Source organism: Moschus berezovskii, chromosome 14 (assembly GCF_049115385.1).
Source record: "Moschus berezovskii isolate FMDL1 chromosome 14, NW_MosBer_1.0, whole genome shotgun sequence".
Classification (NCBI taxonomy): domain Eukaryota; kingdom Metazoa; phylum Chordata; class Mammalia; order Artiodactyla; family Moschidae; genus Moschus; species Moschus berezovskii.
Window position 1 is genome coordinate 19,359,434 of NC_142473.1, and position 288,358 is coordinate 19,647,791.

Here is a 288,358-nt window from a genome sequence, read left to right on the forward strand (position 1 = left end):
TTGCTGCAGGGTCACGCTCATCTCAGCCCTGCTGTAAGGTCAGGTTTTGAGGCTGTCGAGGGAAGAGTCCTCAACCATTGTCTGCTGTGTTCCCATGATCCTGGACCCCAGTCTCCTGGATCTGACACTGGGAGAAATCCCAACCTCCGAGTCTGGAAGGATGTCTCTGTGAACTTTCTTGGCTCTTTAGACACATGAGCTAGATGTGAAGCTCTTCTTGGGTGATGCCCTGATCGATCTACTCCACACCCATCACTTCTCCATTCACTGCTCCCCAGGCAGGAAAGGGTGCACAGCTCTGAAAAGACCCGATGATGCCCACACAGCATCAGCACAGATGGCTCCATCTGCTCCAAAAAGCACTAAAAGGGTTGCGGGAGGGCCCAGTTCTAATCTGGCTCAGCTGGCACTTCACCATGGCCTTGGGAAGGTGCCCCAGTTCTGTTCTCGTTCTCCCAGCAGTGTAACAAGGAATCACATAGCCGTCCCTAGGCAGCTTTAATAGCATATAACCAAATAGCAATAGGGGTTCCCAGGTGGTTTAGTTGGTAAAGAACCCGCCTGCCAGTGTGGGAGATACAAATGATGCAGGCTCAATCCCTGGGTCGGGAAGGTCCACTGGAGACATGCCACCCTGCACAAGGTATTCTTGCCTGGGAAATTCCATGGACAGAGAAGTCTGGCGGGCTACAGTCCTTGGTCACAAAGAGTTGGATATGACTGAGTGTGCATGCACTCCACGCCAAATGGCAATAAAAGACATACTTAGGTTCATTTGCACAGAGTGGGAATGTTACTAAGTAGAGATTTCACATTTATCAGCCACTCATTGCTACTGCTGCTGCGTCGCTTCAGTCATGTCTGACTCATAGCGACCCCATGGACTGCAGCCTACCAGGCTCCTCCGTCCATGGGATTTTCCAGGCAAGAGTACTGGAGTGGGGTGCCATTGCCTTCTCCGCACTGGCTGTCTGGTATTACTCTACAGAAAGCAGAGGTGGATGGTGTTTGTTACCAGAAGCTCTAATGCAAAGGGCCCCCCTCCAGCTCACTGTGATGGCCTTGACTGAGAGGCACAGAGGACTGAGCAGTCAGTGCCCTTTTCGCTGTGTTTATTACTGAGGAATGACGTCAGTTGCACTGCCGGGACAGGCTGAGTTCATGAATCCAGTGGGAAAGGGGAACAGTGTTCAGACAGCAGGAAGAAATGGGAAAGGGGATTTTGTATTTTTTTAAGCTATAAATTATTGACTTATAATTTAAAAATTATTATTATTTGGCAGCAGTGCATGGCTAAATGTGGGATTTTAGTTTCCCAACTGGGATTGAACTCAGATCCCTGGCAATGAAAGCATGGAATTCCAACCACTGAACTGCCAGGGAATTTCCAAACTTTTTTTTTTTTTTTTAATTTTAAATAAAGACACTGCTTATGGCTATTGGCTCCAGCTACCTCCCTTTCAGGTGAAATGAAATTGAGAAAGTTAGTGAGAGGGGAGGGCAGGGAGCACACCTGGCTCCTGCCCCTGGGGGGCTCTCCTGGTCCCTCCCCCTCCGTGGCTGTCCCGGCTCCGCCCCCTCCGTGGCTATCCTGGCTCCTACCCCCTTGGTGGTTGTGCTGGCGAGGCTGGCACAGGACAACTGATGGTCCCTGCTGGTGGCCGTGTAGCTTGCAGACACAGCAGAAGAGGGAAGAGAAAGAGAATCTGAACAATGGGGATATGAATATGTATAACTGAATTACTTAGCTCTACACCTGAAACTAACATCACAACTATATGTAAATCAACTATATCCAACATAAAATTAAAAAATTTACCCCCAACCCCCCAAAAAATAGAAGAGGAAAAAGATGCAGCCCCGGCTAGGAATGGCAGTAGATGGCTGGAAAATCAGCCAAATCCTTGCCTCCCAATTGCCAAGGGTGATGGGGTCTTAACAGTTCTGTCCAGGAAAGCTGGTTTACACACCCCAACAAGGACGAGCAGGGAGCAATGTATTTCTTGTACCCGCGACCTCAATTAGACTTAAAGGCAGAGGCTACCTGATGTAACGGGAAGATCTTGACTCGTAGGCACTCAAGCCTAGAGGCTCAAATGCCACCCTGACACTTACCCGGGTAAGTGTGGACCCTGGTTACTTGTAGAAACTCTGAATCTCCCCGCATTTGCTATTCTGAGGCCCCAGTGAAGTGACTGATATAAAATCCTCGCCCAGAGAAGGTGGTCAGTTCACCTGTCCCTCTCCTCTTCCTTCAGGAGAGGAATCACTAGAGCAATCTCTACCCCCGGCTTCCCCTCAGGATCTGAGATGTGTTAGGTGCATAATTAATTTTCAGGGGTAGCATGATTAAGTGAGGGGTTCCCTGGTGGTGCTACGGTAAACAATCCACCTGCCAGTGCAAGGAGACAAAGAAGACATGGGTTCAGTCCTTGGTTGGGAAGATCGTCTGGAGGAGGAAATGACAACCTATTCCAATATTCTTGCCTGGGAAATTCCATGCACAAGAGGAGGCTGGCGGGCTATAGTCTGTGGGGTTGCAGTCAGACATGATTGAGCGACAGAGCACGCACACACATGCATGCATAACATGGTAAGTGAATCATGAATTGGGCTTCTGTTTACAGGCTACTCCTAAAGCTAAATATTTGAAAAAAATCTGATAGACACTTTACAAAATGAAAGCGCCAGGGACCAACGTCATCAACATCACTGGACAAAGTCAGACTGAGCTTTACGCCAAGAAAATGTTTCTCTCGGGGCCAAAGGCTAGGACACTGGATGGAAAATGAGCCTGTCAGAGCTGGCAGGTTTTCTGGATAGACACAGAGCAGGCCAGGCCGGGCCAGGCCTGAGCCATCAGCTGGGGCCATGGCACTGTCAAGTACTTGGGATCCCAATGTCACCATGACAAGAATCACCAATTGGGGCTTGGACAGGCACATGGAAATGTTACGAGGCCTTGGAGGAACTCGGGGGCAGCGTTTAGTCAAGCCTGACTCATACTGCAAGTTTGGGCCTGTTTCTTAGCTCTTAGCTGTCCGTCAACGGCTGGAAAATGCTATGGGGTAGCTGGCGGAGGGGCAACAACAGAACATAGACGTCAGTCATCTCCCCTCTTCCAAACAAAACACTACGCAGCCACCAAAGATAAGAAGACAGGCACACATATACTGGTAGAGAAATCTGCCTGTGATCTATTACTGAGTGAACAAGACACATTATGCGAACTAGCATGATTGTAATTTTAAAATTAATACTTATTCACATGTATCTGTACACCTATCTATTTGGCTGAACACAACTGTTCACAGTGGTGACTTATAGGCATTTAGAGGGGGAGGTAGCTTCTATTTTGTGCACTTCCTTATGGGATTGTTATTGTTAACTAATGTGCATTTTTTTCAGCACGCTTTTACTCTAGCTTCCCTCTTCTGGTTTCCCTGAAAACTATCCCTGAAGACATGAAAACAGCAGCTTGGGAGAATTCATATGTGGTTGAAAATTTAATTAGCATCTACTAGAGGAACCAGAGATCAAATTGCCAACATCCGCTGGATCATGGAGAAAGCAAGAGAGTTCCAGAAAAACATCTATTTCTGCTTCATTGACTAGGCCAAATCTTTTGACTGTGTGGATCACAATAAACTGTGGAAAATTCTGAAAGGGATGGGAATACCAGACCACCTGACCTGCCTCTTTAGAAACCTGTAGGCAGGTCAGGAAGCAACAGTTAGAAATGGTCATGGAACAACAGACTGGTTCCAAATAGGAAAAGGAGTACGTCAAGGTTGTATATTGTCACCCTGCTTATTTAACTTATATGCAGAGTACATCATGAGGAATGCTGGGCTGGAAGAAGCACAAGCTGGAATCAAGACTGCAGGAGAAATATCAATAACCTCAGATATGAAGATGAGAACACCTTATGGTAGAAAGTGAAGAGGAACTCAATAGCCTCTTGATGAAAGTGAAAGAGGAGAGTGAAAAAGTTGGCTTAGAGTTCAACATTGAGAAAACTAAGATCATGGCATCTGGTCCCATCACTTCATGGCAAATAGATGGGGAAACAGTGGAAGCAGTGTCAGACTTTATTTTTTTGGGCTCCAAAATCACTGCAGATGCTGATTGCAGCCATGAAATTAAAAGACGCTTACTCCTTGGAAGGAAAGTCATGACCAACCTAGATAGCATATTCAAAAGCAGAGACATTACTTTGCCAACAAAGGTCCGTCTAGTCAAGGCTATGGTTTTTCCCGTGTTCATGTATGGATGTGAGAGTTGGACTATGAAGAAATCTGATCACCTAAGAATTGATGCTTTTGAACTGTGGTGCTGGAGAAGACTCTTGAGAGTCCCTTGGACTGCAAGGATATCCAACCAGTCCATTCTAGAGGAGATCAATCCTGGGTGTTCATTGGAAGGACTGATGCTAAAATTGAAACTGCAATACTTTGGCCACCTCGTGGGATGAGTTGACTCACTGGAAAAAACTCTGATGCTGGGAGGGATTAGGGGCGGGAGGAGAAGGGGACGACAGAGAATGAGATGTCTGGATGGCATCACCAGCTCGATGGCCGTGAGTTTGAGTGAACTCCGGGAGTTGGTGATGGACAGAGAGGCCTGGCGTGCTGTGATTCATGGGGTCGCAGAGTCGGACACGACTGAGTGACTGAACTGAACTGAACTGGATACAGGGTGGCATACCAGGCATCTCAGAGGTAAAGAAAATACCTGCCAGTGCTAGAGACGCAGGAGACGAGGGTTCGATCCCAGTCCGGTATTCTTGTCTGGAGAATCCCATGGCCAGAGGAGAATGGCAAGCTGTACAGTCCACGGGGTCGAAAAAGAATCAGACATGGCTTAGCGACTAAACAACAACAATGTGCCACTCACAAACTCTAGAATTTTGGGCAAGAGATTAGTTCTCTGCCTCTTAGTTTTACCTCCAATAAAATGAGGATCTAGTAACAGTGCCGGCCTCAGAGTGACCATGAGAATTCAACGTCCTAAGGCAGGAGTCGGAGAAGTCATTGGCACCCCACTCCAGTATTCTTGCCTGGAAAATCCCATGGACGGAGGAGCCTGGTGGGTTATAGTCCATGGGGTTGCTAAGAGTCGGACACGACTGAGCGACTTCACTTTCCCTTTTCACTTTCATTCATTGGAGAAGGAAATGGCAACCCACTCCAGTGTTCTTGCCTGGAGAATCCCTGGGACGGGGGGAGCCTGGTGGGCTGCCATCTATGGGGTCGCCCAGAGTCGGACACGACTGAAGCAACTTAGCAGCAGCAGCAGTAGCAAGGTAGGAGTGGTTCTCAGGAGCATGTGTGCTCAGTCGCTTCAGTTGTGTCTGATTCTTTGCGACCCTGTGGACTGTAGCCCGCCAGGCTCCTCTGTCCATGGGATTCTCCAGGCAAGAATGCTGGAGTGGGTTGCCATGCCCTCCTCCAGGTCACAGGAGCATGGGGTGCAGAAAAACAATAAGTGTCGGCTATTCTCAAGGATGGAGTGGGATGAGATGTGAGGCAGAGGCTCTTGCAATCGCCCAAGTGAGAGATGAGGTCTTGAGCTAAGGCTGTGAGGATGGAGAGAGTGAAGCAGGGAGGTAACCTGGGAAGGTGGAGTGAGTAGCCAGGAACAGGGGGAGGGAGGGGCCCGGGTGACTTGGGTTCCCAGCAGAGGTGACGGAGAGGATGCGACAGCCAGCAGAGCAGAGGAGGGGGAAGGGAAGCCGCCAGCTCTGGGGAACCCACACAGAGGTGTCCAGCAGGAACAGCTCATGAGTTCATTTGGCCAGAACACAAACGTACTTCAGTTTTATGTCAGCATCTCTGGACCCCGAGTTCTGGGGGCTAAGGACCTGTCTGACAAAGAGTGAGATCCTAGCCTGAGAGTGGTCCCTGTGACCGCGTCAGAAAGTGAAAGTGCTGCATCGCTCAGTCACATCCAACTCTGCGACCGCGTGGACTGTAGCCCACCAGGCTCCTCTGTCCATGGGATTCTTCAGGTAAGAATACTGGAGTGTGTTGCCATTTCCTTCTCCAGGGGATCTTCCCGACCTGGGGATCGAGCCCTGGTCTCCTGCACTGCAGGCAGATCTGAGCCACGGGGTCCTTTCTCCCTGGTGCTTCCCCCTAGGTGTACCTGCATCAAAACACAGTCAAGCTGCTCTGCATTAAGTCCTTATCCTACAAAGAGACAACAGGCTTGAATTCAGTCTGTTCATCCACACAGGCCTCCCCCTGGAAATACATTTCCAAAAGAGCCTCAAAAATGCTTCCCCACCTCTCCAACTAGCCATTTGCCTACCAATTCTCTCTAGAACTCTTAAAAACAAAATCCAGAAAACAAACCACCAAATATAAGACCAGTTAAAGTAAAAAACCATGATGTAGTACAGCGGAGAAGGACGAGGACTTAGAGGAGAAGTCTGCACGGTGGGACTTGCAGCCGGGCACGCACCATGCTTCTCATAAGCGTTTCCTCATCAGAAACTCTGGGGTGACGATGCATACACCTCCCTCGGAGGTTGCAAAGGAGAAACAATATCCCAAAGCCAACTCAAGTGTTAGGACCTCCCTCCCTCAATCAGAGGGCTGAAGCCAATCAGGATTTAAGCTCTGCAGTTTGTTTCCAACACAAGGGCCAAGATTCACATTGTGTGTGCTCCGTCGTGTCCGACTCTTTTGCACCTTCATGGACTGCAGCCTGCCAGGCTCCTCTGTCCATGGGATTCTCCAGGCCAGAATACTGGAGTGGGTTGCCATTTCCTTCTTCAGGGGATTGTCCCGATCCAGGGATTGAACCCATGTCTCCCGCACTGGTGGGTGGATTCTTTCCCACTGAGCCACCTAGGAAGCCCCAGGATTTGGTGTGCTGCTGATACTCTGGACCCAACTACATAGTTTGTGAGCCCTATACTCTGTTTTTACATGAACTTGGGAAGAGTCACTGTTTGACAGAAAGCCACATCAGATGGGAAGGGTCTCCTTCTGGGGCTCCATAAGGGGAGAGTTTGGAGGGAGACAGACTGGCCAAGAGAGGATGTCTGCCTGCCAGGAACGCGGCGGCTAAAGGGAGCATGTGGGAGACAGGGCGGTGCCTGATAAAAGCACAGCACAAACAGGGAAACGGCAAAAGCTCCTATTTCATCATCACTGAACTCTGTATATTTTAAGAAAGGCATTTCAGAGCTCCTGATCTATTTCTCATTTGGGACCTGCCTCCTGACTACGATGAGCCCAGGCAATCTAAAAGGCCTCACTACTATTCCCTGCGGTGCAGAGGCCCTGGCCCAGGATTCAGGACAGGGGCCAGAGCTTGCGGGCGACTCTCTCCAGCAGCAGGCACGGGATTAGGGCAGGGAGATGGCAGAGGGGGGCGCCCAGCTCGGGGGCGCCCCTCTCCTCCTCTGAGCCCCAAGGCATGCGGGTCCTCCAGCTGTCTTCCCTAAGTCACGCCAGGAGGTGGAGGCTGGGGACTGCCCCGTTTGCCCTTTATTCTCCCGCGTCACATCTGAATGCATGCAGGGGTCCGGGGTTCCCGCAGAGAAGAGTTCCTTTGGGTAGAAGTCAGGACAGGTAAGAACCCAAGCTCTCAGCCCCTACCCACGTTTTATTGCAAGTGCATGGGCTCCTGGTCAGATAGACCTGGGTTCCAATCCTGCCATCTTTCACAAATGACTTGCCTGAGGTTTTTGAGCCTGTTTCCTTGTCTTTAAAATGGGGCCGACCAGGTTGCTGTGAAGACTGAAGGCAGGAACGCGTGCAGGCCACAACAGCCATCACTGTGGATTAGAGGTGGGCCCCTCGCTCTCCCCGCGCTCACGTTGAGGAAGCTCTTGCCAAGCCTGGGTTAGAGGGGTGGTGGGCTGGGCAGGCAAGAGAGACTTCTGCTAAAAGACACAGGACTAGAGAACAAAGGGCACCCCGTCCTCCCTGACAGTGCTCCCAGGCCACTGTCACCTCGGGACGGCACTGCACCTGGGGACTCTCCCGGCATTTATTCTGAGGCCCCCACCATTTCCACGTGAAAGCTTTCTACTGAAGCACCCCACACGTGCCATGACCCTAAGAAACTAACAAGGCAGCAACATCCGCCACATCCCTCATGGGGTGCGGAGACACATCTGACCCCAGCCCAGACTCAGGGCCCAGGCTGCTCAGGTTAATTCCTGCGTGATGCTGGTCGCTGGCAGGCCCTGAGCCCAGGGACGTCCAAAGGGGACGCTCAAATGCCATCAAAGTGGCCACTATCTCCTGGGCCCACATCCCTGTGTTTCCTCTTTCCGTCCTGTCTGGAGGGGCGGGTGGGGGTGGACGGCAAGCTCCAGTGGCCTGGATGACTCACTTCCTCTTTGGGATCAAGGGCAGGAGTTCCACAAGGAGGGGGTGGTGGTGGAGGGGGTGCAGTGGGGGACCAGAGGCCTCTGGAAGCAAAACAGCAAGTGAGGCCGCCTCCGGGAGTAAAACGAGATGAAATTCAACCCACAATGACTGAGCACCGGGTACATAAGTTCCCAGGGAAAGAAAAGAGCAAATGAGAGGGAAAGAACTGCTTTTTATTTTATTTTTAACACATTTATTATATACAATATTAAGGCACACATTTAAGCAGCAAAGGATAGGAAAATCTTTGGCTGACCAACAGGATCAATATTTGCTGTGGGGCACACACTGTCTTCCTGAATTTCCCTGCTCTGTACACAGACCCATCCAGCCGTTGCAGCTCTGGGCTCCCCGCCCCCCCGGGACAGACCAGCCATACGAAGATGCCAGAATGTTACAACAGAGTCTGCTGGAGAGAACACGGCACACGCCACCAGGCATGGTGAGGGCACACGCACCAGGCAGGAAGCGGGGTGGCACCCAGGCCAGCGGAGTTCTGGCCGAGGTGGGTGTCCCACCCACCCTGCCTCACACAGTGTCCCAGATTCCACTCTGCAAAAGGGGGAAAACGCCTTAAGCCAAAGAAAACCACTATGGGTCAGTCTGTTTATATCCTGGTTTGTAATAAATACTTACAGGTGTCTCTGTGTGAACAGAATTCTAGGTAAACCACAAGGAAACACACCACTGGGCACCAGAACTCCAGGAGCTGATACGAGAGAATGCTGTATATGGACTCCACTATACTGAAAACAATAATTGTGTGAAGAAGCAAAGTTTCACGACAAAGAAACACCCCGGTTTCAGCCTAATATGACAATAACATGCACTTAAGTCTAACACGGTTTTACGGAATTCTGACTGGAGGCAGATAGATGCTCATGAATGTGTGCTTACATCCGTGTGTACGCAGAGATGTGAACACGTACAAGGCGTGACAAGAGAGCAGCTTTTTTTAAAAAAATCCATTGGAAGTTACATGTCCTTCCTTTGAAGTGGTCACTCAGAAAGGAGTCCAAAGATGCAGCATCCCCAGGAACATTTTAGGGACTTTTTTTTAGAGAAAGAGCTAAAAGGATATGACTTACCTTCATCACCCATCTTTACTATCCAACTGAGTCAATGACTTGGGTTTATTTCCAAACTTAGACCCATCCTCAAAGGATGATGATCCCTCATCTCTAAGGATAACCAGAGGAACATGCCAGGCCCCCAAATCCATCCTAACAGAGGTGTTTACAGAATGTTTCTACTTGGATAGCATCGCAGTCATCAGCAAGAGTCTCACAAAGTAGGGTGAGATGAAACACTTGGATCTTCTGGATATTAACAAAAGAAACTCGACATACAATCTTAGAGCCACATCTCATATGTATGCACTGACAATATATACAGGTCTTTTTTTTTTAATGCATGTCTTTAGATGCCTTTAAATTACCAAACAAGAAAAGGGGGTACTGCTTAAAAGCGAGAGGAAAAAACAACTGCATATTAGGTCCACAAGAAATCCATTGACTGAAGTGCTAACCGTTGCATGCTCCCAGCTGATCAGCTTCTGGTAACTTCATAATGACTCTGCCCATCTTCCATGGAGCCACACACAAGGGGCACCCACTGAACAACCCTAGTGTTGAATGAAGAGATTCTAAACACACTGACTAATTAGCAAAAAAAAACAAAAAACCAAAACAGAAGAAGAGAAAAACCAACATTTGTAAAGCATACACTGCAGCTGGTCAGGCTTGGGGATAAGCGGGCAGTTGTGGGCAGGACATTCTGTGTTAACGGACACTCTGTGTTAAAGGCCACGGTCCTCCCTGGCTCAGGAAGCCTGTAAGATCACGGGGAGCACACAGAAGCATGCCCACTGGCGCCAGGGCACACACGCTGGCTGCAGGACTTTGTTTTGGAGCACACACCTCTCTGTGCACGTGAGCTCTCTGCCTCCAAACCTTGCAACCTGCCACCTAACTCTCGGAACCCTGCCTCTTCTGACGTCTGTGTTTACACCAGGTCTGGGACTCAGGATGCAGTGGGAGGAGTTTCTATTGCCATCAGCCACCGAGGAGGAATGGAGAAGGAAATGGCCACCCCCTCCAGTGTTCTTGCCTGGAGAATCCCATGGACAGAGGAGCCTGGTGGGCTAACAGTCCATGGGGTCGCAAGAGGCAGACATGATTTAGAGACTAAATCAGCAGCACTGCAGAGGACGAAGCAGGAGACATCTCTGTCAGCACTCAGCATCACAAGGTTAAGGCCACGAGACAACAAACAGCAGGGATGGCTGAGTATTCTGCAGGGGGCATTCCAGCATGCCTGGATACCCAACCCAAGTCCTGTGTAGTCAGACGCACACGTGAGTCCCCAAGAGCAAGCTCTGCAAACCTAAAGAGGGAAAGAAGAGCCCCCACTCTCTGCCTCCTGGGAGGGACATGGCAGCCCTGTCCCGCGTGTCCGCTCTGAGCAGGTGCAGCATGACGCTGTGGCTGGCCTCCAGCCCGTGGGAAGCCGAAGACAAGCTGAGAAGAAAACCTCAAGGAAAGGCTCTGCACACACTCGGAAGTCAGTGCAGAAATCAGCGACATCGCCTGCTCCACACAGTCCCGGGCGGCACGTGGAAACTGCCAGCGACACACTCCAGGAGGAGGCAGGGTGACTCCGGCATGTCATCATAACCTAGGACAAGGCCTTGACCCTTCACCCTGAGACAGGGCCCAGGAGCTCACGATCAGACACCACACTGGGATGTTCTGGAGGAGGCCCGGCCTCTGAATTACATGCAAGTAAGAGCTTTATTGGAAGGACTGATGCTAAAGCTGAAACTGCAATACTTTGGCCACCTCATGCGACGAGTTGACTCACTGGAAAAGACTCTGATGCTGGGAAAGGTTGGGGGCAGGAGGAGAAGGGGATGACAGAGAATGAGATGGCTGGATGGCATCACCGACTCTGTGAACATGAGTTTGAGTGAACTCCGGGAGTTGGTGATGGACAGGGAGGCCTGGAGTGCTGTGATTCATGGGGTCGCGGAGAGTCGGACACGAATGAGCGACTGAACTGAACTGACTGAAGAGCTTTATAAAACAGACTTTGTGGCCTAGTGTAACAGTACACAGACTCCCACCTATGGCTGTTTACGGGCAGTGCTTGCAGTTTGGAGGGCCGGGGGGATGAAAAAGGGAGCTGCGTGTGTGTCCGCACGTGCACAGATGCATACAGGGCACGGAGCAGGTCAAGGTGTGACCCCGAAAGACGCTCATCACCCCCAAGTCAGAGGCAGTCCGGCCGGCGTCAAGGCTGTTCTCCCAAACCCTCGGTCCAGAAGCCGGTCTCTCCTGCAGAAAGGACGTGACCTCCCTGAGCCCCTGTTTCCTCCTCTGTGAAATAAGGATATAAACCCGCCCCTGCTCCCGTGTGGTCTGAGGATGCACTGACAGGCAGCCGGTGCTTGCACACAGGTGGCACTAGAAAATGCGGCAAGGATTCTTTTCTGAAAATCCAGTGAGAACACGTGTCATCAACAGCGAGAGCGCACAGTGGGAGTTCAGTATCTGCTTTCTCCTAAAGGCAAGCAAGGCCCTCAGAAATCTACAGAGATGAACAGCAGTGAGGCCCTCGCTGGCCGGAAATCTGCCATAAAAGAAGAGGTTTCAAAGCTGTAAGTCCCTTTTGCTGCAGAGGAGGCAGGTCAGAAGCAAAAAAGGTGGACGGACACTACAGCACAGCAGACGAACGGCGGCGTCTGTGCATTGAGAGTTACCAAGCCTGGCAACTCGGGGGACCACGGAAAGCCAGCGAGCCTCCTGCCTGCGCTGCCAACGAGATGCGCTGGGGCCTAAAGGCAAGGCTCTGGCTTGCACCCATTTCTAGGGGACACAGCTCACATTTGGGGTGGCCCAGGCATGAACAGCAGTGAGGAAAGGACCTCCTATTTCTAGATACTAATTTTTTCCATTCTCAACATTAATCAGGGGTCCAAGAGTCGGCTGCCATCAACTGAGCCTCATCCCTTGTCGAAAATGAAAGAGAAGAGAGATGGGACGGGGAGCCCTTGGCCCCCACCACCCCCACGTGTCCACACTCGCTCCGCCCCTGCACCACCCATGAGGTTTGCTGCACTGGTGGAACCCAGGGCTGCTCGGCCCCCAAAGCTGCTCTGGTTCCTCAAGCTGCACAACCCTCAGTGATGCTTAAAGTGGGGCCACAGAAGGCAACACGCATGACACACAGAGTCCCCCACAGAGCCAGGCTTGAGGTGCATCCCTTCTGCCCACTCTGACCACCAGGCAGCTCTGAGAAGCTCCTGGGCAAAGCCAGAGGTTTCCTTCCCTCCACCCACACTCATCACCCTCTTCTACCCCGTGGATCTGGGGAGGCTTCACCCAGGTTACAGGGCTCCCCACAGGTGGCCCTCGTGGTAAAGAACCCACCTGCCAAGGCAGGAGACATAAGAGACATGGGTTCGATCCCTGGGTGGGGAAGATCCCTGGGAGGAAGGCATGGCAACCCACTCCAGGATTCTTGCCTGAAGAATCCCATGGACAGAGGAGCCTAGTGGGCTACGGTCCACAGGGCTGAAGCGACTTAGCAGGCAGGAAGGCACCCAGGTTACACTCCAAAGACCAACCCTACAAGGAGCTACCCCAGCCAACTTTCTGAAGTGACGTGGTCTTCAGGGCCTCACTTGTGTGGGATGTGAGAAAGTCTCAGATCGTGGGCATGAGGACGCGGGGTGACAGAGATGCCGCTGGCCTGGAGCGAGCAAATTCATCAGGACCCCACAAGGGCATCCGATGGCCTGACTAGCCTCTCTCTGCTGATCCAGCACCTTCCAGGTTTATAAAGAAAACCGACATCTGAGAAGTCAGACGGGAAACCGTACAGCACAGGGAGGAGAGGGCTGCAACCTCACTCATTCCTGGCTCTGTGATCTGGAGGTTCTGTCTTACTTTGGACCTGTTGCTTCAAACTAAACCCTTGAACAACCCAACCACACTGTATCGATACTGGCCTATTAGGTTACGAAGCAAGTCCCCAGCAGGGCAGACCCGACCTGCTGACAGCCACACAATCTGTGTGCTCACCAACTACATCCAGAAGGATTCAAGGGGCTGGCAAAGCAGGGGCCACAAACAGCAGCGAGCAGGACAAGCTGCCAGGGGAGATTCTATATGCCAACAAGTCAAGTGTCCCTCGTTTCCTGGAGTGAAATCCTGAAAGTCCAACCTCAACGGAGCAATGAGGTGGAGATACTGAACTCCACGCAAGAGCCGATGTGAGGGGAGAAAGTTGTGCTGGCAGGAGCTTAATGCAGGAGGTCACAGTGGCCGTGAATCCTCTGTGTCATCGGAGCTGACCAAGTTCACCGTCAGAAAGTCAACTGCTGCAGCCCAACTCCTCCAAGGCGGAGGAAGCTGCCAGGAAGCCACCAAAAGGTTTTGGCCCACTAGCCACTGTGCGTGATGACCGATCAGATGCTTCTCTGGCAAATCCCAGACCGAAGGAACTCTGCCAAGGCTTATTACAAGACGGAAAAAATGAAGGAAAACAGGGTAAAATGAAAGAGAATGCAGTAGAGACAGAGAAGAACTCAGAGAAGTGAGGGGGGATGAACCCCAAGACCAGAAATCTCCCACCCTGCTTAGAATACACTGCTCAGTGCAGAAAAGCCAAGAAGGCCTGAAACCTCCTGAAAATCCAAGCCAAGCAGGCACAGAGGTGGAGATGGCCTTTTAAACCCTCCATCACCCCGGACAGTACTCGTCCCTGCCACACCCACACGCTTCACAGGACACATCATGGAGGGCACAGGTGATATGACATTACGCCAAGGCAGACTGTGAGATTTCTAGGAGGCTCTTCTCAAAAGAAGCTAAGAGGCAAGGAGAATGGGCATATTCCAAGGAAGACCCATGCTCAGGTTTATCTGTTTATAACCAGACCATGGGTGTACACAGACCCTCCCCAAGAGGTACATTTTTCTGTACAATGAAAAAATTTCATTTCCTAGATCTTCTTTGTTTCCAAACCTACATGCATCTTCTCTCTTTCACCATAAGCAGTAAAAATCCACGGCATCCTCTTCATCTTTAGTCATGTAGGTCTCCTGTTTTTGTTTTAACATTTATAAAAAGTATTCTCACTAATCTGAAATCCTTATCTGCTCAAACCGTCCCTGATTTCCCATTTACAACCTTCGGGATCTTTCTTTTTCTTTGCCACATTTCTCGCGCCTCGGTGTCCCGCTGTTAAATTCAACAGGGAGCCCAGGGTTAGATGAGAACTTCCATCATCTCCCCGTCAGGGAACTCAGGCTTGTGGAGTAAGTTGCTGACGCGGCCTTTGTGGTCAGGCGACTTTCCGTGGCCGGGAGAGTTCTCTGCCAAACAGAAGGGACATATCAGCAGCCCGTTCCCCATGAGGACCACAGGCCTTCCCAGCTCTCTCTAAAATGGAACCGCTTCATGTACCACCTGTCACCACTGGAGCACGCAGGTTAAGGCCACAGAGCCCAGCTTTGGCAGACCAAACGTAAATGCCTGGGCCTGGGATTCAGACACAAAGAACACAACCAGGACATGACGGGAGAGGTCCGAGTGGGTGAAGGGGGCATTAGAACTTTGTAGGGGACCTTACCCACCCCGCTGCCCTCCTCTCCTCTAAATTATCAAGTGCCTACAATGAGGCAGGTCTCTCCCCGGTTCCCTGCCTTCTTGGCAAAAGGGCGTCCCAAGAATTACATCTCCCAAAATTGACAACATTATGTGTACTCGTTTATTTTGGAGGATGAATACAGGGAACCCCATTGGAAGAAACAACTCATTTATGCCCAGGAGCCCCCACCTCCTCCAAACGATTCCTGAGCAGAGGTATCCTCACCCCACGACTAGGAACAGTCCAAAGTCAAGTCAGTACTCTTTCCAAGGATATTCCTGGACTCATCGCAAAACTGCTCCGAACCTGTCTTCTCTTAAATGTTTGAAAGCAACTCCTCAGAACTGGCCTGAGTGCTGGGCCAGTTCACCTACCTTAAATCTACCTTCTGCTTCAATCGGGACTGAATCAGTGTCTCCTTCAATCGACACTGAATCCTTGATGAGTAAAAACCCTGAAAGCAACATTTCTGTACCTGATGCTCTTGATGGACCTGGTACCAGCTCTCAAACATACTGGGAGGGGCGGGGGGTGGGGCTAATTCCTTAACATCCCTTGGAGGGTCTGCTTGCACACCTTCTGGGGAAGGGCTAGCTATTAAACATACGCTAAAAGGACAAATGCAATTTCTGTGCTCTTTTAAATGGTAATAAGTTAAGAGTCTCTACACATATTTCAGGGGTTCCCAGGTGGCGCTAGTGGTAAAGAACCTGCACCTGCCAATGCAGGAGACACGAGACTGGGTCAGGAAGATCCCCTGGAGAAGGAAATGCAACCCACTCCTGTATTCTTGCCTGGGGGGAGCCTGGAGGGCTACAGTCCATGGAGTCACAAACAGTCAGACATGACAGAAGCGACTGAGCACGCAAACACACACATTTCAATTCCAGAATAATAAACAGCCTGCAGAGTCTAGGGCATCCCTGGTGGCTCCGATGGTAAAGAATCTGCCTGCACTGCAGAAGACCCAGGTGTGATCCGCGGGTTGGGAAGCTCCCCTGGAGAAGAGAATAGCAACCCACTCCAGGATTCTTGCTTGGAGAATTCCATGGACAGAGGAGCCTGGTGGGCTACAGTGCATGGAATTGCAAAGAGTCAGACACAACTGAGCGACTAACACTTTGCAGAGCCTAAATGCATTAGAGTAACCATACCATAGAAAGTAAAATCACTCAGTCATGTCCAACTCTTTGCGACCCTGTGGACTGTAGCATACCAGGCTCCTCCGTCCATGGGATTATACAATACTGGAGTGGGTTGCCATTTCCTTCTCCAGCCATACCATAAGATAACCCGTAAGTGAGAGTAGGCTGGTAGCCCGGCTCCCTCCCCAGCTCAATAGAATCACCTTGCCCCCACACCCCCACCCCCGACAGGACAGGGAGCTCTATGGGGCGTGAGAGAAGGTGGAGACCTCGTACCCAGTTTCTCTGCTGTGCTCTTGGCCGCTGGGTGCTTCAGCACGGGGCTGTTGGAAGGGGTCCCGCTGAGCCTGCTGCGCGTAGGCAGGGAGGCCACGCCGGGCCAGAAGAGCTCGGCGCTCTTGTCGGTCTGCGTGCTGCTGTCCTTGCTGCCCGTCTTGGCGTGGGCGCTGCCAGCTGGCGGTGCTGGGGGCGGCAGCGTGGCGGCGGAGGGGGCGGGCGCCGGGTCGTGGTGCTGCTTCCCCAGCAGCAGCCCTGCGGGTGGAAGGACAGCTTCTTCAGTGCCGCCCCTCAAGAAGCAAGGCCCGTCGGCTGGGCAGGCGTACAGACACCAGCCAAGAGAACGGGCGTTTGTACGAGGCTGGGGAGCGGTGAACTGGGAGATCAGGACTGACGCACACACACCACCTCGGTGGCACGAGTGGTCAAGAATCCACCTGCCAGTGCAGGCGATGCAGGAGACTTGGGTTCGATCCCTGGGTCGGGAAGACCCCCTGGAGGAGGGCATGGCTACCCACTCCAGTATTCTTGCCTGGAGAATCTCATGGACAGAGGAGCCTAGCGGTCTACAAAGAATCAGACACGACTGAGCTTACACACGTGTGTAAAAGAGGCGGCTAGTGGAAACCTGCTGTTTAGCACAGGGAGCCCAGCTCCACGCTCTGTGGATGGGACGGGGGTCACAGTAGGAGGGGGGGGGTCCAAGGTGGAGGGACTACATGTGTATGGATGGCTGATTCACTGTCCTATAGAGCAGAAACTAACACAACATTATAACGCAATTATGTTGCCAACAAAGGTCCAAGTCAAGGCTATGGTTTTTCCCGTGGTCATGTATGGATATGAGAGTTGGACTGTGAAGAAAGCTGATCGCAGAAGAATTGATGCTTTTGAACTGTGGTGCTGGACAAGACTCCTGAGCACCCTTTGAACTGCAAGGAGATCCAACCAGTCAATCCTAAGGGAGATCAGTCCTGGGTGTTCATTGGAAGGACTGATGTTGAAGCTGAAACTCCAATACTTTGGCCACCTGATGCAAAGAGTTGACTCACTGGAAAAGACCCTGATGCTGGGAAAGATTGAAGGTGGAAGGAGAAGGGGACGACAGAGGATGAGACGGTTGGATGGCATCACCGAATCGATGGACATGAGTTTGAGTAAACTCTGGGAACTGGTGATGGACAGGGAGACCTGGCGTGCTGCAGTCCATGGGGTTGCAAACAGTCAGACATGACTGAGTGACCGACCTGAATTGAATACCCCAGTTAAAAACCAAAAACAAAAAACCTAGCGTGGGGCAGGGGAGGAGCTGTCACATAAACCGGTTATAATATAACACGACAAATGATAGGATACTACTACTCTCAGGATGCTATGGAAAGTAGGGAGAAGAGATGCCTTATAGGCAGAGTGTCGAGGGTTGGGGGCAGTGCTGCAAGGCTTTCTGGAGACAATGCTTTCTTTCCGTATGCAGCCCAGGAGGGCTAGTCCTGAGCAGTGGCGGCGTGTCTAAGAAAACCTAAAGGCTTCTCTGCTCCTAGACACAGCCCTGTTGGCCTGCTGCTCTGCTTAACAGGCCCCAACTCCACTCCTCTCTGGGTAATGAATTGTCTCCCCAGGCCCTGGGTCGAAACAAACATGCCTCCTGGTCATGGCAACAGAGTTGTGTACAATATTCCCCAGAGAGCTTCTTGTGATGAAGAGCCATGTCCTCCAAGAGGCAGGAAGGCAGCTGGGTTCCTGGGGAGGGCAGCTTAGCCCTCTCCTCCCCACCGGTCCCAAGACCAAAGCGTCCGGGGTGGGAAGAGGGCAGCAGGCTGGGCAAAAGGGAGGCGTGATGTGCCCTGTTTCCTCAGTCTTTCTGCAAGCTGGACAGCACGGCAACTGTTCTTATAGTGAAATACGGCCCTCGTTCAGAAAACTGCCAGCACTCCACACCAGCCTACAGAAAGTGCAGCAAGCACAGTTGAGTGTCTGTTCATTTAACGAGGCTCACACAGTCTCCTTGCTGGGCTATTTCAGGGTGCCCATTCAAAACGCAACACAGCTCAACCCAGTCTGCCTACAGCGATGCTTCTCAACATGTTCACACACACATCAAATACCTGGATATAGTCATGGTGAAGATTCAAGTCAGCGGGGGACCTTGAGCTTCTGTTTCTCTAATAAGCTCCCAGGCGATGCTGGTGGTGCTGGCCCACAGACCACACCTTGAGGAGCAAGAAGCCTTGACCAGGTGCTTCCAAGACATCATCACACTTCATATGGAGGTAGGTACTGTTGCTATCCTTTGTTTCATAGAAAAGGAAATGGCCGCCTAGAGAAATTAGAGTCTCACAGCTAAGAAGTAGCAGAAATGGCGTTTGAAGCCAGAGGTGCCTGCCGTGAAGTTCACCTTGTGTCCTTTTCTGCCTCATCACCCTACCCCTGCATGGAGAGCCAAAGTCTGGCAAGGATATTCCTGTGCAACTAAGTCACTGGCCAGTCATCTCACCTGGGAGCCCCTGAGACATCAGACAGGAATCCGCCTCCTTCCAGAGCCCCTCAGACAAGAGACAGTGGAAACGCTGTGGGGCCTGTGCAGGAGGTCTGTGGGAATTGAACGTGTGCCTCCGTCTGCAGTGGGCGGGCTCCACTCTGTCTTGTGACACATGGACACTGATCACAGTAACGAGGGGGAATGCGAGTGTGGAGGACACAGGAGCTCTTGCTGCAGCCAGGTCCTCCGCTCCCAGGCCTGGCTGACACATCAAATGCTAGCAGTACGGGCACAGCCCCCAGGAAAATGCCTGCCTGGCTGGATGTCACAGACGGGCCTCTGCCAGAGAGGTTCCTATGGGAGCGGAGCACATGCCGAGTCCCCTACCAAGTCCACCTGGGCACCACTGCTGAGGCTCTCTAAATGGGGAGGGGAGCTAAGAGTCCCTGCGAGGGTCTTTGAAGATCCCAGCTGCTGTGCACATGCCTCCTCTTTGAAGTGCATTTTCTTGGAGGGCAGGGGCTACAGAAGTAACCCATGGGGGGACTTCAAACGGAGACAGTGGGTGGGTGCCTTTGATTCCCCCCAAGTCTGTCAGCTTCCTCCTAGAAGCTCTTATCCCCTTTGACACAAAGCAGCCAGGCTCCTCCACTGTCCTGGGCTGACAAAAACAGGCTCTCGGCTCCACAGATAAACAAAACACACTCTGACCCAGGGAAATGCATCAAAGAAGGGCCAGGCCCCTGGGGCTGCAGACTGCCAGGGACAAGAGCGGAGGACGTGTGACCGGGAGTGCTGCCTATCTCATCCTCTCTGACTCAGCAAGCTGGGCCACTGGTCCCCATCACCCCAGGAAACCAGTCCATGGCTAAGACTGCATTTGCAGAATGCTCTTCCAAACTCTGCCTGTGCAACAACAACCCAACGAAAGAGCACCAGCAGCCCCTTATACGAGAGCACTGCTTGCAAAACGCTTTCTCTCCATTATCTTATTTTGTCCTTGCAATGACCCCATGGGGTACAGCAGGGAAGACACCCCCAGACACCACCCAGCTTTTCTAGACACAGAAGCAGAGGTGGAGCAGTCCTACCACTGGTCTGGGGCAGAACCAAGTTCAGAGGCCTGAAGTCTCTAAGTTTTGTTCCTACTAAAAATTTTTATACTGTGAGACACCTTAACTTTCAATACTAATGATTATGATGTGAGTCAACTCATGGCTAACAGTGACTCCGGTGGGGTGGCCTTTGCTTCCACCACCAAAGTATGATGCACTATCCTTCCCACGCCTCCACTGGAGACTCCTGGACACTCACAGGCAGGTCTGGCTCAGTCTCTTGTGGGGTCACTGCTCCTTTCTCCTGGCTCCTGGTGCACAAAAGGTTCTGATGGTGCCCTCCAAGAGTCTGTTCCCCCATTCCTGTGGAAGTTCTGTAATCAAATCCCACTGGCCTTCAAAGTCAAATTCCCTGGGGGTTCTCAGTCCCTTTGCCAGATCCCAGGTTGAGAAATATGGTGTGGGTCCCAGAACTTTCCCAGCAGTGCGAGAACTTCTTTGGTATAACTGTTCTCCAGTTTGTGGGTTGTCTGCTCAGTGGATCTACGGTGGGGCTCACACCCCACAGCTCCCAGATCTGCTGCAGCTAGAGCCCCTGTCCCTGTGACAGGCAACCGGTGACCCATGCCCCACCCATTACAGCAAGACTCAGATTCCCCCACAGCCAGTCCCTCCCATCAGGAAGCTTCCACAAGGATAAGAGAAGCTTCTTATCCTTATCCATTAGAGGGCAGACAGAATGGAAACCACAGTCACAGAAAACTAATCAAACTGATCACGTGGATCACAGCCTTCTTTTAACTCAATGAAACTATGAGCCATGCTGTGTAGGGTCAGCCAAGACCGACAGGTCATGGTGGAGAGTTCTGACAAAACATGGTCCACTTGAGAGTGAATGGCAAACCACTTCAGTATTCTTCAGAATAATACTGAGAAGAACCATATGAACAGGATGACAGGGCAAAAAGATATGACACTGAAAGATAAACTCCCCAGGTCAGTAGGTGCCCAGTGTGCTACTGGAGAAGACTGGAGAAATAGCTCCAGAAAGAATGAAGAGGCTGAGCCAAAGCGGAAACAATATCCAGTTGTGGATGTGACTGGTGGTGGAAGCAAAGTCCTATGCTGTAAAGAGCAATATTGCATAGAAACCTGGAATGTTAAGTCCATGAATCAAGGTAAACTGGAAGTGGTAAAACAGGAGATGGCAACAGTGAATATCGACATTTTAGGAATCAGTAAACTTTGAGTGAACTCCGGGAGCTGGTGATGGATAGGGAGGCCTGGCGTGCTGTGATTCATGGGGTCGCAAAGAGTCGGACACGACTGAGCGACTGAACTGAACTGAAACTAAAAAGGACCGGAATGGGTGAATTTAATTCAGATTACCATTACATCTGCTCTGTGGCAAGAATCCCTTAGTAGAGATGGAATAGCCCTCAACAAGAGTCCGAAAGGCAGTACTTGGGTGCAATCTCAAAAATGAGATTTTTTTAATTCATTTCCAAGGCAAGCCACTCAATATCACAGTAATCCAAGTCTATGTCCCAACCACAAATGCCAAAGAAGCTGAAGTTGAACAGTTCTATAAGGACCTACAAGAACTTCTAGAACTAACACCAAAAAAGATGTCCTTTTCATCACAGGGGACTGGAATGCAAAAGTAGGAAGTCAAGAGACACCTAGAGTAACAGGCAACTTTGGCCTTGGAGTACAAAATGAACCAGGGCAAAGGCTAACAGAGTTTTGTCAAGACAATGCACTGCTCATAGCAAACACCCTCTTCCAACAACACAAGAGGTGACTCTACACATGGCCATTATCAGATGGTCAATAACAAAATGAGATTGATTATATTCTTTGCAGACAAAGATGGAGAAGCTCTATACAGTCAGCAAAAACAAGACTGGGAGCTGACTCTGGCTCAGATCATGAACTCCCTGTTGTCAAATCAGACTTAAATTGAAAAAAGAAGGGAACACCACTAAACCATTCAGGTATGACCTAAATCAAATCCTTTACAGTTATACAGTGGAAGTGACAAATAGATTCAAGGGATATGATCTGATAGATAAGAGTGCCTTAAGAACTATTGACAGGGGTTTGTAACACCGTACAGGAGAAGGTGATCAAAACCAAGTCCAAGAAGGAGAAAGGCAAAATGGTTGTCTGAGGAGGCCTTACCAATAGCTGAGAATAGAAGAGAAGCTAAAGGCAATGGAGAAAAGGAAAGATATACCCATTTGAATGCAGAGGTCCAAAGACTAGCAAGGAGAGATAAGAAAGTCTTTTTCAGTGATCAATGCAAAGAAATAGAGGAAAACAATAGAATGGGAAAGACCAGAGATCTCCCCAAGAAAATTAGAGATGGCAAGGGAACATTTCATGCAAAGATGGGCACAATAAATGATAGAAACAGTATGGACTTAACAGAAGCAGAAGATATTAAGAAGAGGTAGCAAGAATACACAGAAGAACTATACAAAAAAGATCTTCATGACCCAAATAACCACAATGGTGTGACCACTCACCTAGAGCCAGACATCTTAGAGTGCCAAGTCAAGTGGGCCTCAGGAAGAATCAAGATGAATAAAGCTGGTGGAGGTGATGGAATTCCAGGTGAGCTACTTCAAATCCTAAAAGATGATGCTGTGGAAGTGCTACACTCAATATGCCAGCAAATATGGAAAACTCAGCAGTGGCTACAGGACTGGTAAAAGTCAGTTTTCATTCCAATCCCAAAGAAAGGCAAGAATGTTCAAACTACCGCACAATTGCACTCATCTCACACACTAGCAAAGCAACACTCAAAATCCTCAAAGCTAGGTTTTAATAGTACACAAACGAAGAACTTCCAGATGTTCAAGTTGGATTTAGAAAAGGCAGAGGAACCAGAGATCAAATTGCCAACATCCGTTGGATCATTGAAAAAGCAAGAGAATTCCAGAAAAACATCTACTTATGCTTCATTGACTACTTTAGTCAAAGACTACAGCCTTTGACTGTGTGGATTACAGCAAACTGTGGAAAATTCTTCAAGAGATGGGAATACCAGACCACCTGACCTGCCTCCTGAGAAATCTGTATGCAGTTCAAGAAGCAAGTTAGAACCTACCACGGAACAACAGACTGGTTCCAAATTGGGAAAGGAGTATCTCAAGGCTGTATATTGTCACCCTGGTTATTTAACTTACATGCAGAGTACATCATGAGAAATGCCGGGCTGGATAAAGCACAAGCTGGAACCAAGACTGCCGGGAGAAATATCAATAACCTCAGATATGCAGATGACACCACTCTTATGGCAGAAAGCGAAGAGGAACTGAAGAGCCTCTTGATGAAAGTGAAAGAGGAGAGTGAAAAAGTTGGCTTAGAGCTCAACATTCAGAAAACTAAGATCTTGGCATCCAATCCCATCACTTCATGGCAAATAGATGGGGAAACAAAGGAAATAGTGACAGACTTTATTTTTTGGGGCTCCAAAATCACTGCAGATGGTGACTGCAGCCATGAAATTAAAAGAAGCTTGCTCCTTGGAAGAAAAGCTATGACCAACCTCAGTTCAGTTCAGTCACTCAGTCGTGTCCGACTCTTTGCGACCCCATGAATCACAGCACGCCAGGCCTCCCTGTCCATCACCAACTCCCAGAGTTCACTCAAACTCATGTCCATCGAGTCGGTGATGCCATCCAGCCATCTCATTCTCTGTCGTCCCCTTCTCCTCCTGCCCCCAATCCTTCCCAGCATCAGAATCTTTTCCAGTGAGTCAACTCGTCGCATGAGGTGGCTAGACTGAATATTAAAAAGCAAAGACACTGCTGTGCCAACAAAATTCCATGTAGTCAAAGATCTGGTTTTCCAGTAGTCATGTATGGATGTCAGAGTTGGACTATAAAGAAAGCTGAGTGCTGAAGGATTGATGCTTTTGAACTGTGGTGTCGGAGAAGACTCCTGAGAGTCCCTTGGACTACAAGGAGATCAAACCAGTCTATCCTAAAGGAAAGCATCTTGAATACTCATTGGAAGGACTGATGCTGAAGCTGAAGCCCCAATACTTTAGCCACCTGATGGGAAAGTCTTTTCATTAGAAAAGACTCTGATGCTGGGAAAGACTGATGGCAAGAGGAGAAGGGGAGGACAGAAAATGAGATGGTTGGATGGTATCACCGAGTTGATGGACATGAGTTTGAGCCAAGTTCTGGGAGATGGTGAAGGACTGGGAAACCTGGTGTGCTACAGTCCATGGGGGTCACAAAGAGTCGCACACAACTGAGCGACGGAACCGAACTTTACATGTGAGTAAACTGAGACTTGGAGATACTCAAAATTCCTACTTTCACAAGGGGGTTTGAACTCCATCGGCCAGCTGAGGTGCCTCAGTGTTTGTGTGACTCCTGCTCTTCAGACTCTCACATGAGTTGAGGGGCTCACCTGTGAGGGGATGGGGCTTGCCTGGGGGAGAGTGGGGCTCACTTATGGAGCGAGGGCCTTGCCTGAGGGGGTGGGGCTCTCTGCAGAGGGGCAAGGCTTGCTTGTGGGAGAGGCGGGGCTTGCTGAGGTGGTGGGGCTCTCTGCAGAGGGGAAGGGCTTACTTGGGGAGGGGCGGGGCTTGTTGAGAGCGTGGGTCTCACCTATGCTCCCCTTCCAGGTCTTCTCCTCCTTTCTCTCCTCAGCCAACTGGCTGCTGGTGAGCGAGGTCTGGCGGGAGTGAGTTCCGGTGGCTGCTGCAATGGATGGCACAGAGCGGGCGGGTCTCAGGCTGGAGGAGTCTGTCTTCCCGGCATCTTTACGGGATCGCTGCTGGAGGACCTTAATCATGGCGTCCTTTTCTATGATTTTAGCATGGAGATTTTTAATACTGTGTAAGAAAACAAAACAGTCATGATCAAAATCCATGGAATGACAGGGATATTTATATTTCTCTCAGGACCCCACAGATTTTAACTATAATTCCAAGGACAGAGTTAACTGCAGCCTAAGTCTTCAGTTATAATCTCTAATTGTAGAAGACTGATCTTTTGTAGTACCTGAAAAGGGGGCACCTTCTCTGGCCCCTCAGGAGGCTCTGGGACCCAGAGGACACACAGTTTGAGTGCGTGTGGCCACCTGGCAGGACCTCCTGGACTGAAGTGTGTCTAGGAGCCTGGCAGTGGGAACTATGGGGAAACACACACAAACTCAAGCCTCACAAAGGGTGGGCTGCTCAAGAGAGTCAATTTGCCTATTTTCTGAGGGGGGGATGGACAAGTTTTCTGTGAGATGATGATGTTTTCCTCCCTGAAGGTCAAAGATGAGAATCAGGAGACATGTGAGTTCTTTTTCACAACCTAAGTAGTGACTTGCTGAGCTTATCAACGACTCAGCCACACAGTCCTATTTTCACATCTGCAGAATGAGAAGCTCATCTTCCCAGGGCTCGATGGGGAGGGCTAGGGGTGGGTGGCAGGCTAGCTCTGCAATGTCACAAAGCCTGCTGGAGGAATTTATGTCTACTTCCGGAGAAAAACACATTAGCTACATATGTTCTTTATTACTGGCTGGAATATATAAATATTGGCTCAAAAATGCTGAGACTCTGGCATATGATGTTTCCCTCTGTCCAGGTGATAATGTCAAGCAGGCTGTAGAGACAGACACCCAGAAAACACATGGGCTTCTAAATTCTTGTTATTAGCCTCCACCTAAATATCTGCATCTGACATGAAATTAGCTCCCAGAGACCTCGGGCTCCAGGCCCCTTGTTAATAGGACTCTTTCCTGGGAATGCGGACTTGGAGGGCTCAAGCTTAATGCTGTCTAGAACGGGAAAGGTCTGGAGACGAGTGCACACAGTGGGCTGGTGGCCCCACCAGGCTCGTGAGGTGGGTGGCAGGCATGGGGCCTGGGGGCTGGGCACAGCTGTCCCTTACGTGTACTCCATGTCCTGACACCGCCTGGTGGCCTGCACCACCTCCTCCTCCTCCTGCCAGATGTGGGCCTCCAGTGAGCTCTCGCCGTAACTGCCATTCCTCGAGTGGTTGACGATCGTAGTGTCCCTGGCAACACAGGACACACACACAGATTGATGTCAGTCAGTTCTCTCCCTGAATCGCTAGAACGAAGCTAGTATCTGAGGAAAATAAAATTCAAAGTTCCAAATTCCCTGCCCCTTCTACCAACGATCCTGAATCATAAGTGACGTGTTGCGCGCTGAATACGGACACTGTACACTTACGGGTTTAAGGGCCAGTGTCTCCTAACACTGGACACTGGATAGTATCAGGCCAGTTAGTGTGTTCATGCTGTGCTCTTTCACACTTCTCCTTTCTTACTGTCTCAATCAGCGTTCAGGTATTATTCTGTTTCTCCCCCATTTAGGAGCCATCTCAGTGTTTTACAGTACATGGGGACTCAGCAAGGCCCCGGCTGGATTCCCCTCCACGCTTGCATTCGGCGCACTTCTCCCGTGAGCCCCTGCCTATAATTCAGGTCTGTTCAGTGCGACAACTGTGCTGGGCAGCAGGACACAAAAATGAAGAAGACACACCCCGTGTCCTGGGAAAAGTCCAGTCGAGGGGGTGGAGTGAGAGGAGAGACAGAGGGAGAGCGCAAAGCAGTGCAGCTGGCAGCAGATGCCTGGCTGAAAACAACCGGTCAAAGGGGCTGCTCCCCTGTCACTGGTTCTGTCAATATAATTACTCCTAATAGGGCTTCCCCAGTGCCTCAGACGGTAAAGAATCTGCCTGCAATGCATGAGACCTGGGTTCGATCCCTGGGTCAGGAAGATCCCCTGGAGGAGGGCATGGCAACCCACTCCAGTATTCTCGCCTGGAGAATTCCACGCACAGAGGAACCTGGCAGGCGCGGTCCATGGGGTCACAAAGAGTCGGACACAACCAACACTTTCTCTTTCAATGATGAAATGTGAAGACAAGATAACTGTGTCACCTAAGTCAGTGGTACTTAACCTTTCTGGCACTAGGGACGGGTTTTGTGGAAGACGATTTGTCCACAGGGGTGGGGTGGGGTGGGAGAGGGTGGATGATTCAGGCGATGATGCAAGCGATGGGGAGTGACAGACAGATGAAGGAGCTTCAGTCGCTTGGTCGCTCCTAACAGGCCATGGTACTGGTTCTAGGCCTGGGGGTTGGGGACCCCTGAATTCTAAGAGATCTAAGCATGTCTGAGGCCAAAAGGCACAATCTTAAACTAGGAAGTGAATCTTTAGTAAGAAGTGATCCAGCTTCACATTCCTTTAACTGCACATTACAGTGTTAAAATCTTAAAGCTCTTTTCTAGAACACCTAAAAGTAGCGAAAAGAGGGGCCTTCTTGCATGTGTCCATGAGGGAGTGTTTCATCATGCCCGGACCTGGGTGAAGCATATTACCCGCGGTATCTCATGTAGCTCTCTCAGGAACTTGGGCAGTAAGCATTATTATCCTCATTTTACAGATGAACAAATGAGTGCGTTTGTAAGAGCACCCAGTTAGTGAAGGCAGATGGATTCAAATCCAGATATCTCTTACTCCAAAGTCCATGCTCTTAACCATCACTTCACACTCCTGAGTGTCCCGTGTCTTTATGAACAAGGCCTCAGCAAAGGCTCACGAATGATAAGATAAACCAACGAAGAGGGCACACGTGAGAATGCAGCCAAGTGCACACTGACTAAAACAAATCAGAACGCCTAACAACACAGGGAGCCAGCAGAGAGCTTTAAACATGCTGACACAACTATAAACTCACTCCATGGTGCTCAGAACTCATCAATACAGGGAACTAGAGCCAGAAACATTTTCAACTGATTTATGTTTAGAGAATTTACTGGAGACAGATTTAAAAATTCATATTTATATTATCAAGGACAGCAGGTACAACTAGATGAAAACAACTTAGAAGGTATACACACACAACTCTCAACAAAATATTACATTGCTTTGAAATATTTAGAAAGTTTCAAAACTTCCCCACCCACACAAAACAGCCTAGCCTCTCAAACTTCTGACTATTGGTGCCAAAAATGCATCAAGATGGCAAACTCAGTTGGTACACAAACATCACACTGCCTATAAACATGAAGTATGCAGCAGTGGCTGCAAACTCACTAAGCTAATGGCTGGGAATAGCCATTTTTTGCCAGTTCTTACATAGCCATTTAGCATCTCAGCAATAAGAGCTGAGAATTTTGACCTTTCTCAAAAATTCTTCATTTTCCCTTTCTCCCTTTTTGTTAACAGCAAAGTCATGCTAAACTACAGAGGTTTTCTTTGAAAAGAACAGTAAGATAGGAGCTACAAATATGACCTCCTCTAAACTGACTCTTCCCAAGACTGGGGGAAGCAGTGGTCAGTAGAAGGGAGGGAAGTTTCCCACGGAATTGTTAGATGCTCAGTAATGACATGTGGAAGCAAAAAAAGGGGAAGGGAGGGACAGTGGAAAGCGTCCCCATCCACCTACGAATCCATCCATCCATCCATCCACCTACGAATCCACCCACCCATCCATCCATCCACCTACGAATCCACCCACCCATCCATCCATCCACCCACCTACGAGTCCATCCATCCACCCACCTACGAGTCCATCCATCCATCCGCCTACGAGTCTATCCATCCATCCATCCACCTACGAGTCCATCCACCCACCCATCCATCCATCCACCTATGAATCCATCCATTCATCCATCCATCCCAGACTTTAAACAGAGCTAAGGAGGAGACAACAAGGCTGGTTGTCTGAGAGCAAGAAGCCTTTCCCCTGCTCGAAGGACGACAGATGGCCAAGGCTGGGCCTAACAGAGTGGGATGGGCTGACTGCGGGCTCTGGCTGGTTCGACTCACAACACTCCTCCACCCCCGTCCTGTGCCCACTGAGCAGTCTCATGCCTCAGACCTGTTCCATCCCCTACTGACTTTACATTCCAGTCCCATTTGTCTCCAGAACCCCTCTTTTTTTTTTTTTTGGATTGCTGTTTAGTTGCTAAGTCCCGTCCAACTCTTTCACGACATCATGGACTATAGCCCACCAGGCTCCTCTACCCATGAGATTTCCCAGGCAGGGATACTGGAGTGGGTTGCCATTTCTTTCTCCAGGGGATCTTCCTGACCCAGGGATCAAACCTGAGTTTCCTGCATTGACAGGTGGATTCTGAGCTATCAGGGAAACCCTCCTGGGGATCCCAAGCGTGCATCTAATCTGATAAATCAGGAGTTGAGACAACAGTGACCCATAACAGCCTCGGGTCATGCTTCCAAGGTAGCACTCTTGGGGTTTTGGTGTCCTCAGCCAGGGGAATACAGTCTGCTTCCTTGCACAGCACCAGTCAAGAATTATAATTTCCATTTCAGAAATTAGGTAATTTCTGAGTAACGTAAGTGACACTCAGAAAGGCCTTGTGCAGTCACACACCTACAGTGGGCAAAAAGCAGACAGTGAGAGCCCTGACTGGCAGAACGCACAGCCTTGCAGGTCAGTGCAGCGAAAGTGCATGCCAGCGAGACAGAAGGACTGAAAGTGGACGTCCTCCCTTCCCACTCGGTATTCTTTCCATCAAGAGTCATGCAGAGAGACAACTTCCAGGGCAACCACTGACAGGCAGGTGTTAGACTAAGCTGGCAAACAAGGCCACATCCCTCCACGCAACTTTATGATGGGATGTTCTCTGCCTCAGGATCCAGAGATGATTTAGTTATTAGCTCAGAAAAAAAAGAGCTGAAGATAAAAACATTTCAGTTATGTAAAAAATCAAGAAGTGTTTCCAAGGGTTTCACCAATGTCACCCACACATTTCAAGGGCTGGCCTGAGGCTGCAACTTCCTCCACTGCTGGAGCTGCAACTCACCAAGAGATTGATATGCATCCTGAATGCCTATTTCCACTCCCAAAGACACAGTAAGATGGGACACTGTGGTCTGTTTTCCCCTCACAGCACAGACATACAGAATCAACACTTGAGCACTAATAAAGGATCCCCAAATAGTCATTTTCCACTTGGGTCTGCAGGTGCATGTGTGCTGAGTGCCCAGAGGAGGCATCTGTGCCCACGTGGGTAGCACTGGTCTCTCTCTGAGTTCTTGGAGGTGCCATCTGGGCATTCAGCTAGCAATTCTCTACCTGGGTAATGAACCTGGCAGCCCACACTCAGCTCATAAAGTAACTCCCCGGAAACACAAGGGACCTTCTCTACCTCATTCAAGAAGAAATCACGCAGCCCAAGAAGTAGAGGGCTAACTAAACAGCAGCATTCTCTTCTCCTGCCTGGTTCATACCCTACCATCCCCAATGGTACAACAACAACCCTTATTTAGTCCAGTTTTATTGATGCTCCTTTAAAATCTGAGGCTCTCTGCCAAATATGCTGACTCAAAATTCTGGTAAATTCCAAACAACTCTGAATTCAATGCCCAATACAATTTATGGCAAAAAGGAGGGTGGTGAGAATCTGGACTAGCAGAACACACCGTCTTGCAGGTCAGTGCTGCAGAAGTGAATGCAGGCTAGGTCCAGCAGTCGAGGGAAACGACCTGCTCATTCAGACAAGGGTAGAACCTAACAGAATTAGCGTGTGAATTATTGAGCATTTTGAGCTAATTTTTAAAGAAAGAGTAAGGCTGGGCACCCACAACACAGGAAATAAAGCAGGAGAGGTAGTAACTAATAGCCGCGGAAAACCATTTCAAACGAAGTGAAACCAGGCTTTAAGCCGGACAAATTTCAATCTGACGGGCGGTACCACCACTCACTACCACTGTGTCTCTCTAAACTCCAATTCTTCACCTGCAAAGTGAGGATAATAACAGTTCTCACTCAGGGCTGTTATGAGGATTGCGTGCTCTTGTCTGGCCTATGAAATATACCCACTGTTAAAAAGAGCATAAAGTATACTTTTCCAGCATCTTTCTTAAAGACCATGTAGTACTCTGCTGAATGGATGGACTTTAAAGTATTGACTGACTCCCACTTGTTGGGCTCTACTCTGTTTTAAATGTATTGATGTTTTCAACCACACTGAGATGAACGTCCTTGGACATAAGTCTTCAGGCACTTATATAATGATTTCCTTAAGAGAAATGTTGAGAACCAGAACTGTGGAACCAAAGCAGAGGTAGTGTTGCTCAGTCGCTAAGTCCTATCCAACTCTCTGTGACCCCATTTGTCTGCAGCAAGCAGGCCTCCCTGTCCATCACCAACTCCTGGAGTTCACTCAAACTCATGTCCATCGAGTCTGTGATGCCATCCAACCATCTCATTCTCTGTCGCCCCCTCCTCCTCCTGCCCTCAGTCTTTCCCAGCATCAGGGTCTTCTCCAGTGAGTCTTCCAAGAAGAGGGATAGATTACCGAAACCATTCTCCAGAAATCTTACACCACACCTTGCTCTCCAACTAGCACTACAGCCACTCCGAAATTATCTTTAACCGCTCTCAGTCCCTGGGATGCACCCGTTAACCCCTCTGGACACCCCGCGCTTCTTTCCGCTGCGTTTTCCGAGCCGCGCGGTGCCCAGGCCTCACCTTTCGGCAGCGGCGGTGGCCGCGGCGCTCATGGCGAAGTGGCGGATGGCGCTCTCCTCCACGTACTTCTGCTCCCACTTGGTCATGTCGGCCTCCAGCGCCAGGATGCGCTCCTCCTTCTCCCTCACGAGTTCCATGAGCGCCGGGGCATTGTACTCCGGCAGGCTGGCTGGCTGGCCGTTGCCGTGTTTCTGGAGAAGTGGAAGAAATAACACCTCAATGCTGAACCGGGCTGCAAAGGAGACCGCGCGTGGGCAGAGCTCCCCCGGGGAGCGCGCGCAGTTCACGCAGCTCCTGCAGCACGCCTTTGCCTCCTCTCCAGCACAGGTGACCCTAACGGGTGGATATCCACACCAGTCACCCCTATGTCCGGTTCCTCTAGCTCATTTAATTCTCCTGGGACTCTACCAAACGCACAATGTGATCCCAGTTTTGCAGACGGGAAAACTAAGCTGATGAGGGAGCTTGAACGCACTGTTCTATGGCTCTAAGGCCATTCTTAAGCAGGTTCAGGATTTAAACCAGAAGTCTGTCTGGCTACATCCAGCTTCACCTGTCAGGAAGTGCCTTTGTCCAAGGTCTCCCAGTTGACTTATCCCAAGAATAAGAACAAGGAAGAAGACTGGGCCTCTGGGTCTAGGGCATTTTCTCCAGAGTTCAAGGAAGTGATTCAGCTGTTTGCTTCCCCTGAGGCTGGGAGTCAGACCCCTAAGGCAGCGGTTCTAAACCTTTTGGCCTGGGGACTGGTTTCCTGGAAGACATCCACAGGCTGGGGGCGGGGCAGGGGGAAGATGATTTTGGGATGATTCAAGCACATTACATTTATTTATTGTGCACTTTATTTCTATTATTATTACATCAGTTCCACCTCAGATTATCAGGCATTAGATCCCAGTGGCTGGGGACCCCTGTCTTGAGGTCATGCTTGCCCAGCCTCACCACTGTCATCTGGGAAACAGAAATTAACACCTACCCCACGTGGAAGCCGGGTAATCAAATAGGACAACTATGAAAGCACTTAATAAACTTTAAAGGGCTAAACAAAGTGCTACCAGAAAACCTCTGATGCAAGTCAAGCTCATTTCCCAGACCCTTCTCTCCATCTGGGTCCATAAGACAGCTGCCTCTCAGTTTCTGTCCAAATCCCTTGTATTGCATCTCAGGTTGGTGACCTGCTTGGGTTAAGAGCTATTTAAGCAAATACATGTATTTCAACACTCAAGTGTTCAGAGATAGCACAACCTAATGGGTAAGTATGTTGGCCAGAAAAACATACACAGAGTCAGGCAGGCCAGCTTCTGCTGCCTGTTCAGCTAGTCACCAAATATTTACTAAGCATGCAGTCTGTACAGGGGGTACCACAAGGAACAGTGCAGAGAAAATCTTTGCCCTCAACATGTTCACCCGGTAGAAATGCCCTAATTAGCTCCTTGACCTTGAAATGGTCTCTCAGCTGCCCTGGACCTCATTTTGCTCTTCATGGATATTTCCCCTAGACTTCCCTGGTGGCACAGTGGATAGGAATCTGCCTGCCAATGCAGGGGACACGGGTTCAATCCCTGGTCCTGGGAGATTCCACATGGTGCGGAGCAACTAAGTCAGTGCACCACAATGATTGAGTGTGCTCTAGAGCCTGAGGGCCACAGCTACTGACCCCACGTGCTGCAGCTACTGAAGACCACGCGCCTAGAGCCTGTGCTCCGCAACAAGTGAAACAATCCCAATGAGAAGCCCATGCACCGCAACGAAGATTAGCACTCACTCATTGCAACTAGAGAAAGTCTGTGCACTGCAATGAAGATCCAGTGCAACCAAAGCAAAAATAAGTCAGTACATTTTTTAAAAAAGAATATTTCCCCTTCTCTCTTCTACCTCCTAAGACCACTTGAGCTCTGTTCAAGAAAGAGAAGATTGTGAATTCTAAAAATGTTAATTTCCCTTCCCTTTTTACCGTTAATCTATTTCACTTTCTCCCAACTTCTAATGATGCTTGAGTACTACACTTAGCCTCCCAAAGTAGAGGGAGATGACTTCTAAAACAAGAATCTGTTCGTGGAGAGCTGCTATTTCCTGCTGGTCCTAGCATCTTGACCTGTCTTCCTCTTCTTCCCTCTTCTCAGCCCAGCCACATTTGCCACTTTTTATTTCAGTGGCATTGGAAAAGTTGGAGTAATCTGGGCACCAAAGATGCGTGCCCTAGGCGATCAAACAACTCTGAAGGTAACAATGAGAAAAAACAGCAATGGCAGTTATCCTTCCTTCATCAGTTGCTAAGTGTCAATCACTGTAAGGATTTTGTGCAGATTCTCTTATTTGTAATTACAAGTATATGGTAAGGATAATTTATGTGCCCCATTTTAGAGACAAAGAAGTGAAGGCTGAGACAGATTACTTTTTCAATAGGAGAAGGCAGGAGTCAACACTGGTCAGCCTAACCTCAGAGTCCATGTTCTGAACTGATTTACGAGTCCATGCCACTCTGCTCACCTCCAGTCTAACCATCCTTCTGGAAGGTTCCAGGGCACCTTGCAGGGATAATGGAGCTCATCTGGGGCTCGGTGTTGTTAAAGGGCTGGGTGGAGAGGGTCAGCAGTGTCCTGGCGTGTGTCTAAAGTCAGAGCTCTTCTATGGGGTAGTTGATTCAAAAGTGCTGAGTTGTTCTCTCAGTGGTCCTTTCAGAATGACTCTCTATGGGGAAGGTGGGCAGTGTGACCTTACTGCTTTGTTAAAGAGAGAGATGACCGGGAGCTTTATTTCTTTTGTGTCACCTCAGCATGCCTTCTGACAGGGTCAGATAAATACTTGCGTGGCACTAGGGTGAAGGAGCAGGATGCAGCGTGGGCTGCGCACATCCCGGGCGGGCAGATGCGTGAGCGCCTCACAGTGAATGAGAAGGAAGCAGATCAGAATATGAGTTCCTTGGGTGACCCCGCACTCCAGAGTGGATGTGGTCATCCCTGCTGGGGGTCAACAGAACTGTGATGGCCACACTTATTCGCAGACTCCAGGCAGGAATCGGACCAGTCTATATAGTATCTGCCACATGGAACTATTAAAACCCCAAGGTGTTCTGGTGGATTTCTTTCTGACAACATTTTTGCCTTTTCTGGTTATAGAATAACGTATGTGAAGTGTTAGTTGGTAAGTCGTGTCCGACTCTTTGCGACCCCATGGACTGTAGCCTGCCAGGCTTCTCTGTCCATGGGATTCTCCAGGCAAGAATAGTAGAGTGGGTTGCCATTCCCTTCTCCAGGGGATCTTCCTGACCCAGGGATTGAACCTGGGCCTCCTGCACTGCAGGCAGATTCTTTACTGTCTGAGCCACTAGGGAGTATTCTCACTGGTAAAATGAGAAAACGACGCATTAAAGGAAAAAATTTTTAAAAATTTATCTTTTTAATGAGTAGGGAAAAGTAGGGACACCCTCAAGTGCCTTTCGTAACAGAGGAGAGAGATTAACACTCTCATTAAAAAACAACCAAAAAACCCTGTAATATTAATGTAAAGAAATGCTGGGCAGTTCTGTTTAAAGATTGTTTCCCCTTTCTCTGGTCTCGTGTCAGCCACACACAGCTGGGGTCTGCTATCCCCTCCAAAGACAAGTCCAAACTATAAGCCACATAATACTCGAAAAGTCCCAATTCTGAAACTTCCGTCCTCCCAGTGCATGCACGCAAAACTAAGTCGTTTCAGTTGTGTCCGACTCTTTGCAATCCACTGGACCCACCAGGCTCCTCTGTCCCTGGGATTCTCCAGGCAAGAATACTGGAGTGGTTTGCCATGCCCTCCTCCAAGGGATATTCCCAACCCAGGACGGAACCTGAGTCTCTAACATCTCCTGCATTGGCAGGTGGGTTCTTTACCACTAGCACCACCCGGGAAGCCCTCTGTCTTCCCCAGGTAGCCTAAATCTGGCAGCTGACTTTATGTGCAGCAGGAACATTGTGTTTGCTGGTCTAAGGAAAAAATTGATGTGAGCGTGCAAGGGTCTAAGTGTGCATATGGGAACGGGCCTCTGTGGCAATAGAGATATTTTCCAAATAATGCTAACTTCACATTTCTTCTGGATATATAACAAGGATAATGGAGTTGAGTCTGGTTTCTTTCTTTCCTCTTTCTTTTTTTTAAGAAAAAGACATCATGCAAAACTAAATGTTGTTGATAATGTACAGGAAGATATTCTTATACATTTCAGATAAGAAATTGATATATTTACTTTGTAGAGTGATTTGGCAATATCTAGTGATGTGTAGCATATGCATTCACTATCTAGAAATTCCATTTTTAGGTATATCCTCTTGGGAAACTCTCACATTCTTTAGCAAGGAGACATGTAAAAAGGCAGCTCATTAGAGTAGTCTATAACAGCAATACCACTGACAAAAATCCCGAGAGTAATCAGTGGGGGAGAGATGGTTGAGAATACATAGAGGAGCTGAAATGAAGAGTATAGTTTCACGGCACTCAAAATAGAAGATCCAGGGATAAGTAATTTAACTGTAGGGTGTGGGTGGCACATTAACTGGAAAGGAACATTCTTTTTTGCTCTAAGTACTGAGATGTGCCTATTCTGTCAGCCAGAAACTCGTAAATACTCACCAAGTGCCAGCACAGTACCAGAGAGCCTGGCACCAGAAAGCCTACCCTTCAGTTGGGAAGCTTAAGATCTCAATAACCGAGCAACAGAGGACAGCCAAAGGGTGGCCCTGAAATGCTGGGGAATGTGGCACAGGTTAGATAGATCGGAGACAGACTCACTTCTTCCTAAGAAGCCAAGTTGGTGGGGGCCTGGGTGGGCTCCTGAATTTTCCGGGCAATCTCGCCAACACCTCCATCTCCAGCCAAGTACACATGCGCAGAGGGTGCTGTGAGCGCTGCCACGAGAAAGGGCTGAACTGGCCTGAGCATATGCTTTCAAGCGTTTTCAAGTATTTCAACCATAACCACTATGCGCTGTCCGCTAGGTAATTCCATGGAGCCTTGTCTCGTGTTTCCCTGGTTCCAAACTTACAGCACACCCTTCACCAGCTGCACAGAGGACTTGCCCACAGTGCTGGCCGACGACATGCCAGGAGCATGCCCTGAGCAGCCTGCAAAGGAGTCTGGCCCAGCTGGCGGATGTCTCCCCTTGTCGAGGCCCACATGGACCCTGGGCTGGGTTGTTTTCATCTGAGTTTCATCATAGCTGCATTACAGGAACAGCTATTTCCAGGCGAAACAGGCAGCGGCAGAAGGACTGAGCACCTGTGGCCAGTACTAGCTTTTCAGGATAGTCCTGACTCCTTTCGTCCCTTACCTCTGAAAACTCACTGATGGTCATGTCCTCCTATTTCACCCCCATTCCAGGTCCCCCCCACCCCGACTCCCACCACATCTACCCACTTGAAGGCACTAAGAGCCATACAGGCTGGCCTTCCTGACTTTGACACCTGTCCCTCCAGCCCCTCCTCTGACACCACTGGAGGGCCCCTCCCTTGATCCTGCGGGGGCGAGGGTGCGGGGGCGGGGGCGACTTTCCCAACCTGAGCAAACACCCTCCACAAGCTGGCAGTTGCCTCCTGACCAGCCGGCTCCTTAGGCACGCTCCCCGGCTGTCCTGGACTCACCGCGTGTCTCACACCTCTCTCCTCTATGCACTGAACTCTATCTCTGATGCTTCCCGCAGAATGGCCAACAAGCTCATCCCTCCGAGTCCTACTCAAAGTCATCTTCTGTGAAGTCGTCTATACTTGCATTCCCCCATGCCCAGACCCCAGGGGTCACCGCTTTCTTTCTGTAAGGACCTCTGTCCCTCCAAGGGAGTGGACTGATTGCTCCAGTGGCTGGACCACCGAGCACGGACGCTCTCACTAGCCCTGAGCTCCCAGCACAGGGAGCAGCCCACCGGCAGCAGGCGCCCCGCTTCACGCATGCGCAGCGCCCCTCACCTGCTGGGTCCTCAGGGCGTCCAGCTCTCTCTCCAGCCAGGTGCGCAGCCTCCGCTCCATCTGCTCGCGCTTCTCACACGCCGACTGCAGCTGGGTCAGGGCCTGCTGCAGCTTCTCGACTTTCTCCACATATGCCTGCTTCTCTCGGAGCTGAGCAGAGTAAAAAGAAGCACGGAATTTAGTGATTCTCGAAGCTGGGGTGGAGGTGAGGGCGAGGGGATGAGAGAAGGTCAAAGTACCTGGAGATGCTGTCCTTTCCCCACCTAAGCCGTGCTGAAACAGAAAAGATTTAGGCCAAGGCCAGCAGTTACACCTAAAACGGCTGGGATGCTCTGAACTGAAGACCCTAAGAGGGCACCTGCTTTCTGTCATTTACACAGCTCTGGGCTCAACCCTTGGTTATTGCTTAGTAATTACAGCATGTACGAGCATTGGAAATGAGGTTAATAAAGAATTTTTAAGTGTCATGAGGAAATAATTATAATGTTAACTGAAAAATCTAGAATCAAAAGTTATATACAACATCATCACAACCAAGTCTATCATCAATGTATGAAAAAAGACTGAAAGGAAATGAAAGCATTGTGTTTACCTGTATAGCAGAATAATAATTTCTTGTCTCCTTTACTCTTTTCTGTATTTTTCAAATTTTCTATAAGTATCAATTACTATTGTAACAGAGCAATTGTGTCTGTATGTATATATGCATGTGTATCCATCTGTGTATGTGTGAATAAGTATAAACATTTCTTATTACAGATATTTGGAAGTAACTTTCTCCTAAAGATTTCAGAGCCCTTTACGGATGAATAGATGACAGCCCTGGAGAGAAGGAAGGGCCTAATGAACATGCAAACCACACAATAACTGAGGAGAGGCAGATTAAGGTAAAAATGATTTATGTAAATGTCATGTCAGGTATGGATTTAGAACCATCAATCAACAGCTTCCAATTCTTACCCTCAGAGTTTGTTTTCTCCCAATTAGGTGTCTGGTCCCTGTTCATAAATTCCAGGCACATTTCTAACTTGCTGGGGATTGGCTGGGGCCAAAAATCAGACTGAGGCATTTATCTGATCTGGTCCTGGGTGAGAAGACACCAGATGCTATTTCCTGTCACTCTGCACCTCAGTGTACAGACGCTTGGCAGGTGGTTCAGCTGCTGAGTTCAACCCGACTGCACTGGCAGGCTGGAACATGCGAGTGATTAAAGTACTTGCTCACTGCGAAGGTCGGTGTCTGACTTCAGCAGGCAGTCCTGCCGTGGCCCATGCCTGTGTCCTAGCCAAAGCCACTGCGATCAAGAAAGGAGAGGCTTCTGACCTTTTGCAGGGAGTGCAGACAGCAACAGCCTTTCCCACACCTGCTTTTGGGCTTAATTTTCCTCTGGTTTTTCCTTCACTGTGACTTTGGTTGCTTGAGGACCTACTGACTGCAGGTTCCTGTGCTAGAACAGCCTCATCTGATAGAATGTTTTGTGAGTACTGTTCATATACCACTTACCACGTCCTGGATTGTATACTGTTCTGACTGTGCAGCCCCTAAAATACTAATATAAGTGCCACAAGATCTGTCTCCCTGAGCAGAGTGCGCAGTATGTCCCCGAGGCTTGGGACAGTACCTGCCATTCGGTTCAGTAAATATTTGTTAAATGAATGAATTAATATTAACTCTCACTGCAGGATTCCTAAAGACATGGTTCTCTCTCATTCACCCTTGTAATAGCCCTAAGCCCAGCAAGGAGTATGTAATGATGAGGGTGATTAGTCATAACAGTAATTAATCACCCAACATTTTGCAAGCACAGCATGCCAAGCCTTGTGCTTATATGCAGTATCTCGTTTAATCTGCACAATGACAGTAAAGAAGGTAAACTCTTACTATCTCGATTTAACAGATGAGAAAACTGAAGGCTGAATAGGTTAGTGATTCACTCAAGGTTACGCAGCTGATTTACCCGTCCTGGGGTCAGGATTCTAACTCACGTGGTCTGCCTTTAGAATCCAAGCACTTAAGCATTGTGGAAAATTATGGTAAGCCCTCAGTGTGAGCCATCTGAACTGAGTTAACACCCTTCTTTAATAAGAACAAGGAGGGATACTGGAAGCTAGACACATGAGACATTTTGGAGAAGTTATGTACAATCAGTCAAGCAAAGATCTTATATAAATATAATGACAAGGGAAGATCCATAGTGGATTATAAAGAACCCACCTTCAAGGAGTTCACAAGTTTGGCTTTAGCAGAAATATTAAATAAAAAGGTTTAAAAATAATCATTTTTCCTCACTCCACACATGGAGATGGGCCCTTGAGAAATGATCTTAGTTATACTGATAATGAGTCCCAGCCTCCATTGCTCAAAGCGGACCTGTCCTTCAGGGGTTAAGCACTTTCTGTAGCAAATGTTTTCCTATTTAATGAGCTGCATGGTGGTGAAAGGGAATACTGTGGGGCTGTTGCCTGAGATACTCATGCTAGCATTAAAACTGTACGTGGGGACATCCCTGGTAGTCCAGTGGTTAAGATGCCACACTTCCACTGCAGGGGGTTGGGGAACTAAGATCCCACATGCCACATGGTGTGGCCAAAAAATAGGGGGAGAAAAAGAAAATTAAGTATAAGTTGCTAGAAAAAAATTGTACATAATACTTGTGGGGTTTAACGGACAGGTCTAATGGACGAAACCCTACTGACTTACATAGAATGGGAAAAAGTGGAAGCACTGACAGATATTATTTTCTTGGGCTCCAAAATCACTGCTGACTGCAGCCATGAAATGAAAAGATGCTTGCTTCTTGCAAGGAAAACTATGACAAACCTAGACAGTGTATTAAAAAAGCAGAGACATCACTTTGCCGACAAAGGTCCACATAGTCAAAGCTATGGTTTTTCCAGCAGTTATGTACAGATGTGAGAGTTGGATCATAAAGAAGGCCAAAGAAGTGATGCTTTCAAATTGTGATGCTGCAGAAGACTCTTGAGAGTCTCCTGGACTACAAGGAGATCAAACCAGTCAATCCTAAAGGAGAACAACGCTGACTGTTCACTGGAAGGACTGATGCTGAAGCTCCGGTATTTTGGCCACCTAATGGGAAAGAGCCGACTGCTAGGAAAGATTAAGGGCAGGAGGAGAAGGGGGCGGCAGAGGATGAGATGGTTAGATAGCGTCACCAACTCAGTGGACAGGAGTTTGAGCAAACTTCAGGAGATGGTGCGGAGAAGGCAATGGCAAGCCACTCCAGTACTCTTGCCCAGAAAATCCCATGGATGGAGGAGCCTGGTGGGCTGCAGTCCATGGGGTTGCAAAGAGTCGGACATGACTGAGCAACTGAAAAATAGCAACTCCTACTGACTTAACAATCTTTGCCTTTAACTGCTTCAGGCTTGAAGTTGGCTGAGACACTCGAGTCACTTGGCACCAGGAGATGTTTTTGGAAGGAAGAGTTCTTCATTTTCAACAAGAATAAAAGCACTTAGATTAATAACAATACTGCATCCTGTGTGTCAAGCACCGACTGGATTCTGGTGGAACGTATTTCAGTCATGTGTCTCTCTGACTTCCAGTTCCTGCTCTCCACAGCAGGTCTGTTCAACTCAGCCCCACCACACAGGGGCTTGTGCAGCCGGCTTCTCTATGCTGCGGTATCTACAACCTGGATCCTGGAACTGGGGCCTCAGGAGTGGTCGTTCTCCTTCCCTGGTCAGGCTTAAAGGAAAAGTGCTTCCCTGGTGGCTCAGATGGTAAAGAATCTGCCTGCAAAGCGAGAGGCCTGGGTTCGATCCCTGGATCGGGAAGATCCCCCTGGAGGAGGGTATGGCACTCCAGTATCCTTGCTTAGAGAATTTCATGGACAGAGGAGCCTGGTGGGCTACAGTCCTTGGTGTCGCAAAGAGTCAGTCACAACTAAGAGATGAATGCTTTTACTTTTTACTTGTCAAAACTTCACCTAAAGTCTTGATTTCATCAAAAAAGCACTAAACCCATAATGCTTGAGCAGCATCAATATTTCCTGGACTGGGGCGGGGGAGCAAGGATGTGGGCGGTGGTCATTGCTAACTGAGCCAACTTCTAAAAACTGGAGACAGGTTTGCTGAACACCACTCCTACCCCACCCAGTCAAAAGACTGGGCCTTTTTTATGCATGGGAGAACCCAAAGACACAACACTTGATCTGTTTTCTTAACTGAGTCTCTTTTCTACACAGGCACCAGTGGTTCCCAGTCCTTCCATTTATTTCCAGCCCCTGGACACCTGCCAGGCGGTGGGCGGCAGCCTGGGTTTATCGCTGAGACTGAGCTCTTTGCTGACGGTATTCACCACTGCCTCTCATCCTTTGCCTGACTCTGTGGTGGATAAGCTCTGTTTTTACTCATTTTTATTTGAGAGGTCGCCTGCATTGCTCCCCTGGAGTTTGCTCTGGTTAAAGTTGCTGGGTTAGGAAATGGACATGGAGGCCCTTGGGGCTCTGGGCTACCCCCTTGTGCCCCCCAATTCCCCCGAGGGCTCACCTCCTCTTCCAGCTTGATGACCCTGGCCTGGGCGTTGCTCAGAGCCTGGTCGAGGATCTCGATGTGTCTCCGGTGGTCCTCACTCGCGGTCCGCACTGCCGCCAACTCCATCTCTAACTTCTCCTTTTCCTTCAGGAATTCCTTGTCTAGAAGGGAGACAGGAACAAAACGAGCTCTATCAGAAAGCACTCCCCGTCTGGGCTCCCCGCCAGTCTACATCTGGCAAGGATTAGGAGTTGAAAAACATGCACAAAGTGGAGGGTGGAACTGCTGCTTCTGCTTCTTGTTCACAGGGGTGATGTGTAAGACAAAGATTTTCTTAAAAACCACTGTTAACTCTAGATACATTCCAGGTCACAGCTCCAGAGATGCACGGCACACACAGATCTAGTGAGCCCATATTCTCAGGGGTTCATTTCTACACAACATTTGCTTGAAGACTTCGAATTAACCTTGGGCCTACGATTTCCTTTTCGGCTCACAAGCTTTCCCACTTCTAATTTCCAAACCAGTGATGGAAAGGCAGGCGATACTAATGATACCACTAACACTCCCCATTCAATGAAAAATAAACCCTGGGCCAGGAGGTTCAGCTTTCGCTCTGAGGCCAGGCAGCAGAGGGGAGCTTCAAGCCAGGCCTCCAGTCTCTGGCTGGGTCCTCTTCCATGGAACCCAGCTTCACCTTTTCTCTTGGTTCTGTTCACGAGAGGAAAGATGGAGTGCTCTGGATGTGTGCAAACTGCCTTCCTCTCCTCCGCTGACACTGTAACTGAGGGTGATGACATCTCCCCGCACGTGGCACGCAATGGGCACCTCCCCCTTGCTGCTCCCACCTGGCCCTCCCGTAGCCTCGCCCAGCATTTGACAAGCAGGCAGGGCCCATGGCATCATGCGATCAGGATTTTTTAAGGAAAATATTGTCTCCTGTTACAAAGCAGTGCAGGCATACCTCAGAGATACTGTGGGTTCTACTCCAGACCACCATAATAAATTTTTTTTGGTTTCCCAGTGCATATAAAAGTTATGGGCTCCCCAGGTTGGTAAGGAACCTGCCTGACAATGAAGGAGACGTAAGAGACGCAGATTCGATCCCTGGGTCTGGTAGATCTTAGATTATATTGTAGTCTACTAAGCGTGAAATGGGCTTCCCAGTGGATAAAGAATCTGCCTGCAATGCAAGAGACACAGGTGACGCAGGTTCAATACCTGGATTGGGAAGATTCACCTAGAGATGGGCAGGGCAACACACTCCAGTATTCTTGCCTGGAGAATCCCATGGACAGAAGAGTCTGTTGGGCTAAAGTCCACAGGATCCCAAAGAGTGGGACACAACCGAAGCAACTGAGCACAGCACAAGCGTGCAGTAATAGCACTACGACTAAAAGACAATCTTCATACTTTAATTAGAATATACTTTATTGCTGAAAAAGGCCAAAACAAAATAGTACTGTCAAAGATCATTGGTCACATCACCATGACAAGTATGATGATAATGAAAAAGTCTGAGATACTGTGAGATTTACCAAAACATAACACAGGCACTGGAGTAGATACTTTTGGAAAAATGGCACCAAGAGACTTACTCAAAGGTTTGTAACTACAAACCTTTAATTTTGGGGTGGGGGGGACAACAAAACAAAGTGCAATAAAAATGAGACTTGCCTGAATATTTTATTTTTAAAGTAACCTAGAATATTTAGATATGTTGATTATAATACGGAGAAACTTGAATGGACTTCATGTGTAAAATTAAGGGACTGATTATATAAAGTATAGTAAACCCTACAATAGAATAAGATGCTGCCATTAAAACTAAATAAGAGAATATTAGTGATGAGGAAAAAAAATCTTCATTGTTGAAAAAAGGTGGTTACAAAACTCTGTGCATATACTCTTCCATATTTGTAGAAAACAGGGCACTGAACAGCAACAACAATAGTTAAAGTTGACTTCTCCATACATGGGATTTTTAAAAGTATCTTTGATATCAATTTCTCATTTAAATAAGATTCTTCTCTTTTAAGAAAAAAAAATGGTTTCTTCTCTGTAATCACCCTCCGTGTTTTTTCAGTCTTAACTTTACTGAGGCTTTCAATGGCTAAGTCAAAGATCTCTCTTGGTAAGTGTCACAAAGAACCTGAAAATATGTTGGTCATTTTCAAATATCTTTTGATATTGATTTCTAACATAATTCCACAGGGTTAAGAGAACAGACTCTGTATGATTTCAATATCTTTAGATCATCAAATTTCTGCACCTTGTTTTATGCCCCTGGATATGTTCCAATGTCTCCTGGTTTAGAGTCTATGGGAACTTGAATAGAATTTGTATCCTACTGCTGTGTGAAAAATATATAAATCTTAATTATGTTGAATTGTTTCATGGTGCTTTTCAGGTCCACTAATCCTACCTCTATATTTCATTCTATTACTTTTTGAGAGTTTGATACTGAAACTCCAACTAAAAATCTTAATTTATCTACTTAAAAAATAACTGTAACATGCAGTGGACCTATATGTAACCTTGTTCTGTATTTTTCAAGTCTCCTGTAAATGTGTTATCATACTTTTATAATTTAAAAAATAAAAAAGAGAGGGAAAAAAAAGAAACTGATTTCTCTGTGCCCACACCACTCAAGTGCCTCGTACTGGTTATCTAGTCCTCCTAGCAAACCAAACTGAAACAGTCAGAACCAAAGTCTGGAAGCTGTACAAGCTTGTGATAGTGGTTTCATTCATTCATGATTTCCTTGGATAGCCACTCATTCATTTAGCAGAGCTATCAAACATCAAGGACTGGTCTTACAGGCACTGAAGCAGTAGAAGGAATGCCGCTCATAAGGAGAAGGGAAAATGTGGTTCTGAATATAGGGCGAAGACATTTTAGGGCTGCTTATTGTTGTTCATCTGCTCTGTCATGTCCAACTCTTTGAGACCCCATGGACTACAACAGGTCAGGCCTCCGTGCCCATCACCAACTCCTGGAGCCTACTCAAACTCATGTCCATTGAGTCGGTGATGCCATCCAACCATCTCATCCTCTGCTGTCCCCTTCTCTTCCTGCCATCAATCTTTTCCAGCATCAGGGTCTTTTCCAATGAGTCAGTTCGTCGAATCAGGTGGCCAAAGTATTGGAGCTTCAACCTCAGCATCAGTCCTTCCAATGAACATTCAGGACTGATTTCCTTTAGGATTAACTGGTTTGATCTCCTTGTAAAGGGTCTCTCAAAAGTCTTCCCCAACACCACAGTTCAAAAGCATCAATCCTTCAGCTAATACTCAGTAAACAACTCACAATTTCAAAGCCAGGAGAAACCATAGGAAATATCACCATCCAGTTCTGCCCCCTTTGCTTAACACATGAGGAAAGGGAAGCCCGGGAGCGAAGGCACTTGCCCAGTGTGCCCGCCAGCTGGGGCAGAGCCAGGGACAAAGGCCGGTCTCCTGATGGCTGCCGTGATGTCCTTCCTGCCTGACTGCACTGCCCTTGCCCTGTGAGCTTATGTCAAGGGAATCAGCATGCAATGGAACAGCTTCGGACGGACAGAATGAACGAGCAGACTTGGAAAGAAAGTGCTGGCTGTGATGGCGAAAAATAATGGCAACTCTCAAAAGCAAAGTGAGGCCACCAATATCCTGACCCAGAAGAGAGCATTACTTTTGGGCTCTCATATCCCACTGCAACGACCAACTGCCTTCTCCCTTCTCCCTTTCGGTGGCATGAGATGCTACTTCTGAAACTTCCTTCCCAGTGCATGCAAGAGGCCTAAACAAATGGGCCATTCCATCCACAGCCCTGGGCAGACCAGAGCATTTCACGCCTTCTGTGCAAAATTACTGACATTTGAGCACTAGTTCTCTGGGTTTAGAGAGCATCTGAACAGGCATGGTGCCCACTGGCCTTGTCCAGGCTCTGGAGGGCACCCAGGGGTTAGTTTCTTGGCAGGCAGACCTGGAGATGAACCACTGGATTTCAGAGTTTCTGCTTGGTTATCAACCTAAGCTTAACAGTTTCTGTCTTTGTTGAGGGCAAAGACACCTCAGGTTTGACCAAAGGCAAAGTCTAGAAGCCACAACTAGAGTGTCTTGCAGTCTGCAAGTTGATCACAAACGTTGCCTTGTCACCATGACAACTATGACAACTCCTTGGATTTCTGGATTAATGAATATCCCTCCTGTCCCTCGACACAGCTTATACAATTATACACAGCAATACAATTCCAGCTTTTGCTGTTCCCTTGATTGGCAGGATCAAGCTGTGGATAGAGAATGGACTTCGGCATCTGAAAGAACTGGGTGCAAATCCCAGGTTCACCACTTTCCAGCTCTGAGGCCTTGGGCAAGGAATAACCTCTTTGAGTCTCAGCGCCTTCATCTATCAAATGGGAAAGATAAAAGCTACATCACAGAATTGTTGTGATGAGTCTGTTGACAAAGATGATGCAGATAAAGACTAAAAGGACCAAAACAGATAGATCTTTCTCTCTTTAGGTCATTATTGACTCCGTGAGCTAGACCATTGCCTGGCTCAGTAAGTGTTATTGAAAAAAAATGAATGAACGAATCTCTACTGGGTGCCAAGTTCATTGCCAACAGTACAAGAAATGGCAGCTCTCGTTAGCAGTCAGCATGTGGCCTCCTTGGGGGTCTCCTGACAGCCTTTGCTATGCAGCGGTCCAGTTCACCTCTGAAGCCACCACTCATCAGATGTCTGGTACTGACCTCGAAGGTCTCTGGCTCCCTTGTCTGCCCAGGCTCCCTGAATCTCACAGTTGGCGCATCAGGACAAAGATGTGGGTAACTGGGCGGAGACTGCATTAGCTCTGGAATTCCCGGGTTCAGACTCTCTGCCCTGAGTTTGATGACCTTAAACTTCAGGCTGAAGCAATGTTAGTGTCATTCACACTGGCTCAGAACTCCTTGTCCACTGACAGGAAGTAGTGCTCCCATTTTAAAAACAGTGTTCATGACAACTCGTGTTTGTGAATGGCTACTGTGTCCCAGGAATGGTGGCTTCCATTATTCCCTTTCGTTATGCCATTTATGATCTCTCCTTTCAACTTACTCTACGAGGGAGGCACTGTTATGATTCCCTTTTCCGGTGGGGGATAAGGAACGTGCCCACAGAGGTGATGCTCGTCAGTGGGAGAGCGAGAACCCTCACCACACCTCTGTAAAGCATGTTCACAGGCAAAGCGCCACATGCCTCCGCTGTACAAGCATGAGGGGTGAAGACCCCCAGAATGACAGCACGGGAGGTACGGGAGAGCACCATTGCTACTCAGCTCATCACGGCACAGGTTTAAGTATGTCATGGGTCATATCACCATCTCAATACACAGCGATTGACACTACACATGTATCTGTTTGCAAATGTTAATTATCTGCTATGTGGAGGATTCGGAGTACTGGACAAAAGCATGACCTTTTATTTTTAAAATTAACTTTAAATGGAGCATAGTTGTCTTACAGTTGTTTTTTTTTTTTTTAAACACTTTAAACTTTTTATGTTGTATTGGGGTATAGCCGATCGGCAATGTTGTAGTTTCAGACGAAGAGTGAAGGGACTCAGCATACATATACATGTATCCATTCTCCCCCAAATCCCACTCCCATCCAGGCTGCCGCATAACACTGAACAGAGTTCCATGTGCTATACAATAGGATTTTGCTGGTTATCCATTTTACATGTAGCAGTGTATACATGACCTTCCCAAAGTCTCTAACTATACCTTCCCCTCTGGCAAGCATAAGTTCGTTTTCTAAGTCTGTGAGTCTTTCTGTTTTGTAAATAAGCTTATTTGTATCATTTCTTTTTACATTCCACATATAAGAGATACCATATGATGTTTCTTTTTCTCTGATTTGCTTCACTCAGTATGACACTCTCTAGGTCCATCCCTGTTGCTGCAAGTGGCATTATTTCATTCCTTTCAATGGCTGAGTGATATTCCATTGTAAACAGGTACCATATCTTCTTTATCCAGTCCCCTGTCGATGGACATTTAGGTAAACAGTAAACAGTATGTTTACTGGTAAACAGTGCTGCAATGAACGCTGAGGTGCACATATCCTTTCGGATCATGTTTTTCTCCAGGTATAAAAGCATGACTCTAGTATCAAGTTTCCTGTACAGTTTTGTGACTCACAGTAAATGAACATCGTTGTGCCTCAGTTTCCTTGTCTTTAAGGTAAGGATCCTACTCACCTACTCACCAACAGTACCTATTTCAAAATGCACATATGCATATAGCAAATGTCAACTATGATATGCTATGGCTATTCTTCTTGTCCAAAAAGTGTGATAAACTCTCGGGCTACAAGGTGAGTAGGCCTGAGCACCCTGCTCTTAGTCAGGTGGGGAGAGAGGCAGGAACACAGGCAAAGGCCCTGGGACCAGCTGCTCTAAGAGATGCTGGCGCAGTTTCTATGATAACATAGGGAGGACCCCTGCCGCAGGCCCAGGGTAGGAGGAAGAGGAGGTGTCAAAGCAGTGAGCCTACATGGTGGGGTCACTGTGCCCCTTAATCCCCTGGAGACACAGGGACTAGGTATGTCAGGGCCATCTGAAAAAGTCATCTCTTGGGAGATGCCAAGGGTGAGTCCTGTAAGTGAAACCATCTCATAGGAAGGTCCCTCCAGTTTATTAGTGAAGCCCCTTGGAATGGATCTCAAGAAAGACCAGCCTCACACTAAACTTCTGGTCGAGCTCCAAGGTATATACTGAGAATTCTTAGAACAGGCAAGTTGACACAAGGGAACTCATGCCCAGAATGGTCTGTTTACTCAGTGGATGTGAATTACCCTCGACTGTGTGGAGTGGGCGTTTAGCCTGATGGCTCCAGCCCCGTTTACACAGAGGATGTCTGCTCGCACACTGTTGACTCTGGAAACCACAGCAATGGCATGGGCTTTGTAGCTCGCCGACCTGGTATGATTCTGGCACCTTCACAGGCTGGCTCACTTTGAACATGTGACTTCCCCTGTGCAGACTCCATCTCCTCCAATGCAACTAAGAAGACCGATTTTGCAGGAATGTTGTGAGGATTAAAATGATGACCTAGGTGGCACTAGTGGTAAAGAACCCACCTGACCATGCAGGAGATATAAGAGCCATGGGTTCGCTCCCTGGGTTGGGAAGATCCCTGGAGAAGGGCATGGCAATCCACTCCACTATTCTTACCTGGAGAATTCCATGGACAGAGGAGCCTGGCAGGCTACAGTCCATAGGGTCGCACAGAGTCGGCCATGACTAAAGCGACTTAGCACATAAAATACCTACCGTGGGGTGTGGCACTTAACAGACACTTAATAAACAACAAGAGCTGAGACGCACGACACTGGTGCTTCTCCTGCCCTAGAAACTGTCCCTTCAGCTTTAAAGCACAACCTCATTTCATGAATCCTCGCATCAACTCCATTTGCCAACTGGAAAATCTGAAGCAACATGAGCTATGATACTTGCGACAGGTCTAATGGTCGTTTCTTTTGTGCCTCTACCCATAGGTTCATCTCTTGGCTTGAAAAGAGCAGAAGTGCATGGAAATGAGAACTGGGTCCAGAATTCAAAGAAGCTCCCCTTCCGTCTTACCCTTCACCTCTGCCAGTTCTTGGCAAAGCCTGCAGTGGACTGTCTGTTGCAAGTGTTCCTGCAATTACTATTTGAGCACCAAGCTTAACTGCTGGCTGAACCACACAGTGATGAATCCTAGTAGCCTCTGTGGAGAAACACTGAGGGTGGAGCCTGGGCTGTGAGGTCTGGCAGTGGGGGTGTCAGGGCACCGTGCACTGCTGGGTTTTTGTTGTTATTTTTAATTGGAGGATAATTGCTTTGCAATGTTGTGCTGGTTTCTGCCATACTATGATGTGAATCAGTCATATATATATGTATGTGTCCCCTCCCTCTTAAACCTCCCTGTCACCTCACCCACCCCTCCAGGTTGTCACAGAACACAAAGCTGGGCATCCTGTTCATACAGCAGCTTCTCACTAGCTATCTATTTGACACATGGACAGTCAGTTTAGTCGCTCAGTCGTGTCCAACTCTTTGCGACCCCATGGACTGCAACACGCCAGACCTCCCTGTCCATCACCAACTCCCGGAGTTCACTCAAACTCATGTCCATTGAGTCGGTGATGCCATCCAACCATCTCATCCTCTGTCGTCCCCTTCTCTTCTTGCCTTCAATCTTTCCCAGACTCAGGGTCTTTTCAAATGAGTCAGTTCTTTGCATCAGGTGGCCAAAGTCCTGGAGTTTCAGCTTCAGCATCAGTCCTTCCAGTGAATATTCAGGACTGATTTCCTTTAGGATTGACTGGTTGGATCACCTTGCAGTCCAAGGGACTCTCAAGAGTCTTTTCCAACACCACAATTCAAAAGCATCAATTCTTCGGTGCTCAGCTTTCTTTATAGTCCAACTCTGACATCCATACATGACCACTGGAAAAACCAAAGCTTTGACTAGACAGATCTTTGTTGGTAAAGTAATGTCTCTAATTTTTAATATGCTGTCTAGGTTTGTCATTGCTTTTCTTCCAAGGAGCAAGTGTCTTTTAATTTCATGACTGCAGTCACCATCTGCAGTGATTTTGGAGCCCCCCAAAAATAAAGTCTGTCACTGTTTCCATTGTTTCCCCATCTATTTGCCATTAAGTGATGGGACCGGATGCCATGATCTTAGTTTTCTGAATGCTGAGTTTTAAGCCAACTTTTCACTCTTCTCTTTTCACTTTCATAAAATTTAACATATGGTAGTGTATATTATATGTTTCAATGCTACTCTCTCAATTTGTCCCACCCTCTCCTTCCCCTGCTGGATCCATCAGTCTATTCTCTATGTCTGTGTTTCTATTACTGCTTTGTAAATAGTTTCATCAATACCATTTTTCTAGATTCCTTATATATGCATTAATATATGATATTTGTTTTTCTCTTTCTGACTTACTTCACTTTGTACAACAGGCTTTCCTCTTAAAGGCTGAGTAATATTCCATTGTATATATGTACCCCAACTTTTTTATCCATTCATCCATTGATGGACATGTAGGTTGCTTCCATGTCCTAGCTATTGTAAACGGTGCTGCAGTGAACACTGGGGTACCTGTGTCTTTTTCAGTTATGTTTTTCTCAGGGTATATGCTCAGTAGTGGGATTGCTGGGTCATATGGTAGTTTTTTTCCCTAATTTTTTAAGGAATCTCCATACTGTTCTCCATAGTGACTGCATCAATTTACATTCCCTCAGCTGTGCAAGAGGGTTCCCTTTTCTCCACAGCCTCTCCAGCATTTATTGCTCATAGATTTTTTGGATGGTGGCCATTCTGATCAGTGTGAGCCAATACCTCATTGTAGTTTTGATTTGCATTTCTCTAATAAATGTGCTGCTGGTTTTTAACGCAGAGCTCCAACTTACGACTGGAGCTGATGAGGGGAGCAAAGCTACAAACTGGCCCTTCTCAAGCAGGAATTAATTTTCTAGGCCTTTCTTTTTTAAAACTTATTTAGTTTTAATTGAATGATAATTGCTTTACAATATTGTGTTGGTTTCTGCATAACATGAAATCAGCCATAGGTACACATATATTCCCTTGCTTTTAAACCTCCCTCCCATCTCCCACCCCTTCCCACCTCTCTAGGTTGTTATAGGCCTTTCTGTATAAATGTTTTTTGATAAGTTTTCCCCTAAGCCCCAATATAGCTGGAGGGACAGAGGAGTCTGGCTACCACCAGGCTGACTAAGAGGTGACTAATTCACTAGAATGCTTGGAAGGCAAAAGAGAGGTCCCTTTCCAAATATCACATGATATAATTTATATGTGGAATCTAAAAAAAAAAAAAGATACAAAAGAACTTATTTATGAAACAGAAATAGAATCACAGACATAGAAAACAAACTTATGGTTACCAAAGGGGATGGTGCTTGTGTGTGGGGGGGAGATACTAATTAGGAGCTTGTGATTAACACATACACACTGTTGTATATAAAATAGATAATCCACAAGGATGGACTGTATTGCACAGGAAATATACTCAATATCTTACAATAACCTATAATGAAAAAGAATCTGAAAAGGATGATGACATATATATATCATATATGTACATATATACACACATATATATTTATATACATATATACATAAAGTTGAATCACTTTGCTGTACACTGAAACTGATACAAAGTTGTAAATTAACCCTATGCTGCTGCTGCTGCTAAGTCACTTCAGTCGTGTCCAACTCTGTGTGACCCCATAGATGGCAGCCCACCAGGCTCCCCCGTCCCTGGGATTCTCCAGGCAAGAACACTGGAATGGGTTGCCATTTCCTTCTCCAATGTGTGAAAGTGAAAACTGAAAGTGAAGTCGCTCAGTCATGTCAGACTCATAGTGACCCCATGGACTGCAGCCCACCAGGCTCCTCCGTCCATGGGATTTTGTAGGCAAGAGTACTGGAGTGGCTTGCCATTGCCTTCTCTGAATTAACCCTCTACCTATCTATTTAAAGAGGCAAGTACATCTTTACCTGGAGTAGACAGCTGTCGCAGTGGCTGCTCAGACAACTCTCCACTTGGAAAAATGCCTACTATGGTCCCTGTTTCGCAGGGCTAAATTCCAAGCAGCCGCATCTGCATTACAAAGCCATTCTCATCCCCCACCTCCCTCTCCATGTAACAGAAGCAAACCTGAAGGGCCCTGTGACCCGAGCCAGGCCAGCGAAACGTCTTGTCTGGAACTGCATGAGGGGGCGCCTGGGCGAGGGGGTTGCTGACACAGACCAGCAGCCCAGCTCTGAGGCCAGGGACCACATCCCACATGTGCGCCGGACAAACAGAGCGCGCATAGGCAGAGGGCGAAGAATCAAGCAGATGGACATGGAGAGGCCACGGTGAGAAGGGGAGAGGGAACGGGAAGTCCCCCCAAACCATCTGCCCTTGGATTCTCACAGACAGGCCAGCCTGGGCCCCTGGCCCCTGCGGAGCGTGTCTACACATCTTGCCTAGGGCCTCCTTCACATACAAAGATACTAAAAAAACAAAGAAACCCAACAATAATAGTTCTCTTATCCAGGGCTAAGCTAGCCCAATCAAATTTTTCTTTTTGTAACCAAAAGGTCACTAACACACTCGCTGTTCTTTCTTTATACCTCTCTTCCCTCCTCCACCAAGAAAGGACTTGGACTGCAAGGAGAGCCAACCAGTCCATCCTAATGGAAATCAGTCCTGAATATTCATTGGAAAAACTGATGCTGAAGATGAAACTCCAATACCTTGGCCACTTGATGCAAAGAACTGACTCACTGGAAAAGACCCTGATGCTGGGAAAGATTGAGGGCAGGAGGAGAAGGGGACAACAGAGGATGAGATAGTTTGATGGCATCACTGACCTAATGGACATGAATTTGAGTAAACTCCTGGAGTTGGTGATGGACAGGGAGGCCTGGAGTGCTGCAGTCCATGGGGTCACAAAGATCGGACTCGACTGGGCAACTGAAGTGAACTGATTCCCTCCTCCACAAGAAATGACCTGGTAGTAATGCCTCAGGACCGGCTGCCCAGGACTCATGGCACCAATTCTGGTAACTGGACACTGCTCCACCATGCTGATAGAATGGACTCATTCTGGAAAGACATCTGAATAATTATTTGCCTTATTATCCTTTCCTAAAACGTCCCCTCCTGTTTCTTCTTCCTCAGGATTCTTTGGCCATATCCTGGTACCATATCTTGTAATTCTGAGCAGACATGGCACAGGAGCCTATTCCAAGGGTCGGCTACGATTCACGGAATAACTGGAGAGTCAGATCCACTTGCAAGTCCTCTCTACTGGGGTTATGAGAGTGGAAAGACAAGAGGAAGGTACTCCAAGTACTTCACTATAAGCCAAGCTATTTAGGTTCATTCTGCCTCAAAGATATTCTCTTAATGCCCTCGGAAGCTCCTTCTTCCATCTGCCCTCACTCCAGTTTGAAAGCCACACTGACACATCCAGAAAATATAATCCAAACAGAGCACTGTTTACAGCCCGTAAGAGCGATCTGTTCACATGAGGTTTATCGGATGCAAAGCAACCTGAGAGATGATCTACCTTTAAAAGCCACACTCATTCATTCAGAAATGCAAAAGTGACAGAATACAAAGCTGACCCCATATCCTCCTGGTGTGGCTTTTTGCTGTCTTTGTAAAATGGGCAGATAAAAGTTTCTCAGGTAAGGAAGATCATTATTTCAGACCAGGCTGTTGGGCTCCCTGCCATCCTCGTATGTGCGTGCGTGCTGCCATGGTTCCGGGAAACAGGGAGACCCAGGTTGTGAGTGGGCGGCTGAATAGGTCTGTGAACAAACACAGAACACTCTAGCCAGGGTCTGCTTTAAACGGCTGAGAGCAAACTGTTTGAAAATGAATTCTGAAATAAGATTAAGGACCAAAGTCTGTTCTGCAGAGTCCTGGGAGGAGGGGGAGGGGAGAAAAGGAATGCTGGGCCAGGCAGGAAGGAAGGGGCTTCTGACAAATGCACCCCTGTCCTAACCAGAAGCCTGTTCCAGCTTCGTGCATTTTATCTGGGCTTCCAGATAAGCGTTCTTTTCTTCTTTATTTTGGCCACACCACTCAGCATGGGGGATTTTAGATCCTCGACCAGGGATCAGACTTGTACCCCTCTGCATTGGGAGCATGGAGTCTTAACCACTGGACCACCAGAGAAGTCCCAGGATAAACTCTCTTTAAATAAGACCTCTGAGGTTGAAAGCCAATAGTTCAGACATTACAAGGGGACACAGATTTGTGGACATGCCTGCTGTTAAAATGTAGGGAGGACACTTGGAGAAATGAATCAATCAATATGGGAGGCAAAGCCTTAAGCGTGAAGGGTTCATTCAGTCTTCATTGCCCAAAGTTAGAAAGAAAATAGAAATTTTCCCTTTTGCAAATGGAGAAGGAAAGGGCAACCCACTCCAGTATTCTTGCCTGGGAAATCCCATGGACAGAGGCGCCTGCTGGGCTACAGCCCATGGGGTCACAAAGAGGTGGACGCAACTTAGCGACTAAACAGCAGCAGCACAGCAGCAAAGTTACTCTGAGATACAAATCAGCTTCCCAGGCCCACACTGAAGGCTACAGATTCTTGCAATAAAGGAGACCTCTCCCGCACAGGAAAGCCTGCACACACACACTCTGAGGGGGAAAGCAGTTCTTTCACGAGTCTTGACAGTTTTCTACTTGTACTCCAGGGACAGTGGCCAACGTCTGAGTCAATCCTTCCACCTCCTGGACTTACTTTATACTGTGTCTAAATCCTTCTATCTTTGTAGGATTTTAGGGATCTAGGATAGTAGAAATGTTTCCTATGGGAAGAAATATAAAAAGTTTACGCAACAACTCACCGAATGAATATTCTATTAATACACGATCAAATTCTAACTCAGTCTTTAAAATCAATAATCCTTTTCAGATGCTTTTCCCTGGAAAGTAACAAACTCAAACCACAAAATCTATTGATCTAATTGAGGAAAACAACACATTTTGGTCTTATCATACTCTATTTATCTGGTGCTCTTTAGTATCCAGAAAGTGAGTTTAATACCCCAAAGTGCTTTTTGTAGCATCCAATGTAAAATATCTCAGGCATGGGTTTGGCAAAATATCTGAATAGCAGTAAAAGCTCTGTCAATATAACTTTTTTTAATCTAATAATTTTTAATATTGCATTTTTATTTTAGAAACCATACTTGTACTTTCAAGTATAATTCATAGATATTTTTTAACCTGCCTAAATACATACCCAACCTGCAAACTTACTCAGCGAAACCTTCTATATTCATACATCCATTCACCCGGCTCAGCCTCCTCATGTGCTGTTTGACCTTCCACTTTGTATTTTTAACATGAAGTAAAAATGTACTGCTACTTCTGTGCCACTGCAGACAGCATAATAAATAATGCAGTGCATTAAAAATGCCAGGACACATAGGGCATTTGATTTTGACTATGTATCTATGCATGAATTGATTGTCAACGAAACCTGATGGCTTATGCTTTCTATAATCTCCACAGAAGTCCTTTTTGCCTTCTCTCTTGTTCATACAAAAAGATAAAGAATAGACACGTCTGTTTCCAAGTATGACAAAGTCAGAACCTACCAGACAATTTTGCTGCCCCTGCAGAAAACAACCACAGAGCCTGGTCATAATGCAGAGACCAACGACCTGCAGGGAGCAGAACGTGAGGCAGGCGGACCGATGGTGTGGGGAGGCCTTTCCTTGCGGAGGTCAGAGCTGCACACGCTCGACCTGCACTGGGGCTGGATTGTGACAGCTGTCACGGCTCATCGCACTGTACACTTAAAATGTGTAAACTTTATGATAATATAGGTATATGTTAGAAACCTATATTTTGTTTAATTAAGGGCCTCCTTGGTGACTCAAATGGTAAAGAACCTGCCTGCAATGTTGGAGACCTGGGTTTGATCTCTGGGTGGGGAAGATCCCCTGGAGGAGGGCATGGCAACCCACTCTAGTATTCATTCCTGGAGAATCCCCATGGACAGAGGAGCCTGGCAGGTGACAGTCCACGGGGCTGCAAAGAGTTGGACACAACCGAGAGACTAACACTTCACTTTCACTTCAAGGCATTATTATAGTACGTATAATAAAACTATGCTTTCTAAACGGGACCTCTGAATGGCAGATACGGCTTAACACCAAAACCTGGGTGAAAGAAGCAGATGCTGGGGAAACTGTTATATGTGGGAACAGAAGTGGTTTAATCTCCTGATCAGGGAGAAAGAAATGAGTCACCTGCAATTACAGATTCTCCCTTCCTTTAACTTCTGTGAGCTCTTCCATTGTCAATTTTGTAACTTGCTTTGAGCAGATCCTTTTCTTCTTCTTTCTACCAAACCACAGTCTTTGTCGGCAAGAAGCAAATTAGAAGCAGATGCAAGCTTATTTTTAATGGTCCAAGACCAAATTTTCTGGACTTAAAAGAAACACTTTGTCCCCTCAAAGTTCTTGGATTCCATTAAGATACACCCGTATATTCTCTTTCCAATTCATGAACCAAAAATAATTTCAAAAACTAATTGTAAGAAACCACACCCCAGGGTTACTTATTGTAATTTGTTTATTTTTTATTCTTATCATCCAGAGAACAAAGAGTTTAATTTCATAGACGTTTTGAGAAAACTTTTAAGATTCTAGGCTGGTCTCAACAATTTTCTTGTTTTAGTATCTGAGGAGATACTGAATTATCCAGCAAGGCTTTTTATTATAATTGGCTCAGGTTCAAAGACAGAGGTAAAAGGTTAAGAAACATAAAATGTTCATTCCAGTAGCTAGAACTCATTTGAGATGACTTGAATACACTATCACTAAGTCACAGTACTGGGCTAAATAATTTGCAGTAAAAATTCTAGTATGAGAATTATTTATGTTTGCTTACTAAGCTGGATTCTTCTCTGGGTAAAAAATGTGAAATCTCTCATTACTCCCAAAGCCAACAGAGATGACCCTTGGAGGCTGGAAAGGGAAAAAAAAAAAAAAAGAAAAAGGAGGTCCCTATTCTTATCATGGTCTTGCATTAAGTACTGAGGCCTTGGACAAATCGTTTAATCATCTTTGGTCACAGTTTCTTCTTTAATGAAGCATGGAGGCCACGCTAAGTGAGCTCTAAAATCATTGGGAATCCAACCCTGCTCCCTGTCTCCAATGCCTGGTACACAGGGAGCGGCTCTCGAGAATCAGGATGCCCTGGATTCAAAGCCTGTCTGCTCCGCTTACCTGCCTGTATGACCACGGACAGGTTCCTTAACCTTCCTGTGCCCTAGTTCCCTCATTCGTTAAAGACCTGTAATACCCACCTCACAGGGCGGCTTGCAGGACGAACCGGGACCGAGCACCGACAGAGGTCAGCACGGCGCTTGGTGGACAGGGAGTGCTCAATCCGTGGTGGCCACCTCACCGTTTTTGCATGATCTGAACCAGGACCTGAAGGCTAGATTACGAGGGAGCACACTTGCAACTCCACCTAACGGTAAACTTTGAAACCATCAGATCAACAGCCTCTGAAATCACCGTCACTCATAATGGCCATCAGATGGCTTTTAACGAGCTCCAGTTCAGAGGATACACGCACTGCTGGTAACCAGACTTATGGCCATTCAGATACTCCTCAACCCAAGAACTGTAGACCTCACCTCACAGCAGGATGCTTATGGGAAGATTAATGGCTCTGCTGGGAGAGGGACCCCTAAAGACCTCAGCACCCAGGAGGCTACCACTGGTGGCTAATCACAGGGCTATCCTGCCCAGCCCTGTTTCCACCATTAGCTAATTACGGATTCCCACTGGGCTAACAAAGGCTTGCACCTGCATTCATATGTATCTCAGTTTATCTCATGTGAAATAATGATGCTCACCTAATTAGGAATGAAGTAAAAGATGACTAAAACCCTACCAGGAAAAGAAAATAACAATTAAATCCTGATTTATAAATTCAGACAATTAACAAAATATGATCTAATAAATATTTCTGAAGTCCTTTATTTTCCATCCTCCTTTTTTGTTGGGGCTTCTTCCTTCCCTTCCTCCTCCATATGCATGCATGCTAAGTTGCTTCTGCATAACCAGTGCCTGAAACAGAAGTCCACACACTATGGCCTGCAGGCCGAATCCAGCCCACAGCCACACCATCTGTTCATGGCTCACCTATGGTGACTTTCAGAACATAGGGACGGAGTTGAGTAGCTGTGGCCCCCAAGCCTAGACTTATTTACATTCTGTTCCTTTATGGAAAGACTTTCTTGATCCATGGTCTGGAACACAGCTCATTCATAGTAGGTAGCTAAAAAACTGTTTCGGACAAAATTACAATGGTCATCATTTCATTTAACATCCAATAAGTGCTTATTAAATGCTTCCAAGCACCAGGCACTGTGCCAGCTTCTGGAAACATAGTAACCTGGGACAACAATGTTGAGAATGACAGGGTCCATGCCCTCATGGTGTGCACAGTCTAGAAAGGGAAGGGAGAAAAGGGTCATCCAAATGGTTCCTTATTTACAGTATGATGAGCGTTGACTAAGGGAACAGGGAACAGGAATATATAAAAGGAAGACTGGATCTTATCTCAGGCAGCCTTCTCTGAGTAACTGCCATTTAATTTGAGCTGAGACCTGAACGCGGATTTCCTGGCTCTGAACTGTCAGTGAAAGTGAAGGGTTCCTGATGCCACATGAAATGCAAATGAGTTTCAGTCTGTGCTTTTTCCATCCATCCATCTAGCTATGAGTGCAAGGAACACAGATCATAATGAAGTTTAAGACACTTGATTTTTCAACCCTCAAACAGGAATAGTAAGCAAATAATTTAAAAACCAACGACGTGAAAATCATAAGCCACGTTCGCTTGTTAGAGACTGGACATCAACACGTGACCGAGAGACAGTTCTGCCATCAGCTCTGGTTCTTCAAGTACAAAAACTCAGCCTAAATTGAATAACATTAGTTTTCACACTTGGGGAGAAGATTTGATGGAATGTAAACAGACACCCTGCAGGCTGGATGCACTGCTGGTTGTCACGAAGGTTTGAAGTTTCTCAGTGCTGCCTGTCAAGGTTGATCAAGTGGTTTAAGCAGTCACACACTCTGCTTTCAAAACCTAGAAAGGCTCGGCAGGCCACACAGGCATTCCTTGGGAATATGGCCCATTTATCCACCCTGAAAACTGGCAGGTTCTTCCAGAGAAGGTGGAGGAAGGATGCAAAGGAACAGGAAGAAGCGTTGCAGAATAAATGTGTGGTCTTATAAATCCATAAATGCAAGTGTTGCAGAATAAATGCATAAAGTCTTCTGTGCATTTCCTATCACTGATGGGCTCTGCTGGCTGAATTGGGAGATTATGTTCTCCATTTCTTTAGATGAAATGTAGGTACAGGGAGATTAAGCATCTAACTTCAGGTCACTGAGCATGTTAGTGAGAACCCAAGAACTGGAAGATGTGATAACTGATCCAAGATGAGGTTGCTTGAGCTCGTGCCTATAAAACCTATGTTTTTTAGAACTGAATTTTTAGTCATGAAAAAGCAAGGAGATCAAGCCAGTCAATCCTAAAGGAAATCAACCCTGAATATTCATTGGAAGGACTGATGCTGAAGCTCCAATACTTTGGCCACCTGATGCGAAGAGCTGATTAACTGGAAAAGACACTGATGCTGGGAAAGAGTGAAGGCAGAAGCAGAAGGGGACGACAGAGGATAAGATGGTTAGATAGCATCGCTGACACAAGGGACATGAATCTGAGCAAACTCTGGGAGACAGTGAAGGACAGGGAAGCCTGGTGTGCTACAGTCCATGGGGTCACAAAGAGTAGGACATGACTGAGCAACTGAACAATAACAACTAAATGCAGAGGCCATCTAAAGGTCATCTCCCTAAAAGGAATATCAGTTAATTTAGGGCAAGGAAATTTTTTCAGTTTAAGAAATGTACCTTAGCAGGCTAAGGTACATTAGCCTGCTAATGTGGACATTTCCTTCCTCTTTGCCCAGGAGCTGATCTGTGGTATCTGGCATGATCTATGGATTGGCCAGTGCAAGAATATGGCCGGCTGTCCCCAAAACTTTTATATACCACAGTCAGCTCTCAATTTCAACACGACCACAGCAGAGTAAAAGAGGAGTCAGGGAACCAACTACATTTCAGTACATAGCAGTCATTTTCATGAAAAATACTACTGTTCCTGAGAGTAGAAGGAAGATTCCCTTTACCTGGATATCTTCCTCCTTGAAAAAGCAAGAAAGGAGGGAAAGGGGGAAGGTGAAAGGCAAAAAAAAAAAAAAAAAAACAAGCATTTTAAAGTTGCTTCTATTCTATTCTCATTAATAATTTGACCTAATATCTTGAAATAACTGAGCAGAACCAGAGGTAGCTCCTAATATGGGTGGGAGATACCGAGATAAAAAGAACATTTTGATACTGATGTGCCGTGATGAAAATTTCAAGTCTGTTCTTACAAGGATTTCTCACTTTTATTCATTCCCACAATAAGCATTTATTGAGCGCCAGGTACATGAAGATCCAAAGGGTTTTAATGAAGGTTGGGGCTGGGTATTGACAAAGAATGCCTGAAATTCTCCCATCTAGTGGAGGAGATTCACACTAAGAAACGGTGCCCACAGAGAACGTAGGCAAAATAAGTGCTGCAGTATGGGCTTCGTGCCCAGGTGGCAGCTGCAAGTATCATCGGGCCCACAGAGGAGGAGCATCCTCCTTGCATCCCCAGCATCCATGTGTGACAACATCTAGCCTCTCCCTCCTAATGAAGCCTGATGGAAACCCACAACATGATGTAATGAAACACAATGAGGATTCAGAATAAGCTCCTTACACTCTATGTGGGTCAACAGAATTAATATTTATTTATGTCACTGTAATTTCTGCTTTGTGTTTCACATAAGCCTTTAGAGGAATTAAAAAAACTAGAAGGATTTTCTTTTAGGAAATTATTTTTGTCTCTTTTATGTTCTAAAAGAGACAGAAAATCAAAGTATCTAAAGTAAGACTTAAAGATGACAATTGTAAGATAAATTGAAAGTGGCAAATTATTGTTATTTTTAAAACAGTGGTCCCATTTTTTTTTTTTTTGGTTCATTTTTAAACCCATGGGGATTACAAAGGAAATCAAATCCTATGAATTACTCTTAACTTATTTATACCCATAACTTATTAATTTAAACATAAAAATGAATGTTCAAAAAATATTTTTTTTTCTTAGGGACATTTAACAGCCAGAATTTAACTTACATAGACTTCAGTTTAACCAAATATGCTGAACCCATGAGGCCTAAAGAATCCCAAGGAGCGGATGGGGAGAGAAGTCTCTGGCCATCCTGTAACACACATGGGTTTTATCCTGGAATAATACAAGCTGCCACAGCTCATCAGCTCCCCCTCCACTCATGAATATAATAAGATCATTTCTCCCAGTCTAGTTTCCCCACATCTAATATTTTATTTTTGGCTTTCTGACCTACTAGTGTGGGCTTCCCTGATGGCTCAAGCAGTAAAGAATCCGCCTGCAATGTAAGAGACACAGGAAATGGCAACCCACTCCAAACACACTAGTGATATACTAGAAATTCTGCAGAGTTACTAATTTTCAGAAAGAAACAAAGCATTTCACTTATTGACAAGACAGAGCTAAGAATGATGACAGACATTCCTAGGGAACTTCATTTGGTGGACAGTGGTCTATGTTTGCTCCGGGGGTGTGTGTGTGTGTGTGTGTGTGTGAGAGAGAGACAGATGAGTACATGGGGAAACCAGGAATCTCAGTAAGTTAAAAAAACTAAAGTACCCAGTTTCACTCAGCCAGATCAAAAAAGAAATTGACTAGATACCCTGTTTTTAACGAGTAATTTGGCTGCAAACATATTTGGAAAAACAAGTGAGTAAAACCAGAAAAGGCTTCCCAGGTGGCTCCGTTGTAAAGAATCTGCCTGCCAATGGAGGAGACTCAGGTTCGATCCCTGAGTCGGGAGGATCCCCTGAAGAAGGAAATGACCAACCACTCTAGGATTCTTGCCTGGGAAATCGCTACATACCATGGGCTCGCAAAGAGTTGGACACGACTGAGCGACTGAGCACACACACAAAATCAGAAAACACACACACAAATTTGTGAATTCCTCCAAAGAGAACAGTGCAACATCATGAGGTGATAGAGAAAAACACTCCCCAGAGTCTTAAAACTCCTAAGCACTTCATTCAGAGAGATGTTTAATTCAGATAATCTCATGTCCGAGAGGAGCACAATTATCACTCTGTTGAATGCCTATTTCAACTTGCAGATCTATGTGTAACAAACCAGGCAGACCACCCAGGCCTTTATCAGGCTCCAACGAAGAGCAGAGGTCTGTCTTTAAAGGAAAACTACTCTGGGCAGCAGGGAAACTTAGAAATCAGGAAGGACATCCCCTTCCACTGGTTGAGACTTTACAGAAGTTCTCCCCACCATTCATATTTTAAGAATGCCTTGGGTGTTTTGGGACCTGGACTCTGAGCTTCAACTAGAACATGGAGCAAAAACATCAAACATATCATTCTCTATTTTCCCGTTTCCCTCTAACTTTTCCATTGGCTAAGGTGATTGTCAGGGCCTTCCCAACTGAGCCTGAGCTCCTGGTGGGCAGGATCCAGAGACATCACTACTATCTGCTGTGCAGTCACTCTTACCTTTCTCTTAGCTAAGCATCAGAATCTCAAAAGGCTCATCTGAAAAACATGACTCCTTGAGTGTACACTCAGTGTTTATAATTATGATTCTTAGGCACTGAAAAGTATTCTTATAGTAGGCTTTCTAAAAGACTATACAGATAGTGGGACACACTAATAACTGTCAAGAGACAGTGGTTTGTGCCTGCTATTCGGTGCCCCCGTGCTAAAAGCAAAGCCTGACAGACAGCACCGCCCATCACCAGCCTCTAGGGCACGTCTGCACCTCTGTCATTACAGCTGCCCACTTAGCTATGGGCCGCAGTAGGAGATGACAACACGCTCAGACCTTCACTTGTTACCAAATCCCTACATCTCCTCCTCCTCCTGCTTCTTATTGTTAAAGGATGACCACACATCCAGTGTTACACACTCACTTCACTCTCTGTCATTATTCAAGTGGTCACCAAGTCCTCCAATTTGTCAACTGCTGATCTGTCGCCTACCCTCCACTAGTACTTCTTAGTTCATGACCTCTACCTCTCCTGCCCAGATACTGAATTATCTGTTAACCAGTCTCTTTGCCTCCATATTAGTTCTTCATGAATTTCCCTTCTTTTGTGTCTCCTTAACTAGCTTCTAAAATATAAGCCTTACAAACAATGAAATCATAAACATACGTGAAGAAAACACAGGTGAATATGTTTATAATTTTGGAGTGGAAAAAGCATTTCTAAGCATGACCTAAAACAACTGGGGAAAAAATATCTGCACTATATATGGCAGGAAACATGCTGCTAATTTTCTTCATACAAAGAGTTCTTCCAACTCACTAAGAAAAAAAACTGTTTGTAAATTTGAAATAACATCTCGAGTCCATCTCTTGGCCACTCCAGGAGAGGAAAAGCTAATGCAAATAATTATAAAGCTGGGAGGAAGGCACAAAGTGTCCTGCAAAGACTAGGTAATGAAAAATTGGTTAGCTATCAGTGTTAGCAACCCTGCTTCAAAGTCCCTGCCGAGATGCAATTACATCACATGTCAACACTGAGGCACCTTTCAGCAGTTGAAAAATGCCCCTGGACTCTCTTGTTTATACCTCTGGAACGGCAGAACATATTTGCACGGAACAAATCATTCCTTGTAAAGCTGGAAGGGCCTCTTTGCCTGCATTATTGATGCTTTAGCTTTGAGCCAGAAGGTTAAAGTTGTCGGGAACATTTCTGAACTCACACAACACCAAAATCTATGAGTCCATCAGCACAGCCTGAGCTGGGAGGCTACAGAAAATGCTCATCTGATGAAACTCATTGACTTTTCCATTTTGACTACGTGATAAAATAATATCTCCTGAGAAGGCAGGGTCTCAGCAGAGTGACATTGCTGACATAACGGCCACAAGGATACTTATTCTACCTAGTAATATGATCATCCAAAATTAAGGTGTCAAACCCAGAGGAATAGGGTGAGGAAGTAGGTGGGAGGTTCAGGATGGGGAGGACACATGTATACCTGAGCCGATTTATGCTGATGTATGGCAAAACCCATCACAGTACTGTAAAGAAATTATCCTCCAATTAAAATATAAATTAATTTTTAAAAATTAAGGTGTCAAAATCTGAAGTGCTAATAGTACAGATGACTCATTTGTCAAACGAATGTTCAGATGAAATGGTAAATCCACTGCATCTATGAGTAGAAATAACTTGTTAGGAAAGTGAATAACTCAAGATGCTTATATATATATAGCTTTATATACAAGTCTGCAGCACAGGCCAATTCACCTAATGCAAAGGAATCCAATGCAAAAGCTCAAGACTCTATGAGTGTCTATTTGTCAAACAGAGTTTTAAAAATGAAGCTGAGACTCATGCTAGAGTCTGATCATGAGAAAATCTGGGAAAAACTGGAGTGCAATCGTAAGTAAATTTGGGAAAAACAAAGAAACATTAATCCCAATGGACAGTGTTGGAAATTAGAAAATGTAACCAAGTATTTCTCAGCTTTGACAATGTAGACCTGTACTGAGGGATCCAAGCACCAGAATATACTATCACTATACAGTGGATGGCCAGTGTTTGAACAAGACTTTTTGCTGTTAGAACTGTCTTTAGCTGTGAGCACTTAACTCACAATGCTGCTGAGAATTATGACAGAGAAATGAATTCAATTTTCTATACAATTTCCCAAAAAAGACAGCTGGATTTTTTATGTTCCTGATTTAGACAATGAATTTGCAAAAATTCAAACCTTAATTGATGGCTTTTCAAAACCCATTTGATTCTATTATTTGCCTCTGGTGAAATTAATAAGAGTATTTCCCAATAAATCTAGAGACAGAGGAAGCCATTATTTCCGGCTGAAATGGCCTCACTGGCTTCACCATCGAGCATCACCAATGAAGACCCATGCTGGGAACATTTATATTGCTTCATGCTGCCAGGGGCGTCCAGTTCAGAAATGCTCAACCTACATGCACACAAAAATGACAAAAGAGCTAATCCCACCAGAGACCTCCTTCCTTTTCCATGGAGATAAAGAACTATGCCTTACTTCAGGTGGTGAGTGCCAGGGAATACCGCAAGAGTGCTATTCCTCAGAGGGTATTGTAGAGAAACAGAAACTGAAGGTCAGGAGGTCAGAGTAAACACTACTGAAATATTATAACCTCGGCTTTGTCTTGTTCAATACAGACCCAAGAGGGCCTCATTTTTGGCCCAACAGCTTATATGCCGAGTTAACAAACAAAAAGCAAGCAGCACAAATCTTACTTAAAATGAACAGGCTTCTCTCCTTAGGCCCTGAGCTTATAAAACCACATGGTTGGGAAAGATAAGCAAGGAGACTCACTCTGGGACGCGTAAAGCCCCTCGGCCGCCCTGTCTTCGTGTCCGTCATACTCCCTGCTGGACAGCTGTCTGTTGGCTGTCTCCAGTCGATCTGGACATAGAGAGGAGATGGTTACAAAGACACGCATGTGGATCTAAGTCATCCTGCAACTGACAGATGACCTGGGTGCTGAGAGCAGGTAGGGAGAGCTGCCCGGGCAGAAGCCCCAAACTGAACAACCCCTGGGGAGAACAAGATGTTCCAAAACATCTAAAGGAAAGTCTTCGGTGGCCACGCTGTGCCTTTATGCTCTCTGCTGTCAAGCGGCACACCAGCAGCAGGCAGTGGACAGCAGGTGCCTGCAAGCCCAGCAAAGTCCTCGCAAAGGGCTTGAGTGCCCCTGGCCTCAAACCCAGCCCTCATCTAAACTTAACCATCAGTTCTCTGTAGCTTTGGGAAAAAAAAATTAAAAATAACAAATAAATACCAGGAAATAAGTCAAGGTGACCTAATGGATGAAGACTCTACTCGATGAGTTCTAGGTTTGCTCATGCCATTTCATCAGTCTTCATTTATTCAATTAAATAATTCAACCTAACAAGGTTTTATTGAGCATACAGCATACCCAAAACTGAAGGGTTTACAATAATAAAAAAAAAAAATGTAGGTTCCAGCTACAGACTCCAAGTACACTGAATCTTTTGACATGACAGAAATGAAAAAAGTGGCTTGGCTGACTGAAAGTGAAGTACAAGTTCATGGGTCAAATCAATCTGCACATGGGAGGTTGTTAAGATCCTGCAACATGGGACCCCAGCTTTCAGGAAATTGATATATGTTTACTCTTCTCATAACCATGGGTTTGTTTTTTCTCCAAGAGGGACATGTGTCTTCTACACTATATACTGAGCAAGTGTTAAGTGTTGGCTTTCAAAGAATGCAATCAAATGCTTCAGCTTGATATAGTAAGCGTTGTGCATGCAATACTGGTCTTTTCAGACATTCCCATTCACAACATGAATCAAGCTAAGTACTTTTAAAGCAAGAAGGAGTTGCACACATACTCCCTCCCTTTCAAGGACTCATGCATAGAGGCTGTCACTTCTCAGGCTCAGCGCTGCACTGGACAACCTATAAAGTGAAAAGAACACGTCTGCTCTTTGGTGCCCCTTCCCCAGGAGGGTGGGATTTACAAGGTTATCTAACACAACCTGGACCTGAAGTTAGACTGTCAGCTGCATGGGTGTTTAGGGCAGGGAAAACGTGAGTGATGTACCTCGGAGGTCTCTATTGAAGTCATGGAGCCTTCGAATCTCGCCTTCGAGTTTGTTCCTCATTGCTTTGTCCAGCGACTCTCGCTTGGTGGTAGACTTGACCAGGCTCTCGTAGGCTTCTGAGATTCTCTGAAGTTCTTTCTCAAACTGAAAGAAAGAAACAGCATGGAAGTGGAACCTCTGACATTCTCACCCATGACTTATACTGATTCTTGGACGTTCCCAGTGTGAAGGCTGTATCTTCAATGCAGCCTTTCTGCACCTCAAGTTTGGCTAGCAAATCCTGTAGTCGACTTCACTCCCCCTGTCTCCCAGGGCCACGTTAGGATCCTGTGAACAACAGACTCGCAAGTCTGGTGGGACCATCTGATGTCACCTGGTACATTAGATGTCTCCCAGTACAATGTCCATCAGATGTCTATCAGGAAGGGGTGAATTTAAACATAACTCATACTCTTATATTTTGTATGATAATTTATAATTATTACTTTTCCTAGTTAACTTAAGGAAAATATTAAAGTAGAAGAAAGCAAAAAGATCACAATTAAAACCCAAACTGCCTGCCTCCAAGTACAGTGCTCTTCCTGAGACCCTCATCCCCAAAGGAATAAAACCACATGAAGAAAGGTTTCATTGCTTAGCTTTGCTACCCCTTTGTCTATGAAATTATTTATATAAAGGACTAATGGATTTGTATCTAAGTGTAAACCAATCTGCCGGACTGTTTCTCTTTATGTGAAAAACAGAGGTTTCTCTTTATGTGAGGGAACTGAAAAGACATGAATCAAAGCCACCTTTTCTCTTTTGTATTTCACTAAATCTAGAGCTGTCACTGGTAACGTCTTTAATCTATAGCATATATAAATCTATAACAAGTAGCTGAAACTGCTGTAACAGGAGTCTAACACAATAGCATGTTTTAAAGTAGATATTAATAAATCCCATTTTATTGTTGTGGGATACATGAGAAAAAGTAAAGTAAAAGTTGCTCAGTCGTGTCTGACTCTGTGGACACTCTACAGTTCACGGAATTCTCCAGGCCAGAATACTGGAGTGGGTAGCCTTTCCCTTCTCCAGAGGATCTTCCCAACCCAGGGATCGAACCCAGGTCTCCCACATTGCAGGCGGATTCTTAACCAGCTGAGCCACAAGGGAAGCCCAGAGAAAGTAAAGAGTGCCCACAAACTTGGCTACTCAAAGCTGGAATCAGAGGCAAAGTGGCGGGGTTAAGAACACCAGCACCCCTCCCTGGGCACACAGAGACCTGCACGCATTTTGGTCTCTTACAAGAGTGCTGTGTCACCATAAGCCAGGTACCCTGATTGCCTGAACTCCAACTGCCCAGATCAGAAAGTCCCTGCTTAGATTCCTGTAACTATTGCTAAACCAATACTATCCTAACAGACACCTATCACACACTCACTGCATGTCTGGGTGCCAGGGCAACAGAAATAAGACAGTGTCTGCTCTTGCGGGCCTTGCAGCCTCGCTGGCCTGTGTGCAGGCACACACGCCTCTCCAGTGCAGTCTGACAAAAGGTGTGGTATTAATGCTATGGTAGCCTACAAAGTCCTTAATTTAGCAGAGGTAAGAAGGGGTTTCTTTAAAACAAGATCTCAGAGAAAACGCCATTTAAAATGAGTCCTAGGGATGAACAGGAACTTGCCAAGCAGAAAAGAAAAGGCTAAAGGACTTTGGCATCCAAGGCAGAAGACAGGGAGGGCGTGAGCCAAGACAGAGCCATGAAAGCGTGTGCGTGTCTGACAGGGCAGGTCATCTGGGGATGGCAGCAAGGGGCGAGAGGCAGGAGCAAGGCAGCCCAAAGTCAGGGCTTTGAAGAGAATGATGGGGTGGAAGACCTCGGTGAGGGCAGGGCAGCATAAATCTCACCTGAGGCTTCACAGAGTTCAGACTGAAGGATCGGGCTGCCGAGACAGGAGGCAGGAGAAAGGAGTCCAGGTAAAGCTACTGTAAACAGTTCAGTGACACGTGATGAAGAAAAGACAACTAAAAAGACTGATCCCAAAGACACTGAAGAGCAGACTCAGTAAGCCTCTGTGACGGGTTTGGACGGGCAAGGGAGAAAGAAACCAAACACAGTCACAGCTTAGAAGATGAGAGTAACAAGAGTCAGCCAAGATAAATGATGATAAGGCAAACACGTTTACCAAAGAAAGAAAACCAGTCTGGGTTTGGAGATACCACGCCTGAAGTGCCTGCAGAACAACAGGGCAAAGGTTTCCAGCTAGCCGGGGAGAGACAGGTCTGAAAGTCGGGAGGGCAAAGTTGTGCCACTATGTGCAGAGGACAGATGAGGCCATGAAGTGGAGACCGCTTAGGGAGGTCACCAGACGCTCCCAGGGGTGAGGATGGAGCCCTGACACCGCAGGAGAAGGTGGGACAGGACGATCCGGGAGAGAGCCCGACACAGGGACGCCTCAGCAGCCAGGAAGACAGAAACTAAAGCAGACAGAGCCTGGTCACTGCCCCAGAGGTTGCAACGGAGCCAAGACACATCAGAGAAGAGGTGGGTGAAGAGGCTGCAGCGCGTCGGGCCTCCTGCTTGGTGGCCTCCAACCCAGGCGGGGCCAAATACCAAGGTTCCCTTCGGCATGGATGATCCCAAAGGCCTCCTAATACCAGAGTGGATTCCTCCACAGTCCCCTTATTTCAACAAGCCTTTCTATCTCTTCCAAAGATATCATGAATTATTGGTCATGTGGCAGCAGAAAGAACAGCCTGTCCTGAATCCTGCTCATAGTCCTACCGCAAAATTATGTTCCTTCCTTTTAATTTTGTTTTCAAAAGAAATGGTTCCAAAACATACCACCGTTTCTATGCTAATTTCATCTGTAAAAGGTGGCCTTTGCTTTCAGACAGATGAGCAATGCTGCAGGGACAATCCCCAGTAAGACGAGGCACCGGTGAAGCCTTCTTCAACTAGGCCACCCATAGGAATTTCCCTCCACCTGATTTCATATACTTTCCTCTGTTATATTCAGCTGACTAGAATTCTGATGCATTCTGTGTCTCTGATTTGACTGTCAACTCCTTGAGAGCAGAAATAGTCCCACAGCCACAGACTCGTGCCCTGCCTCATGACAAAAGTACCGACTGCATAATTAACCTTTAAGTCTCTTACAGAACTACAACTGTATGTAGGAAGTTAGCAAGATGAGATTGTGATTCAACATCAGGGAGAATTTCTTAACAATCTCTTCCAGAAGTCTACCCAGTAGTGAGTGTCTCTGCTCTGGAAGCAGTCAAGTAAAAAAATGAATGACCTCCTTTCAGAGACATGAGATATCTAAGGAGCGGGAAATTGGACTACAATCACGTTAAGAATTTTAATTCTAAAGCTCTGTGGTTTCTGACTGCACACTCCTTCAGAAACACGACCACACCCTCTTCTTCAGAGCCTTGGGTCCGAATATCTTAAGGCCCTCTTAAAGGTCCGTCTAGTCAAGGCTATGGTTTTTCCAGTGGTCATGTATGGATGTGAGAGTTGGACTGTGAAGAAAGCTGAGCGCCAAAGAATTGATGCTTTTGAACTGTGGTGCTAGAGAAGACTCTTGAGAGTCCCTTGGACTTCAAGGAGAGCCAACCAGTCCATTCTAAAGGAGATCAGTCCTGGGTGTTCATTGGAAGGACTGATGCTAAAGCTGAAACTCCAGTACTTTGGCCACCTCATGTGAAGAGTTGACTCCCTGGAAAAGACTCTGATGCTGGGAGAGATTGGGGGCAGGAGGAGAATGGGACGACAGAGAATGAGATGGCTGGATGGCATCACCGACTCTATGGACATGAGTTTGAGTGAACTCCGGGAGTTGGTGATGGACAGGGAGGCCTGGCGTGCTGCGATTCATGGGGTCACAAAGAGTCGGACATGACTGAGCGACTGAACTGAACTGAATTGAATGTCACTTCCTAGGTGGTGCTAGTGATAAAGAATCTGCCTGCCAATACAGGAGACATAAAAGACATGGGTTCAATCCCGAGGTTGGAAAGATCCCCTGGAGAAGGGCATGGTAAGCCACTCCAGTATCCTTGCTTAGAGAATCTGATGGACAGAGGAGCCTTGGAGGCTACAGTCCAGAGGGTTGCACAGAGTTGGACACGACAGAAATGACCTAGCACACACGTGATGTGTGTCAGAGGTGAAAGGAGCTGGATAGGTTGGTCTTGATATACAGACCATCTGGGCCAGTCCCAAGTCTGAGCAGGAACAGATGAAGAGAGTTTGCCTCCACAGCTCCCAGCCTCCCTTCCAGCAAAGACGTCAGGAAGCTCTTAGGGCAGGCTGCAGGAGGCCCGGGAATCTCCGAGAAGCAGTCTCTGGCCCAGAAACGGAACTCCAAGCAGAGTGGAAAGCTTACAGTTTCAGCAGGGGCTGCCACCATGAAGCAAAGGGGCTGAGAGGGGCTGTGAGAAAGTCTCAGCACTTCCCAGTTTAGAGACTGGCTTGTTTCCAGACACCTTCACATGCACAACTCAGGGACCTATAGGGTTGAAGACAGGCCTGCCATCCATGCCTCAGACTGCCCAGCCACAGCCACTGCTGCTTCACTGAGAAAAGAAGAAGGTCTTTACTAAAGTAAGCCCAGAGGAACCACGCAGACATGCGTGGCTCTTCAAACACCCACCGACACCCTGCTGGCTTCTGAGGCCAACCTGCTCAGCAGCCCACACCCTGGTCCTGCTGGAAATTCCGTGCATGAATTATGCTTCAGGGAAACTGGGAGGAAAAAGCAGCAAAATGAATGGCCGAAAGGAAGTGATGAAAAACCGCCACTCTCTCTGGGGGTCCGCGGTCCTCATTCCAACACTAACAGGGATAATTACCACCCCGCCTCTCTCTGGAAACAGGGTCTTCAATTCCAGGTGGTTCTTTGGCAGCCTCTGAGCTCAGTCATTGTTTCCTGCTGTGTTCCTGGCATGCTACACACAGGCTAAAGCCCTGCAATTAAAAATTTATCTATTTTTGGTTCTGCCCTGGAGATGAATCTCTGCGAGTGCGCCCAAGGCTGTGAAGAAGGATTCCAAAATGGACGTTCCTGCCAACACAGGGCGGCCACATCCTACGACGTGGCACCACCCAAAGTGGGGGTCTTCATCCCTGAGGAGTACAGTCACCTCGCTAGACAAGCCTCTCCCCAGACCTAGGGTTCAAATAAGAGACACAGCTACAGAGACACACGGAGCAGTGGGGCCTGGACTAGGGCGACCTGGGGAACACAGGCCTTGAACCACCCAGTCACGATTTCAGGCCGCTCTTGTGGTTCAGTGGCCGAGGAGAGCTACAGAACTAGTGCTGAACATGGCTCGTATCCATCAAAATCTGAGTTTTCAAACCGACAATTTCAATGAGATACGTGAAAATTAGTGATTAATGAAATGTAATATTTACAGAACCATTCACAACATTCAAGGGACTGAAGGAGTTTGGGATTTCAAAAGGAGTACAGCCTTCGATTTTTCCCCTTTTCCAGAAGTTACCAAAATGCTTTTGGCCGCGAAACTTAAGGATCATACCCGTGCAGGGAAACTGAGTCCCAGGAAGGTTGATTTTGGTTTTCAAAAACAGAAATGGCCATCAACATCAAGAAAGAGATGTGTGTGACAGGCCAATAAAGACACGTCTTAATCAGAAAAAAGTCAGTGAAGAATAACAAGAACTCCCGGTTTCTGCATCTTCCCTGTAACTGTTCAGAAATATTCATGCAAAAGCGGGAGAACGACACTTGGCCCTCAGGAGAGTCTGCATGGCTCCTGGAAACATCTGCCACTGGGCTCCCTCAGAGAGAGGAAAAAAAACGACTGACTTCCCAGTAAGTGCTGAGGTGGCCTGTCCCAGTTTTCAGCCTGGACCAGGAAAGAAGCGGCCCCGGGAGGCGTGATAGGCAAGCCCAGGCCTGCGCGAGACATCCAGGCACGGCCCGCGCATGCGCTACGGCGCGACTGGCCCGGGGCGGGGCAGCCCACCAGTCCCCGCCCCTCGTCCGACGGCTCCAGGAAAGGTGCTCAGGCCTCTCCGAGCCAAGCCTGGTCTTAGGGAGCTCCCGACCCTCGCCGCAGAAGCTCCATGCAAACGTGCTGGGACAGGTCCCGTCTGTGAACGGTTGCATCATTCCACCCACAGCACCCAGCCGACGGCTGCCAGCCCTCGGGGGAATCAGAGGGGCTGACGGCTCTGACACCCGGACCAGCAGAAAGGCCAGGCTTTATGGAGAGGTCAGCACTGAGCAGTGACCACCGTGGGCCAGCCAGGAGCCAGCCCTGTCATACGGAACCAAAGGGCAAGGCTGCTGTGCTTAGCGGGCTTTACATTCCCACCTTTTCTCTTTACAAAAGACCCCACCTGCCCAGGACAGAGCAGGCCCCAAGACTCTTAGGAGATGGCCCCAACCACACATGCCACTTTGTCCCCAGAAAGAAAACTCTGGTGCCCTGTGGCTCTGCTGCCTGAAACCATCCTATGACTTTTGTCCCTCACCTGCAGGGCCTTTCTACCTGCAGCTTTTCAGGTGCTGGCGTGTGGGTCATGGTGAAATCACTGCCTGTAACAGTTCACTCCTGCTAGATGTCTCCCTGTTGACCTTGGCTCTCAGCATAAAGCCCTGAGGATGAAGGCTGCCGTGAGTCCTAATGTTGCCATGACAAAGACACGGGCTGGAATTCTGCAGCATCTGCCCCCCTGCTGAGGCACAGGCAGGAGAGCATGCTGGAACTTGCACTCTGCCCTCGGTGCTGAGGCATCACTGTTTTTTTTGCAGAGACTGGCTAATGAAACCAGCATGGCAGTCACCAGGTTTCTGCGTGAAATCCCAGAGGTAAAGGAAGAACCTGCCTCTCTCAGCTTGCTGCTCTGTATCCCTCTCAGTGTCCCCTCTCCCACACTGTCCGTTTGGGGAGATGCTGCTTAGCCGCTGAGTCCCTGTCCAGGGGCATCTCTCCTGTCTCTCCTGTAGCCCCTTGACATTCTACTGCAGGTTTAGCTTGGGTGACTCCCCCCCACCCCTGCTTTTTTTACATAATCACAATTGTAAAAGATGTTTATCAGTTTTCACAATCAATGCTGCTACTGCTAAGTCACTTCAGTCATGTCCGACTCTGTGTGACCCCATAGACGGAAACCCACCAGGCTCCCCCATCCCTGGGATTCTCCAGGCAAGAACACTGGAGTGGGTTGCCATTTCCTTCTCCAATGTGTGAAAGTGAAAGTGAAGCCGCTCAATCGTGTCCGACCCTTAGCAACCCCATGGACTGCAGCCCACCAGGCTCCTCCATCCATGGGATTCTCCAGGCAAGAGTACTGGAGTGGCTTGCCATTGCCTTCTCACAATCAATAGCCAGACAAAAAATACAAGATAATTACAACTGCAAGCCATAATGGGAACATGATTAACCTAACAATATAAAATAATTACCATTTGGCAGGGGGGCCTGAGGCAGAGTGATAACGTAAGTGGACGTACATATATGCCCAGGTTTTCATCTGCTCAGTCAGCTTGTATCTTTTGGTTGGTGCATTTAATCCATTTACGTTTAAGGTAATTATTGATATGTATTATCCTATTACCGTTTTCTTAATTGTTTGGGGTTTATTTTCAGTAGTTAGGTCTTTTTCTTCTCTTGTTTCCTGCTTAGAGAAATTCCTTTAGCATTGGCTATAAAGCTGGTTTGGGGGTGCTGAATTCTCTTAACTTTTGCTTGTCGGGAAAGCTTTTGATTTCTCCATCAAACCTGAAGGAGCGACTCTCCCTCTTTTGGACTATAAGCTCCTCCAAGGGAGGCACCCTGGCATACTTATTTTTGTCTTCCTAAAGCCTTACATGGTGTCTGGCATAAAAAGGTGTCAAATTAAACGCTGGGCAGTGAGTCTGTGAATCAACCCCCTTGAAACGTAAGGAACTATGTCCCTTTCAGAGAGCCTTCCCTCTGGCCTCATCTCGTGCTGTTCCTGCCATCTAGGCTCTGTGTCCACTTGCCTTCTTCCACTTGATCTGCTCCTTTCACTCCTGCCTTAGGTCCCGCTCGCCCCAGATTCATCTACCTGGAATACCGAGAACCTTCCCTGGCCCCGGCCCCGGGGAAGCCCCCTACCTTGTGGAGCTTGTCGGCGTTGTCATAGTAACCCTGAAGCTCCTGGTGCAGCACGCGGTTCTCCTCCGTGAGGATCTCCACCATCTGCTGGGCTCGCTCCACGATCGCGAACGCATCCGGGCCAAGCTGCTGGCTGGGCGAGGCGGCGGGCGGGGGCGGCGCGGCCCCCAGGGCCATGGGAGGAGCGAGCGGCAGGGGAACGGAGTGCAGCGGCCCGCTGACCGAGGAGTTCTGCGAGGACACTGGGCTGTGCTGCTGCGCCGTGGACGGGAAAGGAAGCTGGCATGGGCGGCTGCAAGGGAACAGACCAGGAGTCAGAGCCCAGGGCCACAGGCTGGGGGTGGGGGCGTACGGAGGTAAGAAAACCCCACCCACAGTGATGCCGGGGGTCAGCATCAACGCAGGGTCCAGCCTGGGCTGAGAGATGCAGCTTCAACTCTCCATCTCACAGATGTTCAGCGCTCTCCCTCTGAATCTGCACTGCTCTGGTCATCGGGGAAACGGCGGACCAGACAGACAAGGTCCTTCCCTGCTCTCATGACGTTCATGTTTTTGGAGAGAGAGATGGGCACACCACCAAATGATGAACACGCAAAGCTGGGTACTGAAAAGCAACGACACCTCTCCAAGAACCAACCCGAGGGACAGGGAATCACTGAGTGGCCAGTTCACACAGAGGGGTCAGGGAAATGGTCTCTGAGAAGCGGATGCCTGAGCTGAAGGCTGTTGACAGACGTGGAGTAAAGAGTGGCTGCGGGCAGGGGGTGGAGAAGTGGGGGAAGTTTTCCAGGTAGACAGATCAGGGCGAGCGGGACCGAGAGGAGCAGATCAAGTGGAAGAAAGCAAGTGGACACAGAGCCCAGACGGCAGGAACAGTATGAGATGAGGCCAGAGGGATGGGCGTGGGCCTCTGGGAGCCAAAGCCAGAACTTCCCTTGGAGTGTGAAGAGGGCAGGGGAGGAGCTGTCTTCATGCCTGTGGGTGGGATGTATGTTGGCAAGGATGGACCAAAGGTGCCCAGTGAGGAAACCTGGGAAAGACTGAAGGCAAAAGGAGAAGGGGGTGACAGAAGATGAGATGGTCAGATAGCATCACCGACTCCATGGACGTAAATTAGAGCAAACTCCAGGAGACAGTGCAGGACACAAGAGCGTGCTGCCATCACGGGGTCACAGACAGATACGACCTAGTGACTGAACAACAGCAACAACAGCCAGGTTAAGAAAAACACAGGTGTCCCTTGATGGTTCGAATTCTGGTACTAACTTCTTTATCTGTACCCATGAATTTTCACCTCCAATCTCCCCTTCTGAAGGATCCCCACCTCCTGATTCTGTTAATCGGTTTCATAAGAATCACTGTATTTTCTTCCAGCCTACGCCAAGAGCTCCTAACAACAACTCTATAGTATAAACAGCAAAGATAGTCTTGGCATCTAGTTCTCCAACCATGGCTATCTCTCTTCTGCAGACTTGGGGAAACTGGTGTTCTTGTTTACCCCTTCAACCTTTAGGTCTCAGTCTGGGAACTGGGGTGCTAAGAATTATCAGCAACCCCCAAATCACTGACTTCTTTATATCAAAGGGTTGAGCTCCTTCTAGTCCGTAACAGTTTGACGTGTTACCTCCGTTCCTTTTGATCCTCCGGGGCCAAATCTCTCAGAACTACCTCCTTTTATCCTCAGAGGTCATCTGATCTTATATTTCCTTTGAGTATATTTGCTGCAGTGTTTTTGGACCATGTCAGCCTCCATATCTCTCATTGTGCAAGTATATCTTAGAGCATTAAGCATCCTCTGAATGCTGACTTCTGCAGCTAAACATCAAACTCTAGAAGGTTGTCACCTTAGCCCTCCCTACATGGAGATGCAAACACCCCTAAAGATGACCTCAGAAGAAACCCAGGGATCCCACCAGAGTGACTAACCACTGGCTCTGTTCTGGTAACCAACATCAGAGTGCTCCACCAGGCTCCCAAGCTAGTTTCCAACTAGATCTCCTCACGGTTTTGATCTAGGAGCCCATCCATTTCATGTTAAAATAGCTAGGATCTAAGTTCCTCGAGTCAAAGAGGGAACCATGGAGCTTAAGGTGGTTCTTTACTCCTTAAGGGCCACAAATTTCAGAAAAGAGTGCTCGGGATGGGGCGGTGTAAACCCTCCCCCTTCTCTCCCTTTCCACACCTACGATTCCTATCTGAACTTCTCATTAGAAACAAAGCTTTTCTGAAGTTTGATGAATTTGTGCCCCTTCTACACTGAAGTATATGTGAATGTGTTGTCCCGTGTGCATAAGGATGTCTCTGTGTACGAGGTCCAACTCCATAGTGAGAGTGAAATGCCCTTGGCTGCCTTTCGCCCACCTTTCACCCCCATCACAGGGATTCCTATCAGTTGTGGACCCAAAACACCACAGGTCCTTTGTGAGTAAGTGCATTCCTGCAACCTGACTAAATTCTACAGTGTATTTTTCATGCAAAGAGGTTACCTTGACCAGAGACAAAATATCACAAATTACACTGCCTCGATCCAAAGGCAGATACCCATTCCCATCTCCAAGTTCTCCCTTCCCACTTCATCCAACGCAAACAATAAGCATGGCATGTCTCCTTGGAGCTGGGGTGGGCAGAGATGAAGCATCAGGGCCCCAACAGGACTTGCCCTCTGACCCTTCAGGCAGGGGCTTCAGGGTGGGGCTTCTACCTTTTGACATTTACTGGGCTCTGGCATTTAAAACTCACAGGCAAGGATGGGCCTATGTTCTCGGTCATCTTCCCTTATATAACAAAAGGGAAGTTTTCATAATGCCAGCCTAAGTCATCCATGATGGTGACTAGCCACCTGAGTGGCAATGCAGGAAAAAGGTTCTTGCCAAGTTCAGGGACAGAAAGAATGGGTTTTTCAAAATAGGAAGTCTTTTATGATAAATAGAGAACACTGGCTTCAAAAAATAACCTGATTACACATTCAAGAAGCATGGTATTACAATGGACGATGTATAGCCAGGAGAGCAAACTACTGTTCCTTGGCTCTGCTCCTCAGTCACTGGGGCGGGTGGCCTCAAAGGTCCATACAAGGTAGATCTGGATGAGAGTAAATGAAGCGGAAAGAACGGTGGTGGGCGGGGAGGGGGACACAGGAAAATGTCACACACCATCAGACCAGTGCTATGAATCAAGATATCCTCCGCTTCCAAAGATAATCCTCCTGATCGGCCACCATTAGGGTAAAGACTTCTTCGCAATGGGGACACAGAGAAAGAAGAAAAAGAGGAGATGGAAACCAATATTTACTGAGAAACTACCTTGTATAGAATTCTGTGCTGTGCTGTGCTTAGTCGCTCAGTGGTGTCCGACTCTTTGCAACCCAATGGACTCAGCCCGCCAGATTCCTCTGTCCATGGGAATTCTTCAGGCAAGAATACTGGAGTGGGTTGCCACGCCCTACTCCAGAGGATCTTCCTGACCCAGGAACTGAACCGGAGTCTTATGCATTGCATGCAGACTTTACCAGCTGAGCTTGTAAACGCAAGCCCAGAATTCTATGCCACAACTGTCTATTTGACTATAGCTTACTTCCTCTGTTGGGGCTTCTTGGTGCCTCAGATGGTAAAGAATCTCCCTGCAATGTGGGAGACCTGGGTTCAATCCTTGGGTCGGGAAGATCCCCTGGAGAAGGGAATGGCTTTCCACTCCAGTATTCTTGCCTGGAGAATTCCCATGGACAGAGGAGCCTGGTGGGCTACAGTCCATACGGTCACAACTGAGTGACTAACACTTTCACTTACTTCCTCTGTTAGAATGTGAAGGCAGAGAGCTGTTACTTGACATCATTTGTCTCGGTATCCTGGGACCATACCATCACTTGGCTTAAGTTAAAGGACTTAAGGAGTTAATATGTATAAAGCTGGGCACAAATTAAGCACTGGACAAATGTTAGCTATTACCACTATAATTATAATTAGTATCATCTGTATCCCATACAAGGCTGAGCACTGAAGAATTGATACATTTGAACTGTGGTGCTGCTGAAGATGGAGAAGGCAATGGCAAACCACTCCAGTACCCCTGCCTAGAAAATTCCATGGATGGAGGAGCCTGGTAGGCTGCAGTCCGTGGGGTCGCTAAGAGTCGGATACGACTGAGCAACTTCACTTTCACTTTTCACTTTCACACATTGGAGAAGGAAATGGCAACCCACTCCAGTGTTCTTGCCTGGAGAATCCCAGGGACGAGGGAGCCTGGTGGGCTGCCGTCTGTGGGGTCACACAGAGTTGGACACGACTGAAGTGACTTAGCAGCAGCAGCAGCTGCTGAAGACTCTTGAGAGTCCCTTGGACTACAAGGAGATCAAACCAGTCAATCCTAAAGGAAATCAACCTTGAATATTCACTGGAAGGACTGATGCTGAAGCTGAAGCTCCAATACTTTGGCCACCTGATGCGAAGAGCTGACTCACTGGAAAAGACCCTGGTGCTGGGACAGATTGAGGGCAAGAGGAGAAGCGGGCGACAGAGGATGGGATGGTTGGATGGCATCACCGACTCAATGGATGTGAATTTGAGCAAAGTCCAGGAGACAGTGGAGGACACGGGAGTCTGACATGCTGCAGTAAAGAGTCGGACATGACTCAGTGACTGAACGACAACAACCCAGAACCGAGCGCTGAGAGTGGCTTTCGTGAGAAGTCCAATAATCTTCTGTTAGGCTAACACTTACTGGGCACTTCTGACTCCAGCCCCTGCAGTATGCACTGCTACACACATCATATCACCTTGACCTTCGTAACTGCCTTATAAAACAGGCATCACTATCGCGTCTCTGTATTCAGATGAGAAAACAAGGCACAAGACGACGGTCTGTGCTAAGTCGCTTCGGTCGTGTCCAGCCCTTTGCAACCCCATGGCCTGGAGCCCTCCAAGCTCCTCTGTCCATGGAATTCTCCAAGCAAGAATACTGGAGTGGGTTGCTTTTTCCTTCTCCAAAACAAAATAGAACAGAGATAACAGAAACATAAAGAAGATCCAAGCACAGGCTTTGGAATTCCAGCGCCTGCAGCTCACTCGTTCCCTGAACAGTGTGGGGGAACACAGGGAGGACAGGCAGGCGCCCCGTGACCTCTGCTTCCAGGTCCCAGAGGCTCAGTCTGAGTGACCACCATGTCCCTGACTCACTAGCAAAAGCATCAGAGCTTTCCGTAGGTTCGAGCCGCCTCAGGGGAAGCATAAAGGCTAGAAACCTGCCCCTGTGTTGTTCTCTTGGACTGTTACTTACCTTCAATGCTATTGTCTTTAATGTCTCTTCTACAGAAGCATTCAACTAACACTATTAAGGGTCTAACACCATCTACCAGAAAGCACAACTCATCACCTTGCTTTATCCTCACACACACCAAGGATTCAACTAACACTATTAAGGGTCTAACACCATCTGCCAGGAAGCACAACTCATCACCCTGCTTTATCCTCACACACCCCAAGGCAGGACCACCACCAGGTTCTGCTCCTTTCTCACGGAATTGCAGAAATCCTGGAACAATGAAGAAAGGGATCTTTTCCCACCTGCCACTGAACTGACTATTAAATACATTTGAGCAGGGCTGGAAGAGCCTATTCCCCCCAAGTCCACAGTGAGGTCTTAGAAGCAAGAATCAAGGAGCATTTAAAGAGCCACATCTGGGCTTTCCCTGGTGGTCCAGTGGTTAAGACTTCACCTTCCAATGCAGAGGGTGCGGGTTTGAGCCCTGGTCAGGGAACTAAGATTCCACATGCCTCGTGACCAAAAAACTCAAACCATAAACCAGAAGCAATACTGTAAGTAATTCAATAAAGACTTAAAAATGATCCACATCAAAAACATTTTTAATAAAAAAACAAAGAGCCACATCTATGATTCAAAGTAGGGTCATACAGGGAATATATATGGGCTGACCTTCCATCATCAATGATTTGGACCACGACTTTAAAAATGATCCACATCAAAAAAATTTTAATAAAAAAACAAAGAGCCGCATCTATGATTCAAAATAGGGTCATACAGGGAATATATATGGGCTGATCTTCCATCATTAATGACTTGGGACCGTGACACATAGCCTGACCCAGAATCTGCACTCATTTCTTGCTTCCTAATTTGCAACCCTGCCCGACTCACACTTCTGACAACCTACCATCACTGGCCTATGTCATGTTTTTGTTCTCTTGAATTTTTATTTAAATATCATTTAATTTTTCATACATTATTATTCTTCCTAATTAGTAGCACGCATGTTTTCTGAGGGTAGAAAATTACGACTTACACTAAATTGGTACCCAGTACATTTTCGTCAGTTCATTTGACCCCAGAGCCCCACAGCAAGTTAGGAGGTCATATATGCTTTATGAACTTCAACACTGTTTTATTGAGGAAGAGACCTCTGGTATTTATATTTGATCTGGACAATATAGTTAGAATCTCCAGTCATGACACTGCCAATTTAATAACACAGCTCCATGTCACTTCCTTTCTCATACACAAAATGCAGCTCAAGACTGAAGTGATAATGGATTAGGGAAGCACGATCATTGGGGACAGCTACTACTCAATAGTCCCTTTGCTTCTCTCTGCAAACAACAAGTCTTCATAAATAAGCTTGTTTACATATTCTCTTAAAAAAATTTTTTTTGGGCCATGCTTCACAGCATGTGGGATCCCCAACCAGGGATCAAACCCATGACCCCTGCATTGGAAGCACAGTCTTAACCACTGAACTACCAGGGAAGTTCCCATAAATAAGCTTGTTTAAACATTTGTATTTACATTACACCTAACACCACCCTTTATGGCAGAAAGTGAAGAGGAACTAAAAAGCCTCTTGATAAAAGTAAAAGAGGAGAGTGAAAAAGTTGGCTTAAAGCTTAACATTCAGAAAACTAAGATTATGGCATCTGGTCCCATCACTTCATGGGAAATAGATGGGGAAACAGTGGAAACAGTGTCAGGCTTTATTTTTTAGGGCTCCAAAATCACTGCAGATGCTGATTGCAGCCATGAAATTAAAAGACGCTTACTCCTTGGAAGGAAAGTTATGACCAACCTAGATAACATATTAAAAAGCAGAGACATTACTTTGCCAACAAAGGTCCATCTAGTCAAGGCTATGGTTTTTCCGGTGGTCATGTATGGATGTGAGAGTTGGACTGTGAAGAAAGCTGATCGCCGAAGAATTGATGTTTTTGAACTGTGGTGTTGGAGAAGACTCTTGAGAGTCCCTTGGACTGCAAGGAGATCCAACTAGTCCATCCTAAAGGCGATCAGTCCTGGGTGATCATTGGAGGGACTGATGCTGAAGCTGAAACTCCAATACTTTGGCCACCTGTTGTGAAGAACTGATTCATTTGAAAAGCCCCTGATGCTGGGAGGGATTGGGGGCAGGAGAAGAAGGGGACGACAGAGGATGAGATGGCTGGATGGCATCACCGACTCGATGGACATGAACTTGGGTAAACTCCAGGAGCTGGTGATGGACAGAGAGGCCTGGCGTGCTGTGATTCATGGGGTCGCAAAGAGTTGGACACGACTGAGTGACTGAACTGAACTGAACGGTATGGAAGTTCCTTAAAAAAACTAAAAATACAGTTACCCCATGATCCATCAATCCTGCTCCCGAGCATATATCCAGTAAACACAAGAACCAATTTGAAAAGACACACGCACTTCAATGTCCACAGCAGCACTACTTAAAATAGCCAAGACATGGAAGCCACCTAAGTGTCCATCCGCAGATGAATGGATGAAGAAGCTGTGATAAGCGTACACAGTTGAATATTACTCAGCCATAAAAAGAAAGAAGTGCCATTTGCAGCAATCTCTAGGATGGGCCTAGAGATTCTCATACCAAGAGAAGTCAGACAAACACAAATATATGATATCACCTGTAACTGAAATCTTAAAAAAATGAAACAAATGACCTGACTGGCAAAACAGAAATCAACTCACAGACACAGAAAACAAACTTATGGTTACCAAAGAGGGGAAGGCTTGGGGTGGGGAGGGTAGATAAATTAAGAGTTTGGAATTAGCAGATATAAATTACTATACATAAAACAGATAACAAAGTCTTATGGTACAGCACAGGGAACGATATTCAATAGCAGAAAAAAAATTTAATGTAGTAAGTATAATGTATAAATGAATCGCTTTGCTTTAGAGCAGAAACTAACACAAACAACACTGTCAGTTCAGTTCAGTCGCTCAGTCGTGTCCGACTCTCTGCGACCCCATGAATCACAGCACACCAGGCCTCCCTGTCCATCACCAACTCCTGGAGTTCACTCAAACTCATGTCCATCGAGTCAGTGATGCCATCCAGCCATCTCATTCTCTGTCGTCCCCGTCTCCTCCCACCCCCAATCCCTCCCAGCATCTGACTCTTTTCCAGTGAGTCAACTCGTCGCATGAGGTGGCCAAAGTATTGGGAGTTTCAGCTTTAGCATCAGTCCTTCAATTTTTAAAAACGGGTTAACTAAAACATATTTTTTAATTAATTTCACCCGTTTCTTTTAAGTTTATAAAAGTGTGGCTGTGAGAAAATTTTTAATTAGATATCTGACCCACGTTATATTTCTTTTTTAAAGGATGTCAACGTCTTTATTTTTTTAATTTAGCATTTTAAATTTTTAAATTCTTATTAGAGTATAGCTGATTTACAATGTCATGTTAGTTTCTGCTGTACAGCAAAGTAAATCAGTTACACACACAGGCACACACACACATCTAAAAAAGAGTGGATATATATATATACACACACACATATATATATATGTATACATATACAGATATATATATACAAATGTATCTCCACTCTTTTTTAGATTCTTTTCCCACATAGGTCATTACAGAGTATTGAGTAGAGTTCCCTGTACTATACAGCAGGTCCTTACCAGTTATCTATTTTATACATAGTGGCGTCTATACATCAGTTCCAATCTTCCAATTTATCCCTCCCCTCTCCCTCCTCAACAGTATATTTCCATTGTTCAGCACTGCTCTGGTCCACACTACATGTACACCAAAAGGCTTCATTTTGGAAACAATTCCAGAATTCAGTGAGCAACAGAGCAATTCACGCAAACAGACCAGTAGTCCCCACTCTACTAACCTCAGATCTTCATTGATAATGGTGACCAGCAACCTGTACTCAAAATATTAAACTATATGTTTTGGGGGCTTCCCAGGTGGCTCAGGGGTAAAGAATCCGCCTGCCAACACACGAGACGCAGGTTCTGTCCCTGGGACGGGAAGATCCCCTGGAGAAGGACCTGGCAACCCACTCCAGTATTCTTGCCTGGAAAATCCCATGGACAGAAGAGCCTGGTGGGCTACAGTCCATGGGTCACAAAAGAGTCGGACATGACTTAGTGACTAAACAACATGTTTATCTACAATTAGGCCATTGTGCTAATATTTAATATGGCTTGTGTGATTGCCAAAAGTTGTCTAAAACATAATAGGAAAAGAGACATCAATGGATAAACAGATGAAGGATGTGTGACCAAGTAATTCAAAAGAGAAAATGCAAACAGCTAAATAAATTTCCCAAAGCAAAGTTACTAATAGACAACTAAAATCAATACAACTTTTTTCAATTTATCAATATTGGGGTCACACAGAGTCAGACACGACTGAAGTGATGCAGCAGCAGCAACAATCAGTTCAATGAATGTTTACTGAGCTTCAAAGCAAAGATTCTTTAAAGTTCTCAGGACATGATACATATTAAGACTTTGCTTGAGTAAAACACCACAGAAAAATGACTAGAAGGAACTTGACAAAAGGACAGAATGACTATCTCCAGATGACAAATTCATGGACTTTTTTTTCTTCCTATTTTTCTATTCTTTATGTAATTTCTACAATGAACATGGGTAGCTATTCAAAAAATTCTGCACTAATATATATGTTCATCATAGAAAAACAGAATCTGTCTGCAATGCGGGAGACCTGGGTTCGATCCCTGGGTTGGGAAGATCCCCTGGAGAAGGGAAAGGCTACCCACTCCAGTATTCTGGCCTGGAGAATTCCATAGACTGTACAGTCCCTGGAGTCACAAGGAGTCAGACATGACTGAGCGACTTTCACTTATAGAAAAATTAGGAAATAGATATGTCAAAAATCAGCACTGTTATTTTAATAATCAGAGGAAGTAAACAAAACAAAATAATCTAAAAATGAGGTGAAAATAACAAATGTCTAGGTTCAATTTTTAAGACTTCTCCCTCAGTAAAAATACCTCTTATTTATCTAGCAGTTTCCAATTTATTTTCTTATACTTTCTGATTGTGAAAGCAACAGTTGAACAGAGTATTTAAGAGTGGTTTTGTCTGGATAATGGAACTGAAGGCAATTTCTATTTCCCTTCTTTACCATTTTTTAAGAAGTGGGAGTTATCTATATTACTAGATTTTTGACAATGAAAGTGTTTCATTGGTGTAAGGAAGAAAATCAGTTACTTTTAGGAAACATCGGCCACAACAAATTGCAGATAAGGAAACTGAGGCTCTGAGAACTTAAGCAATTTGCTACAAAGTGGAAGAGCCAGGACTTAAAACCCCTCAAATCTTCTTTCCCCAAACCCACAGCCTTCCCACCTGGACCCCTTCGGTGGCGCTGACACAGGACTCTCAAGTGTTCAGACTGAGACTGAAACTAGACTCTTGGGTAAACTAAGACCCAAACTATTGCTAGGCAGGATGCACACGGATGATCCTCTTGTCTGGAGAAGCCACGCATTTAATGCACTGCAGCTGGAGTTGTGTTACATTTCCTGAGAAAGCAACCTAAACTTGACCCCAGCCTTTTGAAATTCCCACACCACAGAGCCGCTCCTCACAATAAACAGGGCATTTTACTTGGCTCACCCAGCCACAATTCAGCTTAAAAATTGTACGAACTAGTAAATGTTAATGCTGGTATTCAAAACACATGTTTAGCTGGTGGAATTTAAAAAAACACTCCCTGGCCTCATTTTTGTTCAGAGTAACGCATGGTGGTTAATCCAAAAGCTTTGGGTCTGGCTCACCTTTTAATGCCACATAGCAATTCATTTTTGTTAACTATCTAAACTGCAAATCAGCACTTTGTAAACACGCTCACTCCAAAAATCCCCCTTCCTCCTCCAGCCATTTGCAACTCAGAGTAAGAGGGGGCCACCAAACATTCTCTGTTGTACTGTACAGACGTTTGAGACCTCACAACCACCTGGAGTAAAGCTGCCCTTCAGCCCGAATTCTCACGCTTGTTCACAGGGTAAACTGCACTCTGGCCGCTCTGCTGGGTCGGCGTGGGTTCCTGGCGAGAGGCATGGTTTCTCTCTCATCGGCCACATGGGCTCCAGGGCTCTGTCCTCTTTGCTACCTCCCTCCCCCCTGCACACATTCCCAGGGAGCATGGGGCTTCCCTGGTGGCTCAGATAGTGAAGAATCCACCTGCAATGCAGGAGACCCAGGATCCATCCCTGGGTCGGGAAGATCCCCTGGAGGACGGCATTACATCCCACTCCAGTACTCTTGCCTGGAGAATCCCAGGGACAGAGGAGTCTGGAGGGCTATAGTCCACGCGGTCGCAGAATGTTGGACACGACTGAAGCACCCGAGCACCAGAGAGCATCAGGAACTTTGTGCTAAATAAAACCAAACCAGGGGGTTTTTCTAGAGGAAAATCCACAGTGAATTTTCTAAGAAAAACATGCGTGATTTGGGAGGCTGAACACACCACAGGGTCCCTCCTCCATGAATGCAGGAAACCATGAGCCCCCTGAACTGATGGGAAGGATGGCAGTGTTGATGGCTGGCCTGTGAAGAGACGAAGCAAGCGTGTTCTGTGGAAGGGGATCCATGGCACCACTGGCTCTGACGTCATCTCTTTTTTAATATTTATTTGGGGGATCTTTGTTGTGGCCTTTGGAATCTTTAGTTGCAGCATGCAGACTTAGCTCTGGTGTGTGAGATCTAGTTCCCCAGGATTCACTCGTGCCTTCACTTCCATTAACGGGACAGACCAGTCCATCCTAAAGGAGATCAGTCCTGAATATTCATTGTAAGGACTGATGCTGAGGCTCCAATACTTTGGCCACCTGATGTGAAGAGCGGACTCATTTGAAAAGACCCTGATGCTGGGAAAGATTGAAGGTGGGAAAAGGGGACAACAGAGGATGAGATCGCTAGATGGCATCACTGACTCAATGGGCATGAGTTTGGGTAAACTCCGGGAGTTGGTGATAGACAGGGAAGCCTGGCATGTTGCGGTCCATGGGGTTGCAGAGAGTCAGATATGACTGAGCGACTGAACTGAACTGATGAAAGTCAAGGATGCCTTGACCGGTGCCGTCTCCACGGGGTTTCCCACAAGAAGAGACCATAACCTGCCACACATCTCCCATGGTCCGCAGATCAGAGATGGTGAGAGAATTCGTAAGCTATGGTAAATCAGTAATGAAGGCCAGAACTCCAGGTTCTTACTCATCCTAAGCTCTGTGCCCTTCAGACCTTTCCATCTCTAGACAAAAACAGTGAAGTCTCGACAGTGTGTGATGGATGGGATGAGAGCGCTGAATATCCACAACATACTGAGCCCATCTTTGCAGCTCGAGGCCAGAACATGAGCCCAGTGATCTCAGACAAAGGCCTCCCTGACTCAAGGGTCATCCATGATGCACTGACCCAACAGCCGATAGCTTCCCAAACCATCACCATTAATGACAAACTGATAACCTGTTAAGCACAAGAGAAGGTGACAGTAAAGTTAAAGGGAGACCTGCTCTTCTCTGGGCTTCCCAGGTGCCTGAGTGGGAAAGAACCCACCTGCCATTGCAAGAGCCACTGGAGGCACGGGTTCGATCCCCGGGTTGGGAAGGTCCCCTGAAGGATGGCATGGCAACCTACCCCAGTATTCTTGCCTGGAGAATACCATAGACAGAGGAGCCTGGGGGGCTGCAGTTCCCAGGGTTGCAGAGTCGGAAATGGCTGAGCATGCGCGCAATGGCTCTTCTTTTGGGTCAAAGATAGCTTGAACATCACACCATGCTGAGCTTCAGATCCAGCCCTTGGCGCTCAGGCCACACTGAATGTGTCTGAAGCAGGGCTGGTGTGGACGCAACTCTGTTTACTCTGCTGGCCAAAGGCTGCCCTGGGGGAGCCACTCTGGCGAGCTGCGGCCAGGCTCACAAAGGCACCTTGTAGCTCTGGGGCTGAGCCTCAATGGTCTGTCTGTTACATCTTCTAGGGCATTTTGATGTGTCATGTGGACCCAGCTGCCAAGCCCGGCAACCAGCTCAAATCCTTCAGACACAGTTTCTTCCTTCTGACGTCATCACATCGAAACACATGACACCGCCCACAAATACCTGGGCAGCCCTCCAGGAACAGCTTCCTCCTCCCCCTTCCTGTCTTCCACTCACAGCATACCCATTGCCAAATGACAAAAAGCAGCAAGACCCCTTTATGCCCTGCCACGCAACCAAGAATAAGGCCCAAGAGAAGTAAGGAGACTGGGGATATTTCCAGTTTCGATCAATCTCTAGACGCCGAGTTACATGATTAAGAAAAAAAAATGTAAACTATCACAACCCAAATTCTGATATGATTCTGCAGTCATATCATACCCTACCCCAGGGATTATTGAACTCTGGCAAATCAATGTGCTAACAACCAGAGATGTGAAGATATATTTTTCCTCTTCAAACCTGATAGCTTTTAAATTTCCATTTCTCCTTGGCTTAAGGAATCATAAAAGGGTGAGAACAAGAGCTCTCCCAGGCTGCACCTGGATACCCCGGTGGGGTCACGCTGTGTCCGCTGCCTCTTGCTGCCTGTCAGGGGCCTGCAGGTCGGTACATTGCTTCAAACCTGCCACTGCCACCAAAGGCAGGGAAACGTGTCAGCAGCTGCCAAGTGAGTGACAGGCCAGCTCACTCTCTCTGCCAAGGCCCAGTCACTCTCTCTTCAGAATATGTACAGCCAAAGTAGGCCCTGCACCCAGCCATTGGGGTCACTCGGGAAAATCTCAGCTCATTTGATTTAGAATCTGAAAAATAAAGCCTCTGGCGAGAATGAAGACACAGCCGTAACAGGCAGTGAGCCACTTGTCTTCTCTTATGCTCCAGTCTCCCCAGGCAGCGCAAGCTCAGAAACATCTAAACTCTAGCAATTTCCAAATGGGTATCTCCAGAGCCAACTTCTCTCCTGAGAGTTTGCTTTCCAACTGTCTTATTTCCAACAGTGACCGTATCTAATCAATCATTAAATGATGTCAACTCTATTTTTCTTAGCATATAATGCTCCTCCATACCGATGGCCTCAAAGCTGCGCTACCCTCACCAGGTCTTATCTGGACACAACTGACCCCATCTCTGGTGGTCCTCATGGCCTCGAGGTTCCCCTTCCTCTAATTCATCCTTTGCTGCCATTAAAATCAGCCTAGTAAACATCAACACAGTCTTTGCTGAAAAACACTGGTTCTTGCAATTGTTTATGGATAAATTCTAAACTCTTTAGTATGACACTCAAAGATCTTCATCAACTGGTCTCAATTTCCTTGTCCACACACACTTTCTGCCACTTCCTACCCCGCCATGGCTCTGCATGACTACAGCTCATGCCAGACAAAATCCCCTAAGCTCTGGTCTGAAGAAATGGCCTTTCCCCTGCATAGTACCTCCTGCTACTTCACCTCTACCCCACAGCTCTGATTTATTCTTCAAGACCCAACTCAAACATCACGTCCTCCGTGCAGCTCTCCCCAAGCCCTTCAGCTGTGAGTCATACCACTCCCTCTGGTTCCCAAATGCTCTCTGTACCTTTCTATCCTAAAAGGGCACCCTGCAGCCCAAGGATCTGTTCACATGCTGGCTTCCCTGAGACGATGTTGGGAGGACCTTGAGGGTGGAAACTGTATCTTTATCTCTGAACCGAGTACAGGGCTGCACAGACTACACACGTGGTAAGTGTTCTTGAATCCAGCAGTTGGAGGAATTAGTGCGATGGAGGGAAATGGTTTTGAGAGTCAGGACACCTGAGCCTCGATCCAGCTGCCTCAGAGTTGAGTACTGCTGGAACTGAGCTTCTCATCTCTTGAATAAACAGAGCTCCTTCCCTGGTGGCTCGAACAGTAAAGAACCTGCCTGCAATGCAGGAGACTCGGGTTCAATCCCTGGTTGGGAAGATTCCTTGGAGGAGGGCGTGGCAACCCACTCCAGTACTCTTGTCTGGAGAATCCCATGGACAGAGGAGCCTGGTGGGCTACAGTCCACAGGGTCGCAAAGAGTTGGACACTACTGAGTGACTAACACTTTCACTTTTCTGCTGAATAAAGGGGTGAGGCTATATGATTTCTACATCCCTTTAGCTCCACTGTTCTAGAATTCAGACTACATTTTCCTTTAAAATCCACAATGAAGAAAGACTCTAAAAACCCCATGGTAATAACATGTTCCAGGAGTTTGGAAACTCTCCACAAAGCCAGCCAGGAAAACCGCTGCTTCTCCAGACCACTGGGCTGAGCTCCCCAGAGACAGCCAGCAACGGAGGCTCCACCCCAAACTCAGAAATCCCCACCCGCCTTCTGGGACACCTGGAGAAAATCCCCAGTTGACCTCTATTCCGTTTCACTCTATATATTTTGGCCAAAACGTTGCTTACTAAATATTGTGCACAGACGAAAAAAAAAAAACAAAACTGATGACAAAAACCTACTCTGCCTTGAAAATAATGAATGCTAAAACCATGAGTGAAACCACTAGGCTTACTGTGGAAAACAGTATGAAGATTTCTCAAAAAACTAAAAACAGAACTACCATATGACCCAGCAATTCCACTCCTGGGTACATATTTGAGAAAAATAAAAACATTAATTCAGAAAGACACATGCATCTCAGTATTCACAGCAACATTTTAGGTGGCTCAATGGTTAAAGAATCTGCCTGCTAATGCAGGAGACCCGGGTTCGATCCCTGTGTTGGGAAGATCTCCTGGAGGGAAAAATGGCAACCCACTCCAATATTCTTGCCTGGAAAAATCCCATGGACAGAGGAGCCTGGCAGGCTACAGTCCACAGGGTTGCAAAGAGTTGGACACAACTGAGCAACTGAGCACGCACCTACACAAAAGTGTTCAAAGGGGCACAGATCAAGAATCGTGTATTCACAGATGATGCAACTTCACAGAAGATAGGGAAGCAACACAAGTGTCATCAACTGACCAATGGATAAAGAAGCTGCGGTAGATACACATGATGGAATACCACTCAGTCGTATTAAAGAATGAAGGTTGGCCCATTTGCAGCAACACAGATGGACTTGGAGGGCAATCTGCTAACTGAAATAGGTCAGGCAGAGAAAGACAAGTACTTTTTGATATCACTAATACGTGGAATCTAAAAAATACAACAAACTAGCAAATGTGATATAAAAGAAGCAGACTCAAGCATACAGGGAACAAACTAGTGGTGACCAGTGGGGAGAAGCGAAGGAGGAGGGGCAGTGTAGGGGCCGGGGATTAAGACGAACAAACTATTAGCTATAAAACAGGCTACAAGGAAACACTGTGAGACATGGGGAATATAGCCAATGTTTTACAATAACTATAGACGGGGCATAATTTTTAAAACTTATGCATCGCTCTACTGTACATCTGCAAAATAGTAATAATATTATCTATCAACTATACTTCAATTAAAAGAATAAATTTTTTTTTAATTCTCTAGGCTTGATAATCACCTCGTTACCCCGTACTCTGGGGGTGGCTGGTACCTCAGGACGGCCACTTCTGTCCTCGCAGGCTGGGGGGCAGGGTAAGGCTTGACCATCTCGTGGAGCAGCCCAGGGTGCTGGTCACTGTAGAACAGTCCATGCTCCTGGGTCTTGCTGACCGGGGACACCATCTGCTTGGTCTTGAAGGGGTACTCGGGTGGAGGACCTCGGGGGTCCAGCATCTTGGTTGCAGGCTGGGCTGGGGAGGGCCCCCCTCCTGCCTTGAAAGCCTTGCCGTTCCCAGGCCCAGGGAGGTGCTGCTTGGCGCCGTTCCTCTCCAGCGACAGCTGCATGATCCTCTCGCTGAGAGAGCGGACGTGGCCCTGCTTGAGCTCCTTGAGCGCCTCGTCCTTGTGCGCCTGTCCGCTGTTGGCGCGGCTCACCGTCGGCCTGCCCTCAGTCCGGGCCTTCTGACTGGCGCCCCCGGCCATGTAGTAGCTGTGCCCCACGGCCCCTGGTTGCTGCTGCGGCGGCGGCGGCGGCGGCTGCTGTCCCCGGAAGAACTGGGACTGCGCCTTGGCCTCCTCGTACGTGGGCAGCTCCTCGTTGTTCTGCTGAGGCTGCGCGGACCGCACCTGTTTCTCCATCACCGTGTTGTCCACCTGGTGTTCCTGACCCTGCGGTTCCTGGCGTGCTGACTGGTAGACCATTTGTGGGTCTTCTTGAGCGAGGTTTTCCGTGGAAGAAAAGTTGTTGGTGGGGTGGGCTGGCCCTGCACTCCCTGTGGCCTGGTGCTGAATGGCCAGCAAGTTCATGTTCTCGGTCGGGGTGCCATAGCGCAGTTGCTCCTGGATCAGCCGCTGTAACACTGTTCCAGCTGCCGCATCCTCGGAACCTCTCATCTCCACCTCTGGGATCCTCGGGAAGTTCGGGGGGTGGAAGTTACAGAGAGGATCCTCAACTGGAAAATAAACATGGGAAAAACGTTCCATATAGGTGTATATTGTGAATAATGAACTTCCTAATGACAGAGGCATTTAAAGCGTTCCAATACCCCCGTCACCCCCATTTACCCGGCAGTTTGTCACGGGGAGCATCTCTCCAGCTCAGTGTGCCTCTCCCACCTTCCCTTCCCTCACCTCCTGCTTCCTTCTAGACCTTGGTCAGGCCTTCAAGCTCTCCACTGACCCCTTTTCTTCATCATATAGACAGTTTTTCCCATCTTAAAAAAACAAAGAAACCACCTTCTTACAGCCCAGTGTAAACTTCTAGGTGCCACCCGGCTTCTCTTCTCTCCTCTTCTAACTGTCCTCAGAAAGCAACCAACACTTGCCGTCTCCACTTTCCAAACACTCCAGCCACGGCCCGCCCTACCGCTCTGAGAGTTCAAGTTCCAGCAACACATCAAGAACACAGAGTCCCCAAACACGCTAGCTCTCTCTGGCCTCCAGGACTTTGTCCCCATTCATCCCTCTGCCTGGAAAGATGCATCTCACCACATCTTTCTTGGGAAATTCCTAGATATGCTTTGAGTGATGGCTCCAAAGCTGCCTTCTAAGTAAAACCCTTCCTGCTGCAGCCCAGGCCTGAGCCCTCCTTCTCCAACATCCAAGCTCTGTTGTCATACATCCCAAAGACCAATCATCACAAGTTGTTTAGTTGCTAAGTTGTGTCAGATGGCACTTATTTATGTACACAAGACTTTGAACATCTTAAAGGCAGAGATCATGGCTCCTCATCTGGGTCTCCCTAGCATACAACTCTACGGTTTTTCCAGTAGTCATGTATGGATGTGGGAGCTGGACCACAAAGAAAGCTGAGCACTGAAGAATTGATGCTTTTGAACTGTGGTGCTGGAGAAGACTCCTGAGAGGCCCTTGGACTGCAAGGAGATCCAACCAGTTAATCCTGAAGGAAATCAACCCTGAATATTCAATGAAAAGACTGATGCTGAAGCTGAAGCTCTAATACTTTGGCCATCTGACTCAAAGAGCTGACTCACTGGAAAAGACCCTGATGCTGGGAAAGACTGAAGGCAGGAGGAGAAGGGGACGACAGAGGATGAGATGGTTGGATGGTATCACGGACTCAGTGGACATAAGTTTGAGCCAACTCTGGGAGATGGTAAAGGACAAGGAAGTCTGGTGTGCTGTGGTCTATGGGGCCCACAGCAAACAGTTGGATTCAACTTAGCAATTGAACAACAACAAGCAACCCAGTGCCTGCATGCGATGGGTGTCAAACATTTAACCAGTCAAAGAGTGCCATGAAATATATAATTTACACCTTTTCACAAAAGTACTCAGGAGGAGTGTATTGAGGATATTTATAGAGGTAGGCTAGTAAATATTCTACTACTTACTACTAAGACTCTGAGCAAATCACTTGCTGTCTTTGGGCTCAAAATCCTTGCCTCTAAATGGAGGGAGCTAAGCGAGCCCATCTCTAAGTAGCTTTCAGCCCTACAATTCCAAGCAGTGATGGCTCTGTGTTTTTATATATACGACGGACACATCATTTTCCCCCAAACCATCTCTCTTCCCCAAAGTTGCCTTTTTTCTGATAAATGGCATCCTTATCTATGATCAAAGAGTCATCCAGATATAAAGTGCAGATACAATTTTGTCCCTTCTGTTTCCTTTGCTCCCTCCATTTTTTTAAAGAAGTTTTTTTTTAAATTGTTGAATTGTAGAAGTACTTTATTCATTTATTTATCTATGTTTTTGGCCACACCACATGGCATGTGGGATCTTAGTTCCCGAACCAGTGGTCAAATCCACGTCCCCTGCGTTGGAAGCACGGAGTCAGAACCACTGGACTGCCAGAGAAGTCCTGTTTGCTCCCTACATTTAATCAAGTGCCAAGCTAGGTTTTCAGTTTACAGTAAAATAAGAAAAAAATGAAAGGTGGTGTGATACTCTTACAGGATCAATAAATATACACATAATCACACAGATATATGTGTATATACCTAGAGACACATAAACTGAGTTTACTACCTTCTTTTAGCAGGGGCTGCTATCAAGGACTGCATTCCTCTTACACTTTTTGGTATTAAAATATGAGAAAAGGTGACAGTAGATGACATTTTGAGTGTCCCTGTAACAGCAGAGACTGCAGCCCCAGCTTCTATGCCCTCAACCGTTCCCTGGGTTCCAGCTCCTCTAACCAGTTGCTGAATGTCCTGAACAGCCTAACATCCAGCCTTGTCTCTGGCCTTGTCTTCCAATCAACAGTGTATTTATTAGCTGCCTTCTGCTACTAGAATTCTCTAGCACCAGGGAACAGACAGCCTTATCTTATCACATGCTGTGAACGCACTGTCTAGAACACTACCACAACACAAAAGGCATTCAGGAGAGAACTGTTGGAGGGCGGGAGATATCTTAGAAGTTTGGGGTTAACATATACACACTGCTGCTGCTGCTCAGTCACTTCAGTCGTGTCCGACTCTGTGTGACCCCATAGACGGAAGCCCACCAGGCTCCCCCGTCCCTGGGATTCTCCAGGCAAGAACACTGGAGTGGGTTGCCATTTCCTTCTCCAATGTGTGAAAGTGAAAAGGGAAAGTGAAGTCGCTCAGTCGTGTCCGACCCTTAGCAACCCCACGGACTGCAGTCCACCAGGCTCCTCCATCCATGGGATTTTCTAGGCAAGAGTACTGGAGTGGTTTCCCAGTGCCTTCTCCGAACATATACACACTTCTATGTATGAAATCAGTATACAAGGACCTACTGCATAGCACAGGGAACTGTATTTGATGTCTTATAATAACCTATAATGGGAACAAACCTGAAAAATAACCGACATATACAGATAGATAGATATAACTGAATCGCTTCGCTATACACTTGAAATTAGCACAGCATTGTAAATTAACTACACTTCAATTAAAAAAAACGGTTTAAAAAAGGGGAAAGAATTGCTGAGTAAAGCACTCAACAGACCGGTTCCTGAAGCTCACCTCTGATCTACTCCCCATGACCTCAGGCAATTACTTGGCTTCTCTGGACCTCTCTCTCCTCTGAGGTCAGTCTTCATATCTACTCTACAGGATGGCACGTGGAGTAAATTCAAACTTACTGCTCATTTTCAGAGAACGTGCACAGTAACTGAGACATAAACCCGAAGTTCAACAATCAGAACTTTGCAACAGCAAAAGCAGACCACTGAAAGTCGACCCAAGATGAACTGCCGAGTAAGTGTACTAAGTGACGCACAACCCTAGGAAAGCAATTAACAGAGTGGGTTGGGTTGAGCCGTCACTCACTCCACAAATACCAACTGCCAACCTGTGATATTCAGGCATTCTGACAGGTGCTGGGTTAGGAGAGCAAAGAAGACAGTGCTTACCCTCAGGGCTCGATGAACAAGCAAATTCAAATGAAAAATCAACACTTTAAAACAAAATGGATAAAAATTCAAATAAAAACATATTTCCAAAGGAAAATGATTTTTTGGATGAATAATAAAAGGAAGGGGGTCTTATTAGGCACAGAAACTACTGATTCTCCTTTTCATGAGCACATTTGGCAAGAACCTTAAGATCCTTCTTTAATGTGGTTTTGAAGATTCCTTCATGGTGTAACCAATCTCATAAAGTCTTAAAAATAGGCCGGAAATTTTTACAAAGGAAGCGGTTCCTTTTTGAATATAGTTTAGAATTTCTCTGAATTTCTGAATTACCTGCAAAAAAGAGGTATAAATGAAAGCAGAGAAGAAAAAAGAAATGAAAGATTCTAGGAAAGAGTACAGAAGAACATTTAGGAATTAGAGAAAAAGTAGGCACTCAATGGTATAATTCGGAAGTTCCTACATACCGAGCAACTCTCTCTGTTGAGTGAGTCACATATTATAATAAATAGTCTATTAACACCAGCGGTAAACAATCCGCCTGCAATGCAAGAGCCACAGGAGACAAAGGTTCGATCCCTGGGTCAAGAAGATCCCCTGGAGGAGGGCATGGCAACCCACTCCAGTATTCTTGCCTGAAGAATCTCATGGACAGAGGAGCCTGGCCAGCTACAGTCCATAGGGTTGCAAAGAGTTGGACACTGCTGAAGCAACTTAGCATGCACGCACGCACAATGTTAAGCAAACATTAAAAATAAGGCACCTACCAATAAAGAAACAACCAGTAATCCAATATGTTGCTTTTTAAAAAGAGGATAGAGAAAAAATTATTCAGAAGAGTGAAAAACATAAAGTCATTCTGCTTTTCCAACATGAGTGCCAGTGAAAGAACTTACCAACTTTTTCTCTGATGCTACTATTTGCCTCCACTGTCAAAGATGCTTCATGCCTCCCAGGATAGAGCTGAAAGTCTGGGAAAAAGTAGCTGGGATCCTCCAGAATCTGGACAGAACTGCTGGGGCTGTAACAGGCTGGAGGGGGACCTAGGGGCAGAGAGCAAAGTGCACCTTAGTGTCAACGAAGTCCTGCTCGTCATGTGACTCACACCAGCCATTCTCCCCCACGCCTTTCCACTGGCAGGGGCAGCTCTGTCGTTTTGACTCATGAAATTCCAAAGTAACTATTCAGAATCATCACAAGTCTGGGACCCACCACAATGACCCGTGAGGTCATAATCATAATTTTCAAGACACACTGAGCAAAGGCAGGGGCCCTTTCACACAACCCATTTCCAAGGCCAGCAGCAGCAGCACCCACAAACATCAAGTCCCCTGTGGAGCTGGACAAGCCACCAGGTTTGGAGCAGTCAAAGGGAAGCGGGCAGGGAGGCCAGACAGGGAAATCTAAAATGGAAAGAGCAGCTGTCTCTTGGAGCATCTCGAAGATGCAGAGAGGAGTGGTCATTTTGTTAGACCATGTGTTAGCAAGGGCTGGTTGAAGCCCAGCACAGCGTGATCGGCCCCACTCTGGGGCTTCTGGAGCCTCGTGCGGCAGTGTGAGCCCAGGTCAAGGGTTCTGGCCCTCTGCCTGGCACTGGCCTTTTGGTGTCTGCTTCACACACAAAGCTGAACACGCTTCCTGTTTCAATCAAATGTGACACTGGGTTCAATCCTGCTGTCATTGAACATGAGGCACCAGGACGTGACACTGATACAGCACAAACAACACCGAGGGAGCACGCAGTGTGATGGGTGGGAGCACTCTGTGAGATGAGTGGGAGCACTCCGTGAGATGAGTGGGAGCACGCAGTGTGATGAGTGGGAGCACTCAGTGTGAGGGGGAGTCCAGGCTCCGCCCTCTCTGCACTGACTTTTCCCCGTGGGCACCAAGTTGAAGGCTCTTTTTGGCAAAGGTAATTTAGTTTACTTTGGGGAAAAGAGTCATGCTTTTTTTAAAAATTAAAATCCCTGCCTCCAAGATCATTCCATTAGTAAAAAAAATACTGTTTTTCAGCCATCACATCAAATGAGTCATTTGAAATTTCTTGCTAGGATGGTTATCCATTTTCCATAAGGCCAAAGCAACTAATTATTCCTAGAGGCCCTAAGATGGAAATTTACTCATTCTCTTCCTGAGTTTCTCTCCCTCAACCCATGAAATGACATTTGGATGTGTGCTCACATGTAGCAAAAGGCTTTCCTGGTGGCTCAGTTGGTAAAGAGTCTGCCCACTATACGGGAGACCTGGGTTCGATCCCTGGGTTCAGAAGATCCCCTGGAGAAGGGAAGGGCTACCCACTCCAGTATGCTTGCCTGGAGAATTCCATGGACAGAGTGCGCTACAGTTTATGGGGTCACAAAGAGTCGGACACGACCAAGTGATTAGCTATCTTTCTTTTCACATGGAGCATAAGCTTGTCTAGACTACAGAGAAAAAAAAGATTTTGACAACTAGAATATTTATCTTACAATGTTAAAATGAATAATGCAGTTGTGAGTTAGAGCTTAAGGTTGAATATAATCTGAGTATGAATGACATACTATATAAAGATCAGCCTAAAATGACAGTTCCAGTGCCTCTGACAGCATCCGTCAGCACTCTCCTTCTGGCCAATCCGCGGGGACTACCATGGAAAGACACTCAGTCCCTTCTGGGCCTCACCCTCTACATCTATAAGTCTCAAAGTCGAGAGTTAAAATTAGAAATCGTCAATGGCCTGGATCCAAAGGCAAATCTAGGCTGGCTTCTAATTCAGACAGGTGGAAAATGTTGGTGGAAAGTTGGAGACATGCACAGAGCAAGCTTGGCCACCCGAGAGGATTCCCCAGGGGACCTCTCCAATGCCAGCACCCTGGCCTCACCCGGACCTGGCAGTCAGAGTCCCAGGATAGGACCCGGGCATCTGCACTTCATAAAGCTCTTTGTATGATTCCGCTACGCAGCCACAGTTGAGAAGCCCTAAGCCCGAAGAACAGTGTACACAGATAAAAAACAGGAAAACAGGAACACACCTGCTGCCCCCGCAGCCCCTTCCCCAGCAAGTGAGCGTCAGGGAGCAGCTGAGGACCCAACACTTCAGCAAAGAGAAGAAAGTGCGACAGATACACACCACTGTTTATAAGACAGATAAAAAACAATATTATATACAAAACAAAAAACAGTGGATAAACTATACAGCACAAGGAGCTGTATCCAATACCTTGTAATAAGCTGTAACGGAAAAGAATCTGGAAAAAATATATATACACACAACTGTAGCACTTTACACCTGAAAGGAACACAACATTGTAAATCAATTATACTCCAATTCAACTTTTTTTTTAAGTGTGGTATTCTCTTACAGTAGATCTGGGTCAGGAATGGCATATGCTGGCAGATTACAGCTTCACGCCCTACTATCAAATTGTTCTATCAGATTGACAACAAATTGTAAGTGATAACAGAGAGCAAACTGCCAATAAAATTGAGGCATACCTAAGAATATACATGTATACTGTTATGGGTGTATAAAGGAGCATGTAGGGGATGTGTGTATGTATGGATACATGCTTTCAACATGGATGCCAGTTATCACGCGCTCCCACAATCCCACTCAGGGCATATATCCAGACAAAACTCTTAATTCAAAAAGATACATGTACCCCTGTGTTCACGGCAGCACTATTCACAATAGCCAAGACCTGAAAACAACCTAAATGTCCATCAACAGATGACTGGATAAAGAAGACATGGTACATGTAGACAGTGGAATACTACTCAGTCATCAAAAGGACAAGGCAATGCCATTTGCAGCCACATGGATGTAGCTAGAGATTATCTCACTAAGTCAGACAAAGACAAACACCATATGATTTCAATTATGTGTGGAATCTAAGATAAGACACAAACAAACCTATTTATGAGACAAAAACAGTATCACAATATCACAGACGTAGAGAACAGACTTGTGGCTGCAAGGGGGAGGGGGCTGGAGGAGGGGTGGGGTGGGAGGTTGAGATTAGCAGATGCAAACTGTTACATCTAGAATGGATAAACAAGGTCCTACTGCACAGCACAGGGAACTACATTCAATAGTGAATCATCATGGAGAAGAAGATTAAAAAAAGAATGCGTGTGTGTGTGTGTGTGTGTGTACATACATACCTGAATCACTTTGCTGTTTAGCAGAAATTAAAACATTGTAAATCAACTAGACGTCAGTTTAAAATTTTTTTCAAAAATAAATTAATTGGGAAAACAAAAAAAAAGAACCCCGCACTAAGTCACTCCTATCGCCACCAGACTGGTATAAATCGCTTTTCCACATCTTATCCAACGGCCTGCCAAGTGGCAGCGAGCTCCAGGCCTCCAGGCCACAGAGCGCTGTGCAGAGGGCAGGGCTGGATGGCGGGCGTGAGCACTGAGGGCATCAAAGACGTGCCCCGTCACCATTTCTTCCGCAGGCTTCGGTATTAGGAAAGGACGAATGAAGTTCACACTCGTGCATGAACACACGCACCTATGCAGACTGAAGGACAGGATGCCCAGTTCCTTACCGACAGCCCCCACACCGAGTCCTGCTTCCACTCTGCCCCGCTCAGAGGGCGAGAGAGAAGGCTGGCCAAGCAGATGATCAGGACAGACCCTGAGGACAGGCAGTGGATCATCACTCCACTGAGCCCAGAGATCCCCCCGGGGCAGGAGGAGCGGGGTACGGCCACACCTGAAAGGAATCACTTCACTTCCGTTCCCTCACTGGGAAGACAAGGGCAAAGGACAGTAACATGGATCACAGGCTCTGAACAGGCTTCCTGGGCTATGCAACAAAAAAGAGACACCAATCCCAGGTCCACGTGCACCTAATCTTTCCCTTCTGGTTCAGTTCAGGACCTTCATTAGGAACTCTGCTCGCGTAATTTGCGTCTGTTTTCCTATGTAAAAACACAGTGTCTGTAATCTAACCAGCAGGGTCAAGGGTCTCTGAAATCAGAAACTAGACATCAGCATCCATCATGAGCAGAAATGCGATTTTCCTTATTAGCACTTCTCCAGCCCCAGGAGCAGGAGCTGCGAGAAACCACAGGAGACGCCTGGACACCACCCCTTCCCAGCGAGTGCTGCAGGGCCTGGCTGGGGCCCAGGGCATATGGAACAGGGCAGTGTTTAGGGGCATCCATGAAAGCTGGACCATAAAGGTTGAGTGTGGAAGAACAGATGCTTTCGAAGTCTCTTGAGAGTCCCTTGGATTGCAGAGATCAAATCAGTCAATCCTAAAGGAAATCAACCCTGAATATTCATTGCAGGGGCTGATGCTGAAGCTGAAGCTCCAATACTTTGGCCACCTGATGCAAAGAGCCCACTCATGGAAAAGACCCTGATGCTGGGAAAGATTGAGGGCAGGAGGCGAAGGGGACGACAGAGGATGAGATGGTTAGACAGCATCACTGACTCAATGGACATGAATTTGCACAAACCCCGGGAGATGGTGAAGGATGGGGAAGCCTAGCATGCTACAGTCCTTGGGGTCGCAAAGAGTTGGATACAACTGAGCAGCTGAACAATAACAGTGGCTGAGCAAGGATTCTGCTTCTGTGTAATCTTTACAAGGAGTCGCCGCTAGGGGTTTCAGAAAGTCAAGCTCCACGTAAGGTTCTCTTGACTCAGTAACCTGCAGTTACCTGCTTTCAAACCAGACCTTCATCTAAGGACCACCAAGGACACAGCTTTGGTCTGCATGGGGAAAGTGGCAGGAGCAACAGAAAACAAGCTCAGGGTCTCTCTCTGGGCAGGGGGCCCCACCTGAAGGAAAACCGGACATGTGTTTGTGTCGCATTCCACAGAGGGTGAAATTCTGCAAGTCCAGTTTGAGGGTTCAACCTTTCTACCTTGATTGATGATGACCCATTTCACCCAGAATAGTTTATTTCTCTTTGCAAAAACTGTATGTCATCTGTCAACAAGAAGAATCCTTTGCTTCTCTATGGGCATGACTGCTTCTGGCTGGCTTCTAAAGCACTGAAAACTTCCTTCCCATTGTGGCTCTACACTCTTACTTTCTTTGTAAATGACCAGAGGCCTTTAGGCAACGCGACCCTGAACAAGGCTTTTTTCTGCCTCACTCCATAATAGTGATAACAAAGCCCTCCTTGTTGAGGGGAAGATGAATCAAGGTAAAAATGAAGTGAGTTTCCTGGCGGAAGCGAGAGGCACAACAAGAGCCCTGGTCACCTGCTCACCAGCTTCGCCTTCACTGTTAACTAGTTTGTTTCCTAAGACCAGATCCAGAATCCACAAACAGACCAAGGCAACAGGCTCGGGAGTCTCCTTCTGGTGGAGACAGCAGAGGACGGACAGCTGGGAATCACCCGTCCTTAATTAAACTGCACTGCCAGCTTGTCAATCCCCTGGACATAACCATTTTGGCTATAGCTTCAAGTTCAAACTGTTTGGTTTTCAAGGCCACTACACTCAGACCCTTCCTTTAGCTGTCACCAGTCTCGCTGGTCCCCTCAGCATTCCATGAACATGACACCTTCATTCTCCAAGGCCCCATTCACACTCCCTTCCCGAGGTCCTCTAAAGTTCACCCCAAGACATCTACCTCTTCAGGTTACTCCCTCTAGAACACCTCCCCCTACTATGGCCTGCCTGCCCCCAAGAGCCACGGCAATCATGATCGAAAGTGCACAACTGGGCACTTAAACTGTCCAGCAGCTTGCGGTAGTCATTTAATATAGGCTGGTGCATCCAGCAATTCCACTTCTGGGCACATATCCAAGCAAAGCTGTAATTCAAAAAGAGACATGGACCCCAATGTTCATTATAGCATTATTTACAATTGCTAACAGATGGAAACAACCTCAATATCCATCCACAGATGAATGGCTAAAGAAGATGTGATTATATATGTATATATGGGGCTTCCCCAGTGGCTCAGCAGTAAAGAATCCACCTGCAATACAGGAGATGTGAGTTCGATCCCTGGGTTGGGAAGATCCCCTGGAGGAGGGCACGGCAACCCACTCCAGTATTCTTGCCTGAAGAAATCTGGCTGGCTACAGTCCATAGGGATGCAAAGAGTCGGACACAACTTAAGTGACTAAGCATGCAAGCGTGTGTGTGTGTGTGTGTGTGTGTGTGTGTGTGTGTGTGTGTGTGTGTGTGTGTGTGTAAATAATGGAGTATTATTCAGTCATGGAAAAGAATGAAATACTGCCATTTGCAGCAACATGGATGGACCTAAAGATTATCAAACTAAGCAAGTAAGTCAGAAAGATAAACATCAAATGATACCAGTTACATGTAGAATCTAAATATGACACAAATGAACATATCTACAAAACAAAAACAGACTCACAGATACACAGAACAGACTTGTGGTTACCAAGGGTAGAGGAAAGATAGGGGAAGGAAGGGCTGGGAGTTTGGGATTAACAGATGCAAACTATATATATAGGATGGATAAACAAGATCTTACTGTGTAACACAGCGAACTACATTCAATATCCTGTGATAAAACCATAATGAAAAATATATATATGTAGAATTGAGTCACTTTGTCATAACTGCAGAAATTAAACACAGTACTGCAAGTCAACTATACTTCAATAAAATTTTAAAAGTACATATAGGCTGGGGCCAGTGTCCTGGAAAGCTTGGAGTTGGGCACTATACACGTCCGTGCTCCTTTCTATATACGGCCTGTGTTCTCTTGCTCCCTCCTTGCTGACCGATGGAGAGACTTGGCATATCCTCTGGGACGCTGTCACTGCCAAGTTAAAGAGGTCCTTCCAAAGCGGGTCTCTGAGAGTTCCCGATGATTCCCAGGTCCTCGCAGTGCCCTAAGAGGAGGAAGCACTCACTGTCCCCTCTGTAGCCGGCAGTGATGCTCTGGGGTCTGCAGGCCAGGTTCTTCAAAGAAAAAAAAAAAAACCAAAAAACCTCCCAGGTGTCATTGCGCCCAAGTGCAAGACTTTCCGCCAGGCCCACCTAAGCCAAAACCACCTAATGCCTTCAAAAACAACTTTACCGATGAGATGAGAATAACCTCCTCTAACTTTATAACAGAGATTTTAACCATAGGCAACAGAACAATTCTGCGGCCTCCACCTTCCTTTTCAAAGAGCTGAGGAATTTACTGAGTGTGCCAGAGTCCTCAAAGTCAAATGTAAGCAACCAAGCCTTCCGATCCTGGCAGGACTGGAGGTTTCCCCGGGGAGTCGAATACTCCACTCCAGGAGACAGATGCCCTAGAAACAAGGTCTTAGGAGGAATCTAGAGACCCCCACGGCCAGTACCAGAAAAATAAGGGCTGGTCTGTTCACAGGCCCTCAAGTGAAGCCAAGCTCCCTCCCTGGGGTAGCCAAGTCACACTTTTGAACCTGAGGCCTGGGGGAAGACAAGTCCCAGCACCCCTGGCATGAACACCTGCATGCATTGTAAAAGGAAACAGGAATCTCCAACACTAAACTGAAGGCACATACCTGAAGAGGCTTTCTCACTTACTTTCCCCCAAGGAATCAGTATTTGAAACCCAAGCAGGGGTTGGGAAGACGGTGGGAGCGGGGAAGGTTTTCAGACTTCCCAGCCTCTACAGGGTATGCTCATCCTGGGCACTGAATTAGAACCCTTGGACCAATCCAGCCATCATAAAGTACACATACAGTAAATACACCTATTTAATTTAGACTCTTTCAAGGTGGAATTTGTGATGAATAACTTTCTCCAAAGTTGTGTGAACTTTAACTCTGTAATACTTATTTAAAAATATCTCTGAGATATTATCAGTGTGAACCAAAATGTGAATGTATGCTTAACCTTTAAAGTAAAAGCTGAGTTCAACAAGGCACTAAGCTGGGAGCTATAAATAACAAAGAAATGAGTAAGACCGTCCTTGGCCTTAGGATATTATGATTTGGTTCTGGAGACAAGGAGCACACAGCAATCCAAATTTCACTGCAGAGTAAGTGCCCTATTACAGGGACACAAAGTTTTGGAGACTCGGGAGTAATTCCTTCCTACCTGTTGATTGATGGAGGTGGTTCGGGAGCTGAAATGACAGGGAGAAAGAGACCCCTAAGCTGAAGTGGAAAAGAGGAGGAGGCTGTTAATCCAATTCAGGGTGACAAGAAGGTGCTAGTGAGGAAAGATGAGCCCAGTGAGGTAAAGGCGAGGCATAGGGGCTGAGTCACCGAGGTGCCTGGGCGCTTTAAGCGGCAGGGAGTTCACTGGGGCCTAAGTATGGGTAAGGAGCTGAATCTACAGATCCAGAATCCGGTCTTTAAGGGAGGTTTTCAAAATCCAATAAAGGTATCATAGGATCCAGCAATCCCATCCCTTGGCATATACCTAGAAAATTAAAAAAGATACCTGCACCCCAATGTTCACAGCAGCACAACTTATAAGAGCCAAGACATGGAAGCAACCTAAATGTCCATCAACATAAGAATGGATAAAGAAGATGTGATATATATGTGCAATGGAATATTACTCACCCATAAAAAGAATAAAATAATGCCACCTGCAGCAACATAGATGGACCTAGAGATTATTATACTAAATGAAGTCAGAAAAAGAAAGGCAAATACCAAATGGCATCACTTACATGTAGAATCTAAAACATGATACAAATGAACAGAAAGACTCACAGACATAAAAAACAAACTTATGGTTACCAAAGGGGAAACAGGATGGGGGGAGCAATAAAGTGTTTGGGCTTAGCAGATACACACTACTAAATATAAAACAGATAGACAACAAGATCCTACTGTACAGGGAACTATATTCAATATCCTTTAATAAGCCATAATTGAGGGACTTCCCTAGTGGTCCAGTGGTTAACACTCCATGATCCCAATACAAGGGGCCAGGGTTCAATCCCTGGTCAGGGAACTAGATCCCACATGCCCCAACTAAGAGTTTGCACGCTACAATGAAGATCCTACATATGCAAATATGGCACAGCCAATTAAATAAGTATTAAAAATAAACCATGATTGACAAGAATATGATAACAATATATATATATATATGAGTGTGTGTATATATAACTGAATCACTTTGCTGTACACCAGAAACTAACACAACATTGTAAATAAACTGTACTTCAATAAAAATAAATAAAAGCCTTCAGTTCAGTTCAGTTCAGTCGCTCAATAGTGTCCGACTCTCCGCGACCCCACGAATCACAGCACGCCAGGCCTCCCTGTCCATCACCAACTCCCGGAGTACACTCAAACTCATGTCCACAGAGTCGGTGATGCCATCCAGCCATCTCATTCTTGGTCGTCCCCTTCTCCTCCCGCCCCCAACCTTTCCCAGCATCAGAGTCTTTTCCAGTGAGTCAACCCGTCGCATGAGGTGGCCAAAGTATTGCAGTTTCAGCTTCAGCATCAGTCCCTCCAATGAACATCCAGGATTGATCTCCTTTAGAATGGAATGGTTGGATCTCCTAGCAGTATAAGGGACTCTCAAGAGTCTTCTCCAACACCACAGTTCAAAAGCATCGATTCTTCGGCGATCAGCCTTCTTCACAGTCCAACTCTCACATCCATACATGACCACGGGAAAAACCATTGCCTTGACTAGACGGACCTTGGTTGGCAAAGTAATGTCTCTGCTTTTTAATATACTATCAAGGTTGGTCATAACTTTCCTTCCAAGGAGCAAGCGTCTTTTAATTTCATGGCTGCAATCAGCATCTGCAGTGATTTTGGAGCCCAAAAAAATAAAGTCTGATACTGTTTCCACTGTTTTTCCATCTATTTCCCATGAAGTGATGGTAAACACTACAGAAATGGAAAACAATTTAGAATTACGTGGTTCAGCTTTCAACTATTACCTATCATATTCCTGAGAGTCAATCACCTCTAATTAAATACTAAACTAAATAATGTTGGAGAACTCTGAAATCATTGTGTAAGCCTTGGGGCTGAGTCTACCTCCTGTTACAGAAGCCAAAAGGTCCCCTCTCTGTTCTGGCAGTTAGAAGGACCTAGGCCTAGTCAACTGATGTTCCAATCAAAGACTGAATCTCAAGGAAATGACACAAAAACAAAGGGTGTTGCCAAGGTGTCTATAGTAACAGAACCCCCAGGAGTTTAAGAGCAGCAATGGTGTCTATGATGACCGCCATCACCACAAGACAAGTAGTCTAGCGCTGCCTGGGTGCCCAGTGTATCTTCACCTAAAGATATCCTGCTCATTTTCTGAGCCTTGCCATTAATATGTGAGCTGCCCAAGGTACTTCCAATAAACTCTTCTATTGCTTAAGCTGGCCACCTGATGCAAAGAACTGACATTAGAAAAGACCCTGATGGTGGGAAAGATTGAAGGCAGGAGGAGAAGGGGACGACAAAGGACGATATGGTTGGATGGCATCACTGACTCAAGGGACATGAGTTTGACCAATCTCCGGGAGATGGTGATAGACAGGGAGGCCTGGCATGCTGTAGTACCTGGGATCGTAAAGAGTCAGACACGACTGAGCGACAACAACAAATTGCTTAAGTTAGCCAAACTTACTTTGTGCAGCTTATAATCAAGAACTTCTGATAGACATATATCACATGATACAACTCATAGGTGGCATCTAAAAAAATTATACAAATGAACTTATTTACAAAACAGAAAAAGACTCACAGACATAGAAAACAAACTTAGGCTTATCAGAGGGGAAGGGGAAAAAGGATAAATTAAGAGTTTGGGATTAAAATATACACACTACTACATATAAAATAGATAAACAACAAAGACCTATGGTATAGCACATGGAACTATACTCAGTACTTTGTAATAATCTATAATGGACGAGAATGTAAAGGAATAATACAGTTATACATATATGTATAACTGAATCACTTTGCTATATACCTGAAACTAACACATCATACATTAACTAAATTTCAATAAATTAAAAAAAAAGAACTTCTGATACCTACCTTATTAAAGAAAATTAATTGTTCTGACACCTATTCTAAGAAAATAACACAGTTAATATCTAAAGTACTATATGACTTAGCACAATCTCGTGTCTATTAACCCAAATATCCTTTGCACAAAACCTAGAGCAATACTTGCAGTTCCTCCAAAGTTTTCTCCATCTGGAGGGCCTTTCTCCCTTATATGAGTTGAGTCAAGGAAACTAACTTCAGCACACACTAAACACTGCCCTATGTACCCTGACTATCCGAATGCCTCTGGAAGTCCTCCTCTAGTGCCGCTGCCTCCAGGAAATCCTCTACCCCCCGCTCCCAGTTTCTTACATGCCACTCACGTGTGTTCCCATCACAGTCCATGCACACTTACGCCACAATATATTAAATTCCCTGTGTGTTTATTTTTTTAGTCGGTCCCCCTAATAACTTATAATTGATTAACAGCAGGGGCCATGTCTTACTCACCTCTGTATCTCCAGTTTCTAGCAGGAATAAGACCAAAGTAAATGCTCAATACATATTTATTGAATCAGTGACTCATCTGCACACATTCATGATAAGTGAATGTAGCAGTCTCTAGCATATAATGGATACTCAAAGAAAAAGAAAAAAAAAGGGGAAAATGTGAGTCACTCAGTCAGGTCCAACTCTACAACCCCATGAACTATATAGCCTGCCAGGCTTCTCAGTCCATGGAATTCTTCAGGCAAGAATACTGGAGTGGGTAGCCATTCCCTTCTCCAGAGGATCTTTTTGACCCAGGGATCGAATCCGAGCGTCTTGCATTGCAGGCTGATTTTTTACCATCTGAATCACCAGGGATACTCAATAAATATATATTAATGGAATTGAGGTACATGTAAAAATAACCAATTACAAACATATTCTCAATTCTACAGAGCTTAACTCAAAAATGAGTTGTCCCTTTCAAACTACTCAGGAAACCAAGGCTTGGTAAAAGCTACTGGGGAAAAAAAAAGATAGCCATCTGGCGCTAAAACAGGTTAATTACAGGCATGTGTGCGTGTATGCTTAGTCGCTCAGTCATGTCCGACTCTGCGACCCCATGAACTGCAGCCCCACCAGGCTCCTCTGTCCATGGGGATTCTCCAAGCAAGAATACTGGAGTCAGTTGCCATTTTCTTCCCCAGTTCATCTTCCCAACCCAGGGATCGAACCTGCATCTCCAGCATCTCCCACATTGGCAGGCAGATTCTTTTACCACTGTGCCTCCCTGGGAGCCCTGGGACTGTGTTCTAAATGCAGCCCTTGATTTCTGCGTCCTTCCCACAGGTCTGAGAGCCGGTGCAGAGTCAGGAGACCTCTGAGGGTATCCAACCATGCACCATAAAAAAAAAAAAAGGAATCATCCCAGTCCTACCACCTGGATTCACAATGAGAGTCCATGATAAAAGAACTTTATCTACCAAGAGGAAATCATTTTTTAAATTTGAGGGTTTTTATTTTTGTCTAAGTTGGATCTTCACTGCTGCATATGGAATCTCTCTAGTTGCGGCTGGCAGGGGGCTACTCTCCAGCAGAGGTGCTTGGGCTTCTCATTGCAGTGGCTTCTCTTGTCTCTGAGCACAGGCTCTAGGGTGCAAGAGCGTCAGTAGTTGCAGCTCTCGGGCTTTAGAGCTTGGCCATAAGTAGTTGTGGTCCACGGGCTTAGCTGCCTCTTGACATGTGGCATCTTCCCCAACCAGGGACCGAGCCTCTGTCCCTTGCATTGGCAGGTAGATTCTTAACCACTGGACCACAAGGGAAGTCCTAAATTTGGATTTTAATATCAAATCCAAAGACTATATAAATATCTTGACTCAAATGGCACATAATATTATAATTCATATTTCACATTGATGTTTTTGCTGTTTAACTTACTTAAAACTATAAGTACCTGAACTTCAGAGATTCTTTTCCTCAAGTGTTTATTTAAAACCACTTTATTACGGTGTTATTAACATGTAAAAGGCTATACGTATTTAATGTATGCAACTCAATGAGTCTGGGGATAAGAATACACCATGAAATCATCACCACTGTCAAGGTCACAGACATATCCATGACCTCCCAAAGTTTTTCCTCACCCTCTCTGTTGTTTGGAGATGTGCATGTGTGTGCGGTAAGATCTTACATTAGACCCATCCTCTTAGCAGCTTTTCAATACACAACACAGTACTGTCAGCCCTAGGCACTAGTCTGTATGACAGATCTGTCTCTAGACCTTATTTACTTGGATCAGTTTCAATAAATAAGCCCTATATTAATTGAATGACTGAAATTTAAATCATCTTTAAACATACGTATTTGCTTATCTCAGGACCACAAAAGGATTCTTTCAGGTACCCTGGCTCACATTTTGTTCCCACTGAGGAAGAAAAATTATTACTAGCACGTAAGCTTCAAACATGTTTCTATCACTGTAAGCAGACAGTAAGTACTTAATTCTTAGGGAGCAAAGGAAAACAAACAGGATGAAGAGCCTTAAAACAAACCCAAAGACAGAAAATAAATGCAGTTGTACTCCTCATGGCTCCCTCTCACCCACACTGTGGCGAGAAGAGCAGTTCAGTCACGCCTGGCCCTGTTCCTTCAGCTTTCCAGATCTTATGGACGCATGTTGCTGCAGCTGAGTGACATCCAGAGGCCTGCCAGGCGGCAGCATCTTGTGAGGACTGGGACTCTCAAGAGGCAATAGCTTTCTTCTCATCACACTCACGCAATTTCACAAATCAACATTGGCTCATGAATGAACTACAATAAGCAACCAATATCGGGAGGAGAAGGGGACGACGGAGAATGAGATGGCTGGATGGCATCACCGACTCTGTGGACATGAGTTTGAGTGAACTCCGGGAGTTGGTGATGGACAGGGAGGCCTGGCGTGCTGTGATTCATGGGGTCGCGGAGAGTCGGACACGACTGAGCGACTGAACTGAACTGAACTGAACTGATCCCCCCCCCCAAATTAAACATCCCTTTGGTAATAAGAATATAACCATTCAACCAGGAGCTACCATTTACTGAAGGTCTATTAAGTGCAGAAGACTCTTGAGTGTTCCTGAACTGCAAGATCAAACCAGTCAATCCTAAAGAGAATCAAACCTGAATATTCATTAGGACTGATACTGAAGCTGAAGCTCCATTACTTTGGCCACCTGATGCAAAGAGCCCACTCACTAGAAAAGATCCTGATGCTGGAAAAGATTGAGGGCAGGAGGGGAAGGGGATGAAAGAGGATGAAATGGTTGGATGGCATCACTGACTCAATGGACATGAGTTTGAGCAAGCTCTGGGAGACGGTGAAAGACAGGGAAGCCTGGCATGCTGCAGTCCATGGGGTCGCAGAGTTGGACATGACTGAGCGACTGAACAACATTAAGTGCAAGGATGATATGAAAATTACTGTATTTAACTATCACAACCCTATTCCCATTTTGTAGACAAGGATACTAGGCTCACAGTGGTTAAGTCATGCCCAGGGTCACAAAACTAGTCAGCAGAACAGCCCCTCAGCCCCTCCAACAACAAAGTTCTTCTTACTAAGCAATCCTGCCTTCCAAAGATCAGTCAGTCGTGCACACAATTTTTTAAATTGAATTACAGTTGAGGTACAATATTATATGTTACAAGTGTTCAATACAGTAATACACAATTTTATAGGTTATATTCCATTTTTAGTTATAATAAGATATTGGCTATGTAAGCTAAGTATATCCCTGGAGCTTATTTTAATCATAATAATTTGTACCTCTTAATCCTCTCCCCTATATTGACCTTCCGCCTGCTTCCCTCTCTTCCCACTGGTAACCACTGGTCAGGTTTCTCTGTATCTGTGAGTCTGCTTCCTTTTTGTTATATTCACTAGTTTGGGGTATTTTTTAGATTTCACATATAAGTGATAACATATAGTGTTTGTCTTTCTCTGTCTTATTTCACTTAGTATAATGCGCTCCTAGTCCATCCATGTTAGTGCAAATGACAAAAATCACTCCTTTTTATGGTTGAGCAGTATTCCACTGTGTATATATATCACGTCTTCCTTATCCATTCCTCTGCTGTTGGACACTTAGGTTGCTTCCATATCTTGGCAACTGTGAACAATGCTGCTATGAACACTGGGATGCATGTATCTTTTTGAATTAGTATTCTTATTTTTTGTTTTGGATATATACCCAGGACTGAGATTGTAATGTATACTTAATTCTTTTCTTAAAACTGAAGTCTAGTTGATTTACAATGATTCAGGTATATAGCAAAGTGCACACTGGATTCCATGTCCTCTTTTCCTGCCTAATTTCTTATATTAATATTAGAGGAGTTTTAATGAAATGCCCTTGCTTGTGAACAATGGGAAAAGGCTCAAACAAAGCTTCCTTCTCTCCCTATATGCCTGCACAAATGCCAATAGATACAGGCAGGTTTGTGCTATTTCTTATAAAAGCTCAGAGTTAAAGAGAGCAAGCTGCTGCCAACCACTGGAACACCAAGGCAGAGGATGGAGCCGTGCCTCCCACCGCTCCCACTGAGCCATCTATTATTTTCATGATAGTGTCTCCACTTTAACAATGAATTCCAAACCTGTGGTGTGCAAAGTACTCAGGGACATTTTAAAAATGCCACCTCCAAGTCTCCATGTCAGACCTGTAACATCAGGATCACCTTAAGTGTGGACCAGAAATTAATTTTGAAGAGCCACACTTCACTATTGATTTGAAGGCAGAATCAGGCTTGGGAAGCTTGGACTTCTCTGTCATAAAGATCTTGTACAACACACGAATGGAAAAGTTGTGGCAAACTGAAATTTTATAAATCAATCATGTTTTAAGCCAAAACATGTTATTAGATTTACGAATCAAAATGATGATGAATGATTAAAAGTGACTTTTCCTAAAATTAGCCAACCAACTGAACAGCATTTACTCCTTTAGAGTGAAGAATTCTTTGCATAAATTTGTTACTTTTTAATAAATTTATATTTGAAGTTGATAGTTTTGGTGCCCCATTATTTCATAACTGCTAACCTGAATGACTGGTTAGCAGAAGGGAATATGGCTATTTCAGTATATGCACAGTACATCATGAGAAATGCTGGGCTAGAGGAAGCACAAGCTGGAATCAAGATTTCTGAGAGAGATATCAATAACCTCAGATATGCAGATGACACCACCCTTATGGCAGAAAGTGAAGAAGACCTAAAGTGCCTCTTGATGAAAGTAAAAGAGGAGAGTGAAAAAGCTGGCTTAAAGCTCAACATTCAGAAAACTAAGATCATGGCATCCAGTCCCATCACTTCACGGCAAATAGATGGGGAAACAGTGGAAACAGTGGCTGACTTTATTTTGGGGGGCTCCAAAATCACTGCAGATGGTGATGGCAGCCTATGAAATTAAAAGACGCTTACTCCTTGGAAGGAAAGTTATGACCAACCTAGAGAGCATATTAAAAAGCAGAGACATTACTTTGCCAACCAAGGTCCATCTAGTCAAGGCTATGGTTTTTCCAGTGGTCATGTATGGATGTGAGAGTTGGACAGCTGTGAAGACAGCTGATCGCTGAAGAATTGATGCTTTTGAACTGTGGTGCTGGAGAAGACTCTTGAGAGTCCCTTGTACTGCAAGGAGATCCAACCAGTCCATTCTAAAGATCAATCCTGGGTGTTCATTGGAAGGACTGATGCTGAAGCTGAAACTCCAATACTTTGGCCACCTGATGCGAAGAGCTGACTCATTAGAAAAGACCCTGATGCTGGGAAAGATTGAGGGCAGAAGGAAAAGGGGACGACAGAGGATGAGATGGTTGGATGGCATCACCGACTCAGTGGACATGGGTTTGGGTGGACTCCAGGAGTTGGTGATGGACAGGGAGGCCTGGCGTGCTGCGATTCATGGGGTCGCAAAGAGTTGGACACGACTGAGCGACTGGACTGAAGTTACATCTAAAATATTGTTATAAAGATACAATAACAAAGGACTCATACAAAAAATACATCTAATTCAACATGATAAGAAAACGCCTGGGAAACTGCCTACCATATTAAACAATAAATATGTCTACCTCTGAAACTCAGAAATCACATGGCCAACTATGTCACCAAGCCATACATGACAAGCAGCTATCTAATTACAGGGAAGGAAGGCATAGAAAGTAACATTATTGAGCACGATATGATACAAACATTACCTCAGATAATTCTCACATCCCTGAGAATTAGGTTTCATTATCTCCTTTTTACCTAAACAAAAACAGGAATGACATTGAGTCACAAAGCTCAGAGCCTTAAGGTTGAGATGCAAACTCAGCTTGGACTGTTCCAAAGCACATCACAGAATTTAAATGATATTTTAAAACACGTAGGTGTTTGGGACAGTACCTAGGTTTCTTACAATTCCTATGAGTTACAAAAGCTCATGGGTCTGTGAGTTGGATTAGCAGCACCGTGCGGAATCACTCACTAATTCGCTCATCTCCTCATGTATGGGCTTCCCTGTGGGCTCAATGGTACATAACCCGCCTGCCAATACAGGAGATCAGCTTCAGCCCCTGAGTCGGGAAGAGACCGGCGAGAAGGAAATGGCTAACCGCTCCAGTATTCTTGCCTGGGAAAATTCTATGGACGGAGGAGCCTGGCAGGCTGCAGTCCCTGGGATCACACTTAGTCAGACACAACTTAGCGACTAAACAACTCATCTATACATTGCACAAAGATCTATGACGTTGAGTATCTGACAGCGCAAAAGAGTGCCCAGCACGAGGCTTGTGACAAATCTGACACGCTTGTGAGAGAGACAGCTGTACAAAGCGGAGGACCACCCACCGGTACGGAAACGTAATGACGTGATGACGCAGGCAGCTGGATGTGGCGTGGCGCCGAGCAGGGATAGAGCCCCACACCCCTCTGAGGGCGCACGCACTGGTTCTACTGCTCTACGCTCACCTCCTTCCTCTTTCACCGGCGTGTTTGGGATCACGGACAACACCTTTCAAAGATCTGTCAAGATCTGTAGAGCTAGGCCGAGGAGAACACGCACACACTGAACTCATGGGGTTCACACACAATAACGCCAGTAGGAAAACCACAATTTATTGATTATTTTAAGGTCTGTGACATTGCTTTTATTTCAGCTGTCCAATTTCCCTTCATTCACATCTGATGACTTATTTTTTTTTGACTTTTAATTTTGTATTGGAGCACAGCCGACTAACAATGTTGTGATAGTTTCAGGGGGACAGCAAAGGGACTCAGTCATACACATACACGTATCCATTCTCCCTCAAGCTCCCCTCCCATCCAGGCTGCCACGTAACATTGAGCAGAGCTCCCTGTGCTACGTAGTAGGCCCTTGTTGGTTATCCATTTTAAATACAGCGAGTGTACATGTTGGTCCCAAACTCCCTAATTATCCCTTCCCCCCACCCTTACCTTCTGGTAACCATAAGTTCATTCTCTAGGTCTGTGAGTCTATTTCTGTTTTGTAGTAAGAACTCCCAATTTATACTAGAACAGAGGGAAACATGCTGCAAAATACAATTTCCTGGAGGCAAATGAACTACATGTCTTGGAAAGAGGGAAATGGAAGTAATCAAACACTTGAAAATTTCCTACCTGAAGGGCACTGAGTAACTCACATGAACTCATTTAGTCCTCCTAATAGCTCTATGAGGCTTATCTTCATTTCTCAAATAAGGAAACTAAGGCACAGAGAATGACTCGCTAGAAACTTACATAACCAGTAAATGGCAAAAAAGCCCAGCTGGTCTGGCTCCAGAATCTGTAGTCTTGGCCACTCAAAAAGGAAAAAAGTGCTCCCCTTTACATTTTAAAAAATTATTGAGGACCCATAAGTTTTTGTTTCCAGAGGTCAAATCTATCCACATTTACTGCATTAGAAACTAAAACTGAAAAACATTAAAATTTATGTTAATAAAATATATGTCAACCATTTAAAAACAATAAACCCACTATAAGTTACACATTAGAAGTGAAGTCGCTCAGTCATGTCTGATTCTTTGCGACCCCGTGGACTGTAGCCTACCAGACTTCTCTGTCCATGGGATTTTCCAGGCAAGAGTACTGGAGTGGATTGCCATTTAGGAACACTCATTTCTAAAACAAAAAGCAGTAAGAAGAATGGTATTGTTTTATAATTTTGCCAATTTCTTTACTGTTTGGCTTAACAGAAGACAGCTGTACTCTAACATCTGCTTCTGCTGTCAATCTACTGCTACACAATCTTTAGGTGAAGTAGATGAAGAAAATCTGGCCTCATTCAACACACAGTGGGAAAAAGTATTTTAATACCCTTCTCATATATTTGTGACTATTCTTTGAAACTATACCAAAACACAACAAGTGATAATTCTTTAAAGGTAGTTGCAACGTGCATTATAAAACCATATCATAGACATTTCTCCAAAAAAAACACATAGATGGCCAAAAGGCACATGAAAAGATGCTCAACATCACTAATTATTAGAGAAAAGGAAATAAAAACGACAACGAGGTATCACCTCACACCAATCAGAATGGCCATCATCAAAAAGTCTACAAATAATAGACATTAGAGGTGTGCAGAGAAGGAAACCCTCCTATACTGCTGGTGGGAAAGTAAACTGGTGAAGCCACTATGTAGACCAGTTTGGAGGTTCCTCAAAAAACTAAAAATAGAGCTATCATATGATCCAGCAATCCCACTACTGAGCATATATCCACAGAAAACCATAATTCAAAAAGATATACGTACTCCAATGTTCACTGTAGAACTATTACAATAGCCAAGACAAGCAACCTAAATGTTCATCAACAGATGAATGGATAAAGAAGATGTGCATATATATACACACAATGAAATGCTGTGTGTGTCAGTTGCCCAGTCGTGTCTGACTCTGCAACACTATGGACTGTAGCCCGCCAGGCTCCTCTGTCCATAGAATTCTCCAGGCAAGAATACTGGAGCGGGTTGCCATTTCCTTCTCCAGGGACAAAGGAATGTTACTCAGCCATAAAAAAAGAATGAAATAATGTTATCTGCAGCAACATCATGGACCTAGAGACTGTCATACCACGGTAAAGTAAGTCAAAGATAAATGTCGTATGATATCACTTACATGTTGAATCTTAAAAAATGATACAAATGAACTTAACAAAAGATTGAAACAGACTCACAGACTTAGAAAACAAACTTACGGTTGCCAAAGGGGAAAAGTGGAAGGGAGGGATAAATTAGGAATCTGGGGATAATATATACACACTACTCTATGTAAAATAGATAAATAACAAGGACCCACTGTATAGGAAAGGGAACTATACTCAATATTTTACAACCTATATGGGAAAAGAATCTGAAAAAGAATAGACAATAGAACTGAATTACTTTACTGTATACCTGAAACTAACACAACATTGCAAATCAACTACATTTCAATAAAAAATAAGCTTTTTAAAAAGCCATTTCAGGTGAATGTGTCCTGGATATTTCTCTATATTCTGTTATGTTAAAATCTATCAGTCCACCTTTCATTTTGGAATTTTCTTTATCAATGCAGGATTTGCTAACATCATATGTTGGTCATAGGAAAATAATGGTTCACTGAACTATGCAAAATCTTCCATATATGGAAATATTTCAAGTGAGCAATATCAACAAAATCACATTTGTTAATACCCCACAGATCACAATCATCAGAAAAGTCTTTCACAAGTTCACAATTGGCAAATGCAAGTTTTTCAAAATTCTAATTTTCACTTGAAAGCCTGAGTTTTACCATCAGTAACAAATACTGTCCATTGATTTTCTTGACGTCTCCCTTTATTCACTTTTGAGAAAACAGCTGCCAAATACCTAACTCAGAATAACCATAGTTTGTCCATTGTTCTCTCAACTAAACCTGAGACAAGCTGCTAGTTAAACTCAGGACTCAAGTGCTTGTCACACAAGGACTCTTCTTCTCTTTGCAACCAGAACTACTTCATGTGTACTTCCCACTTGGTCACACACGACACTGAAAAGATGTACTTGAGCCTGGAGATTTAATAGAATTGATCATTTGTACCACCTCAACAAGAACATTCTTAAGTGAAATGGGCTTTCTATGCCATGTTGGTTAGAAGCGGCCTGATTTCCAGCACAGTCGGAGGCCACTGCCCTGATTCATATTGATTTGCCTGCAGTTTTACCCACTGTCGCTTCTGTTACCATCGGTACAAACATCAATACAGTGGAAAAGACACACATCTTAGTAGTCTTAATATTATTATGAAGATAGTTATTAGGTCTCAGAAACCACCCCCCCACCGGTGTTCCATACGACAGCACTTTGAGAAACACTGCTGCTGCTGCTGCTGTCCGACTCTGTGCAACCCCATAGACGGCAGCCGACCAGGCTCCGCCGTCCCTGGGATTCTCCAGGCAAGAACACTGGAGTGGGTTGCCATTTCCTTCTCCAATGTGTGAAAGTGAAAAGTGAAAGTGAAGTCGCTCAGTCGTGTTCAACTAGTTAGCGACCCCATGGACTGCAGCCCACCCGGCTCCTCTGTCCATGCGATTTTCTAGGCAAGAGTACTGTGTTTTATAACCTCTTCCAGGAAAAGATGTGAAACTTAAGGATAACTTTAAGATGAAAATGGCTGCAAGCCAGTCATACCTGAAAATGAGTTACCTCCCTGCCCAGGCAAAGAAAGATACCCACAGCCCTCAGAAGCTGGTGAAACTTACAGAGAAGACACACACAGGCCCTTTGATGCAGAGCCCTGCTTGAACTCTATCAGATAAACGCATCCTGCTGATTAAAGGAAATGCATCTGAAGAGAGAGAGCAGCCTCTCTAGAAAACACCTGCACAGGAATGCATTTTCTTGCCCTTGAGGAATTCTTATAAAAATGAACACAAATCAACAATGGTATGTGATGGGCAAAAAGGCTCTGTGAGATCACTTTTAAGAGGTGGGGAGAAAAGAAATTGTAATAACTAGCCCAGCAGGAAGTCAGGCAACCCTTGGACAAAGGGAAGGATGTAAGAAATGATGACTGAAAGGAAAAGAGAATGATGCTGTCAAGTCAGAAGCCCAGAGTATTAGAAAGATTTAAAGAATAAAAAAAATGACAGAGGAGAAAATATCCACTAAATGGAAAGGAAGGATGTGCCATGCTTTTCATTCTATTTTGGCAAATCTGCTTCTTAAACAATGTACACTGATTTTTAAACAATGTAAGAATCCAGGCTTTGCCATATATTAAACTACCTGAACTGAAGCAAATGAGTTAACTTCTTGTTGGCCATTCAGTTCAGTTCAGTCACTCAGTCGTGTCCAATTGTTTGTGACCCCATGAATCACAGCACGCCAGGCCTCCCTGTCCATCACCAACTCCCAGAGTTCACTCAAACTCATGTCCATCGGTGATGCCATCCAGCCATCTCATTCTCTGTCGTCCCCTTCTCCTCCTGCCCCCAATCCTTCCCAGCATCAGAGTCTTTTCTAGTGAGTCAACTCGTCGCATGAGGTGGCCAAAGTATTGGAGTTTCAGCTTTAGCATCAGTCCTTCCAATGAACATTGGTATTAATAATTGGGGATAATAGGACCTACGACACGGGGCTGTTATAAAGCTTAACTGAGACAATGGCAAGGGCTACAAGCAGTTGTGCCAGCACAAAGTGTACGTTCATACATTTTGGCTTCTTTTACGAGAATGGGGAAATGGAACAAGAATCATGGCTGTTGGAGGACTTAGAGATTATCATATGTGAAGTTGGAAAGACAAATATCATATGATATCATGTACATGTGGAATCTAAAATATGACACAAATGAACTTGTCTCAAATGAACTTCTCTATGTCAGACATAGAGAACAGACTTGTAGTTGCCAAGGTGACCGGTGGAGGGATGGATTGGGAGTTTGGGATTAGTGGATGCAGACTAACATAAATGGCAGAGCAGTTTCTACCTTGTTTGCTGGGACACTCACAGCTGGAGCTCTGAGCCACCATGTAAGAGTTCTGACTAGCTTGATACCGAGAGGAAAGGCCACTTGCAGGAGCTCCAGTCTGCACACCTAGCCTTGAAGTGCACCCCAGCCCTGGGGCCAGGTTAATGAATGAAGGAGTCTCCAGATGACCCAATTCCAAATCATCCAGTCACCTCCGGCCTCTTAGCACAGAGGACAGAAACAAGCCGTCTCTACTAGGCCCTGCCACGGTCCAGACCCAGGGCATTGACTGTGCACCTTACTTCTATTATTATTACTTTATACAGCTGAAATAATTATACAGCTCATCATACTGCAGAATCAGGGGGAGTCCTGAGGTTGTTTCCCTGAAACTAGACAGTCCCATTTGGAGGTGATGGGAGACAGTGGCAGCCACTCCCCAGGGAGTGTTAACCTCACCAACACAGATCATCAGACATTAGATTCTCCGAAGGAACCAGCAACCTACATCCCTCACATGCACAGTTCACAGTAGGGTTCGAGCTCCTCTGAGGATCTAATGCCACAGCTGATTGACAGGGGGCGGAGCTCAGGAGATAATGCAAACGATGGGGAGCGGCTGTAAATACAGATGAAGCTTTGCTGGCTCACCGCTGCTCACCCAGTTCCCAACAGGCCTCGGACCACTATAGGTTCATGGCCTGGGGGTTGGGGACCCCCACCTTCAATAAACCTCCAGCTTCTTACCCTCACAATCCCCACTTCAAGGCTTCGTGTAAACGGTATTGTGCTGCTGGTTACAGTACTTTCCCAGGTGCCTTCATTTAAGCCTACTGTGATTTCAGAAGACATTTTCTTTTCCTCTTCTAGTGAAAGGAGCATTAGAGCACCTCTTTTTTCAGAGACTAGAGTGGAGTTAGGTGTGTTCTGTAGGGAGCTTAATGCACAAACAGATGTCTACGGCATCCACAAGGTTCCATGATTCTGAAAACCAACATTTCCTAGTCTCGGTTTCTATCCTTCCTCCTTCTTGATCCGTCCCTCAGAAAGACCCGAGAGGCCCTCTTGTCTGCCCTCACATCTTTTTCTTTGACAATTAATGGCTCATCCTTCAATGTATAAGGAGATCTTGCAAATCAATATGCAAAAGTTTCACATAAATAGAAAGTTCTCAGGAAAACAGACACAAATAGTTTATAAATGTATAAAATGATGCTAAATGCCACTCATAATAAATAAATAATTTAAATATAACAGGCTTTTTGGTTATCAGGTGGCAAAATTTGAGCAAAACTGACTTGAGAATTTATGGAAAAAAACAGAACTGGAAGGTAACTTGGCAATATCCATTAACATTCAAAATGTACTCATATGTGGTTATCATTCTAGGAATTTCTATTAGATATATATTATCACATTTGCAAAGAGGTAGGCACAAAGCTATTAAAGTACTGCCTGCAATATCAAGCACAGAAAACAAACCTAACATCCCTAAAATGAGGGTTGATTATAAATTAAGAGTTCATATGGATGAACAAATTGCCCTCACATCTTTCTACCAAATTTTCCCCCATCACCAGGATGAACAACCTGGTGGCAATGATACTAGGAGCCCATCCCTCAGGAAACAGAGCCTCACTGGAGAATATGACATTCTCTCCTTTCCCGAGACTGCCCAGACAGAAAGGCTGACTCACGAGAAACCTGGTTCTCGGAGCCCTTCAGAGCACGGCTCCTGTGAGGAAGGGCAAGGCGGGCCCACACTTGCTCCGGGGCCCCACGCCTGGGCCTCACCTCCCGAAGCAGCCCTCACAGCTGAGCGGCGGCCGCGGGCAGGGAGGCGCAGGGCCACGGGGCGTGTGTGGGCCCCGCCTCAGGCTGAGGAGGCAGAGCGGGCCTGCAGACGGGACGCCTGCCGTCTGCCTCTGGCTCGGCCTGTTCTGAGAAGGGTGGCGACGAGCTCTTCGGAAGAGGTGCGAGACCGCAGAGAGCGGAGCCCTATCGCGTGGCTCCCGCACGAGCCCGGGTCGCAGGAGTCCAGCCGGCGGGGCGGTGGAGGCGCGTGAAGGGAGCGGATCGTCCCGGGAACTTCCTGGGGCCCACCTGGTGACTGAGCGGGCGCGGGTGAGGAAGCGGAGGCACTCGACAGTCTGCGGAACACCTTCAAAGGCAGCAACTGCGAGAATGACGCAGTGGGGAATGGCATCCGAGCAAGTCCAAACCGGCGCCCTGAACCAGATGAGCGAGCCCCCCGCCTCCCGCCGGCACACGCTGGTGCGACCGAGCAGCCGACCCGAGGTGGAGGAGGCCAGGCTGACGGCGGGGCCTCCCCAGGAGAGGGGCTTCTCAGGGATAAAGCCCTCCCCAGGAGAGGGGCTTCTCAGGGCTAAATCCCGCCCCAGGAGAGGGGCTTCTCAGGACTTAAGCCCGCCCCAGGAGAGGGGCATCTCAGGGCTAAAGCCCGCCCCAGGAGAGGGGCATCTCAGGGCTAAAGCCCGCCCCAGGAGAGGGGCATCTCAGGGCTAAAGCCCTCCCCAGGAGAGGGACTTCTCAGGGCTAAAGCCCTCCCCAGGAGAGGGGCATCTCAGGGCTAAAGCCCGCCCCAGGAGAGGGGCATCTCAGGGCTAAAGCCCGCCCCAGGAGAGGGGCATCTCAGGGCTAAAGCCCGCCCCAGGAGAGGGGCATCTCAGGGCTAAAGCCCTCCCCAGGAGAGGGGCTTCTCAGGGCTAAAGCCCGCCCCAGGAGAGGGGCATCTCAGGGCTAAAGCCCGCCCCAGGAGAGGGGCATCTCAGGGCTAAAGCCCGCCCCAGGAGAGGGGCTTCTCAGGGCTAAAGCCCGCCCCAGGAGAGGGGCATCTCAGGGCTAAAGCCCGCCCCAGGAGAGGGGCATCTCAGGGCTAAAGCCCTCCCCAGGAGAGGGGCATCTCAGGGCTAAATCCCGCCCCAGGAGAGGGGCATCTCAGGGCTAAAGCCCGCCCCAGGAGAGGGGCATCTCAGGGCTAAAGCCCTCCCCAGGAGAGGGGCATCTCAGGGCTAAATCCCGCCCCAGGAGAGGGGCATCTCAGGGATACAGCCCTCCTCGGGAGAGGGGCTTCCTGGGGCTAAATCCCTTCTCAGGAGAGGGATATCTCAGGGCTAAACCCACCCTGACACCATTTATTTCTCTTAAGGGCCAGATTCCTGGAAGAACCTCACAAACAAATCTAGGAATACCCCGGAGAAACAGTAGACCCCCCTCCCTTGACAGCAGCCTGCTAAATTGGTAAGCACCACGCCCAGATGCCTCACTGACCTGCCTTCCAAGTGAAGAGTCTCAGAAACGCCAAGTGGCAAAGTGAGGTTCAAGCTGACAGAGGAGTATCCTCCGTGGTATTTTCTCCCCATCAGTCCACACCAGACCTCCAGGAGGAGTGGTACATTTCACTCAAAAACATGTCCTGGTCCCACAATATGAATCCCAGTGATGTTGCCTTCAGAAAAACAGGGTTAGTATCTTTCTAGAATAGCACTGGCCAGTGGAACTTGCTGTGATGACTGGAAATGGTTCTTAGGCACTTGAATCGTGGCTAAACTAAACTGAAGGTTTAATTTCATTTAATGCTCATTAATTTTAGATGGCCACATGTGGCTAGTGGTTACCGTGGAGAGGAGATTTAGAACTTAAAAAAAAAAAAAGATAGGGGCCAGATTAAGCTTCCAGGAAAAAAAAAATCATGGAATTCTATTTCTCTGCTGCGAGGAAGTGAACTTCCTTAACAGTGCAGCATCCGCTCAAGCTTTTTTCCAGCCCTGAACTCTTCTCTGGTCATGATAATTATATATCAATGTGCCTCCAACACATCACAACTCGGAAGGCCCTTAGAGACCCGAGCCCAAACAGTCCACTGTAGGAAGCCACTCCACAATGTCCCTGCCATCTTCACCAGGTGCCCTCAGCAGCAATGAAACTCAGTATCAGTCCACACCCAAAATCCTAGGATACTCTTTCAAAGGGAAATCAAGGATGCTCAAAATAACAAAAAATAAATTTTGTACCATGCTTTACCTCTTATGTGGTCCTTTCACACACATTATCTCAGGTGACCTTTCACATGCATTATCAGGTAAGCCTCACCTAACGTCAGGATATAAGCATTAGTAACACATTTATTTTACACAAGTGAATTGGCCAAGGCAATATCACCGGCACTTGGTCACCATGTACCCTAACCTCACATGTCTTCCAAGGCGTGAGAAGTCAAAAGACAATGGAAAAGTCGTGGTGGGGAAGGGGGAAGGCGTGGAAGAGCGATTAGAGGATACAATCAGGCACATCAGGCAGGAGCCACAGAAAACAAACTGACGTTAATCTCAACTATTAAACAGGGACAGACTCAATTCCAATGAAAGAGATGGGAATACCAGATCACCTGACCTTCCTCTTGAGAAACCTGTATGCAGGTCAGGAAGCAACAGTCAGAACTGTACATGGAACAATAGACTGGTTCCAAATAGGAAAAGGTGTACGTCAAGGCTGTATATTGTCACCTTGCTTATTTAACTTACATGCAGAGTACATCATGAGGAACGCTGGGCTGGAAGAAGCACAAGCTGGAATCAAGATTGCTGGGAGAAATATCAATAACCTCAGATATGCAGATGACCCCACACTTATGGCAGAAAGTGAAGAGGAACTAAAAAGCCTCTTGATGAAAGTGAAAGAGGAGAGTGAAAAGGTTGGCTTGAAGCTCAACATTCAGAAAACAAAGATCATGGCATCTGGTCCCATCACTTCATGGGAAATAGATGGAAAAACAGTGGAGACAGTGTCAGACTTTATTTTTTTGGGCTCCAAAATCACTGCAGATGCTGACTGCAGCCATGAAATTAAAAGACGCTTACTCCTTGGGAGGAAAATTATGACCAACCTAGATAGTATATTAAAAAGCAGAGACATTACTTTGCCAACCAAGGTCCGTCTAGTCAAGGCTATGGTTTTTCCCGTGGTCATGTATGGATGTGAGAGTTGGACTGTGAAGAAAGCTGATCGCCGAAGAATTGATGCTCTTGAACTGTGGTGTTGGAGAAGACTCTTGAGAGTCCCTTATACTGCAAGGAGATCCAACCAGTCCATTCTAAAGATCAATCCTGGGTGTTCATTGGAAGGACTGATGCTAAAGCTGAAACTGCAATACTTTGGCCACTTCATGCAATGAGTTGACTCACTGGAAAAGACTCTGATGCTGGGAAAGGTTGGGGGTGGGAGGAGAAGGGGACGACAGAGGATGAGATGGCTGGATGGCATCACCGACTCTGTGGATGTGAGTTTGAGTGAACTCCGGGAGTTGGTGATGGACAGGGAGGCCTGGCGTGCTGTGATTCACGGGGTCGCGGAGAGTCGGACACGACTGAGCGACTGAACTGAACTGAACTGAAAGCACCTCAGTCTAGGTCTAATTTATAGAGGGGGAGCCTATGCCCTAAAATAGTGCTTCTCAAAGTGCGGTCCCTGAACCAGAACTAGCAGCAACAGTGGCCCCTGGAAACTTGTCTGAAGCGCAAATTCTGAGGCCCTCTCCAAGCCCTGCTGAAACAGAAACAGCCAGCGGGGCCCAGCAGTCTGGCTTAAAACAAACCTTCCTGATGATTCCCACGTCCACCCACATTTGAGAACCACTGCGCCACAATTCTACATCTGAAGCCCAGACCATTTCCTCTGGGAAATAAACAATCTGGTCATCAAGGGAAAGGAAAGGGAGCCGCCGGGAGTGAAGTTTGAGACACGTCCTGGTGACATCAGCCCTGATGTACTGTATTTCGGGTAATAAAGGACTCAGTCCAGTGGGTAAAGAATCTGCCTGCAACGCAGGAGACCTAGGTTTGAGCCCTAGGTTGGGAAGATCCCCTGGAGAAGGAAATGGCAACCCACTCCAGTATTCTTGCCTGGAGAATCCCATGGACAGAGGAGCCTGGTGGGCTTCAGTCCATGGGGTCGCCAAAGTCAGACACGACTTGGTGATTTGTGACACCACCACCAAACTCCGAACTAGCTCGGGACTGCACACACCTCCCGTGGTCAGGGCACAGAGGAAATTGTTCTTTACCCAGAAAATCTTGGTTTAGGAGCTTTCCTGTTGGCCCAGTGGATAAGAATCTGGACGAGAGTTCCATCCCTGTCCTGGGAGCTAACTACGTACTGCAGGACAACTAAGCCTGTGTGCTCGGCCACGAGTGCAGCCAAGAAAAATCTTTTTACATAAATAAATTCTAAAAAAGAAATTGGTTTAGAAGTAGGGGAAAGGTATATTCTATAGGGAATACTAGATTGTGAACAGAGTATCCTAGCTTCAAATCTCAATAAATATTTGCAAACAGCAAGGTCTTACTGTACAGCACAGTAATAAGTCATCATGGAAAAAATATGAAAAAGAATATATATACACAAATCACTTTGCTGTACAGCATAAATTAACACAATACTGTAAATCAACTATACTTAAATAATTTTTAGAATAAATAGTATTTAGTACACAACTGTGTTCCCAAGTGTGAAAAGACAAAGTTCTATGGCTTTTTTTAAGCTTTGATGATTAAGAGCTGGTATTCCAGTTTCTCAGAGAAAGAAATGAGAATATATAAAACAAAATCATTTATCTCCTGCTATTTTGAAATAATAATAGCCATTTACTGAATGTGCCCAGTACTGTGCTAAGTACTATACATGTATCACTTCAGTTCACCTGCACCCTCCTCCTCCAGGTGAGCACTAGGACTGTTTCCACTGTCTCTGTGAGGCTGTACAGGTCACATTCGCTGAGATCACACAGCAAGGAGGTGGCAGGGCCAAGAAGCAAACCAGATCTATCCGACCTAAACAATCCAAAATACTACTGTTTTTATCATTTTGACACATATTCTAACTTTAAATCTATTCAACTTTACGCACACTCTTTATGTTATTCAGTTTTAAGTACTTCCTTTTAAAGGCTAGTATGCCATGTGCTGTTCAAAACAGTCCTCAACCACTCGGTTTACCCAGAGTCCTTCAGCCCGTGCTCAAGAACCTGGGTAACTTACATGGAAGAATTCATGCCAGTAAAATATTAAAAAACTAGATCGAAGGCAAGAACCCACTGTCTTCTCACCATGCTTGGGCAACATGCCCAGGGAAGCCCCCCCTGACCACCGGGTCAGAGCGGGAACTCCCCGAGGCTTCTCTTCTCTGGGTTCCCACATACGCCTCGCTCTTCTCTATTCTGATGGTAACACCTGGGAATGTCCACACACCAATGCACCAATAGTGAGCTCGGGAGAGCGGGAACCATATCTGATTCACCAGTGGGCTCCAGAGCACTAAGCACACAACCAACACCTAAGAGATGGTTGATAACATGGACAGCAAGACAAACACATTATTAAGAAGGTAAAAGTGAACTGCAATTTGAAGACGTCAAACTATGAGACTTTTAAAAAAACAGAAAATCTTTGGGAAACTAACTTAGGCAAAATGTTCTTAGATGTGACACCAAAAGCACAGTTCATAAAAGGAAAAAAAAAAATCAATAAACTGGATATTAGCAAAATTTAAAAATATTTTGTCCTCTAAATGATCCTGTTAAAAAGTTCAAAAAGACAGGGTACATGTTGGAAAAATATATATACACAAGCCACATATCTGACAAAGGACTCATATCTGGACTATATGAATAATTCTCAAAGCTCAATAGCAAAAAAAAAAAAATACATTTAGACCACGGGCAAGACAGGAGCAGACACTTCACCATAAAGGACACACGGATGACAAATAAGCACATGATAGGCCAACAGCATCAGCCATTAGAGAACGCAAATCAAAAGCACGATGAGACTAGAACGTTCACTGGGACACTAAAATAATAAACACATGGTGGTGTGGACGCAGAAAAACTGCACCTCTCACAGACTGCTAGTGGGAATGTGAAATAGTATAGCCACTCTGGGAAAGTTGACAATTTCTTTAATAAAGAAAATCCTAAACATGCGCTTACCATCCAAAACCCAGCAATCGCAATCCAAGGCATTTGTCTTAGAGAAATGAAAACTCTGTCCTCATCAAAACCTGTACATGAATGTTCACAGCAACCTCAACTGTAAAAGCCAAAAACTGAAAACAACCTAGGTGTCTTTTAGTGGGTAAATGCTTAAACAAACTGTGGTATATCAACACCAGAGAATACTACTCAGCAATAAAAAGGAATGAACTAGTGATGATGCGACGGTTTGGGTGGATCTCAAGGGTGTTATGCCGAGTGAAAACGCTAATCTCAAAGGACCACATACCGCACAATGCTGTGTATGTAACATTCTCAAAATTACAGATGGCGCAGGGGCTGAGTAGTTACCACGGTTAAGAGATGGGGCGGGGTTAAGGGAGGAGTGACTACAAAGGCTTGGCGCAAAGAGCTCGGAGGTGATAGAACAGCTTTGTATCTTGACTGCGGAAGTGGCTACAGAAATCCACACATACGAAGGATACCCACCCCTCAAATGTCCGCATGTAAAACTGGTGAAGTCTGAATATGGTTTGGATTGTACCAACGTTTATTTACTGGTTCCACTGCTATGCTCTGGTTACGTGAGATGTTACCAATGGGGAAAACTGGGTGAAGTGAACATGGGACCTCTCTACGATTTTTGCAACTTCCCATAAAGCTACAGTCATTTCAAAACTAAAAGTTAAACAAACAAGGGAACTACAGGCATTTCACTTAAAACAAAACAAAAAAAAGAAGTGTACATAGCTGCACGACTGGCCAGTGAAGTCCCAAATACAGATTTAAACACACAAAGTAGGACCACTGGCTCGATTTTTTTTTTTTAAGTTAAACCCAATTCTCCAGAGGCATAAAGGGGATACATTTCCTAATATGTTGGAGCTACTCCCCCATCCCCCAATAAAGGGAGGAAAGATGCCTGATGTGTGAGCCACTTTGGGAACCCAGGAGTCTGGTCCTAACAGCATGGCATGAATAGACCGTAAAGTTTCACAAGGATGGAGGCCAAGGGCCCACAAGTCAGAGGAGACTGAAAGTGGTGCCAACACACAAGCCCAGGCGAGGCTCTTTCAGAAAATGCCCTGTGCGGATCTACCCACGATGGCCAAGATTTAAATTCTGCCTTCCTTCCGAGACAAAACCAACAAAATAAATTAAAAAAAAAAATTGTTAAGCAAACAAATAAAAACCTCAACAACCCCAGACTATTTCCAACAAACCTTATAATTAAATATGTCCTCTTCCATGACCTCCAAGCTACCCCCTTGCTTTTCAAGTATTCCACTGCCTATGAATTCTGGGACATAAGAACCTACCGAAATTAATGAAAAACTAGGAGGAGAAAAATTATTCAAAACACTAGAGAATTTACTGATCTAAGCTTCCATACTGATTTAAAATGCAGACAGATAGATACTTGGAAGTGGTGAGGGGTTGCGGGGGTGGTGAGGGGTTGGGGGGGGCAGGAGAATGCTATTGTGAGAATTTTGCTTATCAGGATTATTAACAAGTCTTACAAAGTTACTTCCTTTTTCATTTACTGGCCTGAAAATCAGATTTTTACAATTTTCACTAGCAATCCCCTCCTTTCCTAAGTCATTCATTATTTTTTTTCCTTTGAAAAGCTTTATGTCACACAATATCATTTTCAAAGCATTTTCACAGATTACGAAGAAACACAGCACTGGTACCCATGGGCTGTACTTTCCCACAAAACTCTCACCAGCCAGACTGCCATCTAATTTCAATTAGTTTGGTCATGTTTCCCCCAGGCACTGGGTCCACACTTCTCCACAGGGGTAGACATCAAAAAAAAAAAAAAATCAGAGTTCTCTACACAGAAGCCTTCCAGACAGACCAGTCAAGGGCAGACACTCTCAAGTCTAATCAGCAGAGTGCCTTCCCATAAAATCACATTTCTGCATTCCTGTGCTTTTCTTAAGGACAGCACTTTAAAATCTCATTTAAATTGAAAGTCCTCCATTAGCTTCCATGAAAAGATGCATTTTTAAGTGCTTTGATCTCCACAAGTCCTTCTGTACATTAGTATTCTTCACCCTCCACCACCTGCACCGAAGCAAAACACCAAGACTTGTGCGCATTTTAAAAAGAAGGGAGAGGGAAGTGGAGTTAAGAGCACCTTCTCAGAACTTCCCTTGTACTAGAGCGGCTAAGACTCCGATCTCAAAACCTGGGACCCGCGTTCCATCCCTGGTCAGGGAACTATACCCCAGTGCCACAACTAAGACAGCCTCCCCACCTAAGTCAAAATAATTTTTTTTTTTTTTAAGAGCGCCTTCTCTCATCCTATCCTACTTAGAGTTCACAAGGGTTTCCTCATTTATCTTGAAAAAATGTATCTCACAAAAGCAAAGTATATCCATCCAAAAACTAAGCATCCACCCACACCCCACCAGAGAGTAGAGACAAGCAGCTCTAAAGCCTTCTCGTCTAAGCCCTACTCCTTCTTATTCTGATCAAATCAGTGGTTTCCAATCCTCTGCTCCCCTGCAGAACAGCTCAAAATGTGTGAAGTACTGTGACCACATTGCTTCCATAAAAAGCATAGTAGATGCACTATGATGATCGGAGCCCGGTCCTGGGAGATAAACGTCAACACTGGTCTAGATGCTTCAAGAACTTGCCATCTAGAGAGGCCCCAACCCCTACCATGGGTTGGATGTCCAAGGAGAGCTGTGGGGTCCAGGAGAGGTGGGCAGTCAGGGGAAATCTTAAGTCAGTCTAGCAGGGACACATTGGCCAGTTATGGAAGCAGAGAGAGGAATGACTGTTCAACATTTCAAGTCCAGACTTTTCACTTCCCGAAAAGGAAGGACATTTTTTGGAACAGGAGCTATGAATAAGCCCTCTATTCTGGTTGCATTTGCTTATAGCAAGTACGCTTACTGTTTGGGGTGGTCCAGAGCATCTTTGGGGATCATCAAGGGCCCTCCTGATTCCCTACCTCCAGTGCCTGGTGTGTGTGTGTTTAGTTGTGGAGTCAATGACTCCTTCCCACCCTTTGGACTGTAGCCCGCCAAGCTCCTCTGCCCATGAGGTTTTTCAGGCCAGTATACTAGAGTGGCTTGCCATTTCCTTCTCCAGGGGATCATCCCAACCCAGGGATGGCACAAAAACTCGATCCTCCTAACACGCCTCGGAAAAAGGAAAAGGGCAACCATGCCCACATTCCACCAGGACAGGGCAAAGGAACGGAGGGACCGAGGGCAAAAAGTGTTCCTTCCCAACCGCCAAGTCTCCGAGGCCGGCCCATCATCAGGACCACTTCTACTGAAGCCCCAGTCCAGGTGATCCACACACCAGCCGGGCATTTTCCAAAGCACGTGCCACCTGGGGACAGTAAACCAACACCGAAGTCAAAGATGCAAAAACCCTCGGAACAAAAATGTAAAGTCTTTACAGCCATCAATCAAGATACTAGAGAGCAGGGCGTGGGCGAGGAGCGGAAGCTGCGGGCCGGGTTCTCAGCCTGACCTCCTAAGGGGGAAACCTGGAAAGGTCGCCGCGGCGGGGGCCCTGGAGGTGGGCGCGCGCCAGCAGCTCGTCGGTTCGGCCGCCCGGCCCTCCAGCCCGGCTGCCCACGGGGCACCTCCGGCCCCTGGCCCAGCGCGGGGGCCCGGCTCTGCCCAGCTGTCATCAACCGAAGTGCCACTCTCCCTCCTTCCACGGAAGTCCCATTCCAAGAAAGGCCAGTGCCACTTGGAAAGTTTACTGTTTCCCCCACCCCGAAAACAGATGCTTTTGAAGCAACAGTAACAGCAAGGGAGAGAAAGGGATCTAACTCCCCAGTTTCGGCCAAAGAAACTTGTCCGCGGAGAACAAAGAAGGAGCCATTGGAGAAGGCGATCCGAGGCTGGGGCGTCCCTGCGCCGCCCCCACCCGCCAGGGCCGAGAGTTTGGGGCCGTAGGAAGGTCCCGCGTGTCCGGCGGGCGTGCGTGCGCGCCTTTGTCTCGCGCGCCGGGAAGCGGCCGCCGGCCACCCCTTCCCTCCGCCGCTTCCCTCGGCCGCCGGGGACCCGCGCGCGGGCGGGTCGCGCGGCCATATGGCAGCGCCCCTCCGTTAAAGGCCCGCCCCACGGCTCGGGCGCCCCTGCACCCAGGGTCCCGGGCCGCGACGGCCAAACGACTCCCAGTCTGGGGCCTGCAGAGTGGCGCGGAAACGGAGTTCTATTTTTTTTTTTTAAGTAATCTGGGTAAGGGAGATCAAGATTCCGGTGGCGGGCACTCTCGGTCCCCGGGGCCGGAAAAAAGGCTGCCCAAGTAGCTCCGGAGCCGGGCCGACCTCAGCCCGGAGCCCCGGGGAAAGGAGCTCTCCCCCCACCTCCCCCGGCCCGGAGTGGTTGGGGGCGGAGAGCATCGATCGGCTGGGTCCTCGGCGCTGGAGACTCGGGGGCGCCCCTCCCTGCACCCCGAGCGGTGACTGGTTACCTCTCACCGCAGACTCACAAGTTCCCCGGCGCAACTTTGCCCTCCACATGAGGCGATCATGGCCAGCTCAGCTCCGCGGCTGGGGACGGCGGCCGCCGGGCAGCGCGCTGGGCACGGCGTGGGAGCAGCCTGCGGAAGCGGCGCCCGGCGATCGCCCCCATTCACACGGGAAGCGGAGACCAGCCCGGGGCTTCCCCTCCAGCCCCAAACCCCAGCGCCGCCTCTGGGTCCTAGAGCGCCCCGCGCGCCCGCGCCGCCGCCCGGGGAGGGTGGTCCGGGCTGGTCCGCGTAACCCTACACTCCACCCACGCTGGGCGCCCGGCCGCTGGGCCCTAGAGCCCGCCTTCACGCGCTCGCCGCCCCTCCCCGGGCCCGGCAGACCGCCGGCTGCCACCGCCCTGGGCTCCAGCTCCAGTGTCCGCCCTGGAGTGAGGAGGTCCTTCCTGCGACTTTCTCTTCCTCCCCACCAGGCCAACTCCGGCCGAAATCGTTTTCCCGATCTGCCCTCAAAGTCTAGATGAGGTCTCTGTAGGATTCTTTTTTTTCTTCTTCTTCTTAAGAAGCATTTTCAGATGAAAAGTGGCCAGAATTTTCTCTCTGTATTGCCCTGGTCTCCAGGGCTTCCATCACGCACTGGGATTGGGCGACCAGCCGCTGCGATGGGCTCCGTTGACGAGCAGAAGGGCCAAAACAGATTCTACAACCCGAGAGCCTACAACCGGTGGTCATAACCCCTCTAGTAGTGGAGGCAAAGAAAGGAACTCTGGAAAAAGGGTGCTGATTCTGCCTCACGTCTTAAATCAGGCTATATTGAGTATAACACTCCTCAACCGCTCCTGCATATCCAATTAACGCATCTCTGGAGCCTTGATCTGGGGACCCGAAACTCACCCACATCTTGCAACACTTCTCCCTAGTTTCCAGGAACTGGCTCTGCTGCTCAGCGGAGGAGAGGCCGGCTTCTGAGGAAGACTTACTAGGAGAATCAGGGGATTCCAAACCTCTCACCTTATGCTCCTCTCTAGACCAGGGTTCTTTCAGGGACTCCTGCCTGGACTGCGGCAATGAGCTAACCAGTCCACCAGCCGTTTTACCCCTCCACTCAATCCTGGTGGGTTGTGTGCCCTTCTGATTCCAGTCTATTCTCATACATCCCTAACGGTTCAGCAACCTCTGCTCTCAAGATTTGTTGTTGTTCAGTCACGAAGTCCTGTCTGACACTTTGTGACCCCCATGGACTGCAGCACGCCAGGCCTCCCTGTCCATCACCAACCGCCAGAGCTTGCTCAAACTCATGTCCATCGAGTCGGTGACGCCATCCACCCATCTCATCCTCTGTCGTCCCCTTCTCCTCCCGCCTTCCATCTTTCCCAGCATCAGGGTCTTTTCCAATGAGTCAGTTCTTTGCATCAGGTGGCCAAAGTCCTGGAGATTCAGCTTCAGCATCAGTCCTTCCAATGAATACTCAGGACTGATCTCCTTTAGAATGGACTGGTTTGATCTCCTTGCAGTCCAAGGGACTCTCAAGAGTCTTCTCCAACACCACAGTTCAAAAGCATCAAGGTGCAATAATATATAACAATTATTTACCAAATACCTATCACATTTAGAGTTTGATACCCTAGGACTTGATAACACACAAGAGAAACAAAAGAAGCAGCAGCTAACCAGCCCTCCAAGGATTTATTTATTTTAAAATAACAAAATATGCCAGCACAGAGCAGGAAAGCACTGAAGATACTTGGAAAAACTGAGAGCACTGAGCACATGCAGGGGAAAGGAGCGCCTTGAAGGGTTCTGGAGCTCAGAGCCACTGGCTTTGTAGGGATTTAGCACAGGCTGGGGCTTCTTCAAATCAAGCTTACTTGGTGGTTCAGATGGTAAGGAATCTGCCTGCAGTGCAAGGGACTGGGTTCGATTCCTGGGTCAAGAAGATCCCCTGGAGAAGGGACTGGCAACCCACTCCAGTATTCTTGCCTGGAGAATCCCACGGACAGAGGAGCCTGGTGGGCTATGGGGTCACAAAGAGTCAGTCGTGACTGAGTGACTAACATAGGCTGAGGGAGAATGACGTAGAGAAAAAGGAGGGAAAGTAGGAAGGAAACTAAAATGTATTAATTGCCCATGATTCGGTACCACTATATCCCGAGAGATAGCAGAATTTAATAGTTATAAGTATCCACTGGAAGGAAACCTAGAGGGATTGGTGAGTCATAGTTCCACCACTCTATCTGCGGACACTTGGGCAAGTCACCTAACCTTTCTAAACCTCAGTTTCTTCTTTTGAAAGATGAGGGAAATAGCATCAAATCTCACAAGGTGGCTGTAGGGACTGAATAAAGTAGTAAATATAAAATAGCACAATGCACATAAGTGTTCAACACACATTTGCTATTATTTCAAGCAACACTCCAATAGCCCTGGAGATAGGAAGCCCATCGGGGAAATAGCTGCAGACAATGACATGTGAGGTTGGGCAAAGGACATAGAAAGGAAGAGAGATACCAAATCCTTGAAGAAACCAAATACAGGGAAGATAACCAAATCTTTGAAGCAATATTTTATTCTTTTCATTGACTGGACAGCTATCCTGGGAGAAAGAACAAAGTAATCAAGTTAACTCGGATTTTGTGGCTCATTCATAGAAAGAATGGATCATTCTTGGAAGATTTATAAACCGGTTAATGCAATGGATGGACCAAGGATGGAAGAAGAAGACCTGAGAGGGAAAACTGATTTGAGAAATATGTTGAAGGGTTTCCTGTCATCTGAGCAAGAGGAAATAAGGCACGAGGGCCTTAGCTGAGAAGTCAGGAACAGAATTGTAGAGAAAAAGAGTTGAAGCTGTGAAGATCAGTTTACTTGGAGAATGCCCATAACTTCAAAAATTCAGTGAAGAAGGAGGCAGAAGAGGCAGGAGCTGGGGAAGAACACGGGTCTCCTGCATTGTAGGCAGACGCTTTACCGTCTGAGCCACCAGGGAAGTCCAGTAGAAGAGCTGCTGCTGCTGCTGCTGCTAAGTCACTTCAGTCGTGTCCGACTCTGTGTGACCCCATAGACTGAAGCCCACCAGGCTCCCCCGTCCCTGGGATTCTCCAGGCAAGAACACTGGAGTGGGTTGCCATTTCCTTCTCCAATGTGTGAAAGTGAAAAGGGAAAGTGAAGTCGCTCAGTCGTGTCTGACCCTTAGCGACCCCATGGACTGCAGCCTACCAGGCTCCTCCATCCATGAGATTTTCCAGGCAAGAGTACTGGAGTGGCTTGCCATTGCCTTCTCCGAGTAGAAGAGCTAGGAAGGTTTAAAGGCATGTAAGACAGAGCAGGCTTTAAGAAGATGCTATTAAATGCTACAGACTCTTACGCTTCTGAAGAAATGACAGGCACAGTATGTAGGCTCGAGAATCTGCTGATTCAATCAAGCAGACCACACCTAGAATTTTCAAATTGACCCCAGTGATGATTAATTTGGCAGGCAAATTTTTTCCTCTCCACACATTTTAATTTTCTCAACCATTAATAATCTCTATATCAAATACAGAAAATGAATAGTCTTCTACATCAGATATATGTGACTATTTTTCAGGAGCTAAGACCTGAGAAAAACACTTTGGATTTGAACAGTAAGAGGTCATCAATAACATTTTACATATATTTGGTTTCAGATTCCAACTATGATTGGGACCAACTAGAAACAAGGTATGTTTACACTAAAAACTGAATGTAGCTCTACGAGCAGAAAGGTAGTTAACCAGTCAGCATCTGTGGTTTTGGATCTACATACTCTACATTGCTTTCAAACTGTGGCGCTGGAGTAGACTCTTGAGAGTTCCTTGGACTGCAAGGAGATCAAACCAGTCCATCCTAAAGGAAATCAACCCTGAACATTCACTGGAAGGACTGATGTTGAAGCTGAAGTTCCAGTACTTTGGCCACCTGATGCGAAGAGCTGACTCACTGGAAGAGACCCTGATGCTGGGAAAGACTGAGGGCAGGAGGAGAAGGGGGAGACAGAGGATGAGATGGCTGGATGGCATCACTGACTCAATGGACATGAGTTTGAGCAAACTCCAGAAGATAATGAAAGACAGAGAAGTCTGGCATGCTATAGTCCATGGAGTCACAAAGAGTCAGACACAACTGAGCAACTGAACAACGAAACAAGCAGGGCCAGGCTCTGTGCTGTCATCCTACGCAGGCATTCGGCTCATTGAGTGAATGATGAATCTGAGGCCGGTTTGTCTGGATGTTTCAGCTTCACACCCATGGTGACACACTGGTCTCTTCTTGCCTCATGGCTTTCTCCTCTGAGCACACTACCTAATATTCATTAAACACATGTGCGTGTGTGCTAAGTCTCTTCAGTCATGTCTGACTCTTCGTGATCCCATGGACTGTAGTCTGCCAGGCTCCTCTGTCCAGGGGAATCTCCAGGCAAGAATACTGGAGTGGATTGCCAGGCCCTACACCAGGGGATCTTCCCTACCCAGGGATTGAACCTGAGTCTCTTATGTCTCCTGCATTGGCAGGCAGGTTCTTTACCAGTAGCACCACCTGGGAAGTCTGTTAAACACATAATCTGATCTATATAAAACATAAGAAGCAGAGGGTGGATACCATCATGTACAGGGAAAATGCACCTACAACAGAAAGCTCATAAGGAAGAGGAGAGATGATGGCTGCAAACAAACCCAGAGTCAGATCCTGACTGAGACGTTCAGTAGCTCAGAATATAAAGCACCTGGCATGTCACAGGTATTTATTAAATGAGAATCATTGTTATTTGCTATTCTTACTACAGAAACCTTCGGAATATTGAAAGCTCATACTTTTTTGGCTGAATGGTTGTTTCAAGGTTTCTCAACCTTGGCACATGTGACATTTGGGGTTGAGATTTTTTTGTGGTGAGGACTGCCTTCTGCATTGTTAGATGCTTAGCAGTATCCCTGCCTCTACCCACGTGATGCCAGTAGCAACCTTCCCACTCCACGTTGTGGCAACTAATTACGTCTCATTGTTGTTGTTCAGTTGCTCAGTCGTGTCCGACTCTTTGCGACTCCACAGACTGCAGCACACCAGGATTCCTTGTCCTTCACTATCCCCTGGAGTTTGCTCAAACTCATCTCCATTGGATCAGTGACACCATCCAACCATCTCATTCTCTGTTGCCCCCTTCTCCTTCTGCCCTCAATCTTTCCAGAACCAGCGTCTTTTCTAATGAGTCAGCTCTTCACATCAGGTAGCCAAAATATTGGAGCTTCAGTTTCAGCATCAGTCCTTCCAATGAATATTCAGGGTTGATTTCCTTTAGGATGGACTTGTTTGATCTCTTGCCATCCAAGTAACTGTCAAAAGTCTTCTTCAGCACCACAGTTCAAAAGCATTAATTTTTAGGTGCTCAGCTTTCTTTATGGTCCAACTCTCACATCCATCCAAACTATTGCTTTAACCAGATGGACCTTTGTTGGCAAAGTAATACGTCTGCTTTGTAATATGCTGTCAAGGCTTGTCATAGCTTTTCTTCCAAGAAGCAAGCGTCTTTCAATTTCATGGCCGCAGTCACCATCTGCAGTGATTTTGGAGCCCAAGAAAATAAAGTCTGTCACTGTTTCCATTGTGTCCCCATCTATTTGCTATAAGGTGATGGGACGGTGATGCCATGATCTTTGGCATTTTTTGAATGTTGAGCTTTAAGCCAGCTTTTTTACTCTCCTCTTTCACCTTTATCAAGAGACTGTTTAATTCTTCTTCACTTTTTGCCATAAGGATAATGTCATCTGCGTATCTGGTAATGTCATCTGGTTATTGACATTTCTCCCGGAAACCTTGATTCCAACTTGTGCTTCATCCAGCCCTGCATTTCACATGATATACTCTGCATATAAGTTAAATAAGCAGGATGACAATATACAGCCTTGACGTACTCCTTTCCCAATTTGGAATCAGTCCATTGTTTCATGTCTAGTTCTAACTATTGCTTCTTGACCTGCATGCAGATTTCTCATGAGGCAGGTAAGGAGGTCTGGTATTCCCATCTTTTTAAGAATTTTCCAGTTTGTTGTGATCCACACAGTCAAAGGCTTTAGTGTAGTCAATGAAACAGAAGTAGATGTTTTTCTAGAATTCTCTAGCTTTTTTTATGATCCAATGGACCGCCAGGCTCCTCTGTCCCTGGGATTTCCAGGCAAGAATAATGGAATGGTTTACCATTTCCTTCTCCAGGGAATACTGGCTCCAGACATTGCCAAATGTCTCCTATGGGCAAAACTGCCCCTGGTTGAGAATGTCTGAATTAGCTGAGTAGTTAATATTGCCCAGTTTACAAGCTCCCAAGCTTCTAACTATACTGATCACTTCATTAGTTGTTGGGTGAATCCAACTGCATTACTAACATGAGCCAGGCTCGGTTTTGTTCATTCTACAGTTTATGTCATGTTATGAAAATTTCTTTCTCTTTCTCTCTTCATGAACAAAATACTGACTTTCTAAAACAACAGCAACAGACAATCATTATTAAAAACAAGGACTGTTACAACTGGACATAACTTTGATCAGAATGTTCACACTTAAGATTCCTTACACTTACCATTCTGAAAAGTATGCTGGTGTGTTTTATTCTGAAAACACGTCCTCTCTGTTCATAGCTAGAAAGAATAGCAAGAAGAATGGCCCCTCCACAGTCTATCCAGCAGTTCTAGTTCTTCTCTTTCTAGAATATGTATTAAAGACAAGAACATCTTCCAGTACATCTTGTACCTTATATGCCAAAGACAAAGAAATGGGGTAGCTCTCACCATCCCAAGGACTCCAGCTATTCTGGATGGTTCTATTGAAGAGAAAAAAATTATTTTACAGCATAATCTCAGAGTGGGGGTTTTTGTGGTTGTTCAGTTGCTCAGTCATGTCCGACCCTTTGTGACCCCATGAACTGCAGCACACCAGGCTTCCCTGTCCTTCACTATCTCCCAGAGTTTGCTCAGATTCATGCCCATTAAGTCGTTGATGCCATCTGACCATCTCATTCTCTGTTGCCTGCTTCTCCTCCTGCCCTCAATCTTACCCAGCAGTGGGGGTGAGGAGTTAAAATTCACATCTTATACGTGATCCATCCAGAAATCAAAAATTACTTACTGTGCATCAGTGACAGAGCCAGTATTACGCGAAGCAGAACATAATCTGCAGAAAAGTCCAAGGTCAGGAGGGGAAAAATTAGAAATAACTAGAAAAAAAATTAAGTCCTAAACAGAAGGACTACGTGAAAGAATTAACTGAAAGCACACCAGAGTTGAAAGGAGGGAGAACCATGTGAGAGCTGCAGTGGTTCGTTTAGTCATTCATTTACTCAAAAATATTATCAATTACACTGAATAAGCCACACCCTCCTCTAGGTGAGCAAATACCCTACCACAGGCCCTGCTCATTAAAATGTGTATAAACCTATAACCACAAACTGCTCTACCTGTGATGAGGAAAAGGAACAGGGTTCAATAACAAAGATTAATGATGGACAGGGTAGCTTCTGAGAGGGGGTAGAAAGGAAGGCTTCTCCAAGGTGACAAAGAAGAGGATGAAGAACAGTCCAGTTGAGCAAATAGCCTGAGCAGGGATGTTAAAGCAGGAAGGAGCTTACAGGAGGCAAAGCAAGGGGTGCCTGTAGGGACCCAGGCCAGAGCACCCCAGGGTGAGTTCCTTAGGAAGGTTACGTGTGTGTTAGTTGTTCAGTCGTGTCCGATCTTTGCAACCCCATGGACTGTAGTCTGCCAGGTGGCTCTGTCCATGGGATTTCCCAGGCAAGAATACTGGAATTGGTTGCCATTTCCTTCTCCATTAGGAAGTCCGAAAGTGAAAGCCACTCAGGCATGTCTGACTCTTTGTGACCCCATGGACTATACAGTCCATGGAATTCTCCAGGCCAGAATACCGGAGTGGGTAGCCATTCCCCTCTCCAGGGGATCTTCCTAACCCAGGGTTCAAACTCAGGTCTCCCGCATTGCAGGCAAATTCCTAACCAGCTGAGCCATGAGAAAAGGTCAAGAATACTGGAGTGGGTAGCCTATCCCTTCTCCAGGGAATCTTCCAAACCCAGGAGTCAAACCGGGGTCTCCTGCACTGAAGGTGGATTCTTTACCAACTGAGCTACCAGCCTCTGGGAATGGTCCCTTTCCAATCATCCTTTCCTGGTGGCTCAGATGGTGGAGAATCTGCCTGCAATGCAGGAGACCCTGGTTCAGTCCCTGGGTTGGGAACATCTCCTGGAGATGGAAATGGCAACCCACTCCAGTATTCTTGCCTGGAGAATTCCATGGACAGAGGAGCCTGGCAGACTACAATACATAGGGTTGCAAAGAGTTGGACAAGACTGAGAGATGAACACTTTCACTTTCACTTTAGGATGTGTTACTGTATGAGTCTCCAGCAACATGATTTTCAAATTAAGTCGAAGAGAGAAAAGGAACGCCAGAAAATGACCAATTTGGCTCATCTCACACGCTAGCAAAGTAATGCTCAAAATTCGCCAAGCCAGGCTTCAACAGTACGTCAACCACGAACTTCCAGATGTTCAAGCTGGATTTAGAAAAGGCAGAGGAACCAGAGATCAAATTGACAACATCCATTGGATCATTGAAAAAGCAAGAGAATTTCAGAAAAACACCAACTTCTGCTTTATTGACTATGCCAATGCCTTTGACTGTGTGGATCACAATAAACTGTGGAGAATTCTTCAAGAGATGGGAATACCAGACCACCTGATCTGCCTCTTGAGAAATCTGTATGCAGGTCAGAAAGCAACAGTTAGAACTGGACATAGAACAATGGATTGGTTCCAAATCAGGAAAGGAGTATGTCAAGGCTGTTTGTTGTCACTCTGCTTATTTAACTTATATGCAGAGTACATCATGAGAAATGCTGGACTGGATGAAGCACAAGCTAGAATCAAGATTACCAGGAGAAATATCAATAATGTCAGATATGCAGATGAAACCACCCTTATGGCAGAAAGCAAAGAAGAACTAAAGAGCCTCTGGATGAAAGTGAAAGAGGAGAGTGAAAAAGTTGGTTTAAAACTCAACATTCAGAAAACTAAGATTATGGCATCTGGTCCCATCAGTTCATGGCAAATAGATGGGGAAACGGTGGAAACAGTGACAAACTTTATTTTGGGGGACTCCAAAATCACTGCAGATGGTGACTGCAGCCATGAAATTAAGAGACACTTGCTCCTTGGAAGAAAAGTTATAAGCAACCTAGACAGCATATTAAAAAGCAGAGACATTACTTTGCCAACAAAGGTCCATCTAGTCAAAGCTATGGTTTTTCCAGTGGTAATGTATGGACGTGAGAGTTGGACTATAAAGAAAGCTGAACACTGAAGAACTGATGCTTTTGAACCATGGAGTTGGAAAAGACTCTTGAGAGTCCCTTGGACTGCAAGATCAAACCTGTCCATCCTAAAGGAAATCAGTCCTGAATATTCATTAGGACTGATGTTGAAGCTGAAATTCCAATACTTTGGCCACCTGATGAGAAGAACTGACTCATTTTAAAAGACCATGATGCTGGGAAAGATTGAAGGCAGGAGAAGAAGGGGATGACAGATGAGATGGTTGGCTGGCATCACCAACTCAATGGACATGAGGTTTGAGTAAGCTCTGGGAGTTGGTGATGGACAGGGAGGCCTGGTGTGCTGCAGTCCACGGGGTCACAAAGACATGACTGAGTGACTGAGCTGAACTGAACTGAATCGTAAAAAGTTTAAGATGGGAACCTGAACATGAACTCCACATTGGTCACCTAACCACATGAAAGGTGCAGGCTCTCTAGAGCCTTCAACTGAGTCCTGCTGAAAACAGAGGAAGACTCAGGATGCTCAGTGCCTACAAGGCAGTGGTTCTTAAACTTTAGCTGCATGAAAGTCACCAGAAGAGCTTGTAAAACAGACTGCTGTGCCCCACCATGGAGTTTCTGATTCTGTTGGTCAGAGTAGGGTCCAAGAATTGCATTTCTAACAAGCTCCCAGATGATGCTGATGCTGCTGGTCTGGACCACACTTTGAGAACCCAGGTTTGAATATTTGGGGACCTACATTTCAATGCACTCAGAATCCCAACCTAAATGAGGGAACAGGTAAGTGATACTGTAGGAGGAGCTTGATCAAAACTCAGTTTTCTGTATGGAGCAAGCAAGGACGGAAGAGCATCTCCTGTGTCCCAGGTGATGTCGTGTGTTACCTTGTTTCATTGGTACATGACGCACTGCAGGGGAGGCGCCACTGTCCATGACTTACACCTGAGGGAAAGAGGCTGGGCCAGGTTATGGGGATCTTCCAAGATCACATGGCTGTAAAGCGACAGGGCCAGGTTTCAAACCTGTTCTTCAGAGCAGAGCTCTTGATCTTGCCGCTACACTTTGTAGCCTCCCAAGCACATGTCTCCTCCTCGAGGCTCCCCTGGAGAGGAGAGAGGCTTCCCCGGCTCCAGACCCACCACGCCACTGCAAAGCACACTGGGGCCTACCCTGTGCAGTCAATGATGGATACAGATAGCTGTCTCCTGGGCTTCCCCAGTGGCTCAGATGGTAAAGAATCTGCACGCAGTGTGGGAGATCCGGGTTGGATCCCTACATTGGGAAGATCCCCCAGAGAAAGGACTGGCAACCCCCTCCAGTATTCTTGCCAGAGAATCCAATGGGCAGAGGAGCCTGGCGGGCTACAGTCCATGGGGTGGCAAAGAGTCTGACACAACTGAGAGACTAACACTTTCTTTCTCTTGTCTCTTGAGGGTTGCTAGGGACCTGAACTTGTTATTAAGTTCTTCTCTTTCCTTTGGAGAAGGAATAAGCTCTATTAAGCCCCCACAAATGCACTGCCCAAAGTAGGTTACAGGGCTTCCCAGGTAGCACTAATGGTAAAGAATCTGCCTGACAATGCAGGAGATGTCAGAGACGAGTTTGATCCCTGGGTTGGAAAGATCCCCTGGAGTAGGAAATGGTAACCCACCCCAATATTCTTGCCTGGAGAATCCCATGGACAGAGGAGCCTGGTGGGCTACTGTCCAAGGGGTTGCAAAGAGTCGCACATGACTGAGCCTGCATGGGGTAGGGGAAAGCATGTTACATAATCTCTTTCTAAACCAGCAGAAGTGGTTTTCAGTCTGTTCAGTTCAGTTCAGTTCAGTAAGTATTTCAAAACACAGGCTGAGGACTGAGATGGTTCTGGGCTTAACTTTCCTTCTGTCACTTATTAGTTATATGACTGGCCAAATTAATTGACTAAAGAAGTTTTCTTCTTTTGAGAAAGTAGTAATTACAACAGTATTTGCCTCAAAGGGTTGTGAGAAATTCATGAGTCACTTGCGTGAAAAGCTGCCAGCTCTTAGCATGCGGCAAAATCTCCATAATTATTAGCAATGATTGCTAACCTGTTACCCATTTTTTCCAAAATATAGCCATTTTAGAGGAGTTTTAATTATTGATGTGCCAGACAGTGCCAGACACACAGCTTCTTCTTGACATTTCGTTTTTCTTTTGGCTGTGCTGTGTGGCATGCAGGATCTTAGTTGCCTAATCAGGGGTCAAACCCATGCCCCCTGCAAGGGAAGCACAGTGTCTTAACCACTGGACCACCTGGAGAGTCCCTTTTGACATGTCTTGAGTTTAAGAACATTTGGTTGGTGGATCCAGGACATATGAATGATGGCATCTTGATTTGAATCTCTTCCACATCCCAACTAGGAAACACATCTCCAGAGATTCTTACAGGCAAAACAGGAAAAATATGAATGATTTTTTGATTAAGCATTTTGGGTACATAAAAAAATTAAATAAGCATACCCAATGGGTACTGATTAATGGAGTGATATTAACTTGAGTGGGCTTCTCTGGAGGCTCTGTGGTAAAGAATCCGTCTGCCAATGCAGAAGACACGAGACTTGGGTTCTACCCTGGGTCAAGAAGATCCCCTGGAGGAGGAAATGGTAACCCACTCCACTATTCTTGCCTGGAAAATCCCATGGACAGAGAAGCCTGGTGGGCTACAGTCCATGGGCTTGAAAAAGAGTCAGACACAACTGAGCGACTAAACAACAACAAATTAATTAGGGTGGGGGTTTGAGGTCAAGGGTTCTGACGATCCCACTATGACAAGTATTGGTCAAGTTATATGTGAGGTCCGGCTCAGTTCTTAATGACAAGTTAAAACCAAAATCTTCTCTTAGAAAGCACATGATAGAGGTTGAGCAGGATGTTAAAAAAGAGACCTGCAGCCACTGTGGAAAACTGTATGCAGGTTCTTTTAAAAACTAAAAGTGAAGTTACCATATAATCCAGCAATCACACTCCTGGGCATATATCCAGAGAAAACCATAATTCAAAAAGATATATTCACCCCAATGTTCATAGCAGCACTGTTTACAATAGCCAAGAAATGGAAGCAACCTAGGCATCATCAACAGATGAATGGGTAAACAAGATGTGGTACATAAATACAACAGAATATTGCTCAGCCACAAAAAGAGTGAAATAATGCCATTTCGCAGCAACACGGATAGACCTAGAGATTATAAGTGAAGTCAGACCGAAAAAGACAAATACTATATGATATTTGTCACTTAAATGTGGAATCTACAAAATAATACATATGAATCTATATACAAAACAGAAAAAGACTCACAAACAGAAGAAACACATGGTAAGCAAAGGGGAAGGAGGGAAACATAAATTGGGAGTATGGGATTAACAAATGCACAGTACCGTACATAAAATAGATAAGCAAAGATTTACTGTATAGTGCAAGGAACTATATTCATTATCCTGTAATAAACTATAATGGAAAAAATGAATATAGATATATATGTATAACTGAATCGTTTTGCTGTATACCTGAAAGTAGCACAATATTGTAAATCAATTACAATTTTAAAATTAGAGGTAGTAGGGAGAAGATTAAGATACAATTTGATAGCCATCTTTGAATATCTCGAGAGCTTTCAGAAAGAAAAGAGGAACAGATTTACTCTATGTTTGCTATAAAACCTCTAGAGCATTCTTTTTCAAACAGTAGTAGGCAACCCATTACTGGAAATCAATTGAACAGGTTAATCAACATTTTAAATAAATAAAATAGAACAAAAAGGAAAATATCAGATGCAATTTAATAAGAGGTAATTGCTATTCCACGAAACTTCTGTTATAGTTATGTTTATATTCAAATTTGTGTGAGTCTAATATAACATGTATCCTTATGTTGGGCCTCAGTAAGAAAAAAAAAAAGGTGTGAAAGCTCTAGAAGGGAAAACATGGACAAGTGGGTGCAAGAAACAAGAAATCAGGTTTCAGCTTTTTCACAGAAGCTGTTAAAAAATCAGTTCAGTTCAGTCACTCAGTCGTATCTGACTCTTTGTGACCCCATGGACTGCAGCACGCCAGGCCTCCCTGTTCATCCACCAACTCTGGGAGCCTACGCAAACTCATGTTCATTGAGTCGGTGATGCCATCCAACCATCTCATTCTCTGTCATTACCTGTCTACATGGGTGATGTCTCTAAACTTGCTTTAGAGGATCCCTCGGTCTCTCATTTGGCAAACAGTCTGGAATGTCAAGTTGACAGTTACAAAAATAATGATGATAATAATGGAAAAAGCAGTGAAATTCAAAAGAACAGGGTTTAACAGCTTTGACCCACTGAACCCTACCACTCAAAATTTGAGGGCCTTTTACAAATGGGACAAACACAGGACTTCCCTGGTGGTCCAGTGGTTAAGACTCTACCTGCCCAATGCAGGGGGCGTGGGTTCGATCCATGGTCACGGAACTAGGTCCCACATGCCCCAACTAAGAGTTCACATGCCACGACTAAAAGATCCAGCATGCTACAAAGACGGAAGCTCCCGTGTGCTTCAACTAAGTCAAGATTCAGCCAAATAAATTAAAAAAATACATTTCAAAAGGAAAAGAATTCATATATATATATATATATATATATATATAAGCGTGGAACAAACAGACCCCACAGGGTGTGCACAGAATTTGAGGAAGGGGTTAATGAGGTTACAGTCTCCCTTTGTAGAGTTTCCATGCTCAAACTGGGCTTGTACCAAGGAGAAGATTCCGCCTCATTCACCTGCACCCCAGCATTCAGAACTCAGTTTCAGGGACCCCAGAGGAGGAGTTGACTTTAGCTGCCGCCAGCTGTTCTGACACAGACATAACCTGTTCATGCCCTATATCTTTCCTCTTTCAGCTCATGCTGTGAAGGGTGGCTCTCCTCCAGGAAGCTTGCCTGGCTTGCCCTTGACCTCCACGGCTCATCTTCTCTGGGGTCCCACGCCTCCTTGAATACTTCCCTTATAGCACTCATCATCATAAAAAGAAACTGCAAACACTAATGGAGTGCCAACTGTTAATATGTGCTAAGCACATAGTTTTCCTAGATCATCTCATTTAATCCCTTCCCTCTGCCCTATGAAGGGCTTCCCTGATGGCTCAGTGGGTAAAGAATCCACCTGCAATGCAGGAGAGACTGGAGACACTAGTTCAATCCCTGGGTTGGGAAGATCCCCTAGAGGAGGAAATGGCAAGCCACTCCAGGATTCTTGCCTGGGAAATCCCATGGACAGACGAGTCTGACAAGCTATAGCACAAAGGGTCACAAAGAGTCAGAAACAACTGAGCAAATAAGTGCATTTCTACCCTATGAAGTATTTGCCTTCCCATACCAAAGATAGGTAAACTGAGGCCTAGAAAGGTCAGATAACTTGCACAAGGTCACACAGTCAGTAGGTGCCCACTGGCCTAGAGAAGCCAGAGCTCCTAAATTGTAAACTTTTCTATTGAACTTTCTCCTCGAGTTAGGTTATCAAGTCTCTGAGGGAAGGATTGGGTCTTAATCACCCTCATGTCTCCAAGCTCAGCCTGCTGTGTCTGGTAAGCTGTAGGCAGTATTATAAATGGGTCAGCCCATAATATTATAGTCAACCAGGCCCTTGGACAGCAAGGAGATCAAACCAATCAGTGTAAAGAAAATCGACCCTGAATATTCACTGGACAGAATGATGCTGAAGCTGAAGCTCCAATACTTCGGCCACCTGATGTGAAGAGCTGACTCACTGATAAAGACCCTGATGCTGGGAGGGATTGAGGGCGGGAGGAGAAGGGGATGACAGGGGATGAGATGATTGGATGGCATCACCGACTCGATGGACGTGAGTTTGAGTAAGCTCCAGGAGATGGTGAAAGACAGGGAAGCCTGGCATGCTGCAGTCCATGGGGTTGCAAAGGGTGTGACATGACTTAGCAGCTTAACAAGAACAAGCCTGGATGCAAATCATGGTTCTGCCAAGAATCTTCACTGAGAATCAAGAGTCTGGGTTCTAGTAATTTGCTCCAGAGTTGAGGACAGAGGTTAGGAATTCCAGCAAGAGAGAACAGAGCTGGCTCAAGCCCTGGCTCCCCGACTCCCCAGATGTGACTTGGCAAGTTACTGAGTTTGTCTAAACTCTCGCTCTCCATCTGTCAAGTCAGGGAAACAATCGTGCCTACCTCACAGGATTGTTTTGAGATGCCTGACATAAAGTTCTTAGTGAGACACCTAATACGTGAAAGGCACTCCACAAATACTAGCTCGTTGTAAAGTTAATTAATTAATTTGGCTGCACTGTCTTAGTTGTGGGACGTGAGATCTTTGTTTCGGCATGCAGGGTCTTTCGTTGCAGGGCACAGACTCTCTATTTGTGGTCTTTGGGCTTAGTAGTTGAGGTACGTGGGCTTAGTTGCCCCAAGGCATATGGGATCTTAGTTCCCCAACCAGGGATAGAACCCATGTTCCCTGCACTGCAAGGAGAAGACTATTAACCACTGGACCGTTAGGGAAGTCCCAACTTTTTATTATTAATATACTGCATGTTATAAAGCCATTTGAACTGGAGTAAATAAATTTTGGTTAACTATTGGCATAAGTATTGCAAGTTTTGGACATAGCTTTTATTCAGGAGATCAGAACTTGGGGAAAACCTGTAAATAATTTTGGGGAAATTTCTTGTATTATTATTTATTTATTTGGCTGCGCCAGGTTTCAGCTGTGACCTGCAGGATCTTGATTCTTCGTTGCAGTGTGCCGTATCTTTTAGTTGTAGCTTGTGGGATCTAGTTCTCTGACCAGGGATTGAACCCAGGGCCCCTGCACTGGGAGCGGGGAGTCCCAAGTACTGGACCACCAGGGAAGTCCTGGGGGAAATTCCTTTTAAAGAATTACTCCAAGAAGAATTTGGGCTTTCTTGTATTTACACAACACTGAAAGAATTCCCAGAAAAGGAGAAAAACAAAAAATCCATGAGAAGGTTGGGGATGAGGAATCAGGGCTACCACATCCAGTTACATAAGCTGTTCACTGCACAAGAGTGCCTGGCTGAGAGTGTGTATGAAACAGAGGCGTGGAGCCAGAATCTAGCTTGCCTTCTGGTCATGAAACTGGGAACACAGTCTCTGCTTTTCATCCATTTGGAGAGAATGCTTTTTTCTATTTTGCTCTAAGGCACTCTTTGGGCCTGTGGTGGCTCTAGCTTTATCCCTCTGTGACTGATCCAGTTTGCTCTTTCCTTTCAGTGATGCTTCCCTGGTGGCTCAGGTGGTAAAGAATCTGCCTGCAATGCGAGAGACCTGGGTTCGATCCCTAGGTTGGGAAGATGCCCTGGAGGAGGGCATGGCAACCCACTCAGTATTCTTGCCTAGAGAATTCCATGGACAGAGGAGCCTGGTGGGTTACAGTCCATGGGGTCACAGAGAGTCGGACACAACTGAGTAACTGAGCAGCAGTACAGATGAACAGAACAGGGGAGAAGAAACAGAATGGAGCTCAGGGAAGAAAAACATACTTGAAAGTGACGAGGGAAGTGAAAGCAGTGGAATAAGGGTGACATTAGTAAATGCTGGTCATTTGTCAGGCACTGTTCCACGTGCTTTAGTTGTGCTCACTCACTGGGTCCTAGTTGCACTCCTGCATGACGAGGGGAACCGCTGGGGGAGGGGGCGGCAGGTGGGCACATGAGGTTAACCCGTACATGCATCTGCCCAGGACAGAAACTGCTGGCCACGCTCCTTAGTCTATGAAAATGTTCAGAATCTGGAATCTCTCTTTTGAGTCTGCGGTGGAAATGGCTTTTAGAGCCAAAAGGAGAATATTGTTTAAAGGAGATAAGTCTGAATTCTCAGGTGGGTGGCTGGCTCACCACCAGGGCTACATAATGGACTTCTATTTTTGATCAACAGCCAGTCCTTTGGCAGACAGAAGCAAAGGACCCCTGACAGGTTACAAGTCCCAACTCGTAACATGGTCCCAAAGTTCGACCATGAACTTTCCAGATGGTTCATCTCAGACCGGGTTCTGACACACAAGTTCCTTCTCTATTTTCTTAACCTATGAGTGCATACTAGGTCGCTGCAGTCATATCTGACTCTTTTCAACCCTATGGTCTATAGCCCACCATACTCCTCTGTCCATGGGATTCTTCGGGCAGGAATACTGGAGTAGGTTGTCGTATCCTTCTCCAGGGGATCTTCCCGACCCAGGGATCGAACCCCCCATCTCCTGAGGCTCTGGCATTGCAGGCAGATTCTTTACCGCTGAGCTACCTGGAAGAACCTAAAGCTCCATAAGATGTTTACTGTTAAAAAGTGACCTGAAAGCAGCTCCAGTGTCCACTCTTCCTGGTGGTCTTTAAAAGAAACCCTTCAAGGGTGTGGTGGGGAACCCTCCTACACTGTTGGTGGAAACGTAAATCAGTACAAGCACTATGGAAAGCAGTATGGAAGTTCCTTAAAAAACTAAAAACAGAGCTTAACTTAAAATCCAGCAATCCCACTCCTGGGCATACACCCAGAGAAACTGCAATTAGAAAAGATACACGCACTGCAATGTTCACTGTAGCACTACTTACAATAGCCAAGACCTAAGACCTTAGGAAGCAACCAGAGCGACCATCAACAGATAAAGAAGATGTGGTATCTATACAGTGGAATATTACTCAGCCTTAAAAAAGAACAAAATAATGCCATTTGGGGCAACATGGGTGCATCTAGAGATTATCATACTAAGTGAAGTAACTCAGACAAAGACCAAACTTGCTTATGTGGGAATCTAAAAAAATTAGTACAGATGAAGTAGTTTATTAAACAGAAATAGATGCACAGGCATGGAGAACAAATTTGTGGCTACCAAAGGGGAAAGTGGGAAAAGGGATAAATTAGAAGTTTGGGATTATACACACTATTGTATATAAGATAGGTAACCAACAAGAGTCTACTTATAGCACAGGGAATTCAATATCTTGTAATAACCTATAAGGGGAAAGAATTTGAAAAATTATATATATATATATAGACAGCTGAATCACTGTGACGTACACCTGAAATCAACACAGCATTGTAAGTCACCTATATTTCAATAAAAAAATTTGTAAATAGATATAATAAAATTTTCTAGGGTCCCCTCCAAAAAAAAAAAAAAACCCTTCTGAAAAGAGGGTAAAAATAAACCTTGCTACCAGGTGGTCAGTTATCTTGCCTACTCTGGATTTGGGGCTACAAAGGTGACCAGGGGCTGAGAATTGAGCAGAGACAAATACATATACATACACAGATTTGATGTGAAAACAACCAGACGTGTGACATGATGATGAATGCCCACATCTAGCTATTCTGTAAGAAAGGTGTTTCAACTGACAGCCCGAGACAGCAAAACCACTCCTGAACATCTGTTTCCCCCATTTTGCCAAAGAGCATTCTTTTTTAATCCTTTTTTTATAATTTGACCTGTTCCATTTTTCTGGCAGAGGGCCGTGGCAAGGCAAGCACTGGCTTTTCTGTCTGTATTCCAACTTCAGATGGGAACAGGAAGGAGCCAGCAAGAGGGGAAAGGGAGAGGAACAGACAGAGGGGAACTGAGGCAGACAAGGCTGGCAGGGAGGGTATACCGGGATCCAGACACGGGGAGAAAGGAGAAAAGGGCAGGGACACCCAGGAGAGAGGGAGCCAACGAGTCCCAGCAGGCCACTTTAATGTGCCCACCCGGGGGGCACAACTGATTTGAAAGAAACCCAAACAGACAGGACATATTCCAGAAAGATCATCCAGTACAAATGTGACCCAAAACCTGTAATCACAGCATTCTTGAGCAGATCAAGCTGGTTATTTAACACTCTTTAGACTCGGAAAGCCTCTAACAATTGATGAAATATCATCATTTCTAAGTGGTTTGTGTTTAACATTCAGGAATAATTGGACACAGTCCTATATTTTTCTAGTAAAACATCTCTTTGGCAAGGAAGATGCCCTTTCCATTCTGTGTGTGTGAATGTTATCCCACTATTCTATATACCTCTTTGCCCTTTTAGCCTAGATAGACAACCATTTGGGCTTCCCAGGTGGCGCTAGTGGTAAAGAACCTGTCTGCCAATGCAGGAGACGTTAAGCGAGTCTTGTTCAATCCCTGGGTCAGGAAGATCCCCTGGAGGAGGGCATGGCAACCCACTTCACTTTTCTTGCCTGGAGAATCCCATGGACAGAGGAGCCTGGCAGGTTACAGTCCATGGGGTCAGAAAGAGTCAGACACGACTGGAGTGACTTAGCACAGCACAGCACAGATAACCATTACCCCCCAGAAGTGATTCTCATTTTCTCCTGCCTACTCCATTCTCTCTCCCAAGGAAAACACCCTGAAATAAGACCTCGCCTCCTACGTAGAGAGCAGTATCACTTCGCCGACAAACACCAGGGCAACTGGGATGAGTTTTACACCCAGGCTGGGGTCCACCTGCCCTCAGTTAGGCTTTCAGACATTCCCCTCCAGGCTGCCCCTGCCCTGCCCCGAACCGCGCTGCGGCCAAGGTCTGGTTTCCTTAGAAATGGCGGCGGCACCATCCGGGAACCGAAAGAGCTTTCCTGTCCCGGGGCTCCGTGCTGCTGAAACACCGCGTAGGAGAGCGGGAACTGCATGATGGAAGCTAGAAGAGTTTTTCTGATTGCCGTTTCAGATCCCATTACGGAAAATTCCTTTGGAATATAGTAATCGTTATTTGGTGGTCTAAAGGAAAAAAAAAATTAAAAGACGCTTACTCCTTGGAAGGAAAGTTATGAGCAACCTAGATAGCATATTAAAAAGCAAAGACTTTGCCAACAAAAGTCCATCTAGTCAAGGCTATGGTTTTTTCCAGTGGTCATGTATGGATATGAGAGTTGGACTGTGAAGAAAGCTGAGCGCTGAAGAATTGATGCTTTTGAACTGTGGTGCTGGAGAAGACTCTTGAAAGTCCCTTGGACTGCAAGGAGATCCAACCAGTCCATTCTAAAGGAGATCTATCCTGGGTGTTCATTGGAAGGACTGATGCTAAAGCTGCAACTGCAATACTTCGGCCACCTCATGCGATGAGCTGACTCACTGGAAAAGACTCTGATGCTGGGAAAGGTTGGGGGCGGGAGGAGAAGGGGACGACAGAGAATGAGATGGCTGGATGGCATCACCAACTCTGTGGATATGAGTTTGAGTGAACTCCGGGAGTTGGTGATAGACAGGGAGGCCTGGCGTGCTGTGATTCATGGGGTCGCAGAGAGTCGGACACAACTGATCGACAGAACTGAACTGAACTGAACTGAAAGGAAAAAAAATTAAAAGACGCTTACTCCTTGGAAGGAAAGTTATGACCAACTTAGATAGCATATTAAAAGGCAGAGACATTACTTTGCCAACAAAGGTCCGTCTAGTCAAGGCTATGGTTTTTCCCGTGGTCATGTATGGATGTGAGAGTTGGACTGTGAAGAAAGCTGAGTGCCGAAGAATTGATGCTTTTGAACTGTGGTACTGGAGAAGACTCTTGAGAGTCCCTTGGACTGCAAGGAGATCCAACCAGTCCATTCTAAAGGAGATCAGCCCTGGGTGTTCACTGGAAGGACTGATGCTAAAGCTGAAACTCCAATACTTTGGCCACCTCATGCGAAGAGTTGACTCCCTGGAAAAGACTCTGATGCTGGGAGGGACTGGGGACAGGAGGAGAAGGGGACGACAGAGAATGAGATGGCTGGATGGCATCACTGACTCGGTGGACATGAGTTTGAGTGAACTCTGGGAGTTGGTGATAGACAGGGAGGCCTGGCGTGCTGTGATTCATGGGGTCTCAAAGAGTCGGACACGACTGAGCGACTGAACTGAACGAAAGGAAAAAAAAAAATATATATATATATATAGACACACACATATGGCTTTGCACACCTACTATTCATTCATTTATTCAACAAGAACGTATTGGACAGGCATCTACTATGCAATCAGGCCCTGTGCTAGTTACTTTTACATCATTTATAGCAACCAAATCCTCCTGCATGCATGCTCCGTTGTGTCTGATTCTGCAATGCTGTGAACTATAACCTGCCAGGCCCCTTCTGTCCTTGGAACTTTCCAGGCAAGAATACTGGAGTGGGTTGCCATTTCCTTCTTCAATCCCCCTGGGAGGAGGGCAACTTCTATATTCTCTCCAAGAAACAAGACTTGCTTCTGGAGCCAGAGATTCTGTTTCGAGTGGACGTTTTGCCTCTAACTAGCTGTGTGACCTTGGGCAGATAACTTAATCCCTCTGAGCCTCTGTTTCCTCCTCCATGAGGTGAAGATAATTCCTTCTGCCTCACTGAGTTCTTCTGCATTTGCCCTGATAAACTCAAGGAGATCAATCATGCAGGAGGCTGAGTGCCCAGATTTAGGAAACTGTAACAATGGTGAGCCACTCTGTAATTGTTTTGCTGGAGCCAGGAGGCCAGACCACGCCTTGCAGTAGGGTGAGGTTTCCTGTGAAGAGAATTGAATTTTCCACAGTCAATCATCCTGAGAAAAGTTAAACTAGGGTGAAAACTCCCACCCTCTCAGAAGCCGTGGCCGTGGGGAGGAGAAAGGCAGGACAGATGGGCTTCGAAGGGTGCAGAGATCTGGGGCGGATCCAGGGGTGGGGTGAACGGAAAGACCAGCTCAGAGTTGGGCATGTGGCCAACCAGATCCCAGCCCCTAGGTGAGTGGGGGCTTGTGTAGTGACTAGAAAGCCCTGGGCCAGTTCCGAAGCATTTGGAGAGGGATGCCTTCAGCCCTTTGGCCAGCCCACGGCAAGCTATCGGGAAACCAGTTAGGCTCCGGGCAGGAGAACGCCAAGCTCTGGGTTCTGTCGTGAGTAGAGGCAGCAGCAGCGATGGCTGTGTCGTGGGGTCACTGGTTTCTGGAGAAAGAGGTGTGAGCAGTTACCAAGGTGTCCACTGGCCTCAGTAAAGTGTATCTGGATTCCAGCTCCCTTGGCAAAAGACTAGAGCAATCAGAACTGACTCTGTGGATGTGAACAAGCACCCCTGAGAATTATTGGGCTTAAAATTAGAGGGTAGCCTTAGAAAAAGACTTGATTTGTTAGTAATGTGTGCTTAGCCGCTCAGTCATGTCCAACTCTTTACAATCCTTTGGACTATAGCCTGCCAGGCTCTTCTGTCCATGGGATTGATTCTCCAGGCAAGAATACTGGAGTGGATAGCAATTCCCTTCTCCAGGGGATCTTCCCGAGCCAGGGATTGAAACCAGGTCTCCTGCACTACAAGCAGGAGCCATCAGGGAAGCCCAATTTGTTAGTAATATGCACAGGAAAATCCTCGGAAATTGTTATTGGGCTATGAATATGGGTGGCATGATTTAAACTCCAAGCTGGGTAGACTGTTTACACCCCTACAGAGCCCAGCACAGGGTAAGTGAATAAAGGTATGGGACCTTTCTCCTTATTTCTCCCCACATGATGAAAGGAAAGAAACTTTGGTTGCAGGAACAGATCTGCAACCTCTTGCTGCATCCTCTTAACACAGGGTGCAGAAGAGGAGATGAGTGGCCATATTATTTAATTTATATGTCAAAACCCAGGTCTTTCAGAAGGGTTGACCATGCCTGTAGGGATCAGGGCATTCACACAGGGACATTTAATGATGGTTACGACATTCAGAAGACTCTTGAGTCCCTTGGACTGCAAAGGAGAGCAAACCAATCAATATTAAAGGAAATCAACCCTGAATATTCATCAGAAGGACTGGTTCTCAAGCTGAAGCGCTAATACTTTGGCCACCTGATGCAAAGAGGCAACTCATTGGAAAAGACCCTGATTCTGGGAAAGACTGAGGGCAGGAGGATAAGGGGGTGACAGAGGATGAGATGGTTGGATGGCGTCACTGACTCGATGGACATGAGTTTGAGCAAGCTCTGGGAGATGGTGAAGGACAGGGAAGCCCTGTATGCTGCAGTCCCTGGACTCACAAATAGCTGGACATGACTGAATGGCTGAACAACAACAACGATGACATTTGAATGTTCCTTCTAAAACCCACTTGCTCCTCATCACTATGGACTGCTGCTGCTGCTAAGTCACCTCAGTCGTGTCCGACTCTGTGCGACCCCATAGACGGAAGCCCATCAGGCTCCCCCGTCCCTGGGATTCACCAGGCAAGAACACTGGAGTGGGTTGCCATTTCCTTCTCCAATGCGTGAAAGTGAAAAGTGAAAGTGAAGTCGCTCAGTTGTGTCTGACCCTTAGCGACCCCACGGACTGCAGCCTACCAGGCTCCTCCATCCATGGGATTTTCTAGGCAAGAGTACTGCAGTGGCTTGCCACTGCCTTCTCCGACTATGGTCTAAGGCTGGTACTATTATTATCTCCATCATATCAGAGAGAGACCCAACAGGAAATGGGTAGTATGCTCTAAAAATAGCAGTTGAAGGGCCTGCTGATGAGAGTGTGATGGGCAGGGAGAAGGGAAAACAGGTGATGAAGGAGCAGCCTGGGGCTGGTGGGGCATGGCTGCCACCCCTTATTCAGAAGGGGAGGTTTCAGAACCCAGCAGGATCCGACGCTGCAGGAGAGTGAGCAGTGGCCTAGACGGATCCAGCCATGTCATCCCACAGCCCCACGGGAAGGGACTAAGTACCTTGAAATCCCTTCGTTTTCACCCTCCCACATCCTGGTGGTACCTTTCACTGGCCAAAAAGGAAGCCAGGGGTGTCCATCCAGAAAGGTAAGTCTTCCAGGGCACTGAGCAGGGTGGTGAAGGACGGTAAGTGGGTCTGGAAGAGCATCAGAAGAGAGCTGACACGAGTTTATAGATTAGGAAACAGAGATATAGATGATGTAACCTGCTCAAGGTTACAGAGCAAATAAAAGGTGGGATCAAACTGAAGCCCACACAGTATGACTCTGAATCCATGCTCTCAACCACTAAGACATCCATCCTAGAACTGATTGAAAAGATTACTGGTTATCCAGCACCTTTCCCCCCCTGCATCCGACTCAGTCATCCTTCCAGGAATAGACTTCACTTACTCCCACCCAGATTTTCCAGCCTTCTCGGAGCAAGGTATGGCCATCTGACTAGAGTTCAGGCCAAAGGAATGCAAATGAAACAATGTGAGCAGCATTTAGATTATGCCCTCCACTTTTCTTCTCTCTTTCCTATAGACGGGGATGTGGGACGTGATGGTGTGATCTGAAGCAGCCATCTTAGCCCATCATCAGAGGATGATGAAGCCACCATATCAGTGCTGAACTGTTTATGCTCCAACTGAAGCATTAAATTTAAAGACAATTTAATTTGTCTCTTGTTTCACTCACTGTTATTTTAGCCTTGGTTGTAGCAGCCGAACCAGTAACTTAAACCATACAAAGACCAGGATGTAGCTCAGTCACTGTGGTTAAAGCAGTAGGAGACGTGACCGGTAGAGGCGGTTCAGTTCAGTTTAGTTCAGTTGGTCAGTCGTGTCCGACTCTTTGCGACCCCATGAATCACAACACGCCAGGCCTCCCTGTGCATCACCAACTCCCGGAGTTCACTCAAACTCATGATCACCAATGCAAGTGCGTGCCTCTTCTTTCTGGCTGTTACTAGACTACATTTCCCAGCCTCTTTCCATCTGGATGAGGCTATGGGACTAGCTCCCAACTCTGGAATTGGAGGGAAGGTGAGTGTGTTACCCCCAGGCTGAGACAACCATCGGTGCACATGTCTTTGTCCTGCTCATCTTATTCACTTGTCTGCCAAATGTATGTAAAGCATCCAGTGAAGGAACCTGATGCTCTAGAGTAGGATGGATGAAAACAGGAAAGGAGCCTGGGGTTCTCCATGACCACATGGATCATAGCCCTCCGACAACTCAACACTTGACAATACAAGCAACACCCACCACCTCTATGGTGTTGTCACTGACATTTGAGCTTGTTTGTTACAGCAGCAGTTCGTCTGTCTATTCTGACTATTTTCATACTTCTCAGTTGCTGCGCTCTGACAGACGTAAGTACTATTATCCAGCAGTGCAGTCTCATTCCCTGTTTTAGGGAACTATTAAAAGGCAAGGGGGGCAAGGAGGTGGGCTGGCAAACATCTACTGTTTTAAAGAAGTTACACAACTGTTACCAATTATTGTAATAAGCCCCTACATCCTGCTTGAATAAGGAAGGCAAGAAGAGTACAAGAAAACCTTTTCTCATGGTACACTGGCCCTGGGGGCACTGGCCCTGGTCTGTCAAGAATGCTATTCCCATGAACATTCCTTTGGGGACTCAGGAAAGTTCACAGGGTCTGAGCAAAAATGAGCATCAACTGAACACACTGAGGCATTTCAGAGGGTCAAGAAACCCCAAAGGGCAGCAAATTAGGAAAAGTTAAGGAAACAGTGACCCACCCATGTCCATGTGCTTTTCAGTGGTGAGGGAATGGATGCTCTTCCATTCTTCCTCATGTCCAAATTTCCTAAAGTAAGCATGTGCTACTTTTATACTAAGAAGTGGTTTTAAAATTTCCATTTTTAAGAAACAAAATAAACCGATTAACCCTAAGGAATGAACAGATGAGAGAGATACAGGTCAAAGGATACAAGTGCCCCAAAGCATTGGTATGACAAACAGACATTTCAGTCTTAGGAACATACAACTATGAAAAGACAAAGCATCTCAGAGGTTACCCTCATTCACTCATTCAATAAGCATTTCCTGTACCAGGTACTGGGCTGGCTGCTAGATCTGCAAAGAAGAAGGAAGTAGCCACAACCTCACACAGTAGCTGACAGCCCTGGCTACACACCAGAATCACTTGGGATTCAGTTTTTAAAACATACAGTGATAAAATAGGGATGCTTAGGTCCATACTCCGGAGAAGGCAATGGCAACCCACTCCAGTACTCTTGCCTGGAGAATCCCAGGGAGGGGGGAGCCTGGTGGGCTGCCGTCTATGGGGTCGCACAGAGTCGGACATGACTGAAGTGACTTAGCAGCAGCAGCAGCAGGCCCATACTCCAGGGATTCTAATGTAATTGGTCAGAGTTACGCCTTGGTCTTAGGACTTTTAATAGCTCCCCTGATTCTAATGAGCAGGGTGAAGAATCCCTAGGAGCACATGACACATGAACTGAGTGTTGAAGGAAGGGTAGGAGCCAGCCAGGAGAGGAAGAGAGAAGGGGAGGTATTATGTAGCCAGAGCTGCATAGACTGTCCCATTGTTCAATGTAAATAGAAGGTTCTGGTGAGTGCGGATGATGCAAATGATGGGCGTTACCCCATGGTTAACCAAATGTCTATCTTCCAGGTAGTTGGAAGTTGATAAAAGTTACTAGACAGGGGCAGACATGATCACACCTGGGTTCATTCCAACTCTCCACGCATTCTCTCTTACCCTCTCTGATGGCCATCATTTCTACCTACACATGGGGCTACAGAAGGGCTATGGAGAGATGATGCGGATTTTGCCTCTAGAAAATGGTACCATCACAGCAGAGAGGGCATACTTCTGGACTCTCCATCAGAAGACACCTTCAACACAGCATTCATCTCGAGTTAGACTCCTATTTTCACTACCTTTTCAAAAATTCCTTTTTGTTTTGTAGGGGGAAACAAAAGTTTATTTTACTCACAGGCCCGAGAAACAGGAAGTGTGACACACTTCTGGGGGGCATAAGAAATGCCTCAGGGTGGTCAGAGGGCAGAAAGTAGGAGTGCAGGGGAACAAAAACCCCTTTTTGGTTACTTAAATTCATTATGTGCTCTTGCCCCAAAGCGCTAGTCATAGCTTATTTGGAGACTGATATGAAAATCTGGAGTTGAAGCAGACTACCTATCGCATCACAAGAAAGCAGTGGGACTGTCACTGAAGATCCTCGATGGAACACCATTCCACATGCAGCTCCAGAACCAATCACTAAATAATTCAAGCGACCTGATCACCATTTCTGAGCATCTGCTTGAAGAATAAGCAAATTACAGACGAATTTCTAGAAATGAAAATGGTTTCAGTTAGTAGATTGGGACAATTGGTGAGAGCTATGCAAGGAAATCCAACTAGTCCATTCTAAAGGAGATCAATCCTGGGTGTTCATTGGAAGGACTGATGCTAAAGCTGAATCTCCAATACTTTGGCCACCTCATGCGACGAGTTGACTCACTGGAAAAAGAGTCTGATGCTAGGAGGGATTGGGGGTAGGAGGAGACGGGGACGACAGAGAATGAGATGGTTGGATGGCATCACCGACTCGATGGACATGAGTTTGAGTGAACTCCGGGAGTTGGTGATGGACAGAGAGGCCTGGCGTGCTGTGGTTCATGGGGTCGCAAAGAGTCGGACACAACTGAGCGACTGAACTGAAATGCACTGAACTGAGTCCATACATGCGTTGGAAATGTGTCTTTTAACTGAATAATAATAATAAATTAATAGCCATAAGCACTTCCTGAATATCTGCACATACAACATGTGGGACTAGGACTTCACACACCATTGACCACAGTCATGCAAGGTCTGCAATTAGGTTGAGAGATAACCGAGGCTCAGAGCAGTTTTGTCATCTGCCCAAGGTCACAGGTAAGTGCAGTGATAGAATTCAAACTAAGTCTTCATGGCCTCCCTTCATCTCTTCTCCAGGTCCCTAAGATCCTGGCCAGGGGGTGAATCTGTGCTCTTTTGTGCTTCAGAAAGAATGGCTGCTTTACAAGCTCATCAACTGCTGTAGGGTAATCTTTCCTGCTGTGTGTCTAAGGAAAGTACCGAAAAGTATCACGATTCTTTCCAAGGAAAATAATGCCAGCTTCCTCTTTGACCTGAATAGCATGGAAACAACGCAGTCTCATTCAATGAGCTGCTCTGTCAGGAAGAGGAAATCCCTCTGGAGACACCATGCACCCAAGCAGCATGGCACCCAGTGTAAACAATAAACACCCAATAGCCACATGCCTCCTCTGGCTTAAGATTTCAGGAGGCTGGAATTGGGTGATGCCTTAGAGGCTGCTTGGCACAACCCCTGCTTTTCAAAGATGAGAAAACAGACTGGTTAACAGATCTACTAAAGCAGGCAAGGGCTTCCCAGGTGGCTCAGTGGTAAAGAATCTCCCTATCAATGCAGGAGACGCAGAAGACACGGGTTCAGTCCCTGGGTCGGGAAGATCTCCTGGAGTAGGAAATGGCACCCGACTCCAGTATTCTTGCCTGGAGAATCCCATGGACAGAGGAGACTGGCGGGCTGCAGTCCATGGGATTGCGAGTCGGACACAACTGAGCACAAGCCTATACTAAGGAAGGCATAGCAGCCAGAAACTTGGTCTCAAACTCTGAGTCTGTACTTTATATTATTTTGTATTCTCAATCATCTTGCATCCCAGAGCCCAGGAGGGAACCCCAGGATTCCTATAACACTCTCACCTCCTCATGAAAAACTGGGCTTTCCTCTGAATTTTTACTGCTAATTTGAAGGGCTCCCCCTACTGATCAGCTGGGCCGTCCAGTCTGTTAGTCCCAAAGGGAGAGATGGAAACAAAAGAGGATCAATCACCTGGGCCTTTCAGATACATAAATCATTCTGTGAATGCAAACAATTAGGTGTTTATACAGGTGGTTTCTTGGAGCAAGGAATGCTCATTCTGCCATGGCTGACACTTATCTATAATTTAAGAGAGCCAAACAGCTTCTGTCCCACATGAAGCACCAATGCTGGTGTCATTCACACACAATTAAACATGTGTGGAGCAGATCACCAAGAACCTGCCCTCTTCAGAAATTGCTTCAGGCAAAGCTATGGTTTAGACGTCATTTCCGTTTCATAAAAAGGCTCACCACAGTGTCCCTTCAGAAGCTAGTTTTGTTCATGCATTTAATTTGTGATTCCGTTTCCAGAGATGTGTTGCCTCACAACTTGTCAGAAACACATTTTCTGAATAAAACAAGGTCCTCTTACCTGCCTCAGAATGCCTCCCTTGACCCAGACCTATTTTGGGTGCCTGGCTCCTAGAAATGAATGAAAGTCCTTGCTGCGGTGGAATTTAATTAACTTCAGCCAGCGTGGGTCTTACCAAGGACACACAGACCAGAAGGAAAGGATGATCAAACACATGGTACCCAAGGCTCAGAGCCTCACTGTGGATAAACATTTTTAAACAGCTGTCATTTCATGGAAGGAAGGCGAGATGTTCAAGCTGGTGATAAAAGAACAGCAGGGACAGACTTGACAGCCCAGATTGTTAGCGGCTTAAGGAAACCGAGAAAAACAAAACCAAAAACAAAACCCGTCAACCACTAAGCTACCAAATGAGACTGGGTGGCAGGAATACTCGGAGGTATCCCAACAACGCAAATGTCCCTCTCTTCACGGGAGGAAGTCTGTCTCTGACAAGTGTGTTCTGGTTCACCCACCACAAATCTACACTTAGAATGACAGGCGGAAGAGGATGAAATTCCCTATTCCCAGACACCTGGAGGAAAAACAGAAGTCAAGGACGATCGCAGCTCCCAAGTCTTGAAATTTAATTACCAGAACGTTTTCGGCCCTGGACTTCATTACATTCAGGTTAGGGAGTAGCCACACGATGTCCTTCTTGTGGCATTTACCGGCTAGCTGCATCTTTCCAGGCAGGATGAGACCGCCTGCTTGCAGGGGCCCGAAGATCAAGAAGTTTGCTGTGGCGCGCTCCTGGGAGCATCACCGAAGACCAGGACACACACACACACACACTGCACAGCCGACTCTTCCCGCCCTCCCCCACCCCTCCCCCGCCACCTCCAAAGCACACGCTCCAGGAAAAGGCCAGTTCTCACCGCAAAAGGAACCTGCAGCAGGGCAAGAGTCCCCCGGCCAGCCCTTTCTCTCCGCCCCTCGGGCTTGGACTCGGGTGCCCACCAAATTCGCGATTCCCAGGCTGTGTTGTAACAAGAAAAGGCAAAAGGGGCCGACTTACCGAACTCCTCCGGGCTGTAGGGCGCGGGAGAGGCTTCCACAAACTCGTTGTCTGGAGGAAGAAGAAAAGCAGAAAACAAAAATAGAATCTCAACCATTCAGGGCTAATCGATTAAAAATCAGTCACCGCGCAGGTCCCTTAGAAAAGCGCGCGTTTCTCTCTCCCAGCGACGGGAACCCGTGAACCCGGGGCCTCACGGGGTTCCAGATGCCAGATCCACTGAGGGGAAGAAATTGTTAAAGAAACTTGGCGGCGAGCAGTTCGGCCCAGGAACCAAGCGTCTTCTGGGCGCAGGCAGGTGCGCGCCAACTTTCCGTAGGTGCGAGCCCATGGGTTCCCCGGCCGGTCGCTCCAGGCAGCGACCTCACCCTCTGCCCTCAGCCCGCGGGGCGCATCGTGGCGTTCCCCGGGTCTAGTGTCGACGCCCCGGTGCCCAGGATCCCCAAAGTTTCCTGGAGGGTCCTGGAGGCCCGAGAGCGCGCAACGGCGGCGGCGGCGAGCTCCCTGCGCCCACCGATGGAGCGCCCGTGCGCATCCCCGCTCCCCGTTGCTAGGCGACCGCGGCCTGCGCGCTCGGCAGTGGCGCGCGCTCTGCCTCCCGACTCCGGTGGGAGGACATCTTCCCCACCCCCACCCTCTCTGACCATTTATGACAAACGAGCGCGTAACCAGTTGCAAAACGATTTCTGCATTTTTGTATTATGTCTGTCCTTTTCCGATGCTTGGGAAATCGTTTTTTTTTTTTTTTTTTTTGCTTTGCTTCTCCTGGGAAAACGCAGGAGTTTCAGAGCTTGAATAGTGCCTGCAGCAAGGAAGGGTTTCCAGCGCCCCCAACCCTCTCTTTGAACCTGAATTCTGACTCCACTCCAAGCAATATTTCTTCCTCTTAAGAGACTAGCAGGGAAGATAATATGCCTTCATTTCACAGGTAGGGAAACTGAGGTTCAGAAGTAACTTATGGATGACTGAGCATCGTTGTGATAATGTGTGTGTGCGCGCGTACACGTATCAGGAGAGAGCAGAGCCATATTCCTTCTGATATAAAAAGAGTTGAGCAGTTTCACGTACAGAATGTAGAAACAAAAGTTTGGATCTGAAAGTTTGAGTTGTAGGTCCTAGAGAAATTGATGTCAGGTTGCGGGAATCTCCCTCCCTAAGTCAGTGGCCTGAATAACTTGTACAGGTGCATTAGGTGTTTTCTACCAGGACTGACTGCCTTCTCACTCAGGAGGGCCCTGGGATATGAAAAAGTGCTCTAGAGATGCTGGGAGGAGGCAGAGGAAGGAAGACGCAGACACAGAAAACGGCTGCCTCTTCTCCATCCCCGGCCTTGGACACAGATAGTTGGAGAGTTAACAGTCTGGGCAACGTCCCGGAACCTTCTGTAATCTCAGACTGATCAGATCGCCAGCTGCAGCAGCCTAGGGGCCCATGGACCTGTACTAAGGCGCTCTCATTCTGTAAACCTCAGTCATCTCTGGATGTTCTACTGTCGTCTACAGTTGACCGTGGAGGGCAGAAAGAAGGAACCCTCTGAGTGCCCACAGAGGAATGGCTGGGGACCAGGCTGAGACTGTCCTCCTTCCCCACCAGGGTAACCGTTCTTCTTCTTCTTCCTTTTCTGTTGGCTGCCCTGAGAGTGGCTTGAGAGATATCTCAGTTCCCTGACCAAGGACTGAACCAGGGCCACAGCAGTGAAAGCCCAGAATCCTAACCACTAGGCCAAGGAACTCCCCAAAGCAACCATTCTTGAACTGCTTAGCCTATCTCTTTATCCTCTTCTGTTTTCCCCACTCCTGACAATCTGAGCTCTGAAATCCAAGAAGTGAATGTGCTTGGGTAAATGTTTGCACATATCAAGACATCCCCTCCCATCTCCTGAAAACCTCCATTTGCTCTCAGGAATTCGTGGGCTTCCCTGATGGCTCAGTTGATAAAGAATCCATCTGCAATGCAGGAGACCCCAGTTCAATTCCTGGGTCAGGAAGATCCCCTGGAGAAGGGATAGGCTACCTACCCCAGTATTCTTGGGCTTCCATTGTAGCTCAGCTGGTGAACAATCTGCCTGCAATGTGGGAGACCTGGGTTCGATTCCTGGGTTGGGAAGATCCCCTGGAGAAGGGATCGGCTAGTCATTCCAGTATTTTGGCCTGGAGAATTCCATGGACTGGATCCCAAAGAGCTGGACACGACTGAGCGACTTTCACTTTCACTTTTACTTTCATTCATGGTTCATCAAAGTTTCTTTCAACTCCTCACTCCTGGCTCTCCTTGAAAATAACAGAGCATGTTGTCCACGACTCTTACTGCAGCCATCTACAGACCTCTGTGTTATTCTACCTCATTTCTTGAAGGTGTTGGCACCTGGATCACTGTCACTTTCCCCAATACCGTTCCCATGATCATTTTTATTTCCAAATCTACCAGTGGCTTCTTCTCGTACTCTGGTCTCTCAGCTCTTCAACATCCTCTCCCTTCCTGCACCTCCAGCTATCCCAGCTTCCTGCCCTCCTAGTAACACCATCTGTAATCTCAACACCAAGCATTCCACTCTCCTATCATCACCACCCAGCCTTCCAAGCTCTCCAGTTTATTCTTCCTGTTATCCTCACCCAATGTCTTCTTGACCCCAACAGCTCCTGTAATTTACTGATCCTGTGACCTTTTCTGTGTCCCTCACTCTCCCTCTTGACATTCCTTTCTCTTTTAACCACCCTAGTTTCTAGGTTTACTATTATCATTTCTCTTACATACGCCTTCAAATCCACTTCTCTCTCTGTCTACTAAGTCTTTGGGAAAACCATACCCCTGAAAAAGTCTGTTTATTCATCTTCTTTCTGCCAGCACCCAGTGAATCATGATCAGAGAAGCATAGCATCATGCTGACTGGTCTTATTTTCAGTATGTGACCACTAGCCTCAAGTGGACATTAGTGCAGCCCAGCAATCACTCTGTGTTTGCCTGGTTTACTTACTCTCCTGCTGTCTCGTTACTATGGATGAACCATCCGTTCTCCAGCTGAGGCCAGCTCCTCTGTGTATCAGATCCTTTGTGCCCTCTCACATGGATTCCCCCCCTTCTTCTCTAAGTTGATGTTTTCCTCTGTTCTGGATCATTCCCATCAGTATAGAAATATGCTGCTATGTTTCTACCTTTCAAAAATCTTTTCCAACTCTACCTCTCTCTTCCAATTACTGATCTCAAGTCTCAGTGACAATCTACAGCAAAATTCATCAAAGAATTGTTTACACTCATTGTTTCCACCATCTTCCTTTAATCTTAAAGGCAAACAGGTGTACAGCTCATCACTCTTCCAGAGTAGTTCTTGTCAAGGTCAATGGTCAGTTCTTGATCTGAGTAGGAGCCTTTGACTCCCTGATGCCATAAGGAGGTGCCATAAACAGATGGCCTGTTTGCAGGACTAGTCGTCTTCAATTCCCCATCGGATCAGGAGGCAACTAGCCTTTACATTCCAAGAAAGACAGTCTATAGAGGGCTTTGGTATGATAGCAAAGGTCTGGTTAGGGGTCAACCAGACCTTGGCTCTAATACCAGATTCACTATTAACTAGTAGTTTAATTTCTGCTAACCTTAGTTTTCCATAAAAATGGAGATAATAATTAGACCTAACTCACAAGGTTGTAGCAAGAATGCAATAAACTACAGCACTTAGAGCCTGTAGAATAGAGACTGTCACATTGTGAAAATCAAGTACACGTTAGTTATTATTAGAAGGCATGCTCTTTCACAGCTGAGGAAGATGAGGCTCTTTTCTCTTCTTTAACGACTTCGAGTTACTGAAAGGAATCACTAACCACAGATTATGCTTCCAATTAAAAGCAATGTACGTGGTCCCACCTCTTAGTTTGCTTTCTAAGAGTTTCCTTGAAAGTTGGTTATGTGGAATTAGGGTCAGGCATTCCCCATAGGAAGAGCATTACAAATATTCTACTAGGTGACTAGGTTCTGGAGCCTGCCAGATTGTTCTAACTCACAATGGACTCCCTTTCAATTTGTTCCCTATAAATGGATGACTCATAAGCTAAGAAATTTTCTTACAGCCCTTCAGTTATTTAAATTTCCTAATCAGCTGAAAGTTAATGAAAAAATATTTTTCTTGTTTTACTATTTCTTGTTGACAATTTTTCTAAAATATATGATTTCAATTTTCTATCTTAGGAAGCAAAGCAGAGCAAACAATAACATTTCCTGTTAGTCAAACAATATTTATGGAGAAGTACCATGCCTCTCTGGTGGTTCAAATGGTAAAGAATCTGTCTGCAGTGCAGGAGACCTGGATTCTATCCCTGGGTCAGAAGATCCCCTGGAGAAGGGAATGGCAACCCACTCCAGTATTCTTGCCTGGAGAATTCCCATGGACAGAGGAGCCTTGCAGGCTACCATCCATGGGCTTGCAAAGAGTCAGACACAACTGAGCAACTAAGCATACACACCATGCTTCCAGGATGGTAGGCAATGCATCTGCGAGGCAAGGCAGATATAATAGTGGTCAGAATGGGTTCCTGTCCTCATGTTGCTCACCTTCCAATAGGTTCAGAAGACCTTCCTAACCCTAGGCAATATCTCAAACTTATAGACCTCTTATAAAGAAATGGTTCTGCAAATAAGTTAATCAGTACCATTTTTCTAGATTCATACATATGCATTAATATACAATATTTGATTTTCTGACTTACTTTACTCCACATGACAGGTTCTTTTTGCGGGACAGAAATAGAGGTGCAGATGTAGAGAATGATCAAGTGGACATAGTGGGGGAAGGGAAGGGAACGGTGGGGCAAACTGGGAGAGTAGCACTGACATATACACTATCATGTGTAAATAGACAGCTAGTGGGAAGCTGCTGTATAGCACGGGGAGCTCAGATCGGTGCTCTGTGATGGCCTGGAGGGGTGGGATGGAGGGAAGGGGCTCAGGAGGGAGGGGATATGTGTATACATAGAGCTGAGTCACTTTGCTGTACAGTAGAGACAACACAACGTTGTAAAATAATTACGTGAAGTGAAGGTGAAAGTCTCTCAGTTGTGTCTGACTCTGTGCAACCCCATGGACTGTAGAGTCTATGTAACTGTCCAGGCCAGAAAACTGAAGTGGGTAGCCATTCTCTTTTCCAGGAAATCTTCTCAATTCAGGGATCAAATCCAGGTCTCCCACATTGCAGGTGGATTCTTTACCAGCTGAGCCACAAGGGAAGCCCAAAGCAATTATACTCCAAAATAAAAAGAAATTGTTCTGCTGGGAAGTTATAATAGAGAGTACACAATATTATAGGTTGGAATCTCAGTTCTGTCAAATTATTAGGGGAGAAATCACAGGGTTGTTACTAGATCTCCCAGAGTTTCAGTTTCCTGACGATAATACCGTATTGCCAGGAGAAGCTGAGCAGGTTAAGTGTGAAACAGATCAAGCACAGTGCTGAACACCATGGACGCTGAGGAAGAAATGTTCCTTTCTCTCCCACACAGAAGGCTTGGGCATGCTGGAGTCCCTTTTTTTGACTCTCCTAGTGGGGCTTCCCTTGTAGTTCAGTCTGTAAAGATTCCGCCTGCAAGGCAGGAGACCTGGCTTCAGTTCCTGGGTTTCGGATGATCCCCTGGAGAAGAAAATGGCAACCCACTCCAGTATTCTTTCCTGGGAAACCCCATGGACAGAGGATCCTGGAGGGCTACAGTCCATGGGGTCTCAAGAGTCAGACACGACTTAGCAACTCAACCACCACAGAAGGATAGTGGGCTTCCTGCTGCTATGGCCTCTAAAGACAGAGAAGTAATCTCTGATTTTATTCCTAGGGCAGCATTTATTAGAAAGTGGGGCATGTGGAGAGAAAGCAACAAGAAGGAAATATTTCTGGAGCTCAGGGTGAATTATTTCTGGGACTCAGGTTTTCCATAGAAACAGAGTACAACATGGGGCTGATGGCTAATCTCCACTCTTACTATTACCTCCTACATGTGTTGAACAGACTTTTGGGAGCTAACCTGGGAACCCAACCCCTAGCTTTAATATTTCTTCATATATATAAAGTTAATAATATATTATTCATTAATATTAATAATTTTATATATGAAACTTTAAATGTTTTAAATTAATTTTATTATATAAGCAAATAATATATATTCAAGGGGAAAGAAAAAGACATTTAGTACCCACGGGTATAAACTGTGAAAATGGAAGTCCTCTTTGCTAGCGTTTCTCAGTTTCTATCCACAAACTGAAATACCATCCACAGTTTCTCGTGTGCTCATTGAGATTGCTCTTTAGGCATATTCAAGCATGTTTATGAATTATTGAAAGAAGTTAGATATCCTATGATAGCTTCTAAATGAAAGACAGTGCATTTCTAAATGAGATCTTGGTCCAACCCCAATCATAAACTGAGGTATGACTATTTTCTGTTTAGTAGGGCAAGAAAGTGTATAAACAAATCTTTGGAAAAAAAGTCTTATCAACTGTTATGTATAGAACAGTAAAATCTTGAACAGTATGTAGGCATTTAAAGGGTTGTACTTCAGTTATCCTGGAAACTCACTAAGCAGAGTTCTCATTCCTCCACCCAGGAGCTGTGCTCACGTGGCAACATGGAACATAATGCTAAAATCAGAGGAATTCTTTGATCCATTTTTCTAGAGCTAAAAGCACTGGAAAATGCTTTTGGAGGTGTTTCTAGCAAAGCAGCAGTCACTAATATCCTGCATGGTGGGCAGGACGGCAGCTGTGTATCAGTCCCATGCCCCCGGGCGGCTGGGGATGCCATCAGCCCCTGGTTGGCCTCTGCTGTGGTGGGGCCAGGGCCTGCCTTGCTGCAGCGCTGCTTGGAGCAAAGGCCACAGAGAGGGCCAGCCTAGATGGGCTGCTTTGATACCACAGGCCCCTTGGTTAATGGAGAAAAGGAGGAGACGGGCCTCATACAGGAGGTGACTTCTTCCCCCAAGAGATGGATGAGAGATCTAAATGCCACCCTAGCGGGGACTTCCCTGGTGGTTCAGTGGTTAAGACACCACGCTTCCAATACAGGGGATGCAGGTTTGATCCCTGGTCAGGGAACTAAGATCCGACATGCCCTGTGATGCCGCCAAAAACTTAAAAACAAAAAGTTAAAAAGAAAAAAAAAATGCCACATAGGGAAAAGGTTATTCTTCAGCCAAGGTATGCTATCAGTTCCCTTTGCAAGAAAAAGCTGCATGGATGCTGTAGTAAGTTAGGATGGTAGCCACAGGCTAGGGTCTATGCACAGCCTTCCTGATCCCTACCCCTGGGAGGTCACCGATTTCAAGCAGGAAAGACAAGGAGGAGAGAGCTAAACCTTCCCTCTGCCTGCCTCTTCTCCCTGCTGTTGCCCTTTGCGCACCATCTCTGCAGGTAGCCTTCTGTCTCCTGGAGACTCTCTGCTAGTTAATGGCAGAAGGGAGTGGAGATGCGAACCTTGTCCCTCCTCCTCTCCTCCCCCTGGGGAGCGAGGGCGAGACTGATTTAGGAGAGAAGAGAGAGGCCATGGCTGCCTGAGCTGGTCTGACTCTGCTGTTATCCTGTCTCTGTGTGCATCCTCTTAGGACAAGCGGACAGAGGACAGCAGAGACACATATGCGCCCACCCATAGGGTTTCATCAAAGAGAATTTTCATTTAATTGGTCTCAGCATTAGCTCCAGGGCTGAAATGGCCCAAAGGACGTCTCTCTTCTCCTAGGGTTTAATATTCTTTTCTTTAAGCACAACCCCACGTTTTTGTTTTTTAATAATCCTTGATGAAAGGCAGAAAGAAAACAGAGTTGCTTCGTTCCCTTTAAATGAAAATCAAGCCTCAGAGAATGCTTCAAGTGTTTGATACTGTTCAGAAGAAAGAAATAGTCCTAACGGAAGAATTGTGGGCGCGTGCGTGGCAACCCACTCCAGTATTCTTGCCTGGAGAATCCCAGGGATGGGGGAGCCTGGTGGGCTGCCGTCCGTGGGGTCGCACAGAGTCGGACACGACTGAAGCAACTTAGCAGCAGCAGCAGCAGCGTGCTAAGTCGCTTCAGTTGTGTCCAACTCTGAGACCCTATGGACTGTAATCTGCCAGGCTCCTCTGTCCATGGGATTCTCCAGGCAAGAATGCTAGAGTGGGTTGCCTTGCCCTCCTCCAGGGACTCTTCCCCACCCAGGGATCAAACCCATGTCTCATGTCTCCTACATGGGTAGGCGGGTGTTATTGTTTCTTTTAACCACTAGTGCCACCTGTATGTCACTATATGTCACCTGAAAAGAAAAAAAAATCATTATTCTTACAGAAACAATGCAAGCTAAGAGATGATATGGTACTAAGTCTGACAGGAAGACAAGGATTCATTTTGGTAAAAATGCTAAGTATGTTCTCTGAACAACTCAAATACCAATGCAATAGATGCTACTAACAACAGCAAAGTGTTTTATGAAGTGTATGAACTTGGATCCATCCAGCCCACCTCCCACCCCCAGGTAACACCCCCTGTTACCCACTAAGGAATAGACGTGAAGATTTAAAAGACTCTTCACTCAGCATCATATCAAAGGAAATGAACTCTGGCTGAGCCAAGAAGCGACTAGAAGGTATATGTGGCCATGACTCAGAATAAACCATTCCAAAAATACACACAGAAAAAGGTCCCTGCCGAGGAAAATCATACTCTTCCAGCTTGCATTCAGTTGGATCTATTGAGTGAAATCAGACAAAATACCTTGTGCTAAGATGAAAGGTAAAAACATTTGGTGTCATTGAAATCTATAACTAAACCATTTATAAGAGAGGTCCATAGAATGGATGTGAGTTTCTGCTGACACGCAGAGACCATCCTCATCTCCCATTTTGGACTGAGGCCTGCGAGGGAATCAGTTCTTTCAGACATTGCAAGTAGAGTCTACCTGGTACACAAGAGCCTCCTTTTTTTTCACATTAAAATGGTTTTTCCAATAAACTATGGCCTTAGCAATGTAGGTGCTGAAAGGAGAAGCAGAAGCCTGAGTTCTCGCCTTAGTTTTGCCACTAAATCTTTGACAAGTCTCCAGACCCACCTAGCCTATGATCTCCTCTGTAAAAAAAAACCTGATGCTTATGAAACTTGTTAAAACAAGTGCCAATAGGTGACCAGGGATGACAGATTATGTTGTATCAATCTTTTTACCACCCTGTATGCAGGAGCAAAAAGCCCAACTATACCGAATTTTATTTTATAAAATAAAATGATTTTTTTAAAAAAGAAAAAGGACTTCCTTGGTGGCCCAGCGGTTAGCAATCCATCTGCCAATGCAGGAGACGTGAGTTCGATCCCTGATTTGGGAAGATTCCACATGCTGCAGGACAACTATGCCCACGTACCCAAGCCGCCACAGTGAGAAGCCCTCACCCAGCCATTTGAAAGAAGCCCCACTCACCCAATCCAGAGAAAGCATGCAGAATCTTCCTGGACACATTTCGTGGAGTGCTGCCTTCTGGTGGTCTAAGAATAGTGCTTATTGGAATTAATCATTTGGTTAGATCCCTCATCCAGGAAGACGCTGCGTGCTGCAGGGCAGCTAAGCTGGTGTGCCACAGCTACTGAGCCCACATGCCCTAGAGCCCGTGCTCTGCAACAAGAGAAGCCACAGCAATGAAAAGCCCATGGACTGCTACTGGAGAGCAGTCCCTGCTCACTGCAGCTACAGAAAGCCTGCACACAGCAGCAAAGATCCAACACAGCAAAAGTAAGCAAATAATATATATATATATATATATATATTTTTTTTTTTTTTTTAAGAAATAGGCACAAAGGATCAAACTTCCTAGAAAGGTGACGCTGCCTCCTTGAAACTGACAGGGAAGTGAACTGGATGGAGCAGAGCCCTGGAGAACAAAGACCTAAGTGTGACTGTGTGCTCTACTGTCGTTTGCCGTGCAAGCTAGACTTCGTATTTGTGTCTTCACAAGCCTCAGTTTCCTCATCCACAAAATGGGGGTAATAGTAACTGCTTGAAGAGATTTCAGTGAGGATGTGAACAAAATGAAATAATGTCCACAGCAGTGCTTGGCACCCAGACCACACTCGGAAAAATGTCCTTCCTTCCTGCAGGAGGGAAGTCCACCCCTTCCTGTTTTTATGACCAGAATGGGGAAACAGCACCAATGAATTTCTGGACACACCTGGCTCCGGCTGCAGGGTTATGTTTCCCACACTTTCTGCCTCTTCCTTCATGATAAGTTTAAGCAGGTTGGGTCCCCTGGGAAGAGTGAATGACAGCAGGGTTCCCAAACAGCTGAGTGAGCACACGTATATCAAGAAGACGTGTATTATGGATTCACCACGAAGGTCTGAGGATGCCTCCCCTCCTGTGCGAAATCACCACATGTCTGATGGGGCAGCTGGTGAATCAGAGGAGCCTGTGGCACGGTGGTCAGAACCAGGGCTCTAGCCCCCTTCTGTTTTGTATGTCAAGCCCTGCATTTGATTTCATTTGGAAAATGTGTTCCAGGTTTTTAAAATTAATTTGCATCACCACTGACCCAGGCCCTTGAGGGGATTTTAAGAGTGTAGGCACTGGGAGTGGCAGAGGGACTTTCCTGGAGAAATTCTGTATCTCCCCCAGACATCCTGGGCTCTTCCCAACCATCTTTCCAGGAGGTTGACTCACCCTTATGGCAGCCGAGATGCCCAGATGTTGCGTGGAACTGGCCTTGCCTCCAGGCCCATGACTCACCAGGATGAATGAGCCTCGCTGGCAGTAAACACGGTTCTCAAAGGACTCCGTGAAGCCAAGAATAAGATCTCAAGGCCTGGACACTTTGAGGACTTTCCCTGGTAGCTCGCTAGAAATGTAAACCCCATTGGCCCACAGTGAGCCTCCGAGTGGAGCAGCTGGGACGGCCAGTGTTGGGAGAGGGGGGCCGTTGGATAAGGGGTGGAGGGAAGATGGTCTGAAGCAGGTGGATCAAGGCCTTGGCAATGCACTAGCTGAGGTGGCCATCAGTAGCTCCTGGATGGTAATCCACACATTGCGACAGCACTGTTGGTTTTCTGGCCTTGTTAAGAGCTACTTCTCTTTTCTACTGTGACAACGAAATAAGCAGCAAAAAAAAAAAAAGTCTATAACTGGGCCCCCAGAGCCTTTAATTGAGAAGGCAGAGTAGCTAGTTTTGGAGGGTGAATCGTCAGGCAATAAGTTTTCATGGCTAAGTGTTAGGCCAACCTCCATTCAAATCCCTGTGACCTTGAGCAAGTTTCCCAGCATCTTCAGGCTCAATGTTTTTCACTCATAAAAGGAGAATAAGGTTGTTGTGAGAATGAATAGTGATGGTCTTTATCTATACTAAAAAAAGGTGCAGTGTCATGTCCAGTGTAAGGTAGCTATCTAATGAGGGATTACAAATATTTTTTTGTAATTCATCCAGTCCTGACTTAAGTCTGGCACAGAGGTCTCCTACTGTGCAAGTCTGTTTCTGAGTGTGAGTTTCCTCACCTCGTTTCAACATTTCACCATGTTTCCATTTTGCCACCCTACCCAGTCCTCTTAGGACCTGGATCCTTTCCCTGAACCCTGGCCTAGGCCTCTGGTGGTGGTGGTGGTTTAGTTGTCAAGTCATGTCCAACTCTTGAGATGCCATGGACTGTAGCCCACCAGGTTCCTCTATCCATAGGACTTTCCAGGCAAGAGTACTTAAGTGGATTGCCATTTCCTTCTCCAGGAGATCTTCCCAATCCAAGGATAGAACGCGGGTCTCTTGCACTGCAGTCAGATTCTTTACCAGCTAAGCTACCAGGGAAGCCTGACTTAATCCAGCCTGAGAACCACCCTAATCCAGCCGTTCACAAGGACTTTCACATTTCAGCATACTGATTCCTTGTGAGGGTGCTTTACCCACACATGACAACACAACCACACTTGGACACCTTGGACACCTCCAACATCACAGACTGACTGAACTGGGGCCCAATAACATGGTATCTGCTGCCCATCCAAGCTAAGCTTTTCCATCAGCTCCAGAGGCTCATCAGTTACCTAAGAGCAGTGCCTCTCCATCAGGCAGATCTAGACACAGGGCTGTTTCCCCTTCCTACAAGGCAGCTGTATCGCCAAAGACTGTAGATACATGACGTGGTGAACACAAGGAGATGTGTGGTAATGCTTGGAACTGCTCATAGTAGAATTTCTAGCTGCCCCTTTGTCACAGTGACCCCTGAGGCTTCTTTCTGCTCTAAACTTCTATGATGGATGATGCGGACAAACCATACCTACTTAATTCTTTCTTATGCCATCCAGCTTTGATGAACAAACCTGGGGTCACTGAGCAAAATGCTCTAGGTGTGCCAAAAGCAAGGTGAAGTGATGTCAGAAGCAGTTGTGCGATGCATTGGGCTGCCACAGTCAAAAAGCATTCTCAACGACCACAGAAATACGCAGAGGACCTGGTCTCAGCCATCATTCATTCATATATCCATTCATTCATCAAGCCACCCAGCCAGCCAGCCATCAAATACGTATCAAATATTTTCCAGGCTGCTTGTGAAAGGGATGCAAAGGCAAATGAAACAAGATGTCTACCCCTGAGAGGCTCACAGGTCATCTAGGATGCAGACAGTGACAATACAGTGTAGCAACTCTGTAACATGGCAAGCTGCAAGTTCTGTGGCAGTACTGAAGATGGACTGCTCATTCAGATTACGATGGGGGTGGATAGGTGAAGAGATCCCAGAAGAGATGACTGAAGCTGGAGCTTCAGAGATGAGCAGGACCTGGCCAGGGCCAGGTAGAAGGCACAAACTAATGACAGTCTTTGCAGAGGCTCACAGGTGTGTGAGGGCATGATGTACTCAAGGATCCAGGGGGAGGTAGATACGATGATGAGGAAGGGCTTCGTGTTTAGTGAGAAGCAGCGGGAGATGAGTCTAGAGAGGCAGGCGGAGGTCAGACCAGGAAAGGAAAGCTGTGTGTGGAGCTGAGGAGGATCAACTCTGTGCCATGGGCTGTGAGGAGACGTGGTTTAAGAACCTCTAAAAAGTGGCTCAGGTGGCAATATGACCAGGCGTAGGAGTGAACAACGATTGGTTTTTGTCTGGACTGCATCCAAGTTTCTTCTCTCAGAACCTAAAGCTTCCCTCTGGGGAAACTCCCATTGTGTGCAGTCGTCTTGGTTGGAAAATGTACCCTGATGCAGTGCAAAAACTAAGTAAGTGTTTATTGCTGTCTAAATTACCCCATTTTAGAGATGGGGCACAGTAGGGAGTGTAATCTGGTGATCTCTGTGTCTATCTTAATCTCTTTCTTATATCCCCAGTGCTTGGCACGTAGTAGCTGCTCATTATTAATTGAATGCATGGATAAATAACAGCAAATGAGAGGCATACCATTTTTTAAAACATCATGTGAATGCATTAACTTCAGTGGCCTCTGCTTTCTCATTCATAGATTAGCTCCTGCCAAAGTGGATTCCCAATAGATCTGGGGGACGGGCAATGGGGCAGAACTTGGACCTGACAGAGGACCACTTCCCTGTGTCAGGGATATGGTTTTGACACCTGTATGCTCCATGCCAGGACAGTAACAACATCCCGAACTTAACACTGAGTTGTATTAATCAGATGCTAGGATGTGGACACAGAAGGAAGGTGAGCCAATCTATGCCGGTTATACTGGTTGCATTATCCCCAGTCTTAATCTTTGCAGGGCTGTGGAGAGGAGATGAGAGGGGAGGAGACGGGAGACAGGCAAGAAAATAGTGCCTGGATGTTAGGTGCTCAAAGCTATGTGACTGGCTTACCACCCAGCTAGGGTAAGGGCTCAGTCAATGACAGCTTACATTACTTAATGGTGCTCATCGCAAGCCTCCAAGTAGGCATTCTTATGCTCATGTTAAGGCTTAGGAAACAACCGATTTTCTTAAGGCCCCAAAGCATATAAAGAGAAAATTCCATATCTGAACCTGGGTCTGTCTGACTCCAAAGTCCAGGCCTTCGCCTCTCCACCCAGCTGGTTTTGAAAAGGCAGATAGCACTGGGCACGTAGTGTGTACAGCTGGGTTGACCCAGTGGGTGCATGAGTTGAAGAGGACCGTGTGTATCTGGGACAGCAAAAGCAGCCATACCCCCTCTGGTGTTGACAAAATGATGAACTCCAGCGTGAGACAGCCAGGTTCCTTCCTCCAAAGGCCATTTTTCACTAAGGTCCATGCTTCCCGTAAGTCTCTTGTATGTGCAGCTCTCTCATCAAATGGAATCTCCTGAAATAATGAGCACGAAAAAATGGAGATAATTGACTACTGATACTCTGCTGGGGAGGGAACATGTTCTTGAAGGGAAGCAGTCAATTTCTAGTTTATTATGTTTCTTTAGCATGTGAAGACTGTTGTCAAGATTCAGGCATTCACAGTAGCGAAGGCAATCCCACTTCTGGGCATATATCCAGAAGAAAACTCTTAATTCTAAAAGACATACACACTCCTATGTTCATAGAAGCTCTATTTATAATACCCAAGACATGGAAGCAACCTCAGTGTCCATTGACAAATGAATTGATAAAGAAGTGGTACATATATACAATGGAATATTACTCAAGCATAAAACAGAATGAGAAATGCCATTTGCAGCAACAGGGACACAACTAGAGATTCTTCTACTAAGTGAAGTATGTCAGGGAGAGAAAGACAAATGCTATATCATATCACATATATGAGCAATCTAAAATATGACACAATTGAAGGTATCTATGAAGCTGAAACAGACATAGAGAACAGACTTATAGCTGCCAACAGGGAAGGAGGGTCATGGGGGATGGACTGGGAGTGGAGCTAGTAGATGCAAACTATTACATATAGAACAAAACAGATAAACAACAAGGTCCTAATGCATAACACAGGGAACTATATTCAGTGACCTGGGATAAACAATAGTGGAAAATAATATAAAAGAATATATATATATGTGTGTGTGTGTGTGTAATTGAGTCACTTTGCAGTACAGCAAGAATTAACACAACGTTGTAAATCAACTATGTGTGTGTGTGCATGTTCATGTGTGTGTGTTAGTTGCTCAATCATGTCTGACTTTTTGTGACCCCATGGACTGTAGCTTGCCAGGCTCCTCTGTCTATGGGATACTCCAGGCAAGAACAGTGGGGTGAGTTGCCATGCCCTTCTCCTGGGGATCTTCCCAACCCAGAGATTGAACCCAGGTGTCCTGCACTGCAGGCAGACTCTTTATCATCTGAGCCACCCGTACTTCAATAAAACATAACAATTAAAAGATCCAGGCATAGTCTGAGTGTGAGGTCTTCAACAAGTCTGATTGAGTCAGAAACCATGGCTCCCCTTTCTTTGAGTTGGCATGTTTATGGAGCAACGGTCGCATTCAAAGTTTTGAGCAAGGACTTTACTGTATTTAGTTCTGCATCTTTTACAGAATCCTAGAACTTCAGGGTCGGAGAAGGCAATGGCACCCCACTCCAGTACTCTTGCCTGGAAAAACCCATGGGTGGAGGAGCCTGGTGAGCTGCAGTCCATGGGATTGCTTAGAGTCGGACATGACTGAGCAACTTCACTTTCACTTTTCACTTTCATGCACTGGAGAAGGACATGGCAACCCACTCCAGTGTTCTTGCCTGGAGAATCCCAGGGACAGGGGAGCCTGGTGGACCTCGTCTATGGGGTTGCACAGAGTCGGACACGACTAAAGTGACTTAGCAGCAGCAGCAGCAGAACTTCAGGGCAGGACAACAGTTTCATTAAAAAAAACCTAAGTATATATTTCCATATGTGACTAAAAAGCAGACTGGAAAAACTGAACTAAACTTTGGAGGTAAATCCCATCATATTGGAAATATGAGTACTTCCTATCTTAGTGGAAATATGAATGCTTCTCATTTTCTTTGTGATCTTCTGCATTTTCCACAATAGACATGCATTACTCTTATAATCTGAAAAAATATATAATAAATATTATTTTAAAAGAAAATCCCAGGGCTGAGAATGACCATGAAGATGCATTTTCTGCTTTCTCTTGAAAACCATGATAGAAAGTCCATGTCATGAGGGCTCTAGTTTTCATAAAAAGGACACTTCACTGGCTGTCTCCAGGAAGTCCAGCCTGGGAATCCCTTCCTGTAAACTGTATCTGGGAAGATTACAACTCACAGCCAAACTTCTCCCTACATTACGAAGAGACTTTATAATGCTCTGCATTGCAGGTCCTCCAAAGAACATGGCTGAATAATTGAAGGTGACTGATGGACCTAATCTGTGAATGCAGCCAGTGGGACATTCTCCAGGGCAGAAACCCTGTCGGCCCTATTAGGATGGGCCCTGGTGATCACCAGCTGCAATCAGAGCAGATGGCTTCCTTTGGTCTCAAGAATGCTGCTCAGAGTTGCCCTGCAGGTTCCTGCACTGCCTGTCTGTCTGCGGACAAAGCAGACTGATGTGATGGGTTTTGACTGTCTGCCTAGAGAAGGGTGGTACTCTTGGAGAGTTGCAACAAACATCCACAAATCTCTAGTCAAATACCAGAAGGCATCAAAGATTGTACTGCACTTAATTGGATCCTGGCTTACTAGGGATTTGTGTTCAATCCAAGCACCCCAAAATTTTAGAGGGGAATTCTAGACCAGAATGGGTGTAGCATAATATGGACAACACTGGATTTGTCAATAGATTCAGATTTTAATGCTAATGCTGGCACTAACTGGGTGACTTTGGGCAAACCCATTTATGCTCTTGAGGTTTAATTTCCTCAACTTCAAATGAAGGAATTAGGACTCAGTTCAGTTCAGTTCAGTTCAGTCACTCAGTCGTGTCCGACTCTCCACGACCCCATGAATCACAGCACGCCAGGCCTCCCTGTCCATCACCAACTCCCGGAGTTCACTCAAACTCATGTCCATCGAGTCGGTGATGCCATCCAGCCATCTCATTCTCTGTCGTCCCCTTCTCCTCCTGCCCTCAATCCCTCCCAGCATCAGAGTCTTTTCCAGTGAGTCAACTCATCGCATGAGGTGGCCAAAGTATTGGAGTTTCAGCTTTAGCATCAGTCCTTCCAATGAACACCCAGGATTGATCTCCTTTAGAATGGACTGGTTGGATCTCCTTGCGGTACAAGGGACTCTCAAGAGTCTTCTCCAGCACCACAGTTCAAAAGCATCAATTCTTCGGCGATCAGCTTTCTTCACAGTCCAACTCTCACATCCATACATGACCACGGGAAAAACCATAGCCTTGACTAGACGGACCTTGGTTGGCAAAGTAATGTCTCTGTTTTTTAATATACTATCTAGGTTGGTCATAACTTTCCTTCCAAGGACTAAGCGTCTTTTAATTTCATGGCTGCAATCAGCGTCCTCAGTGATTTTGGAGCCCCAAAAATAAAGTCAGCCACTGTTTCCACTGTTTCCCCGTCTATCTCCCATGATGATGTCAAAGGTTTGTGAAGTCTATAATACTATGCTTTTACATACAAAGGTCACCTATCCAATCACATCAGTAGCTTGAGAAATCTGTGTTATTTGTCCACCAGTAAATTTGAGACTTCAGCCTCAGCATGTGAGAGGTGGCTGATGAGACTAGAGGTAGTCTGCCTTTGGAAAAAGATGGGTGCTCTGTGCAAAACTAAAAGCATGTTTGGAACAGAAATCCAATCCTGGGCCATGATCATACCAGTTTCTTGTTCAATCACTAAGTTATGTCCAACTCTTTGCAATCCCATGGACTGCAGCACGCCAGGCTCCCCTGTCCTTCACTATCTCCTGGAGTTTGCTCGAACTCATGTCCATTGAGTTGGTGATGCCATCCAACCATCTCATCTTCTGTCACCCCCTTCTCCTTTTGCCTTCAATCTGTCCCAGCATCACGGTTTCTTCTAATCAGTTGGTTCTTCACATCAGGTGGCTAAGTATTGGCACTTCAGCTTCAGCCTCAGTCCTTCCAATAAATATTCAGGACTAATTTCCTTTAGGATTGATTGGTTTGATCTGCTTGTAATCCAAGGGACTCTCAAGAGTCTTCTCCAGCACCAGTTTGAAAGCATCAATTTTTTGGCACTTAGCCTTCTTTATGGTCCAACTCTCATATCCATAATGACTACTGGAAAAACCATAGCTTTGACTATATGTACCTCTGTCAGCAAACGGATGTTTCTGCTTTAATACACTATCTAGTTTTGTTGTAGTTTTCTTTCCAAGGAGAAAGTGCTTTTTAATTTCATGGCTGCAGGTCATACAGGTATCATCATTTAATCAAATAAACTACTCAAAGTCTTATATCTTTACCAATTGTAAAATAACATTAATAACAATATTACATCCTTTAAAAGCAACATGTATTTATCATATACTGTTCATTCAAAATCATTTTATTAATCTTGAGAAGTGAGTTGGAGATTATAATAATTTTGTTTGACAAAAATGGAACTTTACTGAATCACTGGAGAAGGGTTTTCAAAGTAGATTCTTCATCTCTTGGTCCAGTGGCCTGGACACCCACTTCCCTTCTCCAGGGGATCTTTCTAACCCAGGGATTTAACCTGGATCTCCCACATTGCAGACAGATTCTTTACCATCTAAGCCACCAAGGAGTGGGGGTGGGGCGCAGAGAAGAAACCCACTGGCCCCCAGGAAAGAGATTTGTAAGATGTTATCTTCTGGATGAGGGAGGTTAGGCTCTCACACCCATACATTTTATTTTATTAATCTGAACTACATAGGTTCATGTTGAGTGTTTTTTTAACTTCAACTTGAGAGCCCTGCTGGTTTCTCTGATGCTTGAATTTCACACCTCAACTTGGGAAAGTCAAGCACAAAATGTGAAATGTAATTGCATCAAACGCAAGTATTTCAAGGAAGACTGATCAGTCGCATCTGTTCCTGAAATTCTAACACCATCACATCAGTCACAGGAAGCCCCAGAGTTGCTCACAAAACTCTGGAGGCTAGTGGATATTTTCCTAGCTTCTGGCCATATAAGACAACTTATTCAGAGTTTTCTATAAAATGTTTAATCCCTACCCAAGTCAAAATTCTGTCAAGGACCAAGTCCATGTAAAAGAAACTAAAAGGGGAAAAAAATTAATGCAAGCATAGGAATAAGAACTGAAGAAAGTTTTCTGTAAAACAGCACATGGCAGCTCAAACAACAATACATATGATAAGGTGGAGTAGAAGGCATGAGTGGGAAAGTACTGGGAACTTACAGTTGTAATTCTGACTTTGAGAAGCTCTTGTTTTTCCAAGAGATATCTGTACTCCCACGTTCACTGATACATTATTCACAATAGCCAAGATATGGAAACAACCTATGTATCTTGTCAGTGGATGAACAGATGGGGAAGATACATACAATGAAATATTATTCAGCTGGGGCTTCCCTGGTGACTCAGTGGTAAAGAACCCACCTGCATTGCAGGAGACCCAGGTTCAATTCCTGGGTCAGGAAGATCCCCTGGAGGAGAACATGGCAACCCGCTCCAGTATTCTTGCCTGGAGAATCCCCATGGACAGAGGAGCCTGGCGGGTGACAGTCCATAGGGTTGCACAGAGTCGGACATGACTGAAGAGACTTAGTGCACATACACACACACACACACACACACATTATTCAGCCATAAGAAAGAAGGGACTCTTGCCACTTGCAACAATATGGATGGACCTGGAGGGCATTGTGCTAGGTGAAATAAGCCAGACTGAGAAAGACAAATAGTGCATGGTATCGTGTACATGTAAAATCTAAAGGAAAAAAAAAAGAACTCATAAAAACAGAGAGTAGAAAAAACAGTTGCCAAGGGCAGGGTGGCAGGGGAAATAGGAAAAGGTTGGTATAAAGGGTAGAACTTTCAATTATAAGATGAACAAGTTCTGAGGATCTAATTGTATAACACTGTGACTATAACTGATAACACTATTGTATAATTGAAATTTTTTAAAAGAGTTGAATTTAAATGTTCTTACAGAGAAAAAATAAGATAAACATATGTGAGATGATGGATGTGTTTACTAGATGGGAGAATCATTTCACAATGTGTGTATATATATATATATATCTCTCAAATCATCACGATGTACACTTTAAATGCCTTCCAATATTATTTGTCAATTATACCTCTGCTACTGCTACTGCTAAGTTGCTTCAGTCGTGTCCGACTCTGTGTGACTCCGTAGACGGCAGCCCACCAGGCTCCCCCATCCCTGGGATTTTCCAGGCAAGAACACTCAAATCATTATGATGTATACTTTAAATGTCTTCCAGTATTATTTGTCAATTATATCTCAGTAAATCTAAAAAAATTAAAATGATAAATAGCAAAAAATGGGAAGAGAGACAGAAAGAAGAACTGAACAGAGTTGGACCCTGGGATCTATGGAATACTGGAGTACTTTGAGTATAATATTGATATTTAATGAATATTGGATGATTCAGTTCAGTTCAGTTGCTCAGTCTTATCTGAGTCTTGCGAACCCATGGACTGCCGCACGACAGGCTTCCCTGTCCATAATCAACTCCCGGAGTTTACTCAAAGTCATGTCCATTGAGTTGGTGATGCCATCCAACCATCTCATCCTCTGTCGTCCCCTTCTCCTCCTGCCTTCAATCTTTCCCAGCACCAGGGTCTTTTCCAATGAGTCAGTTCTTTGCATCAGGTGGCCAAAGTATTGGAGTTTCAGCTTCACATCAGTTCTTCCAATGAATATTCAGGACTGATTTCCTTTAGGATTGACTAGTTCGATCTCTTTGCAGTCTAAGGGACTCTCAAGAGTCTTTCAACACCACAGTTCAAAAGCACTGAATGAATGAATAAATGATAATGGCCAGTGTGGGTAAGGACCCTACTCAGACACTCTATCCTATTAAGCTCCCAAAGGCAACCTATCTACCCTAAGAGAAGGAGTGAAGCCAAATGGGCCTTTGGACTTGAGTTTAGGGCTCAGGTTCTCCAACCACCAGAACTCTTTTCGGAGATCCCTCTAGAGCAAGCCACCTCCCCAGCTGCCTGAGGGATGTTAATTCCCAAGCAGGGATTGAACCTGGGTGCCGGCAATGAAAGCTCCAAGTCTTAATCACTGGACAACCAGGAAATTCCCTGGTCATCCTTGATTAGTTGATTGCATCTCACATCCAATCAATCACCAAACTTTGTCCAATCTAACATTTAAATATCTCAAGAATGTAGTTGTTACCCCCTGCTTTCATTGCCTCAGCCTTAGTTCAGCCACCATCCCCTCTTACTGAGACACTGTGGTGACTTCAGTGGGTCCCTGGTCTTTCTTTCCTCCAACCCTTTCTCCACACTTTGTTGTAATATTTTTAGAACACAGATTTGATCATGTCCCTCCTTGATCAAAATACTCTAATGATTCATTATTCCCAGGAGAAAGTCTGGACCACTTAACATGGCATATAAGGGCCAACCATTGCAAAGTATTTGCAGTTCCTGAATTAGCTCCCTTCTTGGGTTTTTGGATATTCAGCCATTCCCGGAGCTGAAGCAAGAGTGCTCTTCCTTCCTCACCTTGCATACTACAATTTATCCTTCACATTTCATCTTGGATTTGGTTTCTTGTCCCCCAGACTGCCTTGTGCTTGCTTCATTACAGTGTGTATCACACTGCACTGTAATTTTCTGTTAATATATATGTAGAGTTTAGTTCATAGTTTATGTACATAAGAGCAGAGATTCTACTTGTATCCCTAGCATTGGTACAGGGGTTTCACAAGCATCCACTGTTTGTTGAATGAATGAATATATGACTGAACGGTGGTGTTTGACGCAAGCGTGCCTCATTTTAACATGTCCCTTTGGCAAGTATTCTCTTTGCAACCTCATCCACCTCCTCTGCTTCTCTGGTAATTTCTCCACCTAAAAATCACACCCTATCTGCCTCTGCTTCCTGGCTTTATTCTTACCTTCTCATCTGGTCTAACTGGCTGAGATTCTCCCACTTATGCTCCCACTTCAGTGTGCATACCTGCTCCTCCACCCGGCATGCCTCTGCCCATTGAACACCCACCTGCTTCCCTTCCCAAGACTGGATGAAACTACGCTTCTGATCATCCACAGGAGACTCCTGCCTGCTGAATGCAGCCAAGTCACACCTAGACCTCTAATCAATACCTCCAGGGTCTTTTCTAGTGATGGGGGGTTTAATCTAGAAATACAAATTCATGAAAACCCTGTCCCTACTTTGATTCTGCCTTAAGTTAAGTCGCTCGCTCAGTCGTATCCAACTCTTTGCGACCCCGTGGACTGTAGCCCACCAGGCTCTTCTGTCCATGGGATTCTCCAGGCAAGAATACTATAGGTTGCCATTTCCTTGATTCTGCCTTAGCTAGCATAAAAGAGCTTCATTTTGTAGAGAAGAGATGAAATAATTAGAAGTGCCATGTTTGGAGATTCGTATGGCATATTCCATCATTCAGGCATTCAAGCAGCCATGGGTTCTAAAGAATCTGAACACCCTCCACTTGCTGATAACTTACACTATGAATCAAGGTGTATATATATATATACACACATATACATATATATATGTGTGTGTGTGTCTAGCTAGAGATATCAGTATATAAAATAAACTTGTTCATTCATTTGATAAATATTTACTTGATGTCTCCTATATACTAGTCACTGTGCTAAGTGCTTGGGATATAAAAGGATAAATCTTGCCTTTCCTTAAGGAAGTTTTCAACCTTGCTGCTGCTGCTGCTGCTGCTAAGTCGCTTCAGTCGTGCCCGACTCTGTGCGACCCCACAGACGGAAGCCCACCAGGATCCCCCGTCCCTGGGATTCTCAACCTTGAGGCGGAGACAAATATCTTTGCATATTACTACAGAACAATGTACTAAGTGCAAGCCTTGAGGCATGCACAGATAAATCAAGGATCTGCAAACAATAGAATCAGGAAGTCAGACAGCAGCTGAGGACCTTTAGTCTAACCCTTCCATTATGCATGACTCTCCTGTCTGTGTCTTTGCAACCTATGCTTCAGTACCCTGCTGCTGCTGCTGCTCAGTCGCTGCAGTCGTGACCGACTCTGTGCGACCCCATAGATAGCAGCCCATCAGGCTGCCCCGTCCCTGGGATTCTCCAGGCAAGAACACTGGAGTGGGTTGCCATTTCCTTCTCCAATGCATGAAAGTGAAAAGTGAAAGGGAAGTCACCCAGTCGTGTTCGACTCTTAGTGACCCCATGGACTGCAACCCACCAGGTTCCTCCATCCATGGGATTTTCCAGGCAAGAGTACTGGAGTGGGGTGCCATTGCCTTCTCCGACTTCAGTACCCAGTAAGGAGTTAATTTTCTCCCAGACAGACCATTGTATTTGTGAACTCTTCTGTCAAGAAATCCATTTTTAAATTTTCAACAAAATATCGATAGTCACCAAAAGTCTTCAGTGCTGCTGAGCCATTCTGGGACCTCCTGCCCCTTGTCCTGTTCTTCAGAGGTTGCTTGAAGATGAGATACTCTTCCTGGAATATCGAGATTTTACCCCAGTTCTAATGCCCTCCAAGCTTTGCAGATCTGGGCCTTATTCCTCAGTGAGTCAAGAATCACAGAATTCTTCAGTGAGTCAAGAAGGAATGTTCCATCTTGGCTTTGAATAGGGAGTATAAATCTGTCTGATTACGTCTAGAAAACAAACCAAACAACTAAATTGAAGCACAAGAGGGAAGAAGTCATGTGATGAGATCTTCCTTTCCAACTAGGAATTTCTAGCTAAGATCTCCATTACCTAGGGTCTAGGTGTCTTTGTCAAGATGGGATGCTATAACCGAGCACCCCAGACTGGATGGCTTATAAACAACAGAAATGTATTGCTTACAGTTCTTTAGGCTGGAAGTCTGGGATTAGGGTGCTACCATGGTCAGGTTCTGGAGGAACTCTCTTCAATTACAGAATACTGACCTCTCATTGCATTCTCACATGACAGGAGAGCTAGAGAGTTCTCTGGGGAGGGGGGTCCTCTCATAAGGGCACTAATTCCATTGAAGGCTCCACCTTTATGACCTAATTACTTTCCAAAGGCCCCACCTCCTAAGACCACCAAAGTGGGCATTAGGACTTCAACATATGGATTTTGAGGGAACACAAACCCTCAGTCCATTGCACAATGTCTAGCCTGGTATTAGCTATCAGAAAACTCAATCATAGGCACCCTTATGGACCATAGTAAAATAGAGGACACTCTCCTCTTGGGTTGCCCCAAGGGTTTGACTCTGACAAGTTTCAATTTCTAAACTTAGATGGATATTTTCCTTTTGTTGTTGTCGTTCAGTTGCTAAGCTGTGTCTGACTCTTTGTGACCCTACAGACTGCAGCACACCAGGCTTCACTGTCCTTCACTATCTCCTGGAGGTCATTCAAACTCATGTCCATTGAGTCAGTGATGCCATCCAACCATCTTATCCTCCGATGCCCCCTTCTCCTCCTGTCCCCAATCTTTCCCAGCATCAGAATCTTTTCCAATGAGTCAGCTCTTTGCATCAGGTGGTCAAATTACTGGAGCTCCAGTATCAGTCCTTCCAATGAATACTCAGGGTTGATTTCCTTTAGGTTTAATTTTAACTTCAAATAAACCAAACACATCAGAGTGTACATCTGGGCTCTTAATATTCAAATGATTAAATTCAGTAGCACATACAAGACTTTTGCTTGGTTGGAAGAGAAGAGAGAGTAGAACACTCTAAATATCCCCTGTGAGAGAAAATACCTCTTTGAAGGACATGAAATCTAGAGGCATGAAGTCTTCCTCTGAAATGGGCTGATGTTTAGAGAGTTGACATAATTCTTCTGGGCTTCATTTGTTTTTCCACATAGTCTTACCAACTTTGTAGAATTGGAAACCATTCTTTCAAATTGGCTTAACCAACCGGGCAGAGTATTTGTGAAGTTCCTATGGAATTTACTGTTGTTAATATTTTAAGTACTCCAATGAATAATTCATGCTACTACTCCCTAAGGACCTGTGGCAACAAGCATATTTTTAGGAAACTTAATGAAGTTATAAGATGATGAAGTCCTCTGCAGAACACTCAGTGACTCAGGCTTTTCATCTCTAAAGTCGGTCCATTGAAATCAAGCTCAGAAGTTCCCTCCACCATGAAACTTTCCCAGGGAGAGTTACTTCCTTCTCCCTTTCCGCTTCTCCGCACTTTTAAAATTCCATTAAGACTACACTTTCCCATTGGATAATACTCTTTGCAAGATGATTCTTGTCCTTGTTAGAAGGTAATCGTCTTAGGACAAAGTCGTATCTTATCCACCTTTACATGCCCACTGTTTGCACAATGGCTGGCCACATTTAGGGTCAGGAAGTTTTGCTGAATGAATGAAACTGACACACCTACAGCTGAGAAACTCATATGAGTCTGTACCTGCAAACACTTCCCATAACTCACATTAAATCAGCCATCATAACACATGATTTGCCACCATATTCTGCCATCCAAGCTGCATAATGCCTGGTATGCTCTGATGAGGAAAGAAAAAGAATACATATTTCCAGAAAACTGGGTTCTTGCCTGGCTGGTGATTGTTACTCAACTAAGTAGCCCCAGAATAATCATTTCATCTTGTTGGAGCTCAATTTTTCCAGTGTGTGAAATAGGGCTCATAAAGCCCATTATTATTTTTTTAATCAAAGTTTCGTGAGAATTGTATGTCAACTAGAGAATCATCAAAACAGTGTGCAACTGCACAGCACTGTTATCATTCAGCAAATTTGCTTATACATGTCACTTGCTATGAGGCACTGAATTCCAATTTGGAGTCCCTAACTTGGGAGGTGACACAGCATATGGAAGGCAGTGTTAAATGTAATGGGTAAGAACAAGGACTTTGGGACAGATGTGGATCTAAATTCCAGGGCCACCATTTCCCAGTGATAGGTAAGCAAGGACTGTAATGTCATTGAACCTAATTTTTTCCATTTGTCAAGGGGATCATAGCATAGGCTTTGTGGGATTGTTGTCAGGGTTAAATGAGAACTATCTGTAATGTAACCAGTATAGATCCTGGCCAGTAATAAAACTCAATAAATAACAGTAGTTGTTTTTATTAAGATCGTTATTAATTTTTGAAGTTGATACATTTCCAGAAGTGACTTAGTTCCATCCACAAACTTCATTCCATGGGGGAACAAAGCTAAAGGGTGACAGAGCATTAAGAAGCAGACATTTGTCCCAAAAGGAAAGGACATTTGTAAAAAGTGGGCAAGGATACAAAGGCAAGCTATTTTCTGTGTTCCAGTTCTGGAAAGGAAGGAGGGAACAGAGGCAAGAAAGAATAACAGAGACCAAGAGGCAGAGTGAAGTTCCGTAAGGATTCTCTGAGGCAGAGCCATAGACAGGACTGCCTGTCGGGGGATGTTGGGAAACCACGGGAGAGGATTAAGTGTTTTTATTTGAGAAGAGCAATTGGGCCGCAGTCTCTGAGGCAAAGAGAAAGAGAACCAGAGTAGGATGAACTGCCACAGCTCTAATTACGAACCAAGAATAAGATACAGACGTGGGCCCTGCAGCAAACAGCTGTCATTTATACACAGATCTTTACAGCCAAATCCGTGCAGGGGAAAACAGCAGAGTTACCATCTAACCTAGCTGTCCCTGTGTCCATAATGTGAGCCATATGTGTCATTTAAAATTTTCTAATAGCCAGTTTTTTAAAAAGTAATACAGATGAAATTAATTTTAATAGTATATTTTCTTTAACCCACTATATCCAAAATAGTATTTGGTTGGCCAAAAAGTTGGTCTGGATTTTTCCATAACATCTTAGGGAAAAAGAACTTTTTGGCCGACACAATATTTCAATATGCATTTAATAAAAAAATTACGAATGAATATGTCAGATTTCTTTTTTATACCAAAGCTTCAAAATCCAGTCAATTATAGCACATGCCGACCTTACCAAGTGCTCGGTAGCCATGTGTGGCCCAGAGCTAATCACAGGGGTAAATGAATTCCATTCTCTTGACCTCCTAGGCTGCTGTTTAAGACCTTTTAAAAGCTCAGATTCATAGAGCAAGAAAAGACCTTTGGAGATGTACTATGGGCAAGGGCTATCTATCTATTCCTAACATTTTAACATCTCAGCTTCAATTTAAGCAGTTCACACCCCACTGAAAACTTCCTCCAATTCAACACTCACCAATGACTAAGTGCTTGGTGCATGTGCTAAGTCGCTTTAGTTGTGTCCTACTCTTTGCTACCCCATGGACTGTAGCCTGCCAGTCTTGCTGTCCATGGGATTCTCCAGACAAGAATACTGGAGTGGGTTGCCATTTCCTTCTCCAGGGGATCTTCCTGACCTAGGGGTCAAACCTGCATCTCCTGTGTCTCCTGCTTTGCAAGTGGATTCTTTCACCACAGAGCCACTGGGGAAGCCCGAGTGCTTGGTCTGGGCAGGTTAATCATGGTGGATGTCCTGTTCACTCCCCCATTCTAAGGGAAACTGCCTTACCCACACTTTCCCCCTGCAACCCCAAGGCAGCTTTATGCACCCACCTCTTCTTGCTATACCCTCTCTGGCTCAGGTGACCAGGGATGAATAGGCATATGACTCTGTAACTTGTTGGATTTATCTCTATTGTCACAGGGTGTGGAAGAGCTTGTCCAATCAGAGACTGACCACGCGGGACTAGTTGGGCATATCAGCTCCTCTGTCAGGAATATGGAGGCAGAATCAAGCTTAGGGAGAAGCATCAGATGAAGACACACACACAAGAAGCAGAAAGAGCTTCAATAACATTGTGTTTCCAGTTAATTGTTATGTTTCTTCAGATTCCTTTAAGAACTATTTCCCAGATCAGGATTCCCAAGGCATTTCATTTTAACAAAGCAATTCTCCAGATGAAAGAATTTTGAAAGCCTCCTATGGGGGGGGTCTCCAAGTAACCCCGGTTCTTGGAACCTTCTAGTATCAACCATATTCTGGGCTCCTAAAGCATAGCTGTTTGCTGATTCTAGTTTACTGTGAGATTCCTGTATCTTTTATGGTCATGATTAGTTTATAAAAATCCCTTATGTGTGACGCAGTGGTAAAAAATCTGCCTACCAACGCAAGAGATGCAAGAAACACAGATTCTATCCCTGAGTCGATAAGATTCCCTGGAATGGGAAATAGCAATCCACTCCAGGATTCTTGTCTGGGAAATCTCGTGGACGAAGAGTCGGACATGACTGAGCACACATGCATGTATATGTGTGGAGGAATCCTGAACGAGTCTATACCTTTCAACAAAAAGGCCTACCACAGAGATGGATGCTTCTACACACATTCAAGCAAAGCTCTTTTCCATCACACCCTTCCAGTCTTGTTTGCACTCTGTCTCATGCCTACATTTAGGCTGACAGAGAAATGATAGATTACTTTGGGTTGCATTCTCAAGTAATTATGCTCTGAAAAGACATTTCAGTGACCTTCTGGGGACCCTTTTAAGCTGCACATCATCGACAGCAGTGATTCTCAGCCATGACTGCACACCACAACCACCTGGGGTACTTTTAAAATATACTGATGCCCACAGCCCTTCCCAGACCCATGAAACAAGAACCTCTGGGAGCAGGTCCCTTGATGTCTGGATCTCTTAAAAGGTCTCCAAATAATTCTAATGTGCAACCACAATTGAGAAATACTGATATACAGGATATGCCCTTGTATAGGTTTGGGTTTCTGGCAAATCAAATCAGGTATTGTCTTAATTATAAAAGAAATGCGAATTTGTTTTCTAAAGAATTCATAAAAAGTGGAGAACGGTCTAAAGTGGAAAAGTCTCATTCATCAATAGAATCCCCAACAATCTCACTCCCTGGAAATAACTATTTTAGCTTCATACGTGCCCTTCCAAAAACTGTCTGTGCCAGTGCAAGTATATGGGGTTTCCCAGGTGGCTCAGTGGGTAAAGAGTCTGCCTGCAGTGCAGAAGACACAGGAGATGCAGGTTCAACCCCTGGGTCAGGAAGATCCCTTGGAGAAGGAAATGGCAACCTGCTCCAGTATTCTTGTCTGGGAAATTCCACGGACAGAGGACCCTGGTAGACTGTAGTCTACGGGGTTGCAAAGAGTCAGACATGACTGAGTGACTGAGCATGCAGATATAGGTATGGATAAATGTATATATGCACATGTATTTATATACAGAAACATAGGTATATCTATGGAGAGAGGCATACATATATACAAATATATGTGCACATATACATTTTTTTCCTATGGTTGGCTTTTTTCATACTAACATATTTTAGTTATTAGCCTAGAAATTTGTGATTTGAAAAATAATAGCAGGGGACTTCCCTGGGGGTCCAGTGGTTAAGAATTCACCTTCCAGTGCAGGGGATGCAAGTTTGATCTGCAGTTTGGGAACTAAGATCCCACATGCTGCAGAGTAACTAAGCTCACACGCCACAACTACTGGGACCCACATGCTCTACAGCCCACATGCTGCCAACTATTGAGCCCAAACCACAGCTCGAGAGTCTGTATACCACAAGGAAAGGTCCCACATGATGCAAGGGAAATCCCAAGTGCTACAGCTGAAACGTGACACAGCCAAATCAATAAATAAGCTTCGCAGATGACACTGGAGACACAAGAGATACAGGTTTGATCCCTGGGCCGGGAAGATCCCCTGGAGATGGAAATGGCAACCCACTCCAGTATTCTTGCTGGAAAATCCGAGGACAGAGAGGGTGGGCTACGGTCCCTGGGGCTACAAAGAATCAGACATGACTGAGCAATAGCCTATCAGTTGATATAGGTGTATATATAGGAACATATATATATAAAATAATGGCCGTGTTTGAAAAGTTATTTACTTTCTCAGATAATACAACAAATTATAAAGCTAAAGTGATTAAGACAGTGTGATCTTATTCCTAATAAACTATGTTTGACTAGAATAAAAAACTTAAAAAATAATGAAATTGATTTGGTATATGAAAAAATCGGCATTTCAGATCAGTAGGGGAAAAGATAGACTATTCAATAAATTGTATTGGGATAATTGGCTACTTTTTAAAAAGTGGACTCTTTCCAAGTGGTGGTCACTAGTGGAGTCCCAATTCTACTGTATTGAAATGCTACCTTGACAGGTTTATTGGATCTATTTCTGGATGCTTTGGTGCTTTTCCATACTCTCTCTAGTGTTGCACCAGTATTTTAATTTTTATATGTTGTGACATTTTTAAATATCTAGTATGATTAGACTTCCTTCCTGACATTACTTTCCCCCCCCCAAATATTGCCTGGCTAGGGACTCATCACCTGCTCCACACTGACTAAGCAGCCCAGGAGGCACTTGCAATAATAAAGTGAAAGTGTTAGATGCTCAGTTTTGTCTGACTCTTTGGGACCCCATGGACTGCAGACTCCTCTGTCCATGGGATTCTCCAGGCAAGAATACTGGAGTGGGTTGCCATGCCCTCCTCCAAGGGATCTTCCAGACCCAGGGATTGAACCTGTGTCTTCTGCATTGCAGGTGGATTCTTTACCACCTAGCTACCAGGGAAGCCCAGTAATAAAGCAAGAGCCCAAATAATACCAAAACAAAGTATCCCATATCAGTATTGAAAGAGCTCTGAAAGGAAATTGTCATTGCAACTATAGCTCACAAAAGTTGCCCAGAGCCTATACTCTAAGTCTGAATAGGGTGACTGCTACTAAAATAAAATATTTAGGTACAATCAAGAGTCCTCTAACATGTTATCCAAAATGTCCAAAATATAATTGGAAATCACTCATCATACCAAGATCCAAGAAAAGCATAACTTGAATGAGAGAAGACAATCAAACAATGCTGACATTGAGGTTAATCAGATGTTGGAAATATCTGACAAAAATTTTAAAGCAGCTGTTATAAAAATGCTTCAAGAATAATTACAAAGTCTCTTGAAACAAGTGAAACAATCTCAGCAAAGAAATGAAAGTTATGGTGGTTTAATCACTAAGTCATGTCTGACTCTTGCAACGCAATAGATGGTAGCCTGCCAGGCTCCTCTATCCATGGGATTCTCCAGGCAAGAATACTGGAGTGGGTTGCCATTTCCTTCTCCAGAGGATCCTCCCAAGCCAGGACTCAAACCCAGGTCTCCTGCATTGCAGGCAGATTCTTTAGCAACTGAACTCCAAGGGAAGCCCCTTTAATAGGATACTATGTAGTAGTAGACTGCATAGTATCCCATTGTATAGATAGACCATAATTTAATTAACCCATCTCCCACCATAAAAATTTAGGTTATGTCTCAGTACTGTGATGAACATCTTTATACATATATAGTTGTGTGTTTCCATGCTGAAGAATTTTTTAAGTATAAAAGTCAAGCCATTAAGTATACAATTACAAAAATCAATAAACAGGAAGGAAATAATAAGGATAACATCAGAAATAAACTGAAAACAGTAACACAATAGAGAAAATCAGTAAAAACAAATATCTGATTGCTATGAGAAAAAAAATCATTAGTAAACCTCTAGTTAGACTGATAGATATGGAAAGAAAAAAGACAAATTGCCAACCTCAGGAATGAAATAGGAGATATTGCTACATATCTGATAGCCTTTAAAAGGATAACAAAGAAATAAATGGACAACTTTGAAGTTTTAAATCCAAAAAAGAAGTTGACTAATAGCTTGAAAACCATGAATAATGAAAATTCAAGTCAAGATGAAATGTCATCTAAATAGTTCTACAGTTATTATAAAAATTGATTTTATAACTTAAAAGCTCCAAAAAAAGAAATCTCTAGGTTCAAATTATTTCACTGGAGAATTTTATCAAGCATTTAAGGGAGAATTAACACCAATTTTATATAATCATGTCCAAAAAATATAGAGAAGGAATCACTTTGTAATTCATTTTATGAGACTAGTATTACCTTGATATCAAAAGCAGATAGTACAAAAAGGGAAAACAGCAAATCAGTAACTCATGAAGTGATATACAAAAATTGTCAACAAAGTATCAGTAAGTTGAATCCAGCAGTTTTTTCTAAAAAATAATAATATGACCAAGTGGGGTTTTATTTCAGATATGTAAAGCTTCCTCAAATTTCAAAATCATTCAAATGTAATCCCCTCTATCAACAGGCTAAAAATGAAAAAACATATGATCATATCAATTAATGCAGAAAAAGCATTTAAAAAAATCCAACATTCACTCACGGTTCAAAAAAAGAAACCTTTCAACAAGCTAAGAATAGAGGAAAACTTTCCCTGCTTGATCAAGAGCACTTACAACAAAATCTAAAATTAACATTATCCTTAATTGTGAAAGAAAGGCTGAAGGCTTTTCCTTTAAGAATGGGAACAACTAATAAACAGAAATCTCTAGAATTCCTATACTCTAACAATGAGAAATCAGAAATGAAGGAAACAATCCCATTCACCACTGCAACAAAAAGAACAAAATAAATATAAATAAAAATACTTAGGAATAAATTTACCTAAAGAAACAAAAGACTTATATATAGAAAACTGTAAAGCACTGATGAAAGAAATCAAAGATGACATGAATAGATGGAGAAATACACCATGTTTGTGGATTGGAAGAATCAATATAGTGAAAATGAGTATACACCCAAAGCAATCTATAGATTCAAAGCAATCCCTATCAAACTACCAATTGTATTTTTCACAGAACTAGAACAAATAATTTCACAATTTGTATGGAAACACAAAAAACCTCTAATAGCCAAAGCAATCTTGAGAAAGAAGAATGGAACTGGAGCAATCAACCTGCCTGACTTCAGACTACACTACAAAGCTACAGTCATCAAGACAGCATAGACAGAAATACAGATCAATGGAACAAAATAGAAAGCCTAGAGATAAATCCACACACCAATGGAGGGCTTATCTCTGACAAAGGAGGCAAAAATATACAATGAAGAAAAGATAATCTCTTTAACAAGTAGTGCTGGGAAAACTGGTCAACTACCCATAAAAGAATGAAACTAGAGCACTTTCTAACACTATACACAAAAATAAACTCAAAATGGATTAAAGATCTAAATGTAAGACCAGAAACTATAAAACTACTAGAGTAAAACATAGGCAAAACATTCTCTGACATAAATCACAGCAAGATCCTCTATGACCCACCTCCCAGAGTAATGGAAATAAAAGCAAAAATAAACAAATGGGACCTAATTAAATTTAAAAGTTTTTGCACAATGAAGGAAACTATAAGCAATGTGAAAAGGCAGCCTTCAGAATGGGAGAAAATAATAGCAAATGAAACAACTGACAAATAATTAATCTCCAAAATATACAAGCAGTTCATGCAGCTCAATGACAGAAAAGTGAATGACCTAATCCAAAAATGGGCCAAAGAACTAAACAGACATTTCTCCAAAGAAGACATACAGATGGCTGACAAACACATGAAAAGATGCTCAACATCACTCATTATCAGAGAAATGCAAATCAAAACCACAATGAGGTACTGTCTCGTGCCAGTGAGAATAGCTGCCATCAAAAAGTCTACAAACAATAAATGTTGGAGAGGGTGTGGAGAAAAGGGAACCCTCTTACACTGTTGGTGGGAATGCAAACTAATACAGCCACTATGGAGAACAGTGTGGAGATTCCTTTAAAAAACTGTAAACAGAACTGCCATACGACCCAGCAATCCCACTGCTGGGCATACATACCAAGGAAACAAGAATTGAAAGAGACACATGTACCCCAGTGGTCATTGCAGCACCATTTGCAATAGCTAAGACATGGAACAACCTAGATGTCCATAGGCAGACGAATGGATAAGGAAGTTGTGGTACATATACACAATGGAATATCACTCAGCTAAATAAAAGAACACATTTGAGTCAGTTCTAATGAGGGATACAAAACTGGAGCCTATTATACAGAGTGAAGTAAGTCAGAAAGAGAAACACCAATACAGTATATTAACACATATAAATGGAATTTAGAATGACAGTAACAATGACCCTATATGCAAGACAGCAAAAGAGATACAGATGTAAAGAACAGACTTTTAGACTCTGTGGGAGAAGGTGAGGGTGGGACAATATGAGAGAATAGCATTGAAACATGTATATTACCATATGTAAAACAGAAGACCAGTGCAAGCTCAATGCATGAAGCACAGCCCTCCAAGCTGGTACTCTGGGACAATGCAGAGGGATAGGGTAGAGTGGGAGATAGTGAGGGGTTCAGGATGGGGGGACACCTGTACACCCGTGGCTGATTCATGTCAATGTATGGGAAAAACCACCACAATAATGTAAAGTAATTAGTCTCCAATTAAAATAAATAAATTAATTTAAAAATCACATTAGATAATTTACCTTAGTTAATATACATGTTGTACTAGGTAAAGGAAATCAGACTGTTTCTATTTTCTAGGAAGTTTGTTACTTTTCTTACAGATTAAAACATTTGATTTAAAAATAAAGATTGGGAACCAGGTAATGGTGCCTGAATCACTACTCATACTTAACATAGTACTGAAAGTTCTAGTCAGTGCAATAAGACAAGACAAGGAGTAAAAATCATACAGATAGGAAAGGAGAAATTAAAACAATCTCTATCTGTAGATGATACTATGTAGAAAATCTCAAAGAATCTATTAACATAAGAAAAAATATCCCAAAACTATTGAGCTCAGCATGATTGCAGGATTTAATATCAACACACAAAAATTAATTGTATTTTGAAGAGATATTGATCAAAGTATACATTCAGTTATAAGATGAATAAACTCTAGAGACAGAGTGTACAGGGCCTCCCAGGTGGCACTATACAAATCTATCTCAAAATGGATTACAGACTTAAATGTAAAACTATAAGGCATTTAGAAAAAACAGGAGAAAATCTTTGAAAACTAGGACTAGGCAAAAAGTTTTTATTCTTTCCTCTTAAAAGAACAACCTACAAAAGAAAATATTGATAAATTGGACTTTGTAAAAATTTAAATATTTGTTCTTTGAAAGATCTTATTTAGAGGATGAAGTACAAATTTACCTAGTGGGAGAAAATATTTGTAAACTACACATCTGGAAAGATATATACCTAGAATATATAAAGAACTCATGGAACTCAATAGTAAAAAAAACCAGAAAAACAAACTAACGATCCAATTAAAAAATGGATAAAAGTCATTAATTTGACATCTCATTGAAGAGGATATATAAATGGCAAATAAGTACATAAAAAAATGTTAAACACTATTGGCCATTGGAGAAATGCAAATTAAAATCACAATGAGATATCACTACTCAACTATCAGAAAGTCTAAAATAAAAAATAATGATAACACCAATGCTGACAAGGATGCAGAGAAACTCCATGACTAATACATTGCTGAGAGTAATACAAAACTTTACAGCCACCCTGGAAAATAGTTTGGCAGTTCACCCTAAAACTAGAAATGGACTTACCATAAGACTCAGATATTGTACTCTCAGGCATTTATCTCAGAGAAATGACAATTTATGTTAATGCAGAAACGTACACAAATATGTTAATAATTTTATTTGTTCTGTTCCGTTCCTTCGCTCAGTCGTGTCCGACTCTTTGCGACCCCGTGGACTGTAGCCTACCAGGCTTCTCCGTCCATGGGATTCTCCAGGCAAGAATACTGGAGTGGGTTACCGTTTCCTTCTCCAAATTTTATTTGTAGTTGCCCCAAATTGGAAACTACCCAGATAGCCACCAGTGGATGACTAATTAAACAAACTGTACAACAGCCATGCTGAGGAATACTATTCAGCAGTTAAAAAAAATCAACTATTGATACATGCAACAACTTGGATAGATCTTAAGAAAATCTTGCTGAGTGGAAAAAGTCTGTCTCCACCATGTAATTACTGCATGATTGCATTTATACAATGCTTCTGAAATAAAATTACGCAGATGAACAACAGATTAATGGTTTCAAAATGTTAGAGATGAGTGGAGTGGATGCAAAGGGATGGTGAAAGACAGCCTTGTGGTGATCATAGGGTTTTATATCTGAATTGCCGTGATAGTTACACCACATAGTTACATGATATTAACAGCATAAAATGGCACACAATTATATACATGTACACAAATGAGTTCATGTATAACATAAAATTCTAATAAGGTCAATAGATTGTACCAATGTCAGTTACCTAGTTTTGATATTATACTATAGTTATGCAAAATGTTAATATTGGGGAGACTGATTGAAGTGGGCACACACTCATGAATCAGTAAATATTTCACTAGAAAAATTTTTTAAGAAGTACACAGATCACTTCAGTGATCACGTGAATCATAGCCTTGTCTAACTCAATGAAACTATGAGCCATGCCACGTAGTGTCACCCAAGATGGATGGGTCATGGTGGAAAGTTCTGACAAGGCATGGTCCACTGGAGAAGGGAATGGCAAACCACTTCAGTATTCTTGCCTTGAGAACCCCATGAATAGTATGAAAAGGCAAAAAGAAATGACACTGAAAGATGAACTCCCCAGGTTGGTAGGTGCCCAATATGCTCCTGGAGAAGAGTGGAAAAATAACTCCAGAAAGAATGAAGAGATGGAGCCAAAGCAAAAACAACACCCAGCTGTGGATGTGACTGGTGATGGAAGTAAAGTCCGATGCTATAAAGAACAATATTGCATAGGAACTTGGAATGTTAGGTCCATGAATCAAGGTAAATTGGGAGTGGTCAAACAGGAGATGGCAAGAGTGAACATCGACATTTTAGGAGTCAGTGAACTAAAATGGACTGGGATGGGCAAGTTTAATTCAGATGAACTTTATGTCTACTACTGTGGGCAAGAATCCCTTAGAAGAAATGGAATAGCCACCATAGGCAACAAAAGAGTCTGAAATGTGTAACTGGATACAGTCTCAAAACGACAGAATGATTTCTGTTCATTTCCAAGGAAAGCCATTCACTATCACAGTGATCCGAGTCTATGCCCCAACCAGTGATGCTGAAGAAGCTAAATGGTTCTTTGAAGACCTACAAGACCTTCTAGAACTAACATCCAAAAAAGATGTCCTTTTCCTCATAGGGGACTGGAATGCAAAAGTAGGAAGTAAAGAAACACCTGGAGTAACAGGCAAATTTTGTTTTAGAATACAAAGTGAAGCAGGGCAAAGGTTAACAGAGATTTGCCGAGAGAATGCACTGGTCATAGCAGACACCCTCATCCAAGAACACCAGAGACGACTACATATGGACATCACCAGGTCAACACCAAAATCAGATTGATTATATTCTTTTCAGTAGAAGATGGAGAAGCTCTATACATTCGGCAAAAACAAGACTGGGAGCTGACTGTGGCTCTGATCATGAATTTCTTATTGCAAAATTCAGACTTAAATTGAAGAAAATAGGGAAAACCACTAGACCATTCAGGTATGACCTAAATTAAATCCCTTACAATTATACAGTGGAAGTGACAAATAGATTCAAGGGATTAGATCTGATACACACAGGGCCTGAAGAACTATGGACAGAGCTTCGTGACACTGTACAGGAGGCAGCGATCAAGACCATCCCCAAGAAAAAGAAATGCAAAAAGGCAAAATGGTTGTCTGAGAAAAGAAGAGAAGCTAAAGGCAATGGAGAAAGGGAAAGATACACTCATTGGAATGCAGAGTTCCAAAGAATAACAAGGGGAGATAAGAAAGCCTTCCTCACCGATCAATGCAAAGAAATAGAGGAAAACAATAAAATGGGAAAGACTAGAGATCTCTTCAAGAAATTAAAGATACCAAGGGAACATTTCATGCAAAGATGGGCACAATAAAGGATAGAAATGCTATGGACCTAACAGAAGCAGAAGATATTAAGAAGAGGTGGCAAGAATACATAGAAGAGCTATACAAAATAGATCTTCGTGACACAGATAACCATGATGGTGTGATCACTCACCTAGAGCCAGACATCCTGGAATGCGAAGTCAAGTGGTCTTTAGGAAGCATCACTACAAACAAAGCTAGTGGAGGTGATGGAATTCCAGCTGAGCTATTTCAAATCCTAAAAAGATGATCCTGTGAAAAGTGCTGCATTCAATATGCCAGCAAATTTGGAAAACTCAGCAGTGGCCACAGGACTGGTAAAGGTCAGTCTTCATTCCAATCAAAAAGAAAGGGAATGCCAAAGAATGCTCCAAGTACTGCACAATTGCACTCATCTCTCACGCGACTAAAGTAATGCTCAAAATTCTCCAAGCCAGCCTTCAACAGTATGTGAACCATTAACTTCCAGATGTTGAAGCTGGATTTAGAAAAGGCAGAAGAATCAGAGATCAAATTGCCAACATCTGTTGGATCTTCAAAAAAGCAAGAGAATTCCAGAAAAACATCTACTTCTGCTTCACTGACTATGCCAAATCCTTTGTGTAAATCACAACAAACTGTGGAAAATTCTTCAAAAGATGGGAATATCAGACCACCTTACCTGCTTTCTGAGAAATCTGTATGCAAGTCAAGAAGCAACAGTTAGAACTGGACATGGAACAACAGATTGGTTCCAAATTGGGAAAGGAGTATGTCAAGGCTATATATTGTCACCCCACTTATTTAACTTATATGCAGAATACATCATGCGAAATGCCGGGCTGGATGAAGTATAAGCCAGAATCAAGATTGCTTGGAGAAATATCAATAACCTCAGATATGCAGATGACACCACCCTTATGGCAGAAAGCAAAGTGGAACTGAAGAGCCTCTTGATGAAAGTGAAAGAGGAGAGTGAAAAAGCTGACTTAAAACTCAATATTCAAAAAACTAATATCATGGCATCTGGTCCCATCCCTTCATGGGAAATAGATGGGGAAACAATGGAAACAGTGACAGACTTTATTTTCTTGGGCTCCAAAATCACTGTGGATGGTGATTGAGGCCATGAAATTAAAAGAGGCTTGCTCCTTGGAAGAAAAGCTTTGACCAAATTAGACAGCGTATTAAAAAGCAGAGACATTACTTTGCCAAAAAAGGTCCATCTAGTCAAAGCTATGGTTTTTCCAATAGTCATGTATGGATGTGAGAGTTGGACTACAAAGAAAGCTGAGCACCCAAGAATTGATGCCTTTAAACTGTGGTGTTGGAGAAGACTCTTGAGAGCCCTTTGGACTGTATGGAGATCAAATCAGTCAATCCTAAAAGAATCAGTCCTGAATATTCATTGGAGGGACTGATGCTGAAGCTGAAACTCCAATACTGTGGCCACCTAATTCAAAGAACTGATTCCTTGGAAAAGACCCTGATGCTGGGAAAGATGGAAGGCAGGAGAAGGGGATGACAGAGGATGAGATGGTTGGATGGCATTGTTGACTCAATGGCCATGAGTTTGAGCAAGCTCTGGGAGTTGGTGATGCATAGGGAAGCCTGATGTGCTGCAGTCCATGTGGTCGCAAAGAGTCAGACACGACTGAGCAACTGAACTGAACTGAACGCAGATCAGTATTTCTTTAAATAGTCAGAAATGCTTGCATTATTCTTCATTAGAAAAGATCCACATAACTAGACCAATCATAAATTCAACAAAACAAGTCTGCCTAATGTCAACACATAGTTTAAAGTTTTAATAAATCTTAGGGCTTACCTGGTGTCTCAGACAGTAAAGAATCTTGAAATGCAGGAGAACTGGGTTCGATTCCTGGGTTGGGAAGATCCTCTGAAGAAGGGAATGCCAACCCAGTCCAGTAATCTTGCTTGGAGAATTCCATGGACAGAGAGGCCTGGTGGGCTACAGTTCATGGGGTTGCAAAATGTTGGACACGACTAAGCAACTAACACTTTCACTTTTTCATTTCATTCACAAAGTATAAATAAAGCAGGAGAACTTAACACTCATACTTTGCTCTTAAGAATCATGTTATCCTTCACCCTGATTTTCCTACCAAAGTGATGGCATCTGCAAAATGGTCTTGACATTTTTGTAGCACCTTGGGCTCAGGATTCCTGCTGCTGCTGCTGCTGCTGCTAAGTCACTTCAGTCGTGTCCGACCCCGTGTGACCCCATAGACTGAAGCCCACCAGGTTCCCCCATCCCTGGGATTCTCCAGGCAAGAACACTGGAGTGGGTTGCCATTTCCTTCTCCAATGTGTGAAAGTGAAAAGTGAAAGTGAAGTCGCTCAGTCGTGTCCGACCCTTAGCGACCCCACGGACTGCAGCCTACCAGGCTCCTCCATCCATGGGATTTTCCAGGCAAGAGTACTGGAGTGGCTTGCCATTGCCTTCTCTGCAGGATTCCTGCAAGGTCACCCAAACTTATTAAATAGAATGCTTAAAATACTGAGTTAAAATGTATTGATTGTTGAACTGCTCAACTTCTACGCAGTAGAAGGTCAGAAGACAACTCATGAAAAAATAAGAAAATATGATTGTAGCTTATGTTGCTTAAGATACAGGAGAAATAATGCACAGTCATGCTTTTAAAGCCTTTGGAAATACATTCGGGAGAAAATAAGAAAAAACATTGGTGGTAGATTAAATAGTCAGAATATAGATAGTTGGTCTGTATTAAGCACTCATTGAACACTTATCCTGGGCATCTGCAGTGTGACTGATTGACAGTCTCTGGTCTCGCAGGGAGCCTGTGACTTTGAGACTTGTGACAGCAGTAAAACATATGACTCCAACACTATCACTACTACAGGGTTGACTACTGTTCATTCAGCACCATGTGTTAGACATCATCTCAGTTAATCTGCATGAGAACTTTATGAGATGGTATTATTATCCAGATTTTAAAGATGAAGAAACTGAGAAGGCAGCCATAAAAAAGAACAAAGCAAGGCCATTTGCAGCAACATGAATAGATTTAGAGATTATCATACTGAGTGAAGTTAGACAGCCAGAGAAAGACAAATATCACATGATATCACTTATATGTGGAAACTAAAAAAAGGACATGAACTTATTTACAGATCAGAAATAGAATCACAGATGTAGAGAACAAATTTACGGTTACCAAAGGGGATGAGGGAAGGATAATTCAGGAGTTTGGGATTAACATATACACACTACTATATATATAATAAAACATAAGCAATAAGGTCCTACTATATAGCACAGGGATTATATTCAGTATCTTATAATAACCTACAATGGAAAAGATTCTGAAAAAGAAGATACATATATAGATATTGAAATAACTGAATCACTTTGCTGTACACTTGAATCTAACACAACATTATGAATCAACTACTGTACTTCAATAGAAAGAAAGGGACTGAGAAGAGAGATGTCTAGATCCTTTCCAAGGTCAGCCAAGTAGAAAATGTCAGAATCCAGATTGGAACCCAGGTCACGTGATTTCAAAGCCCGTGCTTTGACTACTAATCCCTGTGTCCAGATGAGAGCGTGTTTTTAAATCCTCCTCTTGGTTGCTCTTTTCTAAGGGTCTCATTTGCTTTCTCCCAGGGCTCTGGGCATTTTCTCAACTTCACGTTTTTCTGCCTGTTTCTCTCAGCAAATTCCAGGTGGAGGATGGAGCAGAGCTCAAAGAGCAGGTGAGGGAGCGCTTCCAGCAGAGCTTTGTATGCGTGGAGTTAGATGTGGAATTGATGGGGCAGATGGCAAGAGGGGAGAGAGAGACAGAGTTCTTTCACTGATTTGGCTATAAGGGTAAAACTAGGTAGTAAAGTAATTGAGTCTCTTTGGCAAGCTTTTAAAAATAATATGCTGAATTTTTATTTTATTCATTTTATTTATTTTTGGCTTCACTGGGTCTTCACTGCTACACAGGGGTTTTCTCTAGTTTTAGCGAGCAGGGGCTACTCCTTAGTTGCAGTAAACGGGGTTCTCATTGCAGTGGTTTCTCTTGCTGCAGAGTACAGGCTCTAGGGCACACAAGCTCAGCAGTTGCGGTGAATGGGCCTGGGTGTCCCGTGGCATATGGAATCTTCTCGAATCAAGGATCGAACCCATGTCCCCTTCATTGGCAGGTGGATTCTTAACCACTGGACCACCAGGGAAGTCCTTTCAGCCCTTTTTAATCAAAATGTTTTCTCCCTTAGTGATCTGAGGGCTGAGACCACACGTGGACAAAGAATTCTCTGGATGGACTCCTCTTGACCTCCAGCACTCTTGGAGGCTTCATCTAGGCAGGCTTCTGCCTAAGCAAGAATACATACCATCTTGTTCCAGTTATTTTTGCTATGTTAACAAACATCTCTAAACTCAGAGGATATGAATTGTCACATCTCTCAGGATGCAGGGGATGAGTGGGCTGAGCTGATAGGCTATCCCTCAGGGTCTCCTGTACAATGTGGTCAGACAGTGGCTGAGTCTGGAGTCATCTGAGGGGTTTTTTCCTGTAAAAAACATCCAGTGTGGATGGCTGGAAAATCTGGAGCAGGTTGGGTTTCTCTCCATGGAGCCTCTCCACGTAGTTAGCTTCGGCCTTCTCATGGCATAATGGTCTCAGAGTCACCAGCAATCACGCACCAGGGCTGGCTTGTACAAACTTGTAGGAATTGATTCTGTGTATTTCTTTCCAACTCTTGCTTTCATTCTGTCACTCTGGTGGCTTGAAATCATCCATGGTAGGAGGGAATATTTATTTCATGAAAACTGGTAAATAGTGCAAGTCAGGGGGATTCCCTCACCCCCAGAGATCCAGGTTACCAGCACATGATTTTATATGGTGGTTGACTTCCCCTAGAGTGAATATGCCAAGAAAGCCAGGAGGAGGCTGCAAAGCTTCTGAGAACCTATCTATGGATGCTCTCATAGTTCACTTTCTTTTTATCCTATTGATCATCAAGTCCGTAAGGCTATGGCTGATTCAAGAAGAGGAGAATTATCCATGTCCCATGGAAGAGTAGCAAAGAAATTATATAATAGAGGAGCCAGTACAGAATAGGCATTCAACAAGTGTTTGATGAATGAATGAATGAGCAGTCACTTAAACTCTAATCTGTGTCTCCTTAAATCACCCTGAACGTGTGAAGCCTTCTGGAAAGTTTTACATCAACATCAGAGAGGCCAGTGACCTTCAAGTCCCCAAAGAGCCTAAATCTAAAACTGCTTGATATAGATCTCTTTACACTCTGTCTGCCAGTATTCACAGACCTGTTTACTCAAGCCCTTCCCACTTACATGCTTGACTGGGACTGTACACACTACAATGGCAGCTTGCTTGTTTTATTGATGTTTTCATCCCAGGTAAGTTTGCTCCACCTCTCTAAGTAAACTGCAGATTCCTTGAGAGAGTTCGCAAGTATTTCTTTGCCATTCCTTCTCCCCACCTTACCAAAACTAGATAATCATACATACACATACACAAGGGTACTTATAAGAGATATGATAATTAGAGGTTATAAGCCTTTAAGGAGAAGGAAAGAAGGAAAGGAACTAAAAGCTCTCAAAGGCTGTATTTCATAAATGTTCTCATTTAACTCATGTTCATCCAGTGAAGTAGGCATTATTATTTCCGTTTCATAATTGAGGAAAATGAGTCTCAAGAAAATTTAACCAATTTGGTCAAATCCACACTAGGAAGTAGGGAGCTAGGATTCCGACCTAGACCCGCACGGTTCCAAGGCCAGAGCTTCTTTCCCATTGAAATATGCACTCCCATCTCCTCCTACTTCTCTTTGCCCCCTACCTTGAAGTAGTCACAAAAGTCATAGAAACACTAATGTTTTTAAACCCCAGAAAGACTAACAGCTGTTTCAAGTTCTGCTCTAGTAAGAAATGTCCTTAAGAAGCTTGGGAGAGGACTTCCCTGGTGGAACAATGGAAAAGAATCTGCCTGCCAGTGCAGAGGACGCGGGTTTGATCCGTGATCCAGAAAGATTCCATACGCTGTGAGCAACTGAGTCCCTGTGCTACAACTACTGAGCCTGTATGCCACAAATACTGAAGCCTGCGTGCCCTAGAACCACACACCACAACTACTGCGCCCACGTGCTGCAGGGACTGAGGCCTGAACACCTAGAGCCTGTGCTCCGCAACAGGAGAAGCCGCCACAATGAGAAGCCTGGACACTGCAACGAAGAGTAGTCCCCACTCACCGCAACCAGAGAAAGCCCTTGGGCAGCAACAAAGATCCAGTGCAATCAAAAACAAAAGTAAATTATTAATTTTAAAAAACTCTAATGTTTAAAAAGGAAAAAAACAGCTTGGGAGAGCATGAAGCTTAGTGTCTTACACTTGGAAGGGAGCGAGTCCAAGAGGTCAGCTAAACTGCTCTTACAATGATTCAGGCAAAAAGCACTGATGGGATGGACCAAGATAAGAGTGGCGGGATGGGAAGATGTGAAAAATCTTGAAAACTATTAAGAAGACAGATCAGCGGACTAGTGGTGGTCTGGATTGTGCAGGTGCTGATCAGTCATTGTAGAATAGCCATTATGGCTGCTCCAGGAGAATGAGGCTGGAGGGAGGAAGCCGGTTTGGGAGGTTTCGTTGCGGACAACCGGGTGCTTTTCACAGAGGTGGGGGACACGGGGCTGGGGGGAGGGGAGAGACTTTCAAGCAAGGATGGATTCTGGATGTGCCAGGTTTGATGTGAATGTGTAAGCTGGCGCTGGCAGCCAGAATGCAATTACATTTAAAACAAAACAAGCATCTCTTATCTCAGTGAGATTCTTTGTCTCCTTCAGAGGCTGTGGATGAAAGCAGTGAAGCCTGTGTGACGCAGGGTTCTGCGTCAGGTCATAAAGGAACTCTGCAATTCTCAATGTCTTCAATTTATTGTGGTTCAACTCTCCCTCAAAAGCCATTTATCACCCAGCAGGGGCCTCTGTCATCACCATGATGTCTTCCAAAGCTCATAGGAGCAGTATGATTCCATCAGTGGCAGAGACTCACATAACTCAAAGAAAGTGTGGCGGGGAGGTTTCAGCGGCCCCTAGGGCCACAGGTTGGCCATACACACACACACACACATACACACACCCCATAGGTTAAAACTCGCATGGACAGGCTCTAAGACATTTTTGCACGCTTCTGCCCCACAAAAGAGCACTGGCATTGTTTACACAAGGCCCCTGCATGTCAGGACAGGGAGCCTGGACCTTCGTGTCTGCTACAGAGGAAGAAGGGAAGCATTCAAGCGGGTGAATGAGCAGATGAAGGCTCTCCAGGGAGCTACTGCTTTTCCGCATATGAACTTTCATCATGAAACCCTCTACCCCAAATCCAAAGCCAGTTGGTAGGAAGGCAAATTGCATAGGGTCTCCCAGCTCAAGGAGACCACTTCTGGTTGCTTCTTCAGTGTATTCATTGTGCCAGTGTTAGGGCACCCGAAACCAAGCCTGGGTTAAACTCCCATGCCCACTGCAGTGCAAGCTAAGTGGTCACCCAGATCAGGGCCTGCCAGCCCACCAGGTGGGCACCAGCTGCCTGAGAACTAACTGCCCTCCTCATTCAGAATGTTCTTTGACCCGACTCCAACTTTACCCAGAAAGGCCCTAAAAAGTTCCCCCTCAAATCAAGCTTTCTTGCATGGAAACCCTCTAAAAAGGAGCTTCCTTACCTGAGAGAAGGTCCCGGTGCCTGGCTGTGGGAAAAAAAACTCAAAAAACCAAGTTCCAGCAGACGTAACAGGGATTCATAGAGCAGATCTGTTGCTTTTAAAAGAAGAAAGGTGACTTCATCCCAGGTGCCGTGGCGTTTAGAAGAGCAGCGAATGCTGCCTGGCTGAGCCAACTCGGCCTCACCAGCGATGACTCCATCCAAATTATGCAGCCACTGCCCAGACATGCTCAGCCTTCAGAAGGTGGATCACTGGAATCTGACTTGCCCTGTCGTTTTCAGAGAGTTTCAGAAAGTCCGGAAGCACCAGTCGCCTTCACTGGCACCAGGGGCAGGGAAACCACACACTTATTTTCCCCCGAGTCATATGATTATCTCCCAAGAATCCAACACTCTAGGGAAGGAAAACAGGTATTTAAACTTCCGAGAGGTAGCAATTCTTGGGGAAGAAGGGGAGAGAGAAGAAGGAAAATCTTTCATGCAGGATGTGGGTTGGGGGGCAGTAAGAAGCTGAAAACAATCACCATGCTGAGAGGTTTGCAGAGCTGGTGGGTTTGTGAGCTTACAAAGGTGACAAATATGTGATGGCCTGGACTTTTCAGAAGGGAAAGTATCTAGTTCAACAAAAGGAATGAGTCACTGTAAGAAAAGAAATGTGATAGTCTTTTTTTTTTTAGGACTGATCTGAACTTTTAATTATCACTGGAAAACTGAAGCTAAGGTAATTTGTTAATAATACAAATGGTGGTAACACTTGGTCTAGAAGACATGATCTCTGATTTCTCTTTTTTTTTCTTTAAAAATTTTATTTTGTGTTGGGGTGTAGCCAATTAACAATGTTGTGATAGTTTCAGGTGAACAGCGAAGGGACTCAGCCATCCATATACATTTTTCCGTTCTCCTTCAAACTCCCCTCCCATCCAGGCTGCCACATACCATTGAGTAGAGTTCCATGTGCTATTCAACAGGACTTTGTTGGTTATCTATTTTAAATATAGCAGTGTGTACATGAAATAAATGGTTGTAATGGTAATGGTATGGAGGAAATGAACTTGAGTTTAAACTTGGGAAAAAGGTGACAGTCTTTTAAATGGAGGTGACCTATTTTCATTTTCTTTTTATTGAATATGGTACCAGTCAATCCATTTGGGGTCATCTGTAACATTTATGTATTAGCTTACAACAAGCCCACATTCCACCAAGCTTTGGGAAGAGACGTTTAAGTCATGAGTTGTCTCTTTTCTATGTCAAAGTAACACCGGAGCAATGGGATTTGGAACATGGAATTCAAGGCCACGTCAAGCTACCCAGTAAGCTGGGTGCCTCTGCTTGATGCCACGTCCTTGGGTTAAACTTTGGGCAGACCTTCTGGCTCTGATGCCAGGATGAGACATGGTAATGCCGGTGACCTCCGCTGGAAATAGGGCAGAGCTTAGCAGCTGGCTGCCTTCCCTCTCACGTCTGTACTTTAGGACAGTGTACGGTGACTTTAGGTCACTATGCATATGTCCAGTTTCTTGCTGAACTATTTTGAGGCTTTGGGGAATCTTCCTGTGTCAAGTTTCACTCTAGAGAGGATAAAACAAGAAAAAAAAGTTCTTTCTATTGAAATGAAGACTTTCAGTTCCAACATTAGAAAGGAGTTTTTGAATTCAGAGATTTAAGCAATGTCAACATGGCTTACAGAAGAAACTTGTACATCTCTTAGTTGGGGTGTAAACATTCAGAGTAGAAGAGGAGCAGAGTTTAATCAATGATAAAGTCAAAAAAGGGCAGGGACCACTTTTATTTGGTTTATCACGGACTCCTCATAGCCTTGCACAGAGAGTAGTACATAGTAAGCACCCAGTCGCCAGAGAGTAAATGGTGTCTGACAATCCCTTCTGTTCCAGATTTTTAGAACAGATCTGTCAAGGATCTTTTTTTTTTTTTTAAATTGAAGCATAATTGACATACAATAGCATAGTAGTTTTATATGTGTTCATCATAGTGTACATCATTGTGATTTGATATTTATATGCATTAAGAATTCTTAAAGACCCTATCTGGTAAGCAAGGCAATTGCAGAGGGCGTGAACCAGTGGGTCTTATGAAATGCAAGAGGCACTTTGTCCTCTGCTTTGTCTTAGTCCCCAGGTTCATTGCCACAGTTAGAACAGAGCAAAGAAAGCCAATTTCTGGACCCAGGAGCCCCCTTTGTAGCCCTATTTCCATCTACTTCAAGTAGACTCTGGTGTCTTTCCTCCGGTACAGGACTCCATCTCACAGGCAATCTGCCAATTCTCCTCAGTTTACTTTGGTTCTCAACATTCCAATATAGAATGTTTAAACTTACAGCTATGTTGAAAGAATTTTATAGTGAACACCCAAATACATACCACGTAGTTTCTTCAACCAACATGTTACAGTATTTGCTTTATTATAGATTAGTTCTCTATCCATTCAGCAGCTAATTAACTTTGTTACTAAATTTCGAAGAAAGTTCCAGACAATACATTTCCCCAAAACTTCAATGTTATTAATCAGAGTTCAAAATTTGTTTACAATTCTTTTATCTCTTTTCAGATGAAAAAAGATAAAACGCAACGCAAAAACTGTCAGTATATCATTCGATGAGTTCCTATAAATGCAATCCAGACCCTATCAAGAAACAGGACACGGACCATCACCCTAGAAAGTCTCTCATGTCCTTTCCCAGTAAACTCTTACTTTAACACTCCTAGAGAGATCCAACCTCCTCATATTCTCACCAGATATCAATTTTACCTATTCTATTACTTCATATAAATAAAAGCAAACAATTTGTATTCTTTTGTAAAATTTGTGTTCACTCAGCATGTTTTGAGATTCATCTATCCATGTTGTTAGTTTGTTTTCTTTGATGAATAGTATTTTACTGTATGAATATGCCAAACTTTTTCAAGTCTCATGTTCATGGACACTGGGTCCTCAAGTTTGGGGCTATTATGAATAAAGCTAACATGAACATTTTTTAACCAACTTTTTGTGGACATGCATTTGTTTAGGTTCAGTTCAGTTGCTCAGTCATGTCCAGCTCTTTGCAACCCCATGAACTGCAGTGCACCAAGCTTCCCTGTTCTTCACCATCTCCTGGAGTTTTCAAACTCATGTCCATTGTATCAGTGATGCCATCCAACCATCTCATCCTCTGTGGTCCCCTTCTCCTCCTGCCTTCAATCGTTTCCAACATCAGAATCTTTTTCAATGAGTCAGCTCTTTGCATCACGTGGCCAAAGTACTGGCTTCAGCTTCAGTCCTTCCAATGAATATTCAGGGTTGATTTCCTTGCAGTCCAAGGGACTCTCAAGAGTCTTCCCCAACACCACAGTTTGAAATTATCAATTCTTTGGGTCTTAAAATAGGTATGTATTTAATTTATATGAAACTGGAAGATCTTTCCCAACCTCTTGACCATTTTCCCCTCCTACCAACCATGTGCAAGTGTTCTAGTTGCTTTGTATTCTTCTGACAACACTTGGTGCTGTCAGTTTAGTTTTAGCCCTGTTGGTGCATGTGGAATGGTACCTCACTGTGGCTCAATTTGTATGTCCTTGATAACTAAAAAGTTGAACGCCTTTTTATGTGCCTGTTGGCCATTCATTTACCATCTTTCATGAAGTGTCTGTTCAAATCTTTTGGTCATTTAAAAACTGATTGTCATTTTATTATTGAGTTTTAGGAGCATTTTGTATATTCAGAATACCAGTTCTTTGTCTGACATGTTTTGCTGATATCTCCTGCCTATGGCTTGCCTGTACATTTTATTAATGATGTTTCTTCTGATGAACAAAAATTTAATTTTGATTAAGTTCAGATTTTTTTTTTTTTTTACTTTTGTCTCTCCCCTCTGCCTGCCCCCTCCAAGTCATGAAGATAATCTCTTATGTTTCTTGTAGAAGTTTTATAGCTCTGGCTTTTATGTTTAGATCCATGGTCAATCACAAATTGATTTTTGTGACTAGTATGATTTAGGGCAAGATTAATTTGTTTCCATATGAATATGTAATCATTTCAATGCCATTTGTTCCTTTCCTAACAGGGTTGTTTTAACACCTTTGTCAAAAATAAGATAAATGTCAAAATACGGATCTATTTCTGGACTCTGTTCTGTTTTACTCACCTGTTGATCCTTGTGCCAGCACCGCACTGTCTTGATTATTGTAGCTTCAGGGTAAGTCTTGAATCAAGTAGAATAAGTCTACACCTTTGACTTCTTTTTCTCAAACCTTCTACTAACATTCTAAATTCCTTACATTTCTACAGAAATTTTAGAATCAGCTTGTCAATTTTGACTAAAAGGTGTACTAGGATTATGATTAGGATTGTAATGAATCCATAGTTCAAGTTAGTAATTGCCGTCTTAACAATACTGAGTCTTTCAATCCATTAATGTAGTATATTTCTCCATTTAGTTACATCTTCAATTTCTCTCAGCAGTTTGTTGATTTTCTCTTTGTCTTTGATTTTTAGCAGTGTGACTATGATATGCATAAATGTTTTTATCTTTGTTTTGCTTGTTTTTGATATTAATCTTTTTTGGCATTTTTTGAAGTTTTAGAGTCTATAAATATTTGTCTTTTCCCAAATTTATAAACTTTTCACCTGTTATTTATTCAAGTACCTTTCTGTGTTGTGATAATGTTCATATCACATCCAGGACCAATTTAATCACATTCTCAGGAATTGGACCCAGGAGTCAGTACTATTTTTAATTTCCAAGATGATGCCAATATGCAATTAAGAGGACCCAAAGATGTCCCAGCTGGGACTATCAGAGGTTTTTCAGATCTTATTTTCTGTCTCCTACATGATATAGTCCCTGTCTTCCAGGAGACTTCAAAGAAGGCAAGACTTGAAGCAATTTAACATGAAACAAGTAGAAATCAAAATGTCAAAGATAAATGATCAAGTGCTAAACTGCATAGAAGCTGTTAAGTTAAATGTGCCTGGACAGACATTCCTGAGTGATAGAAAAAGTAGACTCACCTGTACTTCTTACTTCTTGGCTGGGAGCCCTGCCAGTTACATCAAGGGACCCTCCCACCTCTATAAAGTTTTGGTGAAATGGGCACAGTGACACATTAAAATGATAGATGATGTTGATTCTTGTCCTCCTGATTTTTCTTTTTTTGGAGGGGGTTGTTGAGAATGCTTTGTGATTTTATTTATTTTTTAATTTACTGTTTTATTGAAGGATAATAGCTTTACAGAATTTTGTTGCTTTCTGTCAAATCTCAACATGAATCAACCATAGGTATACGTATGTCCCCGCCCTTTTGAACCTCCCTCCCAGCTCCCTCCCCATCCCACTCCTCTAGGGTGACACAGAGCCCCTGTTTGAGTTTCCTGAGACAAACAGCAAATTCCCTGTTGGCTATCTATTTTAAATATGCTGATGTAAGTTCATATGTTATTCTTCCCATTCATCTCACCCTCCCCTCCCCTCTCCTCATGTCCATAAGTCTATTCTCTATGTCTGTTTCTCCATTGCTGCCCTGTAAATAAATTCTGTACCATTTTTCTAGATTCTGTATGTATGCATTAGAATACAATATTTCTCTTTCTCTTTCCAACATGCTTCACTTTGTATAATAGGTTCTAGGTTCATCCGCCTCATTAGAACTGACTCAGATGTGTTCCATTTTCTGGCTGAGTAACATTCCATTGTGTATATGTAGCACAACTTAAAGAATGGATAAAGATCCATTCATCTGTCGATGGACATCTGGGTTGCTTCCATGTTCTAGCTACTGTGAATAGTCCTGCAAAGAACAGTGGGATACATGTGTCTTTTTCAATTTTGGTTTACCCAGGATATATGCCTAGAGGTAGGATTGCTGGGATATATGGTTGTTTTATTCCTAGTTTTTTAAAGAATCTCCATACCATCTTCCATAGCGGCTCTATCAATTTACATTCCCACCAATGGTGCAAGAGTGTTCCTTTTTCTCCACACCCTCTCCAGCATTTATTGTTTGTAGACTTTTTATAATGGCCATTCTGACCAGTGTGAGGTGATATCTCATTGGAGTTTTGATTTGCATTTTTCTAATAATGAGCGATACTGAGCATCTTTTCAGGTGTTTGTTAACCATCTGTATGTCTTCTTTGGAGAAATGTCTGTTTAGGTCTTTTTCCACTTTTTGATTGGGTTGTTTCTTTTTCTAGCATTGAGTTGTGTGAGCTGCTTGTATACTTTGAAAATTAATCTTTTGTCAGTTGTTTCATTTTCTATAATTTTCTCCCTTTCTGAGGGTTGTCTTTTCACCTTGTTTATAGTTTCCTTTGCTGTGCAAAGGCTTTTAAGTTTAATCAGGTCCCCTTAGTTTTTATTCTCAGTATTTTAGGAGGTGGGTTACACAGGATCTTACACTGATTTATGTCATCGAATGTTTTGCGTATGTTTTCCTCTAAGAGTTTTATAGTTTCTGTTCTTACATTTAGGTCTTTAATCCATTTTGAATTTATCTTTGTGTATGGTGTTAGGAAGTGTTCTAATTTCATTCTTTCACATGTAGCTGTTTTCCCAGCACCATTTATTGAAGAGGCTGTCATTGCCCCATTGCATGTTGTTGCCTCCTTTGTAAAAAATAAGGTACCCATAGATGCATGGGTTTATTTATGGGCTGTCTATCTTGTTCCATTGGTCTATATTTCTGTTTTTATGCCAGTACCATACTGTCTTGATGACTGTAGCTTTGTAGTATAATCTGAAGTCAGGAAAGTTGATTCCTCCAGCTCCATTCTTTTTTCTCAAGGCTGCTTTGGCTATTTGGGGTCTTCTGTGTTTCCATATGAATTGTGAAATGTTTTGTTCTAGTTCTGTGAAAAATGTCATTGGTCATTTGATAGGAATCATATTGAATCTGTAGATTGCATTTGGTAGTATAGTCATTTTCACAATATTGATTCTTCCTACCCAGAAACATGGAATATCTCTCTATCTGTTTATCTTTGATTTCTTTCATTAGTGTCTTATAATTTTCTGTGTACAGTTGTTTTTTCTCCTTAGGTAGGTTTATTCCTAGATATTTAATTCTTTTTGTTGCAATGGTGAATAAGAGTGATTCTTTAATTTCTCTTTCTGATTTTTCATTGTTAGTATATAGAAATGCAAGTGATTTCTGTGTATCGATTTTGTATCCTGCAACTTTGCTAAATTCACTGATTAGTTCTAACAATTTTTTGATGTTATCTTTAGGGTTTTCTATGTACAGTATCAGGTCATTTGCAACCAGTGAGAGCTTTACTTCTTTTCCATTCTCGATTCCTTTTATTTCTTTTTCTTCTCTGATTGCTGTAGCTAGGACTTCCAGAACTATGTTGAATAATAGTGGTGAAAGTGGACACCCTTGTCTTGTTCCTGATCCTAGGGGGAATGCTTTCAGTTTTTTACCATTGAAAATATAATGTTTGATGTAGGGTTATCATATATGGCCTTTTCCATGTTGAGGTATATTTCTTTCATGCCCATTTTTTGAGGAGTTTAATCATAAACAGGTGCTGAATTTTGTCAAAGGTTTTTCTGCATCTATTGAGATTATCATATAGTTTATATATTGCAGTTTGTTAATGTGGTGTATCACATTGATTGATTTGCATATATTGAAGAATCCTTGCATTCCTGGAATAAACCCAACTTGATCATAATGTATCCGCTTTTTGCTGTGTTGCTGAATTCTGTTCGCTAAAATTTTGTTCAGGATTTTTGCATCTATGTCCATCAGTGATATTGGTCTGTAGTTTTCTTTTCTGTGCTGTCTTTGTCGGATTTTGGTTTCAGGGTGATGGTGGCCTCATAGAATGAGTTGGAAGTGTTCCTTCCTCTGCAATTTTTTTGAGAGTTTTAGAAGGATCGGCATTAGCTCTTCTGTAAATGTTTGATAGAATTCTCCTGTGAAGTCATCTGGTCCTGGGCTTTTATTTTTTGGGAGATTTTTGAATCCAGCTTCAATTTCAGTGCTTGTAAATGGGTTGTTCATAATTTCTATTTCTTCCTGGTTAAGTCTTAGGAGGTTGAACTTTTCTAAGAATCTGTCCATTTCTTTCAGGTTATCTATTTTATTGCCACATAGTGTTCATAAGTCTTTTATAATCCTTTGTATTTCTGCACTATCTGTTGTAACCTCTCCTTTTTCATTTCTAATTTTGTTGATTTGATTCTTCTCTCTTTTATTCTTGATGAATCTGGCTAAATGTTCGTCCATTTTGTTTGTCTTCTTAAAGAAACAGTTTTTAGTTTTATTAATCTTTAGTGTTGTTTCTTTCATTTCTTTTTCATTTATTTCTGCCCTGATCTTTATGATTTCTTTCTTTTTACTAATTTTGGGGGTTTTTTGTTCTTCTTTTTCCAGTTGTTTAAGGTGTAAAGTTAGGTTGTCTATTTGATGGTTTTCTTGTTTCTTGAGGTAGGATTGTATTGCTATAAATTTCCTTCTCAGAACTGCTTTTGCTGCATCCCATAGGTTTTGAGTTGTCATGTTTTAATTGTCATTTGTTTCTAGAAAATTTTTGATTTCCCTTTTGATTTCTTCAGTAACCTTTTGGTTATTGAGAAATGTGTTGTTTAATCTCCATGTGTTTGTGTTTCTTAGTTTTTTTTTTTCTTGTAACTGATATCTAGTCTCATAGCATTGTGGTTGGAGAAGATGCCTGATACAATTTCAATTTTCTTAAATTTACTGAGATTTGATTTGTGACTCAAGATGTGGTCTATCCTGGAGAATGTTCCATGTGCACTTGAGAAGAAGGCTTATTCTTCTGCATTTGGATGGAATGTCCTGAAGATATCAATGAGATCCATCTCATCTAATGTATCATTTAAGACTTGTGTTTCCTTATTAATTTTCTGTTTTGATAATGTCTCTTGGTTTGAGTGGGGTGTTAAAGTCTCCTACTATTATTGTGTTACTGTCAATTTCTCCTTTTATGTCTCTTAGTGTTTGTCCGTGGGGTCGCTAAGGGTTGGACACGACTGAGCGACTTCACTTTCACTTTTCACTTTCACACATTGGAGAAGGAAATGGCAGCCTGCTCCAGTGTTCTTGCCTGGAGAATCCCAGGGATGGGGGAGCCTGGTGGGCTTCCGTCTATGGGGTCACACAGAGTTGGACACGACTGAAGTGACTTAGCAGCAGCAGCGTTTGTCTTACGGAAAAGGCAATGGCACCCCACTCCAGTATTCTTGCCTGGAAAATCCCATGGATGGAGGAGCCTGGTGGGCTGAAGTCCATGGGGTCGTGAAGAGTCGGACACGACTGAGCGCCTTCACTTTCACTTTTCACTTTCATGCATTGGAGAAGGAAATGGCAACCCACTCCAGTGTTCTTGCTGGAGAATCCCAGGGATGGGGGAGCCTGGTGGGCTTCTGTCTATGGGTCGCACAGAGTCGGACACTACTGAAGTGACTTAGTAGTAGCAGCAGCAGCGTTTGTCTTATGTACTGAGCTGCTCCTATGTTGGGTGCATAGATATTTACAATTGTTATGTCTTCCTCTTGGATTGATCCCTTGATCTTTATGTAGTGTCCTTCCCTATCTCTTGAGATATTCTTTATTTTAAGGTCTATTTTGTCTGATCTGAGGGTTGCTACTCCAGTTCTTTTGCTTCCCATTTACATGAAATATATTTTTCCATCCTCTCACTTTCAGTGTATACATGTCTTTAGGTCTGAAGTGGGTTTTTGTAGACAGCATATATATAGGTCTTGTTTTTGTATCCATTCAGCCAGTCTGTGTCTTTTGTCTGGAGCATTTAATCTATTTACGTTTAAAGTAACTATTGATATTTATGTTCCTATTGCCATTTTCTTAATTGTTTGGGGTTGATTTTGTAGATCTTCTTTCTTCTCTTGTATTTCTTGACTATATAAGTCCCTTTAAAATTTGTTATAAAGCTGGTTTTGTGTTACCAAATTCTCTTAAGTTTTGCTTGTTTGAAAAACTTTTTATTTCTCCATCAATTTTGAATGAGATCCTTGCCAGGTACAGTAATCTTGGTTGTAGATTTTTCCTTTTCAGTACTTTAAATATAGCCTTCCAATCCCTTCTGGCCTGCAGAGTTTCTGATGAACGATCAGTTGTTAAACTTATGGGGTTTCCCTTATATGTTACTTGTTTCTTTTCCCTTGCTGCTTTTAATATTCTTTCTTTGTGTTAGTCTTTGTTAACTTGATTAGTATGTGTCTTGGCATGTTTCTCTTTGGGTTTATCCAGTATGGGACTCTTTGCACCTCTTGGATTTGATTGACTATTTCTTTTTCCATGTTGGGGAAATTTTCAACTATAATCTCTTCAAAAATTTTCTCATACCCTTTCTTTTTCTATTCTTCTGGGACCCCTGAAATTCGAATGTTGGTGCATTTGATATTGCCCCAGAGATCTGTGAGACTATCCTTAGTTCTTTTCATTCTTTTTACTTTATTCTGCTCTTCAGAAGTTATTTCCACCATTTTATCTTCCAGCTCACTGATTCAGTCTTCTGCTTCAGATATTCTCCTATTGATTTTTTCTGGAGATTTTTAATTTCAGTTATTGTGTTGTTTGGCTCTGAATGCTTATTCTTTAATTCTTATAGGTCTTTGTTAATTGCTTGCATTTTCTCCATTTTATTTTCAAGGTTTTTGATCACATTTACTATCATTATTCTGAATTCTTTTTCAGGTAGTTTGCCTAGTTCCTCTCCATTTATTTGGATTTCTGTGTTTCTAGTTTGTTCCTTTATTTGTGTAGTATTTCTCTGCCTTTTCATTATTTTTTTTAACTTATTGTGTTCAAGGTCTCCTTTTCCCAGGCTTCAAGTTTGAATTCTTTCTTCCTTTTCATTTCTGCCCTCTTAAGGTTGATCCAGTGGTTTGTGTGAGCTTCATATAGGGTGCAATTTGTGCTGAGTTTTTGTTTGTTTGTTTTTCCTCTGATGGGCAAGGCTGAGTGAGGTGGTAATCCTGTCTGCTGATGATTTTGTTTTGTTTGTTGTTTAGATGAGGCATCCTGCTCAGGATGCTACTGGTGGTTGGATATTGCCAGGTCTTGTATTCAAGTGGTTTCCTTAGTGTGAGTTCTCATTATTCGATACTCCCTAGGGTTAGTTCTCTGGTGGTCTAGGGTCTTGGAATTAGTGCTCCCACTCCAAAGGCTCAGGGCTTGACCTCTGGTCAGAAACGAAGATTTGGTTTGTTATGGCATTAAGTGAGATTTAAAAAAAATACCCAAAAACGAGAAACCAAAGATGAACTCCAGACAAATGGCAGTTACAAAATCAGGCAAATAATAATTAAAATAATGGAATATACACATATACATATACACCCAGAAGCAAAGTCAAAACAGTCCAACAAAAATGAAGTACAGTAGATTAACCTGGCGAACAAAGGAAATCAAAAATTATATTTACCAGTTAAGAACAAAAGTAACTAAAGCACAAACTGGAAAACAAAACTAAAGCAAGGTGCCAAGTGGGAAATAAAGCAATGAAAACAAAACTAACAAACAATTTGAGGGGAAAGGAAAGAATGAAAAGAAAGAATATGTATGCAAAATTAAATAGAAGTAAATGAAGAAGATTTATATACATTAAGGATTAACTGCAAGGGGAAAAGAACAGTACACCCTGGCTGGGTTCCTACTCTGTAGGTCAGTGGGTCAGGCGTTTGACGGGCCAGCATCTCTATTGTTCAGCTGCTGATGCTGGCATGTGGGAAGAGAGAGGCTATGGTGATGGCTCCACCCCCTACGCGTGACTCAGCAGTATCGCCTTGCTTCCATGGCTGCCTGGCTTTCCTCCACAGGCATTTCCCACCACAATCTCCTCCCTCACATCCCTTCAATCCGTCTCTCCACAGTCAACAGCAGCCCTCACCCTGGGATTGCTCCACAATCCCTACACTCCAGCTCCCAGCTCCTTTGCCTTCCTGCCTTCCAGCAGACTTGCGTCCCTGTCCCTGGTATGCATGGCTGTGGCAAGAACTGTCTGATTCTTATTCCATTTAGGCTGCCACAGATGAGCTGTTTCACTCTCAGCCTTAAATCTTTCTCTTCTGATTCAGACAATTGTCTCGATGTGGGGATTGGACCCCTGCTTCAGTTCCCTCACCCACCAAGGGCAGGTCCAGTTCTACTAATAATCCTGTTTTTCCCCCTAGTTCTTTCATCCTACTGAGATTGGCGTGGTTCTAAATATTCTTTTCCACTGCTCAGGTACTCCTGTCTGCTCTCAGCAGCTGTTCTGCATGCACTTCTGTGTCTGAAGGTGTATTCCTGATGAATCTGTGGAGAGAGATGTACTCCACGTCCACCTACTCCTCTGCCATCATGTTCTCCCCTCCTCCCATTTTTGAAATTTTCTGCTTTATAGAACCCTTTAGAGGTTCCTGGCCTCTATCCTCTCTTTATGGGAATGTATTTTAATTCTTTACCTGATTTCAGAGATGATCAGTCCTCAACCAGACAATCCTCTATGGAAAATGGCCATTACCAACCAAGTAGCCAGCTGGTATGGAGTGGAACCCAGATAAGTCAGACATAAATGGGGGAACTTATCAGCAATCAACCATAGAAGCCTTGTTCTTGACCGAAGTAGCAAAGGAGACTCTCCCAGGAGACTGTAAAATACCTCTACTTAGGCCCTGCCCCAGGGCAATTACACAGAAGTACCAGGTGATGGTGCCCAGGCACTGGTACCTTTGTCAAGGCTTCCTAGGAAATTAGTACATGGTCCAGGGTGAGAAATGCTGATGAGGCAACTTAGTGATCCATTCTCATGGGCTGTGGGTGGATTTGATATTTCCCTTCCTGCTACTCTTAGAGGCAGCCAGGCCTTATGTTAAACAGTCTAGGGTTTGAATCCCTCCTTTGCTGAGTATTGGCTGTGTGATATTGGCTAACTTACTCAACAGCTCTGACATTCCATTCAGTCAATGGCAAAAGAGGCAAAACAATAGTTCCCAGCAATAAGATTCCACGTGTGTATGTCTGTGTGTGTGTGGTGTGTGTGCTCAATCATGTCTGACTCTTTTTGACCCCATGGACTGCAGCCCAACAGGCTCCTCTCTTCATGGAATTTTCCAGGCAAGAATACTGGTGTGAGTTGCCATTTCCTACTCTATGGGATATTCCCTACCTAGGGATTGAATCTGCATCTCTTGTGTCTCTTGCATTGTCAGGAGAGGACTCTAGCACTGTGCCATCTGGGAAACCCTCCGCAAGACCCCGTATATAAAGAAAGCATCCAGAACACTCTTTATCTAGTAAACACCCACTTCCTTCTTTCCCTGTACCTCCCATCCTCACCCTGCCTTAGCATTGCAATAAGAGGTATGGACAGCTCTGGTTTGGTTTTGTGCTGTTTCTCCTTGATTTGACCATGACCACTGCATCACTCTGGATTTGCAGCCCTGGTCCTTGGATCTGGCGTTCTGATCCCGGCCCCTGAACTTGATATGGCTCTTCTTTCCTGCCTTGCAAGTTCCAGGCGGCCCAGTTTCCAACACCTGTTTCTGTTGCTCAGCTCTAAGCCCCAGAGTGATGGTTTCTAAAAGTAACTGGCCCCACCGTTGCTCCAGCTGAGTTTAGCACTGGGAGGGGTGGGATTAATTTTACATTTGTCCTGGACTGACATCTGAGAAAAAGCAAGGCCAGGCAAGTCCAACCTTAGTCCTCCCCGCCTTTAGTATCTGGGTTGGAGTTTACAGAGAAAAGTTGTGCAGGTGTTGCCGCAGGGTTTGTGTCTGCATCCTACCAGGCGCCTTATATGGAAACATAATTCAAGAAATCATTTGCCTCAAAATCTGTTTGGATTTGAGCCTCAGGGGCTGTGCTGAGTGGGAGTAGCCATAATGTCAACCTGAGTTTTGATATGCTAATGCTTGTTTTAAACTGGGATGGATTCTTTTCTGCCTCCCCAGGGACAAGACCAGGCAGGCAGGCACAGGGCCCCCAGACCTGACAGCCTGCAGAAAGGAGGCTAATTAAGAGAAAAGATAGAAACAGTTATTGATTTATTTGTGTCTTGGAGAAACTGGGAAGGAAATAGGATGAAGCAGTATGGTGACAGAAAGCTCTGATTGAGAAAAGTAAGGATGGCTTGGCAGCTCCTAGAACAGGCCTGGCCCAGAGGAAGATTTAATGACTGTTTGCTGCATGAGCATAGAATGAAGGCCTTCTAAGGTGGAGAAAGAGAGACACTTTGGGAATGCCCAGTGAGCATCTTGTGCTTTGGAAGGAAGGGCAACCAGCTTGAAGCAAATTGGGTGTCAAAGGATGGTCTAGGGGATCCACAACATCAGAAAGAATTTGTGGCCTCTGAATCAAGGGGAAAATGGAAGGAGAAATTAACTCTTACAGGATCAGGCCCATAGACTAACAGCAAAGAAGTGCTGAGGTCCTCCAGGGCTAATAATAAGAAGATAGAGAAGATTAGTGGAAAGAGTAGCCTTTAGAGTGAGTCAAACTACTTTCCTCATTCCATCACTTCATGCTGTATGATGTTACACAAAGTACTCTCAACTGCTCTGAGTCACAGTTACTCCCTATATTTATTGAATATTCACCAGCAGTGTATTGAGCATCTATTGCACGACCCAGACAGTTGGATATGTGGTAAATAAATCCATTTCTTGTGCAGATGCATCTAACCATCTGGAAGGAAAGGCAGATGAGAGCACAGAGCAAGACAAAGGCAGATGGTGCTGAGTGCTGTGAATAAAGTAAGCAGGGTGAAGGATGAAGTGTCATTGGAGAGGGATACGGAAAGCTTCCTGGACTGCAAAAAGATCAATCCTAAAGGAAATCAACCTTGAGTATTCATCAGAAGCATTGATGCTGAAGCTGAAGCTCCAATACTTTGGCCACCTAATGTGAAGAGCCCACTCATTGGAAACCCAAGACCATGTTGCTGGGAAAGACTGAAGGCAAAAGGAGAAGGGGGCAGCAGAGGATGATATGATCAGATAGCATCACTGACTCAATGGACATGAATTTGAGCAAACCCCAGGAGATAGTGAAAGACAGAGAGAAGCTTGGTGTGCTATGGTTACAAAACTATTGTAACAATTGTTCGGTTAAAAAACTGAACAACAATAAAGGGAAGCCTCTGAGGAAGATTCTTGGGACCCAGCTCTCAATGGTGGGTGAAGGCGGCCCTGTCGAACACTCTAGGTGGAAGGAAGATCCTGTGCAAAACCCCCAAATAGCAGAGAGCTTGACAGCCTGCAGGACAGCAAGGAGGCCTGTGTGGATGGGAGACAGTGAGCCAAGAGGAGGCTGACTGAGGTCAGATGAGAGAGAGAAGAAGGAGTCTGAACTCTATAAGAGAACTCCCAGCTCCGGGAACATGAGGACAGGCATGAATTCGTTGGCTGGAGTCCTTTTCATTTGCCACAAGATTGTAATAAAACATTGACCTGTGCTGTCAATGAAATTTTCTGAAAAGTTGTCTCTAACACCCTAGCGTGGTGACCTGTAGACAGGCAAAGACTTCTTCAAGTTTTCTCTTAATCCATGACCCCTTTGCCCTCTGACCTCCTGCTTATAGCTCCTGTGCTGTCTCTGACTGTACCTCGTTTTATCCATGGGGGTTCTGCTAAATAAATTCAGTTCCTATGAGCCCTGGTGATCTGGTAAGGACTGAGAGGAAGGCTGCTTTGCATTGAATTGTGTTCCAACCAAGAGATATACTGAGGTCCTAACCTCCATACCTCATTATGAAATCTCTTCTGAAGGTAAGCTTTTTTGCTTTTTTTAGATTTTATTTTGTTTATTTGACTGTGTCAGATCTTAGTTGAGTTAGGCAGTAATTCATTGTGAGGTGTGGGATCTTTCATTGCGGCTCATGGGCTCCCTAGTTGCGGCACGCGGGCTCCAGAGCATGCAGGCTCAGTGGTTGCAATGCACAGGCTTAATTGCCCCATGGATTTTGGGTCTTTGTGTCCCCAACCAGGGATTGAATTCATGTCTCCTGCATTGCAAGGTAGATTGTTAACCACTAGACCACCGGGGAATTCTCTGGAGGTAAATTCTTTACAGAGGTCATCAGGTTAAAACGAAGTCCTTAAGGTGTGCCCTAATCTGACTGGTCTTGTTTTTGCTAACTGTACACAGCTTCTCCATCTTTGGCTGCAAAGAATATAATCAATCTGATTTTGGTGTTGACCATCTGGTGATGTCCATGTGTAGAGTCTTCTCTTGTGTTGTTGGAAGAGGGTGTTTGCTATGACCAGTGCATTCTCTTGGCAAAACTCTATTAGCCTTTGCCCTGCTTCATTCCGTGCTCCAAGGCCAAATTTGCCTGTTACTCCAGGTGTTTCTTGACTTCTTATTTTTGCATTCCAGTCCCTTATAATGAAAAGGACATCTTTTTTGGGTGTTAGTTCTAAAAGGTCTTGTAGGTCTTCATAGAACCGTTCAACTTCGGCTTCTTCAGCGTTACTGGTTGGGGCATAGGCCTGGATTACTGTAATATTGAATGGTTTGCCTTGGAAACGAACAGAAATCATTCTGTCGTTTTTAAGATTGCATCCAAGTACTGCATTTCGGACTCTTTTGTTGACCATGATGGCTACTCCATTTCTTCTAAGGGATTCCTGCCCACAGTAGTAAATATAATGGTTATCTGAGTTAAATTCACCCATTCCAGTCCATTTTAGTTCACTGATTCCTAGAATGTCTATGTTCACTCCTGCCATCTCCTGTTTGACCACTTCCAATTTGCCTTGATTCATGGACCTAACATTCCAGGTTCCTATGCAATATTGCTCTTTACAGCATCGGACCTTGCTTCTATCACCAGTCACATCCACAACTGGGTATGGGTTATGCTTTGGCTCCATCCCTTCATTCCTTCTAGAGTTATTTCTCCACTGATCTCCAGTAGCATACTGGGCACCTACCGACCTGGGGAATTCCTCATTCAGTATCCTATCATTTTCCCCTTTGATACTGTTCATGGGGTTCTCAAGGCAAGTATACTGAAGTGGTTTGCCATTCCCTTCTCCAGTGGACCTCATTCGGCTGTGGTCCATGTGATCAGATCGACTAGTTCTGAAATCTGTGATTATGATTTCAGTGTGTCTGCCCTCTGATGCCCCCTTGCAATACCTACCGTCTTATTTGGGTTTCTCTTACCTTGGGTGTGGGATATCTCTTCACAGCTGCTCCAGCAAAGCGCAGCCGCTGCACCTTACCTTAGACGAGCGGTATCTCCTCAAGGCCGCTCCTCCTGACCTTGAACGTGGAGTAGCTCCTCTCGGACCTCCTGCACCCGCGCAGCCACCTCCTATTGGACGTGGGGTAGCTCCTCTCGGCCGCGCTTCTTTGCGCGGTCGGTTGGGGCCGGCGTCTCTCGCGTCTGCGCCGCCAGGGCCGGTCCGTCCAGTCAAGGCTATGGTTTTTCCCGTGGTCATGTATGGATGTGAGAGTTGGACTGTGAAGAAAGCTAATCGCCGAAGAATTGATGCTTTTGAACTGTGGTGTTGGAGAAGACTCTTGAGAGTCCCTTGGACTGCAAGGAGATCCAACCAGTCCATTCTAAAGGAGATCAGTCCTGGGTGTTCATTGGAAGGACTGATGCTAAAGCTGAAACTGCAATACTTTGGCCGCCTCGTGTGACGAGTTGACTCACTGGAAAAGACTCTGATGCTGGGAAGGGTTGGGGGCGGGAGGAGACGGGGACGACAGAGAATGAGATGGTTGGATGGCATCACCGACTCGATGGACATGAGTCTGAGTGAACTCCAGGAGTTGGTGATGGACAGGGAGGCCTGGTGTGCTGTGATTCATGGGGTCGCAAAGAGTCGGACACGACTGAGCGACTGAACTGAACTGAATCTGACTGGTATCCTGATAAAAAGGGGACATTTGGAAGTAGGTCTATACACAGGAAGAATACCTTGTGAAGACAGAAGGCAGAGATCAGGGTGATGCTTCTGTAAGGTAAGGAATACCAAAGATTTCACTGGAAGCAAAGGGAAAGGCATGGAACAGTCTTCCTGAAGGAACCAACCCAGCCAGCACCTTGTTCTCAAACTTCTAGCCTCCAGAACTGTGACACAATATATTTCTGTTTAAGCCACCCCGCTTGTGGCACTTCGTTATGGCAGCACTGTTGCAGGAAAGAGAATGGGGCATGAGAGGCTGGTCGCGTCCTAGGTCTCAGGTGAGCGCCTGGGATGGCCACCAAGTGTGGGACCTTGACTTCGGGCAGGAAAGATTCAAGAACAAGCCATAGTGAAGTGAAGGAAAGCTTATTTAGGGAGGAAACACACTCCATGGACAGAGTGTGGGCCATCTTGGAAGGCAAGAAAGGTATTAGGATATGGGAATGTCAGTTTTTGTAAGGGTGAGTAATTTCATAGACTAATGATTGGGAGGCGTATCCCAACTATTCTGGGGAAGGAGTGGGGACTTCCAGGAATTGGGCCACCACCCACTTTGAGACCTTTCATGGGAGGCCTTGGAACTGTCATGGCCCTGATGCGTGTGTCATTTATTATTTTTGTCTGCACTGGATCTCCGTTGCTGCCCGCAGCCTTTTTCTAGTTGCGGGAAGTGAGATCTACTCTAGTTGTGGTGCGCAGGCTTCTCATTGCGGTGGCTTCTCTTGTTATGCAGCACAGGCTGTAGCGTGCAGGCTCAGTTCAGTTCAGTTCAGTCGCTCAGTTGTGTCCAACTCTTGGCGACCCCATGAATCACAGCACGCCAGGCCTCCCTGTCCATCACCAACTCCCGGAGTTCACTCAAACTCAAAGTTGTGGATAATAGACTTAGTTGGCCTGAGGTATGTGGAATCTTCATGCACCAGGGATCAAACCAGTGTCTCCTGCATTGGCAGGTGGATTCTCAACCACTGGACCATCAGGGAAGCCCGGCTGTCATTCTTCTAAAGGTTGTGCCCTGCTTCCTTCCTGTCTCAGCACTACCAAACTAATACAAAGACTTTAAAGGGAGCTTTATAAAACGTGATGCTAAAGTCCTGCGCATTAGTGGTAAAGAACCCTACAAATGCAGGGGACAGAAGAGATGCAGGTTTGATCCCTGGTTTGGAAAGATCCCCTGGAGGAGGGCATGGCAACCACTCCAGTATTCTTGCCTGGAGCATCCCAAGAACAGAGGAGCTTGGTGGGCTACAGTCCACAAGGTCACAGAGTTGGACATGACTGAAATGACTTGGCACTAATTCTCCTGAAGCATCCCCAGCATGGAGTAGCACAGAATCTTCGACCTACCTGGTCCCAGCCTCTCTCTTTCTGGTTCTTTCTCCATCTCCCTTATACCCCATCTCCTCCCACCTCCACCCCTTCTCCCTCTTTCTTCTCTCATCTCCTCAGAAAAAGATTTCTTACATCATGCATAACGGTTATCTCCCATCGGAAAGAGCTTACTGCATCTTAAAGTAAATTCTTATAGAATTATAAAAAAATGTCCACAAATCTTAAAAAGGTAAAACTTCATGAAGCCTAGGCTTCCTGCTGAGACTTCCCTCCCCGCTTCGTGGTGGTTCCTAGACACTCAGCGTGCTGCCTGTGCCCTTCAGAGCTGCCACTTCCCAATCCTCGAGGCTCTCTGTTCATCCAAAGAAGCCCTTTCCATTTTTACTCACTTGAGGAAAACATGCTGCAGGTATTTTTTAAAATGTGGAGAACTGATAAATATTAAGGTATCTTTCCATTGCTCCTTTCCAGCTCCTGACTTCCATGAAAGCAGAAAATGCCTCTGGATTTTTGTCCTCTTCTCTTATTCCTGAGCATGTCTCCCACCTCCCACACTTCTAGAAGGGCGTGATGACCCTTCCCGATAAAGCATTTCTTCTGTTAGGTAATTAGAGCAGAAAAATGGGTGCCCCATCATCAGTTCAGTTCAGTTCAGTTTAGTCACTCAGTCGTGTCTGACTTTTTGTGACCACGCGGACTGCAGCACGCCAGGCTTCCCTGTCCATCACCAACTCCTGGAGCTTACTCAAACTCATGTCCATCAAGTTAGTCATGCCATCCAACCATCTCATCCTCTGTCGTCCCCTTCTCCCACCTTCAATCTTTCCCAACATCAGGGTCTTTTCAAATGAGTCAGTTCTTCTCATCAGGTGGCCAAAGCATTGGAGTTTCAAATTCAACATCAGTCCTTCCAGTGAATATTCCGGACTAACTTCCTTTAGGATTGATAGGTTGGATCTCCTTGGAGTCCAAGGGAATCTCAAGAGTCTTCTCCAACACCCCAGTTCAAAAGTATCAGTTCTTCAGTGCTCAGATTTCTTTATAATCCGACTCTCACATCCATATATGACTACTGGAAAAACCATAGCTTTAACTAGACGGACCTTTGTTGACAAAGTAATGTCTCTGCTTTTTAATATGCTGTCTAGCCTGGTCATAGCTTTTCTTCCAAGGAGCAAGTGTCTTTTAATTTCATGGCTGCGGTCACTATCTGCAGTGATTTTGAAACTCCCCCAAATAAAGCCTCTCACTGTTTCCATTGTTTCCCCATCTATTTGCCATGAAGTGTTGGGACCGGATGCCATGACCTTAGTTTCCTGAATGTTGAGCTTTAAGCCAACTTTTTCACTCTCCTCTTTCACTTTCATCAAGAGGCTCTTTAGTTCCTCTTCACTTTCTGCCGTTAGGGTGGTGTCATCTGCATATCTGAGGCTATTGATATTTCTCCTGGCAATCTTGATTCCAATTTGTGCTTCATCCAGCCCGGCATTTCACATGATGTAGTCTGCATATAAGTTAAATAAGCAGGGTGACAATATACAGCCTGACATACTCCTTTTCTGATTTGCAACCAGTCTGTTGTTCCATGTCTGGTTCTAACTGTTGCTTCTTGACCTGCATACAGATTTCTCAGGAGGCAGGTCAGGTGGTGTGGTATTCCCATCTCTTTAAGCATTTTCCACTGTTTGTTATGATCCACAAGGTCAAAAGCTTTGGCGTAGTCTACACAGCAGAAGTTGATGTTTTTCTGAAATTCTCTTGCTTTTTCGATGATCCAACGGATGTTGGCAATTTGATCTCTGGTTCCTCTGCCTTTTCTAAATCCAGCTTGCCCCATGGGTTGAGTTAAATTTGGCACAGAACTAGACCTTGAGAGTTAGCATACAAGGTGAAAATTGCATGGAATTCAAAATAGCATAGGAAATCTCTTACAAAGCTGTCAATTTTGGAGACTGAAGTGGTATTTTTCAGTAAGTCCCATATAACAGCTGCATCCTATACAGAAATAAACAGCCATTTCTTCAGATGAGGTAGCTGACTTTTAGACAGATCACTGTTGTACTATCTCTTTTTATCTAGAATCACATTCAGGATGGCAAGTATCTATTTGAAACTGAAGCTGACAGAGGGAGCCTGAGATTCATGTCTCCCATTCCTTCTGGAGCACATTTATTACATAGAATTGTCGATTAAGCAGAATTGCCCACAATATTTAAATGGTTGTTCTCTCTCTTGAACCCCAAGTTCACAGAATTTGATTTGCTTTGTAATGAGCTATTACCATTACAATAATTCAAAATTTTCATCATCTTAAAACCTATTCAGGTAAGTGGAAACTACCTTTTAGTGGATTTTTTTTAAAAAGGGGAGAACAACTGGCTTTACTTTCAGTGGTGTCAGCTGCATCCGACTGATTTGCAAGAGACCAAACCTCCCACTGACAAACAAGCAAGCAAGCAAACACACAGCAGAAGGGCTAGACTTTAAAAGGGGCTGAAAGCATTAGAATGTTTCCATGGAAGCCAGGACTCGAGGGGCCAAAGTCTCTGAGTAAAGAGGAAACTCTCATTGAGGTTAGCCTGATATTCTATCCTGCTTTTCTCCTCAAAGGATTGGCCAGTTCATAGTCAGTTTACGATGAGAGACTGAGAAGCCAAGCAGAAAGCAAAGCTTGTTAGAGCTTTGGGCGCAAACTGAAGTTCAGGACCACCAGGGGAGTCAGGAGTAGAGGGATCAAGAGAGAAAGGAACTCAGCCATGTGATTTGACAATTTGAGGTGCTTTTCTCCTCAAAGCATCCCTCTGTTCATAAACTGCATGCTGTCATGCTGGTCAGCCAAGCCAAAAGCATCAAATAAGAGGCTGAGAACTGAGACTTCAGCCACTTAAACATGGTAAGGAGAGGGGACCTGGGAATCTTAGTCTTCCACTTGTTATTTTGAAATCTGTGCCCCCCAAATTAGGGCAAATATGAAAGACACTCAGTGTTACAAAAACTGAAATGCAGCCTGAAATCAGTCCACTCCCCATTTGGACTGCCTTGGAGAAGTAATTTGGGCTGTAAATTCACAGTAGGTGGCTATTGCCCACTGACTGCTGTTTACGAAAATAAGCAGAGGTTGCAAGGCAGGCAGCCTTTGTAGGAATTCTAAAACAGCTGTGATATGAAAGATAATTGGGAGTTGGACCTGGCTGGCTGGCCTTGGTGAGTGAAGATGACAGAGGAGTTAAGGATGACACCTGGGTTTCTAACTTGGGCAGTTGGACTAATTTTCTCATGACAGATAATGTTAGTCAGTGCTTTGTTTATCCACCTCTACAGTGAAAGAATCTTAGATCAAGAAATCCAAAACCACAAAAATATTAAATATTGGCTACTTGTCAGAAACCTCCATCATTCCATTCATTCCTAACAACAACCCTGAGATTAGTGCTATTCTCTTTTACGATTTAGCAGATTAAAAAAGAAGAAAAACTGCTCTATATCCTCCAAATTGTAAATGGATAACCTAGAATTTGAGTCCAAGTGTGTCTTACCCTTGACCCCAAGCTCTTATCATTAAGCCTTTTTAGGAGATTGTACTTGGATTTAGCTATGGTTTTTCCAGTAGTCTTGTACAGATGTGAAAGTTGGACCATAAAGAAGTCTGAGTGCCAAAGAATTGATGCCTTTGAACTGTAGTGCTGGAGAAGACTCTTGAGAGTCCCTTGGACTGCAAGGAGATCCAACCAGTCCATCCTAAAGGAAATCAGTCCTGGATATTCATTGGAAGGACTGATGCTGAAGCTGAAACTCCAATACTTTGGCCACCTGATGCAAAGAACTGACGCTTTTGAAAAGACCTTGATGCTGGGACAGATTGAAGGCAGGAGGAGAAGGGGATGGCAGAGTATGAGATGGTTGGATGTCCTCACTGACTCGATGGACATGAGTTTGAGCAAGCTCTGGGAGTTGGTGATGGACAGGAAAGACTGGTGTGCTGCATTCCATAGGGTTGTAAAGAGTCAGACATGACTGAGCAACTGAGCAACAAGAAAGCTGCCCCATAAGTGGTGGAATTAATTGGTATTTCCAGGTCCTCTTACACTGGGAGCCTTAGGTGTTGTGTAGATGAAAACTGACCTAGTGGTTAAGTGGGCCAAGCCCTGGGAAATCCCAGGATGTGAGGTTGGTTCTCAGCCTCCTTCCCTCTGTGGGTCCCATCCTGGGAGACTCAGAAACAGGAGCTCTGCCCAGCCATTTAGTGCTTCTGCTGAGCAGCCAAATGTGCCACGGGAACCAATTAGTGTCAGCTGGGCATTCCGGCGCTGTTCCTGGGACTGTGACCCTGAACAGTTCCCAGCAGCATGGAGGTGGAAAGGGAACTCATTACATTGGAGCTTCCATCCCATCTCTCTTCCTCCAGAAAATGAACCCGGAAATACTCTATTGCTGCAGTCCCCAAGCTTTTTGGCACCAAGGACTAATTTTGTGGAAGACAATTTTTCCATAGCCGGGGGGTTGAGGGGATGGTTTGGGGATGATTCAAGTGCATAACACTTATTGTGCACTTTATTTCTAATCTAATGTTGCTGCTGATCTGACAGGAGACACACTGGTCCTCTGCCCAGAGGTTGGGGACCTCTGCTCTATAAAATCCCTCTCTGAAAAGACAGCAGCCCCCTTCTCTCTCTAGCCCTCAAATGGCAGGCAGGCACATTTTAAACAGCACATCCCCACAATCCCCAGATTGTCTTCAGACCTCACCTTAATTCATTGTCTGGGTCACTAGGCAGTGACCATAATGATCTTGATATTAACAATAATCATCCTCATGAAAGTGAAGTGCAAGTGTTAGTCACTCAGTCGTGTCCAATTCTGTGTGACCCCATGGACTGTAGCCCAGCAGGCTCCTCTATACACGTGATTCTCCAGGCAAGAACACTGGAGTGGGTAGACATTCCCTTCTCCAGGGGGCATTGAACCCTGGTTTCCTGCATTGCAGGCAGATTTTTTACCATCTGAGCCACTAGGGAAGCCCCGTCATCCCCATAATCACAGTTTAGAATTTGCAAAACACACTTGGATGAGCTCCTGTCATTCTGGCTGCAGGGCAGGGTGTGTATTATCACTGCCCTTGCTTTACAGGAGGAAACCGGGACAGAGCTACGACATGAAGCTGATCAGTGTCCGCTCCGGGGTGAGTGCTGCTCTCACAGGATGACCTTAGAACCTGGTGTCGTTGAAGGCTGGGTACCCTAGCCACAGGGATGGGGTGAGCTGGATTCTCAAAGGCTGTGTGGTGGGTGATTCCTTGGAAAAGGAAGACTTCTAAACTGTTCCCCTTTAGTGCCCAGGGCTCATTTGAGGAGCTGCCTAGGCTCAGCCTGAATCTGTCTGCCCAAGGCTCGCCTAGTCTCTCCTGCTGGTTAGAGGGCCAGAGTCTTCATCCAGAGCTGTTGACACAGCTCTAGATGCCCCCCTAGTTCACCCCAAAAAGGAACATCAGCCATCCCCAGTGCCATGCTGACTGGCTGCTCTTCAAAACAGCCTCAAGAGAAAAGTCTGGAAATGGGACCTGCTGTCTTCCTCACCCTGGGAACTTTTCACATCAAGTTGAGTCTAGGACATGGCAGGCAAATTGAAGCATGTTCTGTAGACATGATGATTGCTGCCTCCCCATGCAAGGTTATTTGGATAAGGCTTACATGTCCATTCAAAAGATGCACGTTTCTGTCTGCAGGCACAGCTGTGAGTGTGTCAGCACCCTGCCCTGGGTCCCCAGGGCTCTTTATGAGATCTGCATCTCTGTTAAAAACAGCTCTCATCACCTTGGATTAAGTCCGCTGACCCAGAACCAGTCTCTTCATATTCCCAGCATTCCAATAAATCAGGAAGGCAGGAAGGAAAGGAAGGATTAAAGGGGCCCCAGTCAATTGCATTACCTTGATCTACAAGGGCAGCAATACAGCATTAGGTTCAAGAAACCTGGTGTTGAATCCTGGTTCTGCCACTTAGTTCTACGTTCATGAACAAGGTTTTCCCACATTTTTGAGTTTTTATTCCTTAGTTATAAAATGAGGCTATTGACATCTGCTCTGCCTGACTCAGAAAGATGTTGTAAGGATCGCATACCGTAAAGCAAGGCCAAGTGCTTTAATGTAAGCAAGCTTGGAAGAGCGGTGCTGCTAGGATGTGACCTTTCCCCACTTGTGATGGGGAGAGCTACATTACCAAGCCTGGTGTGGGTGTTGGGGTTGGGGAAAGCAGAAAAGAAGCAGTGGGTTGGTGGGCTTCAATTCAGGAAGACAGGCAGGCCTGGGCCATGAGGGTAGAGGAAAGCCCTGCCCACAATTTCAACTTTTCTCTGGACCTTAAACTTTTACACAAATGGCTCTCTGCCACAGTTATGATCTTACTGAATCTCACATGGTTCTAGAAGGGGAAACCTTGAAGGGACAGTGCCACAGGAGTTAAGGGACAGGGCTGAGACTAAACTCTGTGCCTCCTGAGGCTTATTCCTGTACCCAGTCTCCATGTCAGCCACCCCAATGGGGAGGGACATTCCGATTTGGAGATAAAGCAAGGATGCCTATGTGTGCATGCTCAGTTGTGTCCGACTCTCTGAGACCTCACAGACTCCTCTGTCCATGGGATTCTCCAGGCAAGAATACTGGAGTGGGTTTCCATGCCCTCCTCCAGGGGATATTCCTGACCCAGGGATCGAACTCATGTCTCCTGTGTCTCCTACATTAGCAGGCGAACTCTTTACTGGGGAGCCATGGGGGAAGCCCACAGAGCAAGGGAGGATGAGATTATTTTGGAGAATGGGCCGCTTCAGGGAGATTAGGCCTGGGTTGATAGAAACCTTAGGGAGATTCATCTAAGACCAGAGCACAAGATGAGGGCCCTGGGAATCTGAACAGAAAGTTGTTGTTCAGTCACTCAGTCATGTCCTACTCTATGCATCCCATGGACTGCAGCACACCCGACCTCCTTGTCCCTCACCATCTCCCAGAGTTTGCTCAAACTCATGTCCATGGAGTACATGATGCCATCCAACCATCTCATCCTCTGTCATCCCCTTCTCCTCCTGCCCTCAAGCTTTCCCAGCATCAGGGTCTTTTCCAATGAAAAGAAAGTAGGGGAGAAAGTATGGAAATGTATTCATTCATTCATTCTGATAGCTCTTCCAGACAAGAGGGAGCTGGAATGCAGATCCAGACTGGCAACTTGGGGGCAAGAGCAGCTCATGCAGTGAGGGCAGGGGGATGAAGGGAGGGATGAAGATGCTATTGGACCAGCCCACAGGGGTTATTGGAGCCATCAGGGTGAGTTTGAAATAACAAGCATGGTCAAGCAGGTGTGATGCCAGTTCATCAACCTGAAGGGGCTGGTCAGAGAAAGACCCAGTTCCCAGGGCTTAGAACTGAAACACAGGACTCCAGAGCAGAGTGTAGAAGTCTTAAGGCTGCAGTTGGGCAGGGAGAAGATAGCCTGTGGGACTCCCTGAGGGTCGGGGTGTTGAAGGATAAGAACGAGTTGGAGAGGTGAAGAGTCAGGTGAAAAGGATGCCAAGGTAAGGCTTGGATTTATTTCTGGGACATTGGGAAAGTTTTCAACAAGGGCAGGGGTGTGATTGGTTTTGCATTCTAGAAAGATCACTGGTTGCAGTAGGGTCATGGGGGGGAGGATGAGGAGTTAAAAGGCTGCCAAAGGGCCTGAACTGATTTAGTGACAATGGCGAGAAAGAGAGAGAGAGAGAGAGAAATGAGAGGTGTGAAGAGGCAGAATCCACTGAATTTAGGAATTCTTAGAATATAAGATGTTGTGTGAGCAGAGGGAGACATCCAGGATGACTTCCAGATTTACTGACCTGAAGACCAGGGAACTGTATTCAAGCCCCCACTTGGCCATTATTTTGAAACTTTCACAGTGCAGGTCACTGTCCCCTGGTAAGCCTAGGCTTCCACTTCTCAGAAGAGGAAAGTTGATCTGGGATAGTCAGCTTTCTAATTATAGTCCCCAGGGCCATCCTGTGGGTGTGGCTGGACCTCAGAACGAGCCCTGGGCTGGAGTCAGAAGATCTGGCTCACGTCCGGGCTCTGCCTGTGACACGAGGCAGAACACAGTATTCCTGAACCTGGGTCTTCATTTGTGTAAGTAGAGATAATTATCCATTTATGCAAGAAATAAACACAGTCGGCAAAAGACGAAAAGAATGAAACTTGGTCTGTGCCTCAGGGAACTCACAGCCCAGGAAGAGAAGCAGACATATAAACAAATCTTTACAAAGGAGCTTAACCAGTGCCAGGATGCTGAAAAATGTAGATGGAGGGAGGTGGACCAGAGAAGGGAGGGACCAGCAAGTATAGAAGCAGAATCTAGAGATGGGATGAGGACAGTCAGGAAGAGGGCAGGAGGGCACGCTCTGCCTCGAAAGAGTCAGACTCAGCCTCACCTCCCCTCTTGCAACCCTTGTTGCCCTTCTGTGACCCTTACCTCTCCCTCCTGCCATCTAAATAGCAATCCTCTTCCTTACCTGCAAGTGAGACCCTGAGGGATTCTTCAGAAAGCAAGACTTCAATTTAGTCCATATTATTAATCCCCAACATCACGAGCTGGATGCACCAATGGTGAATGTCCAGGCGTCAGAGGCTCTACCTTCCATAAGCTGACATCAACATATGGAGACTAGCTACAGTAGTGTCCAGAGAGCTGGCACTGCATTTAGTTCATAGTTGTATTCTCAACACCTCACGCCATGCTTGGGACATGGTTGGTGACCAATACTTGGGTGCTGAATAAACAAAACTCCATGGGCTCTTTCAATTTCAATCATTGCCTCATTTATTTCACAGCCTCCAAGCAAAAGTGCATCTCAACCACCGCACCTGGACTGATCAATCTCTTTAACAGATTTAATGGAACCAACCCAAGAAATGTCTCTGCTTTTTCTCCTCTTCTCAGAAGAGGAAAGTTGATCTGGGGTAGTTGGCTTTCTAATTATAGTCCCCAGGGCCATCCTGTGGGTTTGGCTGGACCTCAGAACGAGCCCTGGGCTGGAGTCAGAAAATCTGGCTCACGTCTGGGCTCTGCCTGTGACAATAGGCAGAACACAGTATTCCTGAACCTGGGTCTTCATTTGTGTAAGTAGAGATAATTATCCATTTATGCAAGAAATAAACACACTCGGCAAAAGATGAAAAGAATGAAACTTGGTCTGTGCCTCAGGGAACCCACAGCCCAGGAAAAGAAGCAGACATATAAAGAAATTTTTACAAAGGATCCTGACCATTACTTTGCCAACAATGGTCCATCTAGTCAAAGCTATGGTTTTTCCAGTAGTCATGTATGGATGTGAGAGTTGAACCATAAAGAAAACTGAGTGCTGAAGAATTGATGCTTTTGAACTGTGGTTGGAGACGACTCTTGAGAGTCCCTTGGACTGCAAGGAGATCCAACCAGTCAATCCTAAAGGAAATCAGTCCTGGGTGTTCATTGGAAGGACTGATGCTGAAGCTGAAACTCCAATACTTGGGCCACCTGATGCAAAGAACCAACTCATTGGAAAAGACCCTGATGCTGAGAAATATTGAAGGCAGGAAGAGAAGGGAGGGACAGAGGATGAGATGGTTGGATGACATCACTGATTCAATGGACATGAGTTTGAGTAAGTGGGAGTTGGTGATGAACAGGAAAGCCTGGCGTGCTGTAGTCCATGGGGTCACAGAGAGTCAGACACGACTGAGCAACTGAATTGAACTGAACCCACGAAATAGGTAGGGATGTAGTTTTCTAGCGGCTCAGATAGTACAGAATCTGCCTGCAGTGCAAGATACTAGAGTTCGATCCCTAGGTCAGGAAGATCCCCTGGAGAAGGGAATGACTATCTGCTCCACTATTCTTGCCTGGAGAACTCCATGGACAGAGGAACCTGGCAAGCTACAGTCCATGGGGTTGCAAAGAGTTAGACATGACTGAGAAACTAACTCTTTCACTTTTTTGTAGTTAATTAGCAATGTTGTATTAGCTTCAAGTGTACAGCTAAGTGATTCAGTTAAACTTTTGTATGTATATATTTTTAAGATTTTTTTCCATTATAGGTTATTAAAAGATAACTTATATGATATACTCAATATAATAGTTATATACTCAGTAACTATATTGAGAATGGCTCCCTGTGCTATACAGAGGGTCCTTGTTGTCTATTTTATATACAGTAGTGTATATATCTTAATTCCAAACATCTAATTTATCTCTACCCCCCATCCCCTCTGGTAATCGCAAATTTGTTTTTTATGTCTGTGAGACTATTTTTGTTTTGCAAATAAGTTCATTTGTATTATTCTTTTCAGTTCAGTTCAGTCGCTCAGTTGTGTCCGACTCTGCGACCCCATGAACCACAGCACGCCAGGCCTCCCTGTCCATCACCAGCTCCTGGAGTCCAGCCAAACCCATATCCGTTGTGTTGATGATGCCATTCAACCATCTCATCCACTGTTGTCCCCTTCTCCTCCTGCCCTCAATCTTTCCCAGCATCAGGGTCTTTTCAAATGAGTCAGCTCTTCACATCAGGTGGCCAAAGTATTGGAGTTTCAGCTTCAACATCAGTCCTTCCAATGAACACCCAGGACTGATCTCCTTTAGGATGGACTGGTTGGATCTCCTTGTAGTCCAAGGGACTCTCAAGAGTCTTCTCCAACACCATAGTTCGAAAGCATCAATTTTTCTGCTCTCAGCTTTCTTTACAGTCCAACTCTCACATCCATACATGGCCATTGGAAAAACCATAGATTCCACATAGCAGTGATATATGATATTTGCTTTTCTCTGTCTGACTTGGTTCACTTACCATGATAATCTCTATGTTTGTCCATATTGTGGCAAATGACACTATTTCATTCATTTTTATGACTGAGTAATATTCCACTGTATCACGTCTCATATCTCTAAACTATTTTATTTGATGAATGTGCATTGGGCATCCCCTCTGTGCCAGTCTCTGGAAACAGATGAATGTGACCTCATGAATGTCACAGCCCAGTTGGACTACAGATACGGCATTCATTATTGCCATAAAGTAGCTCAAGGAGGAAGGGATTGGCAGTCTAGTTGGAAGATGCTTGAGCTCCAACTTGAAAAATGAGTATGTGTTGAGCAGACTGTAGCCTAGTATGTGGCTAGGCTGGGAGGGCCAGGGGAGAGCATACAGTAGCTGGGACAAGAGCATTTAAGAAAAAAGATCCCCATAGGTATCATGTTTACAGCAGTGCTACTCAAAGGGCTAAGGAACTTGCCCCAGCACTGCTTCCTTTCACGAGGAAGTCTTAGGATAAACAAACTGTTGGGCTGCATCCCACAGGCCTGGAAATCCTATACTTGCCCAGGTCAAGGCTGAAGAAAGAGCCTGGAGTCAGAGACAGAGACTTCACTGGTTTAATAGATGGAGAAGTGTATATGCCTGAAGCAAATTCCTAGAGTGACAGCCCACCATGTGTAGCAGATGGCAGGACATGGCAGCAGACTTCACTCCAAGGGCAGAGGGTGGAGACTGACAATTTTAAGGGGAGTTGACCTCATGTTGGCTCATTGGCTACCAGGGAAACCAGCAGATGGGCGGGCCCCTCAGCACCCCCTTTTTATTTTTTTGAAACATGCATTCTTTATTCTGATATTTATACATGTGTGGGAGTTGGAGGGAGGGGCCATAAGCAGCATTTCAACTGCAGTTGACTTGAGAAGTTAAAGCATGTGCACTTTTTCTAGTTGGTTTATTGCATATCAGTTCAGTTCAGTTCAGTCGTTCAGTCGTGTCCGACTCTTTGTGAACCCATGAATCACAGCACACCAGGCCTCCCTGTCCATCACCAACTGCTGGAGTTCACCCAAACTCATGTGTGTTGAGTCAGTGATGCCATCCAGCCATCTCATCCTCTGTCATCTCCTTCTCCTCCTGCCCCCAATCCCTCCCAGCATCAGAGTCTTTTCCATTGACTCAACTCTTCGCATCAGGTGGCCAAAGTATTGGAGTTTCAGCCTCAGCATCAGTCCTTCCAGTGAACACCTAGGACTGGTCTCCTTTAGGATGGACTGGCTGGATCTCCTTGCAGTCAAGGGACTCTCAAGAGTCTTCTCCAACACCACAGTTCAAAAGCATCAATTCTTTGGCGCTCAGCTTTCTTCACAGTCCAACTCTCACATCCATACATGACCACTGGAAAAACCATAGCCTTGACTAGATGGATCTTTGTTGGCAAAGTAATATCTCTGCTTTTTAATATTGCATATCAGGTACATCATACCTGGTACTTCATTCAAATAATTTGGAAAGACCTATTTCAATGCTTTTCTCTATATATACAATTTCCACAAGTAAAATTCTAAATGTTTTGTACACCCACTACAATATAAACCATAAAAGATGTATTTGGCAATCAAAATTTCTGAATAATAGCATTTTTAAAAAGACAAAAATTAAGTTTTTACTCTGGGAGTTGTGCTTTTTCCACAGCAGGGACAGCAACATTGTAAGCAATGAGAAATCCATGTTATGTTGCTATTGACTGCACCTACCAACTTCTGTAAGAACAGTTACTAGCTATGGCCTGGGGCAAGAATGTAGGAAGTTCAGTTATGCGAGTAGGGTGTCGGTGAAGCAGAAACTGGTTGGCAGGGGATGTACAGAGAGCAAGAGAGCAGCCATCTTGAGTAGCCTGACCATACACAAACTGTCCTCTGAATTGTGTGTTTAGTGACTACAGATGGCACAAGCTCCTTCATGGAATCACTAACAAGTGGCTTTTAGATGGAGGTTTTGCCCCCAGAAAAATCCCGTGAGCTTGGCAAGGCAGGTTTCCATGTATTCATTTTACAGGAGGGAAGGTGAAATTCAGAGAGGCCAAGGTTCAAGTCACACAGCAGGTCAGCAGTGAGGCCAGGATTTTTTTTTCCCCCAATTCATTCTTTTTTAAAAAAAGGTATGACATTGGGTTTTTTTTTCTTTTTGCAGCCTGAGGCAGTTGTAAAATAACTTAATGTAGCTTTTTACAACTGTGTATTCTATAGTATTTTTTCATTTGGTAAAATTTTAACTATTAATGTTTTTGGCATTGTGCTTTGTATCATTTACTAAATAAAAATTTTAAAAAATTAATTAGTTTTTATTAGAGGCTAATTACTTTACAATATTGTGGTGGTTTTTGCCATACACTGACATGAATCAGCCACAGGTGTACATGTGTCCCCCATCCTGAACCCCCCTCCAACCTTCCTCCCTATCCCATCCCTCTGGTTTGTCCCAGTGCCCGGGCTTTGAGAGACCTGTTTCATGCATTGAACTTGGACAGGTCATCTATTTCTCAAGTGGTAATACACATCTTTCAATGCTATTCTCTCAAATCATCCCACCCTCGCCTTCTCCCACAGAGTCCAAAAGTCTGTTCGTTGTATCTGTGTCTCTTTTGTTCTCTTGCATACAGGGTTATTGTTACCATCTTTCTAAATTCCATATATATGCATTTATATACTGTATTGGTGTTTTTCTTTCTGACTTACTTCACTCTGTATAATGGGCTCTAGTTTCATCCACCTCATTAGAATTGATTCAAATGTGTTCTTTTTAATAGCTGAGTAATATTCCATTCTGTATATGTACCACAACTTTCTTATCCATTCTACTGCTGATGGACATCTAGGTTGCTTTTATGTCTTAGCTATTGTAAACAGTGCTGCAGTGAACATTGGGGTACACATGTCTTTCAATTCTGGTTTCCTAGGTGTGTCTGCCCAGCAATGGGATTGCTGGGTTATACAGCAGTTCTATTTCCAGTTTTTAAGGAATCTGCACACTGTTCTCCATAGTGGCTGTATTAGTTTGCATTCTCACCAACAGTGTAAGAGGGTTGCCCTTTCTCCACACCCTCTCCGGCATTTATTGTTTGTAGACTTTTTGATGGAAGCCATTCTGACTGGTGTGAGATGGTACCTCATTGTGGTTTTGATTTGCATTTCTCTGATAATGAGTGATGTTGAGCATCTTTTCATGTGTTTGTTAGCCATCTATATGTCTTCTTTGGAGAAATGTCTGTTTAGTTCTTTGGCCCATTTTTTGATTGGGTCACTTATTTTTCTGGTGCTGAGCTGTGTGTATATTTTGGAGATTAATTATCTGTCAGTTGCTTTGTTTGCTATTATATTCTCCCATTCTGAAGGCTGTCTTTTCACCTTGCTTATAGTTTCCTTCATTGTGCAGAACCTTTTAAGTTTAATTAGGTCCCATTTGTTTATTTTTGCTTTTATTTCCATTACTCTGGGAGGTGGGTCATAGAAGATCTTTCTGTGATTTATGTCAGAGAGTGTTTTCCCTATGCTTTCCTCTAGGAGTTTTAGAGCTTATGGCCTTATGTTTAGATCTTTAAACCATTTTGAGTTTATTTTTGTGTATGGTGTTAAAAAGTGTTCTAGTTTCAATCTTTTACAGATAGTTGACCAGTTTTCCCAGCACCACTTATTAAAGAGATTGTCTTTTCTCCATTGTATATTTTTGTATCCTTTGTCAAAGATAAGGTGTCCATAGGAGTATTGGTTTATCTCTGGGCTTTCTATTTTGTTCCATTGATCTGTATTTCTGTCTTTGTGCCGGCACCATACTGTCTTGATGCTGTAACTTTGTAGTATAGTCCAAAGTCAGGTAGGTTAATTCCTCCAGTTCCATTTTTCTTTCTCAAGATTGTTTTGGCTAGTTGAGGTTTTTGTATTTCCATACAAACTGTGAAATTATTTGTTCTAGTTCTGTGAAAAATACCATTGGTAGCTTGATATGGATTGCATTGAGCCTGTAGATTGCTTTGGGTAGTAATACTCATTTTCACTATATTGATTCTTCCAATCCATGAACATGGTATATTTCTCCATCTCTTTTTGTCATCTTTGATTTCTTTCATCAGTGTTTTATAGTTTTCTATATATAGGTCTTTTGTTTCTTTAGGTAGATTTATTCCTAAGTATTTTATTCTTTTCATTGCAATGGTGAATGGGATTGTTTCCTTAATTTCTCTTTCTGTTTTCTCATTGTTAGTGTTTAGGAATTTAAGAAAGTTCTGTGTATTAATTTTATATCCTGCAACTTTACTATATTCATTGATTTAGCTCTAGTAATTTTCTGGTGGTGTCTTTAGGGTCTTCTTTATAGAGGATCATGTCATCTGTAAACAGTTTTACTTCTTCTTTTCCTATCTGGATTCCTTTTATTTCTTTTTCTTCTCTGATTGCTGTGGCTAAAACTTCCAAAACTGTGTTGATTAGTAGTGGTGAGAGTGGGCACCCTTGTCTTGTTCCTGACTTTAGGGGAAATGCTTTCAATTTTTCACCATTGAGGATAATGCTTGCTGTGGGTTTATTATATATGGCTTTTATTATGTTGAGGTATGTTTCTTCTATGCCTGCTTTCTGGAGAGTTTTTTTTTTTTTTTATCATAAATGGATGTTGAATTTTGTAAAAGGCTTTCTCTGTATCTATTGAGATAATCATATTGTTTTTATCTTTCAATTTGTTAATGTGGTATATCACATTGATTGATTTGCAAATATTGAAGAATCCTTGCATCCTGGGATAAAGCCCACTTGGTCATGATGTATGATCTTTTTAATATGTTGTTGGATTCTGTTTGCTAGAATTCTGCTAAGAGTTTTTGCGTCAATGTTCATCAGTGATATTGGAGCCCGGGATTTGAAGCCTGGAGGCCTCTCCCAGCCTCCTCTCTTCCAGACTGTGTGGAAAAGCACTGCTGAGTGGTGAGAGGACTTCATGGCCAGCATGTCCCTAGAAACAAACGTCAGAAAGAGAATCTGGAATAGGTGGCCACATGTATGACCCCATATGACCTTTCTCATGTTCCCCTGTCTCATACTCCTGCAGCATCATAAATAGAGGCAGGGTGACTCTCCCTTTCCATCTGCCCACTGTGGAGCCATCCCCACCTGTCATCCCAGGAGGGCCTCTTCCAGCTCTGCTTGAATTCTTGACATTTCACTACCTGAAGGGCTTGGCATCAGCCCCATGGGAGAGATTATCTCAGAGATACAGCAGGAAGCTCCTCAAAATAGGCTTCATTTCCCACAGATCTGATTCTGGGCATGTTGCTCTTACCCTGCCAGGTTGGGCCAAAGTACTATGGTGAGTGACCCCTCTACTCCCTTCTAATACAGTTCCCTGGAAAGAGTTTCTTTTACTTTTTTTCCCCCTAGGTGAAGAAGCCAAGATAAGTGGAGACAGCTATGAGGGAAGTCACACAGGCCAGGAGAGAAGGGATCCTCCAGCCCTCAGGAATTATAAATCTTCAGTTATTTAAAAAAATAATTTATTGATTTAGCTACATTGGGTCTTAGGTGCAGATGTGGGATCTTTGTTGTGTCTTGCACACTCTTTCATCACAGCGTATAGATTCTCTAGTTGTGGCATGCAGGCTCTGTAGTTGTGATGTGCGGGCTTAGTTGCTCCATGGCGTATGGGATCTTAGTTCTCTGACTAGGAATTGAACTCATGTTCTTAACCACTGGACCTCCAGAGAAGTCCCTAAATGTGCAGTTTTGATCTAGCCATTCCTCCAAGCAGAAAGCTGTGGGGAAAGCTCCAAAGTTCAGCTCTGTGATTTCCACAGTCGTTAGACTGTGGGACATTTGATGAACATGGAGTGAGCTGCAGAAGGTCAAGGGCTCTAATGCCCAGCCTCCTGGAACACAGCCACAAGTCCTGTCCTGGAGAAGTTTCTGCCTGGTAAGGGCTCTGACACAGCTACTCCCAGCTGCAGACCCTCAGCTGAGAAGCAGTCTGGGTCTCCAGACAGTTAGAAGCTGAGCATAGATTTTCAGGAGGATAAAGAAGTAAACTATTAGAGAGAGTCTTCAGTTCAGTTCAGTCGCTCAGTCGTGTCCGACTCTTTGGGACCCCATGAACCGCAGTATGCCAGGCCTTCTTATCCATCACCAACTGCCGGAGTCTACCCAAATCCATGTCCATTGAGTTGGTGAAGCCATCCAACCATCTCATCCTCTGTCGTTCCCTTCTCCTCCTGCCCTCAGTCTTTCCCAGCATCAGGGTCTTTTCAAATGAGTCAGCTCTTCGCATCAGGTGGCCAAAGTATTGGAGTTTCAGCTTCAACATCAGTCCTTCCAATGAACACCCAGGACCAGTCTCCCTTAGGATGGCCTTGTTGGATCTCCTTGCAGTCCAAGGGACTCTCAAGAGTCTTCTCTAAAACCACACTTCAAAAGCATCAATTCTTTGGTGCTCAGCTTTCTTTAGAGTCCAACTCTCACATCCATACATGACCACTGGAAAAACCATAGCCTTGACTAGATGGACTTGTGTTGACAAAGTAATGTCTCTGCTTTTTAATATGCTGTCTAGGTTGGTCATAACTTTTCTGCCAAGAAGGAAGTGTCTTTTAATTTCATGGCTGCAATCACCATCTGCAGTGATTTTGGAGCCCCCCAAAATAAAGTCAGCTACTGTTTCCACTGTTTCTCCATCTATTTGCCATGAAGTGATTGGACCAGATGCCATGACCTTAGTTTGCTGAATGTTGAGCTTTAAGGCAACTTTTTCACTTTTCACAACTTTTTCCTCTTTCACTTTCATCAAGAGGCCCTTTAGTTCTTCTTCACTTTCTGCCATAAGGGTGGTGTCATCTGCATATCTAAGGTTATTGATATTTCTTCCAGCAATCTTTATTCCAGCTTGTGCTTCTTCCAGCCCAGCGTTCCTCATGATGTACTCTGCATAGAAGTTAAATAAGCAGGGTGACAATATGCAGCCTTGACGCACTCCTTTTCCTATTTGGAACCAGTCTGTTGTTCCATGTCCAGTTCTAACTGTTGCTTCCTGACCTGCATACAGGTTCCTCAAGAGGCAGGTCAGGTGGTCTGGTATTCCCATCTCTTGAAGAATTTTCCACGGTTTTTTGTGATCCACACAGTTAAAGGCTTTGGCATAGTCAATAAAGCAGAAATAGATGTTTTTCTGGAACTCTCTCGCTTTCTCCATGATCCAGCGGATGTTGGCAATTTGATCTCTGGTGCCTCTGCCTTTTCTAAAACCAGCTTGAACATCTGGAAGTTCACAGTTCATGTATTGCTGAAACCTGGCTTGGAGAATTTGGTCATTACTTTACTAGCATGTGAGATGAGTGCAATTGTGCAATAGTTTGAGCATTCTTTGGCATTGACTTTCTTTGGGATTGGAATGAAAACTGACCTTTTCCAGTCCTGTGGCCACTGCTGAGTTTTCCAAATTTGCTGACATGTTGCGTGCAGCACTTTCACAGCCTCATATTTTAAGGTTTGAAATAGCTCAACTGGAATTTAGTAAGAGAGAGTCTTACTATACACTATATATCTTTGTCTCAACCAAAAGTCTCATATTCTGAAATAGTAGAATAATAGAAAGGGAAAAAGAATACTAGGTAGCAGTTAGGAAATGTCCTGATCTGAACACAAGCTCTACTTTGGCCAACCAGGGCAAACCCTTTAACCTCTCTGAGTCTCTTCTCTCTGGTGTATAAAATGAGAATTCTGTTGACAAGTATAGCTGCCTCAGGAATTGGAGATGACCCAAACCAATGCCAAGGGCTATAGGGAGGCATCAGACTCCAGCTGACCACTGCCCTGTCCACAGTGCCTGCCATAGTGTTTATTTCTTTATTTTGTTTACTTAGATCCATTGGCCCCATACACTTTGATTGTTCCTTTTTTCTTTTCTTTAAAACAACCTCATATGATGCTCCCATACAGAGAAATTTTGTTAAAAAACCAAACTTGGGTCCACTCACCCATGCACAGTATAGCCAATCTAGTGAAACCAGGTTGTGGTGAAGGAAAGTGCAGCGTTTATTGCAGGGTGTCAAACAAGGAGTCCAGGGCAGCTAGTGATCAAAATACCCAACCTCCTTAATGGGTTTCAGAGAAGCATTTTTAAAGGCAAGATGAGGGAGGGGAGTCCCAGGATATGTGATCAGTTTATTCACAATTCTTTGATTGGTTGATGGTGAGGTAACGGGGCAGTGTCATGTCATGATCAGTCCTTAGGTGCCAGTAAGTCTGGGCACTAAAGGCTCATGGTCATCAAGTAGTAAATTTCTTCCATTCAGTGGTGCTTTATGCATCTGTAAAACAATTCAGGAGATGTGCATCAGATACTGTTATTGAGTATCTAGGTACTTCAGAGAGGACCTAAAGCAGAAGACCTAGGGGGAGGGCTCTATCATGGGAAGGACCCACAGAGTCCTACTTGGTTACAATTTCCCTCTTCATCCGGTATGACCATCTAAAACTGGGGTCATCACCTATTTGTAATCACAGGATCTAGTGCAGTACCTACCTGATCCAATAAGTGTCTATTAAGCGAATGATATTTTCTATTAGAACCCCCATGACTCCAAAGTATTTATTTTATATATAACACACACTTAATCTTAGGCTCACTATACCAGGCAATATTCTGAGCATTAAACATGTATTAACTTATTTAGTATGCATTATTGTTATACCCATTTTATGTATGTTTGATGATTCCAGTAGCTGGATCTCTCACTGGTCTATTTCTCTTGTCAATTTTTCTCTTGACTTTGCTCCTTTCTTCTCTTGATTCCTGGTGTGTCTGATGATTTGGGATTGAATGTTAGTAATTGTGCATGGAAAATGGTAGAGACAGCTCCAGGTTCTGGAGATGTTTTTCTCCAGAGAGGATTTGCTTCTGCTTCTGAAGGCAGTCAAGATAGGAGCAGGTCAGAACCACAGATTCTGAGATTAAGCTGATTCTAACCTGTGCCTCAGTCTGTGATGTCCAGTGGTTCCAATTCGCCTTTTTTTCTGGGTTTTTCATCTTTGTTTCCATGTGTCTCCATCCTGGGGACAGCCAATTCTGATTTCTAACTTTTCCAAACCCAAGTGACTACTGAGACCCTGCTCAGCTTCTCAGCTCCTTACCTGCTCTTTACTGTTCTCGGGCTCTTGGCTGCTGCTGGAAACCAGCAAATACCTTGGGAAAAAACTGCTTCCAAATGCTGGGCTAACTTCCCCTTTTCCTTCTCTTTGGGATTTAGACCATTGGAATCCTACTTTTCTTGTTCCTGCCAATACACTTTAAAACTATATTTTATCCATATACAATGTAATTTTAAAAATATGCATTTATGTAATGGTATATGTATATATACACATATGCACATAAATAGATATATTTAATATAATTCAAATATATATAGTTCTGCTTTTATACTTTTCTTAACAAGAGAGATATTCTGATACAAACTAGTGCACCAGAGTTAGAAAACGTATTTAGTCCCTATTCATACATGAGTAGACTAAAGCATAGGAATGTTCAATAACTTTTCAGATTACTATGTTTAAGTAAAACATCTACTCATTTATTAAATATATATATGTGTGTATGTGTATGTATATATATTTTTATTAAGCACCTAACATGTATTAGACACTGTCTTGGGCATTGAGGATACAAAATTAATAAGCCAACACCTTGTGTTCCAAGATCTTGGAGTTGAGTGGACATCACTTATAATTCAACATAGCCAGTGCAGTTACTGAGGAAGGTACTCCTGGGGCTCAGCTTAGGGTTTATCATGCTCACCTGCACTTCTTTTTCCATAGAAATTTCCTCCCTAGTGTACAGTGAACTTCTTATGATCAGAATCTGATTTTTCACCTCTCAAACAGTGCCTGGGACAAGGCAGGTCCTCCATAAACACCCCTTGTATTGAATTTAACTAATTCTCAAACGGAGAAGAAGGAAGCTAGGATAGTGACAGCCATAAGATGATGGAGATTATATTAGCCGGGCAGTCAGGGATCCCCGGCCCACCAACTGGGTCAATAACTCTGTATGAACACGGCAAGTCACTTCCTCTGTCCGAGCCTGGTTAAGGTTCAGGTTCCTCCAACCACTCAGCAGGTTGGAGAGGTTGGACTCTATAACATCTTAAGATCTCTCCTAGCAATATGTCCCTGAAGTGAGTGTGACCCAACAGTGAATGAATGACTACAGCTCACCCCAGTGTGTCCCGAGGCAGCCTGTCAGGGCTGCAGTGCTGGGCCAGATGGGGTCAGACAAAACCGATGGACAGTTCCTACATGTCTGTCCTGCTTTCTCCCATGGAAAAATGTAGCTTGTAAAGGTTTTCCCGAGTTCACCTGGCAAATGCCAGAGATCTTCTCATGCAAGAGAAACTGGCCAGAGACAGGAGCAGTGCAGAGAGACATTTTCTGGGTCCTTTTCCTCTGGGACTGGCTCCAGCCAGCCCGCTGTCCAAGCCCGGAGTTTACTCCTGTGTTTGAGAACACAGTGCTGTCTCTGTGGTGGCATAGTGCTCGCCCTCGCTCGTGTATGGGAAGGAAGCTGAACCCCTCTGCTCATTTGGGTGAGGGAGGCTCCTCTGTCCAGATCCCCATTTCCGCATCTCCCTGGGACCTGGACATTCTCACAAAGGCGTCCAGAGAAGCAAGTGGATATAGACTCACCCTCAGCTGATTAGTAGGAGAGCGCTTTACCCCCTGAGAGGGCACCTGTCCCCAAAAGGCTCTGTCGAAGCACAGAGGAGTTGGCGCAAAAGCAACAAGGGATGGTGTAGAGGTGCAGCTAGCTCACCTCCTTTTATAAACGAAAGATGGGCCCAGAGAGGGCCAGTGGCTCTCCTGAGGTCGCACCATTGACTTGCAACGTGGGGCTGAGTTTAATATCACAGTGAGACAGCGCACCAGCTCCCTGGGCCAGGAGCATGGCTTGACCTCGTTATTGGATCACACGACCAACTTTGGGGCCCTTATCTAATCACAGGTCCTGTGGGCAGCAGAGCCCACCAGCCACCCAGCATTCCAGGCCCTGAAGTCAGCCAGGGGCAATATTTGGACCCAATGATGTATTTCCAAACATCCAACTCTAGAAGTGGGAGGTGGGAGACAGGCAGCTAGGGTTGCTTTTGTGGATTATGCAGTCACTGACCTAGATTTCACACGGGGGCGGGGGGGGGAGAATTTTTAAAAAAGGAAGAACTGCCACAGGTAACACTGACACGTTGGAGAAAGTGTTGAGGATATGAAATGCCCGACTGGGGTCTTCGAAACATTGTCTGTTTTAACTGGACATGTCTTTTTAGAACTAGCTGGTGGCAGGCCCATCATGGGCTGCTTTTAATCAGTGAAATTCACATTTCCCCACTGCAACAAACACAGAAGAGAAAGCAATGGGGCAGGGGCCAAAGGGGAAGAGGATGTGATTCCAATTTGAAATAGCTTAATGTAGGAGAAGGGTTTTATTTAAAACAGAATTGCCAGGTTCCTTCTACTTTATGCCTTCCTGAGGAGATTTTTTTTTCCCTAAGGAGCAGGAGCCCAGAGTCATCTTCTGGCCCATTTTCTTCTCTTTTTCTAGAATATATGTGTATGTGGGTATCCTTCCTTCCCAAGGTTCCCAGCGTCAGAGCTCTCTGTTCCTGGTCCAAAGGGAAGTGACTGTAGAGACATGTCAGGGGTTCGGGGTGGAAAGGAAGAGACGCAGGAGGGACCAGGCCGGAGCGGAGAATCCCTTGGCCTGGGACTCACACCCTGGGACTCACAGCCAGATCTGCACCTTCCTTCTTTGTCTTCAGGAAAGAGAGTTTCTAATCAGGATAGAGAATCAGATGGGGAACCTGGATTATCCTTACACTCATTTCCACACTCGACAAATGTTGGTTGGACAGAGCTACTCATGGCTCAACACTGGGACTCACACATTATAGTCTAAAGGGTCCCATTTCTGGAGTGAGTCAGAGGTCTAGGTCCTAAGTTCATCTTGGGACCACCCTGTAGCAGATCCAAACACTTGGGAAGGTCTCAGGACCAACAGTGGTACCTGGAGTCTGTGAGCATCGAACCATGGGGTACGTTATGGACCACCCACATCTCGAGGGCAGCCTCAGAGCCGTTTGAGATTGAAACACAGATGAAGGGAGAAGTAAGAGACATAGGATGGAGACAGTGCATGCTTTCAGACATAGAATCCAACCAACTAACAGAGAGACTCTTTTGAGCCTATAGCTTAATCTATAAGGAACGGGCCAGGTAGGGTGCATTGATACCTACCTCTGGTTTTCCTATTTCTGATTTAAGGATACTCAAATCAGATTCTTTCAACAGTTACTTAATCAGCACTCGTGGTGTGTCAGGGACTGCATCACACTTGGTGAGACCTGCCTTTAAAGGACAGTGTGGTCAAGGGAAGAGTTAGTCCTTGTGCCAGCATATGTTTATTGAATGCTTCCCTTGATCAAGGTCTCTATTGGGTGATGGTGATATATCAACACATAAACAGGCTTTCTGCCCATAATGGAAGGGCCCTGCATTCTCCTTCTTTTTTAAAAAATGAAGTATAGCTGATTTACAATATTGTTAGTTTCAGGTATACAGTAAGGTGATTCAGTTACACATATATATTCTCTTTCAGATTCTTTCTCCTTATAGGTTGTTATAAAATATTGAGTATAGCTCCCTGAGCTATACAGTAGGTCCTTGTTTATTTTATATATAGTAGGGACAGGGGTGGAGAAGGCAATGGCAAGCCACTCTAGTACTATTGCCTAGAAAATCCCATGGATAGAGGAGCCTGGTAGGCTGCAGTCCGTGAGGTCGCTAAGGGTCGGACACAACTGAGTGACTTCACTTTTACTTTTCACTTTCACACATTGGAGAAGGAAATGGAAGCCCACTCCAGTGTTCTTGCCTGGAGAATCCCACGGACGGGGGAGCCTGGTGGGATCCGTCTATGGGGTCGCACAGAGTCGGACACGACTGAAGTGACTTAGCAGCAGCAGCAGCAGCAGCAGGGACGGGGGAGCCGTCTATGGGGTCACACAGAGTCGGACACGACTGACGTGACTTAACAGGAGCAGCAGCAGCAGTGTGTATATTTTGGGCTTCCCTATTGGCTCATCAGTAAAGATTCTGCGTGCAATGTAGGAGCCACCCGAAATGCAGATTTGATCCCTGGGTTGGGAAGATCCGCTGGAGGAGGACATGGCAACCCACTCCAGTATTCTTGCCTGGAGAATCCCATGGACAGAGGAGCCTGGGAGGCTACAGTCCATAGGGTCACAAAGAGTCGGACACGACTGAAGTGACTTAACATGCATGCAGTGTGTGTATTTTAATACCAAGTTCCTAATCTATCCCTCCCCCTGAAGGTCTCTACCTTCTATTGTGGGAGGGGGAAGCTGAGAGTGAACATGTGAATAAATAAATAACACATAACAAGAAAAAAGAGAATTTCAGGTGGATAAATGCTAAGAAGAGAAAGGGATGTGTTCAAGGGGGAGGGACTGAGGTGAGAACTGAATTGGGTGAGAAGGTGGAGGAGGGCCACGAGTGGGAGTTGACAGTCAAGCTGAGAGAAGGGACGGAGCTGACGAGAGGGTACCGGTGGGAATAGGCACAAGGAAGAGCCAGGACAAAGACAAAAAGCAACCCATTCAGCATGTTTGAGGGTCGGAAAGAAGGCCAGTGTGGCTGCAGCAAAGTAAATAAGGGGGAGCGTGCAGAAGCGAGAGCAAAATAGGGGTCCGTGCTTGACTCATGGAGAGCCTAGATTTTGTGTCATGCATGATCCCCGGCGGCGCAGACGCGACGCCAGAGACGCCGGCCCCGGCGCAACGAACCACGCAAAGAGGTGCGGCCCTGAGGAGCTACCCCACGCCTGAGGCCAGGGCCGGCGGCCGAGAGGAGCTACCCCAAGTCCAACAGGCGGTGGCTGCGCGGGCGCAGGAGGGCCGAGAGGAGCTACTCCGCGTTCAAGGTCAGGAGGGGCGGCCTTGAGGAGATACCCCTCATCCAAGGTAAGGTACAGGGGCTGCACTTTGCTGGAGCGGCTGTGAAGAGATTTTCCACGACCAAGATAAGAGAAACCCAAATAAGATGGTAGGTATTGCTAGGGGGCACCAGAGGGCAGACAAACTGAAATCATAATCACAGGAAACTAGCCGATCTGATCACATGGACCACAGCCGAATGTGGTCCCCTGGAGAAGGGAATGGCAAACCACTTCAGTATACTTGCCTTGAGAACCCCATGAACAGTAACAAAGGGCAAAATGATAGGATACTGAATGAGGAATTCCCCAGGTCGGTAGGTGCCCAGTATGCTACTGGAGATCAGTGGAGAAATAACTCTAGAAGGAATAAAGGGATGGAGCAAAAGCAAAACCAATACCCAGTTGTGGATGTGACCTGTGATAGAAGCAAGGTCCGGTGCTGTAAAGAGCAATATTGCATAGGAACCTGGAATGTTAGGTCCATGAATCAAGGCAAATTGGAAGTGGTCAAACAGGAGATGACAAGAGTGAACATAGACATTCTAGGAATCAGTGAATTAAAATGGACTGGAATGGGTGAATTTAACTCGGATGACCATTATATCTACTACTGTGGGCAGGAATCCCTTAGAAGAAATGGAGTAGCCATCATGGTCAACAAAAGAGTCCGAAATGCAGTACTTGGATGCAATCTTAAAAACGACAGAATGATTTCTGTTCGTTTCCAAGGCAAACCATTCAATATTACAGTAATCCAGGCCTATGCCCCAACCAGTAATGCTGAAGAAGCCGAAGTTAATCGGTTCTATGAAGACCTTCAAGACCTTTTAGAACTAACACCCAAAAAAGATGTCCTTTTCATTCTAGGGGACTGGAATGCAAAAGTAGGAAGCCAAGAAACACCTGGAGTAACTGGCAAATTTGGCCTTGGAGCACGGAATGAAGCAGAGCAAAGGCTAATAGAGTTTTGTCAAGAGAATGCACTGGTCATAGCAAACACCCTCTTCCAACAACACAAGAGAAGACTCTACACATGGACATCACCAGATGGTCAACACCGAAATCAGATTGATTATATTCTTTGCAACCAAAGATGGAGAAGCTGTATACAGTTAGCGAAAACAAGACCAGGAGCTGACTGTGGCTCAGATCATGAACTCCTTATTGCCAAATTCAGACTTAAACTGAAGAAAGTAGGGAAAACCACTAGACCATTCAGATATGACCTCAATCAAATCCCTTATGATTATACAGTGAAAGTGAGAAATAGATTTAATAGATAGATAGAGTGCCTGATGAACCCTGGACAGAGGTTCGTGACACTGTACAGGAGACAGGGACCAAGACCATCCCCATGGAAAAGAAATGCAAAAGAGCGAAATGGCTGTCTGAGGAGGCCTTACAAATAGCTGTGAAAAGAAGAGAGGCGAAAAGCAAAGGAGAAAAGGAAAGATATAAGCATCTGAATGCAGAGTTCCAAAGAATAGCAAGGAGAGATAAGAAAGACTTCCTCAGTGATCAATGCAAAGAAATAGAGGAAAACAACAGAATAGGAAAAACAAGAGAGCTCTTCAAGAAAATTAGAGATTCCAAGGGAACATTTCATGCAAAGATGGGCTCGATAAAGGACAGAAATGGTATGGACCTAACAGAAGCAGAAGATATTAAGAAGAGGTGGCAAGAATACACAGAAGAACTGTACAAAAAAGATCTTCACGACCAAGATAGTCACGATAATGTGATCACTGACCTAGAGCCAGACATCTTGGAATGTGAAGTCAAGTGGGCCTTAGAAAGCATCACTACAAACAAAGCTAGTGGAGGTGATGGAATTCCAGTTGAGCTATTTCAAGTCTTGAAAGATGATGCTGTGAAAGTGCTGCACTCAATATGCCAGCAGATTTGGAAAACTCAGCAGTGGCCACAGGACTGGAAGAGGTCAGTCTTCATTCCAATCCCAAAGAAAGGCAATGCCAAAGAATGCTCAAACTACTGCACAATTGCACTCATCTCACACGCTAGTAAAGTCATGCTCAAAATTCTCCAAGCCAGGCTTCAGCAGTATGTAAACCGTGAACTCCCAGACGTTCAAGCAGGTTTTAGAAAAGGCAGAGGCACCAGAGATCAAATTGCCAACATCCGCTGGATCATGGAAAAAGCAAGAGAGTTCCAGAAAAACATCTATTTCTGCTTCATTGACTATGCCAAAGCCTTTGACTGTGTAGATCACAATAAACTGTGGAACATTCTGAAAGAGATGGGAATCCCAGACCACCTGACCTGCCTCTTGAGAAACCTGTATGCAGGTCAGGAAGCAACAGTCAGAACTGGACATGGAACAACAGACTGGTTCCAAATAGGAAAAGGAGTACGTCAAGGCTGTATATTGTCACCTTGCTTATTTAACTTATATGCAGAGTACATCATGAGGAACGCTGGGCTGGAAGAAGCACAAGCTGGAATCAAGATTGCTGGGAGAAATATCAATAACCTCAGATATGCAGACGACACCACCCTTATGGCAGAAAGTGAAGAGGAACTCAAAAGCCTCTTGATGAAAGTGAAAGAGGAGAGTGAAAAGGTTGGCTTGAAGCTCAACATTCAGAAAACAAAGATCATGGCATCTGGTCCCATCACTTCATGGGAAATAGATGGAAAAACAGAGGAAACAGTGTCAGACTTTATCTTTTTGGGCTCCAAAATCACTGCAGATGCTGATTGCAGCCATGAAATTAAAAGACGCTTGCTCCTTGGAAGGAAAGTTATGACCAACCTTGATAGTATATTGAAAAGCAGAGACATTACTTTGCCAACAAAGGTCCATCTAGTCAAGGCTATGGTTTTTCCCGTGGTCATGTATGGATGTGAGAGTTGGACTGTGAAGAAAGCTGATCGCCGAAAAATCGATGCTTTTGAGCTGTGGTGTTGGAGAAGACTCTTGAGAGTCCCTTATACTGCAAGGAGATCCAACCAGTCCATTCTAAAAGAGATCAATCCTGGGTGTTCATTGGAGGGACTGATGCTAAAGCTGAAACTCCAATACTTTGGCCACCTCATGCGACGAGTTGACTCACTGGAAAAGACTCTGATGCTGGGAAATGTTGGGGGCGGGAGGAGAAGGGAACGACAGAGAATGAGGTGGCTGGATGGCATCACTGACTCTGTGGACATGAGTTTGAGTGTACTCCGGGAGTTGGTGATGGACAGGGAGGCCTGGCGTGCTGTGATTCATGGGGTCGCGGAGAGTCGGACACGACTGAGTAACTGAACTGAACTGAACTGATGATCCCATTGAGAATTCAGGGATCTGTGTCTCTTCCTCTTGAATCTGTGGCTGCCTGACCAACAGAAATCAGGAAACATGACGCTGTGTCAGGTTTTAAAAGACAGCTTCTACTTCCTGTCTCTTAGAAACTTACTCTTGGAACCCATGCTACAAGGAAATCCAAACAGCTCCTTGGAGAGATCCACAAAGGGGAACAGAAATTCCAGAATAAGAGTTCAAGCTGAGCTCTCAGAAAACAGAGGGTATCAATGTGTGAGCCGTGGGAGTGGACCAGTCAAGCAGTGAACAGTTCTCAGTGTCCCAAGGCAATGGAAATAACAGCAAAAATAAATAAATGTGACCTAACCAAACTTACAAGCTTTTGTACAGCACAGGAAACTGTAAACAAAAGGAAAAACAACCTACAGACTGGGAGAAAATATTTGCAAATACTGTGACCAAAAAGGGCTTAATTTGTAAAATATACGAACAGCTCATACAACTCAATAACAGAAAATCAAACAACCTAATCAAAAAATGGGCAGAAGACCTAAATACATGTCACTAAAGAAGGAATACAGATAGCCAACAGGCACACTGAAAAAAATATTCATCATTGCTAATTATTAGAGAAATGTAATCAAAACTACAATGAGGTACCACCTTCCACTGATCAGAATGGCCATCGTTAAAAAGTCTACAAATAAATGTTAGAGAAGGTGTGGGAAAAAAGGGAACCCACCAACAGTGGCTTTTAAAAAGCTAAAAGTAGAGTTGTTATTTAATCCAGCAATCCCACTCCTGGTCATATATCTGGAGAAAACCATAATTTGAAAATATACATGCTCCCCAGTGTTTACTGCAGCACTATTTACAACCCAAATATCCATCAACAGATGAATGGATAAAGAAGTTGTGGTGCATGTGTACGGTGGAATACTACTCAGCCATCAAAAGAATGAGATAATGCCTTTGGTAGCACATGTATGGACTTAGAGATTATCACGCTAAGTGAAGTAAGTCAGATTAAGACAAATAGCATATGACATCACTTATACGTAGAATCTAAAATATGACACAAATGAACCTATCTACAAAGCAGGAACAGAGTCACAGACATAGAAAACAGTCCTGTGGTTGCCAAGGAGGGAGGAAGAGTGGGGTAAGGATAGATTGGGATTTGGAGGTTAGCAAATGCAACTGTTATATATAGAATGGAGAAACAGCAAGATCCTACTGTATAGCGTAGAGAACTATAGTCAGTATCCTTGGATAAATCATAATGGAGAAGAATATGAAAAGTATATTTTCATATTTTAAACATTCAAATATTCAGTATAACTGAATCACTTTACTGCACAGCAGAAAATTAACACAACATTGCAAATCAACTATACTTGAATAAAATAAATTTTTTAGAAAAGTGGACCCTTCACCTCAATCAGGCACCCAGCTGACCTCACATGGAGCAGAGAAGCATTGTTCTTATGAGCCATGTGCTAACTGTAAATTCATGAGTAAAATTAATGATGCTGTTGTTCAGTCTCCTATGTTTTGGGGTGGTTTGTTATATAACAATAGATAATGCAAACAGATGGGACACTGATAAAGCAGGAGTTTTTCAGCAAAGTTTTTCTGTACAGAGCTACATGGTAAATATTGGGAGCCTACACATTGGAGAAGGAAATGGCAACCCACTCCAGTGTTCTTGCCTGGAGAATCCCAGGGACGGGGGAGCCTGGTGGGCTTCCGTCTATGGGGTCACACAGAGTCGGACACGACTGAAGTGACTTAGCAGCAGCAGCAGCAGCAGCAGATCAGAGGATCTCTGTGGCAACTCCTCAGCTCTGCTGTTTCACAGCAAAAGCAGTCATTGACAATACATAATAAATGAGCATGGCTGTGCTTTAATAAAACTTTTTTCTACAAAAACATGTTCAGGGCCATTCAGCAACCAGTTCTAATTTGCCAGCTTCTGAATAGAGAGTTTTAAGCAATAGTGATATATTCTCATTTAGATCTAGAAAGCTGCTTCTGACTGCCACATGGAGGATGGACTGTAAGGGAACAAAAGCAGAAATGAAGCTGTCACCAGGTAAGAGAGGGTAAAGGCTTGGCTAGTAGTAATGGGGGATCTCTGTGGGAAGTGGTGTCAGGAACAACCACAGCTGATAGCCAGTTGGTCATTGCTTTGAAAGAAAAATGAAAAAGGAAGCTATGGGAACTCAGAGCAGGAGCACCCACCCTGAGGATCAGGGCACACTTCCTGGAGTAGGCAACTGTCGGTTAGGAGCTAAGCAAGGTAAGAATTATCTTCTCCGTGAGTACAGCAGAGTAGCATTTCAAGATGGCTAAGCTTCAGGGAGTTGGGAGTTTCAGAAATAAGAATAATAGAAAGTAAAGACTCTGGAGAGTGATCAGGGGCCAGACCTTGAGGTATCAGGGGGCCATCCCCAGCAAGATCAAAGGTGGACCAGCCTGCTAGAGTCATGTGTGTTTTTCTAGGAGTTTTTCCTAACCATTCTTCCCAATGTTTCCCAAGACCTCTTCCCACCATGAGTTTTGAGACTGTCCCCTACAATGAGAACTCAGATGTGTTATCAGAAGCTTTGGCTGCATGTAGAGATCATCAGGTCCTGCCTGTGGCCCTTGATATATAGGAGCCAGATCTCAGGTCCCTCTGAGTATCAGTTTCCTTATTAGTAAAATGTTGATGATTCTAATTTCACAACGTTGTTGAGAGGACCAAAGGGGAGAAGCATATGAAAATGCTTTGGAAATGCCAAGGATTGCTGGAGTTACAATGTTGATTATTGAAGCTCATCATCCTGCCCTCCTATAGGTGTCTTTTGTTGCTTTTTTCCTCTCACCATCCTCCTAACTCTTCTTCCTAATGGTTTTTCTGAGTTTAGGGGAAAGTACTTTGTTTCTCACTCTGAAGGTCTATGGGACATGGCTAACACTTTCCTGCTGAGAAGAAAGCCCTGTAAGCTTTGTTCACTTCCCCAAGATGCCTGGGAATCAGCTTGGATGTTTCTCAAGCAGACATGGATGTATCTGCTGCAAGCTCCCTGACCCAAGGAGTAGTCCCCACTACATTTTCTCAGTGCCCCTAGGAGCCTTCCTCCTCCTGTAGCCAGCCCATCAACACATTCTCCTGCTTTATACTCAGAAAAAGTGCTTTGCCTTGAGATGAGTAAGCGTGGCTTTTGACTTGCTCTGCAGAGCTCACTGTCCAGCGCTCCTCCTCTTGTTCTGTTTTACTGGCAGTATTTCAGAGCATTTTGGAAGGTCAGCATGAGTGTGGTATTTCAGTACCATGGCTAAGTGGGTCATGGGGCTTGACCGTCCATCCGAGGTGATTTAGCCCTCTGTCACTCCACAACCAGCAGATGTTCTGGCGCAGCTCAGGGCTACAGTCCTGGGTTCAGTGCAGGCTTCAGTCTTCAAGTCTCTGTCATGGCACAGTGTCTGGTATAGCAGGTCATGTGGACCGTAATGTGAATGACACCTCCTGGGGTTGACAGTGTACAACTTGTGCAGCTGTTTGTGATGCTCACTTCCGCATTCTTAACATTGTATTTTATGGTAACCAGCAGAGCTCAGGCTCTCACTTTATGGAATTGTTGTGAGAATTGTTTGATTTTACAATCAAATCACATTTTACAAATAAAGGACACAGAGGTGGAGGGTTGACTTGAAGCCAGGTGTTGATACCAGGTGGCATACAATAGGCCCTCAATAAATGCTAGATTAATTGAAAGTGGGTAAGTTGCTCAGTCATGTCCAACTTTTTGTAACCCCATGGACTGTAGCCTGCCAGCCTCCTCTGTCCATGGAATTCTCCAGGCAAGAACACTGGAGTGGGTAGCCATTCCCTTCTCCAGGGCATCTTCCAGACCCAGTGATCAGACTCAGGTCTCCTGCATTGCAGGCAGATTCTTTACCATCTGAGCTATAGGGAAGCCCAGATTATTTGAGGAATCACACTAACAACAAATCTTCAGGTGAAGTTTCAGTGGGAATTTTATTTTATGTCTGTAATCATTAATGCTTTCCAAATGTCAAACCTTGAGTGTGGGTTACTTTTTTAATTAAAAAATCCAATAAACATGAGCAAATCAGTGTAAGCAAGAGGTCAAGAGAAGTTAATGAAGATCAGAGATGAATTTGACCATAAAAATTATATGCAAATTAGTTAACTGCAACTACTGTGGGGTTCATCTTTGTTGAACTTTGGAACAAATTCTTATGATTTTCCACTTGGCTATTTCCTGTCTCCCCAAAAGAGCTTACTCTCTAGTGGAAAGAAAGTCCTACAATTAAAAATGTGTGGTAAGGATAAAATATCTAAGAATAAATTTAATCAAGGAAATAAAAGACCTATACTCAGAAAACTATATAACATTAGCAAACGAAATTAAAGATGACACAAATAGAAAGATATACCATATTCATGGATTGGAAGAATTAATATTGTTAGAATTACCATACTGTCCAGAGCAATCTAAAGACTCAGTGCAATCACTACCAAAATACTAAAGACATTTTTCACAGAACTAGAATAAATAATTCTAAAATTTGTGTGGAACTAAGACTCTGAATAACCAAAACAACCTTGAGAAAGAACAGAGCTGTAAGTGTCATACTCCCTGACTCCAGACTATACTGCAAAACTACAGTCATCAAAACTGGCAAACACACACAAAGACACACAGGTCAATGGAACAGAATAGAGAGGCAAAAATAGACCCATGCACTTATGCTCAGTTAATTTATAACAAAGGAGCCAAAAATATTCAATGGAGAAAAGACATCTCTTCAATAAGTAGTGCTAGAAAAACTAGAGAGTTACATGTAAAAGAATGGAATTAGAACTTTTTTTCCCTACATTGCATAGCTTGCAAGACTTTATTTCCTCTACTAGGGAATAAACTCAAGCACGCAGCAATGAAAGTGAGGAGTCCTAACCACTGGACTACCAGGGAATTCCCAAAATTAGAACATTCTTTAACACCACATAGAGACATAAACTCAAGATTAATTAAAGGCTTAAATGTAAGACCAGAAACCATAGTACTCTTTGAAGAAAACATAGAATATTCTTTGACACGAACCATAAGTGAAAGTGTTAGTCCCTCAGTTGTGTCTGACTCTTTTAACTGTAGCCTACCAGGCTCCTCTGTCCATGGAATTCTCCAAGCAAGAATACTGGAGTGGGTAAACATTCTGTTCTCCAGGGGATCTTTATGATCCAGAGAGCAAACCTGAATCTCCTGCATCGCAGGCAGATTTTTTTTTACCATCTTAGCCACTTGGAAGTCTCCTAGGGCAAAATAAACAAATTGGGCCTAATTAAACTTAAAAATTTTCTCACAGAAAAGGAAACTAATTGCCAAAATGAAAAAACAACATAAATCAGAAAAAAATATTTGCAAATGATATGACAAATAAGAGGTTCATATCTAATATACATATAAATAACTCTTATAATTCAATATAAAAAACCCCCAATTTTAGAAGTAGACTTAAGACCTGAATAGATAATTTCCAAGAAGACACATAGATGCCAACAGGCACATTACTAAACATCAGAGAAATGCAAATCAAAACTACAGTGAGATATTACCTCACACCTGTCAGAATAATTGTTGTCAAAAAGACCACAAATAATAAATGTTGACAAGTATGTGGAAAACAGGGAACCATCATACACAGTTGGCGGGAATATAAATTGGTGTATCCACTGTTGAAAACAGTATGGAGGTGTCTCAAAGCCTAAAAATAGAACTACCATATGACCCAGAAATTCCAATCCCAGGTATGTATACAAAAAAAACCCCAAACAAACCCAAAACATAAATTTGAAAACATGCATCCCAATGTTCACAGTAGCATTATTTACAAAAACCAAGATATGAGAGCCACCTAAGTGCTCACCAACAGACAAATAGTAGAGAACAAATAGTGATTACCAATGGGGAGAGGAAAGGGGGAAGGTCAAGGGAAGGGTAAAGGATTAATAGATACAAACTACTGTGTATAAAATAAATAAGCTTCAAGAATATATCAATATTGTACAACACAGATAATATAGCTAATATTTTGTAATAACTTTAAACTGAGTTCAATCTGTAAAAATTTTTGAATCACCAAGTAGCATACCTGAAACTATTATAATATTATGAATCAACTATACTTCAGTTCAGTTCAGTCCCTCAGTCGTGTCCGACTCTTTGCGACCCCATGAACCGCAGCATGCCGGGCCTCCCTGTCCATCACCAACTCCCGGAGTCCACCCAAACCCATGTCCATCAAGTTGATGATGCCATCCAACCATCTCATCCTCTGTCATCCCCTTCTCCTCCTGCCCTCAATCTTTCCCAGCATCAGTGTGTTTTCCAGTGAGTCAGCTTTTCACATCAGGTGGCCAAATTATTGGAGTTTCAGCTTCCACATCAGTCCTTCCAGAGAACAACCAAGACTGATTTCCCTTAGGATGGACTGGTTGGATCTCCTTGCAGTCCAAAGGACTCTCGAGAGCCTTTTCCAACACCACAGTTCAAAAGCATCAATTCTTTGGCACTCAGCTTTCTTTATAGTCTAACTCTCACATCCATACATAACTCCTGGAAAAACCATAGCTCTGACTAGATTGACCTTTGTTGGCAAAGTAATGTCTCTGCTTTTTAATATGCTGTCTAGGTTGGTCATAACTTTCCTTCCAAGGAGCAAGTGTCTTTTAATTTCATGGCTGCAATCAGCATCTGTAGTGAATTTGAAGCCCAGAAAAATAAAGTCAGCCATTGTTTCCACTGTTTCCCCATCTATCTGCCATGAAGTGATGGGACCAGATGCCATGATCCTAGCTTTCTGAATGTTGAGCTTTAAGCCAACTTTTCACTCTCCTCTTTAACTTTCAGCAAGAGGCTCTTTAGTTCTTCTTCACTTTCTGCCATAAGGGTGGTGTCATCTGCATATCTGAGGTTATTGATATTTCTCCCAGCAATCTTGATTCCAGCTTGTGCTTCCTCCAGCCCAGGGTTCCTCATGATGTACTCTGCATATAAGTTAAATAATCGCTGAAGAATCGATGCTTTTGAACTGTGGTGTTGGAGAAGACTCTTGAGAGTCCCTTATACTGCAAGGAGATCCAACCAGTCCATTCTAAAGGAGATCAATCCTGGATGTTCATTGGAGGGACTGATGCTAAAGCTGAAACTGCAATACTTTGGCCACCTCACGCGACGAGTTGACTCACTGGAAAAGACTCTGATGCTAGGAAAGGTTGGGGGCAGGAGGAGAAGGGGACGACGGAGAATGAGATGGCTGGATGGCATCACCGACTCTGTGGACATGAGTTTGAGTGAACTCCAGGAGTTGGTGATGGACAGGGAGGCCTGGCGTGCTGTGATTCATGGGGTCGCGGAGAGTCGGACACGACTGAGCGACTGAACTGAACTGAACAGAACTGAACTGAACTGAAGCAGGGTGACAATATTCAGCCTTGACGTACTCCTTTTCCTATTTGGAACTGGTCTGTTGTTCCATGTCCAGTTCTAACTGTTTCTTCCTGACCTGCATACAGGTTTCTCAAGAAGCAGGTCAGGTGGTCTGGTATGCCCATTTTTTTCAGAATTATCCACAGTTTATTGTGATCCACACACTTAAAGGCTTTGGCATAGTCAATAAAGCAGAAATAGATGTTTTTCTGGAACTCTCTTGCTTTTTCCATGATCCAGTGGATGTTGGCAATTTGATCTCTGGTTCCTCTGCCTTTTCTAAACCCAACTTGAACATCTGGAAGTTCACGATTCATGTATTGTTGAAGCCTGGCTTGGAGAATTTTAAGCATTACTTTACTAGTAGGTGAGATGAGTGCAATTGTGTGGTAGTTTGAACATTCTTTGGCATTGCCTTTCTTTGGGATTGGAATGAAAACTGACCTTTTCCAGTCCTGTGGCCATTGCTGAGTTTTCCATATTTGCTGGCATATTGAGTGCAGCACTTCCATAGCGTCATCTTTCAGGATTTGAAATAGCTCAGCTGGAATTCCATCCCCTCCACTAGCATTGTTCGTAGTGATGCTTCCTAAGGCCCACTTGACTTCACAATTCAGGATGTCTGGCTCTAGGTGAGTGATCACACCATCGTGATTATCTGGGTCGTGAAGATCATTTTTGTAAAGTTCTTCTGTGTATTCTTGCCACCTCTTAATATCTTCTGCTTCTGTTAGGTCCCTGCCATTTCTGTCCTTTATTGAGCCCATCTTTGCATGAAATATTCCCTTGGTATCTCTAATTTTCTTGAAGAGATCTCTAGTCTTTCCCATTCTGTTGTTTTTCTCTGTTTCTTTGCATTGATCGCTGAGGAAGGCTTTCTTATCTCTCCTTGCTATTCTTGGGAACTCTGCATTCAAATGGGTATATCTTTCCTTTTCTCCTTTGCTTTTTGCTTCCTGTCTTTTCACAGCATTTGTAAGACCTCCCCAGACAGTCATTTTGCTTTCTTGCATTTCTTTTTCTTGGAGATGTTTGATCCCTTTCTCCTATACAATGTCACGAACCTCCATCCATAGTTCATCAGGCACTCTATCAGATCTAGTCCCTTAAATCTATTTCTCACTTCCACTGTATAATCATAAGGGATTTCATTTAGGTCATACCTGAATGGTCTAGTGTTTTTCTCCACTCTCTTTAATTTCAGTCTGAATTTGACAATAAGGAGTTCATGATCCAAGCCACAGTCAGCTCCTGGTCTTGTTTTTGCTGACTGTATAGAGCTTCTCCATCTTTGGCTGCAAGAATATAATCAATCTGATTTTGGTGTCAACATCTGGTGATGTCCATGTGTAAAATCTTCTCTTGTGTTGTTGGAAGAGGGTGTTTGCTATGACCAGTGCATTCTCTTGGCAAAACTCTATTAGCCTTTGCCCTGCTTCAATCTGTACTCCAAGTTATTTTTAAAAACAAACAGAAAAAGAGTGTGTGACAAGGGCAGTGATTGTGAAAGGTGAGGGGACAGAGGAGAGGCCTGACCTGGCCTGTGAAGTTAGGAGTCAGTGGGTCAGAAAAGGCCCCGAGAGGAAGAGAGAAATCAACACTTGAGCTAAACTTTGATGAATGACCAAGAACTATGCAGATGGAGAGGCGAGAGCAGGATGATCCGAGGATGCAGTGGCTGGGCACTAGATTTTTTGATCCAGGGCAAGTCAGTAACCTGGTTTGATCTCAACATTTCTGTGAAATCATATCGTCGCAACAGTTCTTGAGTCTGAATCCTGGCTAGAGATGAGAATTGTCTGGGACTCTTAAACCAGTGTCAAAGCCCAAGCCCTACCTCAAATCAGTTAAATCAGAGCCAATAAGGGTAGAACTCTAGTGACAGTATTTTGAAAGGGCCCCAGGTAATTATGAAGTGCAGCCAGGGTTGTGGGCCCCTGGAGCAGCAGGTCACTAAGTTTCCTGAGTTTTTCTCTTTCAGATTGACATAAGCCTGATACAGCTTTCCCCTTCATTATTTTCACTAATAAAAATCCAACAATATATATTATAGAAAAGAATAAGCATGCATTTCAAAGAACTAAATAAGTCTTGGAATGGCATCAAAGCATGAAGACAAGTCAAAATAGAAAATTTCTAACAGCACATTTATATGTTTCCCAAAGACATTTGGGGGAAAAAAAAGTATGCATCTACCTTAACCTAGAGTGTTGAAAAAAAAACTAAGCAGCTTTTCCTAAGTTAGAAAATTTATTATTATAAAACAAAATTTAAAATATCAAATTGCTTTTTTTTTTAACCATTCACAAGTACAAGTGGAAAGAGAGTGATGGGAGAAAGAAATCAACAAGAAGGGTGTTTTTATACCAGCAGTTCATTAGTACAGTCAGTTATATGACAGAGGTTTTAAGCCTGCTCATTCGGGAACAAAAATGGATTAAACCTTCACTCCAGACCTCTTATTTCAAGGTCTCCTCATTGTCTCTTAGCAGTCTTGTGGACTTGGCAGATCATTTATCGAACCTAAGCAATAAGCCATGTGCCTATCACAGTGACCCGGCCCAGCCTAAATGAGCCAGTGCGAGAAGCAGCTGTGTTTAGTTTGCTAGGGCTGACATGACATGAAAGTGAAAATGTTAGTCACTCAGTTGTGTCTGACTCTTTGCGACCCCACAGACTGTAGCTTACCAGACTCCTCTGTCCATGGAATTCAGGCAAGAATACTGGAGTGGGCTGCCATTCCCTCCTCCAGGAGATCTTCCCAACCCAGGGATCAAACCCTGGTCAATCTCCCACATTGCAGGTGGATTCTTTACCATCTGAGCCACCAGGAAAGCCCAAGGGCCCAAATACACAAACTCCATGCCTTAAAACAACAGAAAATTACTCTCTCACAGCTCTGAAGTTTAGAAATCCAAAATCCTAGTATCAGCAGTGCCATGCTCGGTCTGAAGACTCTAAAGGATGGTTTGTTTCATGCCTTTCTCTTAGGCATGAACTGCTGGCAGTCCCTGGCTTTGGCACACCTCACCCTGATCTTCGTCATCACTTATAGGTCTCCCTGTGTGTCATCACGTTGTTTTCCCTCCGTGTGTGAGTTTGTGTCTCTTCTTCTTAAATAAGGTCACAAGTTATTGGATTGTTGTTGCTTTTTAGTCTATAAGTTGTGTCCAACTCTTTTCAACCCCATGGACTGTAGCCCTCCAAGCTTCTCTGTCCATGGGATTTCAGAGGCAAGAATACTGGAGTGGGTTGCTATAGCCTCCTCCAGGGGATCTTCCTGACCAGAGATCGAACCCTCGACTTCTGCTTTGTCGGCAGATGCTTTACCGTTGAGTTATGGAAAAGCCCCAGTTACTGGGTTAGGGTTCACCAGCTCAACATTCAGAAAACTAAGATCATGGCATCTGGTCCCATCCCTTCATGGGAAATAGATGGGGAAACAGTGGAAACAGTGACTGATTTTATTTTTTGGGGCTCCAAAATCACTGCAGATGCTGATTGCAGCCATGAAATTAAAAGACGCTTACTCCTTGGAAGGAAAGTTATGACCAACCTAGATAGCATATTAAAAAGCAGAGACATTACTTTGCCAATCAAGGTCCGTCTAGTCAAGGCTATGGTTTTTCCTGTGGTCATGTATGGATGTGAGAGTTGGACTGTGAAGAAAGCTGATTGCCAAAGAATTGATGTTTTTGAACTGTGGTGTTGGAGAAGACTCTTGAGAGCCCCTTGGACTGCAAGGAGATCCAACCAGTCCATCCTAAAGGAGATCAGTCCTGGGTGTTCATTGGAAGGACTGATGTTGAAGCTGAAACTCCAATACTTTGGCCACCTGGTACGATGAGTTGACTCACTGGAAAAGACTCTGATGCCGGGAAGGATTGAGGGCGGGAGGAGAAGGGGACAGCAGAGAATGAGATGGCTGGATGGCATCACCGACTCGATGGACATGAGTTTGAGTGAACTCCGGGAGTTGGTGATGGACAGGGAGGCCTGGCGTGCTGTGATTCATGGGTTCGCAATGAGTCAGACATGACTGAGTGACTGAACTGAACTGAACTGAACTGAATGATAACTTGATTTCATCTACAAAGACCCTGTTTTCAAATAAAGTCACACTTACAGGTACTGACAGTTAGGACTTCACATCATTTTTTGCAGCGGTGGTGGGGGGCGAGGGGGCGGGGTGGTGGGGGGTGGGACACACATTTCAACCTATAAAAGTGGCCAACCTAAGCAATTTGGTGAAGGCCTAGGAAAGTTCAGAAAATCATCCGTTTAATCAGATGCTGACTTAAAACACCTGTTGTTGTTGTGGTTTTTTTTTGCATGAACTCATCAAACAAATAATGAAAGGACTAGGCAACTTTCAGTTTTCACAACAGAAATGGTAATTTAAAAAAAACATAAATGTAAAAAAAAAATAAGAATCTGACTCAGCTTTGTAGATAACAATCCAAACTGACAAGGTAGATAAATCGCAGGACAATTATGGGAAGAGCATTTTGACTTATGAAATGTTTTACTAGTTAGTCATAGACCAATATTTAGACATCACTTCATACTCTACAAAATGCTTTCATAAGTACTGATGATCTCAGATAATCTCAACAGCCCTATGACTTAGATAGTATTAAAACCTATTAAATAGTATTAAAATCTCTCTATAGTACTTATAGAGAGATTGAGGCGGCTCCCCTGGAAGTGGGAGACCCAGGCTTCCCTATACCCACTAGGCCCCTAATCCGGGTCCTGTTAAGAGTGTGCACACCTCCTTTCATATAATTGAATTCATGGAATTTGATTTGCAGCTTGCTGGGATCACATCTACTGTTAAACAAAACTTATCTCTGCTTGTGGTTAACACTGTGCTGTGATGTGCTTAGTTGCTCAATCATGTTTGGCTCTTTGAGACCTCATGGACTGTAACCAACCAGGCTCCTCTGTCCATGGGGATTCTCCAAACAGGAATACTGGAGTGGATTACCATGGCCTCCTCCAGGGGATCTTCCTGACCCAGGGATTGAATCCAGGTCTCCTGCATCTCAGGCAGATTCTTTACCAGCTGAGCTACCAGGGAAGCCACTTGGTTAGTACTGCTGCTGCTGCTAAATCACTTCAGTCATGTCCAACTCTGTGCGACCCCACTGACAGCAGCCCACCAGGCTCCCCCATCCCTGGGATTCTCCAGGCAAGAACACTGGAGTGGGTTGCCATTTCCTTCTCCAATGTGTGAAAGTGAAGTCTCTCAGTCGTGTCCGACTACTAGCGACCCCACGGACTGCAGCCTACCAGGATCCTCCATCCATGGGATTTTCTAGGCAAGAGTACTGGAGTGGCTTGCCATTGCCTTCTCCGTGGTTAGTACTAGAACTCTATAAAGAAGAATCAGATTCTTTGGAGGGAAAAGTTTCACTCAAAGCTTGGTGAATTTAGCCCATTCTCCATCAACAGTCTTGGTGAAGGATAGGCCATATCTATCCTTGCCACCACCTAACTGGTCCCTTGGGTGCCCAGGCAATTGCTGACTCCTTGTAAAGCAGCAGATGGGTGATTTTCTACTGACATTCGACAAAAAAAATTGGCACTGGCTTGGTTTGTTTGCTCTGATTAATTTAGAAAGAGGTGTCACTTGAAAAGAGGATTTCATTAAGAATGAAGTTTCCATTTGGGAAACCAGTATCACAAGCAAACACCTGTAACATTTGTTGTTCAGTTACTAAGTCATGTCCAAATCTTTACGACTCCATGGACTGCAGCACAGCAGGCTTCTCTATCCCTCACCATCTCCCGGAGTTTTCCCAAGTTCATGTCCATTGAACTGGTGATGCCATCCAACCATCTCATCCTCTGTCACCGTCTTCTTCTGTCTTCAATCTTTCCCAGCATGAGGGTCTTTTCCAATGAGTCAGCGGTTCACATCAGGTGGCCAGAATATTGGAGCTTCAGCTTCAGCATCAGTCCTTCCAAAGAGTATTCAGGGTTGATTTCCTCTGAGATTGACTAGTTTGATCTCCTTGTTATCCAAGGGACTCTCAAGAGTAACAGTTACACTGCTGTTAATTTATTTCGCATATTAACTTGCACCTCACTCGCTTCCAGGAGAGCATTCACCACCCGTGTGACAGACACCAAGAATCACATCACTAAGGACTGGCCTTCAATGACATTCCATTGCAACATTAGGCAAATACTTTTTGAGCACCCAATATCTCCCAGTGTTGTCTAGGTAGGTGATACATAAAAATCATAATAAGTGAAGCAGAAGAAAATGTCTGCTCTCTGATGGGAGGGAAAAGAGACGATGTCTACTACATAAAGAAGAAGTATATGGTGTGTCAGTTGGTGATGGTGTCAAGAGAGAGTAAGTCAATGTAAGGATTTTGGTTTCTACTTTGAGAAATACAGAGGTTTTTGAACAAAGGAGGCCTTAAGAGATATTTTTAACAAAGTGACATCATCTGATTTATGCTTTAATAGCATCAACTGGCTGCTCTTCTGAGAACAGTGAAGGTTAGGAGTAGGAGGCAAGGGTGGAAGAAAGGGAATGGTTAGGAAAATCCTCTATAGTCCAAGAGAGAAGCACAATGATCTGGGCCAGGTGATAGAATGGGGGTGGTGAGAAGTAGCCGTGTTCTGTGTCGATGTTGAAGTTCAAGCTGACAGAAATCTCCTTACAGATTGGATGGGAGGGATCAGTAAGAATCAATGAAGACTCGAGGCTTTTGTTTGAAGCAACTAGAAACATATTTTCATCAGCAACGATGTGAAAAACTAAAAATAGAGCAGGTTTGAAGGAGAAGATAAACACTTGGAGACATTTCATGTTTGCGCTGTCTACCAGGTATCCAACTTGGAGGACTGAAATATCGTTGTCTGGTAGGCATTGGAATATCATTGTTTGGGAGTCAAGGGAAGTTGCCAGGTTATAGGGGAAATGTAAAGCCAGGAGACTAGAAAGGGTCAAGAAGGATGTAAATACAAAGGAGAATGAACTCAAGGGGTCCCTGGGTCCTCTGATACTTAGAGGCTGAAGAGAGAAGGATGAACCCACAAAGGAGACTGAGAAGGAATAGCTGGTGAGGAGGAAGGAGACCCAGTGAGCTTGGGGTCCCAGAAACCAGGCAAAGAGAGCTCTTCCAGGAGGAGACATAATCGACTCTGCCCATTGCTGTGGAAATCTGTGGATTGATGCTTGGATTTACCAGCATGGAGGGCAAGGAAGGGCAGATCCCTAGCATTAAGTGCTATTCCTGAAGATCTGTCCCTTGGACTGCAAGCAGGCCAAGCTAGTCAATCCCAAAGGAAATCAACCCTGAATATGCGTTGCAAGGACTGACCCTGAACCTGAAGCTCCAATAGTTCGGCCACCTGATGTGAGGAGCTGACTTGTTGGAAAAGATCCTGATGTTGAGAAAGATCGAGGGCAAGATAAGAAGGGGGCGACAGAGGATGAGATGATTGGATGGCATCACTGATTCAACGGACATGAGTCTGAGCAAACTCTGGGAGATAGTGAAGGATGGGAAGCCTGGCGTTCTGCAGTCTATGGGGTTGCAAAGAGCCAGACACCACTTGGTAACTGAATAACAACAGCCTTTGAAGATCTGTGTCCAGAAACTTTGTCAGAACAACTTCAAGCATCCTCAAATTGCCAAACTCTTCTCTAACATAATTTTCTCCTCTGTTTCATTTACTAAAAACCTTTTTTAAAGTCAAGAATAATTCCATTCTTAAATTTCTTGAAAGTCTTTATCCTTTTTCACCAACTTTAGAAATCATTGGTGCAAGTTGTATAATATGTTCTCTGTTCCATTTTGTTGGTTTTGAAGCTGAGTTTGATTTCTGACTTCATTTGCTGACTCTTTAAGTGTGGGAAAAGTACTGAAATTTCAAATTTCTTACCTGTAAAATGGGAATTTTAATAAGAACTCATGGGAGTTTTGTAAGAGTTACATGAAAGGCTATTTGTATAGGGCTGAATAAGTAATATTGTGGGTAGGGGTCTACAAAATTTTTTCACCCCTTCATGAGGTTATGGCCTATGTGACCACAAGCAGGAAAAACATGTCACTTTGAGAGGCAAATGCTGAGCGGGTGACTAGATTTTCTCACTAGCTAGTAACCACCTTCTGGAAACCTGCCTCCCAGCACATATAATACAAAATGTAGCCCCAGCAAAACTAGCACATTTTTATATGTTGTGAATGTTTCAATTGCTTAATAGCATTCAAGCTAATGGAATTTAAATAGGAAATTGCTGTTAATAACAAGAGTCAACTACCCTGGGTACAGTAGGTATATGAAGCGACAAATAGAGAGAAGCATGTAGTAATTAATTCCCCTTGAAGGAGTCTTCCTAAAAGAGTCTTGCAGGACTTCTCTGGTGGTCCAGTGATTAAGATTTTGCCTTCCAACGCAGGGGTATGTGGGATTAATTCCTGGTCAGGGAACTAAGATCCCACATGTCTCAGAGCCAAAAAACCAAAACATAAAATAGAGGCAATATTGTAACAAAGTCAATAAAGACTTTAAAAATGGCTCACATAAAAAAAATCTTAAAAAAATAAACAAAAGACTCTGGCATTCAGTCTTGATGACTTTAAAAAAAGATATTGCGGGCCAAGGGAGCAACATGTGCAAGGGTACCATCTTTAAGGAGCATGGCTTTTGCAGGCAAATAGTCCAATAAGAACATAACAAATGTCATGATGGGGTGGGGCAAGGGATAAAAAAGCAAAGAATTGAGGCTGGAGAGGTAGCCTGGGCCACATCAGTGAGGGCCCCTGAGTTTTGTTTAGAGTGTGAACGTTCCCTTATGGAGATGAGGAGAGATGAGGAGAGATGAGGAGAGTCCTACACGCCATGTCTTGTAGGACGTGGCATGGCTGTCAACTTGGATGGCAGAGTGTAAGGCGGTCTAGAGAGGAGAGGACCATGGGAACAAAATCTGTTGACGTCATTTCCAATTCCCTCTGTGTCACACAGTCCATTCCTCTCCAATCCCTGTGGATATCATGCAAACTTTCTTCTACTGTAGGCTTGAAAAACTACCCCAGTTTCAAATGTCATCATTTTATTCTCTTCCAACTATGCTGTTCTTGTTCTTTGAAGATATCCCTGAGACCACTGGAATTATCCTGAAGGATTTCCTTGGCCTTATTCAGTAGCATTTCAATGATTTTCCCAAAAGTCCTGAATAATGGTAGCGGTTTCCCCAAAGTCAGTGATGCCACCTGGAGTAAAGGGTGTCTTCTCCTTAGCAACACCCTGCCCCTGATTCCCTAAGCATCATGTGTCTATCACTAGGGAACACTGGTTGAGGATCAAAGTCCCCCAAAAGGCTCTTCTTGGGGTTCAAAGAGTATAATCATATTGAGATAATTCCCCCTGAAATGAGGTTTCATATGGTACAAATAAGCGCAGATTTGGAATTAAGGGCTTCCCAGGTGGCCCTAGTGATAAAGAACCTCCCTGCCAAGGCATGAGATGTAAGAGACGTGGGTTCGATCCCTGGGTCAGGAAGATCCCCTGGAGAAGGGCATGGCAACCCACTCCAGTATTCTTGCCTGGAGAATCCAATCCACAGGGTCGCAGTCAGACACAACTGAAGCGACTTAGCGCACATGCATGTCTTAGGAGGCCCTGCCGGTCTACACGTGCAGGCTACCACCTTCTCTTAGCCCCAGAGAGAGATAGGTGCTTCTCCACACCTGCTCCTGCTGCCCTTTGCTCAGCAAGCCACTGCTAAGAGCAAGGATGCACTGTCCTTGGCCTCCTAAACAGCTTTAGATCTTCTCCAGGGGTTCCTAACCTCTGGGATCTAATGCCTGATGATACGAAATGGAGCTGATGTAATGATAATAGGAATAAAGTGCACAATAAATGTAACACACTTGAGTCATCCCCAAACAACTCCCCAACCCGGGTCCATGGAAAATTGTCTTCCGGAAAACCAGACCCTAGTGCCAAAAAGGTTGGGGACCGCTGCTCTGGACCTTCTACTGAAAGTCAGTTCCCTTCATTTATCCCCCACCCTCTTTTCACCAAATCTCAGATATGTTTTCACTCATAATTAGAAAAATGCATGGCCATCTCCAGAGACACCTGAAGCCAACTAACAGTCCCTTCTCTGAGACCTTCTCTGAAGTTAGCAATATTTCCAATAACCACTTCTCACACATGACCAAACTTGCTGAGATTTAGGGCTTTCCAAGCCTCTTATCAGAAGGCAATGGCAACCCACTCCAGTACTCTTGCCTGGAAAATCCCATGGGTGGAGGAGCCTGGTAGGCTGTAGTCCATGGGGTCGCAAAGAGTCGGACACGACTGAGCGACTTCACTTTCACTTTTCACTTTCATGCATTGGAGAAGGAAATGGCAGCCCACTCCAGTGTTCTTGCCTGGAGAATCCCAGAGACGGCGGAGCCTGGTGGGCTACCATCTATGGGGTCGCACAGAGTCGGACACGACTGAAGTGACTTAGCAGCAAGCCTCTTATCTCCCCCAAACTTCAGTATTTCCTTTCTAGTGAATATCTCATTAAAGTTCTACTTCAGTGACACCTTGTCCTATTCTCAGAACCTTCTGAATTACATGGAGGAGTAGAATTGCCAGATTGACTTCTAGAGGGCCTTCTGTTCTCTCTGCCTCTGGGCAGGAGAGTAATGGAACAAAGTATTTTGCCAAGAACAACAGCACACAATACCTGGCAAGACACAAAATATGCATGGCTGGGAGAAAGGCTTGGAAACTCGCATAGCAACCTAAGCAATTATAGAGACGGGCACATGCTCTCCTCTGAGGAGCTGGGTCTGAGCCACAGGAGGAATAGAGCAAGTTTGTGCATTTCCAGGTAAGCTTAATTTACAAAAGAAAAGGAAGAGAGAAATCTCTTTTTTTGATTGTCTCAGAATGTCATATCAAAAAGGAAGAAAGAGTCTATAGATAAAGACCAACTTATGGCTAATGTAAAGATTAAAAGACTCATCTTGATATTTGCTAGAGGGTCTTAGGAATGTATCCAAGAAAAAGAAAATGTAATTGAATACAAATATAACAAAGTCAGCATCATTAAAAGCCAGTAGGTTGGTAAAGTTTTAAATACACAAGCAACTGAGCAAAGGTTCTGAAGCCAATGGGAGTGAAGGGTGGGGAGAGGCTGAACATAACCGAGCTTCTTAGCTGGAATTCAGACATTCTAGCTCTTTTCATATTATAAACCATCTCTTAATACAACACATGGAACTCATCTGCACTAAAGTATAAATGAACAACTACAGATTAAAATATATCTGTTTTTGAACAAGGATCAAAACTTGAAACTAAAAGTAGACACACTGAATAACAATGCAAAGGTATTTGGGGCAAAGTTGGTTCAACATACTGTGAATCAAAAAGCAAGAAAGGTTGTCTACAGCTGTCTCCTCCTGGGAGCGGGGAGAGGTGGGCTTGTTTGGAGTTTTCAACTGCAGACTATTTCACACCTTCCCATTGCCTCATCCTTCTATGAATCCTACTGCTCTCTTGTCAAACCCAGCTTAGATATCCTCCCCTGCTCCCAACATCACAGCTTTCTCTGTGGGCCCTCAGGACCTAGAATGCCTCTCTACTGCTGAACTCTGCACGTTCTTTCATAATTTGTTTGTTTACATGCCTGTCCCCTCCACTCAGGCAGGCGATCATCAACAAAGCATTGGACCCCACAGGACCGCCACAGAAAAGAAGTTCAGAGCATACGTGTGAATTTGAAATACATCGAAAACTGGTTGGAGTCCTCAGATCTCTCACAATGGGGCCTGTTCAGGCTAGGTTTCTCTGGCAGCTATTTCTAAAGCAGATTTTCTTTTTTAATTATTGTTGAAAACTCACGGAGTTATGTGCCTCTTAAATACAGGTCAGAAGGCTCCAGCTTTGCTGGTAAATGTCACAGCAATCTCACACATCCTAAAGCAGCCATATTTTATTCCAGTGCATTCCGTATCAACTCTTAATTGCTTGGTGAAAATGTTATTTTTTCTGAACTAGCAGTTAGGGGTTGCATTCAGACATGGGGAAAGTAGGTCTTATCACAAGCCATTGTTTTAGCCCCACCTCTCCTCCCAGAGAGCAATAGTCATTTATGAGAACCCCCACCCACTCCAGCCTCGCCTGCAGCTTAGCCCACCTGGACCTAACTGAGCTTCCATTCTGGGTCCTTCTTAGTGTCTCACCCACTCATCTGTGTGTTTGTCTTATGGCCCTTGGGTCCTTTCATATCATCATGCAAAATGATTGACACACAAAAGATATTCAATAAATATTTGCTAATTTTTTTGAGACTCAAACTGCTTTGTGAACACTAAATTTCAAATTAAAGTTATCTTTTCCACCAGAACTAGTGAAAGTGGAGAATTTTCCATTCAGTTCCAAGAGTCAAAGTATTTTTTCCTTTAAGCATAAGCGTGACAAAATTGCTGCTAACGTTTATTGAATGTTTACTCTGTGCCAGGTGATAGTATTTTAATTGAAATACAGCTGCTGTACAATGCAAGTTACAGGTGCACAATATAGTGACATAATTTTTAAAGATTATACTCCATTTGGAGAAGACTCTTGAGAGTCCTTTGGACTGCAAGGAAATCCAACCAGTCAATCCTGAAGGAAATCAGTCCTGAGTATTTACTGGAAGGACTGATGCTGAAGCTGAAGTTCCAACATTTTGGCCACCAGTTGGGAAGAACTGACTCATTGGAAAAGACCCTGATTCTGGGAAAGATTGAAGGCGGGAGGAAATGGGGGCAACAGAGGGTGAGATGGTTGGATGGCATCACCGACTCAATGGACATGAGTTTGAGTAAACTCTGGGAGTTGGTGATGGACAGGGAGGCCTGGTGTGCTGCAGTCCATGGGGTCGCAAAGAATCAGACATGACTGAGTGACTGAACTGAATACTCGATATTGGCTATATTCCCCATGTTGTACAATATATTTTTATAGCTAACTTTATATCTGTATTGCTTTTGAATTCATTGTCTTATTTTACATAATAACCTGAGACATAAAGGTTTTTATCACCATTCGTGATACAGAAAAGTCACTCAGTTGTGTCTGACTCTTTGCAACCCCACAGACTGTAGCCCGCCAGGCTCTTCTGTCCATGGGGATTCTCCATGCAAAAATACTGGACTGAGTTGCCATTTCCTCCTCCAGGGTATCTTCCTGACCCAAGGAATCTCTGTGATACAGAAAAGTGTATCAATTTATTCAACATTATGCAGCTCAGAAATGGAAGAAGCAGAATATAAACCAAACTCAGATTCCAAAGGCCATGCATTTTCTACTACATCACTCTTTAATGACACAAACTGGAGGGTCCTCCCCTGGTCGTCCAGTGGTTAAGAATCCACCTTGCAATGCAAGGGACGCAGGTTCAATCCCTGTTTGGGGAACTAAGATCCCACATGCCATGTAGCAACTAAGCCTGAACACCACAGCTTGAGAGTCCGTGTGTCCCAATGAAAGATCCTGCATGACTCAAAGAAGATGGCATGTGCCGCAGCCTAAATAAAATAAATTAATAAATGTTCTTAAAAATAGACATAGACTTAATGTCCCCCAAATCCTTTCTTTCCACTTTTTCACTCTCAATGGTGCCCTGATTCTTCTTATTTCAAACTGCCCCTTCCAACGTAGACTTTTGATCAGAAAATGTAAGGACAATTTTTTTTTTCTAATTCCAAATAATTCTCTTATCATTGCCAACACCAGCAGCCTTGGGCTTCAGAAACTGTGCTAAGCCCAATAGGTTAACATCAGTCTAGTGTTTTGAACATATTATATAATGTGACATTTACCCCTTCATGTTATTTAACAAGTTATTTCTTTTTCCTCCCTGGGGAGAAGTTCAATGCCTTTTTCAAAGACTCTGATCAAACAGGTGAGGATCAAGGGGAAACACTGTGCCTCCTCTCTGGGTACTGTGGGAATCCCTAACAATGGGATATTTGGAGAGGTTTTCTGAGACTAAGTTAAAGCCTGACTGGGTTGCCTTTGTCTTCCTGCTGCTGTGTGGATGGGCCTGGTTTTGTCTTTGTTCTGCAAGAAGGGAAAGCAAGCACAAGAAGCCTCGCCTGGGAGATAACACCAAGGAGAGCGGGAAATCTTTGATGGCGAGTCTCCCTCCCCACTGTAGTCAGCCCTGGAGCCCGTGTGCTTCCCTGTATCCCTTGTTGCCATCATTCTCACCACGTTCTTTGCCTGGACTATGGCAGCAGCTCCCCATTTGTCTCCCATTTCCACTCTTGCCATCCTCTACCCCCAGTTTCCTACACAGCAGTCAGAGCAATATTTTCAGAACACAAATCTGTATGTGTAACTCTTCTAGTTAAACCCCATAAAAGCTTCTCATTGCTTTTTAAAAAATTAACATTTTATTGGAGTAAGGTTGATTGGCAATTGCCGGGGTCCAGCCTCGGCAGAGTCCAGGGGTACCCTCAGGATGAGCGGCGTCGGTAAGAAAAGAAAGGGAAAAAAAAACCGAGTTGAGTCTTGGTAGAGTGCAGAATCAAGACTGCTTTATTTTTTTTACATCAGTGCTTATATACCCTAAAACCGGCAATACTAAAAAGGGAGGAGGGATTGTCTTGATTCAACTGTGCCAGGAATGCCGTCATAGACCATCTTCTAGAACAGTCAGCACCTTCACGCATAACTCTCAAACAATGGGCTTTTAAGACATCAAGGCCACAAGGCATGAGAAAATGGCTTTATCTGTGTAGCAGTTAGTCGATTGTAAAAACTATTAGCAAGCCTTATTTTGGGAGTCTCAGTTCTGCGGAAACTTTGTGACTCCCTATAAAGCATGGTATCTGTTTTTGGGCTTTACCCCCATATCTCTGCAGAAACAATTTTCTACACTAACACTATATGCTTATTCATTTTGTTATAAACCTTTATCTCTATGTATTCCTTTTAGTGTACTTCTAGGTACACCATGGACAGGGGGCAGGGAGACATATCAGCAAGCACTGGTATGTGACCTTGAAGGCCAAGAGTCTCTATGAGCTCCCTCCGGATCTCGCTTTAAGGGGCCCTTCTAAACTCATGAAAGACTTTGTATCTATATTGCTTGTGAAATGCTTAGGCCTATTTTTAGCGGACTTAGGTTTATGCCGGGGGCGCTTTGTGCAGTCCTGAGCATTCCAAATTCTAAATTGACAATTATAACCCCAACAGGGCCAGAAGAATCAGGATGTTCTATGTAAAAATATTTTCTTCATTCCTGGCCTGTTTATAGGGCCCATACACCCTCAGGGACTGTATTGCTGCCATGCAAAGGCTTCAAGGGGGATATTTGAGCAGGAGTCAGTGTTCTTGCCTGGAGAATCCCAGGGACGGCGGAGCCCGGTGGACTGCCGTCTATGGGGTCACACAGAGTCGGACACGACTGAAGTGACTTAGCAGCAGCAGCAGAATTCTTAGACAGCACAGAGGACTACTAAGCATCAGAAGAAGAAGAGACAGAGGCCTGGGTGTAGATGATGGGGCGGCCCCGAGAAATCCCTGGAGGTCTGGACGGGCTTGCGTGCCAGCTCCTCAAGCCAAGACCTTGTCATGGGCAGGGTCTCTCTTGCCGGCTCCCAACATCTCCCCCTTTTATGTATTTCTTAAGACAGCAAGATGAAGTTCAGTCGCAACACTCTGGATGCTGTGTAGTAGAATTCTGACAACACAAGGAAGAACAAGTATGATGAGTAAGGCAATGGCTACCATAGCAATACAGCTTATTAGGGTGGAGGCAAAGTTTTTGTCTGTAATGAAGTTTGAAAGGGTATTATTATTAAAAAGATCAGTTGTTGCGCTGGCAGCATTGAAATTTAATCTGGAATGCTCTATAGTTTTAATTTGTCCATGTAACTTTTCTAAGTCTAAGCTTATGCTGGAGCTATTCCAAATTCCTGCGATATGATTTTTAATTTGTTCCCAATTATAATTTGTATCATTGACTTGTAAGGGAGTGACACAAATATATCGATAATCAGCGTGACAAGATAGGGCTAATTTTACTTTTAATGTTTGTAATTTAGTTTTTATGTGCATTACAGCATTTTTTAAAGCATCTACTTCCAATTTTAGTTTTTTATCTATGATTTTTTTGAGTAGCTAAAGTCAGTGACACATTTTTCGAAATGTTATTAACAGATTGAGCTGTATGCACTTGTTGGGTTAGAGCTACTGCTGTCATAGTAATGGAGGTGATCACAGTTATTAAGGCAGAGCTTCCCAAGATAAGTAAACCCACAAAACGCCTAGCTCTCATAAGATCTTGTAACGGTTGAAGCACAGCGAGACCATAATTGTCGTACCAATGAGCAGTAACATTAACAGGAACCATAAGATATGGAGGACGTTGTAAAACCACAAACGAGCAAACATTAAATCGGGGGCTGAGGCAGGAGGACAACATACAGCTTCCCTGGTGGCTCAGAGGTTAACGCGTCTGCCTCCAATGCGGGAGACCCGGGTTCGATCCCTGGGTCGGGAAGATCCCCTGGAGAAGGAAACGGTAACCCACTCCAGTATTCTTGCCTGGAGAATCCCATGGACGGAGAAGCCTGGTAGGCTACAGTCCACGGGGTGGCAAAGAGTCGGACACTATTGAGCGACGGAATGGAACGGTTGGACCCCCAGTATAATTAACAAATATTTGTAAATTATTAGATTTATCAGTAAAAAGGAAAACATAGGGAGAGGGCAGGCAAGCTAATGCGGAGAAGGTACTAGCACCTTTTGGTCTAACTAATGTGATTTTGGAGGCTGCGGCGAGCACTTTCCATATTTTGGGCTGCCAATACGTCTGGGTGTTTAGAGTAAAAGATAACATGGGAGGGACAAACTGATTGTGATGCCATCTGTTGGCAGCCAGGGGACAGTTTTTTTTTTTTTAGTTTTATTTTTAATAAATATCTTTTATTATTAATGATTAGTCTCTCATAAAATCCACTGATTCAGGTGACTTGTACAGTTAATGTCTTGTCTTCTCACTGAATTAGGCTTCCAATTCAACATTTCACCTACTCCCAAGGAAATCAAAGGACATTAATGCATTTTAAAAAATAGTTAAAAAGAACTGCTTGCAACAACATCTCAGAATTTAAGAATATTTTCTATATCCACTTACTCTTAGAAATACCATCAAGAGAAATGCATACCTGTATTAAAAACCTGTTTTGATGTCAGATAAACATGATGTTTCTATCTATAGATTTTAGTCTTTATACAATAAATAATTATTTCTAATTCTGAGAAAGGGTCAATTTCTAGGTAGTGATTATAGAAATAGGAAATAGCCTTTAAATAAGATGTACTGCTATCAAGGAGGACTTGGTAAAGCAAACCTCTGATGACTTTAAATTCCTCCCACATATTCACATTGCTTGGTTGTTCTGAGTGGTGTGCAGTGTGGTTCTGTTCTGCCCTCACCTTTGAATGTGGCATTCTAACACCTGACCTGCAAAACTATCTTTAGTGATTGATTCTGCATGCATATTCCTTCTTCTAAAACTTAAATACACTCTACTGTTGATAGTATTCTGTCCTTAAAACTTTGTTATTTCTAATAATTTAAATATCAATTTAGATAGATTAGCTTGACAATTTGCATCAAATTCTAAAAGGTATTTTGAATTTCATTAGAGTCTCAGGCAAGTCATTTCCCAGAAAGTTATCTTTAATGTCTATGCTAAATAAATAACATTTACACACATGACAAAACTATCACAGGTTCTTGTAAGAATCCAAGGTAAATGTACAGAGGCGCATCAATTACTTCAAAGTCTAAAACCAAGCATCTGCATACAAGCAATCACTTTGATTAAAATCTTCCAAGTTTAATTACTCCTTCTTAAAAAATTTTAAATGCTATATTGGACAAAACAGATACAAATGTATTTGTGCAAATTAACTTTAAAAATATAGTATGGCTTAAAAGTCATCTGTTATTTCTGCAGCCTCATACTATATGAGCACACTTGAGTCATCTTCATTCTGCATCAGCCATTATTCTTAGTTCAAGGGAACACTGTCACATCTAAAGGCAATATAAACCTAATTACATCCAAAAGGAACAAAGGATTAAAATGCTATTGAAGCAAATTAGTTTCTAGGGATTTTTAAAGACACTGAACATTAGTGGAATCTGAGAAGTAAGATCTGCAGGGCTTCTCTCTCCATGTGTCGAGATTCCTTGGAGAAACCTCATCTGACTTAAGAGTAACAAGAAATCAGCACAACTCATTCCATTCTATCACATGTTAAAAAATAAAATTCATCCAATTTTAAAAAATTAACTTCTTATAAACCCAGTCAACAATTTCTTTGAAAAAGTAAAGTGTAACCTCTGCTTTAAGAGATCACAATAAAATTAAAGATAGCTTAAATATTGCCATAATTAAGAAAAACAAGAATTCAAGTTGCTTGCACAATGAAATTAAATTCATCACATAACAATCATCCTGAGCTACAAACACATCATATTACCTTCCAAGTCATATCACCAATTGATAATTTTATATACATTAATGACAAGTACAACATTTACCTATTACAAGTCTACAGGTTTACTTGTTGGTAGTAGTTGAACTTTTCCAATAGGATTTTTTGGAGAACCTTTATACCAGATCCTCTCTTTTTCTGATGGTTTTCTAAGGACCCTGCTGCTTATGCCAGGGGGAAAGACCTTATCATTACTTACAACAGATTTTACAATATCATGGTTTGTTAGATCATCCAAGGGAAACTTAATTTGGCTGTTAGATATCACTTCTTGTTTGCAAACTCTGGTGGACCCAAGAGATGCATTCACAGAGTTTGGGTGCCTCTTCATTTGTAAGAACGATGTAGAAGTTACCTCCATGCTTGATTTAGAAATTGTATCAATATTTGACTGCTTGCAAAATGTAGACTTCTGTTCTTTAGGACCAGATCTGGTACATGGAAGGGAGGAATCTTTTGTCATACTTTCAACACAAGAGGGAAGAGCACTCTCACAGCTCACTGATTTAACCAGAGGAGAAGCAGTATCCCCAAGACCCGCTAATTTACGCCTTGGAGGTTGTCCACCATACTCCAACAAAGAATTGATTCTTCTCACTGACTGACGGACAGGTGTACGCTGAAACTTAAGAGGTGACTTAACTTTTGTCCTATTTGGTTCATTTAAAGAAAGCTTGTTAAACCACTGTATGTGGTCTGAAACCCTTCCATGCTCTGTTGTTTGTAAACATTCAGAAACCGTTTCATTGCGTGTTTCCACCAGTGACTGCTGTTTAATGATTCCCACAGGAGTAGGTTTTGACAGGTTTGCGCTACTGCACGTGCTCTGTTCTGAGGAAGAGGTGCTAGCCACAACCTCCCTAGAAGCTGTGTGTTTCAGTAAGTTCTCTTCAATCAAATTTTCATTCTCCTTTAATTTAGTATTGAGGGTATCCCTTGGGGACTCTTGTTTCCTTACATGTTCATCAATGGGCAACTCCTGCTTGCTTAAGTAATCTTTTGGTATATTCAAATGAGTATTGTTTTCTAGTTGTATCTTCATCTGAGTTGAGTAACATTTTATAGTGGCTTCTCTATCCGAAATTTGAGGCTGATTTAGTGAGAAGTCTCTTTCTGAAAAGCTATCTTCATCATTACTGGTACGGTGTCCACTCGATTCTATCACAGTCAAGTTAGTTTTTAAGAGATTTTTCTCTGGGCTACCTTTGGTAGAAGATGTTTCATTGAATTTTACTTTCTCCACAGTAGCTAATGGTGACTGCTTGTGATTTATCAATGCATGAAGATTACTTCCAGATTCAGAAAATGCTTTCTGAATCTTCACCACAGTCTCTGCAGTCAAGTTACTCTCATCACCGCTAATAGAGCTGCCAGTTGTGTTGTTACTGTGCTTGCTGTGTACATCAGGAGGGGTGAGCTCGTATGAGCTAACAGGGGACTTTTCAGCCATCATATCAGGCTCCAAAGAAGAGTTCTCCACCTCAAGAGTTCCATCTACCGGAGAAGCTTCATTTCCATCTACTTCTTGAAAATCTGAATTACTAGGTCCTATCCAAGACATCCGGTAATTTGTTCCACTTAGTTGCTCTGGAGTTAATAAGTTTTCCTCCGACTTACTGATCTTTTTTGAACCTTTCTTTGTTAATCTTTCATCAGTATCTGGGCTAAAAAGCAGACCTGTTTTTACAGATTCAATCCTATTTTTTAAACTTTGTTGATTTGCAAGTCGTCGACCAACATTTTCAGATCTATTGACACCAGAACACTCATTTCCATCTTTGCTATTTTTCCCTAGATTAAATTTCAAACGAAGAGATCTCTGAACCTTTTCTTTACGGCTGATTTTAGGAGAGAAGCAGCCTGCTTTTCCTGATTCCACCCTGCAAACTTTTTTGCTTGCAAGCCTTTTACTTCGCCTTAGCACATTTGTACTGATCAAATGGTTTCCACTGATGGCAACAGGAGAGAATGAACTCTGAGATGACCCTTCTGGGCTTGTATCACAGTGAACTGATATTGGTGTAGAACGCTGCTGAAGAGATTAGTTGGCAACAACTCAAAGTTAAAATTGTGCTTGATGGACTTCCTTTTCTTACTTGAGAAACCATGAGAATCTACCGGCAGTTTACGCTTAGCATTTGGTGTAAGAATTGTTGGTGAAACAGATAGCTGGGCAATTCTTTCCTGTTGAGGTGTAACAGAAGGTGTCCTGTTAGATTTAAATTTATTTAATGCTCCACTAACAAAATCTCCTACACTCTGTCTTCGTTTTCTCTTATAGTCACCAGGAGTTTCGGAATCGCCTTCTTCAAAGCCTTCTAGCGATGGAGTAGCACAGAGACCATCAATACCCAACATAGCTGGGATCTTTTCTAGGATAAAATCTGGAACATGCCCAATATCTGATGCATAATCAATAAAAGTTTGTACTATTGCAGCCTGTAATCGTAGCTTTTTTTCTGTGTTAGCAGACATCTTTTCATGTCCTTCACTTGTCTGAAGAAGATTTGGTGCAAATATTACAGCAAGATTGCTGCTATCCATCTTATTCTCACTGGACCGAAGAGAAACTTTCCTAAGAAAGTTAAAGAAATATCTTAATATATCAATTGTGTGGTCAGCCATAAGACAGGAGAGCAACAATGTAGCTTTATTCTTCTCCTCTGTTTTTAATTGTTGAGCTTTGAAAAGTGCTTCATGCAAATCAGCTGGGAGAATGGGCTCTGGCAATTCCCTAAAAAACTGCTTAAGAACTCCCGCGGTATCACAAGGAGGTGCAGAAGACAGGCATCTTTCACCATGATCGAGTTTATTCTTTAGTGCTTTTAGACGAATAACAGATCCTGATTTCCTAAAAAGCCCTTCTGTATGAACATGCTCTTCTAAGGACGTGCAAGCATCAACAAGAAAACTTGGAATATGTCCATAATCTGGTACAACGGACTGGGGCAATGCATTTAATGGTACTCCAAATATTTTACCCACTATTTCCGTGGTTGCTGTTTCCTGTCGCCTGCGATCGCACTGCGCACGGCCACCCTTGACCTTAATTCCATAGGCAGCCCGAAGCTGCTGTACAACCGCCAAACGCACCAGCCTCTGATCCCACATCCCGGACATGTCGCTCACTCTCCGAGGTGCGATCTGAGTGCTGACCCTCTTTCGCCTCCAAGACTTCCAGTTTCCAAACACTCTCAGTTTTGAGCTCAGCTCCTCTGCCTTCCGGCCACGTCTGACACTCTTCCGGCCCCGGGCCCCAGCCACTTCCACGGCTTTTTCCTCGATCCTCTATACACTTTCACCGACCCTTCTCCTAGCCCTGTGCCACCCCTCACCTTTCCTTCCCTTTTACTGGCCTTCTTTCTTGTCACTTAATCCTTTCAGCTACTTACACAGATTTCCCTTCTTTCTCTCAGTCCCTTGCAGCACGCCTGTCACCAGCTTCTCACCACTTCCAGCCACTCTCTTCCAAACCTCCCTTTGTCCTCGTCTCTCTCCGAACAGTAAAGACCACCCTTCTTCTCCCGCTCCTGACCCCAGCAGGCTCAGCGGAGCGTCTGTCCCTGCGGCCCCACGCCCCCCACCCTAGCCCAGCCACCGGACCCGCCGGCTGCTCAGGGGCCTCTCCCAGTCCCGGTCCCCGCCCGGGCTGGTGGCCGCCGTCTCCGCGTTTCACAGGCTGCTCCTTCCCGCCCCCATCAGCCGGCCGGCGGTCCGGGCCAGCACATCCCGGTGCTCTTACTGAAGTCCAGCGACCCGCTTCATTCCTCCGCCCCCACCGCCGGTGCAGGCTCCGGAGGCGCCGCAGCCGGCCCAGGGGACAGTTTTATTTGACCAAATAACATATTTTGTAGTATAGTCATTAGTTTCTTCAGGGTTATACCCTGGGTTTGGGTTGCTCTAATCTTGTATAGAATAATTACTGTCTCCGGGTATTTTATAGCTGATTTTAGAATCATAAGTACAATGATTTCTATATAGGATAGCCTAATTTTTCATCACTGGTTTTCCATATATCATCTGAAGGGGCAGTCTCATTACATTTTTTATTTTATTTATTTTATTTATTTTTTATTGGAGGCAAATTATTTTACAATATTATATTGGTTGGTTTTGCCATACATTGACATGAATTCGCCCCGGGTTTACATAAGCTCCCCCTCCTGAACCCCCCTCCCACCTCCCTCCTCCCTTTATCCTCCCTCTGGGTCATCCCCGCATGCCAGCCCCGAGCATCCTATAACATGCATCGACCCTGAACTAGTGATTCGTTTCACATATGACAACATACGTGTTTCAATGCCATTCTCCCAAATCATCCCACCCTCACCCTCTCCCACAGAGTCCCAAAGACTGTTCTATACATCTGTGTCTCTTTTGCTGTCTCGTATACAGGGTTATCATTTGCATCTTTCTAAATTCCATATATATGCGTTAGTATATTGTATTGGTGTTTTTCTTTCTGGCTTACTTCACTCTGTATAATAGGCTCCAGTTTCATCCACCTCATTAGAACTGATTCAAATGTATTCTTTTTAATGGCTGAATAATACTCCATTGTGTATATGTACCAAAGCTTTCTTATTTTCAGGGCCAACCAGTTAGAGTCTTGTAGTAGAGAAATTTACCAAGGTAACCCAGAACTAGATACAGTTAATTGGCCACAAACCTGACAACTGGATTAATTTTAAAAACTAACATTTGATTTATATGCAGAGGTCTAAGAAGTAAAGAAAACATTATAAATGATCACATGTATCAGGTCCAGCGTCTTGGGCAAGCTGTCCACCTCTGATGTCATCATCTTCTCATCCTGGTGTAGTGTAGTTTCTCCTGATTAAAAGTCCTTCCATCCAGGTTGGAGACAGTCCTTTAAATTATGTCTTTTTTTAGTCCTGGTTGCAGGTCATGAGGCATCTGATCTTCATCCAAAGATAGATTACTAAGGTAAGCTTCAGAAAGAAACTTAGGGTGTTCTTTAAGAATTTAGTTAAATTTTATATTAATATCACATAACAGCAAAGAACTATCTAAGAAATGAGTCTTACTACCTCCATTGGTAGACCTCCATTAACAAACTGGGATTTAACATTTATTGAAACATCTTTTTTTCCCTAAAATTACTCTCATTTTTATAAAATATAACCAAATTAAGGCTAGCTTGTTTGCAAAATAGGTCTGTTCTCACTAATTTTGGTCTGATGATTTATATAACCATAATTGATTACAGACTTCAAAGTGAATTCTTCCCTTTGTAAGGTCTCAAAAATTTTTTGATATTTTTATACCTGTTAGTGAGATACCCTTTTTAGCTCATTTGATAAACTTACAGGAAACCTAAGAGTTTCAAATTTCTGGAGGAGTCAGATAAAGAGAAAATATAATTGTTTTGTTTATAATGTATAATTTTACCAAATTATTTTCATAATTAGTTTGAGAGGAAGGTTTTCCTTACTCCCAGAAAACATAAGATTCAAACCTGTAATTTTTCAGATAGAAACCATAAAAGTTATAAGCATATTCGTTGGTTCATTTAGTCTTTTGTTAACTTTTGTGAAGTCATCAGGTTTTTTTGTTAGAATACCAGGACATATCAAAATGTTAAGAACTCTATATAATTTTTAGGATATCTGTATTAGTAATTTTACCATACATTATTATATGAGCGGATTTATTATTCATTTGATAAACACAGTTTAATATCTCTCTTTGGGATGCTTCAGGGGCCCTCTGAAGCACCCCAAAGTTAGCTAGAAGCCAAAAGTGTCTCATCAGAATGATTTAGGAAGTTTTGTCAACAAATATCAGAAAGGTTTAGAGCATTCAGTCAGATGGGACTATAGGTCACTGTGAAACAATAGCTATTTACTTAGCCAATACAGGATTTCAGAGGCAAATATAGAACAGACCATTTAAGAGGCAAATAAACTTAAATCTATTGTCAAATGCAGTTTAACATTTTAAGAAAACTTTTATTTATACACAAAACTCTTTCCTTGGGGTCCACTTTCCACAAAACCTTTTTTATCACTTTCTGTACCCACTTGTTCTCCCATCCTGGAACAGCCAACTGTAAGTCAGACTTATTACCTTTTTCCTTCATAAAATGTAACTTTATTTTTTATACCTTCTTTACTGAACACACACATCTTACTTCTCTTAAGCAACCAAGAATTGACCTTTATATTAGCATTTTATAGATTGGTGAACATAAATACCAGTGATAATTTAAAAAAATTTTAGGGAACATCTCAGGATGGCATCAAACATTATTTATTAATAGTACAAAATCTTTAGTTTCTTTGAAAGTTAGTATTCAGTAATGAATGTTTCAGAATCTTATTTTATTTAGAAATGACCTAGCTATTTAATAAATTTTTGTTACTTAGTTTAGCACAACCCTAGAAATTCAGGTTATTAAAATCTAGAGAAACTGTTTTAGACAGATATTTTTAATCTTAATAGAGTTTATCTAAAAGCTCATATTTTATTTACATTTTTTTTTGAAGTTTTTTTTACTAGAGGTACCTTCTTTGCTGACAAACTTGTGACAGATACAACAATATAACAATATTTAACTTATAATAAACCTAGGTACAATGAAAATATGCTTAATGTTAATGAC

At 44.7% G+C, this 288,358-nt stretch overlaps 1 protein-coding gene, 1 long non-coding RNA gene and 1 pseudogene across 10 annotated transcripts; 1 reads left to right on the top strand and 2 right to left on the bottom strand.

The window, feature by feature from the left end:
* Window positions 1–8,542: 8,542 nt before the first annotated feature.
* On the bottom strand, window positions 8,543–208,535 carry AMOTL1 (angiomotin like 1). Of its 9 annotated transcripts, XM_088842900.1 has the most exons (16): window positions 208,371–208,534; window positions 202,484–202,627; window positions 177,049–177,183; window positions 162,963–163,013; window positions 97,306–97,452; window positions 92,084–93,017; window positions 75,337–75,628; window positions 67,236–67,380; window positions 65,981–66,070; window positions 41,930–42,075; window positions 37,419–37,568; window positions 31,492–31,682; window positions 25,909–26,034; window positions 24,631–24,857; window positions 16,466–16,720; window positions 8,543–14,769 (listed from the first exon to the last, which is right to left on the bottom strand). In XM_088842900.1, exons 3-16 carry the CDS (start codon window positions 177,131–177,133, stop codon window positions 14,663–14,665), a joined length of 2,946 nt encoding a protein of 981 aa, XP_088699026.1. In that variant the 5' UTR covers window positions 177,134–177,183; window positions 202,484–202,627; window positions 208,371–208,534; the 3' UTR covers window positions 8,543–14,662. The 9 variants fall into 9 exon arrangements, with proteins under 9 accessions (XP_088699026.1, XP_055278904.1, XP_088699027.1 ...); XM_055422929.2 differs by lacking the exon at window positions 202,484–202,627; XM_088842901.1 differs by lacking the exons at window positions 202,484–202,627; window positions 208,371–208,534 and adding an exon at window positions 186,317–186,541.
* On the top strand, window positions 69,290–75,390 carry LOC148775542 (uncharacterized). Its single transcript, XR_016038961.1, has 3 exons — window positions 69,290–69,760; window positions 74,007–74,063; window positions 75,261–75,390. It is a non-coding gene; the product is annotated as an uncharacterized LOC148775542 (long non-coding RNA).
* A 72,153-nt stretch (window positions 208,536–280,688) lies between the features above and the next one.
* Window positions 280,689–285,419, bottom strand: LOC148775543 (rho GTPase-activating protein 11A pseudogene; annotated as a pseudogene).
* Window positions 285,420–288,358: the final 2,939 nt, after the last annotated feature.

Excerpts from the sequence above, each read along its gene's own strand:
- AMOTL1 (XM_055422929.2), bottom strand. The coding sequence starts at position 177,133 with ATGGACCTTAGTGAAAAATGGCCTTTGGAGGAAGGAACCTGGCTGTCT. Across the intron at positions 93,018-97,305 it reads TAGCATCAGAGAAAAAGTTG|TTGAGGATCCTCTCTGTAAC; the intron begins GTAAGTTCTTTC and ends TTTATTTTCCAG. Across the intron at positions 66,071-67,235 it reads CTTCAATAGAGACCTCCGAG|ATCGACTGGAGACAGCCAAC; the intron begins GTACATCACTCA and ends CTCTATGTCCAG.